The sequence below is a fragment of the Saccopteryx leptura genome, chromosome 2, assembly GCF_036850995.1.
Source record: "Saccopteryx leptura isolate mSacLep1 chromosome 2, mSacLep1_pri_phased_curated, whole genome shotgun sequence".
Taxonomy (NCBI): Eukaryota; Metazoa; Chordata; class Mammalia; order Chiroptera; family Emballonuridae; genus Saccopteryx; species Saccopteryx leptura.
In genome coordinates, this window is record NC_089504.1 from 99803187 (window position 1) to 100091544 (window position 288358).

Here is a 288358-nt window from a genome sequence, read left to right on the forward strand (position 1 = left end):
GAGTTTGCTCAGACTGCCTAATGTACGTCTTTTGCCCTAAGTGAAATGTGCGTTCTTCTAAATTTAGTACTAACGATCACATTTTAACAATTGTGGCCTCCCAGTGCTATTTCTGGTGTTTTTTCCAGGGCTATGTGCAAATACAAGTTCAAGGCCATTTGCTGTAGTTTTAACTCCACGCCTTCGGAGACCTTTGATAAGATTGTATTTTTAGGAAGACGTTTGGCAGAGCCTGGTGATTTGCTGGATTCTGACTTTCGTTTATCTTTTAAAAGGGCACTTTAGGAAAGTGCTGTTCCTGAGAAAGTAGGGGATGGCCAAGCGTCATCTTCTGGTCTCGGCTTTTGTTAATAACAGCAGCGAATGAGGTCACAAGTATTTATTTCACATCTTTTTTTTTCCTCCAGACTAGCTATGATTTATTGGAAACAGATATAGGTTAGTAGATCATTTTTTTTCCCCCTGAATAACCTAGTTTTGTTTGTGTGAGGCTAGAAGAATATCCTATAATGTACCCGGATTATTGGGTTTTTTCCATACATACGTAGTAGTGTATGTGTTAATATAGTATATATGTATATAATGGTGTGTATACGTCACATTTTCCTGAGGTAACATTTAAATAATTAAAGTGGAGCTTCGCAGGGCTTTTTGGGGGGAGGGGATATTATAAAGATTCACCACTGGAACAAATTTTATTACCCCAAATAATTACAGTCGCTTTCCCAGAGGCTAATAATAATGCTCCCGGCCCCTAGCGTCAGACCCCGACCTACTTTGGAGCTGGGGCTGGAGCTGGCCTGCAGGGGTCTGCCCAGTGTCACCTTCTAGCGCGACCCTCCCGCCTACGGGCCTGTGGAGCCTGGGGGTTGTGGGGTCGCGCGTAGGAACCTCGAGTAGGCACCCGGGGCATCCTGGGCGGCGCGCTTGCAGCCGGGCTAGTCGGCGGTCGGCGCTCCTGCCGGCCCCCTCACCACATTCCTTTGTTCTGGCGCGGGGGGTCTTGGCGGTGCCGAGGCCCTGCTGCGCCGCCTTCTGTGCTGGGGGTTGGGGGGGCGGTTCCCGGGGAGGCACCGCTGGGGGGGGGCGGGGCGAGGGAGGTGCGGAGGGACCGCCCCAGGAGGGGGAGTTCGGGTGCGCTGGGGGTTCACTCGGCCGAGGGAGAGGGAGGGGCGCGGGAGAGGGAGGAAGGGGAATAGGAGGGGCCGGGAGGGGAGCAGGGTGAGTAGGAGGGGCAGGAGGGACCCCTGGCCGGACTCAAGGACAGGACAGCTTGAGGGAGGTGCCTGCCTCCTTGCCTTCCGTGCGGTGCGCCTCTGAGCACCATGGACACCTTTTGTTCCTGGAGGCTCCGTTGTATTTCGGAACCGAGCGCTCAGCATTGGTGAAATGTGGGGGAAAAAGGAAAACCTCCAAATGCCAACACTCCACAGAAATTGGGGGTGGGGTTGCTCCTGCCTTGATTGATGGTGGTGGAAAGGAGACGCCCAGCCTGAGTGCCTAATTAAGTCGGTGTATTTTTTTTTTAAACCTTTAGTTTATGTGGTCAAAGGCTAGAGGAGAGAGGCCTGACTCTCCTGGATTAAATAAAACAAAAATCAAAACACCCACGCACACATGGCTGTCCCACAGTCAGTGTACAGGACTTTTCTCCCGGCACAGGCATGTCTGAGAGGGTTCAGGCTGGCGCTTGCAGCGAGATCGGGGTAACATTGCACATGTTCCCTGTGAGCCATCAGAGAAGTTGGCTTGCATGGAACCCTGTCCTACACTGGTCCCTTACAGTTCCTCTCTTTGAATGCTTGAATTTCAGGCCACCATCAATGGTTAGAGTACTTACTCCTTTGGGTAAGTCTTAAGAGAGCAGGCTCTGGGCTGGCGGGAAGCTAGGACACTGTGATCTTGGGTGCTGCCCATATTTCTATGGACGTTGGGGTAAACTGAGGGAATAAAACCTGAGTAGCTCAGTAAATGTTTCTTGTATTATTAACCAAGAACCATATATATATATTTTAAATCCACCTTCATTTTTCTCTGCCTCAATCTCTGCAGTAATAGTAAGGATTGAAGTCGGTATTAACGCCTGTAATTAAAGATCCTTCTGGAAACATTATTTTTTGTTCTAATAGTAATTAACTTTTTTCTCCAAACTCTTTGCTATCACTTTCAATGGTAATTAAGTTTGAAAGGAATTCCTGACCGGATTGCAGAGCCTGAAACTTCCCAAATTATTGGGTTAAAATTTGTGGAACTCTTGGAAGGGGCAGAGAGGTGGGTTGATGGTGGCAGTGACAGTGTTAAAAGTGCTCAATAGCTCGTTTCTTCCAGTTTTCTTGACCCCTTCTGTGACTGTTTTCCTTGGTGTGAATAATCGCTGCATCTAAAATTCTATGGTCTGAAGTCTGGGAGGGAGTGTATAGTGACCATAAAGCTGAAATTGCTGCTGTTTGGTTCCTTTGACTCAGAAGGAAGAAAGTTTCATTTGATTTACCCTATGTTTATCACGCAGGGCAGTTCCTCACTAAGCGTTAGGAGAGGCTAGAAAGGCCTGAAGGCCTGGACTAATTACCATCATCGTCATCGCCATGGTGATGCTCATTCTCCAGAAATGACATTAGGAGCTAATATTAACTAAACCCTTATCCTGCATGTGCCAGGCACTGTGTTGAGTGTTCTAGTAGGGAACCCATTGTATAGATGAGGAAGTGGAGGCACAGAGAAATGGATTGGCAGCCATGAAATGGGATTTGCGGGTGGGGGGAGGGGTCCAGCTGGCAACACCCTTCTGCCTCTCTCTTCCCTTCCCTGAGTGTGAGTACAGCAAGCTCACTGTAATTTTTGAAGCAATTTCCTTTTCTGTGTCAAAGGCTTATCTTTGCAAAGTGCAATTATAACATGACTGTGATGCAACAACCTGCAAGTTCAAACCCTTTGTTAGAGCCCTTTCCCGGGTTGAGCAACGTGCCTGACTCACCAGCTGAGTGGATATTTCTAGTTGACCTTGCCGTGGTCCATAGAGTCAGTTCCCAGACGTGACTGATTGCAGTGTGGAATGGAAAAGGTGCGGTCATGCTGCCCAACCTTTATTTTTACCCAAGCTAAAATCACACATACTTCATTATTTCCATTGTAATCTAGATGGCATCAATGCCGTTAAAAGCTGTTTATTTTTCATTGGTATTGAGGAATGAGAGCACACTTGGGATTCAATTCAAAATATGACAGAAACAATGTAATTGAAGTTTCCTTTAATATTCATCTCTTGTTTTTGTAAGGTAGGACTGTATTTCACAGGGTTAACACATTGTTTAATATCCTGTTATTTTTCTAAATTATACTTGAGTTGATTTTTATCCAGATCGGACTCATAGGAGAATGTCGAAAGATGTTGACCTTTGATCGCAGACATTACATAAGTTTTTCAGTTTCAAAATGAATTTATATTACCACCACTCCCAGTTATCTCTCAAATTTCTTTGCAAATAACTTTCCTGTAGTAAAAAAGAAAATTGTATGGGTTTAATTAGAGAGCATAAGCTTGTTTTATAAGAAAGTTTAGTAAGGATTTACTAGATGCCTTTCGTAGTAATTTATATGGTTTCATTGGAATCAGAATGATATTTATAAGCCTTTTCAGTTATCAAAACATGGTGTCTTTTATTCACTTTCCAGGAATCTTAAACTGCAATTAAGTAGTCTTTCAATAAACGTGGGTATAAAAAACAAAACAGAAAAAACCCTGTCCTGTACTATGTAAATTTACTTTACATAGTAAAGTAAATGATGTTCATTATCATTTGCTCATTGAGAAAGTGAAATTAAAAAGAAGTAACCAAAAAGTTAAGCTGAGGAGAATTGGGTGACTCTTCTTTATAATCACAAACATTCAAGAACTTTCCTTGCCATACCTTATCATCACCCACCCGGTACCCACACCGTTTTTGGTATCGTTACTTGTTGCATGATTCTGGCGTTCCTTACCCACAGCAGAATGTCCTGTTGCCGAGTTACTTTGTGATGGTCGGTGTCCCTTAAGGGTTCAGTTTAGAGTTGCTGGATGGATTAATTACGTTTTTCAAATATTCAAGAAAAGGACTTGCATTTTGAAGTGACTGCAGATTTTGTCAAATGCACTGTAGCTCCATGTCCCCCACCAGCCCCCGCCCCATTCTGCTCGTCACAGTGAGGGTGGTTTTGTCTGGATTTAAAAAACCCCACAGCTGTGTTCGCACCTGTGCTACTCGGGCAGTCTTCAGAGTATCCTCATGTGCTAGGTTACAAACCCTGGCCTCTTTTATAAAGAAAGAAAAAGTTACTATACTGTTTTGTTTTAATTCCTTCAGTTGTATCACTGCTTTAATAAAATGCAGTTTTCATCATTTATGCGGTCTAAGTCTAATTTTCAAGTAGGCTTCTGTGGAGAACGAGGAGCAAGAAACCTGATGTATTTTCATTCATCATAAACTCATCAGGTTTTGACACATTTATTTACAGAGGCACCCAAATAGAAAAAGTAGGTCAGTTTGTTGCTGCGATAGGCTAGATTTTTGGCAAAGTGTGAGAGCGTCTATTTATGTGTGCGTTCATATCTTGATCAAACATGCGTTTCTCTCTGGCTTTAGGGTTAAAGTCTGTGTTACTAGGGACAGAATTATATTTTGAATGGCAGGCACTTCGTTGGCTCTTGGAGAGAATTAACACAATTTTCTTAATTAAAAAAAATCCTTTTATTTTTTTCAGACTGATCAGAAAATCTGTCTTCTTGTAATTTCAGGGTTTCCTGGGTTTTTCCATGCCCCATGCCACCCTTTATTGTACATGTGTATTCTTTTCCTATTTTATCCCTGATTTTAAATACTGGTTTTTATTTTTAGCCTGGAAAAGAAGTAAAGCATTTTACGAAAATAGTCATGTGATGAATTTTACCCACAGGAAGAAAATATAGGTTAATATTAATGTGTACACACACACACACACACACACACACACACTAAAATGGCATTTATTTTCAAAACAAGCGACTGTCTGCCCACTGGAGAGACAGCTTACAGTTTCACATAAAATAATTTTTTGTCTTTAGTGGTATCTATATAATACCTCTATAAACAGTACATTCAAGAGAGTAAAGGAAGAAAATGAGATAGTTCCATAAAAATGTTCCTATGTCATTAGGCACATGCACTAGTATTCCATCTTTCATTGAGAGAATTTTAAAGTCAAAATATATAAAAGAAACAATTTGCTGTAAGACTTCTCCTTTAAAGAGGATGACAGAATTTTCCCACAGTAGATTTTAAATGTCTAAACTATTAGTAAGATTTCAGGTGCTGAAACAAAATGCTTCTTCTCTTGTCATGTAAAGAGTTTGAATTGTCAACCATCTCTTCTCTGACATCTGTGCTTGGAGGTCAGGGAAGGTGCCTTATAATCGTAAGTAATGAGGTCACTCCTCCAGGAGAAATTTGGTCTAGAATGTATATTATAAAGTTTTATTCTTTTAGCGGAATTTCCTAAGCCAAATTTTAATCTTAATTAAAAACAATATATAGGTCACGTGAGTTAAATAGACTTTTAAAGTACAGGCTTATGAAAGAGAACTCCTATCTATAGAAATAGTGCCGGGTACTATAAGAAAAACATTAATTAGCAACAGCAGGTCCACATTGCTAAGTTACTTTGGGGACAGGTAACTTAGCAAGTGGGTATGTGTTACTCAGAATGAGAGTAACTGGGAAAACGGCCACTGGGATGTGATGACGCCTGCTCTTAAGTTTCTCTTTTAATTTGTGTGTGTAAGAAGCAGCCATGTTATCTAATGGCTGGAATGAAGCTGATCCTGCTGAATACGCCAACATCATAGAACTGGCATTTAATGTCAATTACTCACCAAAAGGGAACTGTAAGTGGTGACTGACATAGAGCTATGTTAGTAGTGGTCTGAATACTTGAGGTAGAAGTGAAGGGACTATTAAGTTCATCATCAGGGGAAACACTGGAATTTGAAATAAAGTCATTAGTTGATCAATAAATGCTGATGTGTTCACCTCAATTTCAGTACATGGCCGAGGACGCATAGATTCTAGGTCCATCTTGCCACCAGTTGCTGTGTGATCTTGGGGAAGTCACTCAGTCTTTCTGTGTCTCAGCTCCCCACTATACTCCCATGTTGAAAACAGATATACTTTTTGGTGTTGTGAAAAGAAAAATTATAGGTGACAATGTCTATAGCTGGGATTTTTCTTTTCCTCTGTTTATTTTTAGCATAACTAAGATGGTCAGAGATTTGAAATTTTAGCCGAGATACAAAAATTGAGCATGCTCTCTCAATTCATTAAACACTCTCAAGATAGAAGGCGGCTCGGAAGAAGCCAGGGAAAAGTTCCACGAGGTAGCTTTCCTGTCTTAAAGAAGTTCTGGCAGCATCTAGCACTGCTTTACTTGTCCCCAAAGTAACATAGCAAATGGGTATATATTTGTCGGAAATGAGAGTCAGTTGGAAAAGGAGCTGTGTATGAATGAGACACGTTGCAGGAGTACACCCTAGAACAGGGGTCCCGAAACTACGGCCCGCGGGTAGCATGCGGCCCCCTGAGGCCATTTATCTGGACCCTGCTGCACTTCCAGAAGGGGCACCTCTTTCATTGGTGGTCAGTGAGAGGAGCATAGTTCCCATTGAAATACTGATCAGTTTGTTGATTTAAATTTACTTGTTCTTTATTTTAAATATTGTATTTGTCCCCGTTTTGTTTTTTTACTTTAAAATAAGATATGTGCAGTGTGCACAGGGATTTGTTCATAGTTTTTTTTATAGTCCGGCCCTCCAACGGTCTGAGGGACAGTGAACTGGACCCCTGTGTATAAAGTTTGGGGACCCCTGCCCTAGAACCACCCCTGGAGAGTGTAGGAGGGGATACTTTTGGAGGAATTGGATTTGGGTCAGGCCTGGACTGGAGTCTTACTTATTGTGAGGGTGATGAGGTAATGACAGGTTAGGCCAGGTGTGACCAACAGTTTTTGCCCCCGGGCCAGATTCGAAAGAAAACTTTTTTCATGGGCCAGACAAAATATTAAAATTAAAAAAATGTTAAATACAAAAATGATTCGTTCAAATAAACAAAATTTTATTATGTAATATGTTTATAAATAAATGTGAGTGAAAATATTTTAATATACAATATTATTTTAATAAAAATATATATTAATAAAAATATAATTACTTACCGTACAAATATCCAAACTGTATCGCAATCAATCGAAACAGTATTTAATTAATAGAATGAGCTTGAAGGGGTTACATCGCAAATAAAACAATTATTTTGTTTTACAAACAGCCTGGACACATTTTCAGTTATCAACTGCAGCTATTGTCTATGCTACAATGCCACTTGATTCAGCACACTTAACCACAAAAATAACGATTATTTGACCTTGGGTGCACACTGGCAAGTTCCACCTAAATGAATGTGAGTTTTACATCGCCGCTAAACGTCAAACAGTTCATATTGAGTACAGACAAGTACAAAAGTTGTAAATCTTTATAATGGAATTTTTAAAAAAAAATAGGCCCTGGCTGGTTCGCTCAGTGGTAGAGCGTCGGCCTGGCGTGCAGGAGTCCTGGGTTCAATTCCTGGCCAGGACACACAGGAGAAGTGCCCATCTGCTTCTCCACCCCTCCCCCTCTCCTTCCTCTCTGTCTCTTTCTTCCCCTCCCGCAGCCAAGGCTCCATTGGAGCAAAGTTGGCCCGGGCACTGAGGATAGCTCTATGGCCTCTGCCTCAGGCACTAGAATGGCTCTGGTTGCAACAGAGCGACGCTCCAAGATGGGCAGAGCATCGCCCCCTGGTAGGCATGCTGGGTGGATCCCAGTCGGCGCATGCAGGAGTCTGTGTGACTGCCTCCCCATTTCCAACTTTGGAAAAATACAAAAAAAAAAAAAAAAGAATCGCGAATCCATTCAACCAATTATTGGAAGTTAACCCTAGATTAGTCACAAGCGGAATTCTTTTTCTCCGTATCACTATCTTCTTAAATATCTCGATTTCCAATAATCAAAGATGCTTCCGGTTCTGAGTAGCTGAGATTTTAAAGTAGTGGAGAATATTAAAAATTTAATCGCGGGCCTCATAATCTCATTACGCGGGCCAGATATGGCCCGTGGGCTGTATGTTGGCCATACCTGGGCTAGGCTCTCTCTCAGTGCCTATTGCATAGTTAGCATTCAGTAAATGGGACTTGTTATGATTGTTTTTGTTTTTTATCCCTGTCCCAAGAAAAAAGCAGTGCATCAAGACTCACTGATAAGTGCACCAGGTTGGTTCACTGCTTGCATGCCCCTTGCTTCCAACTACTTTCTCAGTCAGTCTCCCACGGAAGACTCGCAGTCCCTTGACTCTCGGAAGTTTGGTTTTCCCTCTGCCTTATGTGCTCCCTAGGTCCCTGGTCGGCAAACTGCGGCTCCCGAGCCAGGTGTAGCTCTTTGGCCCCTTGAGTGTAGCTCTTCCACAAAATACCACATGTGGGCGCTACCTTGATAAGGAATGTACCTATATAGTTTAAGTTTAAAAAATTTGACTCTCAAAAGAAATTTCAATCTTTGTACTGTTGATACTTAGCCGTTGAGTAATGAGTTTGCTGACCACTGCTCTAGGTGGACTCTGTGCACAGCAGGTGCTCCTTGTGTGTTGAATAAATCAATTCATGAATAAGAGAAGCTCTCTGTTAATAAGTAAAACCTTTTTTTAAAAAAAAAAAAAACTTACAAAATAATATTAAAACGGAAGTATCGGAAGAGTTTTTTGGTTACACAGTTCTCTTGTATAAGGTGAATGAGTGACCGTCAGTTAAATGTTAGAGCAGCTAATAGGTTCAGTTTGTTGCTAGGATGCAAATATACTATTAATTTGGGCCTTAAAGTACAGCAGGTTCTTCAATAATGTTTTATTCCACATCATTACATTCTAACGTTGATGAGATGCCATAGAATATTAGTTCTTGCTTAGATCCTTAGCCTGTGGCACAATTGGTTTTGTTTCCCGTCATTTTACATAAAGTTACAGAACCTACCTAGGACGTTGCGAGGACTTACTGCTGGGCATACCAAATAAACGTGGGAAGATAAGTGTACAGAATCAGCAACTCTCTCTACCTTATCTCACACTGCTGATAAGCTCTTTCCAATACTGCAAGATTATTTGATAAATCATAGCATAGAAAATATCCTAAGGTAGTATGTGGTGGTTTGCCAATAGAGTCAGAGAGGCGATTCATTTGTGTGGATTGGGAAGAATCCCAGATTCTAGTACATGCAGTAGAACGCAAATAGGAAGAAGGTTGAAAAGAAATGAGGTCTTCTGCCCTTGTGGAGATGTGTACTTAGACGCGGAGAAGAAAGAGGTTAAAAGATTTTGAGAGACAGTGGGATTTTTTCAGTTAATGGAAGTCGGATTGGTTTCTCTGTGCCTTGGCCAGGACTTTAGGAGGACTTTTAACTGAAGTAAGGAATACAGATCCTTAACAAGAGGAAAAAAGCCATTCCATGTAGAGGAAAAATGAGTTTTTGTGTCGGAAGACGAAATCTGAGTAGAAATGAAGCAGTGCTGTCTTACTAAAGTGGTAACTGGGACAGTCCCGCTCTGTACCTTCACTGCCTGCCGTGGCCGACTCATGGCCTCCATTTGCCATTCAAGATGGATTATCAAAAAACAAAACACAACTTGGTATTAATCCCAAATTTCGCTAAATTGCAAGTCACCGTTTTCACGTTGGCTCAGTTTGTCAGACAAAAATGTGTCATTCATTCAGTCTTACTCTTTAGGATGCTGAAATTATTACATCATTCCTTCTCTTGCTTCTGAAAAAGATACAAGAAGAAGGTAGCAGCTCTTTCCCAGCTGATAATATTAAACTTCATTTCATTAGTCATAAAACTGCACCAGAAAGGAGGAGTGGCACTAAACAAACACGTGACGTCTTTCCGCTGTGGCAGGATAGCTGCGCCGTGTGCAGATGGTGCTGAGTGAGGGGGTCTTATCACATCCAAGACCTTCTGCAGAATTAGGTGGAGAAGTCTTGTCTGGAAATGCAGATCCAAAAACCATCACAAAAAGATTGTTACTGGAACCTAATATGGATTTGTTATCTCAGAGTATACACGTTTCATCAGTGGAGGGGAGAGCTGACTGGTGGTTCTATTTCTGAGTTGTATTCTGTTTGAAACTTAATTAGTTAAATGGAAAAAAAATTTTTTCCATAATTACATTCTCTCAGTATAAAATAATTTTAAGTTTCTAAGAATTTTAAAAAAAACCAAAAACATCTTTGAATAGTCAATGTTTATTTTAGTCCAGAGCTATTATATAAATGAAATCTATTTTGACAGAATTTTCAGGACCAAAAGGGGGGGGGGGCACTTTGGATGATTCACTGTTAAGTGAATGATAACTCGATTGAAGGAACCAGAAAAAAACACGTCTAACCTTATAGCACAGAAGTGTCCATCAGAAGAGATGGCTTACTGAGAAGAGCCCTTGACATTCAGGTGTGCTGAGTCACCTGGCGGAATGAACCGGACCTAAGGCACCCTGGACAGTCGAGGTTTTGAGGGACAGGTTTGTGTCCATGTGAGAATCAGATTATAACAACCACAGCTCGGTTGTTTGTGTGATTTTCGTTTTAGTTTGGAGGAGATAAAAATTTAGCTCCATTAATATTTTATTCTATATAATTTGTAGAATCTGTTTACTGGATAGTAAAGGAGTTTATTTGGAAGAGTTCCTCTTAAGACGTTAACCTGTTTGCTTCTCAGTGATACAAGTATTATCTCAAACTTTTTAGAAGCACCACGATATACGAGTACTATACTTAGCTCACAAAAATTAGGGGATATTTCAAAATGAATATGAAGGAATAAAAAAAGCATTTGATTTTTTTTTTATTAAACAAGAACATCAGGAAAGCAAACGACAAGTCAAAGAAAGTTCAATTATGCAAATAAGATGCAAAACCAACTTTTATTTCATTGGTGAAAATGCACTATACAAAAGGCTGAAAGTACTGGACTATCTGCACGTTCCCTGATCCCCTAATTTTTGTGAGCAGTGTATTATAAAACTTACCTACCAGAGGCCACCTATCATTTCCTTCCTGTAGAATGCCATCCCCTAAGCCCCGCCCACCCCACCTTTTCTCCCAATAGCCGTCCTCTGTTCTCCCCAGGGCCCAGGGCACTGGTTTTTCTGCTCCCTCTCCTGGACCACCTATTAATTGCTCTGCCCGTAGGTATCACTGGGGATTTGTCCTTGACAACTTTACAGTCTAGGTATTTGGGCATTTACTTCCTTTTTCAGATCACAAACTCTTTGAAGGAAACTGTGTCTTGTTCAGACCTGTAGACCCCTAAATGCTTAACATAGTTCCTGCACATAATTGGTAATAAATATTTACCAAATGGATAACTGTTTTCTTTTCCTGTATCGCAGGTTACCTAGAAGACCCCCTACTGCATTCCGTAGGAGGAGCTAGACAGAGATCCTGGACCAGAGAACAAAAGGAAGAGTATTGATGGATGTTAAACCACAGTTTTTAAAGCATTTGAGAATCTTGGGGAAGTAACCTGCCCTCCTGGCACTGCACAGATAGTGAAGGTTGCTTCTGATGCAGCTGAGAAAAATGCAGACCGTCAAGAAGGAGCAGGCATCCCTTGATCCCGGCAGTGGCATGGACAAGGTGATGGTGCTTAACTCTGCTTTAACCGATGTCTCTGAAGACTTGACGATGGGAGAAGAGCTTCTTCTAAGTGAAGGGGGTGTGGGGAAAAACAAATCTTCAGCCTGCCGCAGGAAACGGGAATTCATTCCCGATGAAAAGAAAGATGCTATGTATTGGGAAAAGAGGCGGAAAAATAACGAAGCCGCCAAGAGATCGCGGGAGAAGCGTCGACTAAATGACCTGGTTCTGGAGAACAAACTCATTGCACTGGGAGAAGAGAACGCCACTTTAAAAGCCGAACTGCTGTCCCTGAAATTGAAGTTTGGTTTAATTAGCTCTACAGCCTATGCCCAGGAGATCCAGAAGCTCAGCAATTCCACAGCTGTGTACTTTCAAGACTACCAGGCCTCCCGGTCCAGCGTGAACGCCTTCGTGGACGAGCACGAGCCTGCCGGGGTGGCCAGCAGCTGCATCTCCGTCATCAAGCACTCTCCGCAGAGCTCTCTGTCCGACGTCTCCGAGGTCTCCTCGCTGGACCATTCGCAGGAGGGCCCCGCGCAGAGTGGCTGCAGGAGTCCTGACAGCAAGTTCCAAGTCATCAAGCAGGAGCCGGTGGAGCTGGAGGGCTACGCAAGAGAGCCAAGAGACGACCGGGGCGCCTACCGCACGTCCGTATATCAGAGCTACGTGGGCAGTTCCTTTCCCGGCTGCTCACACTCTCCACCTCTCCTGCAGGTCAGCCGGTCCTCCAGTAACTCTCCAAGGACATCAGAGACCGACGACGGTGCAGTGGGGAAGTCATCGGATGGGGAAGATGAGCAGCAGGTCCCCAAGGGCCCCATCCACTCTCCTGTCGAACTTCAGCATGGACATGCGACCATGGTCAAAGTTCCAGAAGTGAATTCCTCTGCATTGCCACACAAGCTGCGGATCAAGGCCAAAGCCATGCAGATAAAAGTAGAGGCGTTCGACAATGAGTATGATGCCACACAAAAACTTTCCTCACCTGTTGACATGACATCTAAGAGACATTTTGAACTCGAGAAGCACAGTGCCCCAAACATGGTGCATTCTTCCCTCACTCCTTTCTCAGTGCAAGTGACTAACATCCAAGATTGGTCTATCAGATCAGAACACTGGCATCAGAAAGAACTGAATGGTAAAATTCAGAATAGTTTCAAAACTGGAGTGGTTGAAATGAAAGACAGTGGCTACAAAGTTTCTGACACGGAGAATTTGTTTTTGAAGCAGGGGATAGCAAACTTGTCTTCAGAGGTGGTCTCGCTTAAGAAACTTATAGCCACACACCAAATCTCTGCTTCCGACTCTGGGTAAATTACTACTGAACAAACGCTGGGCATTCAGATGTGTCATTTGCAATAGATGCGTACATTTTGTATTAGGCTGAATTTTCACTGGACCTGTGATGTCATTTCACTGTAATGTTCACAATGTTGTCTGTCGGGTGTCTTTTTGTGCACAAATTATTATGAAAATTAGATTGTGTTATCACTCTGCCTTGTGTATAGTCAGAATAGTTCATGCAAAGGCTGTATATAGTGAACCTTATTTTTGTTGTTCTATTATAAAGTGTGTACGTTGCCAGTTTCAATAAAGGATTGGTGACAGACACAGAATTTCTGCTCCATTGCACTTGATTTTAGGGTAAAACAAAGTAATTTAGGTATGAAGGTATTCTGCATGTTACATATTTAGGGGAGTTTTCTCCCCTGAGGAAGGGAACACCGAAATGTAAATTTAGCAATAATTTGTCTTTCTTCTAATTTGGCCCAGGTTATAAGTTTGAAAACCTTCCAAAGAGCGGGGAAAAGATAACCATGAATTCTCTTGTATTTGAGACTACTTTGCCAATTTACTCCCCATTATCTGTTTTTCTTTAAGGTTAAGTTTCCCTGTAATTTTTTTTAACAGAAAAATCCCAAGGTGTTTGGCATCAGCTTGTCTGTAGTCGTCTCTTCTTAAGGATGACACATGGATATGAATAATTGAGTCACTGACCCACTTTACTAAGTAGAGAGGTTTTTTTTTAACAAGTAAATAAAGACTTAAGGATGAAGTCATTTTAAAAATGTTATTGTAAATATTAACAGTTCTAGACTGTAACCATCTAGGGAATTAACCTAATGAAGGTGTTTTTTTATTTAGTTTCTAAAACTTCAAAGAGTACAGTCATCACATTTCTTATACACAGTCTAAGTATATCTAATGACTTTTTTTTTAATGATTTGTTAATGATGAACATAAATGAGTCCAGAAGGAAGCGTCATTCTGGGTACATTGATGATGAGACCATGATGGTGATTTGTCCGGGATCCTGCACTGACCCCTCAGGTCCTGTCAGTCACAGGCTGTCCTGCTCAGAAGCGTCCAGCCCCTGGGCGGGATGGAGGGGTGGCTCCTTTGGTCAGGCACAGCTTTGTTCAGAGCTGCTCCCCTTAGAATTGTCTCTTTCCACACTGACCCTCCTCTACTCTAGAAATAGCTGAAGGGACTTGAGGCACCGTAGAACCTGTGCAGAGTGACTTAACCCTTACTCTGTCACCTGTATCTCACAGGGACCCTTCAGAAGAGCCCAGCTGAAACATTTCACTTTAGGGCTCTGCAGTCTTTGGACCGCTTGATTTGAGTAAAAGCCTGATTTTTAATACATTAAACATCCTGCATGTTTACATTTTTAAAGAGTGGTCTTTGGAATTAAAGGCAAGGCAGTTAGTAGTTAAACTCGTGCGTGTGTGCGCGCGCCATCCAGTCTGAGCTTTTGGCCGCCACGATCGTCCCTTCTCCTGGCTGTTAGAGCTGTGTGCTGCTGGTCTTGGCCTTGGCCTTTTTTCTCTTGGTATTTTACAGGTGACTAAGTGGGGCCCAGAGTAACCATCTTACTTGCCAATATTACAAAACACAGGAGGCCTCGAATATTGGATGGCAACCAGGATCCAAAAGCACTTACAGCCTAGAATGGGTGGAATGATTCTAACAACAGAAATGATAATAAGGATGCAATGGAGAGTTAGGTTCCCACGTTAAACAATGAAAAAAATTTTAAAGGCTAAGTTCACAGGGAAAAAAAACATAAAGTACATATTGATAATTATACGTATGGAGGGGGGAAAGCTTCAGCTCCTTACAGCTCACCATAAATCAACTCCTATTGGAACGTTGGTTTTGGCAACACAATCGTCTAACCATGAGGACATCTGCCCTGCTTTGCGGGTGCCCCGGGCTGAGGAGCAGCAGTAAGTGTCCAGAGGTACCCAGCAGAGATGGGAGATTTCACAGCTGTGACATGGAAGCACATACTAAGAAACTGTCCAAAAGGGACGAGCCTTCTTCCCTGAGGTCCTGCAAGGGAGGATAAGAACAGGTGGACAACAGCAGAAGGGCAGATCCTGGGTTATTAAGGAAGACCTGCATTGGTCAGAGCGTGCAGAGCCAGCCGCCTACCCGAGTGCCCTTCCGGACTGACTGCTGATACTCGCTAGCGTACTGAATGTATCACACGTGGATGCCCTTGTCCTTAGTCTAAGGCAGGGGTCCCCAAACTACAGCCCGCGGGCCGCATGCGGCCCCTTGAGGCCATTTATCCGGCCCCCGCCGCAATTCCAGAAGGGGCACCTCTTTCATTGGTGGTCAGTGAGAGGAGCACATTGACCATCTCATTAGCCAAAAGCAGGCCCATAGTTCCCATTGAAATACTGGTCAGTTTGTTGATTTAAATTTACTTGTTCTTTATTTTAAATATATTCCCGTTTTGTTTTTTTACTTTAAAATAAGATATGTGCAGTGTGCATAGGAATTTGTTCATAGTTTTTTTTATAGTCCGGCCCTCCAACGGTCTGAGGGACAGTGAACTGGCCCCCTGTGTAAAAAGTTTGGGGACCTCTGGTCTAAGGGAACCTAAGATATCATTGGGATGATGTTCAAAATGTTAACTCCTTAAAAATAAAAGGATGGCGGAAACCAGCACATGAGGAACCAGAGAAAGATGAAGTCACATTATTGCAGTCTTCTTCATGACGGCAGCTGGGGGTGCTGCCGCCTCTCCCTCCCACTCACATTGTTCCAAAGTGATATAAAAATGTGTTTAAACCCAAATAAATCTGCAAGTGTAGTCAGACGTAAGAAACGGAAGCCTCCGAGCACCAGAAGTCTTAAGAAGTCCCAGAAAGATGGCTGTCGGGTGGGCCTCAGTGGGGAAGTCACTGCAGCCGACAACGCAGATGCTTCCATGGGCCAACACCCACTGGACAGGAGAGGGAGGAAGCCACCTGGTCAGCAGTGGGTTCCCTGGGCCTGTCCAGGACTGGTGTGTGTGTGGGGGGAGCGTGTGTACGAATTCGCCCACAGCCCCTGTGGGATGCAGGCACACTGCTCTCATGCCGCCCACCCAGCGGCACATCCCTCCTGTGTCCAGACAGTATCTCAGTGCCATTTTATCACTGTGCTCATTCCATAAAGGAGAACATTGAGATGGAGAGGGAAACATGCCAGCGCTCTCAGGCAGCCAGAACCCAAGCCCCAGGGAAGTAGGGAAAGGCGGGCCAGCACGCAAAAGTGTCCCCCAACCATGGGGTCCTTCCCATGATCTAGCCAAGGGAAATGAGCCCTCACAGGAACCCACAGAGAGAAGGGGGCAGTCTAAGGAAGTCCGAGTTAAAGTGGCATTTCTCTGTAATGTAGTAAAACTGCTATCTGAGCATCTACTTTTCTATTGCATAATAGTTTAATAACTTTTAAAATTCAAAGAAAAATACTCCCAAATGAAAACAGACACCATCTGTGTAGATCTCCCCGTTTGCATGGGTGTTCACACATACGACCTCTCTGGAGTCCGATCCCTTGTAAACAGGCTCCATTAAGCTGGGGCTGTTCTACTCATTTCTGAAAACCAGACATTAGCCCTCAAAATTGAGGATCATTGGTGGCACCTTCTTGGTTTCTAGGGGTTTTGTGTGGTGTGTGTTTGAGGGCAGGGATCAGGGCTTGTTTAAGGTAGTACAATGATTGGAATGACTTGTACAGTAGCCCACAAGCTGCGTGCACCAGAAAAACTTAAATGAGGAAAACTTGCCAAGAATGTAAACTTGTGGGATACTGAAGATCCCAGCGAGAATAGGGAAATAAAAGGAAATTCAGAGTTGTGAACGTCAGTCTGATTAGAAATGTGAACTAGGATGTCTTTATGGAAAGATATGAAATCCAGCAGGTTTAAAGACTAGCAGTATTTTCCACCAAGCCAGCTAAGACTGATTCTAGTGGATATACAACGAAAAGTGACTCAAGAAGTAATGGAGGTAAGAAGGGGCAGTCTGGGCGAAGGAGAACAGGTGACATTGGGAGGTGGCAAAGTGTCCTGCTGTCACTGCTGAGTCAGGGAGTGACGGCTGTTGTGTTGATAGTGTCATGCAGATGAGTAGGGGACTTGGTAAGCTAAATAAGCTAAGGAACCCAGACAGGTGTAACTGCCGTTTTTGATGTCTCCGTTTGTTTCAGTGTTACCCGCCTGAGAAAGAGACGGTTACTCTGGGGAAAATGCTTAAAGTCCAAGGTTCTGGAGGTCAAGAACAGGACCTTTGAACACGCACATGCGTGAAATCCAAGGATAGGAAAGTGTGTGTATGTGTTGGGGGAAGGAGAGGCAGGAAGTCATCCAGCAACAATATACAGCGATTTAACAGAGAGGAGAGGAGGAACAGGAGAAACCTCAGAATGAACCACCCTTGAAGTGAGCGGATACTTCAGTGTAACAGTGAAAAAAGAAAAAAAAAAGTTATTCTAACAGCTGTGCCAGATTTCCCACGACAGAGGGAACTTCCCTTTTGAGAGAATAACTTTGATGTGCTACTGAGCTCACAAGAAAACCCTAAAAACAATAATGTCAGCAGGTCCTGGGCACCAGGAGAGGGAGGGAGGGGTTGCTTTTGCCAAGAAAGTTATAGGCAATGGGATGGTGGTTTGTGCTTCTCAGGGGATTGGGGGCTACTTTTGACAAGAAGAGGGGAGGGAGAAAAGAAGGGAGGTAGGGGGACAGGCTGAATACAACAAAAACATTTCTTCTTCCATTTCCTCCTGCAATTGTCTGTTAGTCCTTGGACTCTCAAATGTTTTGTGTGAGTGGATTTTGGTGTGTTTGCGGGAATTGCTATCTGGGTCAGAACTCTACAGAGTAGGGTAGCCCTTCTGTGAGCCAGCGCCAAGGTAGGTGATGGTGAGGGCTGAGGCTGTGGGACCTTGGACCCTGACCACCATGCAGCTGAGGCTGAGGAACCACCTTACCTGCATCTTAGGGCTAAGTGAGGCCTGCTAATGACCAAGAAATAGGAATTGCCAGTGTGCACCCAGTTTTCTACTCCCTACTGTGGAGGAAACAGCAAAAAAAAAAGCATCTCCTTTTGAATAATTTTGAATTTGCTTGTGAAAAAAAAAGAGAGCAAACACTCATTCACAGCGGTATAGCCAATAGATAGTGCCAAGAGGTGGTATGTGTGGGGAACAGAGGCCTGTGAAAGGAGCCCCGAGGACAGACTGCAGTCACAGTGGGGACCCAGGGGACATCTGTGAGCGTGGACCTGCATGGTAATTAGAACTTGGACAGGGAGAATAGCAGACAGCAGGGACCTCGCCACCATCAGGGAAACAGCAAAGGGCTCTGCACCCCTGAAGAAATGAGTTTATTTAGAGGATTAGTAAGAAAAAAAAATTCAAAAGGAAATGTAGAACCGGTTGCAAAGGGCTGAATTCCAGCCTTAAATTGCTTAGGAATGACTGTAGGAAATGAGTCTCATAAACACGGCTGAAGGAGTGGACAGGCTGGAGCCACAGGTGACTTCAAGTCTGAGGGCAGGAGAGCAAAGGGCAGGGACGTGAGAGGTGTGGGAGGCCCGGGGCAAATCGGAGAGGGATCCTAGCCAGCGGGTGAGAAGGCTGTGTAAGGACACCCAACAGAGGTTGCAGAAGTTCGGCTGGGAGCTGGGCTGAATCCATGTAGTGCTTGGGGTGGGCCCATCCCAGGAGCTCCGGGATAGGCTGCCGGGCCACTGTGGTGGGCAGTGTGAACCCACCTGTCTCTTGAAGAGGGCAGGGGTCACTGATCTCCCTGCTGTTCTGAGCTGTTCTGGACCCCAGCAGGGCCAAGACTGAACGTGGCAGACTGCCTTTAGGCATCCTTGTCACAAGATTGGAAAGGTCCCCGAGTGCACCATGGAGCCACTAGCTTTCACTGGCCCTTGAGGCCAGGACTCACAGCTTCTCCACTCAGTTTGCTATTCCTGCCCCCGTGCTTACTGAGAAAAATAATTGGGGACAGTCAGAAAAGGAGCCAGGGTGGAGAGGGGCGCAGAGGAAGTGGCGTAGGCCTGTAGGAAGAGCCAGGAGAAGAGCAGAAGGTTCTCTGTGAGGTGGCAGGGCCAGACCTACCCAGGAGAAGCGGGGCAGAGCCTCTTGGATGGAGGAAGGGGCAGCTGTTTGGGGCTGGAGGAGAGCGTGCAGGTTCTGTGGGACACAAGGCAGCCTGGAGATGCAGTCTGAGAGTATGACGTCAGGGGTGGGAGTGTCCTTTTTTTCTCAGGATACCTAGAACTAACTCCAAAGCTACAACTGGCCTTTCCCACCGAGTGGTTTATACCTGAATAATGCGAAGATGATCCACCATGCTCTTGGGCCACATGTAGAGATGAATTGTGGACGGAAGGGAGCACGCTCACCCTCCAGCCTGCCTTCGGTGGCACACGCACTGCTTCTGTCCTCACGTAGCTGCAGTGTGGCTCCAGCCATTCTGGACCCAGGACCACCACGGGCAGACAAGATGCGTCTTTTCCCTCCAAAAACATTAAAGCTGTGTGACCATATGATATGACAAATCAAGATCAGACATTTAGCTGAAAAGCCCTTCCTTGCCCACGTACCTCAGCATTTCCTGACAGCCTCACCGATGAGTCAACTGAGCAAGCGTTACTGAGACCAACCCATTCCTGGTCTTCTACAAAGTGTGATAAATGTCATAACAAATTATTTCTTGCCCCTTTGATTTGTACTTGCTTTTGTGTTGTGTGCCAAATGGCACCTGTGATTGTATCTACATCACTGACGTACAAAGTTGTGATAATTATTTAGATAATTCAAGTGACAGAATTCTGAATTTTTTTTTTTTTTTTTTTTTTGGTACTGGCAATGAGTGGGTTTTTCTAAAATCAAAATAATTGTCTCTATTTTCTACTTCACTTCTTCTGAATATACAACTCAGGCCTAATTCTTATAAAACACATAGAAAACTCATTTTTCCAAGTAGGAGGGATCATCTTAGCACCCCCTTAAGAGTCACATTAAGAGTCACACAATAAAGCAGAAAAGAAGAAACAGACACTCCTTAGGTTCATTGAGTTTGAAAGTAAATTAACCTCAGGCCAGAATGTTCTGTTGTGCAGATAAGTGTAACTTAACTGGTGAAAGCAATAAACAGTGGCTACGCAAAGGAAACAGAGCAATTACTAGAACTTACTACTTTTTTTTTTTATCGCTGCCTAAATGCCAAAAATGGAGCATCAGAAATTGAACTATGCCTGAAAAATATGGTAATATGTACTTCTGGTGAAAGCACAATAAAGAATTTTAACAGCGGGTCATTTTTTTCCGGGTGCCTTTATAAGGCCTCAGTGTGCTTTACCCACATGAAATTGCAGGGAGCACTCCTCTGTCAGCAGTTTCCTCTGTGCCCTCCTTCCCCTCTCCCTCCCCCACCCTCCCCCTCCCCCCAACCTCTCCTCCTGCCCACCCCTCTCCCTCCCCCCTCTCCCCTCCCTCTCTCCCAGTCCCTCCCCATTCTCCCAATCTCTTCTCCTCCCCCTCCCCTCCCCCACAAGCAGGCCTGGAGAGTGGGAAGGTGCATAGAGGAGGACACTGTCTCCCTGCACCGCCCCCCCCCCCCATGCAGCTAGATGGGTTGATCTCTGCACTCAGCACGCGTGTAAGCGGGTAAGCTGTTCTCTGGGCTGCTGCACAGCACCACCACTAACATTGTCCGTACTTTGGGGAACCCTTCCTGTGTCCCAGCAGTGGTCCTGTGCATAGCTCTTTGTGGAAATGCGAAGTGACCCTGCGGTACCAGTCAAGGTTCTGTGGAGCAACAGAACCAGAAGGATGTGAGGATATCTCTGTCTCTATGTGTAGATACCTCCATCTACCCACCTAGCCATCAGTCCATCTGTCTAGAGGGAGGGAAGTTGAAATTATTGTGAGGAGTTGCTCTTGCAATCATGAGAGCTGAGAAAGCCAGCCATGGCTGTCTGCAAACTGAGACCGAGAGAGCCCTGTCTAGCTGTGTAGCACCTTGGCCCTGAGGGCCTGAGAACCAAGCAGCCCTGGGGTAAACCCCGGTCTGAGGGCAGGAGAAGGTGAGATGAGCTGCCCCCCACTCAACAGTCAGACACAGATGGAGGGAATCTCCCAGCCTCTATCTTTTTGTTCCATTCCAGCCAGCCCACACTGGGGAGAGCAATTCAAATGTTACCTTCCTGTGAACACACCCAGACCATGTTTAACCTGGGCGCCCAGTGGCCAGCCACATTGTTACATAGAGTGAGCCGTCACATCTGCCCAAGCTCCCAGGACTGTAAGCGAGAGCCGGGATGTGAGGTCAGAAGCTGTGCCCCTCACCCCAGTGCCCACCACCTTACCTCTGATCTAGTCTTGCTTTCAAAGATAGAAACCAGAAAGAAGAGAAAACTCATGATGAATATTTTACCTCATCAGTTTCGGCTGAGTCGCCTCCTGTCTGTGGGCTACTGCAGCAGTCTGTCACCCACTTCCAGCTCGTTGTCACCATGTACAGTGCCATGCCCATTGGTGCAGATTGACCTCCCAAAAGCTCACATCAAATCACATTGCTCCCTTTTTAAAAACCTCAGTAGACCCTCTTGTTAACAAAGAATAAAGGCCCAACTCCCTTGTTTGGAATTTAAGGTCCTCAGCAGTTACCTGATGCTAATTTTTCCAGGCTTAGCTCCTTACTCTGTGAATTCCAAACTGTGGGTGGCAACCACAATGGATTATGCATCAGTTTAATGGAAACTAACCATACATTATATGTATACATATAACTGTGGTTAGTGAAGCTTTATCCGTATATGTGTTTCTGTGCACCATGTAAAACAGATCTGATTAAAGCTCACAGTTAAAGCAACATGAAGTCGTGACCAGGTGCCGCTGATGCCCGCCCTTCTCCCTGGAGCCCTAGGGTCCCGTGAAGAGGCTGCAGGGGGCCACGGGGGCACAGGAAGGGGAGCAGGGCATCAGGCATTCTCTCTGTTTAGTTTATCCCTCTCTTTTTGGTATCGGGCTTCTGCCTGATAATGAAAGGTTCTGCCCCTCCTCACTCTGGGTAGATACCCTTCACCCCCAAAATCCTGGGGTTCTTCCTGCTTTGAATTTGTGTAGCACTTACCCGCCCTGGTAGTAGTCATATGATATCTTGTACCATTTATCTTTCTTCCATGTGAAGCAGGTAGCCGCATTCAAATAGTGTTATTCAAAACAAATTCTGATATAAAAAGATTAGAACTAAGTTTTCAGGGCAGTCAATTTAAAGACTAGATAATAGCTGTTACATACTTGCTGGGGCCGTTGAGCTTTCAGTTTTCACATTGTACACCTAGAGCTAATATAATATCTCAATTGAAAATAAATTTTAGCATAGCCTGATCAAGCGGTGGTGCAGTGGATAGACCATCGGCCTGGTAATCTGAAGACCCAGATTGCAAACTCCGAGGTCACCAACTTCAGTGTCAGAAGCAACCACATGACCCTGTGGTTGCTGGCTTGAGCCTAAATGTCACTGGCTTGAAGCCCAAGGTCACTGGCTTGAGCCCAAGGCTGCTGGCTTGAGCAAGGGGTCATGGACTCAGCTGGAGCCCCTCCACCCCTGGTCAAGGTACATATGAAAAAGCAATCAATAAACTAAAGTGCTGCAACTATTAGTCGATGCTTCTCATCTCTCTCCCTTCCTGTTTGTCCCCCCCCCCCTCTGATAAATAAATAAATAAATAAATAAATAAATTTTAGTTTACAAAGATAAAAATTAGTCCTTTGAAATAGTACTTCTTAAAAACAGTTTGAATAAATTAAGTAACCTGGCCAGGCTCTAAAAATGCAAAACAAAAAATGTCCTAGTATTTTAGACTAAGGATTGCTAACCTTTTTTTTTTAATCTCACAGTGCTAACTGTAAAAAAAGTTAAGTACATCTATCTGTTCATCCACCCATTCATCCATCCATCTAAAGAGACACAGAAAGAAGAGAAAGAGAGAATGTATGTACTAAAGTCAATTAAAACATTATTAGTAAAGCTTAATATATCTTATTTTTGGACAAATAAATGTAGTAAGAAAATCCAATATTCTCCTTCCATCAGAGAGGATAATCTTATAAAAGCCCTGCGCATCATGACCCCACTTAAAGGTTACTTGTGTGAGGGGGTTCAGAGATAGTTCATGTACCTAATAAACTAATTGGAAATTTCTTTTTTAATTTAATCAAATGTATATTTTAGGACCTCAATCCAAACTCATAGAATCTGAGTGTGCATATCTGAATCTTAAAGATATGCACACATTCCTATCTACTTCTTTTCACCAGCCTGAATTTTAGTAGGTAAGAGGGTCTTATTGATATTCTCTAGTTTTGCACTATTTCTGACACATACAGTGCATTTTGGATTTGAAGCTGCATTTGATTCATAAAGTGCCTAAGACTCATCTGTTACAAAAAAGAGCCAAAAAGACATGGTTCTGCCTGAGTTTCTTCCTGTGGTCAGGTAAAGACTGAACAGCCAGTGAGGTTTATTGAAGCTAGGGAGTGACATGAAGTGTGGCGTTGGTCCATCAGAATTTTTTTGACTACAGGTACCAGATACCTCCATGGACAAAGCCAAAGAATACAAGAGCCCTTAAAAGTTTGTGAGTCCTGCCTGACTGGTGGTGGCGTAGTGGATGGAGCATTGATCTGGGTTCCAAACCCCAAGGTTGCCGTTTGAGCACAGGCTCATCCAGCTTGAGCTCAGGATCGCTGGCTTGAGTGTGGGATCATCAACATGATTCCAGGGTTGCTGGCTTAAGCCCAAGGTCACTAGCTTGAGCAAGGGGTCACTGGCTCGGTTAGAGCTCCCCCACCCCGCTGCCCCCACTGTCAAGGCACATAGGAGATGCAATCAATTAAAGTGCCACAACTATAAGTTGATACATCTCATCTGTCTCACTATTTCTTTCTCACTGAAACAAACAAACAAAAAAACGATGTAAGTTCTCTGAGGGCTGGTATTCAAGCAATCACCTGCTAAAGTGTTTGTGGGGAACATTTCTGGATTTGTCCTTTAAAGAACACCATCTGGTCTCGGAACTTAGAGCTTCTTTAACATTACAGCTGGCCCTGAAGTTGTTCTGTTTTGCTATTTTCCATCTTGGGTTCCAGCAGCCTTCCCAATATTTGTAAGATATTTGTAAGATTCACCATCTGCTATTGCTCACTCTGACTTAGGCTTCTAATGTAATAAAAATAGCAATTATTTTTAACAGTACCTTTTTAAACTTCTCATTCCCCTTTAAGAATGTTTACTAATGAATCCTCATGAAGCCTTTAAGGTGAGTAGGTAATTTATTATTGCGTATTTGTTCTTCTGTAAAATGAGAACAGCTTGTCTGTAATGGTAACAGAAGCTTCAAGAACATCTGCTTTGGGGATAACTTCTAATAAGCCTCACATGGAACACTCTGTTCTCTGCATATGAGACTCAACTGTTGCCTGAGTCCCTGAGAAAAGATGGTCCAAATCTATGCATGCTGGCTTGATTTACACTATTTTTAAGTCATTTCATTTTGGGCTGCAGCTATTCTGAACATTCCATCTCGGTAATAAGTCGGAGATATAAAGTCAGGAAGACACACACACATAGTAAATTCAAAGAATGCCTTTATAGTGCATATTTGAGGCACTCTTGCCATTTGAGTAATTCCTGCCATGCATGAGAAGACCAGAGAAAACGGAGTTAAAGTGATCAGTCATGACCCCTGGGACATATATTTGCAGAATTTTTGTTGTGCAATTGACTGCAGTAGCAACTCATTTGCAACCAATTTTGCATGTGGCTTCCTGGTTTAATTCTTTAAAACACAAATGCTATCAAGTCAATCTGCTGATTTCTTATGTTGTAGACTAAATTTTGCTACTCAAAGTAGGGTCTGGGCTCCAGGAGCAAGAATCTGACTTTGCTCCTGCCAAATCCCCTTTTGGAAGGTATTCTCCATATCCATGACTTCAGTTGCAGCCTTCATGCTGGTGAGTCACAATCTCAGCGTGTTGATCAGAGTTCTTTAGAGAAACAAAACCAAAAGTGTATATGTGTACACATGAGAGAGAGAGAGAGAGAGAGAGAGAGAGAGAGAGAGAGGTTTATTATAAGGATTGGCCCACATGATTTTGAAGACTTGGGCAAGTTTTTTTTCTTTCCATATTCTGAGATTACTTTATAAAAAATGAGGAGTAAGATACAAAAATTCACAAGTTGCAGAGAGACGTAGGTTAAATCCTTACCCAAATATCTGGCATAATAAGTGTGTAAAGGATGAGCTATTATGATCACAGATGTGTTTTTACAAAATTAGGCAGAAATCAGTAATGCTGGAGTTACACCTCCACACGGGCGAGAGTGATCAAGCAAGCTGGTTGCTGTCGAACAGGAGAGGCAGCCTACAGAAACCGGAATCGGAACAGCCTGGCGGTCACACACAAACCTGGCTATCCTCTCTTCATCACTTGTTACTTCTGTGTCCTAGGTAATTTATTTCCTCTTTCCAAGTCTCAGTTTTCTTGTGAGGTGTCTAAGAAGCTTCGTGATGTTTTACTGTTAATTTTTTACTGATTTTAGAGAAAGGGAGAGAAAGAGAAACATCAATTTGTTGTTCCACTTATTTATGCACTTATTGGTTAATTCTTGTATATGCCCTGACCAGGGATCAAGCCCACAACCTTGACATAGAGGGATGGCACTCTAACCAATTGAGCTAATGGGCCAGGGCCTGTTCTATATTTTTAAAAAATTTACTGAACTGAACTATGCAAGAATTCTCACCTTCATATATAAATAAAGATGCTTTATCTGCAGGGGTGGGGAAAGCATAGGTAATGTGAATGACCTCTGTCACAAAAATTTTAATTTAAAGCAACAGCTGCCTAGCTCTCTATTGGATTTTAGATAGGAAAGCTACTAAGAAGATACAAAAATGCACCAATATGTTACCACATCCCTTTGACATTCGATCACCTTGCTCTTCAATGTGGTTTTGTTTGTTTTGGGCTCTTTTCCGTTAGGTTATCTTTTAGAGGATGGGGTAACCCACACCGTGCATACTTGACCAGATGTGACTGCTCCATGGCGTGATTATGTTCTGTTTCCTGCCCAGTACCTTCTTGTTCTCCAGGAAGGAAATTAGGAGGTCAAGGGGGGCTCCCAGGTGAAACAGCAGAGGAGCAGCCTGTGCAGAGAGCAGAACACAGCTCCGGACCCCAGCCAGACCGAGGACCACTGCAGCCACCTCAGTGCTGCATCCGGAGAGCCCTCCCACCCTGGACGCCATGTGAGCAGGAGGGAGTGGGCAGCTATTCAAGAGGCTGAGAAGAGTTATTCGGATTACTAGATCAAGCTACATTGGACATGGAGTAGATATTTGGTTAGCTTTCTGCCTGCTAATAAACAGAAGGAAGCTGGAGAGAAACACCTGATTGGTTGTATACAATTTCAAGGAGCTAGTCTTGGAAGGATCTGAGTGGCAGTGGGAATTAACTTTTGCATTGGCTCCACGTCATATCCACATGCTGAGGATGGAGCATCCAGCATACTAGCCGAGGGGCTGAGCATACTGTATCTGGTGGTGAACTTTATGTGTCAACTTGTCTGGTAGGTGGAATGCCCAGGTATTTGGTCAAACATGATTCTGGGTGTGTCTGGGAAGGTGTTTCCAGATGAGGTTAGCACTAAGTCTGTGGACTAAGAAAGCAGACACCCTCCCCAACGTGGCTGGGCCTCCTCCAATCTACCAGAGCCTGAATAAAACAAGAAGGGAGAGGAAGAAACAGTTTGCTTTCTGCCTGACTGCTGAGCTGGGATGTGGTCTCCTGTCCTCAGATTGGGAATTAATGCATTAGTTCCCCCGATTCTCAGACCTTTGGACTTAGACTGGAAATTAGAGTCCCAGCTCTCCTGGGTCTCCTGCTTTCAGAGAGCAGATCGGGAGACTTCCCAGTCTTCAAAATCATGTAGGCCAATACTTATAATAACCACCGCCCTCTCATGTGTACACACACACACACTGTTGGTCTGTTTCTCTAAAGAATGCTGGTAAACACGCTGTCATTTGTGACTCTCCAGCATGCAGGCTGCAGCTGAAGTCACAGATGTGGATAATGCCTTCCAAAACGGGGTTTGGCAGGGGTAAAGAAGATAGCACCTAAGATAGCATCCTGAAGAAGTCCAGTTCTTTTTGTTTTGTTTGTGTTTTTAAGTGAAAGGAGGGAAAATAGAGAGACAAACTTTCTCATGAGCCTCAATCAGGATCCACCCAGCAACCCTCATCTGAGGCCAATTCTCTGCCTATCTGGGGCTGATGCTTGCTCTGATTTTTATTATCTCCTTTCTTCGGCTGGTTTTGGGTTGTCTTTGTTCTTCTTTTTCTAGCTCCTTAAGGTGTGAAGTTAAGTGGTTTACTTTGGCTCTCTCTTGTTTGTTCATATAGGCCTGAAGTGATATGAACTTTCCTCTTATTACTGCTTTTGCTGCATCCCAGAGATTCTGATATGTCGTATTTTCATTTTCATTTGTCTGTATATATCTTTTGATCTCTGCGCTTATTTCTTCTTTGACCCATTCATTTTTTAGAAGTATGTTGTTTAGTTTCCATAATTTTGTGGGTTTTTCCCCCTCTTTTTTACAGTTGAATTCTAGTTTCAAGGCTTTATGATCAGAGAATATGCCTGGTACAATTTTAATTTTTCTAAATTTGCTGATATTGTCTTTGTGGCCCAACATATGGTCAATTCTTGAGAATGTTCCATGTACACTAGAGAAAAATGTATACTCTGTCGCTTTGGGATGAAGTGTCCTGTAGATATCTATCATATCCAGGTGTTGTAGTATTTTGTTTAAGGCCACTATATCTTTATTGATTCTCTGTTTGGATGACCAATCTAGAGCCGTCAGCGGTGTATTGAGGTCTCCAAGTATGATTGTATTTTTGTCAGTTTTTGTTTTAAGATCAATAAGTAGCTGTCTTATATATTTTGGTGCTCCTTGGTTTTGTTCATATATATTAAGGATTGTTATGTCTTCTTGATTCAGTGTCCCCTTAATCATTATGAAATGACCATTTTTGTCTCTGAGTACTTTTTCTGTCTTGTAGTCAGCATTATCAGATATGAGTATTGCTACACCTGCTTTTTTTTGGGTGTTGTTTGCTTGGAGTATTGTTTTCCAGCCTTTCACTTTGAATTTGTTTTTATCCTTGTTGCTTAGATGAGTTTCTTGTAGGCAGCATACAGTTGGATTTTCTTTTTTAATCCATTCTGCTACTCTGTGTCTTTTTATTGGTAAGTTTAATCCATTTACATTTAGTGTAATTATTGACACTTGTGGGTTCCCTATTGCCATTTTATAAATTGCTTTCTGTTAGTTTTGTATCTTGTTTGATTCTTCTCTTTTGTTTTTCTATCATTTGTTTTTGTTTGTTTGTATTCCATACTTCTTTCTTCTGTTGCTACCTTTTTTAAGTCAAGTGTTTTTGTGGTGGTTTTTTCAAGGGTGGTTACCATTAAGTAATGAAAAGGGTACCTACCATATTCATTGTAGTACCCTTTCTTATGAGTATTTCTGCGCTTCATCGTCCTTTGCTACTGTTAATCTTCATCCTTTCTCCCCTTTTTTTTCTTTTGTTGTCACAGTTTAAGTTTGGTTTTATTGTTTTCTTGGTGGAGCTGTTACTTGGGGTTCTGTTTTCTTTTGTTCTTTGAATCTGGTTGGAAAATCCCCTTTAGTATTTCCTGGAGTGGGGGCTTTCTGATGATAAATTCTCTCATCTTTTCTGTATTTGTGAATATTTTTACATCTCCTTCGTACTTGAAGGATAGCTTTGATGGGTATAGTATTCTTGGCTGAAAGTTTCTCTCTTTCAGGGCTTTGAATATTGGGGTCCACTCTCTTCTAGCTTGTAGAGTTTCTGCTGAGAAGTCTGATGATAATCTAATAGGTCTTCCTTTATATGTTGTATTCTTCTTTTCCCTGGCTGCCTTGAGAATTTTTTCTTTGTCATTGGTTTGTGTCATCTTCATTATGATGTGCCTTGGAGTGGGTTTGTTGGGGTTAAGAAAACTCGGTGTTCTGTTTGCTTCTTGAATTTGAGGCTTTAGTTCTTTCCACAGGCTTGGGAAGTTCTCATCTATTATTTGTTTGAGTATATTCTCCATTCCATTTTCTTTCTCTTCTCCCTCTGATATACCTATTATTCTTATGTTATTCTTTCTGATGGAGTCAGACAATTCCTGTAGGGCTTTCTCATTTTTTATTATTTTTGAGTCTCTTTCTTCTTCTCTCTGTTGTGCCTCAAGTTGCTTGTCTTCTATTTCACTAATCCTATCTTCTATCTGGGCTGTTCTATTAGCTAAGCTTGTTATCTCGTTTTTCAGTTCGTGAATTGAGTTTTTCATTTCTGTTTGATTGGTTTTTATAGTTTCAATTTCCTTGGTAATATATTCTTTGTGATCGTTGAGTTGTTTTCTGATTTCCCTAAATTGCCTTTCTGTGTTTTCTTGTATATCTCTGAGTATTTTTAAGATTTCTATTTTAAATTCTCTGTCATTTGGCTCCAAGGCTTCCAGTATGCTAAATCTTTTCTCCATAGATTTTTCCACATCTATTTGTGTTACCTCTCTATCTTTTGTATCCATAATATTCGATTTCCTTTTTCTTATTGGCATCTGAAGGTGGTCTTGTTGATATTCTTAATTAAAATTAATAAAGAATAAAAAGGGAGAAAAAAAAAAGAAAAAGAAAAAAAAGAAAAAGAAAAAAAAAGAAACAAAAAAACACTCCACACACAAAAAAAGTAATGATTTATTATTTCCCCCTTTTTTCTTTCTTCTCCTTCCCTCCTCTCACCTCTTTAGGTAAGTATCGTGATGACCTGTGAATTATATTATGCTAAATGGAACAAAAACTGCCTATAACGGAGGGCCTGATTTGGAGTGAAGAGTTCAAGGGGCAAAAAAGGGAGTAGGGACCTACTAAATGCAAAAAAAAAAAAAAAAAAAAGGAGGATATCTTAGACAAGCATAAAATGATTTGCTTGTAAGTGATGGTCGACTAAGAGATATAATGAGAGGGATAAGAGGGAAACAGAAAAAAGGAGAGAAAAAATAATATTTAAAGAAGAAAAAAATAAAAATAATAAGTAAAAATCTGTTGTATTAAGTGGAGTGAAGACTAAATACAATGGAGTCTTTGGGTTGGGAGGAATGCTAGTGAGTTAAAAAGCAATGTAAAAAGTACCCAAAATGCCACAAAAACAAACAAATAAAGGAAAACCAAGAACAAAAGCAGAAAGGAAAGAAAAAAAAAAAAGAACAAACAACAAAAACAAAAAAAACTTGAGTCCCAAATTAAATAATTTGTTCGTAATTGAGGATTAAATGAGAGGAAAAGTAAAAGGAGAAAAGAAGGAATGAATAGAAAGGAAAAAATAAGAAAAAGAGAGACGCCCCCTGGTGGGTAGAGCGTCGCCCCATGGTGGGCGTGCCGGGTGGATCCCGGTCGGGCGCATGCGGGAGTCTGTCTGACTGTCTCTCCCCGTTTCCAGCTTCAGAAAAATGAAAAAAAAAAAAGAAAAAAAAGAAAAAGAGAGAAACAAAGGAAGAAAAAAATGAAAGGGAAAAAAAAACAAAAAGAAAACAAAAGAGGAGAGAGTGAGAGTTAAGGGTTTTGGAGTGTAACCCTAAGGGAGAGTAAGGATGAAGAAAAGAAATAAAATGTAACACTCATGGGTAGTGTAGTTCAAGAAAAGGGTAGCATAAGATGGGCAGAGAATAAAAGGACCGAGGTGGAGGAAATACAAATAAAGGCAATAAGAAGGAAGAGAGAAACAACAACAACAAAGAATTAGTGGAACAAGTTATAAAGTCTGTGGATTTTTCTTGATTTTGAGAGGTTAACTTCTTCCTTTTTCTTTTCTCTCCCTCTTCCTGGTCGGTGACTCTGTACCCCAGGTTCTGCCCCTGTGTCACGCTTAGGTAGGGATTTGCAGTTGATGGGATTCTATGGCAATGTCATATAATTGGCTTTAGTCTCACTGGTAGTCAAGGCTTGTTGGCGTTTGTAGAGTCCAACAATGAGAGAGAGTTTGCTTTCCTGGAGTCTCTCCCCTAGTCTCCCCTTCCTGAATTAGCAGCCTGGTGATCCAGCTATGAGGCTGCCACTGCTTCTGTCTGGGGAGTAAGAGGCTCAAAGAGCTGGGAAATCCCCACTCTATCCCCATTCAGCGCAAGGCTCTGGGTAAGGCTCTGGCAGTCAGGGTCTCCAGTGTAATCAGGCGGGGGTGGGAGTCAATTGTTGTCAAGGTGACTGTTCAGCGCCTATCATTCAGTTGGACCACTCAACCCAGGCTTTCCACACTTTGTAGCCTGTTTTGGCTGGAAAGAAGATGCACTATTCGCTGCTTGCTATATAGATCTTAATATCTGCCAAGTCCCTCTTTTTAGGTATATCCCTGAATATGGAGGCTCTGTCAATCAGAAGTTGCCCCCGCCCCTTTAGCGAAAGGCACTGAAAAATATTATGCCTCTTGTCTTGGATCGCTGAACTGGGAGAGATCTTATCAATTAGAGCCCCGTGGGTGCGTAGATTTTGTGGGTTAAACTAATTTCAGTGATTGGATCCGCAGCTGTGCTCCAGAGAGTATTTCAGGCTGCCTGCGCGCCCCTCCCCCAACGCTTGATTGTTAGCTCGAATGGCTGGGTGAGGTGCCCCGTCCACGGAGAGAATCTCCTGACTAGTAAAGACAGGTTTGGCGCCCCTCCCGGACTGCGTCACGGGGCGCGCGTGCGCACGGCTTCTCAGAACACGCCAGTGGTGGCCGACACGGCTCGGGGCGCGCGCGCGGCTTCTCAGAGCACGCCGGTGGTGGCCGGCACTCCCTGGGGACGTGGCTCGGGGCGCACGCGCGGCTTCTCAGAGCACGCCGGTGGTGGCCGGCACTCCCCGGGACGCGGCTCGGGGCGCAGGCGCGTGGCTTCTCAGAGCACGCCGGTGGTGGTTGGCACTCCCCGGGACGCGGCTCGGGGCGCGAGCGCGGCTTCTCAGAGCACGCCGGTGGTGGTTGGCACTCCCCGGGACGCGGCTCGGGGCGCGAGCGCGGCTTCTCAGAGCACGCCGGTGGTTGCCGGCACTCCCCGGGATGCGGCTCGGGGCGCGCGCGTGCGCGCCGTGGCTTCTCAGAGCACGCCGGTGGTTGCTGGCACTCCCCGGGACGCGGCGCTGGCAGCTGCACGTGTGGGTTGACTCACCCCAGGCGTATTCCCTCTTCGGCAACAGTCCTTTCGCTTTCAGTGTGTGTGTGGAACTCCGGGATGCTCTGAGGATAAATTTTTCTGTTTCTAGTTGATAAATTTGTTGAGATTTTGGGGAGATCTGTCGGACTCGCTGCTCACGGCGCCATTTCCATGACGTCACTCGGGGGGGGGGCTGATGCTTGCAAACGAGCTATTTTTAGTGCCTGAGGCAGAGGCTCCACAGAGCCATCCTCAGCGCCCAGGGCTGACACGCTCGAATCAATTGAGTCATGGCTGCAGGAGAGAAAGAGAGGGAGAGAGAGAGATAGAGGAGGGAGGAGGAGTGGAGAAAAAGCAGATGATTGCTTCTCCTGTGTGCTCTGACCAGGAATCAAACCTGGATATCCACATACCAGGTCAATGCTCTACCACTGAGCCAACTGGCCAGGGTTGAAGTCCACTCCTTCTTTTTAATTATTATTTTTTTATTTTGCTGAAATGAGAAGTGGGGAGGTGGAGAGACAGATTCCCACATGCGCCCAACCGAGATCCACCTGGCAAGCCCTCCAGGGGGCGATACTCTGCCCATCTGGGGCATTGTTCCATTGCAACCAGAGCCATTCTAGCACCTGAGGCAGAGGCTATGGAGCCATCTTCAGTGCCCGGGCCAACTTTGCTCCAATGGAGCCTTGGCTGCAGGAGGGGAAGAAAGAGATAGAGAAGGTGGAGAGGGGGAGGGGTGGAGAAGCAAATAGGTGCTTCTCCTGTGTGCCCTGGCCAGGAAGTGAACCTGGGACTTCCACACACTGAGCCAACACTCCAACACTGAGCCAGCCAGCCAGAGCTTGCGAAGTCTACTTCTCAAAGTGTTTTTCTTTGAGGCTTAGTGAGGAACTGACATGGTACAAAAAAACGGACAAACACTGCAGAGACAACTTGTTGAAAAGTGGGAAATGCAACCTTCATGGAAGACCTTGGTGTGATCACAGTTACAGCACTGAGTGGGCATCAGACCAGATGTTATAAAGGAAAAAATAATGACTCTTCCTCTCTAAGAAGACCACACACAGCCTATGGTATACTTCAGTACTAGCGGCACATATTGTAACCTCCCAGTATGAATCTAGACACCAGTTTTACTCTCTTTCTCTCTCTCTCTTTCTCTCTCTCTCTCTCTCTCTCTTTCTCTCTCGGTGTACACATGGGTGCACAACAAACTGATAATAACCAGAACTGAGGGAGACACAGAGCCAGTGCAATGGGCTAGGTGTAAACCAGTCCACATTCAGGGGCCAGGCTCTTTACTCTGATAAAATGAAGAGCTGCACCACACAGCGGGCCAAACCAGAACCTAGTAAGAAGCTGCAAGCTCACTGAAAGGGGCTACTGCATCTGACAAAGCTTGGGGTTGGGGGACTTGAGGAGCAACATTGGGAGTCCCTGGCTTACTGACAGACGTTCTGTGTTTTCTGTTACACAGATTTAAGCAGCACCAGAGGACAAAACCAAAAACAACCACTCTGGGTTGCCTGGGAACCCCCCATCTCCTCACTTGCCACTACAAGACCACAATCAAAGGTTGGGGAAATGTAGTGAGTTTGCTCAATTACAAGCTCTAGTTGAAGACATTGTTGACAACATATTTGCTGATTCCTAAGCAATACCAAGTGGTATTACTATTTGGTCTGCAAATTGGCAGACTATGAGTTGGGAAGCTGATGGCAATAAGGTAGAGAAATATAATTAAACATCACAACATTTCCACATAATGGTAGGGAATGGCCCAGTTCACACCTTAAAGAATATATTTGGAGTCAGATAACAGGAAGTAATGGGCAAATACTCTAATTAGACAAGAACACACTATCTCATAGAAAATAACAAATTGGTTCCAGAAAACTTAGGACACTCTAGAAACAAAGTCTTCATGACAAGGGCCCAATAAGGACACATTCCTTTAAGCAATGAAGCTATTTTAACAGCTATCTGATGAAGGAAGATTTTCAGCCAGTCAAGGGAGAAATGAATTGTCAGACAAGATAAATTGAGCCAGAAATGGCAGTTGGGTTCCAGGCAGATATTATACAGAATAGAGGAATACTGTCTCAAAACCATGGTAACAAACTCAAGGTTAGCAGTTACTGTCCCCAAGCTCTGCAGTGCCTGCTGGGCCACTTTGGTAGGACTGTAGCCATCTCTTTCCAGTAATGCCACCTACTCATGTACAGAAAGTCAGAGACAAACTGGACAGCTCAGCTGTCAAGTGCAGGAAGGGGCGGGTGATGTGGTTGGTGAGCCTGGAGGTGGGGGCTTCGGCCTCCCCTCCTCTCCAAGTGGGGGCGGGACAGGAAGTTCCTCTGACTCATCTGGCCCATTCAGATTTAAGTAGCAACCATTTAAAATAGCCCAGAGGACAAAAACAAAAATAAGGCCTTCTCTTGCAAAAGACCCATGACAATGACTAACTAGCTCATCACTCAATAAACAGAATGCAGAGAAAAACAAATTTACAAAGTCAATGCTATTGAATGTAAGCTGAATAAGCTCTAAAACTTGGTTGGTAAATGTAGAGTTTTATAAACTATATTAATAATGAATGGCACGAGTAATATTCCTATTTTACATAAGTTGTTGGACAAATTACATTTGTTTGATAATTCTGGGTTCAAAAATAGATATATATGTCTTTTCTCTAACCTCATTATTTTAAACCCCCTATATTCCCTCTGTTGAATTCATGGGTCAGGTTACTTACCATTCTTTACACAAAATATTTTAAGACACAAAAATATATACATATGTATTTAAATAAAGAATAACTGCTATTGTATACTAGGACTGGTTATTGTAAACTCTGAATAATAGTGCAAATCATTTTAACTTTGTTATTTTACTTCTGTTGTTATGTGTTGTTTAAACAGCATCCTTTTGATTTTTGAAATCAATAATAATTATATTACACTGTAAGCATAATTCTTGAGATCTTAACTGACTAAGACTTGTTACTAATATTAAATTAATGAATGACATTGTTACATGAAATCTTTGGTGATTAAAATGCAGAAAGACAGATTATGAAATGATTGATCATGCTATAATGCATATTTGCTATTTGCAAAGCTCCAATGAAGATGGTAAATTTAGGTGAGATATATTGCCTTTCATACTTCATTAATAAGCTTCATTTATTTTAAAAAGCTGAAGTTAAAACTTCAACTATGTTTATGTATTTGTGTATATTTAAACTAAAATGCATATAAAAATGTGTTAAACTGAAAAAGCTTATGAGTAATAAGTAGGAAAGCAAATATTTTAGATAAAAATTTATTTTAATCTTGGACTATCCAGTCTGCTCTTTAAAAATGAAAGGAAACAATACGTTCTTTGTCTTCTGAGGAGGACTGAACTGCAGTTAACTCTTATCTCTACAAGAGCCATACTTCTGAGGGATTCTCAGTTTGTTGCTTTACACTAATTTCTTGAATCATTTTAAACAAAAGTCTCATTTCTAAAAAGCTAAATTTACTTATTACTATGCTTAATTTAAACTTTTTCTGGCTTTAGTAATTTCTTCTCTATGACATATGTTCATCTCCTAACATGATTAAATGTTTGGCAACTTTCTTTTTTTCTTGCTGAACAAGTAAAAACAAGGTCTTTCTATGAAATCACTCAGATCTAGGACCAAAATCCCCAAAATTACTACTTAATTTTAGAAGTCATGTAGGTCCAGCCACACCAGGTGGTGGCAAAGTGAATAGAGTGTTGGCCTGGGATGCTGAGGACCCAGTTTTGAAACCCAAGGTCGCCAGCTTGAGCGCGGGGTTGCCAGCTTGAGCATGGGATCATAGACACGACCCCATGGTGGTCGGCTTGAGTCCAATGTCGCTGGCTTGAGCAAGGGGTCACTGGCTCAGCTGGAGTCTCTGGGTCAAGGCACATATGAGAAAGCAGTAAATGAACACCTAAAGTGCCGCAACAAGTTGATACTTCTCGTGTCTCTTCCTTCCTGTCTCTCTCTCTCTCTCTCTCTCACTGGCACAGCTAAAAAAGTAAAAAAAAATTAATAAAATACAGTTACTGTATGAAGCAAAAATTATAACAATGTATCATAGTTTTGCATATATATATGTATGTAATATGTGCAACAACTATAGGATAAAAGATGAGTGAGGTTATAAAGAAAGCTATATAGCCCTGGCCGGATAGTTTGATTGGTTAGAGCATCTTCTGAAGATCAGAGGTTGCTGGTTTAATCCCTGGTCAGGGCACATACAGAAGTGGATCAATGTTTCTCTCTCTCTCTCGCTTTCTCTCTCTCTCTCCCTTCCTCTCTCATGAAAATCAATAAATAATAATTAAAAAAAAAGAAACCTATATAGGTGCAAGGTTTTTTTATTATTATTATTTATGTGAAGTAGTACACCATTAATTCTAAATAGACTGTGTGAAAATAAGAATATACATTGTAATCAATAAATCAACTATGGGGTGGGCGAGGTACAGTTAAAAAGCCAATAGGAAATTAAAATGAAATTCTAAAAAAATATTTAATTAGCCAAAATAAGACAAGAAAGGAAGACAAAAGGTGACACAATCAGATGCAGCAAACAGAAGACAAGCAGCAAACTAGGTGCCCTAAATTAAACCATATCCATAATTCCAATAAATGTAAATGGAGCAAACTTTCTATTCAATCTCAGATATTATTACAGTATATTTTGTTAAAGAAGTAAAACTGGTAATACTATAAAAGAGTCAGGGTAGGCAGACCCCAGGGCTTCCAGCTCGGTGTGCTGCTCCTCCTCTGATTTGTCATAGAGACCCTCGCTGATGCCCACGGATCGCTCCGGCACCCAGGTGGCTGCTGCATTGGAACTGTGGCCACCACAGGACAGTGGGGAGTGACCCGGTGGGTGCAAACGCCCAGTCTGGAATACCCTTCCAGCTTCCCCATTACTGTGATATCTGAAGCTGGAGAAAAGGATGAAACTGTCCAGACTACCCCGGGTTTGTATACGGTGAAAAGTACACAAAGCACCCTTTATGAAATATTCTCCCAGCAAAATCTAGAAGATAGTGACACTTTAGGCATTTTTAAGTGATTAGCAAGCACTACAGGCAGAAGAAAATCTTGGTATGCTGATGGATCTTTACTTTAGTGATAGCTGTGCAAGAAACAGTTAATGAAATGGAGATCAAATAAAAACTAGAAGAGAAGAAAGAAAGAAAATAAAATCAAAAGAAGCAGAAGGAGCCGAAAAGCAATTCTCTTGTGGCACTCCAGTTACAATTGAGATTTTCTTAAGTTGGAAAGCTAAGTTTGATGCAGAACCCTTGGAAATTAAGAAGAAATGAATGAAAGAAGAACAAGCAGGAAAATATAAATCAGGTGGGAAACAGCCATTTGAAAGGGATCATAATCCTGACACATCTGATTCCCAGTTCTTAGAGGATGCTGGGAACAGTGTGGAGGTGGACAAGCCTTTGTTCTGGGAACTGGATGATTTGGCGCTAGGGGATGAGGAGGACGGTCCAGATTACGATTCTGCATGACCTCTCTGAGTAATGGACCATCCCGTCTGCATAGTCCTGCTGGCCACAGCATCAGTGGCCACGCTGAGAGGGTGTTCACTTACTTTTATTTTTCAAGAAAAAATTATTTTCAGGAGAATATTCTTCTTATAGCTTTCATCCTTGAACTTAATCAACTGACCTTACAATTTCACAAATCAAATAAAAGTTAACAAGCAAAAACTTAACTATTTGCTCTCTGGAAGAGACACACTTTCGGTTTCTGCCTTTTGTCTCTACAACATTTGAAAGTATAACTCAATTTCTATCACAGGCAGAGAAATAATTCCCTAGAAATTCCTTTTTCTGCAACAAAATCCTGACAAGCGGCAGGACTAGCTTTAGTTAGATATATGAGAGTGTGGTTTGCTTGGGGCATCTGTCCACCCGTCTGAGTGCTCCCCGACTGCCATGCCAACCAAAGCCCACTTGCAGTGTTTGCCTTCTGACTGAGCCCAGCCCATGCTCTGTGTATTGCTAGGTGTGGCTCCCTTCTGTTCCAGCTCCTCCAGGTCCAGGTGTTCTTGAATTACATAATTTGATAAAGCAATTCACTCAAGTGCTATTCACTAACAACATTTACTACTCTATGACATGGCTGTAACAAGGGCTGTAACAACTGATATTTACTGAGTATTTAAAGTAGGACCATACTCAGTGCTAAGCACATCACAGGTGCCATCCACTTAGTCCTCCCCAAGAGCTGTAGGAGGCAGATGTTGTAGTTGTCAACATTTCCCAGTCAAGGAAACTGAGATGTGTGAAAGGGAGTCTTTCCCCTCCACCACACACAGGTACACGTTTACAGTTCAAGTGTTAAAAGCAGGATTTAAACTCAGTGCAAGTGATTCTAACACACAGGCTCTTAAATCTAAGGAATAGTTCTGGCATAATGACAGGCAGGAGAGAAGAGACACAGGGGCAAAGTAGCTTTTTCTGTCCTTTGAAACCATTTAAGTAGCCCTCTATTCCCTATGTGTCCGTCGGCCATGTTGGATGACTTTAATTCAGTCCTTTACATATGTTACCTCGTTTATTCTTTAGGACCAGCAAGGCAGGCTCTTCTTATCCCCACATTACAGATGAGGAAATATAAATGTTTTGAAATTTTTAAAGTGAAAAGTTTTGAAGTAAGGAATACTGATCCTTCCTCTCAATAAACTAATCTCATGAGAGAAAAAGGTAAAAAAGCAAAACGAACAAAGAAACCACACACATAGTATGTCAGGTATGATGTTTTCACCACACATCTTTATTTGGTAGGATCACTTCGTACAACAAGCTTGTATTCAGATACTACTGGTGTAATGAAAATGACACAAAAAGAACAAAATTGTACAAAACCATTTTCTGAGGGTAGAAAATTCTGCTTCTAACACATTGGAGACTCGGCCTCTGAGGAGCCTGATGTCTTCCCTCCCAGCAGCTGGGACATGCCAGCTGGGATTCAGCACACACAATGTTCTCCAGGAAGAAATGAGTGTGGCCAATGGCACAACAGGACCAAAAGAGTGGCACCACAGGGCCTTGGGTAGTCTGTTCTGCTGCTTACAAAGTCGTTTTTGATGTCTGGATTGTCGCTAACCAAAGAGAGGGAAAAACTGTCTTGTCATGTCTCTGAAGTTCTTTGGAGCACTGATGGTCATGGCTTGGTGGATGTCTGTCCTTTGAAAAGTGTTAAGCTGTCAGTACCTCCACTCTCTGTGCCACCTGCCCAACAATGACAGGTCTTGAATGAGAATGTCTAGGTGTCCTGGGGAAAAAAAGGGAACTTGAATAGGAGGTAGGAGATTATGACAAAACACTGTGCGCCCAGACTTGCATAGGACTCTGAAGCTTGCTAGTGTTCTGACTTCTGGCAAATTGATTTACAAACCAGAGTCCTCCTCTGTGAGGGTCAGGGTCCTCCTACGGGCTTGCTCTGAGGATGCAAGGAGGCACGGGCTGTTGGTGCTGTCAGGGAGGACAGCTTTTCCCTCTAGCCTCTTACTTTAGTGACCTGGGGCCTGCAAATTAATCACACAGAAGACATATTAACGAGAGAATAAAAGATGTATTTTTATGCATATTGGAGCTAACAAAAGAAGTACCTAGCTCCCTAAATGGTCAAAGTGAGATAGAGGCTTACAGGTCTAACTTAGTGAAGAAAAGAAGGGAGGAGAAAGGGCTTCTATGAAAAGGCCAAATAGGGTTGTTTAGGAAAGACAAATGGGTTTCAAGGAGAACAAATGGGAGATGAGAAATTTTGTGATAATATTCTTTAAGCAGGTGTGAGTGCTCTTCGCGAAAATGCAGAGCCGATTTGTGATTTGGTTATTTTGGTGTCTCTCATGGGAGCAGACCTCTCCTGAAGAGGGAACTCAAGGCAGCCTCATTTCTTGGAAGCAGCAGCTTTTTGTCAGATAACGGAAGCTCTGAGGAGGCATCTTTCTGCATCTGTTGATTCCGAAATGTCTTCTGCTTAAAATAATCTTCATCCCAACTCTGGGGGTCCCAGTAGGTCCCCACAGCAGCACAGTCACGCAGGGATGTTAGGGCGGGTCTGGAGTTTTGGGGGTGGTCGCTAGAGCTGGGTACAGGGAGCTGAAGGAGAAGAATCTCTGGTATGAACTCAATTGTGTCTCCCCAAATTCACACACTGAAGCCCTAGCTAGCCCCTAATGTAACTCTGTTTAGATACAAGGCCTTTCAAGAGGTCATTAAGATTAATGAGATAATAAACATGGGGCCCTAATCCAATAACACCAGTGTCCTTTGAAGGAGACAGGGACACGACAAAGTGAGAAGGTGGCTGCCTGCCAGCCAAAGAGAGGCCCTGGGAGAGACCAAACCTGCCCACACCTTGATCTTGGCCTTCTAGCCCAGTCTGTGGTATTTGTTATGGCAGCCTGGGCTGACTAATACACCCTCTTTAGGCTCTATTACTGATTTAGAGTAGTGGTTTTCAAAGTTTTCTTACATTTGGGTACCAGTAAAAATAGAATAATTATTTCAGGGACTGCTAAGGCAGAAATAACAAACATTATTAGTATTTGTTCATTATCTTTTATTTATAATGTTATAAAATGAAAATTTCCTAAAATAACCAGATGAACAGTAATATATCTCTATATCTTCTAGCTATTTATCTATCTATCTATCATCTATCTATCTATCTATCTATCTATCTAATACAACTGAAATTTCTAGATAACAATATTTAATTCAAGTAAAGTTAGTACAAAATCTGCTATCACTTCTTTGCAAGAACACTCGATAACTGAGGCTGCAGTTTTGTTTTCGAGAGATGAAGTGTTGCAATGACATTCATTCACTTTCTCTGTTTGGTTTTTTATTTGTGATAGGGCTAAAAAAGTCTTCTCGCCAAGTAGGTAGTAGATAATGTGAATAAAAATTTAATAGCTTTGTAACTAAGAAATGATTATTCTTCTTCCAATGATATCCAAAATTGTGACAATGATTGCATTTTATGTTTGCACCAGAGTGACATCAGAAGATAAGCCTATCAGTTTTCTTTTTCACAGTGCTGAGGGGAGCAAGAGTTGATGTCTTCCATGAATGGGTCACTGATCCAGAGATTACCTTTATGGGGAGCCTCATTTTCAGGGTAATAATGGTCCAAGTTTTGAACTAATGCTCTTACATGTTGACTCATATTAAATACGAATTTCCAGTTGGTTTCTGCAGCATTCAAAAAGTTCTGGAATAGTGGAAACATTTTAAAATCTTCTTCCTGTATGTGACTTTCCCAAAGAACAAGTTTCTTTTTGGAAGCACCTGTCTTATTTCTTAACATAAAAATGTTTGTGTTAAACCCTTGAAGAGAAATAGTTTGTTGAAGAGATTAAATATACCCAACATACGTGCAAGCTTAACCATCCATTATTCAACCAACAAAAGTTCTACTAATGCAGTTTTGTTCTTGCAGAAACTGTTTCTTGTCTCAGCTTGAAAAAGCGTAAAAAAAAACCTCTTCTCTTGAGAGCTTGTGAATCCATGCTTTCACAGAGTGTCATGAACGGTCTGGAGTTCAAACCTTGACTACGAATGCCATTAATGATCTTTACTCTGTCACTTATCACTGTATTCAATTCAGGGGAAAGTTTCTTTGCAACTAAATGTTGCTGGTGAATCATGCAGTGCATGGACAACGTTCCTGGATGTGCAATGTCCTTTATTTTCGCAACTGCCCAAGTGATGTCCAATCATGCTCACAGCCCCATCTGTACACACTCTAAATCACTTTCCCCAGTCTAAGCCTTCTGCTGGAAAGTACTTAGTAATAGCAGTAAATAGCTCTAAACTAGTGGTCAGACCAGATAGATGAAGACAACAAAGTAGTTCTTCCCTAAAGTCTTGATCATCACTATACCCCATGAAGCAAAGTAGAATAGCATGGATACTCAAGTCAGTTGATTCATTGATTCATCAAGTTGAATGGCAAAACACTTCGATTTCTATTTCCCCTCTACAGCTTGCTCTTCAATATTGTTGACCATATCAACAATTCTTCTCTGAATGATATTGTCCAAAATGGTACAGCCTCAAGTTTTCCTGCAGCTTGAGGATCCAAAATTTCCCAAGTGACATCTAAGACATCTAAGATGCAAGGCTTTACTAATTCTTCACCAATAGTGAAGTGTGTGTGTGTGTGTGTGTGTGTGTGTGTGTATATTCAGTGGCAGCTAAATAAGACTCTTGAAGCAGTGATTTGTCACTCATCATCATTTTCTTCATTTGAATTTTCTGACCTTTCATTTGGTTGTGCAATCTTTCAAAAACAAATTCAGTAGTTTCTCAATAAGATTGCTATACTGTGAATACAAATGATGAATAAAGTTTTGAAGGTTTCATTGCATCATTTGACAGAATTTCCGAACATACTAAACACACGGGTCATGGTGACAATTCACTACCAGGTGCGACAGTGTAGCCAAGTTTTAAATATTCCTTATCGTACTGCCTAACAACATTTTCTTTTTTGGTTTCTGTTGGATCTTCTAAATTATCAAACATTTCTTTTTCACTGTCCTTGGTTTACTTTCTTTGTCATCACCACTTTTGACTATTGTTTTTGCTTTAAAAAAAATTAAAATGTTTTGTTGTCTTTTTCTTTCCATTTTGTAGAGTTTAAAATGTATAGCACAATGGCACTAATGCACACAATAATTTGTTTGCGAACAGTACAGATGTGTTCCAAACAGGCAAGTACAGGCATGGCCCTTTGCACAAGCATGAAAAAAATGTACTACTGAGAGTGGGAAGGAACTGGAAACGGAAACTTGCAACTGTGCAGGGCAGAGCATTATGGTGCAAGCTGATATTTGGTTTCTATTTTTAAAGTTTTAAAATATTTATTTATTTATATTTATTTAAGTGAGAGCAGGGGAGATAGATTCCCACATGTGCCCAATCAAGCCATGGCTGAGGGAGGGGAAGGCAGAGAGAGCGAGAGCGAGAGAAGGGAGAGGGGAAGGGGAGGGCACCACATACAGATGCATTAAACGCTACATAAATTTGAATGCTATTTGTGCAAGTGTAAAAAAATAAATGAACTACAGAGAGAAGGGGTGGGAATTAGAACCTACACATAACCCAGCCGGCTGGAAATAGAAACACACCACAAAGTTTCATCTTACTGCACATAACAGAGCAACACAGTACAACCTGGTGCTTGATTTCCAAACTCCACGTGTATGATGCATAGAATACTACATAAGTTTGTCAGAATGCTTTTTATCTGTTGCGCATGACTTGTAAATGCTCTGCAGAGTGCAAAACATTGTTTGAATGAGCCTACAACTTCCGAAGCTAAGACAACCTCTGCAGTATTTTCATGGATGATACAGGTTGATAAGTGGCAATCACCTGGAGCATAAGTGAATACAACTAAGATCATTGAGTCTAGGATCTTCATACAACATCAGGGTGGTTAATTCTTTTGTAGCCTGGCAAAAAATTTCTGGTAGACTGGCACCAGTCTGCAGACCAGTCTGCGGACCGGCGGTTGAGAACACTGATCTAGAGGACTAAATAAAATTCCCACCCACGCGAAAAGTGTTTAAGGGGCAAGATGCAAGAATCCCAAGACCATAAACAGAAAGGGCTAAAACCATAGCTATTCAGTTAACATTGGACAGAGTGGATGGAGCAGGGACTCTTTGCACCTGTGTGAGAAGAAGGTGGGAGATACTATCACTTTGAGGACAAAGGAAACAGCAATGGGGTCACCCTCCAAATTTTATAATTTTATGGCAAATTCTCATCCTAGACCTGCTTACAGTTGAGACGAGACTTATGGACGAGTGGGGAAGCTTCCTCTCAGTCTGTCTGGGGAAAATGTGATACAGAAAGAGAATGTCAAAGAATCTGAGGGGTAGGGAAGGGGAAATGGGTGCCCCAGAAGAGGAGGCTGGTGAGAGGCTTCCAGAAGCATCAACAAGAGCAGCTAACCAAGGCAGGCGTCCACTCAGTCCACGAAGCCTCGTTGCTTGCAGTGCAGCACAGACTCACTGGCTTGGGATGGGGTCCAGGTGGACTGTGGCTGAAATTTTTTACTTACTTTTAATAATAAAAAAAATTAGAGCTATTTTAGACTAACAGACAAATTAAGAAGATAGTACAGTGAGTTTCCATACACCCCACTCCCAGATTCCCCTATTATTAACCTTCTGTATTAGTGTGCTACATTTGTTACAATGAACAAATAGTGTCATGCTATTATTAACTAAAAATTCATATTTGGTTTGGATTCCCTTAATTGTTACCTAATGTCTATTTTCTGTTGCAGGACATCAAGCAGAACCCACATTACATTTAGATTACATTTAGTCATCTGTCTCCTTAGGCTCCTCTTGGCTGTGACTGTTTCTCAGACTTTTTTTTTTTTTCTGGTGAGAGAGAAAGAGAGAGCGAGAGAGAAAGACAAGACAGACAAGAAGGGAGAGATGAGAAACATCAACTCATGGTTGCGGCACCTTAGTTGTTCATTGATTGCTTTCTCATATGTGTGTTGATGGTGTGGGGGTGGCTACAGCAGAGCAATTGACCCCTTGCTCGAGCCAGCAACCTTGGGCTTCAAGTTGGCGATCTTTGGGCTCAGACCCGTGACCATGGGGCCATGTCTGTGATGTCACTCTCAAGTCGCAACCCCGTCCTCAAGCTGGCAACCTCAGGGTTTTGAACCTGGGTCCTCAGCATCCCAGACCAATGCTCCATCCACAGCCTGGTCAGGCTCTCAGACTTGTTTTTGATGACCTGCACGGTTTTAAGAAGTAGAGGTCAGACATTCTTTAGAGAGTCTCTCAGTTGGGATTTGTCTGGTCATTGTATCACGATTAAACTGTGGTTGTGGGTTTTTAGGGGGAAGACCACAGAGGGACAGTGTCATTCCACTGCATCATCTCAAGGGTGCACACTATCAGCATGGTTCCTTGCTGTGGAAGTTGACCTGGATCATCCGGCTGAGGGGTGCCTGGCAGGTCTCCATACTATGAAACCAGTCTCTCTGTCCTCCCTTTCCTCACTATTCTCTTTGGAAGGAACTCACTGCATGCAGCCACAGAGAGGTACACTCTCCCTCCTTTAGGGTGGGGTGTCTGCTTGGGACTTGTCTCTTTCCTCCCATTTATTAATGAAATTATTTATGTCAGTGTGGATTTTTGGATTTTTTATCTTTTGCCTTGTTATAATTCCATACTACTCTTCTATTTATCTATCATCTATCTATCTATCTATCTATCTATCATCTATCTATTGTTAAACTATTCCATCTTTAGCCGTTGGGAGCTTTCCTTTGGTTTCTGGGACTCATTGTCATGCTCCCATAATGCAGGGTTATTTTGGGCAGTTCCTTACCTTCTGGTATTACAACAGCCTTCAGGCTTATCTTGTATATTTCTTATATGGCCCCCGTCCTAGAATCAGCTATTTTTCCAAAGAGCACTTTACTGAAGGATGGCATTAGAAAGCAGTATATGGGTGAAGTACTCGTTGTTGCTTTATTACTGTTTCTATACTATCTCAGCTGAGAGAGCAAGGCAATATGTGTGTGCATACTAAGCTATGTATATAAACTTACCTAAATATTTTCATATAGAACGTCTGTATCTACACTGAGCTAAACGTGTGTTTATACTGATGTTACCAACTCTATTCCCTTGCCACATGGGTCATTTCTAGCACCTCCCCCTGGCTTATCCATATTCTTCTACGCCAACAGTGAAAAACTGGATCCCACTATCTCCCACTCATTTATTTAATTTTTTATTGACTTAAAAAATTCTGCATGTTGGTATCTATTAGTGGCATTATTCCTTTTGATGCTCCAGTTGTCTCGGGTTTGGCCAGTGGATTCCCCTTCCAGCTGTGTCCTCTCACCCTCCACTAGTCTCTGAGCACCTCACTGTTTTCTGGCATGAAGACACTGTAGACTCACCTTCTATTTTCTCTATTGTAGATATGGAATCAACTACATTTAAAGATTTAAGGAGGCCTGATTCACACTCTTTATTGAGATAGAATTTACATACCATACAATTCACTCATTTAAAACACACAAGTCAATGGTTTTTAGTATATTCTCGGAGATCTATCATTTATCATATTTTTAGACATATGTTATAATAATTGGAATCAATTTTATTCATTTTTTTTTAGAGAGGAGAGGGGGGGAGAGAGAGAGAGAGAGAGAGAGAGAGAGGAGAGACAGAGAGAGAGAAGGGGGGAGGAGCTGGAAGCATCAACTTCCATATGTGCCTTGACCAGGCAAGCCCAGGGTTTCAAACCGGCGACCTCAGCATTTCCAGGTCGACGCTTTATCCACTGCGCCACCACAGGTCAGGCTGGAATCAATTTTAGAACGTCTTCGTGACCACCAAAAGAAGTTACATATCCTTTAAGTACCATCCCTAAATGTCCCTGTTTCTCCCATCCCTAGACCATGAAGGCATGTGTTTTCAGAGTCTGGTGTGTGTGTGTGACTACATATCCAATTGACAACTGTGGGGATGGCCAGGGGAAGAAGTCATATCTGGGAAACCATGACCCGACAGAGGATCTAATGCAGAAGGCAGAGTTTCCAAACGAGAGGGTTTGAGAGGATGATCAAATCCTCCACATCTGGGAGTAGGGCTGGGGATAGGTAGAGTGAAGCCTGGATGACCATTCTTCTCTGGGGACAACATCCTCAAGTGAGGTTTCCTGGAACCCTCCATGCCCTGGAGATGGTGTTTGCCATTTAATCCCTCCCTCTTGGAGATGAGTACTCAGGTGAGGTGGGAAAGGAAGACCCTCTTCTGTAGAGGAAATCCACTATGGAGCCTTAGGAAATACTTGAAGAACCCGATTTATACAAGCATTAAAAAGAGACCTAAAGAAATTCAGGGGGCTATTGTTTTAATTTTTATTTTGGGACTCAGGCATGAGTTAAACTTTGTGTGACTAAAACTGTATCTATTCATGGTACCTTAAACTAAGTTAGAAATATTTTAAATGCTCATTTAATACTTGAGTTTTACAGAAAATTTCACAACTATCTCACCTTGAACACAATTATATATATATATTTTTCCTACTGTCTGATCATTATCTCTGAGCACGTGTAGTTTTGAAATAGTTTTTCACAGTTTCACAGAAGACTTTGGTATACATATAGGCGTGTCACCCTATATGTATACCTTCACAGATTTAACATGGTTGTGATTATATACATGGTTTCACGAACTTATCTCTCACAGTGTCCTTCAATTCTGAAGATATAATTAGCAATGACTCCCAGAGAGCTCACATGGAAAGACAGCCTTTAGTTTGTAGTACAGCTATTTCTTGTGAAATCTGCCATACTTTGTGGTTGTGCACTTTTATCTTAGGATTCATGAAATTTCATTTAAAAGTAAAGAAATCAAACGAGTGTGTGGCAGATTGTATCCCTAAATATCTTTAATTCCCTCTATGTTTAGTAGTAAAATTGTAGGTGGGGATATGATTGCCCAGCAGAAGGTCACATTTTTAGGCCCGCTTTGCTGCTGGGTATGGCATGTGGGAAGTAGTCAAAGGGACATGTGCCATATCTAGGTCTTTCACTTGATAGAACCGAGTACTCCTCTCATTTCTTCTGTGTTGCTGGTGGCAGGGAGCAGCCACTTTAGACCCATGACATGGAAGCCCCAGGTTAGAGGGGGAAGCCCCATGCTGAAGATGGCAGAACCATCTTACTGTGCCTGGACCGTTAACATTCACTCTTGTTCAAACCATCACATTTGTGGGTGTCTCTGACACATGGCCTGGCCATTACACTAATACACTACTTTCTTATAGATTGTTTCAGGCAAGACAGTTTTAAAATATGCCCTTATTTTTCATAAAGTCCAGAGTTCTGCTTTATTCTTCACATTGTGTTTGCTAAACTATTTTGTTTTTCTGCTGTGGTTGGCAACATGTTGGTGTTTCATTTTGCAGGTAACACCTATGCCCTCCTGTGTGTTCTGTGCACAGAACTGCGCTCTAAGAGGCGTGGCTTCTGCCATTCAGGCTAGCTGTGTTCCAGGAGCTCAGTGTTGGCCATCCTGTAATGTCCACCTTTAATATTACGTAGAAATAAGCATTAGGGAAACATCAAGGGTGTGTCAGATAGCAAAGAGATGGCAGTAATAGCAACAGCATTGAGTGCCCCAAACACCAGCCCTACTTCCCCCTGCCAAACGAATACACAGTGTTCCTGACTCACACTCTTTGTTCCTGGCTCACATCTTTTACTGAAGAGTAGAAAGAAATGAAAGGGAATTAAATTTTATTGGATACCTTAATGTTTATCTAGAGGCTGTGCAAACTAGTGGTGAAGAACATGGGGGACTGGAGTCAGATATATCAGATATATTAGCTGCCGAGTTTGGTGAGTACCAATCTCAGTGTCCTCATTTGCAAAACGGGGATAATAACATCACCTTCAAAGTTAAATTTGCAACTTGAAAAAATAACATTAAATAAAATAACATATCTATATGTTTAAATAAAATAACATATCTATATGTTTGGACTAGACTAAGAAGTGAGTCAATAAATGGCATATAACATTATCTATTCTGCTGTTGCTCCCTGGTGTCTAGTGCCTTACACACTTATCAACCGTACAACATGGGCATAATCTCTCCCATTTTACAGATGGATAAATTGGGTAAAGAAGCTGTGAGGTGAAACAGGTCTCATTCTAGTTACTTTGCAAATGAAGAAATGAAAGCACAGGGTATTTAAATAATGTATGGATGTCTCAACTGGAAGCAGATATGGAGGTGGAATCCAACGCCATGTCTTTCTGCCCTGATGTTTGGCACTTCTCTATTTGTTGTCACTCCTGACAGGTTACAATGGTCACGGTAATGTTTGTTATTTGCATTTAGCTTTAACAATTGATTTTCTTCACACACTGGATATTTTTAAGACTACTTTCAATAGGGACCTGAGTCACAGCTGTTAGAGAAGGGCCTGGTGTCCCAGTGCTGCATTTTCCCATCAGGCTCTATGTTCATCAAAAACATAGACTGTCCCTCTTACTCTGATGTCTAATATAACCTAAACAGCCAGTGCTTATCATCCTGCAGTTATCCTAATCGTAAGTATTCTCTGAGTTTATATTATTTCAAGTAGCACTGTCAGGGACTCTGGAACTCTTTTATTTGAATTTACAATCTATTGGTGAGCCAACATGAAGATGTAAAAAAAATTAGCAACTAATGTGGACAGAATTAAGTAGCTGTAATGATTGTAAGAGTTGAGCTATATAGTTGTTTCCTATCAGTTAAAGTGAACACGATTATCAGAAAAGGTAAAAGGCACAAGAGGAAGCAATGCTTTCCTTTGTCCCAAAATACAAAAGAAACTCCACTAGTGGCATTATATAGAAAATGGAATAAAAGTGCCCCCAACAACACTCTCACAGCAGATGCTGTGCACGTGTAGAGCAACTACACACTGAGTTGGTCTTCTGCACTTCTGTTTGAGGAAAGAGCCAAGTGCTCTAGATCCCACCTTAACTTATGGTTTGGCCGATCCCCTTGGTTAATACAAAGGTGCTTTACTGGGACTCTTGTTTCAGGGAAGACCATCTCACCGGTTTGAGTCTTAGCCTGGAGGACCCTGTTGTTATGGGTGGTTCGCTCCCTTCCTAAACTGCATATAGCAAACATCAGTGCATGTTCATAGGCACGTTTAACAGGTAGCCATGGCTCCCACGTGCGTGAGGAGTCAACCACGGTCCCATGCAGATCTGCTACACTGTCAGCCAAACCTGCAACAAACATTTCAGTTCACCTGCAGACGACACAGAACCTCACAGCACAGCCCAGGTTTGTGAGGTTTGTGCAGGAAGGAGACTTGGGTGTTGTTATATTATTATTACTTAAATTTTATTTATTCATTTTTAGAGATAGAAGAGAGAGAGAGAGAGAGAGAGAGAGAGAGAGAGAGAGAGAGACAGACTGAAAGGGGGAGGAGCAGGAAGCATCAACTCACATATGTGCCTTGACCAGGCAGGCACCAGGCAGGCAAGCCCGGGGTTTGAACCGGTGACCTCAGCATTCCAGGTCGATGCTTTATCCACTGCACCACCACAGGTCAGGCGGGTGTTGTTATAACACGTTCCCCTAAACTAGTCCATAGCCCCGGAGGACTACTTTCTGCTTGTCTGGGGGACAAGCCATTGCTACCGGTGTCACACAACGGAGCCCAGGCCGAGGGAAACCCGGTGACTGAGCAGTTACGGGTTTGGGCGGGGCGAGACGGCTCAGGGGCGGGGCGGGGCCTGGGCGTGCCGGCAGCGAGCGCGCGGCGGGGGCGGGGCCGCAGCCGCAGGCCCACGCCGTAAACAGACAACATGGCGGCGGCGGCGGCACCCGGGGCTTTGGGGGCCTGGCAGGCCAGCCGCGCCCGATGGGTGGCCGCTTGCTGCGCGCCGCTGGGCCCGGGATGGAGGCTCCCAGGCTCCTTGACAGGCCCGCGGGTCGGCGCGGCGATCAGGGCCCGGGGCTGGACGGCCGCGGCTGGGGGGCCGATCGTTCGGCGTGGCTACAGCTCTGAGACGAAGGCGGAGGACGAGCTGCGGGTGCGCTACCTGGAGGAGGAGAACCGAGGTGAGCGGCGCGGCCCGCGGTGCTGGGACGGGGTCGCGGGGTCCGGCACAGAGCTGACGTCATCGCCGGGGGCGGAGGTCAAGGTCCCGCTCCCCTCGGTTCCGCACCCCGACCCCCGCGCTGGTTGCACTTGCTGGGCGCCCTTGGGCGGGGATGCGCGGGGAGCCGCTCACCTGTACGGTGGCCCCTGGGCGCCGAGTCGCCCGTGCAGCGGACGCCCACAGCCCTGGGCTAGCTAGGGTCCGGAGACCTGGGGGTGATGCTTGCTTCCAGGGTTCATTCTTGCTCTGTGGTTGCTTCCTGTGGACTCAGGCTTTAGGGGGGAGCGTTTTAGACGCTCCGGTGAGAATGCACTTTTAAATTTAAAGCTGTCTAACTGGAACAAGGTTTCTCGTGGTTCGGTTTATCTAGGGAGTTAGTTTGGGGGCACTATTCCACTAAAGATCAGCAGTTTTGAGCTTTTTCATTTTTTATTTTTTTTGGTCTTCTGGTTACCGTGCACCGCTCTGGGGTGATATTGGTCTTGCCCTTGAGCTACCTACGTTGGGAGAAGACAGATGCACTAGCGATGCAACGCAGGGGGAGGAAGGGCTGTGCAAGATGGTACCTGTCATTCTGAGGGTGTGCAGTTGGAGCTGTCTTCCTTTCCCTTACCAGGTAGGGACGACCAAAAGGGGTCACCAAAGGTGTAATGGCAGTTTGCTTAGAGGACTGATCATTTAGTTTTGACTTACAGTTAATTGAGCATCTGCAGTCTTTTAAGCAGAAGTGCAAAAACATTTAAGTCACTATTGTTGTCTTTAGACACCTCCTAGTATAATGAGGGAGATATTGATGATTATCAGGCTGTGCTAACGTTAAAGGTTTGGTGAGAGCACAGGGCTCCCACAACCCCAAGAAGCATTTGGGAGAAAATGGAAGACTTGGGAGGAGGGATTCTGAGGGTCAGGTTAAGGTTTTGCCAGATGAAACAGGTTCCAAGGCATTCCTTACTAGGCAATGGAGTTTGACATTGATGAGAGTTCTTAGGCAGACTTCTCTGTGCCTCAACTTTCTTGTGTATAAAATTGGGAAAATAATACCAACGTGGTGTGGCTGGTGTGAACACTAGATGGTAATGTAAATTTTGCCCACCAAGTATCTGGCTAACATTGGGTGCTCTGGAGTATGATGAGTTATTCCATTTGTTATGGGTTTGTTTGTCATTTCAGAGAGAGAAGACATGGCCAGGAATGTGAACATGTGTGGTGTTTTTGGGGAAAATAATGGAATTGTGGCTGTAATGTGGCATGCTGGGCAGAATACTGAGAAGTTCAGCTGGAGAGTACACAGGCATTGGCGTGATTAGAGCTTTGAATACCACTGTCTTTTGGGTTAGCTTCGACTTACTGGAATTTCAGTTACATTAGGTGTAGCTGTAGGACGTTAGATACAAAAGGATTGGAAGTACAGGTAGTAATGTGCTCCATGTTCTTGTTTTATTTGCTTTTATGAGTTAATGAAAATTGAAAGTAACTTTCCATAAAATGTCTGGAAATTCCTTAAGTTAGGCTCCAAATGGATCAAAGGGAAGAAACCGGAGTATACAAGACAACTTAAATTCAGATGTCTTTAGTTCCGTCACATAACCTGGGAAAATCAGGTAGTTGGACTTCATGGTTTTTAAAGAACATTGACCCAGCAAGAAGGACAACTCAGGCTTAGCTGAGTGAACTTGGCTTCACTATTGAGCCAGCGATAACTAATGCAAAGAAAAGCATGAGGTCAAGGATACTGCAGGTGAAGGAGTCTCCCGATGCCTCTGCTTCTCTGAGAGGCTAGTCTAAATGTAATGCTCTCAGGTGGCCTGCGAGGAATATTAGGACTTTCCGTATCAGTGGAGCCCCAAACTGCTCCCTGTGGGGGTGGGTGAGTGCAGAGTACGTCAGCCCTTATCTGTTATCTGGGTTCTATATTTGTAATTTGTTGTGGAGGCACAACGTATATAACTAGGTTTTTTGAGTGATTATTGCTTGAATTGTTGTTGTCCAGCCTACTTAGTCCTGGTCAGCAGTTCCGGTCATGGTTTTCAAAGGTCTCTTCTGGTGTTGGGCACCAGCCTCCCTTTATTAGTCAACTGGTTATTTTCCTTTCCAGTTTATTCTTCACACTGGTACCTTTTTTTAAGGTCAAGAATCACTTTGTGCTCAGTTAAAAACCTCTAGTGGCTTCCTATTGCCTGCAGGCCCTCACAGCTGGCAGGCCTTGGCAGTCCGTCCTCTCCCTGCAGGGGCACCAAAGCTTTGTGCTTTTCTTTGTGTGCAGGTAGAGTGACCTCTCCCAGACTGACAAGCTTCTGTTGATCATTGGGACCCATTTCAAAGATGATCTTTGTGAACCATATTGGAACAGCTGGTGGCAGAAATAGAGCAAAGAAGTAAATGCACAATACAAGTCATCCTTGCTATCTGCAGCTTCCTCCTTGTTCACATCCAGACTTTCATGTCTTCCTGAGTGTCTGTGAAACCTTTGTGCTTTTCTCCGTGTTCTCTCCCAATACCAGTCTTGTCCAAGCCAGTATTGTTTGTCAGGTGGACCATTACAGAGGACTGGTAGCTGGTCTTCCTACACCTACTTGCTTTTCTTTTTTAAAAGGTTAATGCCTTTCATCTATATTTTGTGAAAAATATAATTTAATGTAAATGATATCATTCACATGCCATAAAATTCAGAATGAAGTCATTTTTTAGTATATTTACAGAGTTGTACAACCATCAACACAATCCAATTTTAGAACATTGTTATCAATGCAGAAAGCAACCCTGTTCTCTTTAGCAGTGACTCTTCTTCTTGTTGTCACAGTCTTGCTGCCCCTCAAGACAAGACCCATTTCTCTACTGTCTGTCTTAAGAGATGGGTCTACTCTGGACATTTCATATAAAGAAATCATATAATATGTGGTCTTTTGGGCTTGTTTCATTTAGCATTTTGTTTCAAGATTTATCCATACTGTAGTGTGTATATACCTTATTTCTTTTAGTGGCTGAATAATACTTCACTGTATGGTTATACCGCATTTTATCTTTATCATGGATGTGCATTTGGGTCATTGCTGCTTTTTGTATATTGTGAACAATGCTGCTTAGGATATTCATGTATACATTTTTGTGAGTGTCTGTTTTCATTAGGAGTGGGATTGCTGGGTCATATGGTAATTCTATGGCACTGTGGCTGCACAGTTTACGTTCCCACCCGTGAGGGGCGAGGGCTCTGGTTTCTTCACGTTCTGACCTGTGCTTGTTATTTTTGTGTTTTTGACTATAGTCATCCTGATGCTTATGAAGTGATACTGTGGCTTTGGTTTGGATCAGCCTCTAATGGTTAATGGTTTTGAGTATCTTTTCATGTGCTTATTGGCCCAGTGTCTGTTTTTTTAGAGAAATGTCTTCTTAAATCCTTTGACTATTTAAAATTTTTTTTTGTCTTTTTATTGTTGAATTGTGAGAGTTCTTTATATATATATTCCGGATGCAAGTTTCTTATCAGGTATTTGATTTGCAAAAATTTTCTCCTGTTTTGTGGGTTGTCTTTTCACTTTCTTGACAGTTTATTTTGAAGAATCTAGGTTTTTAATTTTGATTTAGTTCAATATGTATTTGTTTCTTTTGTTGCTGTGCTTTTGGGTTATATCTAAGAAACTTTCTTAACTCAAGGTTGCAAAGATTTATACCTGTTTTCTTCTAAGTGTTTTATTGGTTTTAGCTTCTATGTTTTGGCTCTTATGTTTGTTTCTGCAATTCATTTTGAGTTAGTTTTTGTATTTGGTATGAGGTAAGATGTTAACTTCATTCTTTTGCTAGTGGATATCCATTGTCCCAGCACTTAAAAAAAATTTTTTTTTTATTAAGTGCTCAGCAGCTGAGCTATTTTAGTGCCTGAGATGAGTCCATGTAGCCATCTTCAGTGCCTGGGCCAACTTTGCTTGAACCATTTGAGCCATGGCTGTGGGAGGGGAAGAGAGAGAGAGAGAGAGAGAGAGAGAGAGAGAGAGAGAGAAAGAGAGAGAGAGAAAGAGAGAGAGAGAAGGGTGGAGAAGCAGATAGGCAATTCCCCTGTGTGCCCTGACCAGGAATTGAACCTGGGACTACCACACACTGGGCCGACACTCTACTGCTGAGCCAGCCAGCCAGGGCCCCAGCACTTTTTGTTGAAAAGACTATGTTTTCACAAATGAATTGGTTTGGCATCCTTGTTGAGAATTAATTGACCTTAAGTAAAAATTTATTTCTGGACTTTTGGTTCTATCTCATTTATCTACATGTCTTTCTGTAGCTTTATAGTAAAATTTAATTTGGATAGTGTGAGTCCTCCGACTTTTGTTCTTTTCTGTTTTGTCTATTCTGGACTTTTTCATTACCCAATGAATTATAGGATCAGCTTGTGAATTTCTGCAAGAAAGGCAACTGGGATTTCAGTAAGGATTGCATTTAACAGGTACATCAATTTGGGAAATATTGCCATTTAATTAATGCTGTTTTCTAATGCATGAGCATGAAATTTTTTTTTTTGTTCAACAATGTTTTGTAGTTTTCAAAGCTTGTTCTTTGTGTATTAAATTTACTCCTATTTTATTCTTTGTGGATGCTATTGTAAGTGGAATTGTTTTTCTTAGTTTCATTTTCAGGTTGTTCATTTCTAATATAATTCAGTTATTTTGTATGTTGTATTGTGCAACTTTGCTGAACTTGCTTATTTGTGCTCATAGTTTTTTTAGTGAATTTCTTAATATTTACTACATACAGATCATGTCATCTGCAAATAGAGGTAATTTTACTTCTTTTCCAACCTGGCTATCTTTTATTTCTTTTTACTGTCTAATCTCCCTGGTTGGAGCCTCCATTATAGTGTTGAATAAAAGTATCCAGAGCAGAAATTCTTGTCTTGTTCCCAGTCTTGGAGAAAGCATTCAGGCATTAAGAAAGCATTAAGTAAGATGTTACCTCTAGGGTTTTTGGAGATGCCCCTCATCAGATGAAGCGGCTTTTATCTATTCAGACTCTTCAGTGTTTTACCACTTTGAATTTTGTCAAATGCTTTTTTGGCATCTATTTATATGATTGTATGATTTTCCTTGTTTAGTCTGTTGATATGATAGATTACATAAAATGGTTTTCAAATATTGAGCCAGTCTTGCAAACTTGGAATAAATCCCACTTGGTTATGGTATATAATTCTTTTATACATTCCTAGATTTAATGTGCTAATATTTTGTTGGAAGATTATTGCATCAATGTTCGTGACAGATAGAGGTCTTAAGTTTTTTGTTCTTGCGATGTCTTTGTCTGGTTTTGGTATGAGAGTAATGCTAGCTTCATAGAATGAACTAGAAGTGCTCCTTCTGCTTTTGTTTTCTGGAAGAGATCATAGAGAAATAATATTACTTTATTTTTGAGCATTTTGGTAGAATTCACCTGTAAAATCATCTATATCAGATGCTTTCTGTTTTGGAAGCTTAATATTTGTTGATTCAGTTTTTTAAATTAATATAGGCCTATGCAGTTTATCCATTTCTTGTGTGAGTTCTTGTAGGTTGTGTCTTTCAAAGGCTTCTCCCATTTCATCTAAGTTATCAAATTTGTGGGCATAAAGTTGTTTATAATATTCCTTTTGTTATGCATATGATAGAAATGGAATTCAGTAATGATGACCCTTTTCCATTTTTGATGTTAGTAATTTGTATTGTTTTTTTTTTTATGGTTAGCTTGGCTAGAAGCTTATCAATTTACTGACCTTTTTAAAGAACCAACTTTTGATTTTCTTTTTTCCAACGTATTTCCTATTTTCAATATTATTGGTTTCGGCTATGTTTAATTTTAAAAATTATTTTAGATTTAATTTGATTTTGTTTTTGTTTCCTAAGGTGAAAGCTTATCAATTATAAGTGCTTCTTAATATGTGTATTCAATGCTGTAACATTTCCTCTAAGTACTGCTTTTGCTGGATCCCACAAATTTTGATAAGCTGTAATTTTATTCTCATTTATTTAAGACATTTTAAATTTCTGTTGAGATTTCTTTTTTTAGCCTATGTATTATTTAGGAGTCACTTTACTTAATTTCCAAGTATTTTGAGATTTTTCCAGCTCTCTTTCTGTTACTGAGTTTATTTCCATTCTGATCTACAAGCATACTTCAATATGATTTTCATTGTCTTAAATTTGTTCAGGTGTGTTTCTGGGGTCTGTGTTGGTGTTAGGGAATGTGTAGTCTGTTGGTGGCTGCTACAGTCTATTCAATTAGAGAGAGTTTTCAGTTGCAGTTGGTTAATGTTGTTCAGTTCAAATACACTGCTTACTGACTTTCTGCCTGCTGGATCTGTCAATCACTGATGGAGTCGTGTTGGCATCGGTGTATTACATGTGATTTGTTAGTGATAATAGTTAAATTATTAAAATTTATAAAATTTTTCAAGTAAAATAATATATATGGCCAAATTAAAAAGAAAAGCAGCACTGTGGAAGGTGCTACCCCTTCGCTTTCAGGCAATTCCTTCAAAAGTAAAGACTTGAAACAACTCTTGAGTCCTTGCTGTGAATGATAATTTTATTTTTGTCTTTCTTTTTTGTGTTACCTATATAATTATTTTTGTAGACAGTGTCTGGACTCCTTTTGATGTGAAATGAGAAAATGAAATGTTTACTATTTTATTTCATTCATCTTCTACCTTCCAGTTTGTCATTTGTTTAACTTCAGGTTATATCATCAAAGTTTATGATAGTTTTGTTTTCTTATAATAATTCAGTGCTTATAGATTGACTGTCAGTAGGTTTGTGATGCACTAGTGGTAGTTGTGTTGACACTACCCTCAGTGCGTCCCCAGAAGCAGGCTTCTTCCAGCTCCACTCCCGAGCCCAGGGCCTGTGCACTGGCAGCTCTCAGCTGGGCTCTGCAGTGGCCTCTTGGTTGGTGTCCCCAGTATTCTTGGTTTTTATTTTTTTTTAAATTGAAATGAAATTCATGTAACAGAAAATTTACCATTTTAACTTTTTTTTTTTTTTTTTTTTTTAAGTGAGAGGAGGAGAGTTAGACAGACTTTTGCATATGCCCCGATTGGAATCCACCCAGCAATCCCTGTCTGGGACTGATGCTGAAATCAGCTGAGCCATCCTCTGTGCCTAGGGCTGATGCTCAAACAAATAGAGTCACAGGCTATGAGAGGGGAAGCAGGAGAGAGAGAGAAAGGGGAGAAGTAGGAGGAGAGAAGCCCAAACTGTAGTATACAGCTCTTTTTTTTATTTTTTGTATTTTTCTGAAGTTGGAAACGGGGAGGCAGTCAGACAGACTCCCGCATGCGCCCAACTGGGATCCACCCAGCATGCCCACCAAGGGATGATGCTCTGCCCATCTGGGGCATCGCTGTTGCAACCAGAGCCATTCTAGCGCCTGAGGCAGAGGCCACAGAGCCATCCTCAGTGCCCAGACCAACTTTGCTCCAGTGGAACCTTGGCTGCGAGAGGGGAAGAGAGAGACAGAGAGGAAGGAGAGGGGGAGGAGTGGAGAAGCAGATGGGTGCCTCTCCTGTGTGCCCTGGCTGGGCAATCGAACCCAGGACTCCTGCACGCCAGGCTGATGCTCTACCACTGAGCCAACTGGCCAGGGCCTACAGCTCTTTTTTTAAAAATATTTTTTTTTATTTTTTCGAAGTTAGAAATGGGGAGGCAGTTAGACTCCCACATGCTCCCAACTGGGATCCACCCGGCAAGCCCACCAGGTGGCGATGCTCTACCCATCTGGGGTGTTGCTCTGCTGCAATCGGAGCCATTCTAGTGCCTGAGGCGGAGGCCATGGAGCCATCCTTAGCGCCCAGGTCACTTTGCTCCAGTGGAGCCTTGGCTGTGGGAGGGGAAAAGAGAGATAGAAAGGAGAGAGGGAAGGGTGGAGAAGCAGATGGGCACTTCTCCTGTGTGCCCTGGTCAGGAATTGAACCCGGGACTTCCACATGCCGGGCTAATGCTCTTCTGCTGAGCCAACCGGCCAGGGCTATCGTACATAGGTCTTTATTTCTATATGGTAAGGTGACCAACTTTTTTACAATGAAAAGGAAGACAAAAATAAGTTGAAGAAAACAATATCGTAAATAAAACATTTTATTCATTGCAACAATAATATACTATAATATGATAAATGCATAATAAAACATTTATAATACATAATTACATATAATATTGTAATTATGCTTATATGCCTATTAATTTTAATAATAATTGTAAGAAAACTTTTCCATTGAACGAATATTTTTTGTCAGTGTATCATTTTGTAACAATATATTGGAAATATCTGAACAAGAAATATCTTTCATATTGAATTTTACAGCAAGTGCTGCAGCTAGAGTATCAACATTCAGTCTCAGTTTCTCACTGGTCCTAAAATCATTAGCAATTGAAAAAACTCTTTCAACTGCTGCATTAGTTCCAGGGCAGCACAATGTAAATTGAACAAGAATGAATGAATTTTCACATGGAATATGTTTATTTTTGAAATGGCTAAATATTTCTACCCATCCTTTATCAATTTCTATGTGTTCATTTTCCCATTGTATTAATTTTTCAGAATTTAAATATAGATTCAGTCTTCTAATTTCTTCAAAGAGACAGTTGTCTATTTTGATGTCTGGCATTTCTTTAGATAAAAACTCAAGACAAGATTCAATATCTGTCCAAGATACTTGTGATGAAATGAAAAAACACCATTGAAAACTTATTTCCCGTGATGTTTGTTTCAGACCATTCTTCGATATATTGAAAACATGTCTGGTAAAAATTCTGCACTTCTTTGATAAACTTTTCTGTTATGCCCGAGTTTGATTCCTCTAAGTCTGACAATTTTCTTCTTATAATTAAAGGAAGAAGTTTTTCTTCAAAACGAGATTTATATTGAAGGATAAAGTCATTCAAAATAAGACTACTGCAGCTGAAATGTGTTCACCTTCAATCTTGTGAATCATTTTGTGAAAAATAGGTACTTGATTATGTACAAACTACATTAATATTTCAGATATTTTATTATTGAAAAACGATTCCAGGATTTTAGGACATTTGTCTAAACTTAAGAAATATGAATGGAGAGGCTCAAATAATTATAGAACACACTCTATAGCAGGTGTTAGAGCAGGGGTAGTCAACCTTTTTATACCTACCACCCACTTTTGTATCTGTTAGTAGTAAAATTTTCTAACTGCCCACCGGTTCTACAGTAATGGTGATTTATAAAGTAAGGAAGTAACTTTACTTTATAAAATTTCTAGTTAAATCTATCTTTTTATTTATACTTTGGTTGCTCTGCTACCACCCACTTTGAAAGCTGGAATGCCCACTAGTGGGTGGTAGGGACCAGGTTGACTACCACTGTGTTAGAGCAAGCTATCTAACTTTTGAATATCCTTAAAGTTTTTTGTATTCAACATTTGCTTCTTCACAAAACTGTTTCAAAGTAGCAACACGAACGGTAAAACGACTAAAATGCAAATAAATTATAGTTATTATTATTTCTACATCAATTGACACGGCACATGATGCTGTGTTGATTGCATTTGACAAAATATGTGCATTACAACCTATTCCTAGTATTTTCTTTTAGAGTAACTCTTGTAATTTTACATACACATTATTCACCCCTTTGCATCTTTGCCCACCAAAATTTGTATTTGTATTATCAGCCGTTGGTGCAGCAACTTTGGATTTCAAATTGTTTTCATTTATTACTCTGTATAGATGGTTTGACAAAATTTCAGAAGTTTCGTCCTCAGTGGATTCTAAATTTAAAATTTTTACTTGAATGCCCTTGGTAACATTAAAATATCTTACTATTATTGGATACAATTTAATTCCATTATGATTTGATGCGTCAGATAAAATGCCGAAGTTTCCAAGTCTTCTGTAAGTATTTTGTCACAGTAATTTTTAAATACTGATTTCAAAATAGCCTCGCATTTTGTCCTGGCACATGAAAATTTTGCATTGTGAAACTTTTTCAGTAATTTAGTTGTACAATCCATACTACAAAAACTTTGTGAATTATGGCAGTGTTCCCCACCTATTTTGGGCCACAGACCAGTTTAATATCAGAAAATATTTTCACGGACCGGCCTTTAGGGTGGGACGGATAAATGTATCACGTGACCGAGACAAGCGTCAAGAGTGAGTCTTAGATGGCTGTAACAGAGGGAATCTGGTCATTTTTAAAAAATAAAACATCATTCAGACTTCAATATAAATAAAACGGAAATAATGTAAGTTATTTATTTCTCTGCGGACCGGTACCAAATGGCCCACGGACCAGTATCGGTCCATGGCCTGGGGGTTGAGGACCACTGAATTATGGTATGAAATGCAAATAAATGTTCCCTCCATTGCAGCCAACTCTTTTTCATCTGCAGAATAATTTGAAAATTTAAAAAGCTAGTTACTTTACAACTGGAGGCTGATGCATCTAATGATTGCTTATGTTTGTTGGCGGTCAAGTGTTTTGTTATCGCTGCTCTGCCCCCAACTGCAATGCAAACCTCTCCGCTGCAAATATTGCAGAAAACAATGGTATCTTTCTTTGATATGAGGAATGGAAATTCCTTTTTCAATCTATCGTTGAAATGGCATTTTCTCTTCTTTGATTTTTTCATCCCTTAAATGAAATTTAAAATTAAAAATAAAATATAAAGCTACACAAATGATGCAAGCACATTAGGAACTGAAAACGTTACATCATGGTAGGTGAATTTTCCGGAAGCTAAATTAACAAAACTAAATATCAAACAAAACCACTCATTTGGGTGTATTTATCAATTTCTAATTAAAAGACGTCTGTTTTATGCAACTATTTAATCAAAGTGCATTATTAATAGATATGGTTGAGGTTAGATTTCCACTTTAAAACTCAAATTTCGGGAAAATACTTGTAAATAAAATTATACGTATTTGGAAATTATTAAATAGATAATGAATTAATAAAACATGAATTGTGCTTACCTGTCGTATGATTGAATATTCACTGAGAAAGAAATAATCGTGAGTTTCCAACGTCGTACGTGCCCTGTCATGTTTTAGTAAGAAGTACACAAAGCCATTTGCATGCTCGGTATATTGTGCGCTCTCTAAAGGTCTCCCTTGTGGAGTGCATGCCTCTCATAATCACGTCTCACCGCACAGTACTGATCCTTGACAAATCGTCATGTCAAACACAAATACGTCACATCACACACAATGGATCGACTCTGCATTGATCGAAAACGGACATTTAAAAGATTAGTCTTTCAATATCAAAAAGGAGGACATGTAGGAGGACACTTTTCGAGGACAGAAACTTACGAAAAGGACGGAACTTACAAAAGAAGGACTGTCCTCCCTAAAGGAGGATGATTGGTCACCTTATATATGCAGATACATTTCCTGGGATGTTACATGTCATCAGGAGTCCAGGGAGGCAGATTTTCGCAGTGTGTATTCTTTTAATTTTGTACAAGCCAAATATGTATATTTTTAAAAAAGTCCCAGCTGAGTCTCTGTGTTCATTTTTCAGTTGTGTGAGCTTTGTAGAGCAGCACTGATGTTGTACTATGAAGTTGTTACAGATTCACCAAAGACTTTTGTGATGTTTTGTCAAAAGTCAGGAAAAGACTAAAACAGGGATTTAAGGTTAACATATGAATGTGTAATCTTTTCTGAGTTTGGATACACTTGTTTTGGCTAGATTATGTGAGGAGGATGCATAGTAATTGAGTTCTTGAGAAGCTATTAATTGTGAAATAAAGTGAGAATTATAAAACAAAGAACCATAAGCTCTACTGGATAAAGCTAAGGTTGTATTCCATTTTGGGATTATAGTAGCCCCTTGATACATTTGATGAAACAATTTTTAGGCCTTGGATGATACATTTAAAATTATGGAGCTAATTTCCAGCTCTTTGAGGTGGATGTACCCAAAACATCAGGCCTCAAATGTGGGACCAAAACTGTTGGGAAAAACGATGGTAAAAGCATTTTGATGGCATAGTGCCAACAGTATTGTACCTAGCATGGATTATGGTAACATTTATTGTCCCTGCGTGTTAGAAAGGACAAAAATAATTGAATGCTTATGTTGTAAGCTTTATATGTACAGGGTGAGGCAAAAGTTGGTTTACAGTTTGTATGGAAAGTATTACAGTGATTAATAAATAAGAATACAATAATCTGTGTTTCACATAATTACAGCTCTAAGCCTTCTTTTGCCCCACCCTGTATATATTTTTATCATTTGATCCCTGCGTTAACTCCACAGAGTGCGTAACTACTACTGTATTTATTTTCAGGGGATGTCTTATTTTTCCATGAACAAGAATTCACATTTATTGTTGAACAAAAAAATCAACATTTACTAATATACTGTAGTCATGTCATCACAGACATCAGCATAACCAGCCAAACTCTGAATTCCATCAAGAATTTCTTGTGACTCTATTTCCATGTACAACAATCTACCCTGTTTCCCCGAAAATAAGACAGTGTTTAATATTAATTTTTGCTCCTAAAGACACGCTAGGTCTTATTTTCAGGGGAGGCCTTATATTTCTAAGCTTGAAAAAAAATTGCATTAGGTCTTATTTTCAGGGGATGTCTTATTTTCGGGGAAAGAGGGTAGTATCTTCACTCAACAGTGTAAGAAACTGAGGATCAGAAAGGTTAAATAACTAGCCAAAGGTCATCTAGCTAGTAAGTGGCAGTGGAATTTCAACAGTCCGACCTCAGAGCCCTCAGTGTAGAAGCAGGCAGTGCACAGTGGCTGTGCCTGAAACTCTGAAAGGCCAAACTCAGAACATCAGAGTAAGAAAATGTTTATTGATCAAGAAGGCACTAACTGAGAAAATGTGGATTCTAACCCTCAAATTCATCTTAGGAAAGTACCTTGACACACGAGCACTTTAAATCACGAACAATTTGAGAGGCAAGCAGTCACTCGTGGGATTTTTTTGCTTTAAGTCACAAGCGGACATTTGAATCACAAGCTTCCGCCACCCTCCACTAGATATAGCCTGTCGAATGTTCTGAAAGGGAGGGAGAAACAAACTTCCGTGGAAAGGTTTTTGTTGAAATGGCTTCTAAGTGAAAGCGAGGAAAGTGTGGCAAAGAAGTCAAAACTCAGTGAAGAAAATGATGATTAAGCAAAGTAAAAAATAGCAATTAAGTTTAGGGATAAAGTTACATATACTTAGTGTGTAAGTTAAATTTTGCAATTAAATGTAGCGTTAAGTATGTAGAGCAGGGGTAGTCAACCTTTTTATACCTGCCGCCCACTTTTGTATCTCTGTTAGTAGTAAAATTTTCTAACTGCTCACCGGTTCCACAGTAATGGTGATTTATAAAGCAGAGAAGTAACTTTACTTTATAAAATTTATAAAGCAGAGTTACAGCAAGTTAAAGCATATAATAATAATTACTTACCAAGTACTTTATGTCAGATTTTTGCTAAGTTTGGCAGAATAAATCTTTATAAAACAACTTAGTATAGTTAAATCTATCTTTTTATTTATACTGTGGTTGCTCCACTACTGCCCACCATGAAAGCTGGAACTCCCACTAGTGGGCGGTAGGGACCAGGTTGACTACCACTGCTGTAGAGAGTAAGTTATGTTAAGCGATAGCAATAGTGCACGAAATGAAAACCTCCTCTACCATTCGTGTGGTTTTTGGGGGCCTGAAGGGATTAATTGCATTCCTGTTAATTTAAATGGGGAAATTTGGTTTGACACACGTGCAAATTGAGTCACGAGCTCGGCCATGAAATGAATTAAACTCGTGTGTCAAGGTACCACTGTACAGAGTTCAGACTTATGTCGGGAGAAGGGGAAGAGGGAAGGGGCTGTTCTGTAAAGTCTCAAGCCACAGGCAGAACTCTAATGATCAGCATGTTTCTATGCCAGACTAGCAGGTGCTGTTAGCCTGAAGGCCACGGGAACAGTGCTGGCAGAACAGTTCACCGTTCCATCTTAGAGTTCAGGTTCTCTTTAATTCAGCACCAAACTTTTGAACCATATCCCCCGCCCACCTTCATCTTTGTGTTTTCATATGCTTATGTGTCTTTGAATGTCATTTCCTTTCATCCAATTTCTGAAGACAAACCCCTCGTAGACACTCCTAACAGTTCCTTCCAATGTAGTTGATCCTCAGTCTAGTCATTCACTACCACATTTTAAATTTTATCTGTTGAATAAGCTTTTGGATCCCTTCCCTTCCTTCTATTTCTAACCCTGCAAACCTCAGCCAAACCTGCTGTCTCTTGCCTGGATTGCAGCTTGTGCCTGGAAGCTTCTAGCACCACATACCTCTGGTGTGAACTCCAAGTATCGAAACTGTATTCCCCCTGGTTGCACGTCTGTGCTTACACTACTTGACACTCCTTCAGTGGTTACTGCTTATTATTTAGCAGGATCTGCAAGGATAATATCTGGCCTGTGGTGACCTTTCCCCTCATTGGCCTCTTCTCCTCCTGAGTGACAGGACCTGTAACGGGGGGGTGACTGTTGTATGCTGTCTGCTGTGTTGCCCTTGCCTGGAATCCAGCCCCTGCCCCCTTCCCAAGTCCTGCTCATCCTTCTGACCTCAGCTCAGATGGCATGTCTTGGCTAGGCTTTCCCATTGCCCCCAGCCAATATCAATTCTGGCTACAGTGACTGTAATAACCATTTAGAAAGTAAAGCATTTTGAATTGTACATTTTTATGGTTGTTCATGTCTTTTCCTATACTCTGTAAGTTTGTGCAGTTGAGCACCACAGTGTGCAGTCAGTCCACCTGAATGGATGAACACATCTAGTGTGTCTGTATGATTTTCTCCGTGAGGAAACTGAAGCTGGAACACGGTAGCATAGTCTGACAGTCCAGTGTGGAGTTAGACTCTCACTAGCGGCAGGTAGTTACTGAACTGCTCCAACTCCCAGTGTCTCTATCTGTTCAGTAAGGATGCAGTTTCTGTCTACCCCTGGGTTGTGGGGCTTCCGGGAGCTAAGAGAGTGCGCTGGGAGAGTGTCTGGCACAGCTCAGCTGCTCACTTAGCAGTAGCTGTTGTTGTTTGTCCTAGGGCCTGGCCGTGGTCACTAGCTGTTCAGTGCCTACATACCACTTTTCCCTCAGGATTTTCTCATATTGAGGTCATTTGGAATTCTTGCAAGTTTATTCTACTGTGAGCCAAAGTCATCTTTGTACTTTTTTTGAAAAACGGGTTTGCATAGTTTTTTTTTTGCATAGAGAAGGCATGTGTACAATTTGTTGTCTTTAGTTTAACCCACTTACAAATAAGGATTCTACCCACCCCCACTTTCAACCAAGTGTAAGGCCTTTCTGTTCTATAAAGAAAATTTGTGCTGACTCAGGTAAGCACAATCAAACAAGAAGGTTGATTATGGGTGTAGACATCTTTTAATATCAAATTATGATCTTTGAACTCATATTTTGGAAATAAGAAAAATTGAAGATATTTAAGCAAGGGTCACGTGAATTCTATGCAAAAATCGTTTTTGGAAAATGGATCTGACTGCGGCAGTTGGAATGGGGGAATGGATTTAGATGACAGTCTGGTAAAATTAGGGGAGTGAGGAGGAGGAGTCTGGCTTTGTTTGTGGGAGAGAGAATGAATTTTGTTTCTGTGAGTTGAGGTTGAATTGCCTGTTGGAATTGTACATGGAAGTGCTGTCTTTTAAGTGTGTGCAACAGAGGGAGAGACACTAGGGGTGGGGATATTGAAAACTAGCTAATGCAGGGTTTGGGAACCTATGGCTCATGAGCCAGATGTGGCTCTTTTGATGGCTGCATCTTGCTCGCAGACAAATCTTTAATAAAAAAAAATAACGTTAGAAATACAAAACATTCTCATGTATTACAGTCCATTCATTTCCTACCATTCATGTTCATGGTTGTGGGTGGCTGGAGCCAATCACAGCTGTCCTCAGGGACAACACCAAATTTTTATTGGATAATGCATAACATACATTGGGTTGTTGTATGGCTCTCATAGAATTACATTTTAAAATATGTGGTGTTCATGGCTTTCTCAGCCAAAAAGGTTCCCGACCCCTGAGCTAATGTGACAAAAAGAGGAACTGAGACCTGGCATGTAAGCCACTAGCACAGAAGCTGATCCTGCAGTGCCTGTCTGGGACAGGATTTGTTACCTGTTACTTCTGTATGTAGGTGAGGGTGATGAAACCACATTTAAACAGCACGCTATAATTGAGGATTTTCACTGGTAAGCGTAGCCTTCCTTCTAGTTAGTCTGACTTGGTGAGGTGGAGTCTACCTAAATATGCTGGTCATCACGGAGGTGCTTCAGAAGAGTTAAACTGAAAGGCCATGATGTTAAAAGTTCTCTAACAGTTTGAAGAAAAGCAGTGAATATTAACCACAAGATTGACTTTATACATGTTACACATACCATATTCTTTAAAAACATACTTGAAAAGGAAGGTACACATGAAAGAAAAGCTCTTGGAGTGAAACTCTGAGGTGGTAGATTTCCTAAGTCCCAGATCAGCCAGCTGTGTGTGTGGGAGTCTGTCCCCTGAAAACTCACTGACCCAAGTAATTGTGCTTTTTTTTTTTCTTAACTAGGAATTGTGGTGCTTGGAATAAACAGAGCTTATGCCAAAAATTCATTCAGTAAAAACCTTGTAAAAATGGTGAGTGTAAAGATTAAACTATTTGCTTCTAATATTAAGCTACAGTGTTGACATCAATCTGAAAATTTTTTCCCTTTTTTCTCTTACCCTCCCTGTTTTTGTTTAGCTCTCAAAAGCTGTGGATGCTTTAAAGTCTGACAAGAAAGTGCGGACTGTAATACTCAGGAGTGAAGTCCCAGGGATATTCTGTGCTGGTATGTAAATACATTTTGTTATAAAATTAAGCTGTAGTTTGATATTTCCTCAGTAACAGCCTATTTCCCATCATAAAGTGTTCTGTGGTTTGAAGAACATTACCAGCAATTCCTCTTTGTCTTTTCTTTTTTAACTAGGCTGCAAGAGAAGATGCTGTGTCACTATTAGAAACTTTTATAACATGTGGCTTGTTTTGTAAATTGAAGAAAAAAATTGAGCTGTTAAAATATTTGTTTGTAGTATATGGATAATGTTTATGAAAGATCAGCTGGGAAGGAAAAACTGGGCTTCCTGCCCACTACAGTGTGCTCTGTATTTGTTAGTGATTCAAAAAAATACCTTAATTGACAAGCAGTAGCTGCCCAAGAACAAAGTGTTGAGTGTCGGCGCTGGCTTTGAAGGTTGCTGTGTGAAGTGGTGCCTACTTCTGTTCACAGAATGTATTTTAAACTTGGTATCTTTAGCAGTGAAAGATAAAAAAAAAATTTTTTTGTTTATACTGCCTACCAAAAGATAAAGATAATGTTGTTTTGTATTTTCCACATTTTTAAGTATTTTTAAGCCATGACATTGAATGAGATCTGTTTTAACTAGTAAGAAACCTAGATGATTAAGATAAAAAGTGCCGATAACATGCAACATCATTGTAATTTACTAAGAAGCAATGAAAGTAGAACTTGACTGAAGCATAAATGTTTTTGTTTTTTTGATAATCCCTTTGAGGTAATCAGACATTTGAGAGAACAACATAGAGTATTTTATTAATTAAAGGAGTATTTATTGAGCATTCAGAGTATCCCCAGAACGCTGCTGAGCACATGGGGGAGCATTTCTGCACGGAACTTCTTAGGCGTTTTAGTTGTGAAACTGCCGTTCTTCAGTTTCATTCTTAAGGGTCAGTAGCTTTTCAGTCTTCAAACTCTGTGGCTTTTACCTTAAAATATTGCAGGATTTTACAGTGTGTAGGAACATTCTGTGTGATTGAGTTGTTTTTTGGCTTTTGAAGTAATGTAGCATACCTGTAAGGGTTAGTTTTAATTCAGTTTGTTAGTCAAAGACAGTGAAGTTATCCTCCTCGGCTGCCTGGGTGAAGAGGTTTGTAGTGTAGTTCTGCTTGAACATGTCAATCACGGGTGACACTGTCAGCCTTGTAGGTTGTTTGAGGCTTCAGTGCGACAGTATGCCTAAAGGGAAGTCAGTAGTAAGTGATGGCTGTCCATAGTTTTAACGAGGGCTTTATATGTATTTTAATTTTATTGCTGAAAAACTTACACCAAGACAATAGACTTCTTGTATGTGTGACTTTAGGACCAGTGACTATTTCTGCAGGGGACTGAGTCAAACGCCGTGATGGGTGGCTGTGAGGTCATTGCACTCAGGTGTTCCGAGGGCTGCTGAAGACCTTATGGGGTGGGGGGACATTGAGCAGTTAGGGGGCCTTTAGGGGGCCCAGTTATGTGAGTCTCTGAGAAGTGGGAGTGATACTGGGAGGGCAGAACGGCACCTGAGAAGTAGTGTGAATGACGGAGTACCACTGCTGTCTTTCTCTTGGTCGCAGCTCTTGTGATTAATACACTGTAGCTGTATGTTTGCATCTCTGTACTATTTATATTCTTTGAAAAAGTCTTTAATGCTTTAGTACAGTTTATACAGATATCTTTTATAGGCTGCCTTTTTGGGGACATATTAAGTAATATACCAAATAATTTTTATCAGATTAGCTCTGAATACTTTTTCCCAAGAGTTAATCAGATCTCCTTTCTGTGCTGTGTGTGCTTTTAAACTTTTGCATGATCAAGATAATCTATATTTTACTGTTACTGTATTTTGTAAAAAAAAATTAGTGTTTGAATTCTAGAAAAATTTGGGGCAAATCACTATGAACTCAGTGTGTATAATAGGACCATTCTTTTGAATCTCTGTGAAAGTTTTCTTTGCTTACATATGTTTCAAATGGACAGTTTATTAATGTGTAAAGATTAAGTGTAAGTCCAGATAAATTTAACCTTATAACTTATATTAGCTTAAAATATTCATTTTAATCAAGCCTCATTCATTAGTTATTGTCGAAGTATACAGTCTTTCACGAGAGTTTTAGTATCTATTCTGAAGTAGTGATATTAAAAACCCAAACCCTCTAGAACAGTCAACTTGTTTATTAATGATTCTCCTGGTCCCCCGGCTCCCTAAAGGTGCTCATTTCCCTCTTCCCTCTCTCCCCCACGGGTTTCTCTTTCTGTGCATCAGTGTTCCTGTGGCATCTGGCTCATTTCTAAAAACTTAGAGCTTGTGAAGCAGTCTTCTTGCCTCAATTTCTTGGGGATAGGACTTCTCTTTTTCTTCTTTGGAAATCATCTTTTGGCCCTGGCCAGTTGGCTCAATGGTAGAGCGTCGGCCTGGCGTGCAGGAGTCCCGGGTTCGATTCCTGGCCAGGGCACACAGGAGAAGTGCCCATTAGCTTCTCCACCCCTCCCCCTCTCCTTCCTCTCTGTCTCTCTCTTCCCCTCCCGCAGCCAAGGCTCCATTGGAGCAAAGTTTGCCGGGGCACTGAGGATGGCTTTGTGGCCTCTGCCTCAGGCGCTAGAATGGCTCTGATTGTGGCAGAGCGACGCCTCAGATGGGCAGAGCATCGCCCCTTGGTGGGCATGCCAGGTGGAACCCGGTCGGGCACATGCGGGAGTCTGTCTGACTGCCTCCCCGTTTCCAACCTCAGAAAAATACACAAAAAAAAAAAAAAAGAAAAAGGAAAAGGAAATCATCTTTTGTGTTCTCTGAACACAGCACATCATAAGGACTCAGCATGTATTTGCTGAGATTAATCAACTTTTTCTCTGCTGTGATTCCCCGATGCTCTTTTTAGGGACTGTTTGCTGGGGCAGTTAGCAGCATCTCTGAATTAGCTCAGATCACTCTGGCTCCTGACTTTGGTTCATTTTTTCTACATCATTTTTCTAGTATGCTAGAAAACCAGTTAATTAAGCACTATAGATGTAATTCCTATATGCACTGTAGGTTGGACACAGGATTTCTGACTTCCCATTTAAATCTATTATTTACAATAAATAACTATATTTCACTTACATTTTTAAAATCAAATTTTTGTTTTTTTAAAAAATAATAGTAGGTCAAAATGTGTGAAATGTATGTATACAAAATATATGGAAAAAGTAGACAAAGGAGAAGTCCTGCTCGTCCCCCTCCCTCTATTCCATTCTTCTCCTAATAAAAATAACAATCTTTATTATATTCTTTATTATTATTCCAGTATTTCATTCTACAGGTGCATACAAACAGACATGAACATACAGATGTACTCAGTGGGATGTTAAGGAACTATGTAATGTGATGATATGAAGACTACATTATAGTGTGGAAAGTTCATGTTGTGAGATGGAGCTGTGTATGGAATGTTACGCCCATCATGGCTCCAGCTGTGCAAACTATGTCTACAAATAAGACTGTGGATTAGGAGTGGACACCTTTTCTCCATCTTCAAACTTTCTGTAGTAATAATTGTTACTTACAATTAGATTAAGTGAATATACATACAATGTAAATTTGAAAAAATATCACCTAGTGTATTAGTATATTTTTTCAGTTTTAGTAACTAAAATTGTGACACTGAGTTTCTGAATTGCTACAAACATTGAGAGGAAACCATTTTTAGAATAAGACAATCATATAGAACAATTCACCTGCTTTCTTTTGATAGAATCCCTGTGAAGGTAAGAACTTGATTAAAGTAGTAACTTAGCCAGAACTACTCCTGACCCCTAGGGCAGGTTTTCTTTAAGATTCTAGTGATTTCTGTTTTTCTTTTTTATGTATGTTTTTTCTTAAGTTCTAAAAATTTCATGCACTTACACATCATAATGATCCTATGTTGATTGAGTAGATACACAATATCAATACCACTTTGGCGATAGTAATGTGTTTAAATGAATTTTCTGTTATTAATCACAACTATATCTAGATACAAAAAAAAAAGATCATAATTATCATGGCTGTAGACAGTGTTTTCTATAAGTGTATGTTTTCAGATACCATGCCATACCCTGAGCATGATTCCAGGTCAGGAATTGCTGTTATGTTCTCTCTTTTGCCTCTACTTCTTGTAAAATACTGAGTCGTGTATCATTTCAGTAATCAAAGCTCATGTGAAGCACTGACTACATAGTTTATATCAGAGATTGGCTTGAATGTGTGCTCTGTCCCACATATTCTACAAATTACTTATTTATTCATTTCAAAATTTTATCTTCTCACACAAAAGAGAGCTGAAATAAAACTATTTCCAAATGTTTTCATAATCACATTTTAAATATATTATCTATAATGAAATTATGAAAAAGCTCTTGTGGTTAGGCTGCCGCCTTGGTTGTAAACTTGTAACCCTTGCCATCTGTTTATTTTTGTTACTTTGGTGTTCTAAAATGAAGTGGAAAGTACATATGGATTGTTTTTACCATAAATTGTTTAAAGTGAAATTTTATGAGAAATTACGGAGACTGAGGATTTTTTCCTTTGAAATTACTAAAATAGCTTATAAACAATTCTTGGTAATTGATTCTTGTACATAGAACTCTAAATTCAGTGTTTCATTGAATTACACTAGTGTGACATTTTTTTTTAAAGTATGGTAGTTTTGCTTCTGCTTTTGAATTCTAGTAAATTTTGTTCTGACCAAACTTCTCACTAAATTTGTCAGTGTGTTTTATTGACTGTTGTGTGTATTGCTTAACTAGATTTGTATATCATGATGTGGTTAGGTATATGGGAGCCTCTGACTTACAAAGTGGTCTATTCAGAATTGTTTCAGAATCTCAGGTTGTTATATTTATATATTTGAATGTTAATCCCTTGGAGCAGCGATTTCCAATCTTTTTCATCTCATGGCACACATAAACTAATTAATAAAATTCTGTGGCACACCAAAATATATATATATATATATATATATATATATATTTATATATATTTTGCTGAACTGACCAAAAAACAGATGTAATTCTGATTCATTCACATTGGATGTCTATAGTTGTGTTGGCTGTTGTCATTTTTTATTTGACAATTTAAGGGGAGAGAGGTCACTGCCCTGACAGAATAGTCAGGTATTACATCTTTTAAAACTTCTTGCGGCACACCAGTTGAAAATAGCTACCTTAGAGCGTTTCATAAGAAAAGTGAAAGGCTAGCTACCCACAAATTCATACTAGTTTAGATAGGATTCCTTTGTTACATTTTATATTTTTGAATTAAAATTTTTTTTTATTGAGGTATGCATTACTTGCAATACAGTGTACCAGTTGGAAGCATATAATTGATGAGTTCTGACAGATATTTAAATCGTGATCACAGTTGTGATAACAGAACATGTTTAACACTTAAACGCTTTCTTGTGCCTGTTTGTAGTCCATCCCTTCCCCTACTCTTACTCTTTAAACCACTGACCTCCTTGTTACCATAGTTTTGCATCTTAGTGCAAAAATAATGTCTTATAAATGGAATCCTACTATAGTTGGTCTTTTGTACCTGGCTTTTTCATTTAGCATAATGCTTGGGGTTCACCATGCTGTATGTTTCAGTAGTTTTGTTTTATTGCTGAGTGTATGGTTTTTATTTTAAATGCTGAGTATTCATTTTATATGCTGAGTGGTCCATTGTATGGATATACCACAGTTTGTTATCTGTCTAGAAGTTGATGGTCATTTGGGTTTTTCTGATATCTAATCTTTTATAAATACTGCCCCTATAAACATTCACATACAAGTCTTTCTATGAACACGTTTTTGATTTTTTCAGATAAATACGTACTTAGGAGTCAAATGACTGGGTTGTAAAATAACCCAGTATGTTCTGTTTTATAAGACACTGACAAGTGATGGCGCTTATTTTGTATTTCCTCCAGCAATGGATGCGAGATATGGGTGCTCCACGTTCTTGTCAACACTTGATACTGTCAGTCTTTTTAATTTTAGACATTCTAATGGGTATGTAGTTATAAGTCATTGTGGTTTTAGTATGCCTTTCTCTAATGACTGATGGTTTTGAGCATCGTTTCTGCTGGATTTTTTTGTCACCTGTTATATGGTTAGTGTTTATTCACATCTTTTGCTCATGTTTTTGTTAGGATATTACTAGAGTTTTATAGGGTTTTTTTTTCAGAGACAGAGAGAGAGTCAGAGACAGGGACAGATAGAGACAGACAGACAGGAAGGGAGAGAGATGAGAAGCATCAATTTTTTGTTGCAGCACTTTAGTTGTTCATTGATTGCTTTCTCATATGTGCCTTGACTGTGGGGCTACAGCAGACCGAGTAACCCCTTGCTCAAGCTAGTGACCTGGGGCCCAAGTGGGTGAGCTTTGCTCAAACCAGATGAACCCATGCTCAAGCTGGCGACCTCGGGGTTTTGAACCTGGGTCCTCCATGTCCCAGTCCGATGTTCTACCTACTGCGCCACCGCCTGGTCAGGCGAGTTTTATAGTTCTTTATCTGATATATGTTTTGCAGGTATTTTCTCTCACTCTGTTGCTTTTTTTACAGTTTGATTTGAAGAACAAGAGTTTTTCAATTGAAATCCGATTAATCAGTTTGTTTTCTTTTATGGTTTGTGAACTAAGCAATATTATTCTACTTCAGAATCACAAAGACTTTCTCAAACTTTTTTTTAAGTGAGAGGAGGCCAGATATGACATATCTATTTATTCTGTTCCAATCTACCGGAAAGTTCTGTCTGTTTTTGGAATAAAACAAAATACAAATTTTTCTTACCGTCAATAAACTTTATTAAATAATATAATTGCCATTATTATTAATGATTTCTTGCCAGCATGAGGGCAATTTGTATATCCCATTTTTGAAAAATGTTTTATCTTTTGATGCGAAAAATTGAACCAGTGCTTGTTTGATATCTGCTTCATTTTTGAATTTTTTGCCCTTCAAAAAATTTTGTAAGGACAAAAACAAGTGATAGTCGGAGGGTGCTAAGTCCGGGGAATATGGTGGATGCGACAGAATTTTCCAGCCTAGTTCTGCAATTTTTTGACGAGTCCCCAAAGCAGCATGTGGCCTGGCATTATCATGATGCAGTATGATGTTCTTCCTATTGAACATGGCCGGCCTCTTTTCTTGGACTGCTGTCTTTAAATTATCCAGTTGCTGACAATACTTCTCCGAATTGAGCTTTTCGTTCGGTTTTAAAAGCTCATAATGTATTGGTCCTCGAATGTCTCACCATATACACAACATTCTCTTATTCAGAGTCAAATTTGGTTTAGAGGTGGAAGGGCTAGGTTTTCCGGGTTCACAATATGCCCTTTTCCTTACGATGTTTTCGTAGGTAATCCACTTTTCATCCCCAGTTATTATCCGGTTCAAGAAGGGCTCGATTTTGTTCCGAGCAAGCAGAGATGTGCATATGACGACTCGATCATCCAAATTCTTCTGACTTAATTCATGTGGCACCCAGATTGAATATTTCCACACTAACCCTATCTTCCGAATATGGTCCGAAATGGTTTGCTGAGCTGAATTAAGCCTTTCTGCCATCTCCGATGTTGTCAGAAAAGGATCTTGTTCCAACATGGTCTTAACAACATCGTCATCGATCAAAGATGGTCGCCCAGAACGTGGCTTATCAGAAAGGTCGAAATCACCTGTTTCAAATTTTTCGAACCATCTTCTGCATGTCCTATCAGAAACTGTACCTTCACCAAACACTTTCAATAAGTTTCTACATGCTTCTGTAGCATTTCTTCCTTGTTGAAATTCGTAAAAATTACAGTGGCATAAATGAACTTTATCAGTAGCCATGGGTACACTATTGCTTCACACATAAGACTAACGTGAATCAACTTTGTTTTAGTTAATTTACTACGTCAGTATGTATACATTAAGCGATAAAAAAAGAGAGGCACACATGCGCCAAATAAACATGTGCTTATGTGTCGAAACTTGTGATAGAAACAGACAGAACTTTCTGGTAGACCTGATAGCATTTACAGTGACAATACATGACCACCATGTGGTCAGCTATGCCTTTCCCCAAGTAAGATGAAGTGAGAAGTCGGGCATCCTTTTCCATTCAACTCTTCTTTTTTTTTTTAAGTGACAAGATGGGAGATAGTTAGACTCCTGCATGCATTCTGACTGGGATGTACCTGGCAATCCCTGTCTGGGGCTGATGTTTGAATCAACCAAGCTATCCTCAGTACCTGGGGCCAATTCTTGAACCAGTCAAGCCACTGGCTGTGGTAGGAGAAGAGAGAGAGAAGGGGGAGAAAAAGGGGGAGAGAAACAGATGATCACTTCTCTTGTGTGCCCTGACTGGGAATCAAACCCGGGATGTCCGTACACTGGGCAAATGCTCTATCCATTGAGCCAACCACCCAGGTCCACTATGTTTTCTTCTGGAACATTTTCGGTTTTTACGTTTTACATTTAGACCTAAATCCACATTTTTGCAATGTAGACAAAAATGAAGCAGAATGCATCCTAGGACTCTGGCCTGTTTCCTAGCACAGAGCTAAAACCCTAGGAATTTCCTGATTGATAAGAGTACCTTTAGTATGATGATGAGGTGACTCAAGACAGAGGCCCCTTGAGAGCTTTGGGATGGGGGCTCTTTGCCAGAAAAATCAACCATTGGACTAGAGGGTTAGAGTGTTCAGCCCCTCTGTCCCAAGCTGTTCGTTTGAACATGCCAGAGATCCTTTGGAAATAGCCCTGAGTACTCACGGCCTTTCTAAGGAGGTAGTAATGACTGGCTGTTGCTCATTCATTTCTGCTCCCATTTCCACTTTAAAAACTACTGAAATAATATTGTATGCTCTGCAAATATTCTCTTTAAGAAATAAATAGGAAGTGTATATTACTGCTAACCTGCTGACTCATTCCTCTCCTCCCACTCCTGCCCATTGGAATACACTTCCTACAAAACAGCCAAGTGATCTTAGAAAATAACCGCCCCTTTCCTCTGCTTCAAATAATCCCCAGGAATAATGTGTGTGGTGAACTGAAAGATGGCCCCCTAAAGATGTCCCTATCATATTCCTCGTAACCTATCACTATGTGACCATAAGTCTCTTAAAATCTTTGTCTGTATTCTTATTAATTTAAACATTTCACAGTGCTTTAGAAATAAATAAAGACCATTTTAGTTTGAGGACCTTGATGGGCACGGGTGTAGAATGGGCGGCAGGCTGTGGTGTGCTTTCTCCTGGTTGGCTGGATTCCTTTCTCTCCTCTGCTGTCCACCTGGCCCCTCACCGGCAGCCAGAGAAGCCTGACGCAGTTCCATTGATCTCCACAAGAAGATGCTTTTAGAGGCTTTGTCTCTAAACATTCAGAGATGGTTGCCTTTTTCTTGTGTGATTGATGACTGATCCTGCAGACAGTCTGAAACTCACGGTTGTACAGTGTTTTGTTCAGTAGCATCATTCAGGTGAATGCTAGGTTTGAAGGCTACTGAGAACTCCGATAATCTTGAGGTTAAAGGTTCCTGAAAACTCTGATTAGAATTTCCATTCGAATAACTTAGGACTTTTTAGGGCAAGCTAAGGTTTGAGAGCTGGAGGTAGTATTTTCATATTCTCTAAAATAAAAGTAAAGGCAACATGATTAATACATTAAGTACCAGTATAATTAACTCATTTAAAACATTTATAATAATACATATACTTATCTCTTCCTAACTGTAAACTTTTGATGATTTTCTTGTCTTGAATTATGTGAAATGTCTGTGAATCAGTTTTGTTTTATGACTGACAGGACAGTCCCTTGTGGGTGTGTTTCTCAAAGCATGTTTGTTCCAGCAGATGGTCACTGTCCTGGAGGACCTGCCTGGCCCTTTGAGGCTTGCTTTTACAGCTTCTGTTCTCTTTCCTGAATGCTCGGGATGTTCTGTGCTCTGTGCACTGTTTTGATTCCTACTGGTAATAACATACACCTGGAGTTGTTCATGCCACTGCTACCTGCGGTACGCTTTCTCTGATGATTGTCATGAATTGGCAATTTCAGTTTAGAGTTTAAGGGAGTGCCACACAGATTATGGGAGCTCTTTCTCAAAAGCTCTTTCCTCTCCAGTGTCCTGCCCTGCAGGTTCCAGCCTCCTGGACTCCTCTCTGTGTCATCAGGACTGCCCTGCTAGCTTTATGTAGGTCCCGCTGCCTTGCACCCCTGCCTGTAAAAGGCCTTCAGAAAGAAGGCTGAGAGACAGCAGATTCCTACACCTCACTACTGGTTGATCATTTGAAAGACAGTTCTTATAGTTTGAGAGTCCAGTACCACTTGCTCCGTCATAGTCCGAGGGGGACGTTTCCAGTTTCCTCCTGTGTAGAAAGGTATTTAGGAGTCAAGATCTATGTGCTACCTCTGCTCATTGTTCCTTGGGTTTCTAGGCCCTTTTACGAGACAGAGCTGAGAAATAGGTATAAATAAATGAATATGTTGCATTATATATGTACACACATCTTTACATCAGTGTCTGTATTCATATTTTGAATAACACTAGTTCACACAGGTAACTCCACTTCCAGTTCACCAGCATAGAATTCATTCTCATCTTCTTCCCTTTTATATTTGTATTACCTGCAATATATTTAATAATTTGCCCAGTCCCATAATATGCAAAAAATAGTTTCAAAACTGTGATCTATGCCATTGTGATAAACACACTTTCTCACTAGAGTTTAATATACTTTATTTACTTAGAGTATATATGTGTTTAGACTTAGGGTATAGAGGAAAAATACCATGTTGAAAAATTATTTATATTATTTCCACTTTAATGTAGTTATATTTTATTCGTATAAAATAAAGTTAGGTTTCCTTGCTCTTGTTTATTTTACTTTGTGTTTGTGAAATATCAACATGGTTTCAAAGGCAAAACTGCGCATGGACATGTCACTACCCACTTCCTGCCTCCAGTCCCTTCCATCTGAGTCCCACCCTCGAGGGTGTTCATGAGTCTCACCGGTTTCTAGTGTATCCATCATGTTTCTTTTTGCAGAATGTAAGGTGTGCTTGCTTACCTGTTTCATTTCTTCCTTGTACAAGTCTCATTCTCCATGTACTCCTTTGCACTTTACTTTTGCCATTTAACGGTATATCCCAGAAATTATCCCACGTTTATAGAAATATGATACTAGCTGGAAGTGTGTGAGAAGTTATTGGGACTTTCTGAAGATAGAGATTTGTCACAGTTCGCATGCTGGTGGAATGATCATGGCCTGTCGGGGAGGAGAGAAGCCTGCAAGTAAGCCCTGAGCGCCTGGGGTGCTAGACATGATGGTGGCTTTGGGCTTTGGTTGGTGAAAGGATACTTCACTTTGAAGAAAAATGAAGTTTTGTTTATTAGAGCCTTGAATTTTGAGAAAATCCTATGCAGAGCTGTCTTTTTCATTAAATAGAGAGTTACTGTAGAAAACTTTGAGAAAAATTACTGTATACTTTTTTATTTATTTTTTATTTTTTATTATTTTTTTTCTTTTTTCTTTTTTCTTTTTTCTGAAGCTGGAAACAGGGAGAGACAGTCAGACAGACTCCCGCATGCACCCTACCGGGATCCACCCGGCACGCCCACCATGGGGCGATGCTCTGCCCACCAGGGGGCGATGCTCTGCCCATCCTGGGCGTCGCCATGTTGCGACCAGAGCCACTCTAGCGCCTGAGGCAGAGGCCAAAGAGCCATCCCCAGCGCCCGGGCCATCTTTGCTCCAGTGGAGCCTTGGCTGCGGGAGGGGAAGAGAGAGACAGAGAGGAAAGCGCGGCGGAGGGGTGGAGAAGCAAATGGGCGCTTCTCCTGTGTGCCCTGGCCGGGAATCGAACCCGGGTCCTCCACACGCTAGGCCGACGCTCTACCGCTGAGCCAACCGGCCAGGGCTGTATACTTTTTAAAAATTTAATTATTTCTTAGAGTAGTTGTAGGTCCATAGCAAATCTGAGGGGAAGGTACAGGGATTTCCCCTCTCCCCCTGCCCTCACACAGGCACAGCCTTCCCCATATCAACACCCCCACCAGAGCAGCACACGTGTGACACCTGATGGACCCGTGCTGACACAGGATAATCGCTCAGAGTCCATTGTTTGCATCGTGGTTCACTCTTGGTGTTGTGCCTTCTATGAGTTTGGACAAAGGTATAATGCTGTTTATTAAGGTCTTTGACCCAGTATTTGAGTTGTTTTCTTACTGTTGAATTTTAAGAGTTCTTTATATATTTTAGATCATAGTCCTTTACCTGATGTGTCTTTTGCAAATATTTTCTACCAATCTGTGGTTCGTTTTCTTGAATTTGTCTTTTGGAGAGCAGAAGTGTTTTCATTTTAATGGAGTCCAGCATATCCATTATTTTTTTCTTGGGTATCCTTTGATGTTGTGTCCATACATTAAATCTATAAATCAAATTGGGAAGAACTGACATCTTGACACTACTGAGTCTTTCTATCCATGAACATGGAATATATCTCTGTTTACTTACTGCTTTGATTGGTTGTATGGTTTTTCTCATGGAGATCCTGTGCATATTTTCTTAGACGTATATCGTTTAAGGATTTCATTTTCTGGGGTGCTGATATAAATGATATTGTGTTTTCAGTTTCAAATTCCACTTGCTCATTGCTGGTGTATAAACAAGTGATTGATTTTTGTATATTAACCCTGTATTCTGCAACATTGGTTTAATCACTTACTGATTGCAGGAATGTTTTTGTCAATTCTTTTGGATTTTCTACATAGTAGATGATCATGTCATTTGTGAACAGTGAGTTTTATATCTATCTTCCTTCCCAGTCTGTATTACCTTTTCTTGTTTTATTGCATCAATACAGCATACCTCATTTTATTATACTTTGAAGATTATGTGTTTTTATCAACATTGAGGCAAGATCAGCAAAATGACTGATTTGCTAAAGGTTCAGATGACGGTTAGAATTTTTTGGTCATAAAGTATTTTTTAATTAAGGGACATATGTCATTGCATGCTTAATGGACCACGTACAATATAAACATAACTTTTACATGCAGTGGGGAACCAGAAAATTTATGTGACTGGCTTTATTGTGATGTTTGCTTATTGCCATTGTCTGGAACTAAACCTGCCATATCTCGAGGTCTGCCTGTAAGGACTTATGTATGACACTGAAAAAGAGTGGTGAGGGGGTATATCCTTGCCTTGACCTGGTCATAGTGGGAAAACTTCAAGTGTCTCACCATTAATGGTAATGTTAGCTGTAGGCGTTTTATAGATATTCTTTATGAAGTTCCCCTCCTAATTTATTGAGAGTGTGATAAATGAATATTAAATTTGTCAAATGCTTCTTCTGCATCTCTTGATATGATCATGTGATATATTGATATATATATTTTAGTCCTGCTAAAGTGATGGATTATTTTAATTGATTTTTGAATGCTGAACTGCCTTGCCTACCAGCATAGATCTCACTTAGTGGTGGTGGGTGATTTTTTTTTTTATACATTGTTGGATTTGATTTGCTAATATTTTGTTGAGACCTTTGCATCTATGTTCATGAGAAAGATTGGCCTGTAGTTTTCTTGTAATGTCTTGCCTGGTTTTGGTATTAGGGCAATGCTGGCCTCATAGAGTGAGTTTGGAAGTATTCCCTCTGCTTCTGTCCTGTGAAAGAGATTGTAGTGAATTGGAATAATTTCTTCCTAAAATGTTTGGTAGAATTTACCCATCTAGGCTGGTGCTTTTTGTTTTTGCAGGTTATTGACCCAATAATATTGTGAATAGACATAGGCCTATTGAGATTATTTCTTCTTATGTGAGTTTGGACAGTTTGCATCTCTCAAGGAATTGATTCATTTCCTATAGATTGTCACTTATGGGTATAGAGTTGTTCATAGGGTTCTTTTATTATCCTTTTAATGTCTATTGGATTTGTTCTTATTTCCTTCTTTCATTTCTGATACTGGTCATTTGTGTCCTCTCTTTTTTTTTAGTTAATATGGCTAGAAGCTTATCTTGAAGAACCAGCTTTTTATTGTTAATTTTCTTTCTTTTTTTTTTTTTTTTGTTCCATGAGAGGAGGGGAGGCAGAGACAGACTCCTGCATGCACCCTGACCGGGATCCACCTGGCAAGCCCCCAATGGGGTGATGCTCTGCCCATTTGGGGCGTTGCTCTGTTGCTCAACAACTGAGCTATTCTTAGTGCCTGAGACAGAAGTTACAGAGCCATCCTCAGTGCCTGGAGCCAGCTCACTCCCATGGAGCCATAGCTGTGGGAGGGGAACAGAGAGAGAGAAAAAGAAAGAGAGAGAGAGACAGACAGACAAGAGGGGGTGGGGTAGAGAAACAGATGGTCACTTCTTCTGAGTGCCCTGACTGGGAATTGAGCCTAGGATATCCACACGCTGAGCCAGCGCTCTACTGCTGAGACAACTAGCCAGGGCCGTGTATTAGAGGTATATTTGAAATCTGGAATCAGTTTTTGTAAAATATATTCCAGGTTCATGCATGTTAGTTGAACAGTTTTATTCAAATGATACAGCCCTTTTCACATGTGTGATATGTGTGTGTGTGTGTGTGTGTGTGTGTGTGTGGTAATTGTATGTAAGTAAATATATATACACATATATATGTATGCATTTGTAGGTATATGTACACATATATGCACAAACCAAGAAAAAAATTAAAAATACAAGTTTGCTATGTAAACATTTGGAGCCCTGGCTGGTTGGCCCAGTGTTAGAGCATTCGCCCAGTGTGTGGATGTCCCAGGTTTGATTCCCAGCCAGGGTACACAGGAGAAGCACCCATCTGCTTCTTCACCCTTCCCCCTCTCCCTTCTCTCTATCTTTTTCTTCCCCTCCCACAGCCAAGGTTCCATTGGAGTAAGTTGGCCTGGGTACTGAGGATGCCTCCATGACCTCACCTCAGGCACTAGAATGGCTCTGATTATAGCAGAGGATTGCCCCAGATGGGCAGAGCATCTCCCCCTAGTGGGCTTGCCGGGTTGATCCCAGTTGGACACATGCAGGAGTCTGTCTCTCTGCCTTCCTGCTTCTCACTTCAGAAAAATACAAAAAAAGAAAAAAGAAAAAAAAAGAAAAAAAACATATTTGGACTAAAATTTCTAATCAATTTGCTTTTCACTATTTTTTCACTTTTTTGTAAATTATTTATAAGATGACCTAAATATTAAATAAAATACAAAGGTTCTTCTGGCCCTAGCTGGTAGAGAGTGTTGATTACTCCTCTGGGTTTATGAGGGTTAATGTCATGTACCTGTGTGGATTATTGCCCTTGGCAATTGATGACTCTGGATATCTCTCAAGCACACATGGAATGTTTATGAAAATTAACCATCTGCTTGACCGTAAAACCTGCACAGATTTCAAAGCCTATGTTCTGTGACTACCAGCCATAAAGATAGAAGTCATTTACAAAAGAGTAATTAGAGAAAGTCCCCTACATTGGAGAGTTTAAAATAACTTCTAGGTAACTTACAGCTCAACAAAGGAATATTAATGGAAATCAGAACATACTCAGAATTAAATTCTAACAAACTACCTTTAAAATTGTATAATAGAGTTAAGATTGTACTTTAGGAAAGAATAAAGACTCAAAATGAATAAACTAAGAATTCAACTTACGGAACCATAAATTCAACTACAGAATAAACACCGATGAGGGTGAAGAAAGGGAAGGAGGTGAGCAGCCGCTTCTGACGTGGAAAGCACGGGGGAGCCACGAGGGAGTGAAGCCCGGTGCTGGGAAGTCACAGACTTCTGGCAAGATGAGCCGAGGGGGCGGGGACAGATAAACAATGTTCAGACTGAGAAAAGAGACCGTAGGTATAAATTCCACAGAGAGTAAACTGGTAAGGGAATATTAAGAATAACTGATGCCAAAATTTTGAAATTCTAGGTGGAATAGATAAGTTATTGCAAATACAACTTAACCAGATTGCCTTAAGAAATAGAAAACTCAGCTGATCCTAGAGCAGGGAAACACCTGGCCTGATGGCCGCAGAGGACCATTTTCCTGCCAGCAATGGTCACCTGGTGGGCTGCCGCATTCTGGGTTGGGGGGGCGCGCAGCGTTTTTTAAAACATGCAGTGCCTGATTATTCAGTCAGAGGCACTTCCCTTTTGATTGTCAGGTAAAGAAATGGCAGCAGCCAACAGTAGCTGCCCAGTGTGAATGAATCAAAATCATACCTATTTATTTTGTCAGGTTGTCTAAAAATATATTTTTGGCATGCTGCAGAATTTTGTGATTAGTTTATATGTGCCATGAGATGAAAAGGATTGAAAATCACTGGTCTGCACAAATACTCACGGAATAAAAAAGTCCCACCTTATATACATTCTTCAAGAAAATAAAAAAGAAATGCCCTTTGCCAGCTGCTCCTGTGAGGCTGGGGTAACCTGGTGCAGGAAGGGAGCAGACTGGCCTGCTGTTTGCAGGAGGACACGTCTGCAGCACACTGGGCCGGTCTGCTCCAGCAGGCGCTGCTTAGAGGTCATGGTACTGACTGAGCTGCCTGGAAATCCTTGGTTATCTTGACCTGATGTTTGGGTGCAATGATGAGAATAAAAGCCTGTTTGGAGTGGGAGCAAGAAAGAGCAGGCTGCTTGGTTTGACAGCATGCATACGTGAATTGGACCAATTCAGAAACGATGACCTCGATCGTTGCACTGTGACACTCTACAAATTTGTGAGGCATTTCATCCTTGACTGCTGAGGACAGTGCAGCTTACAGCTACCATCTCTCATCCGATAGCTGGGCAGAACTTGCTGAGTGTGATGTGCCAGGCCCTGGTGATCATGTGGGCCAGTGTACTGTTGGCAGGGTACGGAGGTGGAGGTGTGCTGGAAAACAATTTGTCAGTAACTTAAAGATCATCATTTGCATTCCGTGTGACCAGCAACTGCACTCATGCTCAGAGGGAAATGACTCAAAGCCACGAGCCTCCAGATTTAGGCTGTTTCTAGGCATTCAGGAGGGAAGATATTTTAAAGGGATTTAGCTGCTACACAAGTTACACATGTACTCTTTGTAAAATGTTTCAAGCTGCTCTGAGATTCCGCTGACTCTATACCTCCTTCCCTTTTCATAGCTGCCCTTGTTACAACAGTCAGTCCAGATCTTACTTTACTTCCTTTCTCCAGGGAAGGGAACAGGGCTTCTGACTTGCCAAAAAAGGGATGTTTTAAAATACTAATGTTGAGAATTTCAACGGGGGTCCTATTATAATTCTGATAGTTTCCAATTCTTTTGCTTTTGGCATAATTTAAAGACAGTTTTATAGAGTTGTTATGGAATTGTTTAATGCCTCTTGGTTACTATGTGATTTTAAAGAGTTGGCTCTAAAGGAGTTGAAAAAGTTGGGTGACTTTGCTGAAGTAAAATTCCTTTGTTTATATGAACAAGTTTTCTCAGCATGAGTAAAATTGATAATAAACCTTGTCTCAATCTAGCAATAAATTATTTTTATGCACAGATATTTGAAATAATGGAATGCAGGGGATGGTCCTATCTACGTCATTCAGATACATTTTCAGTGAAAGTTTTTATATCTCATAGTTATCAGATTTGCAATATATTTATACTTCAATCATTTGTATGCTAATCATACTTGTAAATGAAAAAGTTCAGAGGAAAACTTAAACTTAGGGTGTTGTAGTTACAGGCAATTTAATAAAATTAATTTAATTTACATACATATTTTGTTGTGAAGAAATGTGACAGAGTAATCAGTAAAAGATTTTTAAGCATAAACAACAATTATAGTACAGAAAAATATTATAGGAAAGTAGAGTAGAAATACCAGGTCATAAAGAAAATAATTGATTCTTATTGTAAAGCAAGGATTTGTTTATATCTTTTAAACATGGGTGATTTTGAGAATGAAATTGATGTAGTATATAGATTCTACTGGGTACATTTGTAATGATATAAACATATCATATATATCAATATATAGTTGTATTTTATTTTATTTATTTTTTGAAAAAGACAGAGTCAGAGAGAGGGACAGATAGGGACAGACAGGAAGGGAGAGAGAGGAGAAACATCAATTCTTCGTTGCAGCTCCTTAGTTGTTCAGTGATTGCTTTCTCATATGTGCCTTGACCCAGTGTGAGGGGGCTACAGCAGAGCAAGTGACCCCTTGCTCAAGTCAGTGATCTTGGGCTCAAGCCAGTGACCATGGGATCATGTCTATGACCTACACTCAAGCTAGTGACCCCTCACTCAAGCTGGTGAGCCTCTGCTTAAGCCAGATGAACCCATACTCAGGCCAGGCAACCTCAGGGTTTCGAACCTGGGTCCTCTGCATTCCAGTTCAACACTCTATCCATTACGCCACCGCTTGGTCAGGCAATATAGTTGTATTTTAAAATGCCAATGTTTACAGTGCACTGCAGTCTTTGCAATTATTTAAACAGAAATGATGAAAATTTTTATATGTTACTATAAAAATATTCTAGGGAGCACATTGTTTTTTAAAATTCTATTTAGCAGTAATGGGAATAAGAAAGGTTAAAGACATTGTCTTACAGCATTAGATCTCAAGGGGAATGGTAGCACTCTTTGGGGAGCATATCAGAATATTGGGGGACATTTTTGGTTGTCAATGATTTAAGGGTTTTACTGTCATTTGGTTTATTGGGGGCCGAGGAATCTAGACATACTGCAAAGTACAACAAAAAATATTATTGTTTCCTATAACTTTGATAAAGCCTTGATGAACTAGTCCTCTGCAAATATATTGAAAAATAAGTAGAAATTTAATGCATAGTAATCCTAAGTGTGTTTAAAATAAGGAGTTTATAAAAAAATATAAGCCCAGGAATTTATGAGAGGGCCATTTCAGTGGGCAGTATTTAAATGAAATAAGTAAATTCACTTATTATCATGATTTGCAAATTGTTTTGGCGAATCTGCTAACACTGACAGTTCTATTTTTTCCCTTCTGATTCTTGTAATTTTTAGACATTTGTTATTACACTGAGTAGTACTGTCTTTAGAAGTGATAAGAACACCTTGTCTCATTCTTTTTTTTTCTTTTTCTTTTTTTTTATAATAATTTTATTTTTTTAATGGGGTGACATCAATAAATCAGGATACATATATTCAAAGATAACAAGTCCAGGTTATCTTGTCGTTCAATTATGTTGCATACCCACCACCCAAAGTCAGATTGTCCTCTGTCACTTTCTATCTTGTTTTCTTTGTGCCCCTCCCCACCCCCTTTCCCTCTCCCATTCCCCCCCCCCCTAACCACCACACTCTTATCAATGTCTCTTAGTTTCACTATTATGTCCCACCTACGTATGGAATAATCCAGTTCCTGGTTTTTTCTGATTTACTTATTTCGCTTCGTATCATGTTATCAAGATCCCACCATTTTGCTGTAAATGTTCCGATGTCATCATTTCTTATGGCTGAGTAGTATTCCATAGTGTATATGTGCCACATCTTCTTTATCCAGTCATCTATTGATGGGCTTTTTGGTTGTTTCCATGTCCTGGCCACTGTGAACAATGCTGCAATAAACATGGGGCTGCATGTGTCTTTACGTATCAATGTTTCTGAGTTTTTGGGATATATATCCAGTAGAGGGATTGCTGGGTCATAAGGTAGTTCTATTTTCAGTTTTTTGAGGAACCACCATACTTTCTTCCATAATGGTTGTACTACTTTACATTCCCACCAACAGTGTATGAGGGTTCCTTTTTCTCCACAGCCTCTCCAACATTTGTTATTACCTGTCTTATTGATAATAGCTAATCTAACAGGTGTGAGGTGGAATCTCATTGCAGTTTTGATTTGCATTTCTCTAATGACTAACGAAGATGAGCATCTTTTCATATATCTGTTGGCCATTTGTATTTCTTCCTGGGAGAAGTGTCTGTTCATGTCCTCTTCCCATTTTTTTATTGGATTGTTTGTTTGTTTGTTTGTTGTTGAGTTTTATGAGTTCTTTGTATATTTTGGATATTAGGCCCTTATCTGAGCTGTTGTTTGAAAATATCATTTCCCATTTAGTTAGCTGTCTGTTTATTTTGTTATCAGTTTCTCTTGCTGAGCAAAAACTTCTTAGTCTGACATAGTCCCATTCATTAATTTTTGCCTTCACTTCTCTTGCCTGTGGAGTCAAATTCATAAAATGCTCTTTAAAACCCAGGTCCATGAGTTGAGTACCTATGTCTTCTTCTATGTACTTAATTGTTTCAGGTCTTATGTTTAGATCTTTGATCCATTTTGAGTTAATTTTTGTACAGGGGGAGAGACTGTAGTCCAGTTTCATTCTTTTGCATGTGGCTTTCCAGTTTTCCCGGCACCATTTATTGAAGAGGCTTTCTTTTCTCCATTGTGTGTTGTTGGCCTCTTTATCAAAAATTATTTGACTATATATATGTGGTTTTATTTCTGGACTTTCTATTCTGTTCCATTGGTCTGATTCTCTATTTTTCTGCCAATACCATGCTGTTTTGATTGTCGTGGCCCTATAATATAGTTTGAAGTCAGGTATTGTAATGCCCCCAGCTTCATTCTTTTTCTTTAGGATTGCTTTGGCTATTCGGGGTTTTTTATAGTTCCATATAAACCTGATGATTTTTTGCTCTATTTCTTTAAAAAACGTCATTGGAAGTTTGATGGGAATTGCATTAAATTTGTATATTGCTTTGGGTAATATAGCCATCTTGATTATATTTATTCTTCCTAGCCAAGAACAAGGTATATTCTTCCATCTCATTATATCTTTTTCGATTTCCCTTAACAATGGTTTATAGTTTTCATTATATAAGTCCTTTACATTCTTTGTTATGTTTATTCCTAAGTATTTTATTTTTTTTGTTGCAATCGTGAAGGGGATTATTCTTTTGAGTTCCTTCTCAGTTGTTTCATTGTTGGCATATAGAAAGGCTATTGACTTCTGTATGTTAATTTTGTATCCTGCGACCTTACTGTATTGGCTTATTGTTTCTAGTAGTCTTTTTGTGGATTCTTTGGGGTTTTCGATGTATAGGATCATATCATCTGCAAAAAGTGATACTTTTACTTCTTCTTTTCCGATATGGATGCCTTTTATTTCTTTGTCTTGTCTGATTGCTCTGGCTAGAACTTCTAGTACCACATTAAATAAGAGTGGGGAGAGTGGACAACCCTGTCTTGTTCCTGATTTAAGGGGGAAAGCCTTCAGTTTAGTGCCATTTAATATGATGTTAGCTGATGGTTTATCATATATGGCCTTTATCATGTTGAGATATTTTCCTTCTATACCCATTTTGTTGAGAGTCTTAAACATAAAATTGTGTTGTATTTTATCGAAAGCCTTTTCTGCGTCTATTGATAAGATCATGTGGTTTTTGTTCTTTATTTTGTTGATATGGTGTCTTACGTTAACCGTTTTACGTATGTTGAACCATCCTTGAGATTCTGGGATGAATCCCACTTGATCATGATGTATTATTTTTTTAATATGTTGTTGTATTCGATTTGCTAGTATTTTGTTTAGTATTTTAGCATCTGTATTCATTAGAGATATTGGTCTGTAGTTTTCTTTTTTTGTGCCATCCTTGCCTGGTTTTGGTATGAGGGTTATGTTGGCCTCATAAAATGTGTTTGGAAGTATTGCTTCTTCTTCAATTTTTTGGAAGACTTTGAGTAGAATAGGAACCAAGTCTTCTTTGAATGTTTGATAAAATTCGCTTGTATAGCCGTCAGGGCCTGGACTTTTATTTTTGGGAAGGTTTTTAATGGTTTTTTCTATTTTTTCTTTACTGATAGGTCTGTTTAGGCTTTCTGCTTCTTCTTGACTCAGTCTAGGAAGGTTGTATTCTAGGAATTTATCCATTTCTTCTAGGTTGTTGAATTTAGTGGCATAAAGTTTTTCATAGTATTCTACAATAATTCTTTGTATATCTACGGTGTCCGTGGTGATTTCTCCTCTTTCATTTTGGATTTTGTTTATATGAGTTCTTTGTCTTTTTTCCTTGGTAAGTCTTGCCAAGGGTTTGTCAATTTTGTTGATCTTTTCAAAGAACCAGCTCCTTGTTCTATTAATTTTTTCTATAGTTTTTCTGTTCTCTAATTCATTTATTTCTGCTCTGATTTTTATTATCTCCTTTCTTCGGCTGGTTTTGGGTTTTCTTTGTTCTTCTTTTTCTAGTTTCTTAAGGTGGGAAGTTAAGTGGTTCACTTGGGCTCTCTCTTGTTTGTTCATATATGCCTAAAGTGATATGAACTTCCCTCTTATTACTGCTTTTGCTGCATCCCATAGATTCTGATATGTCATATTGTCATTTTCATTAGTCTGTATATATCTTTTGATCTCTGCACTTATTTCTTCTTTGACCCATTCATTTTTTAAAAGTATGTTGTTTACTTTCCACATTTTGGTAGGATTTTTTTCCTCTTTTTTGCAGTTGAATTCTAGTTTCAAGGCCTTATGATCAGAAAATATGCTTGGTACAACTTCAATTTTTCTGAATTTGCTGATGTTGTTTTTGTGGCCCAACATATGGTCAATTCTTGAGAATGATCCATGTACACTGGAGAAAAATGTATACTCAGTCACTTTGGGATGAAATGTCCTGTAGATGTCTATCATATCCAGGTGCTCTAGTGTTTTGTTTAAGGCCACTATGTCTTTGTTGATTCTCTGTTTGGATGACCGATCTAGAGCCGTCAGCGGTGTATTGAGGTCTCCAAGTATGATTGTGTTTTTGTCAGTTTTTGTTTTAAAATCAATAAGTAGCTGTCTTATATATTTTGGTGCTCCTTGGTTTGGTGCATATATATTAAGAATTGTTGTCTTCTTGATTCAGTGTCCCCTTAGCCATTATGAAATGGCCATTTTTGTCTCTGAGTACTTTTCCTCTCTTGTAGTCAGCATTATCCGATATGAGTATTGCTACACTTGCTTTTTTTTGGATGTTATTTGCTTGGAGTATTGTTTTCCAGCCTTTCACTTTGAATTTGTTTTTATCCTTGTTACTTAGATGAGTTTCCTGTAGGCAGCATACAGTTGGATTTTCTTTTTTAATCCATTCTGCTACTCTGTGCCTTTTTATTGGTGAGTTTAATCCGTTTACATTTAGTGTAATTATTGATACTTGTGAGTTCCCTATTGCCATTTTATATCTTGCTTTCTGTTAGTTTTGTGTCTTGTTTGATCCTTCTCTTTTGTTTTTCTATCTTTTGTTTTTATTTGGTTGTATTCCATACATCTTTCCTCTGTTGCTATCTTTTTTATCTCATGTGCTTCTGTGGTGGTTTTTTCAATGGTGATTACCTTTGAGTAATGAAAAGGGTCCCTACCCTGTTTATTGTAGCGAACTATTTTGTGAGTACTTTTGCACTCCATCGTCCTTTGCTACTGTTAATCTCCATCTTCTCCCCCTCTTTCTTTTTGTTGTTGTCACAGTTTAAATTTGGTTTTATTGTGTTCTTCTTGGAGCTTTTACTTGTGGCTCTGTTTTTTTTTTGTTCTTTGTATCTGATTGGAGAACCCCCTTTAGTAATTCCTGGAGTGGGGGTTTTCTGATGATAAATTCCCTCATCTTTTCTGTATCTGTGAATGTTTTTATTTCTCCTTCATATTTGAAGGATAGCTTTGATGGGTATAGTATTCGTGGCTGAAAGTTCCTCTCTTTCAGGACTTTAAATATTGGGGTCCACTCTCTTCTAGCTTGTAGAGTTTCTGCTGAGAAATCTGATGATAATCTAATGGGCCTTCCTTTATATGTTGTATTCTTCTTTTCCCTGGCTGCCTTGAGAATTTTTTCTTTGCTGTTGGTTTGTGTCAATTTCATTATGATATGCCTTGGAGTAGGTTTGTTGGGGTTAAGAAAACTCGTAGTTCTGTTTGCTTCTTGAACTTGAGGCTTTAGTTCTTTCCACAGGCTTGGGAAGTTCTCATCTATTATTTGTTTGAGTATGTTCTCCATTCCATTTTCTCTCTCTTCTCCCTCTGTTATACCTATTATTCTTATGTTATTCTTTTTGATGGAGTCAGATAATTCTTGTAGGGCTATCTCATTTTTTTTAATTTTTGAGTCTCTTTCTTCTTCTCTCTGCAGTGCCTCAAGTTGCTTGTCTTCTATTTCACTAATCCTCTCTTCTATCTGACCTGTTCTATTAGCTAAGCTTGTTACTTTGTTTTTCAGCTCGTGAATTGAGTTTTTCATCTCTGTTTGATTTGTTTTTATAGTTTCCATTTCCTTGGACATATATTCTTTGTGTTCGTTGAGTTGTTTTCTGAGCTCCCTAAATTGTCTTTCTGTGTTTTCTTGTATATCTCGGAGGATTTTTAGGATTTCTATCTTGAATTCTCTGTCACTTAGCTCCAAGGTTTCCAATATATTAAATTTTTTCTCCATAGATTTTTCCTCATCTAGCTGTGTTACCTCTCTTTCTTTTGTATCCATGATATTCGATTTTCTCTTCCTTAATGGCATCTGAGGGTGGTTTTGTTGATAGTATTAATGAGATTTAATAAAGAATAAAAAGTTAAAAAAAAATAATAAAAAAAATAAAAAATCGAAAGTAGTTGTTTTTTTTTAAAAAAAATTAATAATGAAATAAAGAAAAATAAAATAAAATAAAAATTTTTTAAAAAAGGAAATTATTCCCCCCCTCCTTTTTTTCCTCTCCTCTCCTCTCCTCTCCCCTCTTTCTTGAGAAAATCTTGTGGTGAACTGTGAATTATAACAAACAATGCCTGTTATGGAGGGCCTGAATTGTGGAAAAGTAATAAAGGGGCAAAAAAAAAAAAAAAAAGAAAAGAAAAGAAAAAAAAAGAAAAACGAGAAAAAGAAAAAAAAAAAAAAGAAAAAAAATGAGCGTATGGACCCACAAAAAGCAAATAAGGAAAAAATTTGGGTCAAGAATAAAATGATTTGCTTTTAGGTGTTGGTTGTCTAAGAGTTATGATGAGAGGAATAAGAGGAAAACGGAAAAATGGGGAGAGAAATTAAAAAATTACTATTGTATTTAGTGGAACAAGAACTAGATAAAATGGAGAGCCAGGGATGGGAGCACTGCTAGTGAGTTAAAAAGGTGAAGTAAAATCCCCCCAAAATGCCACAAACATTGTAAAGTAGTACAACCATTATGGATAATTTGTTTGTTATTGAGGTTTGAATGAGAGGAGATGTAAAGGAGAAAGGAAGAAACTAATATAGAGGGAGAAAAGAAAGAGAGAGAGAGAAAAAAAGAGGGAACCACTAATAGAAGAAAAAAGAAAGAGAGAGAGAGAGAGAGTTAAGGGTTTTGGAGTGCAACCCTCATAGAGAGAAAGGAAGAGAAGAGAAAAGATAATGGGAGATGTAACACTTATGGGTAGTGTAGTTCAAGGAGAGGAGAGAGTAAGACTGGCAGAGAGTTAATCGGCCAAATTGGAGGAGGAAAAAAAGTATCAAGAATGAAGATAAGAGAAACAAACGAACAAATATAATAAAATGGGATAGGTTATAAAGTCTGCAGATTATTCTTGATTTTGAGAGGTTATCTTCTTGCTTTTTCTTTTCTCTCCCTCTTCCTGGTCGGTGACTCTGTACCCCGGGTTCTGCCCCTTTGGCACGCTCAGGTAGAGGTTTGCAGTTGATAAGTCTCTATGGCAATGTCATGTATTGTGCTTTAGTCTCGTTGGCAGTCGAGGCTATTAGCATTTATAGGCTCCGACAGTGAGAGAGTCCGTGTTCCTGGAGCCTTTCTCCTAGTCTTTCCTTCCTCAATTAGTAGCCTGATAATCCAGCTATGGGGTTGCTGCTGCCTCTGCCTGGATAGTAAGAGGCTCAAAGAGCTGGCAACTCCCCACTCTATTTCCACTCAGCACAGGGCTCTGGGTAAGGCTCAGTCAGTCAGAGCTGCTAGCATAATCAGGCGGGCTTTCCACCCACTCAAAGACCTCTGGCTCTGTCTGCCACTCTGTCCGGTAACACAGGTGGGCGCCCACTTCCGGGGCGCTTGGAGGAAACTCTCACTCACTGGCTGCGCGCGCAGACCAGGATATCCGGCCAGCAGTCTCACGCTCTGAGTGAAACCCCCAACCGCAGGGAAAAGTTGCAGTGTTGGAATTGAGTCTCGCTCCGTCCCCGTGTGCGGCTTTTGCAAGGCGCTGGGGTGGCCCGAGATTCCGCTTTGGCCCACACAAAGGCCCCTGACTCTGCCCCTCTGTGCGATAACACGGGCGCGCACTGCCGAGGCACTCGGAGGAATCTCTCATTCACTATCTGCGCGCGCAAACCAGGATATGAGGCCGGCTGCGTTTCCCTCTGAGTGAAACCCCCAGCAGCTCGGAAAATTTCCACCGTTGGAATTAGTTCTCACTCCCTCCCGTGCGTGGCTTTCCCAGGGCGCTGGGGCTGCCCAGAAACTCTGCCCTTGGCCCACAGAAAGGCCTCTGACCCTGCCTCTCCGTGGGGCAACACGGGCACCCACTCCCGGGGCCTAGGAAGAAATCTCTCGCCCACTAACTGCGCACCAACCAGGAGACCGGGTAAAATGGCCGCCCCGCTTTTCTTTCTTTGTTTGGGTTTGGCGCGAGTGTTAGCTTGTATTGCCCGGGTTGCCACAGGATCAGTTTTTCCTCGGCTTGGATCTCCGTGCCACAGCCTGGTTCGGCCGTTTGTGCCGTGGCCTGAATCTATTCACCCCCTTTGCCCGCCTCAGTTTCTATATTCACAGTTACCAGAGAAAGCCGCCCTGTTTAGGTTAGTGAGGAAGGCGGAGCATTTCTATTCCCTATTTCCTTCGGGGTTTGGTTATATATTTAGCCAATTTTTCACTCGACCATACCTTTGGGTGTATTGCGAAGCATCTGGAGGCTCCAAGTATAGGTTTTTCTGTTTCTGGTTGAAGATCTTGTTGAGTTTTGGGGGAGATTTATCGGAATCGCTTCCTACCCCGCCATTACTCTGACGTCATCCCACCTTGTCTCATTCTTGATCTCTGGGAGAAAGCTTTCTGTAATTGGCTACTTAAAAATTTTTTTTATTGAGTGAGAAAGAGAGGAGGGAACGAGATGAGAAACATGAACTCATAATTGCTTCACTTTAGTTGTTTATTGATTGCTTCTCATATGTGCCTTGACCTGGGGGCTCAGGCCAAGCCAGCGACCCCTTGCTAAAGCCAGTGACCTTGGGATCATGTTGATCTTGTACTCAAGCCATTGACCCTGCACTGAAGCTGACAAGCCTGAGCTCAAGCTAGTGACCTCAGGGTTTTGAACTGGGGACTTCAGTGATTCAGGTGGGTGCTCTGTCCACTGCACCACCACTGGTCAATCTGTAATTGACTATTAAAGGTGATGTTAGCTATAGGTATTTTATAGTTCTTTTTTTTTTTTTTTTTTTGACAGAGACAGAGAGAGTCAGAGAGAGGGACAGATAGGGACACACAGAAAGGAAGAGAGATGAGAAGCATCAATTCTTCATTGCAGCTCCTTAGTTCATGATTGCTTTCTCATATGTGCTATGACTGGGGGACTACAGCAGATCAAGTGACCCCTTGTTCAAGCCAGCCTCCTTAGGCTCAAGCCAGTGATCTTGGGCTTTAAGCCAGCAACCTTGGGCTCAAGCCAGTGACCCTGGGGTCATGTCTATGATCCCACGCTCAAGCCAGAGTCCCCACGCTCAAGCTGGTGAGCCCTTGCTCAAGCCAGATGAGCCTGTGCTCAATCTGGCAACCTCGGGGTTTTGAACCTGGGTCCTTCGTGTCCTAATCTGATGCTCTATCCACTGCACCACTGTCTGGTCAGGCTATATAGTTATTTTTTATTGGATTAAAAAATATTTTTCTTTCTCTAGTTTACTATGAATTTTTGATTAAGAATGAAGGTTCATTTAGATATGACATGAAAAGCACAAGTGATAAAAGAAAAAATATGATAAATTGGACCTCATTAAAATCAAAACTTCATTTGCCCTGGCTGGTTGGCTCAACGTTAGAGCATCAGCCTGGCATGTAGATGTCCCAGGTTTGATTCCCAGTCAGTGCACACAGGAGAAGCTTCTTTACCCATCCCCCTCTCACTTCTCTCTCTCTCTCTCTCTCTCTCTTTCTCTCTCTCTCAATGGCTCTGTGGCCCCACCTCAGGCATTAAGAAGAGCTCAGTTGCTGAGCAATGGGGCAATGCCCTAGCTGGGCAGAACATCGCCCCCTAGTGGACTTGCCAGGTGGATCCCAGTTGGGGTGCATGTGGGAGTCTGTCTCTGCCTCCCCTCTTCTCACTGAATAAAACAAAATAAAACAAAAGTTCGTAAAACCATCAAGAAAATGAAAGGTAAGCTACAGGTAGGGGGAAAATATTTATGTCATATTCCTGAGAATTTTAAGATACAACTCTTACAGCCCACTAAGAATAAAACAGATTACCCAGTAAAAAAAAATAAGCTAAAGGAGATTTGAAGGAGATTTGAATAGACATTTCAGAAAAGAAACTCTATGAATGACTAATAAACACCTGAAAAGATGCTTAACCTCAGTAGTCAGTAGGGAAATGTATATTTAAAATCATAATATATAGCATTTCCCACCCACTTCAATGGCTATAATCAGAAAGGCAGGCTAGTGTTGGTGACTATATAGGATGAAGAGACCCTTAGGTAGTGCTGATGGGATGTAAAGTGGTGCAGCTATGGTGGAAAACAGTGGCATATTTTTGTTTTTAAGGAAAATAGAAATTTATGATATGACCCAGCAATTCCACTCCTTTGTGTCTACCTAAGACATATGACAACGTTTACACAAAGACTTGTATGTGAGTGATTGTAGTAGTATTGAAACCAAAGATAGCAGCTTTCTTATTGCCTGTCACCAGCCAGCCAAATAAGTAGAGAAAAGGATTGACTTTTTATGGGCACTTTATTCAGATGGCCAGCCATCTGAGGAGACAGGGTATTATGTACCCTAAAAAGCCATCTCAGCATCCTATCCTGAGCCAGCCTTTCTATCAGTGGAAGAAAAAGGTAGGTAAGGGTTTTAGAATTTTGAAGGAGAGTTAATTGGATCATCATAGTCAAAGTTAATTGGATTACAGTCAGACAGTGTTCCCTCCTTGGAGCACAAAAGCTTTGCTTGCAGTCCCCTGGGGCACAACAGTGGATTGATCACAGATCTCATTGGGGCACGAACGTGGATTAATTGCAGATCTCCTTGAGTCATGTAGGCCAGTTCAGGTACCCCAGTTCCTGGAACAAAGCTTTTGCTTGCATTAACCATTAAGCCTATTGATTAGAACTAAAGCCACTGTTACTCAAGTTGAAATTTTAACTGTTGGGTTCCCCTATCAGTATTTTTCATAGTAGCTAAAAAAGGGAAACAATCCAAATATCCATCAGCTGATCAATAGATAAACAAAATGTTTCATGTCTTTACAATGGAATGATACTTAGTAATAAAATGAAAAAGAGTACTGTACTGATTCATTCTTACAACATGGATGAACAGAAAAACACTGCAATGTGGAAGAAAGACACAGAGACCGTATGTGGTCATGTGCCACTTCATGGTGGGAACATATTCTGAGAAATGTGCAATTAGGCGATTTTGTTGTGTGAACATCATAGAGTACACTGACACCTGGATGAGACAGCCTCTTTCAGTAATTGTATATTTATAGAACTGACTGTGCTGTAGGTTTGTTCATACCAGCATCACCACGCATGACAAAGAGGTATGGACATTTTTCAGCTCTGTTATATCTTATTGGACCATCATATGACTCAATGTTGAGCATATATCCTTATGTGGTACATGACTATATTGTATGAGTTTATTTATATGAAAGTCCAAAAAAAGAAAAGTTATAGGAAAATAAATTAGTAGGTACCGTGGGCTAGAGGTTGGGACAGGGAGTGACTGCAGGTGGGTGTGTGGGATCGTTCTGTGCTGACGGAAGCATTCTAAAGTTGGATGGTGGTGATGGTTGTAGAATTCTGTAAATTTACTAAAAGTAATTGAATTGTATACTTAAAATGACTATTTTATTTTATATAAAGTATACCTCAAGATGTTAAAGGATGTGTTGAGTTTTTTTAATATTACACCAGTCTTGAACTTGGCCTGAATATAACTTAGTCTTTGATATATTGTATTTTATTTATATTACTAGTAGGTATGATTTAGTAATATTTTGTTTAGAATTTTTTTGAGACTGTTTATGAGAAAGCTTGTTCTGTCATGTTTTTCCTTATAATGTTTTTAGTAAGTTTTTGTTTTCATATTCTCCATGTAAGACTGTTACTTTTTTTTCCCTTCATTCTATGCTTGGAAAAATGTATTGTTGGAGCCCTATAGATATTCTTTGTTGGAAAGTTTTTAATTACATATTCAATTTTTTAAATATGTATTTGTGTTTTTAGATTTTCTTTGTCACTTTTTTTTTTTTTAACAGGGACAGAGAGCGAGTCAGAGAGAAGGATAGATAGAGACAGACAGACAGGAACGGAGAGAGATGAGAAGCATCAATCATCAGTTTTTTGTTGAGACACTTTAGTTGTTCATTGGTTGCTTTCTCATATGTGCCTTGACCGTGGGGCTTCAGCAGACCGAGTAACCCCTTGCTTGAGCCAGCGACCTTGGGTCCAAGCTGCTGAGTTTTTTGTCAAACCAGATGAGCCCACGCTCAAGCTGGCTACCTCGAGGGTCTGGAATCTGAGTCCTCTGCATCCCAGTCTGACGCTCTATCCACTGCGCCACCGCCTGGTCAGGCTCTTGGTCACTTTTAATAATTTGTTTTGTTCTGGGAATTTGTCCATATCACAAACTTTTCCAAATTTATTGGGCCAAGGTTGTTAATACTCTTATTGTTTTAGTGTCTGTCAAGTCCTCAGTACTTATTATCCCTCCTCTTCATTCTCAGCGCTGGGATCTGTGCCTGCTCTGATGTTACGCGGCTAGTCCTGCTAAATGGTCCATAGTTTGTTTGTTTTCAGAGAACCAGCTTTTTTTATTTTTCTCTCTTGCATATTTATTTTCTATTTTAAAGTTTTGTGTCCATTTTTACTATTTTTTTCTTGTACTTTTGGATTATTCTTTTGCTGTGTCTTGATAAGGACACTGGCTACCTTGCTTTATTGGTGGTTACTGTGCTGATCCACTGTGATTGTGGACACGTCCCTCTTTTTGGTTCTGTCGTGTATTGCCTTCTATATTGTGGTGCCGTCTTATTTTATGTATTCCAGGTTAGAATTTTTGAAACTTTTTTTAGTGGATCATCATGTTTATTATTATAAAATGATCCTCTAGCTTTAGTTTCTTGCGTTGGGTCCCTTTTGTCCGGTATTAAGATGAGTTTACAAGTTTTCTTTTGGTCAGTGTTGCATATTTTTTACCCTTTTACTTGAGCCATTCTGAGCCCTTATATTTCAAGGTATGCTTCTAGTAATCAGGAAGCAGTATACAATAAAATTTTAAACTCTACTCTTACAATCTTCTGCTTGAAGAATACCTTGTAGTGTTTCTTTAGTATGGGCCTACTGGTGACAGATTGTGTGTGTGTGTGTGAGTGAGAGAGAGAGATAGATAGAGAGAGAGAGAGAAATTCTTTCACCATCATTTTTGAAGGACTATCTTAGTCTCAGATTCTAATTTGGCAGTTACTTTCTGTTGAGAAGTCAGCTTGAGGTCTTAATTGTTTTTTGGCAGCTTCTAAGATTTTCTTCTTGATTTTGTTTTTTAGAAGTTGGTCCTGGTGTAATTTTCTTTGTGTTTACCATGGTTTATATTTCACCTTCAGGGGTCTCAACGGAAGCCTTGGGGTGCTGCTCCTCTTGCAAGCCATGGGCACCAATTTTGTCTCCCATTTCTAGAACATTTATTAGAAACTTACTTTTGCTTTGAAGCCCTCATACGGGTTGGCTGGCTTAGTAGTACTCCATTGCCCTCAAATAGTGTCTTACTCATTTTATCCAGTGTTTCCTGGAAGAATTGATAATAAACTGTTCCATCAGAGCTGGCAATACAAGTCCATGCAAGTGTTTTATTAAAGATGAGTAGTGTTACAGATTTATTGTTGCTGATGGAAATGATTTTTAAAAGAGGGTTACTATTGAGGATGCCAGCAGGAAGAGGATAAGGGCTGATGTGATGTCCCTGGGGAGACAAAAAGGGGTGAAATCTAGTGCAGGAGGGGACAGTTGGCCTCTGTCATGAATTAGTCCATCTGTGGTAATAGGAGGTAAGGCTGAGAATGTGGGTTCAAATCCTGGTATGTGGGTTAATTTAGTGGTCGGTGCTGGTGGAATTTCTCTTTTGAATGCTGTTGTGTTCTTTGTAAGTTGGCATCAGGATTGGGTAAGAGGTTTTGAGGTTCGAGGGAGAGAAGGTAAAAACGGTGTGTGGATGTGTACAGTTGAGTGGATGGGATAGGGAAAGACAGCAGAATTGTCCGGTGGCCTGAGGGGTCACCTGAGAGGAGTAGTCGTGGACTTAGATCAGTGGTAGTCAACCTGGTCCCTACTGCCCACTAGTGGGTGTTCCAGCTTTCATGGTGGGCGGTAGCGGAGCAACCAAAGTATAAATAAAAAGATAGATTTAACTATACTAAGTTGTTTTATCAAGATTTATTCTGCTGAACTTAGGGAAAATCCAACATAAAGTACTTGGTAAGTAATTATTATTATCTGCTTTAACTTGCTGTAACTCTGCTTTATAAATTTTATAAAGTAAAGTTACTTCCCTACTTTATAAATCACCATTACTATGGAACTGGTGGGTGGTTAGAAAATTTTACTAACAGAGATACAAAAGTGAGCGGTAGGTATAAAAAGGTTGATTACCCCTGACTTAGAGGATCGAAACCATAAAAAGAAAATAATTTTTAACTTTATAAGAAGTGAATTCAAAAACTAAAAGAACTGAGAAATACTCGGCCTCAAATAAAACTTTGGATACTCTCAAATAAAAAATTTATGATCACAGAAGGAATAGGGACAACACAATATTTTTAGATTCTGAATGTTCAAGATTGCAGGAAATGTTTCCAAGGTAAAAAACAAAAAGGTTTTTTTAAGTCTTTTGAAAGTTGTCTCAAAGTCACAATACAAATGTTTAACATTCTGTAGAGAAAGTAATTGTTTCTAGAAAAAACCTTGAATCCCGAAGAAGTTCCACAGTGATGTGTGTGGAGGCTGCTGCAGCCAGTTATCAGAGTGCGTCTTCCCAACCTCTCTGTTGGGATGGGAGGTGGGGGCAGGGCAGCGAATGACTTCACCAGTCAAGACCCAAACCCGGATTGCCTCTAGCTCCTGGCATGGCTTCCAGCAGCCTAGTCTCTAGCCTGAGTGTGGTTTTCAGGGCATGCTGCAGGGTCACAGTCAGAGTGCTGGGAAAGCCCCCTCGCCCCCTCTGCAGCACTAGTTGGGGTGTAGAGGGCACCGTAATGGTGAGGACTAATGGAGCCCGCGGTGTAGTTATGCGGCTCCTTCAGGACCAGCTCATCCAGAGACCGTCTGCCTCCCCTTCCTTGCTCTGGTTCCTCTTGCATGGATGCCTATTGCATGTAGCACTACATTTAGCTACTTTTATTAACCAACCTGTATTAGACAACATACACTGAGCAACGTTTTATATTCTTGATTTAAAATTATATTCTCAATGTTAAATGGCAATGAGTTGAACCATTATTTATTTTAACAGATGCATCCTACTGGTTTAGAAAATTTTTTTGGCCCTAATAACATTTTTCTTTCATGCTGAATTTTAAGTCTTCATGGAAAAATTAATTATGAAGACATATATCAGATATCCAAAAACATTTGCCGTATCCGTACCCACCACGTACACTACTACAAAGATTGTAGCCCTTCCTCTGTGCGTGTTGCCAGTCACATCTTTTCCTCCCCAGATGTCACCGCCAGCTGAACTTGGTATCTCTTATTTCCATGCATGTGTTAGATCCCTAAGTAGCATTGTTGCGTAACATGGTTATCCTGTGTATCTTTTTGTAATTATATATAATTACAAGTGTGTGTAATTATATATCTTTCAACATTTTTATATTTATCCACATTTATACTCTTAATTCCTTCATTCCCTTGTATACCATTTCCCAGTTTTATTATTAAGCCTTTTGATCAATATTTAGGTAATTTCCAAGTTTTTGTTATTTTATCTATGTTGCATTGAATATTAATATTCACACTTCCTTGGGCGTATGTTTGAGAGATATTCTAGGGTGTATATATGTGTGTGTACATGTATATGTCAACTGCAGCTCTCCCTCCCACAGGAAGTGTGTGGGCTCAGAATGTCCCAGCCTCAGCTGGTTGGTACTTGATGCTATGTCTAATCATGATTAATTTATAATGGGCTAATAAGAGAGTAAGTAACCAAGTGTATGCCTTCTGTGTTCTAATTTTAAGTCTTCTATTTGCCTATTTATTTAAATGGGGACCCACCCTTCTCGCATAGCTTGATATTACAAAAAGAATGTCTTTGTTAAGCCAGTGTACATGGTCCCTTAAAGAATTCTTTATTTTCCTCTGTTTCAAAGTTATGATTCTGTGATCAGCTCATAGTTATGAAATTGTCAGTTTGTTCATACGTTAAAGCCAGTGATTCTGAAAAGAGATCTGTGGTCACCATGAAATGACTTTCTTTCACAGTAGGAAGGTATGATCGGTCCTTCTCCCTAGGACAAAAGCAATGGTGGATAAAACTGCCAGCATTTTTGCAAGAACCAAGGAGGTGGCATCAGTCTGTAGTTATGTTAACATGAAGATTTATTTGTATTATTTAATGCAAAAATATTTAAAAAATTTGTAGTTTTAGTTTCTAGTAGAGTAACTATCGGTTCACATAATCTAAACAGTCTCTTCTATGAGAGCCTGTGGTAGGTGCATGAACAGCCAGATTTGTTGTTCATCCTGATGCTGGCCTTTGAGAAAGAAAGTGTAGGTAATATAACTTCTTCCATAGATAAATCAGTTTCTTTAAATTTTACATATGAATTAAAAAATTCAATTTATTGAATTAAAATTTTAATTTTTAACTGGGTTATATTTGTAAATAAAATACTTTGCAGGTGCTGACCTTAAGGAAAGAGTCAAAATGAATCCCAGTGAAGTTGGTCCTTTTGTCTCCAAATTGAGAGCAGTGATTAGCGAAATTGGTAAGTCCAGTTGAATTCTTCCTTTAGCATGTGGAAGGTGACCTTGACTGTCAGATGTAAAGAGTTGCATACTGTCTTTATATATAAAATTGGCCCCAATACTTATAATTAGATAATCGTGACCTGTAGCTAGTTGTTGTAAAATAATAGCATGTACTCTATTTGATTTGAAAATTTGTGAAGAATGTTTTATCATTAAAGAGACTTCCTATGTAAGATGAAATGGCATATGAAGATAATTGTTGTAACACAAAGAGTAATTCAGCATAAGCCTTTGACTTAAAGTATCAATACTCTAAAGTAATTTCTTATACAAATGTATTTGTAGATTTGGTGTTTTTTATTTCTTACATAAATAGAATTGTGCTATTTTCTTAGAATTACAGACTTTTTATGTAATATTTATATCTCACTACATATCAATCTACTTTATTATTAATACTTTTTAGTAATAATCCATATTATCATCCATATATTACAATTACTTTTAAAAGTTATTTATTAATGAACATTTTTTGTTATTTATAAACAAACAATGAATTTCTTTGTACCAAATCTTTCAGAACATTAGTATGTGTCTTTATAGAATAGATTCCTAAACATGGGATTATAGTTCTAACTATCATGTGTTCATTATACAGTTTAATAAATCCTACCAGATTATATTTTAAAAAATTGCAATAATTTGTATTTCCATCAATTATATGACAGTACCTGTTTCCTCATATTCCTGCCAGCATTTCATGTTGCTATCTAAAAAGTTTTTCAGAGTTAAAAAAAAAGACATCTTAATTTTGTAATTTGCATTTCCCCAAGAAGTTTTGTCATGTTTTATCTTTTTAGTTTAGACTTGTCTTTCTCATTCAATAATAAATAGGCTTTTCTCATCCTTCATCTCTTTTTCATGGCATTATTTAAGGAGTACTTATATATTTATTTGGCCTTGGTCCTGTACTGGTTTCTTCCCCACAAACTTATTCCTAGCTATTTTATAGCATTGACACCTTTGAGTTGGATCTCCCCCTATTCATTTCTGCAGAAGTCTGGTATTATAGGTCTATAAGAAAGTTATTAAATTTTATGTGCTTATTTTTTCTCATGCCAACTTTCTGATTACCTGTACCAGTTATGGTTATTTCTCAATTTTGTGTTTTCATAGTTGTTAAATTTATTATTTGTAAGTGATCCATTTTTTTCTCTTCTTTTCCCAATATTGTAACCTTATATACAGTATGTCCGTAAAGTCATGGTGCACTTTTGACCGGTCACAGGAAAGCAACAAAAGACAATAGAAATGTGAAAACTGCACCAAATAAAAGGAAAACCCTCCCAGTTTCTGTAGGATGATGTGGCAGCATGTGCATATGCGCAGATGATGACATAACACCGTGTGTACAGTGGAGCAGCCCACAGCCATGCCAGTCGAGATGTGGACAGTACAGAGGAAAGTTCAGTGTGTTCTGTGGCTTGCAAAATTTGAATCCGTGACCAAAGTGCAACGTGAATATCGGCACGTTTATAACGAAGCGCCACCACATAGGAATAACATTACTCGGTGGGATAAGCAGTTGAAGGAAACCAGCAGTTTGGTGGAGAAACCCCGTTCTGGTAGGCCATCAGTCAGTGACGAGTCTGTAGAGGCTATACAGGATAGCTACCTAAGGAGCCCTAAAAAATCTACGTGAGCCCACATCAAACTGCACTGAATAGGTATGAAACTGGGAGAGTTTTCCTTTTATTTGGTGCAGATTTCACATTTCTATCGTCTTTTGTTGCTTTCTTGTGACCAGTCAAAAGTGCACCATGACTTTACAGACACACTGTATATTTTTATATATTTTCTTTTCTTTTTTTTTTTTTTTACAGGGACAGAGAGAGAGAGAGAGAGAGAGGGATAGACAGGGACAGACAGGAGCGGAGAGAGATGAGAAGCATCAATCATCAGTTTTTTGTTGTGACACCTTAGTTGTTCATTGATTGCTTTCTCATATATGCCTTGACCGCAGGCCTTCAGCAGACCAAGTAACCCCTTGCTCGAGCCAGCGACCTTGGGCTCAAGCTGGTGAGCCTTGCTCAAACCAGATGAGCCTGCGCTCAAGCTGGTGACCTCGGGGTCTCAAACCTGGGTCCTCGACATCCCAGTCCGATGCTCTATCCACTGCGCCACTGCCTGGTCAGGCTATATTTTCACATTGCCTAAGGTCTTGGTACAATATTCAGTTGTTGAAGTGAGCATGTTTATCCTTATTTGACTTTGATGAAAACTTTTAATATTTTACCAGTAATTTATCAAGTTTAGGGAATTTTCATTTTTCAGCTAAACTGGCCTTATATTACTAGAATAAGCCACATCTGGTCCTTGTGCTTAGTGATTGTAGTAGTTTTTACCATGGTTTTTACTGTATTATATTGGATTCATTTATAATCATGAATGAGATTGACTGTCTCGTTTTGTTTTTGTGTTACGCTTTCCTGGCTCAGTGTCAAGGTTATGGAGGCAGCCTCCTAGAATGCAGTGCAAAGCCTGCCATCCTTTCTGTGCTCTCCTGGGAGTTGTCTGTTAGCATTAGACCATGTAGCTTCTTTTGGAGTCTTGTGTGGTTTTGTTATTGTTGTTTACTTGTATTTTTTTTAGAGTTAAGTTTTAAAATATATGTGTTTTCTTTTCTAGAATCGTTGTTGTCATCTTTCTGTATTTTTTTATCCTGTGTTAGTGTTAGCAGAGGCTTTTTTCTGCCTCTCTCTCCAGTGTCAGCCTAGTGGTCAGAGCCTCGTGAGGGGGATCATGGATTGTTTCCCTGTTGGTCAGAGCGCTTGATCATGGAAGGGAAAGTTGTGGCTGTCTGTAACTTTATATGTGTGCTTGGAGGAGTGGCTGAGACTGGTCCAGTTGTACACACCACCTTGATGTTTCTTCTGAATCTCTTCTAGCGTATTCATCTGAAATTGGAATTTTTCTGGGAATTTGTAAATGAAGAGCTGTTTCTGATTTTGCAGTGGCATTCTCTTTTCAGTGATCGTAGGTACAGCTTTTTTGTTGTGGATCCTGATTCACCTACCTTTTTTTATTCCATGAATATATATATATTTTAAGTGACAGGAGGGGAGAGTGTGAGGCAGACTCTCTCATGTGCCCCAACTGAGATCCACCCACAGTCCCCATCTGGGGCTGATGCTCAAATCAATCAACTATTTTTAGTGCCTGAGGCTGATGTACCCAGACCAACCAAGCTATCCTCAGCACCTGGGGTGGACGCTGGAACTAATCGAGCCAGTGGCTGTGGTTGGGGAAGAGAAAGAGTAGGGGGAGAGGGAGGAGGAGGCAGATGGTTACTTTTCATGTGTGCCCTGATCAGGAATCAAACCCAGAACATCAATATGGCAGGGCTAGTGCTCTATCCACTGAACCAACCAGCCAGGGGCCCCAATATTTTTTAATGATACTTTTCATTGCAACATTACAATGAACATAAAATTGTTAAATTACTTTTTACTGTGGCTTAATGGCTTCATTTTGAGGGGCAGGTCAAAACTAAGTTTCTCAATCATCTAATCTATTCTAATCTACTCATTTAATATATGAAACCAGGAACAGACAGTATTTTTTAAAGGGACAGATAGTGATATATTTGGCTTTGCAAAGCCATTATGGTCTCTCTCAACAGTTACTCAACCTTTCTTTTATTTTTTAAGGACTTTATTTTTCAGTTAATATCAAAATGAAGAGGAAGATACAAAGATTCTTCATATACCCCCTACGTGCACATATGCTTAGCCTCCCTCATTGTCATTCCCCCTCCAGAGTGGTACATTGATTACCATTTATGAATCTACACTGATACATCATAACCACCCAGAGCCCATAGTTCACTTTAGGGGTCACTCTTGGTGTTGGACATTCTGTGGGTTTGAGCAATGCAAAATGACATGTATCCATAATCATAATGTCACACAGTGTTTTCACGCCCTGAAAATCCTCTGTGTGAGACCTCGTCATCCCCTTTCCTCTCTGACAACTACTTTTTGGCGTCTCCATAATTTTGCATTTCTAGAATGTCATACAGTTCAAATCATACAGTTTATAGCCATTTTGAACTGGCTTCCTTCACAAGATAACATTCATTAAAGTTTCCTCCATGTTTTTTCATGGCTTGATATTTTATTTTTATTGCTGAATAATATTATTTGGATGTACCACAGTTTATCCATTCACCTAATGAAGGACATTGTGGTTGCTTTCAAGTATTGGCAAGTATGAATATAACTGCCATATAATTATGAATAAAACTGTGTAGGCTTTTGTATGGGCCTAAATTTTCAAGTCCTTTGTGTGGATACCAGGGAGCACAATTGCTGGATCCCATGGTGAGACTTTGTTTAGCTTTGTAAAGAGCTGCCGGTCCTCCAAGGCAGAGATACCATTCTGTGGTGATGAATGAGACTGTTGCTCCACATCCTCACCAGCATGTGTTCCAGAGTCTGGCCATTCTAACAGGGATGTAATGGTGTCTCGTTTTAATTTTTAGTTCCCTGGTGACATATGGGATGGAGCATCTCATCATCTACTTGTTTGCCCTCTCTGTATCTTCCTTGGTGAGATGTCTGTTAAGGTCTTTGGCCTAGTGTTTGAGTTGCTTGTTTTTCTTATTGTTGAATTTTAAGAGTTCTTTGTTTATTTTAGATCACAGTCTTTTATCTGATGTGTCTTTTGCAAATATTTTCTCCCAGTCTGTGGTTTGTCTTCGCATTCTCTTGATGTTGTTTGCAGAGCAGAAGTTTTTTGTTTTGAAGTCTAGCATGTCCATTATTTCTTTCATGGGTCATGCCTTTGGTGTTGTGCTGGCGTTCCCCCTTATCTGCAGTCTCTCTTCTTATGGTTTCAGGTACCTGTGTCAGCCAGGCTCTAAAAGTATGAAATGGAAAATTACAGAAATAAGCAAGTCATAAACTATACATTGCATCATTTTGAGTCGTGGGATGAAATCTTGCACTGTCCCGCTCTGTCCCAGCTGGGACCGGAATCATCCAGTGTGCTCACGCTGCATGGGCTGTCTGTCCCTTAGTCCCTTAGAGGCTGTCGTGGTTATGTCATGCTGTTGCAGTGCTTGTGTTCAGGGAACCCCATTAGTAGCCTAATGCCAAGTCACTTTCTCTCATCACATGGGCACTGTAGCATCTCACATCATCACAAGAAGGGTGAGTGCAGTGAAAAGGTATTTGGAGAGACTCCATATTTACAGAACTTTTATTATAGTATATTGTTATAATTACTATATTTTTGTTGTTACTCTCTTACTGTGTGTAATTGATAAATTAAGTTTTATGACAGGTAGTATGTATGTATAGGGAAAAATCATAGTTCAGTACTTATTTGCAGTTTGAGACATCCACTGAAAATGCAGTTTGAGGCAAGTCTACCTGTCAATACCCCAGAATGGAAACATAAAAAGAAAACAATAAAAGTAAAGTCTTTTTCCTATGTATCTATGGCTAATTTTGCTTGCACTTTGGAGTGCATTTCTCCACTGTAATTTGAAACAAGTGGAACTGCTGAGGTTCCCTTTGACAAATACACCAAGATAGCCTGTCATATATGTACTGGGAGGCTGTCTAGGGTATTAGTTCTGACTTAGTTCTTAGTTTGGTGATTTTAAGGGAATTTGTTATTACTATGCTTCATTACATATATGTGCTGCGTATATTCTTTATACTTGCCAAATTAGTTGTGTTTTTAAAAAATCCGTATATCTTGAGTTCAGCAAACACTTCTTATGTTATCACTTGAACACTTTTCTGTATTTTTTATGTACATTCTTTTTTTTTAATTTTATTTTCAAGAGCAGCCCAATTCTAGATTTTTAGAAAATATCTCCCAATTTTAAGGTTTTTTTCCCTAGGAAGAGAAAAGACCCTTTGATGTCCGACAGATTGGTTTGTGGACCAGATCCTCACATGGTTCCCCTCACTTAGCTTGTTCTCACTGGAGAACAGCTTCTTGGAGCTACTTTCCCGTGGGAGGAGTGTCTGTGGATGTTAGTGAGGGCTGGTGGGGCGCTCCTGCATTGTACCCGTGGGCTGTGTCATGTACACTGTGCTGGCGCCTGTTCATACCAACTCAAGACGATGGTACATTTTCAGGGACTTTGTGAGCTGGTTTTCAAAACCATAGACATCTTGAAATTGGCCATTTTAGCATTATCAGTAATGGTACAAATCGGGATTTTTCCTGCCTGTTTGATACCACTTTTGATCTTGGCCTGTTAAGGTTTTCATTTTCTACAACTGGGGGATCTTTCTTTGGGGCCTGAGGAGTGGGTGGACTTTGCTGTGCTGTGCTGTGCTGTGCTCCTCTACGGAAGAGAGTCTGGACGGGCCTGCAGCCACGGGACTCATTTGAAAGCTGTTGCACTCTATTAAAATGAGATCTTTGACAAGATATTTTTTTTTAATAACAAGATTTTAAGAAGGTCTCTATTTTTTTCAGAGTCACTAAATTCCTTACTTTACTATTCCTAACTTCTTAGAAAGCCTCTTAAAGAGTAACTCCAAAATCCTAGAACCAAATTTAATTCTTTGGTCCTTTTTAAAGAAAAAAAAAAAAGTCATACGGTTCTTTTTGAGATGTTTCATTCTAAAGAAATGGTGAATTCTCAGCTTTCTGAAAGGTTAGTTCTTGTTACAGTCTCCTCCCCCCTTTGAGGAGGGAGTGTCCAGGTTGAACGCAGAAATGTTACTTGTTAGGCAAGTGACTGCTGATGCACAGATATGAATTAATCCTGATCTAGTAACGGCTGCTGTTCCTGAACTCCCTATGCTTCTCCAGCTGCACGAGGCACACCTTTCTTCTGCTCTTTAATGTGTGCAAGTGGGCCCATCACTACTGGGATCACCATTGTCCACACTCCCCCACATTCCCTTCCCTATGGGTGACCACTTCACTTTTGTCTATGTCCATGAGTCTCAGTTTTATATCACACTTATGTGTGAAATCATACAGTTCTTAGTTTTTTCTGATTTACTTATTTCACTCAGTGTAATATACTCAAGGTCCATCCGTGTTGTAAATGTCACTATGTCATCATTTCTTATGGCTAAGTAGTATTCCATTGTACATATGTACCACATCTTCTCTATTTGTTTTGATATCCGTGCATTGGCTCAGTGTAACATTTTCTTTAAAGAGATTTGCCACAAGATTTTTATTTTGTTGGAGAAAAGTTACATTTTATATGTATTACCAAGATATGTTGAGTTTTTATGAATTGTTTCAATGTTTATTGAAAATCTCTCCATTTGGAGGTCTCAGATGTGGACGCCAATCTAATTGCCACTGTCCAGTACTTTTCTTACTTCCTTGCGGGAACACAGTGGGCTTTCCCACCTGTATCTGATGTCTAGTATAGTAACTGGCACACGAGGCCCCTGCCTGAAAGGGTGCATCGACTAGCATCCTATTGGGGCAGCCAGGTGAGCCAGGTTGTACTGCTCTCCTCTCACCTTCAGATGCATCCTCCCTGGAAGCCCTTTCTGTCTGCCTCCGCCTAAAATCGCAAAAATCATTCCTGTACTGGCCTGAGTTTGATCCTGTCTTCTCACCCAGTTCTTGCTGCTTCCAGGATGTGACAGAGAACGACAGAAGGAACATGGGTAGAGCAGTTTGATTATTTATTGTGACTAGTAAATTAGGGTAATTATTAGATATTTGCTAGCTTGGAGTGGGAGGTGTGGCTCAGGAGTTCCAAGTTTGAAATGTGAAGGTAGAGGCATCCAAGTGGTGATGGCAGGCAGGCGACCAGAAATGAGTTGGAGTTTAGGCAAATAGTCCAGGCTCGTGATGGAAATTTGGGAGCCATCGGATTCTGGATGGCATGTGGAGCCTGGAAACTGCATAGGGGAAAAAAGTCTGATGACCCTGAGGCCTTAGAATCTTCAAGGCTGGAGTGAGAAATAAGCAGAAAGGTGATTGAGCCGCATCAGCCAGGATCGGGAGAGAGAAACAGTATTCTGCAAGCCGAGTGAAGAAAGTCGTTCATGAAGAAGGAAGGTGTGATCAGACAGGTAGCAGGCCGAGTAGGATGAATGCTGAAGGACTGACTACTGGGCTTTGCTCCATGGTCGCACCTGGTGACTTGAACAAGTGCCCTTTGGCGAGGCTGTCGGCGCCGCTTCCTTGGCTGGCAGAGATGAGAAAGCGCCACTCCTTGGGCAACTTGGGAAGCCCCCTCGTCTGTTGGGTTTTTGGTTTAGGTTCATTTAGAAAAAACTGATTATTTGAAATTTACCCTGTTTATGTATAAATACTTCCCATAATTTGATTTCCCCCTCAAAACTAGGTATATAATAGACCTTTTTATGAAGCATTCACATCTGATTTATCATGGGCTAATAGTAGTCTTTGATGTAAGATTCAGATTTTTGAATCTGGGTAAGGTATGAATAACTTTTACCAAAGTTTAAAGTGTGGTATTTGTCACTTCATCCATTTAGTCATTATATTCTCTTTAATTATAAAAAATGTTAATCTAAGTATGTGCTTGTAAAGTAAACTTGTAGTAGTATCCCATTTTAGGATTTAGAGAATCCTGAGTAGGGGATACAGAAGGGCTTGCCTAAGTTCCAGGCACACCCCTTTCAGGGTTTCCCATTGATTTAGAGGCCTCTTGTTTATTCACAAAAAAAATCCAGAGGTAATCGATGCTTTAGAGTTTAATAGGTTATCACCATTATAAAAATCAAAGCTTTTCCAGATGTTTCATTTTCTTTTACTTTATCTGAAATAAAGCTTATTCTGAAAATACTTAAGTACTATCACAATGACGATAATACAGTCAGAGAGGTTATGCACTTGTAATGTATTTTCTTGGCTATTACCTAAATGATTACTGTATTTGACTTTTATTTTAGATGTTATGTTCACTTTTTTTTGTTTGTTTGTTTGCTTGTTTCTTTGAAGGTCAAGGAGATTTTCTAAGTAAGGAATTTAGTTACATTGGATTCAATTCAGGTTATATTTTACCACAATCCCGAAATTAATGTAACGACTAGAAATTGGAAAAAATGACTTATTGAATGTGAAAGATGGGTGGATGGAATAGTCCAGTTAACTCTTTGTTATTTTTCCAAGTAATAACTGTCAGATTTTAATTTTAGTTTTTTTATCCTTCTGCCAAGCATGATGGGAATTGGCCAAGTGCTTGGGAGCCATTGTTCCCTCTGAGTGAGCGCCGGCCTGTGAGTCATGTTGAGAATAGTTGCACCGCGTCGTTTGCAACCTGGGTCTCCTTTCCTATTTGGAATTTTATTGCCTTTGTTGAGTTGCATTGTGTTAACCACATGTCTTTGGATGGTTTTGTGAAAATTACTCTGTTTTGGTAAGTGTAAGGTATTTTTCCCCGCTGAGAAGGTAGGAAGAGGCCAGAGCCACGAAGTGTGGAATAACAAAAGGCTTTATTGAGTACAGAGCGCGCATCCCACATGCCTGGCGAGGTTTCCTGGCCCCGAGGAAAGATGGAGGCCAGGGAAGTCGCAAGGATTAAACCGCGTGGGAGATATTGAAAGGGTTCCTCTAGGGAAGTTGAGCTAATATGACGTGGTGAAATCTCACTGGCTGGCAGATGGTCGCTTTTTTCCAAAGGGTTCCTGTGAAGCTTCTTTTGGTGCGCTTGGTTGTGGGTGGTCCTAGCCAAAGTTCGCAGGTTTTGGTTCCCCACGTGACCATCCCCCATCTCCACCGACCTTACATTCTGACCTTTTGTGTTAAATAGAAAAGGGGCGCCGTTGATTCGTCTGGCTACTTCCTGCTGATTAGGGGCATTGTGGGGAACGGGAGATCGGAGGGTGGTCACGAGGAACATCTGTGTGGCCGTGAGTTGAGAAACTTCGTGGATGCGGTCCTGTAAGGATTTTAAAAAAGGCCCTGGCCGGTTGGCTCAGTGGTAGAGCGTCGGCCTGGCGTGCGGAAGTCCCAGGTTCGATTCCTGGCCAGGGCACACAGGAGAGGCGCCCATCTGCTTCTCCACCCCTCCCCCTCTCTTTCCTCTCTGTCTCTCTCTTCCCCTCCCACAGCTGAGACTCCATTGGAGCAAAAGATGGCCCGGGCGCTGGGGATGGCTCCTTGGCCTCTGCCCCAGGCACTAGAGTGGCTCTGGACGTGACAGAGCGATGCCCTGGATGGGCAGAGCATCGCCCCCTGGTGGGCGTGCCGGGTGGATCCCGGTCGGGCGCATGCGGGAGTCTGTCTGACTGCCTCCCCGTTTCCAGCTTCAGAAAAAAAAAAAAGAGGAGTAATAGGGGGATATGTAGGGTCCAGTCTTTTGGTGAGTTGGAGATGGATGGAGTTCAGTGGTTCCGACTGCCAGTGGTCCTATAAGGAGGCAAGCTTGAGGCAAAACTGCATGTCAGGAGTGGCGTAAAAAGGGGAAAGGAAAGGGTCCCATCCATTCCCATAACCGAGACCTGTGAGGGAACTGGAGGTCCAGAGTGTGATGACAAAACAGAGAAGGTAGCCCCCGTGTCCACAAGAAATGAGATGGACTTACCCAGTTGTTGCAGCATACCCTGGGTTCTCCGAGTCCAGGCCATGTCCTAGGAGTTTGAGCGATGCACCCACCTGGCTGGGTTGACCTTCCCATTCGGGTGGCTTGTCCTTCATGTAGAGGCGCCGAGGAAAAGCCTGGTGCCCAAAGGGGCAATCACTTCGCCAGTGACTGGGCTGCTTGCAGTCAGGGCAGGGCTCAGTGGGCAGCTGCCGGCAGGAGCCCTGCCAGGACCAATGATCCTGCTTGCCACACTTAAAGCAAGCTGCTGGTGGCTCTGCTGGTCTCAGGGTTGCCACAAAAGTCGAGGTTTGGAGCATTACCTTCTGCTGCATGCGGGCCTGGCAAACAGCCTTGGCCTGTTTCTACTAGTTGGGACCGTTAAAAACTTTAAATGCCGTGTTCACAGGTCCTGGATAGGGGTTTTGGGGGAGGGTTGAGAATAAGAGGAGGAGGGCTTGTGCAGAGCCCGGCACCCAGATCCCACAGGAAACGCTGGAGCCAAAGGCAGCACAGGGCCAGAACTTCTTGCAAGAAAATTGGGGTTGGACGTCCTGAAAACTAGTGTAAGAGCCAATGCCAGGTTGAGAATGGCCTGATGGAGGAGGGGTTTAAGAATACAGTGCAGAAGGGAAGGGCCCCTGGCCAGCAGGGGAGGAGAAAGAGAGATGGTTGTGGTGAATAAGAAACCGGATTTTGCAAAGGGAGGGGAGGGGGCTCTCAGAGGGAAGAGACCTGAGCCCAAAAGAGGTCCACAGAAGGACCAGAGAAGTCCCGAGAGAGGGGCGCCCCCGGGGGTCAGACAGGAGGGAGAGAGAGTTGGGAGTCCACGGAGAAGGAAAGATCAGGAGTGGAGGTTTGAGGTGAGGTTTCTTTGGCCAGAAAAAGGCCTGTGCGGTGGAACAGGTGGCACAGAGATTAAGGATGGGTGCGTGAATAATTAGAAGCCGTGTATGTAAGAGATCTCCAATCAGTTCCCAGCTTTTTTGGCGATAGTTAAATTGGTGAGGGTGTTAAAACTGAAAGTCCCTTCAGTAGGCTAATTCAGTGGGTTCTGTGGCCTGGCCACAGCAGAGAAGAAGAACGGTTTCTTCTTCTTCTTTTTTTTTTTTTTTTTTATTTAAATTATTTATTTATTTATTTATTTATTTTTTACAGCGACAGAGAGTGAGTCAGAGAGAGGGATAGATAGGGACAGACAGACAGGAACGGAGAGAGATGAGAAGCATCAATCATTAGTTTTGCATTGCGCGTTGCAACACCCTAGTTGTTCATAGATTGCTTTCTCATATGTGCCTTGATCTTGGGCCTTCAGCAGACTGAGTAAACCCCTGCTGGAGCCAGCGACCTTGGGTTCAAGCTGGTGAGTGTTTTCCTCAAACCAGATGAGCCTGCACTCAAGCTGGCGACCTCGGGGTCTCGAACCCGGGCCCTCTGCATCCCAGTCCGACGCTCCATCCACTGCGCCACCGCCTGGTCAGGCTCTTCTTCTTTATGGAGGGAGATTCCTGTGACCCCACAGCCGCTCTCAGTCCTCGGAGTGGTCAGATTTGAGTATTAGCATTCTAAAACTCAAGGTCTGGCCACGGACAGAAAAGGTAAAGTGGATATGCTCCGGACATCTCCGATAGCACATGCACTCAGAACGGAAAGACTTCTCTGATGTAGCTACGGTTTCCGGACAGGGAGTCTCGGAGGAAAGAACTCAAGGGTGGCTGGAGGCAGGGGACATACTGCACTCTGTGCCAAAGTAGGTGGAAGGTCGGAGATCCTGGTTCTTTCTCGGAGGAGATGAGGAAGAGGAGCGGTCCTTGTGGACTTCAACTCCTCCTGGGTTTTTGGCACCAAAACGTAAGGTATTTTTCCTGCCGAGAAGGAAGGAAGAGGCCAGAGCCACAAAGTGTGGAATAATAAAAGGCTTTATTGAATACAGAGCGCACATCCCACCTGCCCGGTGAGGTTCCCTGGCCCCGAGGAAAGATGGAAGCCAGGGAAGTCGCAAGGATTAAACTGTGTGGGAGATATTTAAAGGGTCCCTCTAGGGAAGTCGAGCTAATATGATGTAGTGAAATCTCACTGGCTGGCAGACGGTCGCTTTTTTCCAAAGGGTTCCTGTGAAGCTTCTTTTGGTGCGCTTGGTTGTGGGCGGTCCTAGCCAAAGTTCGCAGGTCTGGGTTCCCCACGTGACCATCCCCCATTATCCACCCACCTTAGAGTAAGTATAAAAGGAGTAATAAGCTCTGTCACTGCAAAATATTACTCTGGAATATTCTAGAATTTAAAAAGCCCAAGAAAGAAAATCACTTGAATTTTTTTTTAATATGTGTTATCTTATAATTCCACCCAGAATGAGTATGTGTTTAACATAGAAATTTAAAACTCTTTAGCAGCTTTCTCTCTACATAAATGATTATTGATTATATGCTAATTTGATATGTATGTTTTAGACCTCTTGGCTTTTACATGAATATATATTTTTATATATTCATTATAGATTAGGTACAAACATATATCTGAAAAGAACCACATAAACAGGTTTTCTATTTAAAAATTTTTTTTGGAAATTTATGATTTTCTAGAAATCCATTTTCATGAAAATCCATTTCATCTGGATTTTCAGATGCCTTGGTATAAAGTCACTCATAACAGTCTCTTAGCAGTTTAATGTCTGAAAGTGAGCAGTGATGTCCCTGTTCCATTCCCGGTGCTCGCTGTTGGTGTCTTCTCTCTCTTTCCTTTGAGCAGGTCCTCTATGGCTTAACTATTTTCTTACATTACACAAAATAATCTTTTTTGGGGGCTTTGTTAATTACTCTCTATTATTTCTGATTTATTAGTTCCTATCCTGATTTTATTCTTTTTTTTTTCCCTTCAGGTTTTATTTTCTGCTTTAAAATAAATAAAAACAATTATTTCGATGGAGTTTGGTTTTATTCTACCAATTCGACATATATTAGACTTATCTCTATCTTTTCCAGTGGTTTCCCTCTGTTTCTCCAATACCTCTCTCTTTTTAGCCACCTACCAGCTTGTTAATTTTTTCATACTGCACCTCTTTTTTTTTTTTAAGCAAACATTGAGTTTTTAAAAATATTTTTGGTTCCTTTAAAAATCAGTTGTCACTTTTTATAGTTTACGATTTCCTGCTCAGCCTTAAGTCTTTGAGAGTCAGGTTTTGATGATAATGGTTCTTAATTTTATGTGTGTGTGTGTATGTATATATGTTAAATATATATACATATACATACATATGTATAACATACATATGTGTGTGTGTGTGTGTGTGTGTGTGTGTATTTTTTTTTCTTTTTTTCCTTGGTTATTTCTGGGACTAATTTGGAGTCTAGTTTTCTCCAATGTGGATTTATTTTCCTTTTCTTTTCCAAGTGAGAGGAGATGAGAGAGAGAGACAGACTCGTGCATGTGCCCCGACCAGTATCCACCTGGCAGCCTCTAGGGCTGTTGCTCTGCCCATCTGGGACCATGCTTGCAACTGAGCTAATTTTAATGCCTGAGGTGGAGGCTGCACAGAGCCGTCCTCAGCACCGGGTCTGATGCACTCAAACCAGTCAAGCCATGGCTGCAGGAGTGGAAGAGAGAGAGAGAGAGAGAGAGAAAAGGGAGACGGAGGGGAGAAGAGCAGATAAGCGCTTCTTCTGTGTGCCTTGACTAGAAATCGAACCTGGGACATTTACACACCGGTCAGTGTTTTACCACTGAGCCAACTGGCCAGGGCCTAGTGTAGATTGTTTACCACTGCATTTAAAAAATGATTTTTCTAGTGTTATTACTATAGACATACCATAATGTAGATAATTATTTGTATATTAATGGGCATTCAGGTAGTTTTTAGTTTTTTACTATTATAAACAATGATGCAGAACATATCATTGTACATATTATTAGGGTATCCTAGGGAAACTTAGTAACTAGAAATCCTCCCTCTTTTCAACATACGGAACAAATTGAAAATAAAAGGCACACAAAAAAGCAAAATATTACCTTTATTACTGATGTTAGGTGAGTTGATGTTGCTCTAGAAGTGTTGATGGGGAGATGAACCCCTCTGGTCCTCCATCGTGAGGTCTGCTTACCCACCACAGCTGCCCTGGGTTTGTGCTGGCCGCGCCCTCTGCAGTTGGCCCACAGCCAGCCTGGTGTAACTCACAGGGGCACTTTTCACCTAAGCATGGAGGAGAGCCTGTGTTCTTAGAGGGCAGGCCTGTTTCCAAAAGTGGAAAGAAGGAGGTATAGCATCGCCTAGGATAAGCCTATTTATTCATTTTTAAATTAGCCATTTAGATAAATAATTTGTTGGGATAGAAAAAGTTTTGGGGCCAGTATAATAGGACAGTGGGACCCACCTCTGCAGTGCTGTGTGTATTTGGCATTTCAGGGAAGAAGAGCACCTCTGTACAACTGTGTACCCTGGACACTGTTGCTGGGACACAGTGTTAGGAAGCCCCTCTGGCAGCAGGGGTTAGAGCCTGCGCTTCCGCTGAACTGGTCTCAGTGCTAAGCCAGCTCCCTGCTAAGCTGCCAGAATGTGGAAGAAAATGTGCCTCCACATCATCTGTGTGTGTCTGTTCTAATTAGCTAGTGTTTTGTTACTTTCTAGTTCACTTAATGCATATTGGTCAGAGAAGGGCTGTGATATTTGTGTTGTTTTGAATTGATTGTTCGTTGTGCTTTTGTTTGTTGATGCTGGTTATTTAGTGCATAGATAGTTTCTAGATCTTCATTACAGATTTCTCCTTTATTGAATGTTGTAAAGTGCCTTATTTTGGCCTAGATGGTGCTTTGACCCATATATTGCCCTTATATGTTCAGATTATGAGATGCTTTCTTTGTATTTGAGTCTGGAGTCCGAGGCACCATATCCATCCTTGAAAAATTTTAAATTGTATTTTCTCTTCTGTTTTAGATGTTTCTCTAATGTTCCTTGTCATTGGGTTTTGCTTTGTGATCTAATCAGAGTCTTTTTCTTACTGGACAAGTGCAGCTTCCTTCATTGTGTGGCTGTGTCTGGTGTTAGGCTGGTGTGGTTTGCTGTGCCTTCTGATTTGGTGATTTTACATTTTAAAAATATATATACTATGTTTTTCTGTTTTTATTTTCCTATTTGTGTGTTTATTCTGATAATGGGAAAGAGCTGTATTTTTATCTTCCCTGGTTATTGTTAATATTATAACTTCTGTAGTGTACTTGGGCCGCTGTTCTTTAGGAAACTTTGATGACTTCTTACTCTGAGCAGTGATAGAATTGTATATTTCTCATTTTAGATTCTTCCTTTCCACATTTCTCTTATCCTGTAATTTTTTTCTTAGTGTTTTCTTTATAATCTTAAATTGATTCATGTGTATTACTTGATTTGTTGATTGTAAATTATATCACTCAGTCGACCTCTGTGTGCTTACTTCTGTTGTATCTATCATTTTCATATTCATCAAGTCATATAATATGAAAATAAGTCATAAAAACAGGTTTATTGAAGTATAATTGCCCTACAATAAATGGCTCACAGTGAGGTATACAGTGTGGTAACTTGGACTTGTGAAAACATCATCACTCCAGGTGATGGATGTATCCATCACTCCCAGAAGTTTCCTCATGGCCCTTGGTGATTCCTTCCTTCTGCCCCTCCCTGCCCCCACCTGTCCCCACACAGCTATTGAGTTACTTTCTTTCACTAGAGACTAGTTTCCATTTTAAGAATGTTTTATAAATGGGACAGTGTGGATTGATTTTGCATGTCCCCTTTCTGTCAGCACATTCGTTGTGGAGGTCGTCGATGTTCAGCAGTGTTAGTATTGGTTCCTTCTTGTTGCTAAGTTGTGTCCAATTGTCTGGATGTGTTGCATGGGGACGGTTGGGTTATGTCCAGGGTTGGGGCAGCTGCACATAAAGCCGCCACAAACATTTGAGTGTAAATATTTGTTACCATTACACTTAGGAGCCTTACCTCATAGAGCTCTGGTTCTTACTCCCCCTCCTCTCCTTGCAGCAGGGGTCAGTGTGTTACCTGCGGGAAGGTGAGATGGTCAGGCTCCATGTGGTTCCTGGTGTCCAGACCTTCCCCTGGGGATCTTGTTAATGTGCTGATCCTGTTCAGGAGCCTGGGGTAGGCCTGGGATTCCACATGTCACAGCCTCCCGGCGACCCTAGTGTTGCAGGTTCATATCCTGAATAGTGAGATGTGGAACCCAACAGTTCATGAGGCAAGGCAGGAATGGTCTCCATCTTTCCTACCAGGTAAAATGTGTTTTTATCAGAAACAGAAGTAAGCACATTTGCCATGTCAAATGGCGTGGGGAGCGCCGGGAGCTGTGTGAGCTCTGGAGCAGCCGGTGGCTGCGAGTCAGCCACACTGACAGCACTGCTCCAGACAGGGCTGCCAGGGGACGTGAGTGGGACGTCTCTGCACTGTCTCCTCTGCGTTTCCCTCAAGGGGGTTTTTTGATTTGGAATTTTGATAGGAAATGGTTGTTCTGGTGTTGGCCTTTCCTACTTTTTAAAAATTAATTTTTATTTATTGATTTTAGAGAAATAGGAAGAGGGGAGAGATACACACAGAGAGAAACATTGATGTGTAGTTCCACTTACTTTTGCATTCATTGGTGGATTCTCATATGTGCCCTAACTGGGGATTGAACCTGTAACCTTGGGTGCATCAGGATGATGCCTTAACCAGCTGAGCTGGCTCTTCCTCCTTTAGTAACCTATATAGGCATGTACTGGGGGCAGTCTGGGTTTACAGTTCCCAGGGAAAACTCAAGTCAGATGTCTATTATAGCAGTGTTTTTCAGGCAGAAATTTTGTGCTGGTCCACAAAAGAATCAACCACCCTGATGTTGTATGAAGATAACAGATTCAATGATCTTAGTTGAATTTGCTTATGCTCCAGGTGATTTTTGCTTCAGTGGTCCCTGAAATAATTCTCCTATTCTCACCAGTCCCCAAGTGTAAAAAGTTTGAAAACCACTGTATTATAGTGAACTGACTGGTGCCTTGCAGCAGTCCCTGGGTCTCCCGTGGTTGGACTTAATTAGCTGTGGTGTCACTCTGAGACTCCAGGAATTAGCGGAGCACAGGCAGTGTGCCCGTCAGACTGCCCGAGGAGCCTCACCTTTCCCCCTCCTCAGGTTACACAGTCATGGGTCCTTAGGGAAGACTGGAAGGATGAGGTACAATGCTGAGCCTTACCTCAGTGGCTCTGGGTCCAGGCGATGAGAACTGGCTTTGGGCAGCATTGGTTATGAGCAAGACCTGAAGCCAGACCACCTGTGCTTGAATTGTGGTCACAGCAGGCAAGAAACAGCCTCTTCACTGCCCAGTGTCTTCATCTGTGAAGTGAGGGCCACACTAGCTCTGAGGTCATAAGGCTGGCCGGAGGTTTGAATAGTGTTTCTAAGGTGTGTAGGACAGTGGCACACAAAGTAAAACCTTCCTAGTATTTTCTCGTTAGCCACATAGAGAGGCAGGTGGCTAAGTATTAAGCTTAGAAAACCAGGCAGCTTTTCCCACCCGTAGTGCTCACTATTCTGACTCCTGGGCTCCAGCCTCTGTCTGGTGAAGCGAGTATGTTTGTCAGTGTGCAGGCTGGCTCCGTTCTCAGTGGCCCTGGATGGACCACAGAGGAGCCAAGCCACTTTGGGCAGGAGTGGCTTATCCTACTTTTAAACCTTGATAGTGGGAGTGGGCATAGTACATTAAGCTGAAGGTCAAGTTTTAGCTGAAATTAAAGATAATTAGAATTTTATTATATTTTCAGTTAAACTTGGATTTTGTTTCTATTGTTCTTGAACAATTTCAATAAAGTTAGACTACCAGTATACTGTGCAGGAATTTCTTTTGAAATATTTGATTTCTCTGTTTTGTAAAAGAACACTATTTTTTTAAAAAAAAAACAAATTTAAAAGCAATGACACTAGCTTTTTTTTGTAATAATCAGACTATATTTTGTAGAGACATTAAAAAACCTACATTATGTGATTATGTGTTGTATCTCAGAGTTGAAGATAGACCCCCAGTTCCCTTTCCGCCAGGTCCGTGGTTTTCTGGCCTCAGTTACCCTTACAGCGGGCCTCCTGTGGACCACGGAAGTCGACCAGAGCCTCCCCTTGGACCTTTTTTATTTTCCTCTTAAGATAGCAAAACTTTCATTGTTTGCTTTAATTATATTTTTAGGAGCATTTCAAAGGATTATTAGCTTCTTTGTCATACCTGGCTTGTTTCCTGGTACTACACTCAAAATAGCATCTGACCCTATCGGTTGTGTAACGTGGAGTCAGTTTCTTCCCACTGCCTTTGGGAACAGCCTCTGGCAGGTCCTGTTTTAATCGGTTGGCTCATATAACTGCCATTTTGGTATTTCTCAGTTTTTGGAACTGATTATCTGCCTTTCTAAAATTGAGGTTTCTCTAAGATTATTAAGTGCTCTCAAGTAGAAAGACTAGATATAAATAAAACCCAGCATATTAGGTAACTATGAATGTAGCATGTACTTTGAGATGACTCATATTTTTCTGAGAAAAAATTTATTAAGGAAAACATTTTTCAACTTTTCAACTGTAATTGAAAAAATAAATTAACAAAGAAGAAAAACAATCATTCAGAGCAGAATTAGGATTTTGTGTAATTCCAGGATTTAAAATATTGCAAAATGGTTGAAATTAATTACTCATTGAATATTAAACTGTTCTATTAAATGATTCTTTAGTAGGAAAAATTTATATCATGCTTTATATAATGGCAGCTTATGTTAATTAATATTTGAAAGTACCATGTAGTTTATGTATTTAATGAGTTGAGCATGTTAATTTTCTATTTTCCTTGTATTTTTTTTTTCTTTTTCAAGTGAGAGGAGGGGAGATAGACAGATGCCCGCATGTGTCTGAACCAGGATCCACCCAGCATCCCCCATCTGGGGTTGATGCTCTGCCCATTTGGGGCCATGCTCGCAACTGAGCTATTTTTAGCACCTGAGGTGGAAGCTCCATGGAGCTATCCTCAGTGCCTAGGGCCAATGCACTCGAACCAATCAAACCATGGTTGCAGGAGGGGAGAGAGAGAGAGAGAGAGAGGGGTAGGGGGAGGGAGAGGGAGAAAGAGAGAAAGAGAAAGAAAGAAAGAAAGAAAGAAAGAAAGAAAGAAAGAAAGAAAGAAAGAAAAAAAGAAAAGAAAAGAAAGAAGAGAAAGAAGAGAAAGAAGAGAAGGAAGAGAAAGAAGGGGAGGGGGTGTGGAGAAGCAGATGGTCACTTCTTCTGGGTGCCCTGGCCAGGAATTGAACCTAGGACACCCACACGCTGGGCTGACACTCTACCACTGAGCCAATCGGCCAGGGCCTTACTTCTTAATTGAAATATAATCGACATATAACATTATGTAGGTATAAGGTGTACAACATGTTGATTTGATATATTTAAATATTGCAGTATGATCACCCCCATAGCATTTGGCAACACCTCTGCCACGCCACACAGCTCTGTTCTGTGGTGAGCACAATGAAGAGATGGTGCCCTTTATATCACATTCTGTGAAGCAGAATCCTTCCCATTAATTTTATTTATGACAATGGAAAGGTAAAGGTTTTTTTTTTAATGCTTTTATTAATCTTGATAGCAAATTTCAGTGTTTTTTGTTCCTAGGTCATGAGCAAAGGTTTGAGCTTGAGAAAAAATATCCTTTGATCAGTCACCTTGGGATTTTGGTGCATTGGTGACATCTTGTTCTGTAAACTAACAGCTTTTGTTTTCCATGCCTTGCTAGGCTGGCCTAGCTTCACGTTCCCATAGTCAAAAATAAAATTAATAGGAAGAATTCTGCTTCATAGAATAATTAACCAGTTTTTATACAAGTTATAAACATGAAATCTGTGTGTTGTCTGTTATAAAAGCCTCACTAACGTGACATTCTGTTTCTGCACTGAAGGTAAGTCTAGTTTGTGTTCTGGGCTGGCTAACCCTTTCCCAGTTGGGCTTCTGTGTCGGTTTCCTGCACTTTTCCAGAGCCTCTTCTGTCTCTGATGTAAGTGTGGTGTTAGAGAGGGCCCGACCATCTTGCAGCTGTGTTCCTCGTCCTGGCTAGTAAACGAGGGATCTAGTGTGTTGGAGCCCCGGCAGCCAAGGGAAGCCACAAAGGATTGTGAATTAAGTCATTTAAACTTGAAATTTATCTGAGTTAACATCGTATAAAATACTATAGGCTCTAAGATCATGAAGTCAGACTTGATTCTTATAATTCAACAGAAAGTTGTGAAAGTATTTCAGTAATATGGGAAGATTTAAAGGCATATTTATATGATGAAACACTAGACTGTCATTCCATGTGTCTGAAAAACAACATTGAAGGAAATAGTTATTTTCTTAGAGACAGACGGATACAAAGTTCTGTTTGTAGTAGCCCATTTGAAAATATATTTGCAAAAGAAAAAAATCTAAAGTAAATTCCACAGTAAGGTACCTTACTAAAGGAGCAGGAAATCTTTCTTCTATTCCAGCCAATCTCCCGGTGCCGACCATTGCTGCCCTGGACGGACTGGCTCTAGGTGGTGGTCTGGAGCTGGCATTGGCCTGTGATATAAGAGTGGCAGGTAAGACGTCATCCTAGTGCAAGTAATGTTTGTAAAATGATGTTTTTCTCTTATTTTACTGTATTCTTCTCCTGTTGTTGAGTGGAACGTGTAGAAAAGAAGCCAGCTGATGGGCTTAAGGAAGCACTCAGCCTTCCCCGGCAGGAAGCCGTCTTGGGAGCCTCTTGCTGCAGCCTCAGCAGCAGGACTGGGGAACGGGCATGGGGTCAGACAGCTCTGACTTTGACTCTCAGGTCCTGCCCTTTTTAGACCGGTTTCCTCCTCTCAGCTGGGGGAAATGACAGTTGCTGTTCTGAAGATTAAATGAGTTCATCTGTGGCATGCGTCTAGTCCAAGCATTTAATTATTGTTAGCTGTGGTTATAATAACTTGATCTCTTTGATGCTCCCTTCCTGGATAGTCTTCTGAGGATTGGGAGAGGTGATTATGAAAAGAATGATGAAAGCAGTGAGTGCTGGTAGTGTGCTGAGTGTTGACTTGGTGCCTAGCACTGTTCTCAGCACTTGACGTGCATTATTAGCTCACTTCATCTTTCTAGCAGCCCCATGGGTTAAGTCCTTTGTGGTGCTCAGGAAGTCAGGGCGGAGAGCGGTGCAGGAACAGGACCCTGGGCAGTGACTGAGCAGGGACTTGAACCGGGTAGTCTGGTGCCACAGCCCTCATTCCTGATGAAGCAGGCAGACAGTATTTGTCACTCTTCTTCCCCAAGTGCCACTATCCCTTCTGATGGAGCTGCCTGTGAGAGGAGAGTCAGTATAACTGTATTTTTAATGATTTTATGGTGACTTCTTTGGGGTTTGTAGTTCCTGGACCACGTATACTTTCCTCCCTCTCTTCCTTTATTTTGGGTCTCTGTTTTCTTGTCTGAAATCATTGGGTTTTAAATTGAAAAGCTGAGGTACATGTAATCTATTTCAGAAAGAGGGCAGATTCCGGGAACTAGGCTTTGTTTGGGAAGCAGTCCAAGTACTTATGGATATTGAAATGAAGAAATAATTAAGATGTTTAAGTAGCCCTAAAACACACATGAAAAGAGGAGCCCTGTCCAGCTGTTGGCACAGTAAAACCATTTGTCAAAAGTACCTAGAGATTTGGCCTCAAAAAGTTGCTGTATGTGATCTGACATATTAAGCTGTTTGATCTGGAGAACTGTTCAGGCGGCTAAAAGATTCTTACTTGTCAGACAGCCTCGCTCCTCATCCTGAGTAATGAGTGGGACTGAACCCTTCACACAGGACCTGGCAGCATCAGGTCCAGTTATGTAGTTACCACCTTGGTCTTTCTGCATCAAAAATTATTTCTCTGCCAACCAATTTTTAATAGAAAATGCATGAATCTTTCAGTATACAGGATGGGGCAAAAGTAGGTTTACAGTATTTAAATTAAATACAGTATTGTATTGAATTAATGCAATAATTAATAAATAATAATACAAGAATAAATTCTGTTTTGCATACTCACAGCTGTAAACCGTTTGCCCAATCCTGTATATAATTTTAAGTGTTACTTATTTTCATAACTCAGTGCCTTCTGAAGTGATTTTTGAAAAGATTTGTGACAACAGTTTAGTTAGTAAATAGAATACAGTTGTTCCCCTTTGTCCCAGGGATATAGATTCCAAGACACCCCCTCCCCCCAGTGAGTGCCTGGAACCTTGGATAGTCCTGAACCCTATATACACTGTGTTTTTCCCTCTACGTACACACCTTTCCCTTAAAGGAAGCACTTTATGGCTTCCTTCTGGCATTGGCATGTTGTCAACATCACTGCTCTTTTGCTTCAGGCCGTTATTAAGTAAAAGAAGGCTGCCATCAACACAAGCATTGCAGAGCTGCTCTGAGAACCGACATGGTCACTATGTGACTAATGGGTCGTGTCTACAGCGTGGAGGCGCTGGACAAAGGGGCGATTCACGTCCCGGGTGGGACAGAAGTGGGCAGAGGCTTAATCATACCACCCCAGAAGGACATGCAGTTTAAATCTTACGGATTGTTTACTTCTGGAATTTCCCATTTCATATTTTTGGACAGCATTTGTCATTGGGTAGCTGAAACTGGGCAGCAGCTGGGTAAGGGGATGACTCTTGTCTCTAGCTTGCTTTCCTGACTTTTTAAAGTCATCATAAAAATGAATTTGATTATATGGATAATACTTAATGTTCTTCCTTACTTTTCAGCTTCCTCTGCGAAAATGGGCCTGATTGAAACAAAGTTGGCAATTATTCCTGGTGCAGGTATGAATTGATCACGCCCACCTTGATGTGTTCTTTAAATGGGATCAAGTAGAGAGGCGTTAGTGAAAGGCGGCGTTTTGGGTGGAGAGATTGCACTGTTAGCTTCTGCAGTGGAGCCCGTGTGCAGAGTGTGCCCTCTGCGTAAGCAGGTGCAGAGACGGTGGGGTAGCTGGCTGTTCTCTCGTGTCCTCACCTGTGCTTTTCTGTACGATTGCTTCACTTCTAAATTATTGTATGGTCGCATTATTCTTGAAGGATGATACCACTATTTTGAAACTTTTATGTGGGTGTATAAATGTGTATGTACAGAGAACTCCGTGTGCGCACTGGACGGCTGGTGTCTGTGTGGCCAGACGAGGGCTGGGGCCACAGCGGCGTATACGCTGCTACTGCAGAAATGACAGCAGCTGCTTTCAGAAGACTCAGTTAAGAAAGTACTTTTTCTACATTGACAACTAAATCCTGCAGCACCTGATAAATCTGAAATTTTTGTTCTTTTGTCTGATGCAGAGCATTTGGTAATATTCACATTATATGTAGCTATTTATTCAAAAAATAGACTTCATTTGATGATGTGCACATTGGTAACTTACTAGTATTTGAATGAAATAACAGTAACTGTTTAAAATTAAAGGCAGTATTAAATACTTCAGGCATGTTTGTACCTGAATAGGTTAAAATGGTATGTTTAACCATATTATTGTAAGAGTATCCAGGTTAGGGTGTATAGGCAGAAATTAAAACCTAATTCAGTGAAACTGAAGACTACAACATGTAAGACTCACTAAGTTTCCTACTTTGGTGACCCATGAAAGTGCTATTCTTAGAGGTAAAAACATTTGATATCTACCTGTTCCATCTGCCAACCTGTTTTGTAGTCACTAATGAAAACTCAAAGAAAAAGATTTATAAGAAAATATATCCAATCAAAGAGTTATCAGGTAACTAATATGTGAAATGAAAACAAGGTTTAGAAAAATGATACGATGTTTTATAAATTCTTTTAAACAGTAAGCAATTGCTAGTAATTAGGATGAAGTAATCCTAGAGAGATAGTGACTATAGTTGAATGGTGGCCCCCCCAAAAGAAATAGAAGCGTGAATCCTGTGCTGTGACCTTATTTGGAAAAGGGATCTTTGCAGATATAATTAAGTTAAGGATCTTAAGATGAGGTCATGCTGGATTATTTGAAGAAGCTTAAATCTAGGGACAAGTGTCTTACAGAAGAGGAGAAAACTTAGATAGAAGAACAGAAATGTAGAGAAGAAGCCCATGTGAGGACAACGGCAGAGATGGGGGAGCTGTGTGTACAAGAAAAGGGCGCCCGCGTTGCTGGCAGTCACCAGAAGCTAGGGGGTCTTCCTCAGAGGCTCTGGAGGAAGCAGTCCTGCCAACATCGTGAGCTTGGACTCCGGCCTCCAGAACTGTGAGGATGAACTTCTGTTGTTCTAAGCCACCAAGTTTGTGTTGGTTTGTTACAGCAGCCCTGGGAAACTGATACAGTTGTGTTTAATGCTTGTCATTTAAATTTTTTTTTATTTTAAAACATTTTTATTTATTGATTTTAGAGAGGGATGGAGAGTGAGCGAGAGAGAAACATTGATTTGTTATCCACCTGTTTATATGCACTCATTGGTTGATTCTTAAATGTGTCCCGAACGAGGATGGAATCTGCAACCTTGGCAAGTCAGGACGATGCTCTAACCAACTGAGCTACCTGGCTAGGGCCCCTTAAGTCATTTTTTTAAACACAGAGACTTAGTATGTAGCAGAAATGGGGAGTGGGAAAAAAGTGAACTTGGTAATTTGGATATTTGTCAGGTTCTGCATGTGAAATGTTTTGTGTTAATACCACCAGGAGGTAGAGCAGTTGTGTGAGAGCACAGCTGGGTTGATTAGATGAAGAAAGTGCGATAGATGATCCTACAGACATGAGGATGGCAGATAAGCTCCTCCCGTCTCTGAGGGGCGGCTGTGTGAGGGCTGGAGTCAGTGTTCTTTGGGGTCCTTCCTCCTCAGGAATGGATCCATTAATCAGAGCACACTTTTTATAAATATGATTGAAATTGCATTATGTATTTTCATGAATACTGTTATTTAAAAAAAACTTTTAATAAATAAAATTGTCATAAATTTTAGAATGCTTTAACATTAATTTAAATGAAGCTGTCACTTCCTATTTGGATTTACTGTGTATTTTATAAACACAAGGGTTAACCTGATGCTTCTGGCTGTCATATGGTTATCATTTCTGTTTCTTTTGAAACAACTGATCAAAACCAAGCATTGAATTTTCTTTTTTCTTTTTCTTGTTTTTAGAAATTGAGCCTGAATAACAATAGTTATTTTTGAGGTGTATTTTACAAATTTTCTTCAAACAAATTAAATTAGAAAATTATTTTAAAGAGATAGTAATATTCCTAGTGAACATAAGGTTTTTTTTGTTTATTTTTACAGAGAGAGAGTTAGAGTGAGGGAAAGATAAGGACAGACAGGAATGGAGAGAGATGAGAAGCATCAATCATTAGTTTTTCATTGCAGCACCTTAGTTCGATTGCTTTCTCATATGTACCTTGACTACGGGCCTTCAGCAGACCAAGTAACCCCTTGCTCGAGCCAGCAACCTTGGGTCCAAGCTGGTGAGCTTTGCTCAAACCAGATGAGCCCCCACTCAAGCTGGTGACCTTGGGGTATCGAACCTGGGTCCTCAGCATCCCAGTCCGACGCTCTTTCCACTGCGCCACCACCTGGTCAGGCTGAACATAAGTTTTAATGGACCATTACTATTAATATGCAGATTTTAGATTAGTATTCTAAATTTACTTTTAACTAAGAAGTAGATTGTCTTGCTATCAGATGACTATTAAAAGTATATAGTTGCCTGACTGGCGGTGGCACAGTGGATCAGCCTGGGACACCAAGGACCCAGGTTCGAAACCTCGAGGTCGCCAGCTTGAGTACGTCGTTGCTGGCTTGAGTGTGGGATTGTAGACATGACCCATGGTTGCTCACTTAAGCCCAGAGGTCACTGGCTTGAGCAAGGGGTCACTTGCTGTGCTGTAGCCAAACCGCCCCCCCCCCCCCCCGCCATCAAGGCACATATGAAAAAGCAATCAATGAACAAATAAGGTGTTGCAACGAAAAACTGATGATTGATACTTCTCATCTGTCTCCGTTCCTGTCTGTCCTTTTCTGTCCCTCTCTCTGTCCCTCTCTATGTCTCTCTTGCCAAAAAAAAAAAAAAGATATATAGTTAATGAAAAGGAAGGTATAAAGGAAAGTGGAAACATTGAAACCAAATGAACTTCTTTAAATATTGTTATATCAAATGTAATTTAAAAATGGATACTTAAACCAGTACTTTTGTTTTATATGTAGCTATCTGATTGCTGAAAAACATTGTAAAATATAAAATACAATTTTAATGGGACCTTCATACAGTATCCTAAATTATATCGTGGATTTTGTACATTGTAGCCCCTCCTCTGCTCTCCAGTATTTTCACCTTTAAGAAAGCAGCTCAGCTTCCCCTCTTCTCCCAGCTTGGAGAATACTTCAGTAGTTACAATAAAACTCTCTTTTAGGAGTAGCTTCTCAAACGGTACCAAACTGTAGCATGTCTGTAAGAACCAAATAAAACAAGTTCAGAGGCTTTGGATTTTTTTTTTTAATTTACCAGCTTAGAGATTTCTTTGTTTGCACATAAAATGGTATCAAGTTCCTTCCTTCTTAGCCTTTGTTTCTTGCTTCTCCTAGTGGAGGATTTGGGGTTTGTGTCAAGGAACCTCAGGACTAAGGTAACTGTTAAGGCTTCTTGCTTAGGTGTATACTACTGTGGACAAGATGTCTAGTATTTCCAATACTCTTATTCTCTCCAGCTTTTTATTTTGGAAATATTTAAACGTTAGGAAGTTTGAGAAGCAGTAAATGAACTCTTTATACCCCTCATCAATATCTTCCCTCCCCAGACCCCTTTCCTGCCAGGCTCCACTCCCTCTCTCCATTTTCCCTCCTCAGAAGCACACCCGTCCTTTCTTGCTGCACCATTTCAGAATAGCAAGGTCAGCCTTTAGGTAGTCCAGCCTGCCTTTCCTAAGAATAAGAAAGGACTCTTACATAACCACAGCACTGTTATCACATAGTGACATTAATATCCAGGTTTCCCCAATTTGTAGCTGTTTTGGTCTACTTCTCCAGCTCAGGAGCTAGTTAAATGTCACACACCATGTTTGCTTAGAACACTTAAAAAAAAAATCTATAGACAAGTCATTCATCTCTCTCTCTCTTTTTTTAATATATATTTTTCTGAAGTTAGAAGCAGGGAGGCAGTCAGACAGACTCCTGCATGCACCCAAACGGGATCCACTGGCATGCCCACCAGGGGGCGATGCTCTGTCCATCTGGGGCGTTGCTCCACCCATATGGGGGGTTCCTCCGTTGTGGCTGGAGCCATTCTATCATCTGAGGTGGAGGCCATGGAGCCGTCCTCAGCGCCCGGGCCAACTTTGCTCCAATGGAGCTTTGGATGCGGGAGGGGAAGAGAAAGAGAGAGGAAGGAGAAGGGGGAGGGCAAAGAAGCAGATGGGCGCTTCTCCTGTGTGCCCTAACCAGGAATCGAACCTGGGACTTCAACATGCCTGGCTGACGCTCTACTGCTGAGCCAACCAGCCAGGGCGCCCATCTCTTTGTTTTTATAACTTTTTTTTTCTTTAGTTCAGTCAACTTGTCTTACTGAGGTTTGCACATTGTGGATCTCACTGTTATTTCTTCATGTGTGGGTTAAAAGTTTTTGCCAAGAATTTTAAATGTACCATGCTCTATTTTATTTTGATTTTATTCAATGGCATTTAATGTTAGGTTGGGCCACTACAGGTGGCGAGGACCTTAATTGCTCTGTTACAGTTGAGAGTAATCGTGGCTGTACTTTCATCATTCTCTTCCTGGAAACTTTTCATGAAGAGCCTCTTTAATAATTATTATTGGCATTGACTTTTCCCCAAGTAGAAAGGAGAAGAGGAAGAAGAGAGCACTTGGGTTGCAAGGACGAGACAAGAGTCCTCAGTGCTTTCTGTCCCTAGGGGGAGGGCTTGGCATCACTGTCCGTGTCACCGAGGGCTGGTAAGCGGGAGGCAGTGTCCTGGACTGGTGTCCAGGCACTCTATTTTAAGACCTGTCCATGAAGTAATGATGGATTTTTAAATCCTGTGTGTGTTGTCCTGAGCACAGTTGTCATTTTGGAAAGTTCTGTTTACAGCTTTTATTGAACTTGCGTTAGACTTTACATCAGAATTGGAGCTTAGTCTTCTGACTCTCCTCAGCAGTGACTCACCATTGTCGTGTGAGGGTGAATCTGATTCTCACAAATAGCAAAGGACCTGTCTGTGCCAAGTGTGATTAATAAGGCCATACTATTTCAGGAAGAAGAAAAGTATTACAACAAAAATAAGACTGCTTCTTTTAAGAGGCTTATAAAATGTGCAACATTTACTATTGATGGACAGTGGAGTTTGGGGGATAGCCCCCTTCCTCGTTCCTCTTCTAGCAGCTGGCGCTCACGCTGCTCTCAGCAGTCTGGACGTTTGCTCACACACCTCATGCAGCGCACAGTCTCGTTCTTTGTAACTTACGATGTAACTCAGTGACCACTGCACTACTTTATGTCCAGTTTGGGAGCTTTGGACATTCGCTGTTGGCTTCCTACTGTTGACAGCCATGTCAGTTGTCACGGAGGGAACATACACAGAGTGGGGCAGAAGTGGGTGTGCAGTTGTGAGTAGGTGAGACACAGCACGTACTCTTGTTTATGTGTGTAGGTTATTGTTTTTCAGATGAACACGGTAAACCTTTGTTTGCCCCACCCCGTATTTATCTGCTGTGACTCAGCAGTGCTCCTGTGGATTGTCCATCTGAAATCTGGTAGGAGAGATTAGATGTGTATTAGAATCGTAATGCCCTGTCATTGTAAAGTTGTTGGAATCGAACAGTAATAAGGAAGTTTACCCCTGGGAATCGTAAACAGTGTGAATCTGCCGCTTTTAGCCTCAGTTTACAAGGCCTGCAAGGGTGGGCCCCCAGCACTGTTCCGACTTTCTCTCCTGCTGTTGCTCCCTTTGCTCACACACAGCATGCCAGGCACACTTCTTCACTTGTCTCAGCAATGTCTGTTGAGCCCTGCACAGGTGTAGGCACTGGGCACACTGCCACACACAAACGAGGAAGGCCACCGCTGCCAGGAAGCCGACAGTCCCCGTAGTGAGCCAACAGTGAGAGCGGGTTACGGTGGAAGTCCGGGGGCTGCAGAAGAAGCAGTGGGTGCGGGTCTGACGAGGGGTGGGTCTCACTCTAAAGGAGGGGTCAGAGGAAGCCTCACTGAGAAGTGATGTTGGCATTAGGACTGATAGGAATTGAAGGACTTGGTCATGCAGATGGAGGAGGAGTGCTTGAGACAGCGAAGCACCCAGGTGAAGGGGGGGGGGGGTTGCCTGGCACATTCCCCTTAGCCACGCCTCCATGCAGACAGGTGGAGGGTGACAGGAGACACCACCCGTTGTGCAGACAGGAGGGGAGTGATAGAGACAGTGTCAGAGAAGCTGTTGTGGGGTCCACGCCCCTGAGATTACAGCTTTACCCGACTGAGGAGGACCCACACCAGGTTGCCAGCAAAGATGCAGCGTGACCTTAGGCTTTTAAGGATTTATCGGTTGCTGTGCTGAGAGCAGCTGTCAGTAGATCCAGGTTAGTGGCGTAAAGTTGGACATCCATACACAAAAGATGGAAAAAGAATCTCAACTTAAATCTCATCGTTGGTACAAAAGGTAACTCAAGATACTATACTCTTAAATGTCAAATGTAGGACTATATAAATCTCTGAAGCTTCGTTTGTGAAGCCAGAGACGGTCTCTCTCTTTCTCAGAGTTTGAGACCACATTCAGTATTACCAAATGTGTGAATTACTGCTTCTGGAGGAGACAGAATGAAGTTAACCTCAAAGAGTAGTTACACGAAGTAAATTGAGAATTACTATTAATAGGATTATTATAGTTAGTTTGACTATATATTTCCTTCATTGAAATTTGCTTCATGGCTTTATACGTCCACATTTTAAATTGTAGAATTGGATTAATCGGCGATTTTGAGTCTGAGTACTTTGATTTCCTTCTTATGACCTCAGATTGATAATAGGTTTTTTTTGTTCTAATTTTTGTTTTATATTTTCTTGTTTTTTAATTACCGAGAACTTGGCATTTTAAGAAACAGATTGTTCATTTTTCAATGTAGGGTGTTACATTTTTGTTGTTCAGCTGTAATCAAGGTAGCTCATCTGCATTTGAGTATGCCGTGGTGCGTATCGGTGCGTATCGCATGTATCAAGTTAAATAATTTTAACCACTTGAAGTAGTGTAGAAAGCAGTGTCTGAGAGCAGTTAAATGAACTATGTAAAAAGTTCATAAAGGAAGATAATTAATTCTGCCTACGTAAATTATGAGGATTGGCAGGCCCTTTCTGTTAAGTTTTAAAAATAAAACTGAAATTTGCTGGCCCTGACCTCTCTCATTCTCTCTCTCCCCCTCCTTTTCCCCTCTCCCCTTTCCCCCCCTCCCTCCCCTCCTCCCCTTTCCCCTTTCTCTTTCCTTTTCCTATCTCTCCCTCAAATCAATGGAAAATTTTCTTAAAATTTAAGAAAAAGTACTGAATTTGCTTTTCGCAAACCACCAACTTTGTGACTGGGTTTTGAATCTCTAATGCCTGTAATGTGCAAAACAGAGTGTGAACCATTCAGACGCACCCTCAGCCATGTCCCTGAATAGTTTATTTTATGACCTACCTGCCCAGGTTCATGATCACGAGATGCTCATTTAGAGCAGTATAATTAAGTTGCACATTTTCACATTTGCACACTACACGTGCTTGTCCACTTGGCAGTGGCCTTTGTGATGGAATGGCTGGTGATCAGCCGTGTCGCACCTGTGGGCAGAGACGTGGTTCAGGGAGGAGCTCTGTGTGGGTCTCTCTGGACTTGAATTCCGCCTCCCTCACTGAACTGTATCTCATTTGGCAAGTTATTTCTGCATTTCATTTCTTTGTTTCTTCTTTTGTAAAGTGAAGATAATACTGTCTATGCCACAGGGCCCTTGGGATAATTGGTGAAGATAGTAGTCTTTTAATATTATCTGGCCCATTGGCAGGACTGACAATTATTTGTGTTGTTATTGTCTGTTTGCTGTAATTTTTCTTCTTTTTAATGGATCTTTAACAGCTCTACTAAGTTATAATTGATGTACAATAGACTGCATGCATTTTATAGATACAGTTTGATAAATTTTGAATACATATTCTGTGACACCATAACCATAGTCAAGATGACAATCATGTTTGTCACCCCTAAGTTTTTTCATGTAATAATTCAATCCCTTTCTGTCACTAGATGTTTTTATTTTCTAGAATTTTACATAAATGTTAATATATATTTTATATTTTCGTTCTTGCCTGGCTTCTTTCACTCAGCAGAATTATTTTAACATTTATCCATTTTGTGGTGAGTTTCAGTAGTTAATCCTTTTTTTTTTGTAACAGAGGGATAGATAGGGACAGACAGGAAGGGAGAGAGATGAGAAGCATCAATACCTTGTTGCGGCACCTTAATTGTTCATTGGTTGCTTTCTCACATGTGCCTTGACTGGGGGGCTACAGCACACCGAGTGACCCCTTGCTCAAGCCAGTAACCTTGGGTTCAAGCTGGTGAGCTTTTCTCAAACCAGATGAACCCGCGCTCAAGTTGGCAACCTCAGGGTCTTGAACCTGGGTCCTTCTGCATTCCAGTCCAGCACTCTATCCACTACACTACCAACTGGTTAGACAGTAGTTAATTCTTTTTTGTTCTTGTGTGGTATTGCATTGTATAGATATACCACTGTCTGACGATGTCTTTACCTGCTAGACTGTTCGCTTATTTGGGGTATTATGAGTTAAGCTGCTGTGAACATCTGTATGCAAGCTTGCATGGGTGTATGCTTTCAGTTCTCTTGGGTGAATTCCTAGGACAGGATGGCTTCATATGATAAGTGTATGTTTACATTTGTAGTAACCTCACAAGCTGGTCTCCATTGTGGCTGTCCAGACATCTGAGAGTTCCCTCCAGCAGTAGTGAGAACTCATTTCTCTTGCACCCTCGCCAGTGCTCTTGGTAGCTGTTAGTTCTCCTTGTGGGCCTGCGGTGCCTCGTGGTTATTTGTGCTTCCCTAATTTCTAGTAATGCTGAGCATTTTTTCACTAATGGAGTTGTCATCTCTATTTCTTCTTTACCCAATTTTAATTGGGTTGTTTTATTACTGTGTTTTAAGTTCTTTTTTTTTTATTTAAGATTTTATTTATTGATTTTAGTGAGGGGAGAGAGAGAAAGGCAGTGGGGGAAGAGCAGAAAGCATCAACTCATAGTTGTTACTTCTTGTCTGTGCCTTCACCGGGCAAGCCAAGGGTTTCACACTAGTGACCTTAGTGTTCCAGGTTGATGCTTTATCCACTGTGCCACCACGTCAGGCAAGTTTTAAATTCTTATTGTTGCATTTTGTTGTTACTGTGTATTTTATTTATTGAACTAAGAAAAAAAGTATTAAATTTATTTGGGTGACATTTGTTAATAAAATTATGCAGGTTTCATGTGTACAGTTCTTTGCCACTGTATATATTGCATTGTGTGTTCACCACCCCAAATCAGGCCTCCCTCCGTCACCACCTGTCCCCTTCCACCTTGCCTCCACTTCCCCTCCTGCAATCCTCGCACTGTTGCTGTTGCCTGTGTCTGTATGTAAGTGGGAAACATTATACTGAGTATATAAAATAAGTAAATCAGAAAAAGTTAAGAACTGTATGATTTCACACATAGGTGGGATATAAAACTGAGACTCATGGACATAGATAAAAGTGAAATTGGTTACCAGGAGAAGGGATGTGGGGGGAGGATGGGGGAGAGGAGTAAAAAGGGACAAATATAAGGTGACAGAAGAGAATTTGACTTTGGGTGATGGGTATACAACATAATGAACAGTTGAAATGCTATAGAGATGTTCACCTGAAACTTATGTACTCTTATTATTTAATGCCACCATATTAAGTTTCATTTTCGAAGTAAAATTTAAAAATAAATAAATAAAAAGTTTTTTGGGTTTTTTTTTTTTTTGCTTAATTCAAGTCCTATTTCAGATACATCATGCTTTGCATTATTTTCTTTCCATCTGTGATTTGACTTTTCATTCTCTTAGCAATCTTTCAAAAAGCAGATTTTAATTTCAGTGAAGGTCAGTTTATCAGTTTGTTTTTTCATGGTTTATGATTTTGATGTTCTGAGAAATTTTTGCCTAAACCAAAGTCACAGATGTTTTTCTCCTATATTTTGTTCTGGAACTTCTAAAGTATTTGGTTTACGTTTAAATCTGTGATTCAGTTTGAGTCAGTTTCTGTACGTGGTGTGAAGTATGAATTGATGTTGTTTTTGTGTATCTGGTTGTTCTAGCACCATTTGTTGAGAATAATGTCTGTTTTCTCTAATTTGCCTTAGCAACTTTGTCAAAAATGAGATGTCCACATGTGTGCAGGTTTTTATCTGAACTCTTTCCTGTTCCATTAATCTGTTTATTTTGATACCAATACGTGATTAGTAGCATTAGAATAAATCTTGAAGTCAGGTAGTATTAGCCAAAGTTGTTTGTTTAATCTATAATAGATCCTCGCTATTTTCATATAAACCAGTGTGTAACTTTCTACAAAAAAATCCCTTTTGGGATTTTGAATTAATTTACATTCAATCTGTAGATCAATTTGTGGAGATTTGATATCTTGGCATTGGTGCTTCATATTCATGAACATATTATATTTCTGTATTTTGTTAAGGTTTTAATTTTTCTCAGCCGTTTTAAAATATTTTGGAGTTTTTTTTGGCAGAATATTCTATAAATTTGAGTTAAATTAAGTTGGTTGAGAATGTTGTCAATTTCTTCTATATATTTACTTGTTTTCTTGCTACTTGTTTCATCAATTACTGAGAAACTACCGTTGTGAATTTTTCTATTTCTCTTTTTAGTTCTGTTGCTGTTTGCTTCTTGTATTTCCAGGCTGTGTTATTAAGTGCATAAATAAATGTCTTATGATGGTTTGAAATCTATATCATTTTAAAATAATCTTTTTTTATCCCTGGTGCTATCTTTTTCCTCTGAAATCTATGCCTGGTTTTTATGTAGCTACTCCAGTTTTATTTTAACTAGTGTTAGCCTGATACATTCTTTCCTGTTCTTCTATTCTTAACCTGTTTATGTCTTTAAAGTATGTATCTAGTAGGCTAGTAGGCAGCACATTGTTTCTGTTTTGCTTGTGTACCCTATCTCACAATTGCTTCCTTAAATTGCAGTAGTCAAACTATTTACGTTTAATGTGGTTTTTGATAGTTAAATGTACATTTTTCATTTTTTTTTGTTTTCTATTTGTTTGATTTTGTACCCCTTTCTCCTTTGTTGTCTATTGTTTGGATTAATTGAGTCTATTTTATTTTAGAATTAAGCATATTTTATTATTTGATTCTATTTTATATCTTTTATTGATTTATTCACTATTACTCTTTTCTGTTATTAGTTGCTTTAGGGCATATACTGTACATCTTTGGTTATACAGTCTACCATTATGGATTAAAACATGTCACATAAGAATGTTATAGTACTTTTATTTTTTTTCTCTGACTTCTGTTGTTATGCACTTTTTGCTACACATACTATAAAAACTCACAGCATGGCCCTGGCCGGTTGGCTCAGTGGTAGAGCATCGGCCTGGTGTGCGGAAGTCCCGGGTTCGATTCCGGGCCAGGGCATACAGGAGAGGCGCCCATCTGCTTCTCTACCCCTCCCCCTCTCCTTCCTCTCTGTCTCTCTCTTCCCCTTCTGCAGCCGAGGCTCCATTGGAGCAAAGGATGGCCCGGGCGCTGAGGATGGCTCTGTGGCCTTTGCCCCAGGCGCTAGAGTGGCTCTAGTTGCCCTAGTGACAGAGCGATGCCCCGGATGGGCGGAGCGTTGCCCCCCTGGTGGGCATGCCGGGTGGATCCCGGTCGGGCACATGAGGGAGTCTGTCTGACTGTCTCCCCATTTCTAGCTTCAGAAAAATACAAAAAAAACCCCCCCACAAAACCTCACAGCATGAATAGTTACTTTTATTAAAATAGTTATTTTTTAAAAGGATTTAAGTAATTAGAAAATATATTTACAATGTAGCTATTTCTAGTTCTTTTACTTCTTTTCATAGATCCTTATTTTTATCTGTATGGCTTCCTTCTGCAACAGGACTTCCTTCAACATTTCTGTAATGCAGGTCTGCTGCTGACAAACTCCTTCAGCTTTTGAATATCTGGAAATGTCTTTCTTTTACAGTATTTGATAGTGTTTTTGCTGGGTATAGCATTCTGAGTTGGCATTTCTTTATCTGTCAGTCTGTTAAAGGTGTTATTCCTCTGTCTTATCTGCTTTCTTTTCTGACAAGAAATCTGCCATCCTTATCTTTGTTCTTTGAGTAGAATTTTTTCTAGAGTGCTTTAAGACTTCCTCTTTACAGTTGGTTTTGAGCACTTTGAATTACGGTGTACCTTAGTGTAGTTGTTCTCATGGTCCTTTTCCTTGGTGTTTACGGAACCTGTTGAAGCCCTCCTCCTTTCAGGTCGTTTCCTCACACACCTAGCAGGCAGCACTCTGCTCAGTGCTCAGGTGGGACTCTTAGACTTCTGGAGCCTTGTTGCTGTCCTGTGCACTCTAGTTACCTGGTTCTCTCTGGGCTGCTACCGCAAGGGAGCACTGGACTTGGCTGGGTTCTGCCTCTCTGTGCTGTGTCCTGGAGACTTTCTGGGCCAGAGCTTCTTTATTCGTAGACTTTCCCCTTTCTGTCACCACTATGTTTTGGTGATTCACGTCCAGTGTCATGAAAATGTTGTTGGGAGTGTTTCAAGCAGGAGGCAGATGCAGTCTTTGCTATCTTTACTGAGATTTCTTAATTGAATATATATACATCTGTCCTTCAGTTGCATTAGCGTTTTATTTATTTTTTATTGAGAAACAATTGACTTACTATATGTTTCAGGTATAGGACATAATGAATTAACCCATCACCATACATAGTTACAATTATTTTTCTTCAGATGGAAACTTATGATTTATTCTCTTAGCAGCTTTTAAAGATACAACACAGTATTATTAACTGTAGTTACCATGCTATGCATGATATCCCCAGGACTTTTTATTAAGGATTCCACTTATAAGTGAAGTTAGACAGTGTTTGCCTTTTTGTGTCTGACTTATTCCACTTAGCATAATGCCCTTGAGGTCCCATCCATGTTGTAGCAAATGGCGGGATTATCTTTTTTATTGCTTAATAATATTCCACTGGGTATGTTTGCATGTGTGTATACATAAACACATATATATAATAAAATACACCACATTTTAAAATTATTAATTCTTCACTGGACACTCAGGTTGTCTCCATGTCTTGGCTATTATAAACAACTCTGCACTAAACGGAACTGTTTGGGGGTATGTGGATCTTTTCAAGTTAATGTTTTCATTTTTTTCAGATAAATACCCAGAAGACAAAATTGCTAAGTCATATATTAGTTTTACTTTTAAGATTTTGAGAAATGTCAGTACTTTTCCCATAGCAGCTGCACTAATTTACATTTCCACTAATAGTGCAGAAGGGTTCCCTTTTCTCCACATCCTCGCCAATATTGTAACTTCTTGTCTTTTTGACAATAGCCATTCTAACAAGTGTGAGGAAATAATGTCATGGTGGTTTTCCTTTGTATTTCCCTGATGATATGGATGAGTACCTTTTCATGTACCTGTTGCCGTTTTTATGTCTTTGGGAAAATGTCTTTTAGGATCCTTTTCCAGTTTTAATTGGGTTATTTTGTTTCTTTTTGCTGTTGAGTTGTATGAGTTCTTTTTGTGTTTTGGATGTTAATACCTTATCAGATACATGATTTGTAAATATTTCCTCTTATTCTATAGGTTGCACTTTCTTTTTGTTGATGGCTTCCTTTGCTGTTGTTGGGCAAACCAATGTGTTTGAAGTGTGAAACAAGTGTTTTTTAGGTTTGCTTGCATGTATTTGGGCAGGGCCATGTGTATAGAAGATGAGGCTGCGGGTGCGTGCCCTCAGGGCAGCAGATAGCAAATTGCAGATTGGATTGCCTGCCTCCATGGGGAGGGGCGATTGTTTGTTATTGTTTGCCAGAGAAGGGGCATTTATTTCTGCCTAGACTGTTTTGCTGGAGAGTACTGAGGGGCTTGGAAGCCCTGCTGAAGCTGGTGGGGGCCTGTGAATCCAGAGTGAGTCTGGAGGGGGTCAGGGTTTAGGAGCCCTGAAGGAAAGGGGAACAGTCTTCCCTGCCTGTTTGCTCTTCCACTCTTACGAGACTTTAATAAATGGAATGGCCCACCACCATTTTCTGGCTCCACATTCCTTTATCATCTGTCTGAATCCAATGAGAACCTGCGTCTGCCTGGCCACAGAGGCGGCCACTGGCCTTACAACTATGCAGAAGCTTTTGTTTGATGTAGTCCCATTTGTTTATTTTTGGTCTTGTTGCCTTTGATTTGGGTGTCAATCCTTCCTTCCTCCCTCTCTTCCTCTCTCTCCCTCATTTCTTCCCTCCTTCCCTCCCTTCCCTTTCTCTCCCTCTGTCCTTTTTTATCCCTCCCTCCCTTTCTGTAATGTCCTTGTATGGTTTTATTATTAAGGTAATGCTGGCCTTGTAAAACAAATTTGGAAATATTCCACCCCCCTTTTTTTTTGGTAGAGTTAGAAGGATTGGTAAAGCCATCTAGTCCTAACATTTTTTTTTTGTATTTTTCTGAAGTTGGAAACGGGAGGCAGTCAGACAGACTCCCGCATGCCCCCGACTGGGATCCATCCGGCACACCCACCAGGGGGCGATGCTCTGCCCATCTGGGGCTCGCTCTGTTGCAACCAGAGCCATTCTAGCGCCTGAGGCAGAGGCCACAGAGCCATCCTCAGTGCCTGGGCCAACTTTGCTCCAATGGAGCCCTGGCTGTGTGAGGGGAAGAGAGAGACAGAGAGGAAGGAGGAGGGGTGGAGAAGCAGGTGGGCGCCTCTCCTGTGTGCCCTGGCCGGGAATCGAACCCGGGACTCCTGCACGCCAGGCTGACGCTCTACCACTGAGCCAACCGGCCAGGGCTAGTCCTAACATTTTTTAAAAAATTGATTTTAGAGAGAAAGAGGTGAAGGGGAGGGAGGAGAGAGAGACATCAGTTTATTCTACTTATTTATGCATTTAGTGCTTGGTTCTCCTATGTGCCTTGACTGGGGATCAAACCTACAACATTGGGTATATCAGGACGATGCTCTAACCAGCTGAGATACTTAGCCAGGGTGGTCCTAACTATTGTGTGTTGGTAGGTTTTTAAAATTCTGATTCAGTTTTCTTACTGTTAGTGTCTGTTCAGATTTTCTATTTCTTTATGATCCAGTCTTAGTAGGTGTAGATCATAAGTTGTACAATTTGTTCGTATGAAATTGTTCATAGTAATTTCTTAATGATTGTTTGTATTTCTGTGGTAGCTGTTGTGACATTTTCTTTCATTTTTTTATTGTACTTATTTGAGTCATTTTTCTTTTTTTCTTAGTCATATTAAAGGTTTATGTATTTTTATTGTTTTAAAAATTAGCCTTAGTTTTATTGATCATTTCCATTGTCTTTTTAGTCTCCAATTTTGTTCCTTCCTTCCATTAACCATGAGTTTTGTTCTTTTTATATTTCTTTGAGATGTAAAATTAGGTTGTTTAATTCAGATATTTCTTATTTCTTGATGTACACATTTATCTCTGTACTTGACTGTTACAACTTACCTTACTGCCTCCACAAATTTTTGTATATCATTTATTTTCATTTGTCTCAAGATAGTTTTATGATTTTCCTATGATTTCCTCTTTGATCCACTAGTTGTTAAGGAGCATGTTTTTTAAACTCCATATACTTGAATTTTCTAATTTTATTCTTTTAATAGGTTTCTCATTTCATACCATGTATTTAGAAAAGAGGCTTGCTATGATTTCAGTCATAGGTGAATTGACTTCCTTTGTGGCCAAATGTACTGAAGAATGTTGCATGTGTGCTGAGAAGAAAGTGTACTTTGTTGCTTTTGCATAGAATGTTCTGCTTATGTCTGTTAGGTCCATCTGGTCTAACTTGTTTAAAGCCACTGTTTGCTTATTGATTTCCTGTAGAGATGATTTATCCATTGAACAAAGTTGGATATTAAAGTCCCACAGTAATATTGTATCATTGTCTATTTCATCCTCTAGGTCTGTTAGTGTCTTATATGTTTAGATGCTCCTAAGTTGGGTGCATAAATATTTACAAATGTCTTTTTTTTTTTTTGGATTGACTGCTCTCTATAACCTTCATTGTCTCTTAATACAGTCTTGTCTTAAAGTCAGTTTTATCTGATACAAGTATAGCTAGCCCATCTTCCTTTTGGTTTCCATTTACATGTAAAACTTTTGTGTTTCTTCATCTGAGGCGAGCCTTTTGTTGGCAGCAAATAGATGGGTCTTGATTTAAAAATAAAATCTACTCATTTATTCTATATCTTTGATGGGAGATTTAGTCCATGTATATTTAGAGTAATTATTGATAGGTCTGTACTTATTCCATTTTGTTAGTTATTTTCTGGCTTTTTTTTAATGCCTTTTTTCTTCTCTTGCTCTCTTTGATTTGATGATTTTTTTAATATTGGTATGCTTAGATTTTTTCCCCCTCTTTTATCTTTAGTGTGTCTACTATAGATTTTTGCATTTTGATTACCATGAGGCTCATATACATACAATAATTTATAATAGTCTGTTTTAAGTTTATAACAACTTAAGTTTGAATGCATTCTAGAGCTCTTCCTTTTTAATCCTCTAATGTTTTATGCTTTTGATGTCACATTTTACATATTTTTATCTTGTGTATCTATTACAAATTATTATAGTTACATACATTTATTATATTTATTCATTCATTCATTCATTCAGTGAGAAGAGGGGAGATAGAGATAGACTCCCACATGTGCTCTGACCAGGATCCCCTGGCCAGCCCACTAGGGGGTGATGCTCTGCCCATGTGGAGTCGCTGCTCTGTTGCTCAGCAACAGAGCTCTTCTTAGTGCCTGAGGCAAAGGCCATGGAGCCATAATCGGTGCCCAGGGCCAATTTGCTCTAATTGAGCCATGGCTGCAGGAGGGGAAGAGAGAGAGAGAGAGAGAGAGGGAGGGAGAGAGAAGCATGATGGTGAGGGGTGGAGAAGCAGATGGGTGCTTCTTCTGTGTTCCCTGACTAGGAATTGAACCTGGGACATCCACACACTGGGCCAACGCTCTACCACTGAGCCAGCTGGCCAAGGCCACAGTTATTTCTAATGCTTTTTGTTTTTTAACTTTTATATTAACTATATAAGTGAATAACCCACCACCTTTAAAGTATTAGTTATTCTGAATTTTACTATGTGTTTACTTTTACCAGCAAGACTAATACTTTTATTTTTTCCACTGTTACTAATTTGTACTTTTTTGTTCTAACTTAAAGTAGTTCCTTTAACATTTTTTGTAGGGCCAGTCTAATGGTGATGAATTCCTTAGGCTCTTGCTTGTCTGGAGAACTCTTGATCTCTCTTTCAGTTCTGAAGAACAGCTATGCCAGGTAGGGTATTCTTGGTAGGAAGTTTTCCTACAGCACTTTGAATATATCATGCCATTCCCTCTGGCTTGCAAAATTTCTGCTGGAAAATCTGCTACTGGTCTCATGGGAGTTCCTGTATATGTGTCAAGTTGTTTTTTTGCTGCTTTTGAGTTTTTCTCCTTGTCTTTAATTTTTTACACTTTAAATACAGTGTTCCTTGGTATGGGTTCTTTTGGATTTATCTTACTTGGAACTTATTGGGCTTCCTGGATCTTGATGTCATTTTAATCTCCCAGACTAGCGATATTTTTAGTCCCAGACTAGCGATTATTTCTTCAAATAATCTCTGTCCCTTTCTCCCTTATCCTTATAGGATTCTTGTAATGCCAGTGTTGGTCTGGTTGATGTTGTTCCATATGTCTCTTAATTTTTCTTCACTCTTTCATTTTTTTTTATTGCTCTGATTGGATGAGTTCCACTTGCTCTTTGAGTTTACTGTTTCTTTCTTGAACCCCTCTATTTATTTTTCAGTCCAGTTACTGTATTCTTCAACTATGATGTCTATTTGGTACCTTCTTATGTTTTCTATCTCTTTGTTGAAATTGTCACTTTGTTCATGTGTTCTTCTCTGGATCTCAGTGAACATTTTTATGGCTGTTATTTTGAACTCTTTGTTAGGTAAATTATTTAGCTTCATTAAAGTCTTTTTCTGAGGTTTTATCTTGTCTCTTGTTTGGAATATATTAGCTATGTTTCTTCATTTTTGTGACTCTCTATGTGAATTTTTATGCATTAGGTAAAACAGCCACCTCTCCCAGTGTTAGAGGTGGACTTTCCCTCCACTCTGCCCTAGCTCTTTTATTTGTCTACCCAACCTTTGTTTTGTCCGAGAAGTCTGCTTACTCTTAGAGGCTCCCAGTGGTTGTGCCATGCCAAGCTCTGTCAGTGGCCTGAAGGGAAGGGTCCGAGCATGTGGATTCAGGCTGATTAAAAGCCGGACCTGTGGGCATCAGCTTTTAGAGAGTGAAATATACCTCTTTCAGGGAAAGAGTGGGAGATGGGCATTTCTGTTTGCTCCCTCTGTTCTGAGCCCTGGAGTGACAGGTGGGAAAGAGCTCTTGTCTTTATTTGCTACTGTCTTGTTGAACCTATTAACAGAAACCCCCTGGATGGCAGAGTCAGTGTGTGAGGGGCAGGTGTGTCCTCAGTGGGCAGCCACAAAAGTTGGGGCACCAGGCATGTGCACAATGTCATTTCTCAGAGACACCACTGACCTGGAGTGGGGCAGAGTGAGAGGATGAGGATGTGCATGCGGTCCTCCCTGTCTCTGGAGAGGATCGTGGTCAGGGCCTTAATGTGTGTTTAATTTGAAGCTGCCCCTGAGGATACAGCTGTGAAAGTAAATTAACAGGTCTTTTTCACAGGTCCTGGGCCTTTTCCTCAGCGGCCTATGGATGGGGTCCTGTGGTAGCCCGGTGAGTCTGTGCGAACCCTTTAAGAACTGTTTCTCACAGCGCCAGACCCTTGTGGGTTTTACGCACATGAACCCTGTTGACTTCAAAACTAGACATTTTGGGTTTTCGTTTCTCAGGTGAAGGAAAAAGTTGGGGGACCTGTGGTGGGGTGTCACCTATGGGAGAGAATTGGAGTGGTGAGTTCTCTTCCAGCTGCGAGTCTCTGCGCCATAACCTCTGGGTGGGGTTAACGGTGAGATTGTGTCTCAGCTTCCCTTGCTGGTCTTGATGTGGGTGTTTTTCTCCTCCTGATGCATTGGAGTTGCTCAGCTAGTTGTAGGCTTCATCAGAGGAAGTCGCACTGTGTTTAGCTTTCGATTTGTGGTATTCCTAGGAAGAGGTGAGTTTAGGATTCTTCTATGTTGTCACCTGAACTGGAACTCAGTGACATTATTTCTGTCGAATCATTGATAGCTTAACCAGAATGGTTCTCAGTGTACATCCAGACTGACTGTTGCTGTTTTTCCATTCACTGAAATCTCACCAGACTGCTTCCAGGACCTGTTACCTACAAATGTACTGAGTGTTTCCTTTGAGACAGTCACCAGTTTTCAGTTTTTGTTCCTCAGAGGTGAGCACCACGTCATGGCTGTGGTGGACTGCATAGTGCATTGTTAGCATCCGGCTGTCTTGTCCTTTTACGGAAAACTGGCATTTATTCAATAAGCTTTTCCTGCGTTTAGGATAACCTAGAATGCATGCTGATAGTCACATGGCTCCCCTTTCCCTTTTGTTTATTTTTCATTTTATGGTAGCACTTAGTGGGTGTGTTTTTGCATGCCTGTGGCCACTGCTCAGGGCAGCCTCCTTGACAGCCCTACTGTGTGATCTGATTGCGTGTAGCCAGTTGCCAGTAGCCAGGTTTGCTCTTTTTCCTACAATTTCTTCTCCTTGTTGTCTACCTTCTGCTGTCTTGTCCCTGGAATGTCACCGTGAGAAAGTCGCCTGCTCCTCTCCTGTGCCTCCTCCAGTGGGAGACTGAGCTATCCACCCCAGAGCCCTGTCCCCTGGGATGATTTCTATAAACACTGACAAGAAAGTATGAGGTTAGCTTAGTATTGAACTCTCAGAGCATTCGAACAGAACAGTAATACTGCTGGGTTTTTAAAAAGGAAAACATATCAACACTAACAATTTGTGATTAGAAGTACAATATAATAATGGGAGACAGTTTTGAGGAATTTTGAGAGGAATTAATCTTTTAGTAATTTACACATTTCTTAAAAGTAGTTGTTTATGTAGTCTTACATCACTTGATTTTGATTCAAACAATATGGAAATATTAGTCCCAGTAATTATTATTAATGGTTTGATGCCTGTCATTTTAGATTTTAAAATGCATCTACTGATATAATAATATAGATAACCTAGACTTTTTCCTAAAAATATGATCATATTATATATTCTTTTCTGTGATTTGCTGTTTTTGACTTGATGCTGTATTTTAGATGTGTCTCCTTTATAGCTATAGTAGAAAAACTTGTGGTTTTTCATGTAAAGCATTCTCCTGGCCCTCCCTTTGAGATGTTCATCCATAATTTACGAAGGAAACTTCTTTATATATTGGTAGTGTTGAAATTTTTGACACTTGAATTTAGGTAGATTTTCTGTTACTGGAAGACTAGCTTTCTTGGAATGAAGTGCTCTGGTGATGCTGTGTTATTCTTTCATGCTTAATGATAATTCTGGATTATGTATGCTTATATCGGAATGGTATTTTTGTGTCTTTTTATAGATGAGATAAATTCAAAGTTTTGTTTCATGTTATCTTGTGACATTTTGGTAGCAGTTAAATATTAGCATCTAAGAAAGTATTTGGAAGTGTTATTTATCTGGTTTCTGGAATACTTGAAATACTGGAACTAACACTTTCTTGAAATTATATTAATTTTACTGTGTGCCCTGATATATTTTGACACTTTAAACTTCCACCTTGATAATTAACATTTCTTGGGAAATATATTTCCTAAATATATTAGCATAGAATTGCATATAATTTTTTCTTATAATTATTTTAATATCTTGTCATATTTGAGTGTTCGTCTTTAATCTTGTTCTTGTTTTCTTCCCTTTCTCCTGGTTTGCTTTTACACAGTACTAGCTTAGATGTTCTTTTTTACTGCTTTCCTCTTTTCTAATTTATGACTTCCTGCTTGTATGATCATTAATTTTAGCATTGTTTCTCATTTCTTCATTACTCTTTCTTTTTTTTTTTTTTCTGTATTTTTCTGAAGCCGGAAATGGGGAGAGACAGTCAGACAGACTCCCACACGCGCCCGACCGGGATCCACCTAGCACACGCCCACCAGGGGGCGACGCTCTGCCACCAGGGGGCGATGCTCTGCCCCTCCGGGGCGTCGCTCTGTTGCGACCAGAGCCACTCTAGCGCCTGGGGCAGAGGCCGAGGAGCCATCCCCAGCGCCTGGGCCATCTTTGCTCCAGTGGAGCCTCGGTTGCGGGAGGAGAAGAGAGAGACGGAGAGGAAGGAGAGGGCGAGGGGTGGAGAAGCAGATGGGCGCTTCTCCTGTGTGCCCTGGCCGGGAATCGAACCCGGGACTTCTGCACGCCTGGCCGACGCTCTACCACTGAGCCAACCGGCCAGGGCCCCATTACTCTTTCTTAACATAACAATTCAAATATTTATTTAGTTTCTCTTCATTCTTAGGGATGAAGGAATTTTACTGTATTCTTTAAGCCAGTTTTAGCTTCTTACCATTCATTTTCATATAGCACTTTTACTGTTTTCTAGATTTGCATTTTTATTCTTAATTTTAATCTAAGAACTGCTTAGTATTTAATTTAAGTTTTCAAGTTATTTTTGATGTTATCTGTTACTATTTTCTAGGTTCATTATAATATATTCAGATATTTTCTGTAAAAAAATTTTTTTCTGTAGCACTACTTTTAGGAAGCGATTAAGTGTATTTTGTGTACTTACTGCATTGGCCAGTTTTCGTAGATACATTCCATGGCCTTTGAAATGAGTGTTCTTTTTGTTTGTGAAGTTTAGAGTTTTATATATTTTATTATGGTTTGTTTTAGTTTTTTGCATTTGATCTTTCAAATTAGAGGTTATGTCAAAGTATCTATTATTATTTGTCAAGTTTTTGTCTGGCTGTCAGATTTTCTTGTATCTTTTTCAGTTCCATGTTTGTTGGTGCTTAGCGAGGTCGTACCGATCTTCGTTGTGGCTAACACCACATCATGGCATGCCTGTTTCCCAGTAAATGGTTTACCTGAGTTCTGTTCTACCTGTTCATGGTTCTGCGAGCTCCTCCTCTGAGCATCACTTGCCTGCTGTACCCCTTTCCAGTCTCTTATTTTCTACACCTTTGAGCTGCTTTGTTTTAAGAGTGTGTTATAGACATTTTATAGTTTGTAGATGTTATACAATGAGTTCTTCTAAGAGGTAATTTTATCCTGTTTTTTCACATTCTTCATTTCAGGAAGAAAGCCTCATAGTAATTATGTCTCACAGGCTCCGTGTCTTCCAGACTGGTTTCTTGCCTTGTCTCGTCTAAAAGGAGTGTGCCTTGATTCCTGCTAGTGTGTACTGTGCCAGTTTGTGTTTCAATGGTGCTGTGTATAGGGTCAGTATTTTTATGTATGTGTAATATGAAGATACTTTTAAAAAAGAAGTCTTGTGGTTTATTAAAGCATTTTTCTTGGGATGTGACATTGGCAGAATCGGCCAATTATTTTTATGGTGTTTAAAAAATAATCTTGGTTTTCTGGTGTGGTATAATGGCCTATGTTAGGCAGTTATTAGGTGTTGTTGAAAATAATTTCTTAATTCTCTCGAGCCTTAATTTTTTCGGAATTTTGAAAACAGTGACATTTTGCAAACCAGTACTAATTTACGGGGTTACATAAAGGAAACTTATGTTTGATGTTGGCTCTGGCTGTTATTCTTGCCCTTGCATGGAAAAATTATTTCAATTCTTTTTGAAAGCATGAAGCCATGCTTTAAGGAAGCTATTTTGGTACGAGTCTCAAAGGACAGATTGCTATTTCTCTCCCACCCTAATGAAAACTAGGTCACTGGCTCTGGCACAGCTCCACAACATGAGATTGATTTGATGTTCAAGTGCGTTGTCTAGAAATAGTGATGCAATGTCAGCAAGGCACTTTTCACTTCCTGAACATCTTTTTCAGTGCCCTGGAATTCATTATTTTATATATTTTTAGACAGGATTTAAAAAAATGTTGATTTCAGTGATAGAGGAAAGGGGGAGAGGGAGAAAGAGAGAGAGAGGGAGGGAGGGAGGGAGGGAGGGAGAGAGAGAGAGAGAGAGAAAGGAACATCAATCTGTTCTTATATGTGCCCTGGCCGGGCCTTGAACCAGCAACCTCTGTGCTTCGGGACAGCACTCTCACCAACTAAGCTATCTTGCCAGGCTAATTTTTTGACTTGTTAATAATTCCACTTTTGTCATGAGCATTTCAGAGATAGCGGAAGCGTCTGCAATGAGCATCGTCACTCTGCTAGATAAATTATGAGGTTTCTGTTCAGCTTGGGTGTTTGGCCTATTGAAATAGTTGGCATCCTAATGAAAACTAAGGAGCTGTTTATTAAACAGATGCCATGGTAGGATTCACTGGCTCAAATAGTTGAGGGTACTCATCTAATACATGTATTTTAAAATCTCATTTTACTATGGCCAAACTTAACATGGTCAGGGGCGTTCCCTGTTCCCTTCACCAGCCAGAAGCAAGTAGTTGAAAAACCCAGAAGAACCATAGGACTCCTTTGAAATTAGGCATCTATAGGTTCTGAAGTAACCTGGTTTTTAAAATGAGCCACTTTGAAGTCAGCCACATATCAGGTCAGTGTGTCAGAGAGAGAATAGGAACTGTTGTAAAACTGCCACCCTCCCCAGGAAGACCTGGGGCGGGCTGCGTCCTCACTAGTGGTCCCAGGGTGGGGGTTTTCCTCTCGTCTGTTCCTTCCATCTCCTAATCCACAGAGGCCACAATCATCATGAGGGCGTCTCCAGGCACTGTGGGATGAGGGAGTAACGGCCACGCACCTTACAAGGGCGCTGGTGGATGGTAACCCTGTGTGTGTGCAGCATCCTCCTCCTCAGTGTCGTTACCCAACACGTGTGGGTAGAGATGCCCTTTTTTCTCTGTTGCTGCTCCTACCCCTTCTTTGCCCAGTTGTTACTTTGTTCTGTGTGGTCAGAGCCCCTGTTTCTGTTTAATTCCTCAGACAGGCACGTCTTGGGAACCTTTGACTTGCCCGCAGGTGTGTTGTGATAAGGCAGGCCACGTGGCCTGGCCTGATGGAGTGGGAGGCCCTTCAAACTGTGCACTTGAAAGGAACACTTGGGGGGGCAGTTTTGTGGATTTTGACTTTTCTGTGCTTCAGTTTCATATATCTGTGTGCTTACTAGATGTTTTTTTTTCTCTGCACTATCTAGAATCCATTTTCATGTTACTAATTACATAAAGACTTGTTTAATATGGATTAAGTATTTTAGTTTTCAGGAACATGAATTGAGTTGCCAGTCGAATATTGACTTCATTCTCCCTTAGTTTTCATGCATTTGACTTTGCTACTATGAAATTTTTGTTAACTTCTTATTCATAAGTTTTACAACTGTTGAGGAATTGGTAGAAAATAAATATTATAAAATATGAAGGAATTTGAGTTTTTATTGTATTAGGGCTATGTCACTTGGTATTAAAGTAAGAACTGTATAACATCTTGTCTTTTTTCTTTTTGTAATTTGTTAACAGATAAAATGAAGCATATTTAAGAGTGGATCTGAATGAAAACCAGTGAGGCAAGCAGCACCAGGCTGGAATTGGTTGGGAGTGCTTCCCCACCCCAGGGCTTTATAGAGGAGGTGAGGGCAAGTTAGGGCATTACTGTGGCAGTAGCCCCACGCCTAGACGACTGTGATTAGCTGTTGTTGGTGTCTTCTTTTCGTCACCTTGTAGCATTTACAAGTTTAGATTGGGTTTTCTTCCATAGGCTGCCTGCGCATTAGAGCCTCCTCAGCCTGATTTAACAGAAGACGTTTCTGCAGGTGCAATGTCCTCCATGTGTCCCCAGCACCACAGAGCAGGAGGAGCGGGTCTTTTTGTTAACTGGTGTGTCAACAGCATCCGGCCCAGTGTTTGTAAAATGCGAGGTGCTTGTTAGTAAATGTTCTTTCAGGGAAATCAGTTGCTTTTCTTTAAATAGGTTATTTTCCAGGACTTCTAAGGAGTGACACTCAGAAATTATGTATACATGTTCTTTGGATTGGTTTCTGCTGGGTAATACTGTCTTGCACATTCGTATTCTGTTTCTGTTGCTGCCTTATAGTTTGTTTTTAACTGGGCATATTTTAGTGCCCTTTGGGGACACATTCTTCAGATTCCACAGAGCGTGTCCAAACTGTCTCCCGCTCTCAGCCAGGCGCACTTTGAGAGGGCCACCTGGATGCGTCTCTGGGGCCCAGGGCGGCTGAAGAGGAGAGGGACAGTCGTCTTGCATAACTCATGCATACCTGGCTAGCCTTTCCACACCTCTGAGAAGAGAGAACAGAAAGTTAAAATTCAGGAGTTATTTGTATTTTGTGAACACACAAAAGTAAAGTTGCAGCAAGAATCAGAGTGTTAGTCAAAGAGCTCAGATCCTTTTTAAGTGCAAACAAAGAATTTTCGTGAGTCAGTGATTGCTCTCTAACTGGGGCAGTCCCTGCTATTTGGATCACTGTATTTTTTGCTGACCTACCTCATGGATGTATACACATTCATGTTATTTCTGATGCTTTTAAAAACAGTTGAGTTATGCCTGAGCTGCGGTGACACAGTGGATAGAGCATCAACCTGGAATGCTGAGGTCATTGATTCAAAACCCTGGGCTTATTTGGTCAAGGCACATAGGAGGAGTAGCTGCAAGTTGATGCTTCCTGCTCCTCCCTCCTGCCTTTCTCTCTCTCTCTCTCTTTTCTCTCTCTAAAAGTCAATAAGTAAAATCTTTAAAAAACAATTGAGTTATAAAAATGTGAAGAGTTTAAAATACTTCAGTTTGGTACTTTTATTTTGGGCAACTGTAAATAAATATATCATTTCTAATGCTAGTTGATGTGGCAGAAATAGAAATTGCTGTTCAAGTATGTGAAGTTTAGAGTCCACTTTATACTAGTTAAGTGTAGTGGAGTCCTTTGTAATATTAGGAGATACACGCATTCCTGTGAAAACCTTCTGGTATTTATACCAAGTGATGTGTGTTTTATATCACTACTGTGACTCACCTTTATTTATTTTTCCTGTTTTTGGTATTCCCAGAATCTGAACCCATCCTTCTGTGGGTCCCTGCTATGTAGGTTTCGGAGGGGCTGCTAGCTGAGGTTTCTGCCCAGTATTTTGAGTTTGCAGCTTGACCTTCAGAAGTGGGATGGAAGAGGTTTCCTTCTTGCAGAATTGGGGGCTTTGTCTGAGTCCTGGGCTGCAGGGTCCTTCCCACCTTCGATGTGGTTGGGGCTGCCACCTGCCTGGTTCATGGTGACCCCTGGTTTCCTGCGTTAAAACAAAAACTTTTTATGATTGACATCTTTCCTGAAAGAGAGGGTTTATTGGGCCATGTGTTACCTGCAAAAGGACCAGGTCCTGGGGCATGCGGTCTGTCCTCAGTAGCAGGGCTGATGGAGAAGACAAGCATGTCTGCATTCCTGGGGTTGATGGGGCTCTTTTGCACATTATGTTCTGGGGAAGAGAGATGTCAGCTCTTCTGACAGAACTCACTTTGGCTACAGATATAGGAAAAGGTGAAGTGCGGGCAGTTCTAGGGTAGATGCACAGTTCGTAAGGAAGAACGATTTCTCGCTCCTGATTGGCTGTGGGCAGCAGTTCAGAGAGTCCCTGCAGGAGCAGAGCTGGCAGCTCTGGTGGTGGGCTAGTTCTTTTCTCAGCAGGGCCTAGAAGCTGATGTGAAGCTCCAGCACTTTCAGGAATGCGAGGAGTCTCCTGTCGGTCGGCCCCTAGCTATCAATGACATATTACTCCTCCCTCTTTCTCTTTCTCTCTGGCCTGGTGTAACTTAGGACATCTCAGAGTTTTTCTCGTCATCAGCATTCCTGGAAATCCTTGGAGTTGCCCTTCAGTAAATTCCTTTTTTGTGTAAACCAGTCAGAGTTGATTCCCGTTGCCAGTAACTAAGATGTCTGACTGACATAGCTAACCATTGTCCTGTATGTCCCCTTTCATTCACGGCGGCGGGGTGCAGTTGATGTGGTGTGCAGTGCTGTTACACTCAGTTTTGTGCTCCCTTCCCTTAGAGTGTGTTGGATGCCTAGTATGCCAGCCCTGATTTTCCAGTAAAGCATTACTTTTGGTTCGTAAGTCTGCGAGCTGTCGCCATCTGTTTATTGGGTATTTTACAGAGTACTTCTGTACCTGACACTTGTAGTGGCAGAGAGAGACCCAGTCCCACCCTCATGGAGCCTCCGTCTGGGGAGGAGGGCTGATAAATAAATAAAATACTGTAAAGCCAGGAGCCACGGCCAGGACCACTATCACAGCCGCCCGGTCCATGCAGGTTCGCATTGGATTCGGACAGTCGGTAAAGAAACCATGGAGCCAAAAACTGGTGGGCCATAGCCTTTAATCCTACCTTGCACCCGGCAGGCAAGTAAAAATACACTCTGGGCTCCCAAACCCAGTCACACTCAGTGCTCACAAAGCCACTGACTTATCCGAGTTTCCTAGAATCAAAGGTTTCTAGCTCACCAGACTTATTCTCCTCAGTTCCCCATCTCCTTCCTTATCCCAAATACAAACTCTACACAAACTGGCATCTCACTCAGCACTCTACCATCTTGGCTGCTTCTCCTGGCCTCCTCCACGTGGCCTTTTTCTGCTCTCCTCTGCTCTCTCTTCTAATGATAATCTCAGGAACCAAGAGCCTAAGCTCTCATTCTACCCTCATTTTATAGTGTAGCTTCACAACCTTTAATCCAATATACAAAATAGAGAAGTCTCTAATACAGAGTCACTTCTCTGAGGCATGATTGGATTGTACCGCCCTACATCAAAAAGGGTAGGAAAGGCTTAATCCCAAAACCAAACCCCAGGCTACAAGGATTCTGCCTGCCTTTAGCCCACCCCAACACACATTAATATCACCTGAGTGACGGCCTCCTTGTGTTATCTTTAACAAAGTGAGCATAATATATTTTATCTGCCCAACAAATACATATTTATGTTATATGGTAATGTGATATGGTAAAGTGACAGAATTGAGTGGGGTTGGGGTGGGGAGAAAAGGAGTCCTGCACTGGAGGCCATTAAAATGGGAGGATGGGGTGATCTTGAAGGACACAGTGAGATGTCCTTTGGTGTCACACAGAGGTGAGGGGAGGGAGTGCTGGCATCTCAGCACCATTTCTGGGGGACAGTCCGAAGGCCCAGGAAGGGGCAGTGTTCACCCAGAGCACCAGTCCTCTGGTCCCCTCTGATTCTGGAGATGGTGGGTTGGTCCAGAGCAGTGACAGCAGAGATGCAGAGGGAACATTTTAAAGAGAAGTCTAGATTTACATCAGCTAGCATAGGTGCAGTGAGATTAAATGCATGTACAGTTGTTCTAGAATGTAGGTTAGAAAGTACATTAGGATATGAGAGTTCACATTTTAAATACGTGTGTAAAAATTTAAGCTCCTGGTCTGTTAACTCTGGACCATCTGCTTGTTATCCTGATGTCTGTCTTAGTTGTCACACCACACACAAGGAGTGTGCGTGTAGAGCGTTAGGTTTTAGGATAACGCGGCACCCGGGGAGCTGTTGCGGGTTTTCTTTATGAACGTACAACAGCATTTCTGACTGATGTCCATACTTAGTACAAAGTACTTCGAAAAGTATAGGAATCACAGAAAATGAGAAGTGTAGTGGAGATTTTGTATTTTATTGTGGAAGGACCAACTTTTTATTGTGTATGAAAGCTATAAATAGGTCATTTGTTGAACCAATTGTAGGAAAAATTCTAAGCATCAGGTGTTTCCTTACCTATACTTTTCACTAAATGTGTCATGATTATTTTTGTAAATGTGAGAATTAAAGAAAAGCTAAGCAGAAGCAGTCCTACTATCTCATTGATTACACTCCAGAGAGCAACAGCAATGGTGGACCATGAGGCCGGGGGGCCACTTGCTGAAATTGCCCCGTGTGACATGACACTGGTGGCTGTCAGGCTTTGACGGAAACTCAATGCAAGTCACACCAGCTGCCTGTGCAGCTGCGCTAGGCGGCCTGCTCGTCTGTGTTTAATTCGTTGTGAAGTATTTTATGCCTGGGTTTGGATGAATGCTGCTACAAGTTAACATTTATATTTGTACCCTCTCAAGCAAACAAACAAGCAGAGCCCTTCAGGGAAGTCCCGCTCGCCTCTGCGTGAGCGGCACGCCCAGATCCTACAATGCTGAGTATTGGAGGAGGGACTCACTGTTATTTTAAAGAAGTGTTTTGAAACATTTTAAAGATAAAAATATTTCTACACTTTTGGACTATTAATCTTGAACTTTTTCTGGATATGTGAATTTTAATTCATACATGAGTAGGTTTTAACAGCGTAGTTTGATCATATTAGGACATTTATTTTCTTCACCAGTTTTAGTTGGAAGATAGCAACCTCAGATTGAATTTTCTGTAAACAGTTAATTTTCATAAAATTTAGGGTCTTTTAAAAATGTGTTGAAAGAAACCTGTATATCAGTGATTAATATACCAGTTTGCGCATTTATTTGGATCATGTACGAGTGTTTTCTTGGGTGAACAACTACAGTGTTTGATTGGACAGCTACCATGTTAAGGCACCAGGCAGGCCACAGCCGAGTCTGTCAGCTATGGATTCTTTATTCGTATTGATCAACAGCCTGCATTAAACAAAACTTCTAGGTCCAGCCTGAACAGAAGGCGTTTCCTGCCCCTAGTGCTCTGTAGGGAGCATCTGGTATGCATTCTCTGCGGGCACAGCTGGTAGTGTGGCTGAAATTCACAGGCCACCCACCATGAGAGACAGTGGCGTGCCGCTGGCTAGGCTGTAGGTGACCTGCTCTCTGGCTGCCTGGTGTCACTCTCATTCCTGAGCACAGCCCAGTGTCCATGAGGGGAACATGGGCTATCTGATCCCACTGAGAGGGAGCCAGAGACTCGCCTCCCTGGACAGGAACCTTGCGCCTCCTCCCAAGATGGGTGCTCCTTTGCAGGTCTGTCCAGGGCCCTGTGGAGCCCCACAACCTGGCCCTGCATGTGCCACTGCTGGTTGGTCGCGCCCAGGGCCTGCCCGATGACCTATGGGACTTCCCTGGGTTCTCGGAGACCTTCCAGGAATCCCCCTTTCCCTCATGCTAGTCAGAGCCAATTTGAGTTGCTTATCACCTTCACAAGAACTGGAATAGGCTCAAGAAGCATATCTTTTCCAGATCTGGAGTGACTCCAGACTGCACTTCTGGAGAGGGCCTGTGCTGGCCTCGTGGACCCCGTGAGGTGGTCACGCTGCCTCTCCACCTTGGAGACGGCAGGCCACTGCGGGTCTGGTGGCGTCTGCCGTTTGCTGAACTGTATATAAGATTTTAGGACTGCTTCCCAGTGCCAGTATTTACAGCCAGAGACTGGAAGGTGTGTGTCATAAAGGGACTGCTGAAATAAAATGTTTCTTCAATGTAATTTTTGTATCACATGGTTTTTCTAAATTAGCAAAATAGTACTTTATTTTTTTCCTTGTAATTTAAATTGACAATTTTAGGGTTAGAAGTATAAGATGATTAAACTTGAAGCATTCCATTTTAAAATTCACATAAAAGAGTAAAATATATTATCATTGAAGGCATTTGTTTCCTACTAAAATTAAAAATATTACTGAATTAGGTATTGAAAACAAATATGTTTTTTCAGTCATTATGAATTAGTGATGGAAAATTTGAGCAGTTACATTTAGATCTGTTGCTACATTATTTTCGCATTAGGTCACTCTCTGACTCGTTACTATATCTTTTTGCATTCTACCTTCTGGACAGTGAAGTGTTTCTGTAGCTAATGAATCTCTTCACAGGGGGTACAGAATAGTTTCTCAGACACTTTGAAAGGGATAATTATCTGAATCTCACTACCTGAATGGGACGTTTTACATTCTTGCTGCTGTTCTGCTCTTTGTGCTTAGATGTATTATGCTCAATGTCTTTGAATATACATAGCTACATATTACACAAGTGTGTATGGATTTACCCCAAAGACCTAGAATTAGCAATGCACAGGCTAGAAAGGACCCTGGCTTTCAAAAGAGGGCTGTCAAATAGTTAAAACTATTTTAGGGTATGTTAGCATAAAAAATAGAAGCTTGGGATCTAAAAAATATGCATATAAAGTGTCATTTTTCTCAGTCTGAGTGTACACGAGTGTGTTCTTTGCCCATTCATACGGTTCGCAAAGGCTTTGGATTTTGTGTCCTTCCCGGCATAGGAGTGAGTTATGTTGAAACGAGTTCACTCTGACCTACATGCTCTTCTCATAGGAATGTCACACAGTGTGAGGACGCCTGTGGGATAGTGCTCAAGCCTAAATTAATCCAACATTGAGAAGATGTGTTTTCTGCTTTCACATAGAAAAGAAAAGAAAACTCCGTGTGGGTGAACTTTCAGCGGTTATGCTGAGAGGCCCGTGACCTAGTGGGTTTTAGTCCGGTCTGTATCTGACCTCTCAGTCCCCCGGAGCTGATGCTTGAGGACCAGAGCAACACGCAGGTGGAGCGGGAGTCAGTGGGGCAGACCTGGGCGTCCAGGGTCAGGGCAGCTGTGCGCTCTCTGGAGGGGGCAGGACCAGCCAGACCATCTTCCAGAACCGGAATGGAAAAGTTGTGCTGAGGTATAGGGAAGGAACGCATTCAGAGCGTAGGGAATAGAGAGTAGGGAAGGGGAGACGATTCTCCTGGACATCCCTTTACCTGCCTGTCTGGGGTACGCAGCACATCAGGAATCCCCCTTTCCCTCACGCTAGTCAGAGCCAATTTGAGTTGTTTATCACCTTCACAAGAACTGTAATAGGCTCAAGAAGCATATCTTTTCCAGATCTGGAGTGACTCCAGACTGCACTGTTGGAGATGCATGTACACACAGGTACACACCAGACAAGAGGGGAGTGGACATCCCCAGTGAGACCCAGACCCCCTGAACCACTGACAGCCGGTTGGGACCTGGAAGTCCAATGATGCACTGATCCCTTCAGTTGCGGCTGCTACCCGGGGTGGGGTGTGCACTCATGGCAGTCGTTCACATCTGCTTTCCACTGTGGAGGATGGTGCAGGGCAAGCATGGGAGGCCCAGAGGAACTGGAAAATGCAGGCCATTCAGGACGCACACCTGGAAACCTTGGATTATTCTCTTTGGCGACTGTAGCCATTAAAGAACAACCAGACACCATGAGAAAGGAGCAGATGAGCGATCAGACAGACCGTGTCCTATGTTGTGAAACTTTGTGTTTAGGAGTCTGGGTGTGTGTCAGTTAATGGTGTAGTGGGTATTAATTGTGGTGGGTTGCTTAGGTCTCTGAGCTGTTTTGTTTTTGCAAAGTGAGAATGATGATGCTATCTATACTACAAAGCTATTGTAAGGTTTATTATATTGAAAAACAGTTTTGTAAACTTTAAAGTACCCCATAAATGCTAGTTATTCCATGGAGTTCTACATTTGTACATTGGGGTCCCTTTCGAGTGCATGTGTGGCCAAATCTGGGCCTTAGCGACACCTCCCTTCCCGCTGTCTGTACTGGGATTGTGGCGCTGGACTCTGACGTCGCTTCTCACCGGCTCTGTGCTTCCCAGACTTCTCCCAGAGCTCACGTAAAGGGCTGCGTGCACTCGGGGCTCAGGCAGTCTGCACACGCGTGGACCTAGCTTCTGTAAAATCTCACTCTGTTTTGTAATTTTCTGTCAAGTCTAGCCTGTACAATATTTATAATAAACTACACATACCCTTTAAGTTACCCATGGATACCATGTTAAAAGGGGGAAGGGGATGCTGCCTGTTCTTTTACTAGGTGGGCTGTAGGGTTGACCCTGCCTGTGATGTCACGTGCCTCTAGACACTGGAGTGCACACCCAACTTATTTGTTGAAGAAGAGGATTTGCTCTGTGAGGCCTTTGTTCCCTTTTGAACAGCAATTCCATGAAATTCCATGTAGCAGATATCACAAGGAACTTGCCCTGATTGCAAAATCAAATTATATGACATGCTTATTTTTACAGAGTGGTTTCCAGATATTGTGTAATTCTCAGCCATATAGGCCCGTCATAGAGGATGTTGCTTAACAGAGTTTGTTATTGTAGAGGCCTTAAACTAGCAAATATTATTTGCTTAAGATGTTCTTTTAAGGCAGTAATCAGTAATATTTCATTATGTAATTCTTTCTACTTTTGTGTGTGATTATAAACTTTCCACTATACACTTAGGCACCTTTAAGGTTTTTGGTCAAGATGAACTAAGTAAATATGGAGCACTGTCATTCATTTTAAGGCCTCATCAAAGCCACAGACTCTTAATGTGGAAAATAAAAGGAATAATCATCCACCAATAGATAGCAAAGCAAGGGGAAAGGAGTCATCAGCACACGAGGTATCGCTCACTTGGGAACGCAGGAAGCGAGGCAGGTAGAGAAGCCCTGGTCTGGATGGATGGCAGGGAGCCTCCGGAGAGGGGAGGGCAGGCTCCTAGGGCCGCCGCGGGGGCTCGGAGCCAGCAGCTGTTTCAGAGGTTCTAAATTTAGGTAGAGGTTTCCAAAAACGGGGTACAGTTGAAGGGCCGTTTATAACGGAGTGCAGATGAGGCCCCGTCGCCCTGTCACAGTGCCCAGTGCCCATGTATGCACACACAGGCACACACGCAAAGCAAAGGCACAGGGGTTACCCTGCGTGTGCTTACATAAGGTAACACTCTGCAGGGCCAGGCACATTTTCCAAATTTGGTGAAAACTAAGACATCTATTATACACAATTAACTTCTGTCCTGTGCATCTGAGAGCTATGCACTCTCACTGGGAGATTTAAAACTGCTTATTCATATAGTTTCCTGTCAGTTTTATTTCCCCACAGAGCTCTCCTGGAGAAAGACTACTGACCACTAAAGAAAATTAAATATAGCTGATTAGCCAGCAGTGAAGACAGATCACAAGACAAGAAGAACACATAATAAAGATGAGAAAAATAGAAAACAAATATCAAGATGGTCAGTTTACACCTGACCATATTGATAATTAAGTTAAATGTAAAACCGTTCTATGTAATGTGATTACAAAGTAGAAATTGTCAGACTTAAAAAGGTAAGACTCATGATAGGCTGTTTATAACAAACACTTTAACGCTAACAATACAGGTAGTTTAGACGGATGGAAGGGGAGGCGCCATGCTTACAATACATAAGGAAGCTGGAATAGCTGTGCTTGCTCATATCAGAAAAGTAGTAGGCTTCAGGACAAGGGATTTTACTAGGGACAAACAGGGACATTTTATAATCACAGGAGTAATTTCACCAATAAGACGTAACAATCCCAAATGTGCATGCAGCTATAATAACAGAACTTCAGAGTACCTGAGGCAAACTAGTTCTCAGAACTAAAAGGAGAAATAAAGAGATCTTTTTTTACTGGTAATTATATAATTGCTAGAGCAAATGGGAAGAAAATCAGTGAGGATATAGAAAATTTCAACTATACTATGAAACAACTTCATGTAATTATTTTAGAAGATTCATTTAACTTTAACAATTGAATTCACATTCTTTTGAAGTTGTACATGGGCTCTGTCAAAACAGACAGAAACATGGACAAAATAAATCTGAAAAAGTTTGAAAGATTAAAATAATAAAGACTATGTTGCCCATTGCCAACAGAGTTAAATTAGAATCAGTAACTTCTAAGTACAACCATGGGTCAAAGAAGAAATCACAAAAGGAACTGAAAAATATTTTGAACCAAATGAAAATGAAAACATGTTAAATTTTGTGGAATGTAGCTAAAGCAATGCTTAAAGAGAAATTATAGTTTTAAAAGCTTACATTAGAAAAAATTATATAGAATCAGTGAGTCAAACCTCTACTTTCAAGAACATAAATTAGTGAAAAAGACTGCACACCAATAGTGAAAAATCAGTAAAACCAAAAGCTGTTTCTTTGAAAACCACTACTAGCTAAAACTAATAATCAAGAAAGAAACCAAAATAAAAAGGACCCAAATTACCAATATCTGGATTAAAAAGATAGGTCATCACTACCAATCCTACATACATTAAAGGATAATAGAATATTATTAACATCTACATGCCAGGAATTTCACCAACTTGAAAGACATGTAATTATCAAAACATACTAAAAAATATATAAAATCTGAATACTCCTATACTTTTTTTAAGAAATTGAATTTGTAATTAAAAATGTTTTTTCCACAAAGAAAACTCCGGGCCCAGATGGCTTCACTTGTGAAATGTATCAGCCATTTGAGGAAGAGGTATTACCTGTATTAACATATATTCTTTAAGAAAACCGAGGAGGAGAGGGTAGGTCCTGACTCATTTTGTGGGGCCCTTGTTACTGTTCTGTCGAACCAAAGGTATTACAAGGAAAGAATCTACTGAGCAGCGTCCTTCATGAAAATAGATGTAAGAATTCTTAACAAATTTTAGCACATTGCACCCAATAACGTACAGGTGGGGCAAAAGTAGGTTCACTATTGTTCATATGGAAAATAGTACAATAATTAATAAATTATACAGAATAATCTGTATTTCTCATGCTCACAACGGTGAACCTGCTTTTGCCCTGCGCTGTATAAAAATGTAAGTCGGATGTGGGTGGTAAAATGACCTGTTATACAGCCCCCGAAGGATTTCCCGTTCGGGAACATTGCCATGAATGCTGGGAAGAGGGAGTGAAGTGTTCTCTGAGTCAGGAGTCTATGGCTGCCTTTCTTCTGTCTTTTGTTTTCCTGTGACTGAGGCTGGGAGCCGAGATGAGAGCAGGGAACTGTGACTCTGACTCTTGGACAGCTCTGGTAGGAAGCACATGTCGTAGCTCGGAGACCTGCCCTCGGCCCTGCCCCGCCGCTCGCTTGCTGTGTTACCCGCCCTGATAAAACTGCAGAGCCATATATTGAACTAAGTGGCGAGGGCTGGTCTGGGTACCAGGGACTCAGTTCACAGACAGACAGTAATCAATAAACATTTATAAATTTAAAAAAATGTTAGAAAAGATAATATAGCAAAGCAGGATTTATCTGATTTATAAACTAATAGAATTAATCACATTAAAGAATAAAACTGTGTGATCATCTCAATATTTGCAGAAAAAAGCATTTGACAAAATTCAACATTGATTCATGATTTAAAAAACAGGGTATCTCTTCAGTCTGACCAAACGATTTTCTAACGACCTGCAGCTAACGTGTTCAGTGATGAAGACCTGGACCCTTTCTCCTGCTGACGGAAACCAGGCGAGGATGTCCACTCTGCCCCTTCTCTTCAGCACCACACTGTGGGTTCCGGCCCAGGCACTGAGGCCAGAAAGTAAAAAACACACAGACTGGGAAGAAGATTAGCACTCTCTCTGCACAGGTGCAAAGAGATTGTTCAGAGACAATCTCAAGTTTACCAAAAACACTATTAGAACTAGTCAGTGAATTTAGCATCACCTCTGCATAGTAGGTCAACACGTAAAAATCAGTTGCACTTCTGTATAATAGCAATGAATAATTGCAAAGTGAAATAAAAAAATCACTTCCCTTTACAGTATCACCTGAAAACAAAATAGAAATAAATTTAACAAAATGTGTGCAAGATCTGTCTACTCAAAACTATTAAACATGGTGGAGAGAAATGTGAGGACTTAAGAGAGCTATGGCGTGATAATGTATCAGAAGATGCAATATTATGAAGATGTCGGTTCTCCTCAAATTGATCTATAGATTCAGTGCGCTCTCAGTTAAAAGCCCAGCAGCATTTTTTTTGTGTGTAAAATGACAAAGTGATTCTAACATTCATATGGAGATGCAAAGAACAAAGTTTGCTGAATTACACTGCCTGATTTTAAGATTTACTATACAGATAAAAAAAAATCAGGCCAGCATGATCAATACTGGTGTGAGGACAAACATACAGACTAGAAATCCCAGAAGCAGATTCCCTCATGGACACGGTCAGGGAATGGACTTGGGGATGGGCAGCCATGGAAGCACACTTGTCCTCTTGTTACTGGGAGCATCAGAGTTCCAGAATGATATCGCTCCTGGTTTTATTAACAAATGTATTTTAGGACTGATTTGATGAAGTGTTATTTTTATGCTGTTAAATCAGCCATGAGCCTAATCGCTGCAATCTGAATAGATATATGTTTGTTTTATAGCCTCAACCTCACTGCTGACTGATTTAATAGACTAATCCAAAAGCAATTGCAAATACTTCCATTTATTATCAGTGATCAATTTGTTGTTTCTAAAATCATTTTAACTGAAGTAAAATGTTTATATGACGTTATTTAAATTTAATTATACTAATTCCTGTAACATAGAAGATACTGAGACTTGCCCTTCCTTTTTGAAATAGAGCCGCAGAATGTATAGTGCCTCAACTCATGAACAATTAGCTTGTTGTTGAGAATTAAAGAAAAGACATTCTCTAAGTTAATTCGCATTATACTTTTGATTTTAAAGAATAAAGGTCATTTCTAAACGATAGCACTGGACAGTTTAAAATAAAAAACGACAACTTAATTTTATAATTCTGTGAAGTTATAGGAGGGGCGTTATAAATAGCTTTTGTACAAAAAACATGTGCGCCTACAGGCATAGGCACATTTAATCACTGAAAATTACTTGTCAGGACAGTCATGGAAATGTCCTCTGTAACAGTTTTTCTCAGATGTATTTTAGACTTGTGCATGTGTTGCTATATTTATCTTTATCTAATCAGCTCTTGCTGTGAGGTTTAGTTATTTTATTACAAGCAGCTGTGCAAAGCTTTTTCTTTTAAAAACTCTATTCTTTTGTAGTTCTGCCATAACTTATATGTCACACATTTGGGCAGCAAATTAAAAGCAAGTAAACTGTAGAACTGGATGAAATATGTGATGTCAGTATATTTCATGATACCTTTGTGGAAAAACTACCCTTTCAGGACACTTTGAAAAGTAGGTATTAATATTTTTTTCCATAATCACAATAGAGTCAGCAATGTGGATTAACACTCGTAGGTGTTTTTTGAACATGAAATAACTAATGCTGGGTTTAATTGTGACTCTGTTTAGTATTCTGAGGGTTAAAAGCAAGCCAGTATTTCATTAGTTTGCTCTGATGCTGAGAAATGTATACATTTTAGTATATATACATTTAGAGAATTTGTAAGACTGTCAGGAATCTAAAATTCTAAAGCTGTAGTCCAAATGGGAACTTTGGAATATAGAAACTACTTTATAAGTCTAAACTTAAATCTCGCTGTGACATTTGTGTGACAGTTTGAAATGCTGTAAACATCAGATTCAGTTAACCTTTGAGTTTATGCGGTGGGCCAGGTCCTGGGACAGACATTGTGCCTTTGTTTTGAATTTCAACCTCAAACCTAAGAGGTAGATCACTTCTCGATTACAGGTGTAGAAACCGAGTCTTTGAGCCTCTTCCAGGGTCACAGAGCTGACAAAGGGTATTTGATTGTAGTAGGTGTGCTGACTGCCCCACTCGACTCGACCACTCGGGGTTGTTGCTAGGTGAGAGAAGGGCTCTGATGTTGGGAGGGTGGTCTTCGCACTGTAGACGTCCCACACGGACAGCACATACAGGGTTGCCAACATAGACCGTTCTTTCCTTTTCGTATTAACTGAAGAGATGGACACGTGGACAGTTTGCTAGTTTACAGTAGCCATTTCTTATGCTAGAATTCACTTTTGACCCTGCTGCCACTGCTCATTCAGACTCCTCTTACCTGCCACCTGCGCTAATCTAGCATTTCGTATTTAGTGTCCGGGATTACGTCCTCTAGTTGGCACATGTATGTCTCATACGATGAGTGCCAACTTAATTTTACTCTGAAATTTCCGGTAGCTCACATTGCTTGCCCAGAAAGCATAAGCTCACCCTGGCATTGAAGGCTTGACCTCTGCTTCCCAGCTTTGTGCTTCCCATGCCATCCCATCTCCGCACCCCAGCTCAGCCACGGAGACCCTCCTGGTGTTGGAGGACTCCAGCTGAGCTTCAGGTGAAGGGCCTCTCCCGACTCTCCCTGTCTGCACACCGCCTCTTGGCCCTCCCCCAGGAAGACATCCCTCACTCTCTGCCGCAGCACTTGGCTGAAGACTTCCGGTAGCACCTAGTGGTTTTAGCATCGGATCACAACATTTAGGGAGTTGAGGTAAACAGATTTGTGTATACCATTCAGTTTGTCTTGTCTGGTTCCTGATAATAGGTCCATGTGCTCAGGAAAATTTACATTTATTGTGTCAACGTTCTCTGCACTAATTTGTTTGTACATGAATCTTTAAGTTTCCCAAAAAGGGCGTTAATTTTATTTCCACCTTAATTAGTGTGAAATGTACTTGTTTCCTCTCTTTAGTTAGCTTACTTACTTGACTTTCTATAAATTTCTTATATATTTATAGCTTTTTTGAATTGTCTATAACTAATAGCATAAAATACCATTTATATTTAGGATAATTACTTGTCTTACTCTTATTTTAAGGAATATAAAGGTTATTCACTATGTAGTGGTATATTTAGATAGCCTTGGTGGACTGGTCTGAGAAGACATTCTCAGTGTTGATTCATGGAGTGGGGTCAAGACACTGCTTCAGTGAGCGGTTTGTGAAGCTGCTGCCCGCAGTCCTCCTGGGCTCTCCGGACACCAGGGTTCGGGGTCACAGAAGAGCACACAGTCCTGACCACTGGCTCCGCGTACTTGGGACAGGAAGCTGGCTCAGCTGAAGTGGAGAGGGGGTGCCTATTCTGGGCGAGGAGGCTGCTGTGACAAGGTGGCCAGCCTTTCGTGGGTGCCGCCTCCATCCTGCTAGTAATCTAAGCTTTCTCTGCCCTTGAGTCTTTGACTAGACCCCATAGTTTTCTGCTTTTACAGAGGTTCTGTGGAATGTATGTATAAACTTAATACAATGCAAAGGAGGATGATATTTACAGGCTTCATTCTGAGGATGTAAGTCATGACTTACTGGTAAACTTGAATATCTGCAATCAGGCTGTCTGATGGATGGCGGGCTGTCTCCCCTCTTCATGCTGCACTCTGTGGTGAGCCCGGCCTGTGCGTTCTGCTAACGGTGAGGACGGGGATTGCCACGGCTTTCCTAGAGGACTCACCAACATACAGTCTAAAGTCGGAATGTTTATTCAGTCAGCTCAGCCTTGCTTTTCACCTGAATTGCTGAAGGACTGTTGTAGGATCTTTGTCAATGTAATCTCTTCAAGCAATGAAAGGACCTTGTTTAAGGAATTGTATGATGAATTATTTTACAGAGAAATAGGCTATTTTAAAAATTGTAAGTCATTCATTGGATTTAAAGTAAAGATAAAGTAAAAATACTAGTTATTACAGCTGGTATAGAAACAAAAAGTTTGCCCATTCTCATTAGATGTTCATTTATAGCATATGTGATTATGCTCCAGGAGAAAACTAAAAGATTGTTTTAATCCTTCCATAATTAAAAGGTCAATTTTAATGGTTTTATTTCTTTGCCCTTGGTGTTTCCTGATACCTTTGTTTCAATTTAGTCAAAATGTATACTGTATCCCTATCCAGCTGTGATGCCAAGTGTTCTTTTGCATTTTATTTTCAGCATGTGGCTACCTGGTCACTCCTGGTCATTCACAGACACCCTACCCTTTCCTGCTCCTGCAGCTGTGGGAGTTGGGACTCCACGAGGACAGCCACAGTCTTTGTGGTGCAGAGAGACAGTGACAGGGAGGCCCGTGCGTGTGCACACCAGCTCTGCTAACGATTAATGCTCGGCCGAGGGTGGGGGTTGTGGCGCCACCCTCAGAGCTGGTGTGAGACACACATGAGTTTATAAAGTACGTAGGATAGGGCCCAGCACGTGATGAGCACTAGGTAAATGTCCCTTGCTTGCTGCTTTGTGCTTTTTCCCGAGGCACCATTATTCATGTAGCTGTTTATTAATGATATGTAAAAGTAAAAACAAAACAAAACACCAGTTTCTGCTTGCCCCCAACACCACCAGAAAGAAAGCGAGAGAGGAGAAAAGAAAACTGATGGTAGAGTGATGTCCTCAACAGCGTCTGCCGCTCAACTAGACATTGAGAACCAGGTCAGGTCAGAGAGGCGTTTGAAGGACCTGGAAGTGCAAGATGTTTCTGTACCATCATAACATGTTATAATCCCGTAATCACAGCCTTGGAGACCATGTGGTTATTACTTGCTTGCCCACGTAAGGCTCTACCAGAAGACATGCCGAATGGAGCATGTGCGGGCTGTAGGGTTACTGGGATGCAGTCCACGGGGCAAGGAGCAGGAGCAAAGGGGACGGTCTTTCCTGGCCTGCCCTCCACATTTGGCTCCCTTTTCCTTTTTCTCTTACAGGCTCATGGGAGCTTATAGCCATGGAAACTGCTGCTCCTGGCTTTTGTAGTGAATACAGGCTCAGCCAGTGCCTGGCTTGTTTCCCCTTCTCCAGTGACTTCTTTCAGAAACCCAGCTCCTTTGTAAGTAGTACAGACCCAACACGAGCAAATCCGCGAGTGTTTGCGCCCCAGACACACACACCTCGTCAGCCTTCGCCTGTGGGAGGACCTGTGAGAGGATGAGAGTTCTGTGCTGGAGAGGGGCTCAGAAGGAAGAGCCCGTGGGCACGGCCGTGAGCTCGTGCACCCTGGACAGTGGGCCTTGCAGAACTGCTGCTGTATGTAAGGGCCTGGCCGGGAGCCGAGGGGGTTGATTATGCAGAACAGTTACCACGGCAAGGTCGTCCTCTTCCTCCCCCAGTGGATCATGAAGCTGGGATTCTCCAGGGTGAAGAGGTGTTCCTACGGGACCCCACACCCGAGGTCCCTGGGCTCCTGGGACAGTGCCTTTCTCTGAGGCTGCTCACGGCTTCCCTGTGTTCTAGGGGTGTCATTAGTTTGTTCACGAGTGATTTCTCCTTATCGGGTACCTACTTGCCTTCACTACACGCCGAAGGGTGTGTTGATACATGCTATTAGGAGTTCTCTAGAACCGGAGTCTGTATTGCTTTCCGAGCTGAAGGATATAATTTTTGGGTAGCAGCTCAGCACATCTCCGCATCCATGGCCTGATGAGCTTGTCCACTTGTCCCAGGTGACCTTTGCCTGCAAGGGGAGCATCAGTGATTCATTAGAGAAATATCGACCTATTTCATGAAATTAAAATTATGGGTACTGTTTTCCGGAGGGAAGAAAATACAGTGCACTTAAAAAAAAAATTTTTTTTAGGTTTTTATTAGTGATTTAGAATCAAACACTATGGAAAACGTGACTTAAACCGGCCAGGCAGGCATCCTTCAGCTCCCTGGCGTAGGGGACTCACCTGTGTCTGCGTGGAAAAGTGAGGGCTTCTCCTGTTCCTGATCCTGGCCCGGACCTGGCGGACAATGAGAACTTTACAAATGTAGTAAGTGTTTGCTGAGTGCTAGAGTGGCCTTTATGGCCCTTTGCAGCATGGTTTGATGTGACTGGCGTGAGAAGGATCTGCACTCCATGACAAGCGGGGCGGGCAGGCCCTGAGGGGAGGGTGATGTCTCAGGCTGCCTGGTGCCTGCAGGGGCGCCGCTGGGCACTGCCAGCCCACTCAGGCCGAGGCCCGGCCCAGCATAGCGTCTCTGCCCTTCCACGCTGGGCCTGGACACAACTTTATTGCTAACCCATTTTTTCTTTCTTTTTTTTAAAAGAAGAGGTTAGTGGAGACTACAACTTCTAAGGAACCCCGAATTTAAAAAATTTTAAATAATCCTATTTTAAAGTAGGAAAAGCACTTTGAACATTTTGAATATGCTTTTATCTGTCACATTCATAATCATTAACAAAGGTATGAAAGATATTTGACCATAAAGTATCAATGCATCTCTTTTATTGCTATTTTTATGTTACTGCTAAGAAAAAAACCCAAGGAAGAAACACTTGTAGTGTGATCAGCTGACAGTCACAGGGGTGAGGTGACAGGAAGGGGATGACAGGACGCTGTGTGTCCTTAGTTTTGTCGCAGGGCCTTTGTGGCCGTCCTGATGCTGGGCTGGTGGTCAGAGGACTGCACTCTTCATTCTGTTATTCTCTTGTCACTTACGTGGCGCTAGCTGCTACAGACCTGATGCTTTGTTACATTAGTGACCAAGAGCAAAAAATGCTGTTATTCTAGGCTGCTAACTACAGCACATGTGCATGTGATTACAACTGCATTTTGACATGTGACAGTGAGGACCAAAGTTAGTGCTCTGTAAGGGGGAGGTGGTCGGAGCACAAGGCCTGCCTGCAGCCCAGGAAAGTCCTGTGTCCCAGCTCACAGCCCCGACAGTGTCCTGGGCTGAGTGTCCACCACCTCTGCAGTCTCTCCCATCCCCGCGGCTTCCTCTGTGCTGCAGCTTTTAGGCCAGGGGGTCCTTTGTCACAAATCCTACCTTGTGAAGAATTTATGCGTTAGTTTTTCTTATATTAATACTTTTATTAATACATTTAGACATTTTTAGGAAGAAGATATGTGCTTTATTTTGAGTCATTCTCAGTAGGCCCTTTAAAGACAAAAGTAATAAATAATACAAAATTTTTAAATTATTTATTGATTAGAGAGAGAGGGAGGAAGGAAGAGAGAGACAGAAATATCTGTATGTGCCTTGACTGGGGATTGAACCCATAACTTCTGTGTACTGGGACAACGCTCTAACTGACTGAGCTATCCAGCAAGGGCTAGATAACACAACTTTAAACATTTAAAAATAAAGTTTGGTGTACAGGCAGATCATTGGGGTAAAGCATAGTCTTTTCAGCGAGTGGTTTCCATATGCAAAGGTGACTTTGATCTGTAGGTCTCACCCTATAAAGAATGAACTAAAATGGATCATAGAACTAAACATGAAACCTAAGAATATAAAACTTGTTCCACAAAATTTAGGAAAACAGTCTTTGTGCCACTGAGTTAGAAAGCTAAGATTTTTTTTTAGATAAGACACCAAAAGCACAAGTTATATGAGAAGAAAATGGAAATATTGGACATGGTCAAAATTAAGAAACCTGTTGTCAAAGGCACTGCTAAGAGAATGATAGAAAGAAAAGTCCCAGACAGGGAGAAAATATGTACAGATGAGGTGTTCGGTAAAGGACAATATCTAAAGTCTGTAAAGACTCTGAAAATTCAATAGTAAGAAGACAAAGCACCTTAATTAAAAATTAGTCAAGAGGTTTGAGAAGCACTTCAGCAAAGAAGACAGATGAGCGAGGGGCAGATAAGCACGGAGAAGGTGTTCGGCACGGTGGAGGGAGTGCAGATGACACCACAGCGGGACACCACCAACCAGTCAGTCCTAGAAGGGGCACTGGAGATACTGTGGCTGGCTGCTCAAGTGTCGCAAGCACCTGGGACTGGGACATTGCACACAGGAATGTAAAATGGCACACCTAGTTTAGAAAGCAGTTCAGCATTTTTAAAACAGTTAAGTGTGCACCCATATGTTAAGTGTGTGGCCAGATGTGATAACAGTTATATATATATGTCACACGCTTATTTTACAGCTGCATAAATGTCTTCTCGTTTCTTTTTTCTGTTTTGTAGATGTGCTGTAATCTGTTTAGTTTGTTCCCTGTGGATAGACACTTGGTTATGTTCATTCTTTTGTAGTTACAAATAGCGGCTCAATAAAAAACCTTGTTCACATATCATTTCACATTTTACTGGGCAGGCCCTCAGTAGCACCCTGGCAGTGAGACAGCTGGAACTGAGGGCAGCTATCTGAGTCGGTGCTAGCCTTTCCTGTGCAGGGCTGTGAGGGCCTGTGCCCCAGCAGCCTCACTCACAGGGTCAGCCACCATTCGGGTGTTTGCTGGGCTGTTCTGTGTGGAAGGGCTTTCTGAGATTGCATACTTACACTTCTCTTTATAAGCCAAGGTGATGGTTTTTATATGTTTAAGGGCCTGCAGGGGAGGAAAAGCACTTTAACTCCACCCTCGTAAGTTTTCGGGCTGGGGCCCTGGCAATTTAACCGAAAAAAAAAAAAAAAGACTAACAATAGAGAAAGTGTATTAACACAGCAGCACTCTTGTGCATGGGGGAAACTCAGTGATGAGTCAGTCAGGGAGGGGTTAGAATTTGGGGGTTTGTGTACCATCTTAGACTGAACAAAGGAAAGGGGACTTGGTTTTTCGGTGGTGGGTAGGGTACGGAAAGCTGACATGTAGAAATGTATGCTAAATGGATTATTTAGTAAGGTGTATTTATAGTGCAGGTGTAGGTCTGCCTTCTCCACCGGTAGGAGTTAAGAGTTGCCCTCTTCCTGGTACTGGAGAGGGAAGACGCCTTTACAGGTGGACGTTTCCTTTATAAATGGGCATTTCCTTTCCAAAAGGAAAGCTTTATGCTCTGGTTTTAGAGTTTTTTGCCTTCAACTCATAGTGATCCTTATGACAAAGTGGACTGTTTTTGAGTAGTGTGTGCTGGTGCTGTTCAGGGCATTTGAACTTTTAACTATCTGTTCATAGCTTTTGTCTTCTTCCCTTATTGTCAAATTGAGTTATCAATCTCAATTTGTAGTAGTTTTGTTAGATATTAACAAGTACAAATTGTCAGTTGCACGGTAGTCGTGGGGATGGAAAGGACAGCACAGGGAATTTAATCAATAGTGATGTAATAACTGTGTGGTGTGGGTGGGCATTTGAGGTGTTGAGGGATCACTTTGTAAGTTATGGCAGTGTCTAATCACTGTGCTGTACACCTGAAACTAATACAATATTGATCAACTGTAACTGAAAAATTGTTTTAATTTTAAAAATTATTTTTTCTTTATTTTTTTTTCCTCAATTTGCAAATATTTTTGTTATGTTGACCATTTTGTATTCTAATTTGCTTAGGATTTTTCTCTTCTGTTTTTCTCGATAAAGTTTTTTCATGCATTCATCTCTTTTACTTATTTACAGATTTTGAGACCTAGACCCAGGTTATTAAGAATTCATTCCATTTTTTTAGTCCTTGGAAGTGTTTTTTTTGGGGGGGGGATCTCAGTCTACTTGGCACTTAATCTGATCTATGAGAATTGGATGCAGTTTTATCTTTTTCTCATGTTTTTGCCTTTATTCTTGAGGAATATGTTAACTGGAGATGGACATTTAAGTTAGCATTTGTTTTTTGTTTTGTTTTTTTCAGTCCTGTGAGGATATCCCGCTCTCTTCTGGCTTCTGTACTGAAGCAGTTGGCTCTAGTTTAGTGTTTCCCCCACCCCCCGAAGTGAATATGTACTTTTTTCTTCCCTAATTGCTATTCTTTTTTCTCTTTATCTCTGGCTTCCTGGAGTTTCGTTGTTTTCATGAAAGTGTGACTTCTATTTTCTTGACCTTCTAATGCACTAGCATGCTTGCTCTAGGAATGGGTGGGGTGTTCTGCAGTGTTTTGGAATCTCCAGCCACATCTCTTGAAATGTCTTTGCCTCTAGCTTCTTTCCTGTCTTCTCAGACTGATCCCTGTCATCTCTGTGGGCTGCATTTTAGATAATTCTTCGGATCTTTTTCCCAGTTTACTTTGCTTTGTTTTGCTGTCTTCAGCCTGCTGCTCCATAAATCTATCAAGTTTTTCATTTTAGTTACTGCGTTTTCTCTTTTTAGAAATTTTGTTTGGTTCATTTTAAAATATGCTGTCACTTTTTCTAGTCCCCAGTGAATATGTTCAACTTCATCATTTGTTTACATATGGCAGACATACTTGCTTTGAGCTGTATTATCTGATCATTCCATTTCTGAGGTCTGTGTGGGTCCTTTTATTCCTTTCATTGTTTCTGTTGGTCCTTGTTTTTGTCTGTTTTCTCTTTGTGGCTGCTTGCTAGCCGTTCCCGTGAGTGGGTTCCTGATGGGCTGACCGTGCCCTCCCCCAGAGAGGTTGGCGTCTGCTCTGCCACTTGCTGGAGGGCACATTGACTTTTTTGGGCTCCACCAGTGCCCGGATTCTGTAACCCTGTGGTCCCAGAGTGCACAGGGGCAGTTCTGTGACCATTGTGTTTGAGGGAGCTGTCTCGTTCTTTTTCTCCTTCCTCTTGCTCCGTCCAGCACCAAGGCAAGCTTTGCACAGTCGTGTGGTTATGAGGGTGATGGCTGGTTTCCCCCTCTGGACCAGAGCCCTCTGAAGCCCACCTGTGTTGTGGATGGCCCCTGCCTTAGTGGTGTGGGCCTGACTTCTGTCCTCCATCTCGTGGCCTCGAGCTGGGAGCAGGAGCCTGAGGTGTGATGTCTGTGAGCTGCTCTGCTGGCAGCTGTGACTCTGGGTGTCCACCCCCCAGTGGCCTAGGAGTCCCTTGCTGCTTGATCCTTTACAGCTCCAGCGCTTTTAAGTGGACAGGTTTTACTTTATATTCTGAAACCTAGTCTCTATCTTGAAACTGAAGTCAACCTGTTAGACTTTTTAATGTTTTTTATTAAATTTATAGATACATTTTAAAAGGATGGAGATATTTACTATATTATAGACTGTCTCATAAGTCAGTTTTAGGAGCTTTATCTTTTAACTAGCTTATTTAACATATTTTCCTGTCATTTAACATATCTGTGTGTTTTTAACTTTGAAGCCTCATGGCTTTGGAGACTGATAACTTTATTGCTTTTTAGACAAAGACTATAGACTAGTATGAATTACTTTGTTAAGGTGTTCTCTGTGACCTAGCACATAGTTGTCATACATGTTGCAGTGTATATTGGAAATTAATAGGTCAGATTTGTAGTTTTCCAATGATCTGTATCAGAGTGGGGACACCTGATACAAAGGCCCAGATGGTAGATTGACCAGGCCTGGGCCCTGCGGCCCTTGCCGTCACAAAGCTGCGGCAGGCAGAGTGGCTCTGTCTGGTCTCTCAGCTCCCGATTGGTGGACCCCGACCTCCAGGCTTGCCCTGGGTTTGCCGTCTGTGTTCTCAGGACATGTTTCAGGAAGAATTAAGTACAGAGGTGCCTCTTTTTATTTCTGGTGATTGTTCTCCCTGAGGGAGTTTTGTCTGTGTTCCAGCCGTCTGTTGCCACAATAACGCTGTGTAACAATCCACTCTGAAAGGAAGTGGCTCAGAACAATGACTGTTTATTTAGCTCAGGTGCCTGTGCACGAGAGACTCAGGCCAGGCCCCTCTGGCAGGTCTGGTCTTGCTGCGCCCCTCGAGGTCTGGCAGCTGGCCATGGGCTGTTCCAGATGGACGCCCTGGATGAGGAGGTGACTCAGCCTGCACCCGGCCCTACGTCCTCCCGCAGGCTGGTCCTGGCATGTCCTGCATGTAGGCAGAGACCTGCAGGTGTGGCGTAGCCTCTGCTCTGTGCCACTGACCAGCTTCATCACACGCCTGTCCCTGCCTGAGGGAGCGGGGTGTGGCCCCTGAGCATGGAGTCTGCCGGAGGGAAACAGTCTCTGGTTTACCTGCATACCCCTTATCAGAAATTCATTTTATACCATTCTTGATTTTAATCGAAAATTGATGCTTGTATTTCTTTGTTTTGAAGTAAAACTTTTCAGAATTATTTGAGAAATGTAAGGTTAAAAAAAACACCAGTTATTTTATAGCCAATATTTTACTTCCCCCAAAACAGCAGCTTTTTAAATTTTTTTTGTTTAGAGAGAGAGAGAGGGAGAGACAGGAAGGAGAGAGATGAGAAGCATCAACTCACAGATACATCACTTTAGTTGTTGATTGCTTCTCATATGTGCCTTGATGGGGGGTGGCGGGAGGCTCCAGCAGAGCCAGTGACCTTGGGGTCAGGTTGATGATCACATGCTCAAGCTGGAACCCCACGCTCAAGCCAGACAAGCCCACGCTCAAGACAGTGCCCTTAGGTTTCAAACCTGGGACCTCAGCGTCCCAGGTTGATGCTCTATGCCAGGGGTCCCCAAACTTTTTACACAGGGGGCCAGTTCACTGTCCCTCAGACCGTTGGAGGGCCGGACTATAAAAAAAACTATGAACAAATTCCTGTGCACACTGCATATATCTTATTTTAAAGTAAAAAAACAAAACAGGAACAAATACAATATTTAAAATAAAGAACAAGTAAATTTAAATCAACAAACTGACCAATATTTCAATGGGAACTATGCTCCTCTCACTGACCACCAATGAAAGAGGTGTCCTTCCAGAAGTGTGGCGGGGGCCGGATAAATGGCCTCAGGGGGCCGCATGTGGCCCACGGGCCGTAGTTTGGGGACACCTGCTCTATGCGCTGCTCCACCATCGGTCAGGCAAACAGAAGCCTTTTTCAACCTGAAGTATCTCTTGTGTTTTATTATGACAATTTATTAAAATCAAAATAATAAAACACAGAAGTTTAGTTTTTATGACATCAGCTCTCTTAAATGGATGTGGCCACCAGAGAGACAAGCGGAAATCGTTCTCGAAATGCAATCTCTGCTGTCGTATCTACAATGTGTGCCAGGCTTCCTGTTCCTGCAGGCCTGGGTCGTGAGCGTGTCCTCCATCTGTGGAATCGAAGTCCCATCAGAAGGAGACCCCGTGAGCAGGAGGGTCACTAATTCAGAAGAAGGTCAGTCTGATGGCTCCCAGTCTCCCATCATGGAGGTGATAGAGGGACCTGTTTTACCCTAGAGCTGGGGCACTTCCTGCTTCTGAGACATGCTGATGGGATCGGTGGGGGTGGGGAGCTTGGAATTGGGTACTGCAGGTGTGACAGCTAAACAGAAGGACCACAGCGAGGGAGGAGATGGGAGGGGTCCTGCCTGGTGTGTGTGTGACGGGGAGAGGGCTGAGAGCTGCTCATGCAATGAGAGGGTAAGGGAGCGGGGCCGGGTGGGTCCACGGAGCACAGGCAGCAGGAGGGTGAGCTGCTCACTGGGCCTCCCTTGACCAGGGCTGTTTTCTGCCACTGGGGACTCAACTTCAAGTCGTGTCACTCCATGAATTTCAGGATGTCCTGTAGTGGTGGTGTACTGTCAGATGTAGACTCAGAGAAGGAGAAAGGGGGTTTATGGCATGGTTGGGAGTGGCCAGTGGTACAATGAGAAGAGAGTGGCAAGCTTAGGGAGATTTACAACTAGGGGTCCTGGCAAGAATGTGGCTGCAGTTTTCCAGCGGTGGGGAGCGTAGGCTGCACAGAAGGGAAGGACAAGTATGAGGGGACAAGGGAATGGGAGGGACTCAAGTCCCTGATGTTCGTGGGCTCTGCTCCCATCCCAGTCCCTCACCTCCAGCTTCTGAGCACACCCATTGCCTGCTTGAGACAGAATGGGTGGGTGAAATCCACACTTGTGCCTGCTAGAGTGTTTGGGGTCAGCTGTCTCCCTCCATCACACAGAGCGCAGATGGCAGGAGGAGCAGCTGCCCAGGTGTGTGTCCTCGCGCTGTGCCCTACTTGCCCTGGCTCCAGGCCTGTTTTTCTCTCCGTGTGAAAGAGAAGGATAAGCTTGTAAGGATTAAATGAAGTAATACTTGTAAGTCTCTTGGCACCAGAGTTGGCTCCACTCCGCTGGTGTCAGCTCTGAGTGCTTTCGTAGACCTTTCCCGGCTCTCTTCCTGCCCGGTTATCTTGGTCCTGGTGAGCCTATGTCTTTTATTTTTCCCCACTTCTGTCTTACTTTTTACTAAATCCTTGCTAACTATTGCAATGACTGATGGTTAGATTATCATGATAATTTCTTCTTATCAGATAAAAACCAGAGTGGCCGTCTTTCATTTTGTGGCACAGTCTGATGAGAAGAGGGTCCCTGTTTCTCAGTGTTTCTGCTTTTAAATTAATCACGGGGCTGTCTTCACATGCCTTCCTCGTCTGCCGCCTTTGCCCCATGGGAATTCGGGGGTGCTAGCCCCATGTTTGTGACATGTCCTGAATGTTCCCCAGCCTCTGCTTTTCAGTGAATAAGACGTAAAAGCAGGCCACTTCCTCCTTCTACTTGTTCTCTTTGTCCCCACCTCTCATCCCCTCCACTGTTGAGTTTTCAGCTCATTTTTTTTTTTAATTTTATTTTTAATTTTTTTTTATTATTTATTTATTTATTTATTTTTTTCATTTTTCTGAAGCTGGAAACGGAGAGAGACAGTCAGACAGACTCCCGCATGCGCCCGACCGGGATCCACCTGGCACGCCCACCAGGGGCGACGCTCTGCCCACCAGGGGGTGATGCTCTGCCCATCCTGAGCGTCGCCATATTGCGACCAGAACCACTCTAGTGCCTGAGGCAGAGGCCAAGGAGCCATCCCCAGTGCCCGGGCCATCTTTGCTCCAATGGAGCCTTGGCTGTGGGAGGGGAAGAGAGAGACAGAGAAGAAAGCGCGGCGGAGGGGTGGAGAAGCAAATGGGAGCTTCTCCAGTGTGCCCTGGCCGGGAATCGAACCCGGGTCCTCCGCACGCTAGGCCGACGCTCTACCACTGAGCCAACCGGCCAGGGCTCAGCTCATTTTTATTGCTTATAAAGACAATGTCTAAAGACTAGCTGTGGGCTAGCCCAGTATCTACCCTAGGAAAATCTGCAATATACATTTAAATTTGTAGTCAATGTATATTACGTTTTCAGTGTTTAAAGAGCCTTCCACTGAAAATACTGGCAGTGTGGCTTAATTTTAAAATTTGCATGTCCAGCTCAGTTTTTCAGAGGAACACCTGTGTCAGTCCATGTTGACACGGCTATGTTGTATGTAGTGATTGTAACAGACCAGTTGTTCTTGCTAGGCTGGCAGTCACGAATACCTGCTGTGTCCACGGAGCAGGGACAGGTCAGGGACTGCCTCTTGGCCTCCCGTGTGTGGGTGCTCAGCAGCACGCAGGGAGAGGGGATGAGGGCAGTGGCTGATCCCGCTCGTCCTGGTCATGTGCCCGTGTTCAGCAGTGTGTGAGGAGCTGCTGTGGGTGAGAAGGAAAAGAGTTTCAGCACTCAGGACAAGTTAATTTCACATCTATTTCATGTCCAGCTGTGCTTTAACTTAGTTTAAAACATGAAATAACAAATATATAGAAATATGTCTATTAAACCTGTAAGTGAAATGTCCATTTATTTGTGGGCAAGATAGGTAACTGGGAGCAAAATGGATAAGTAGGAATTCTACAGGTGGCTAGTGTTTGAGGTTTTCCTCCAGTATTTTATTATGATAGTTCTGTTATTTTAATTGATATTCCATTAATACTATACAGTGAACACTTTAAAAGTACATATTGGGTGATTTTTATAAATTAACCAAACATGAAAAAAACAATAGATGTGGAGAATACATGCATGCTTTCATAACACGTGATTTAGGAGGTTTTAGTTGTTTTATAGTATGTGTTTGTTTAGTTTGCTTTGTTTGAGTGTGAGGTTATTTTTGACAGTTTTTTTTTTTTCTTGCGACATGACCTAGAATTATGAAACATTGTATTGGATATATTTTATAAAAATAATTTATTTTCAGTTAGAGTTTTATCATCTCACTTGAATATGGTCAGGAGAATGTCTCATCCCACTTTCTTGACATGTAACAGTTGTTGACTAGTTCCCTGAATAACATCTTCTGCAGTCGTCCCCCTTATCCGCAGTTCCATTTCTTGCAGTTTCAGTTACCGACAGTCAACTGTGATCTGAAAATATTAAATGGAAACTTCCTGAAATAAACAATTCATAAGTTTTAAATTGTGCACCATACTAAATAGCATGATGAGATCTCACACCCTCTGCTCTGTACATCTCAGGATGGGAATTATCCCTTTCTCTAGTGTGTCCATGCCACATAGACTACCTGCCTGTTAGTCACCCTTATTTTACTTATTACTGCCACATTCACATAACCTTATTACAGGATATTGTTCTGATCGCTCAATTTTGTTATTGTTGTTAATCTTTTACTATGCCTAATTTATAAATTAAGCTTTATCATTGGTATGCATGTATAGAAAAAATAGTATATATAGGGTTCAGTACTATCCATGGTTTCAGTTGTCCACTGAGGGTCTTGGAGCATACCCCCATGGATAAAGGGTGGCTGCTATACTTCCATTTCACAAAATGACTATTCTATCACCGCCAGTTTGTACTTTGTAATCTCTCCACCTTTTTCACTGAAATCTTAAACACTTAGATTATACTTTGTATCTGTGAGTTTTTTTCTGTTGTGTTTGTTTATTTTGACTTTTAGATTCTGACTTACTTCATTTAGACTAGTACCCTTTAGGTCAGTGTTTTTCAACTACTGGTCCACCAGAAATTTTGTGCTTGATCATGAAAGAGTGAAATATTAGTTACTATGTGAGTCAAAGACTTTACTGCTTATGTTTTCTTCTAGGAGTATTAGTGGTTTTGGTCTTTAATCCATTTTGATTTTATTCTGTGGACAGTGTAATAAAGTGGTCTAGTTTATTATTTTTTTTGCATGTGTCTTGCCCAGTTTTCCCAACATCATTTATTGAAGAGACTATTTTATCATATTATGTATTTTTGCCTCCTTTATCAGAGATCAATTGAAAATATAGATGTGGGTTTATTTCTGGGCTCTCTGTTCTATTCCATTGATCTGTGTCTGTTTTTGTGATATTACCTTGCTGTTTTGATTAGTGTAGACTTGTAGTGTAGTTTGATGTCAGGTAGTATGATACCTCCAACTTTGTTTTTTCTCAAATGCTTTGGCTGTTTGGGGATCTTTTGTGGTTCTCAGCATGGGCAGTTATTAAAGGAGAAAACGGTAGTCAGAAGAAGGGGTCAAAATACTTAAGTTTAATAAGACCTGAAAGTCTGCTTCAGTAGGAAACTGCAGCATCCCAGTTAGCTTAATTTGTTAGAAGTCTAAAAACATTCATAGACCTAATTGCACATTTCAGGAATCCACTGTGTCCTCAGAAGTTCACTGTGCCTCAGCCCTCCCCACTCAGGTTTGGGAGGAGTCTCCCCAAGGCACTGCTGTTCAGGTGCTGGAGGGGGAAGGTGTTTCTTTGCTTGCAGTTTAAGGTATGTGCAGAAGAAGTCAGAATGGCTCTCACAGAAGCCTGTCCATCTAGCCTAGAAGAAGGATCTGATTGGTTAGCAGAAGAAATTAATGCAAGCCTGCAAAGTTTTAAAGCAACTGATAGGTTAGCTAAAGGAAAGCTAGTCCTTCCCAGCCCAAACATATAAACACAGTCTTAACAGAGACCTGGCCCTTTTTAACTCATTTTTCCCTTTTCTCTGCCTGCCTGTTAAGAGAAACACTAGCCATTTTAGAAGCCATGCTGCGTGGGCTCATAGCCAGATGGTCTCCCAAGTACAGGCTTGAGCACCGCCTGGACTGGACTGAGCTTTGATACGGGCTAAACCATGGCGTGGAATGTCTGGACTTGAATCTTTATACTGGGCTTAATGAAGACTAGACTGGACGTTTTCCTTGGCAAGACGGAGCGAGATAAGACATTGGGAACCTGTAAACAACCTTCTGTTTTAACTCTGAATAAATCTTCCTGCAACAGCCTAAAGCTTCTCCAAGTGCAGGGTTTAGAAAATGCTTTCTAAGTGACACCGTATGTGGACCCCACCACACTGATTTCAGAACTGATATCAGGTTCATATAAATTTTAGAATTATTCTAGTTCTGTGAAAGATGCCATTGATATTTTGATAGGAATTGCATTCAATCTGTAGATTGTTTTGTGTAGTATGGACGTTTTAACATTGTTGATTCTTCTTATCTATGAGCACAGTATATGCTTCCATTTATTTGTATCATTTAATTTTTTAAAATGTTTTATAGTTTTCTGAGTACAAGTCTTTTACCTACTTAGTTAAACTTATTTATTATGTTTTATTCTTTTTAATGCAATGGTTAATGGCATTGTTTTTTTATTTTTCTTTCTGATAGTTTGTTATTGATGTATAAAAATTCAGCCAGTTTCTCAGTATTAATTTTGTATTCTGTTTGTTTGCTTATTTTAGTTCTAATTTTTTTTGGTGGATTCTTTAGGGTTCTCTCTATATAGTATCATGTCATCTGCAAATAATGACAGTTTTACTTCTTCCTTTCCAGTTTGGATGCATTTTATTTATTTATTTTTTCTTGTCTGATTGCTGTGGCTAGGACTTCCAATACTGTGTGGAATTAAAGTGAGAAAGTGGGCAACCTTGTCTTGTTTCTGATCTTAAAAACAAAACAAGACAAAAAACTTAGTTTTTCCCTTTTGAGTGTGATTTAGTTGTGGGTTTGTCATATATGGCTCTTTTTTTTTTTTTAAGTGAGAGGAGGGGAGATAGAAAAACAGACTTCCACATGTTCCCTGACCTGAATCCACCTGGAAGCCCCTGTCTGTGGTTGATGCTCAAATCAACTGAGGTATCCTCAGCGCCTGAGGCCAATGCTTGAACCAATCAAGCCACTGGCTGTGAGAGGGGAGAAAGAGAGAAGGGAGAGAGGAGGGGAAGAGAAGCAGTTGGTTGCTTCTCATGTGTGCCCTGATTGGGGATCGAACCTGGGACGTCTCTATGCTGGATCAATGCTCTATTCACTGAACCAACTGGCCAGGGCCTATGTGGCTTTTATTATATTGAGTTATGTGTCCTTTATTCTCACTTTGCTGAGAGTTTTTATCAAAATGAGTGCTAGATTTTTGTCAAATGCTTTTTCTGCACCTATTGATATGAGCATATGATTTGTATTCATTTTGTTATGTGATGTATCATGTTAATGATGTCTTATTCTTCTTTAATAAGCTTTTTAAAAAACATTTCTTGTAATACTACTTTGTTGCTGATGAACTCCTTGAGCTTTCTTTTCTGGGAAACTGTCTCTCTATTGATTCTAAATGATGGTCTGGCTGGGTATAATAGCCTCAGTTGTAGGTCTTTGCTTTTCATCACTTTGAAAATTTCATGCTGGAGTATTTCAGAACTTGCTCCCCAGCATATGTTGTATTTTTGGTCAAATTAACTCATAATTTTTTTTTTTTAAGAGAAAATTTTCTGTCCTGCAATCTTTCTGTTGAGAAATCAGCTGACAGTCTTATGGGAGCTTTCTTGTTGGTAACTGCTTTTCTCTTGCTGCTTTTAACATTGTCTGTCTTTAACCTTTGGCATTTTAGTTATGTGTATTGGTGTGGGCCTCTTTGGGTTCATCTTGTTTGGGACTCTCTGTGCTTTCTGGACTGGCATGTCTGTTTCCTTCTCCAAGCTGGGAGAGTTTTTCTTCAGCTAGGTTTTCAGTCCCTTGCTTTTCCTCTTCTCCCTCTGGTATCCCTCTGATGCGAATGTTATTACCCTGATGTTGTCCCAAAGAGCCTTTAAACTATCCTCAGCATTTTCTTTTCTTTATGACATTCTGATTGGGTGTATTTTTCTATCTTATCTTTCCAGTCACCTGTTAGATCTTCTGCTTCTTCTAATCTGTTGTTCTTTCCATGTAATGTAGCCTATTTCAGATACTGTATTCTTCAGTTCTGATTGGTTGAATTCTAGGGTTTTTATCTTTGTGTAAATTCTTACACCATTCATCTAGTCTTCTCATAAGTTAACTGAGCCTGCTTATAACCAGTATTTTGAACTTTGTATCTAGTAGATTGCATTTAGCTCTTTTTCTAGAGTTTTGTTCTATTCTTGCATTTGGGACATGTTTCTTTGTCTCCGTATTTTCCCTGCCCCTTGTCGTTTGTTTCTGTGTTAGGTAGATCTGCTGTGTCTCCCAGTCTTGGCACAGTGGCCCTATGTAGTAGGTGTCCTGTGGGCCCAGTGGCACAGTGTCCCTAATCACCTGAGCCTGGTGCTCCAGGGTATCCCCTGTGTGGATTGTATGCTGTCCTGTAGTAGTTGAGCCTTGGTTGTTGTTGCGATGTCAGTGGGTGGGAGTGACCCTCAGGCTGACTGGCTATGAGGAATGGTCTAGACTACAGCAAACAGACCTTTAGTAGGCTCTGATCCCACAGAATGGGATTCACTTTAGCAGGCAGGCTCTGGTACCTGCCTAGTCCTCTCTTTTTTTTTTTTTTTTTTTTTTTTTGTATTTTTCTGAAGTGAGAAGCAGTGAGGCAGACAGACTCCTGCATGCGCCCTACCAGGATCCACCCGGCATGCCCACTAGAGGGTGACGCTCTGCCCATTTGGGCTGTTGCTCCATTGTAACTGGAGCCATTCTAGCACCTGAGGTAGAGGCCATGGAGCCATCCTCAGCACCCGGGCCAACTTTACTCCAATGGAACCTTGACTGTGAGAGGGGAAGAGAAAGAGAGAATGGAGAGGAGGGAAGGGTGGAGAAACAGATGAGCACTTCTCCTGTGTGCCCTGGCTGGGAATCAAACCTGGGACTTCCCCATGCTGGGCTGACACTCTACCACTGAGCCAACCAGCCAGGGCTGTCTAGTATCCTTTTTAGGTGTTTTATTTGTGGAGCTGGTTGGGGAGTTCTCTGGTGGGGTCTGAATCTGGCCACCTGGTGTGTTGGTTCTGAGGCCTCTTGGGAGGGGTTCCAGTGCTGGCCAAGGCTAGTCACTGCCTATGCCCTGCCTGGGGCCACATGTTAGGAGCTCTACTACTATACTGCAGGTGTTTGCCCCTATGCTTGCCTTGCAGGCACCTGGGAGAAGCTAAGCTGCAAACTGGGGCTGGCTTCCACTAGTGCCAGGCTTAGAGCTGCTTAGCAAGAGGTATGGCACATGCTGAAGCCAGATGCTGTTTGGTTGGGGTTTGTGGACCTTTATAAGATTTTATGTAAGTCTGTAGTGTGGGTCAAGGTAAGCTTCTTGTGCAGAACAGCCACTGAAGGAGTTTTGGGCAGGGCATGTGAGTTGGACAGGGCAGGGTCTCAGGAAATCACTAGTTTGGGGTGAACCGTGTTTTCTAGGTTAGTGGAAATTCAGATTTGGTGCCTACCTGTACCCGCCAGTTGTGTATGTGTGGGGGGCAGAGGGCTCAACAAAGGAACATTGACATCTATCTGCCAGCACTTCAGTTCCACAGGGGGCTCTCCTCCAGCCTCGCCTTTAAGCCAGACACTTCAGTTCCTCTCCATATGTCCCTGGTGTTTTACAAGCTGCTGTCTCTAGTGGAGTTTAGGGTGAGTGTCTGTGAGCAAGTGAGTATGTGTGCAAACCCTTGCAGAGTGTGCCTGGGTTTATAGCGATCCTCCGTCTCACGTGGAATGAGCCTGCTCATTTTCACAGCCAGGTGTTCCGGGGACTCCTCTTTCCGGACTGGTCCTCAGAGCTGGGGATCCCAGTGTGAGCCTGGGACCTCTAGTTCCTCAGGGAGGACCTACACAGCTGATGTATCCCTCCAGATTCTTATTAACTACCACATGTAGGCGTGGATCCAGCCCATTTCCGATCTCTGCCTCTTACCAGTTGGAGGTGACTCCTCCTTTGTGTCCTTAGTTATAGGACTTGTGTTAAGCTGGTCTTCAGGTGGTTCTCAATATTGGTTCTGTAATTTAGTTGTAATCTTGATGTGGTTCTAGGAAGAGTTTCCCTACTCTGCCTACCTGACTGGAAGACGTGTGGACCTTGGGTTGTAATTCACTGTCTCCAGCAGCCCTTTCCCAGTGGGCGTTGACCACTGTGTGCTTTGTTTTGAATCTTTGCCATTTTTTACGACCTCTGATACCAGACCCTGTAGGTAATTATTTATTTTTCCTTGTGTTCCAGTTATCCAATTATATTCTTATGCTAACAAACTCCCACCAAGACGTTGCCTGTCAGAGGGTAACTATTTGAGTAGCTGCGCACCGTGTCTCCTCTAGGGGTGGTGGCTTGCCCCCGGGAGCCCCAGGTGTGCTGCAGAACCAGGGCACGCTGGGTTACTGGGGCGCAGGAGCTGGCTGTTCTAACCTTTCTAACTCTTCAATCTTCTCATTCTTAAAATAAGGATAATAAAAGTAACGATCTCATAGGATTCCTCCAAAAATTATAAGATGTGTTGAATTACACGGTACATAATAAGTTCTCAATAAATCATGGTTATGTATTTATTTAACATTGTGTTGCTGTGCCAGGATCTTCACATTTTTATCATGTGACTTACTTTTCATAAGGAAAATAGAAAGTACCTGTATTTAAAGCTTTATTTCTATTTTATAGTGTAGTCATTTATAGTGTTGTCAAATATTTATACATACTATGCTCTTTTTTTTTTTATCTGAAGCTGGAAACGGGGAGGCAGTCAGACAGACTCCTGCATGCGCCTGACCGGGATCCACCCAGCACGCCCACCAGGGGGCGATGCTCTGCCCCTCCGGGGCATCGCTCTGTCGCGACCAGAGCCACTCTAGCACCTGAGGCAGAGGCCAAGGAGCCATCCCCAGCGCCCGGGCCATCTTTTGCACCAATGGAGCCTCGGCTGCGGGAGGGGAAGAGAGAGACAGAGAGGAAGGAGAAGGGGATGGGTGGAGAAGCAGATGGGCGCTTCTCCTGTGTGCCCTGGCCGGGAATTGAACCCGGGACTTCCGCACGCCATACATACTATGCTCTTAACAATAAATTTTTACTATGATTTTACTTAACTCATGTTTTGTGTTATGTGGAGAGAAAACATCTTAATACTGAGTATTTTCATCTTATCTGCCCTTTATTACCATATTTCCCCATGTATAAGACACACCTTAATTTTGGGGCCTGATATTTGAAGAAAAAAATGTATTGCATGAAGTTATTGAACTCAAGTTTTATTCATCATAAAATTCATACAACAACTCATCTGTGAAAAAAAAAAAAAACAGGAAATGCAGGGAAAAAACTCTATAACCACTGTTATGAGGTGCACCCAGCGTTTAGACTCCAAATTTTTCGAAAAAGGGTGCATTTTATACATGGGGAATTATGGTATACCCCTCTTTTAACGAAAACATCAAGGTCCAGTCTTTATGAAAAACAGCCTGTCTACTCTGTTGATACACAGTGAATTTTAGAAGGACACAGTTAAGTGAGCTCATGCAGAATACTGTTGGTGTGCTGGGGTCGCTATCTCTAATTTGATAGTAGTTGGCAAAGTATTTTTTATGGGACAAGCTTTCCAGAAGGAACATCTTAAACATTATACTCTTTCCACTTTTCCCTCTCTATTATTTTTAAAAGATGAATAGTTAACGTGTCTGTTCATCTCCTTCATTTTGAAAGAATGAAAGATGATTTTGAAGTTTTGGAAATTGTTCTCTGAGTGTGATCTGGGAAAAAAACATTTTAGTGAGGACAGAAAAAAAGGTGACCTTTACCGTGTATGCTGATTCTCAGCTTTCGTCCTGTGGGAGGCAGCGTATGACCCCTCCCCTCCTGAAGGCTGGTCATATCGACCCACTTCTAATGGAAGGTGGCAGGAGTGAAGAAGGAGGAAGCACTTCTGGGTAGGTTATCACAGGACTGGCTTTCCTCTAGTGCATTCTCTTTCTTGAACTGCTCGCCTTAAGGGGGAGCCACCTGCCATGCCAAGAGGCCGCTCTGGGGAGTGGCTCATGGGGGGAGGGACCCAGAGGGTCTGCCAGCTACCGAGTGATTGAACTACAGAGGACAGTGGCCTCATAAGGGAACCAGGGCCAGAAGGTTCAGCCAAGTTATTCCTAGATTCCCGAGCCACCAAAACTATGAAAGAATAAATGTTTGTTGTTTTAAGCCATGGAATTCTGAGGTGACTTGCAATGAGCATTAAATAACTAAACCAGTTCTTATTTAATTGTTAGAGATGGTGAAACAGTTTCTTCCTAAAGCACAGACTACATGGTCTGTGCATTACTATATTCATCATCCATTTGGAGTAGGGAATATTACCACATAATTGTTTTCAGCTAAGAGTTTTGGGGGGGCAAGAGAGAGAGAGTGAGGGACAGATAGGGACAAACAGACAGGAAAGGAGAGAGATGAAAAGCATCAATTCTTCGTTGTGGCATATTAGTTGTTCATTGACTGCTTTCTTATATGTACCTTGACAGGGGGTGGGGGGACTCCAGCTGAGCCAATGACCCCTTGCTCAATCCAGTGACCCGGGTTTTCGAACCTGGGTCTTCAGTGTCCCAGATCAACACTCTATCCACTGTGCCACTGCCTCGTCAGGCACTTTTTAAAAAAAGTATAACGTGATAGAACTCATAAAGGGGTAGAATTTCTTGATATCGATAAATATCAAGCTGTTAAATCAGCTAATTCCTTTAAGTATTTCCACGATTTAACCAGTGATGTGAACACAAAACATTATAAATATCACTGTATTAAAATTAATCAAGAATCTTCTGTAAGGCTGTTAGGAATATACATACATGTATACATGTTCATATTCATTTGATACTATAACTACACACATATAAGTAATCTCAAAAGGAAGCAATAGTAATCTGCAAATGTATACCACAGATAGGTATCAGAATACAGAGGAATCCACTGAGCCACTTCTGTTGGTTAAGCTTCCTCTGGGCGATGACTGCATTGACCTCAGCCAGCCTGGGACAGGCGTATGCTGAAGGCCGTGGGGAAGGTTTCCATTTCGGTCCCATCTGCAGGTGTCCTTTCCCTGCACGTGGTGCCACTGTGTAGGAAGAGTGGCGAGTCACGTGGTTTCTGGATGTCCCCCTTCTCATTGTGGTGTGACAGAGGGTGCTGAGACTGGAGCGTAGTCTGTCGTGGGTGTGTGCAGCCTCCTTCCGCCTGACGGGTGAGCTGTGGGGAAGTGGAGCAGACATGCGCCCGGTGGCATCACTGATGAAGACGCTGTGTGTGTTGAAGGAATCTATAAATCTTAAGAAGATTTCTTTGGTTTTGCAACAGAAACAAATATGACCAAAACAGAGCTCATGGAAGGCTGTAGGAGCAGGAAACTAGACCCAGACCATCCAGTGCCGTGGCTGCTGACGACATGTACTGTTTAAATTTAAATTGATTAAAATGAACTACAATTAAACATAAGCTACACTAGTCATGGAGCTACACAAGTAGCCACTCGTGGCTAGTGACTCCCATGTTGGATGGCCTGGACAGAAACCATTTCTACCATCACAGAGAGTTTTATCTGCCTGCATAGCTTGTGTGGAAGTCTTTGCTTGAATTGGTGAACCCAGCCACTTCCTTCATTCTTCCATTGCCCCATTCAAGATATGATAGCAGGAGAGAACAGTCTGGCTAATGTAATTTGCTTGGCAGTGCCAGGGTGGGAGAGGTACTGGCAGGAGAACCCTCCAGGGGCCCCTCAGCACGACCAGGGCGGAGTGGCAGAGGAATGTGTAGAGTGGTGCATTCTGGGTAGCTGCAAATGGACAGCTGTTTACCACAGCACTCTTTAAAGTAATTTTAAGCATCATCCCGGTATGCCAGGGTTGCAGGTTTGATCCCCACTTAGGATACATGCAGGAATTAACCTCTGAATGCTTAAATAACTGGAACAACAAAGTAATGTTTCTCTCTTCTTTCCTCTCTGAAATCAAATAAATTTAAAGTAGTTGTAAAAAGTAAGATTTTATGTTTCATTCAGTATATGACAATATATTTTTCAGAAGTTAAAAAAAAGATATAAATGCTTCAGCAAATATTGTGAAAAGTGCATGTAAACATTTGAAAATAAATATAATTTTGTTTTTTAATGAATAATTTGATATATCTGTTCTCTATCAGTGAATGGGGTAATAGTGTAATAGTAAAAAAAGCTTTCATATATATATATATATATATATATATTTTTTTTTTTTTTAAATGAGAGGGACAGATAGGGACAGACAGGAAGGCAAAGAGATGAGAAGCATCAGTTCTTTGTTGCAACACCTTGTTGTTCATTGATTGCTTTCTTACATGTGCCTTGACTGAGAAGCTCTAGCTGAGCCAGTGACCCCGTACTCAAACCAGTGACCTTGGGTTCAAGCCAGCAACTTTGGGCTTTAAACCAGCTACCTTTGGGCTTAAGCCAGCAACCATGGGGTGATATCTAGGATCCACACTCAAGTCAGCAACCCTCTGCTCAAGGTGCTGAGCCTACCCTCAAGCCAGATGAGCCTGTGGTCAAGTCAGCGACCTCACGGTTTTATACCTTGGTCTTCTGCGTACCAAGCCAGTGCTCTATCCACTGTGCCACCACCTGGTCAGGCATCTATAATAAATATTTATGAAAGCTGTAGCACAAAGGTTTTAATTTCTTGCCTGTCAGCTTAATTTGTTCTAGAAAAATATTTTTTACTGCCAGTCTTTTTAACCTTGCCCTAATTCTTAAAAGTTTTTAAGCTTTTGCTAAATACTTCTTTATCATAAGCTAGATAGAGGTCAAACTGATGTATTTCATATAGGTTCTGCTGGGGTCCAACCAATTAGATTTCTCTCCTCACTTGGTCCTGTCTTGTTTCTCTCTCTTTTTCTCTCTCTCTGAGATGTGGGTGTGTGTTTCCTCATTGCTGTACAACATGCTACAAAGCCTCAGGGAATAGAAAGTATTACAACACTTTAAATACTGGTCACAGATTGAAGAACAAATATTTTTATGCTTTTGCATGATTGTGACACATCTATTAAGAGACCAGTAAACATGCCATGTTTGTTCACATAGCACACTCCCCTTTGACCCTGATGTTTCATTGTAAAAGGAAATGCGTTTTGTAAGCAGCTAGCCCTGATCTGTGCAGAAAGCGCTTGCCTGAAGTGCTCTGATAGACTTCCACAGTAATCTGTTGCAGTGGGTATTGTGATCCAAAGCTAACGTTGTTCCATGGTGTTTCCTCCACAATTCAAGGAAAAAATGAAGTGGGGCCTTCTGTGTGTGAGAGGGGGTTAGAAGTGATTCAGAGGTGACATTGACTTGTAGAGGTCATAGATCAGTTCTGGTATCAGTAGATGCCCTTAACGCAGTATCTGCATAACTTTCAACTCAAAGTTTTGTTGTAGGCGCTCCGCCCATATCAGTGCAGCTTCCTTCTTCGTGAAGTCATAACAAAGGGAAAAGTAAAGGCTAAAAAAGAAAGAAACCCCCTCAAAATAAAAACAAAAAACAGTTGGCATCTTCTCCCTTGTAAATATTTCAAAAACATAATTTATAATCTAAAACCATAATTTGTGCTCATTTGCATATTACATTTAAATTATAATTGATTGTGAAATGTCAGTAGCATCTATATCTAGTTTATTTCCACCTCTGGGGACTTTGGTCTGGGAGGAGAAGGTGACAGGGCCAGATTGCTGTCAGCCCCTTGCCGCGCCACAGGAGCCTGTGTGCCCAGGGGCAGCAGGGGACACAGCCCGACAGTGCAAAACTTCATTTCTTGCTTTCTTGGCAAAAAATGAGGTTGTTGTGTTTAAGCCACTGTTGATATAGAAGTGGCTACTTCAAATTTGTTGTGAGTGGTATAGTCCCAGGACGCCATTATCTAGGAGAACTATCTTGATGCCTTCTCAAAATAATAGATGAAATGATGGAGAAAAATTGGAACAGGAATATGGCATTTCAAATATATTTTCATTCTGTTCAAATACTACATAAACATGAAAGCGTTTTGTCACATAATTAAACTAGCTTTAGCCGTTTGAATTTTCCCTCAGTAATAAGAGTCCCAGTTTTACTCCCTGTGCTATGTCAAAACACTCGGTGGGCAGGAGGCCTTCCCACCCCCGTAACTGCACATGAGCAGGTTCTAAGCAGTGAGGTGGAGCAGGACTTGTTGCTGGGACTTAACTAATGGTTCTGAGAACAGCACCTTCTTGCTAGTCCCTTTGTCTTCCTTCCTTGATCCTGGTCTGCAAACATGATGGCAGGACTTCAGCAGCCTTTTCAGACCATGAGGCAACCTGGAGAACAGAGGTGCAGGCTGAGGATAGCCAAGGAGAAACAGAAGGAACCCGATTCTAATGGAGAGGGGTGGCCACTGTGGTCCTTATGCAGCCCTGAGAAAACTGGTCCCAGAGTTTTGTGGGTGACTTACAGAGAGAAGAAAGTAAGTGGTTCAATTGAAGCAAAAAATTGTAGCTCTTGTTAAAGAGGCTGGATTGAATCAAGTGGCCAGGGAGAAAGATGCAGATCTGGTGATGTCACACAGTCAAGGCCCACTGCCCCGGGGCTGTCTCCTTGCTGGCTTGTTAGTGCTCACTCTTGACGCTCATCTCCTGTTGGGAAGAACATGCAGAACACATGTACAAACTCCTGGTTGTTGTAAGTGAACCCGACCCTGACATGAGCAGAAGTGTTAGATTTTAAACTGCGGGCCCACTGAAAGGAACAAGGGCTCTGGGGAAGTGGCTGACTCGGTCTGGGCAGGAGACACGCACGGTGAGCTCGGAACATGTGATTCCAGATTACGAGAGGTTAGCAGAGACTAAAGGTCATACTGAAAGAACTCCAAAGCCAATCTAAGGAAGTTCTCATCAGCCAAAGATGGGGGTGGTTTGAGCATTAAGAAAAACAATAACTGCAGTGGATTCTAATGTATCAGCTCTGTTAGAATCTGTAAGTTTATGATGGTTTTTAGCGATTAAAAGACAAGCTGGTCATGTTTGCATTATGCCAGGGAACTATCTTGTTATTTTGAAAATTATTAAATAAAGGCAAAGAATCAGACCTGACCTGTGGTGGCGCAGTAGATGAAGCGTCAACCTGGGATGCTGAGGTCGCCGGTTTGAAACCCTGGGCTTGCCTGGTCAAGGCACATATGGGAGTTGATGCTTCCTGCTCTTCCTCTCTCTCTTTCTCTCTCTCTCTCTCTCTCTCTCTCTCTCTAAAAATGAATAAAATCTAAAATAAAAAAAAATAAAGGCAAAGAATCAACTGTTTACGAATTAAGCTATAAACTTAGGGTATAAGCAAAAGAAACAAGGCAGAAAGCCCACTTGCAGTGTTTTTATCCTGTTATCTTGCCTGTGGCTTTAGACAAGAGTTCAGAGCTACCTACTTCCAGAAGTTCAGTGTCAGGAAGAGGATCAGAGTTGGATGTGAACGACCTTGGGCATTTGCAGTTCCCCTCACTCTTGGCAGCCCACACGCTGTCACCGACGTCCACCCTTTATCTGGACTCTTGCTCCTCTGGCCCCTCACCATCAAGCTTTTCATTTGACCAGTGAAGTTTTAAAATCCTTTGTTTTCATTTCATTATATGTTTAATGCCACATAGAAGGAAATGTAACTCATACTCGGTAGAGTTGTTTTCTCCACGTGAACACGCCCCTTACTGAACTCACTAAGTGTTGAGTTAGGTAATCAGCATTCAGAATGCTAAATATGATGAGAAATCATGTTAGACTGATACGTAGTATTTTAAGAAATTGGTAGAGCCTTTAGATTGGCTAAGAAAATGCTATTTGTCTCAGTTAGAATGATGGGTCCCCAGTGTCCTTACATTTTCCGCTCAGTGGGATTTTAAGCATGGAAAGCCTGTCCCAGGAGCTGTGACAAGCACGTTCTGTGCATTCCCCAGTCCTCCCACAGGACCGAATTTCAGCTCGCTCTGTGATCACCTACAGAGGTCTGCCTCCTTTCTGCCTGAGCCTGGCACGCCCATGGTCACACCCTGAACTTGCAGCATCACCACTAACATCTCCATTCTGAGTCTGGATTTCCTGCCCCTCACCCTGCAGCATCCTAACCTCCAGGTCTCCTTGGACTGATCAGGACCACGGACACTTTCACTTTCAGCTGCACCATCCTGTCCCCACACGGTGTAGCTTCTGTGATCCTTTGTGATAATGACGTCCTTCACAGTGACCTTACCTTCACACCAATTTCACAGGGGAACTGTGAGGATTAAATAAGTGAATTAATATGTAGGAAGTGTCTGCTTGATAAATGTCAACTGTTACAGTTACTTGTCTTACCTGCCCATTCTGTGCCCACCCCCAGACAGCTAGAAGTTACTGGAAAGGAAAATGGATAACCATGCTGACTCACCTCGTGACCACAAATCTCAACGTGTAATTAATTCTTCCCAGAAGCCCTACCATCCTTCCCCAGTGTGCTTGCCGTTACTCTTCAGCATGTGTGTCCAAATCTCTTCCCTCGATCCATCTGTACTTCCAGACAACAGGAAATCCTATTTCGGACAGCTTAGACACTGAGACAATACCTTGTAATATCATATGAAGTAAAGCAAGTCAGGACTGGTACATTCAGCAGCTAAGTGACATCTTCCTGTCATGGTGTCTTTAGTTTGAGGGTTCAGCTTTTGCTGGCTTTGGTCAGGGTCATAAGGTAGCTGCCATTGCTCCAGGTGTCAGATGACAGCGTCGTGGAGGAAACCTTTCCTAGTATTTCCGTGTGGCAACCTTTCCTAGAAGACCCCTGTACATGAGCTTCATTGGAAGAAGGCTGGTGAGTGGCAGTGGTATAGGTGTCTCAGGGTGGGCTGCTGCTGAGTGTCACCTTCCTCCTGCATATGCCCACTTCACCGCACCTCCATGGGCACTGCTTCTTCACCTGCACAGCCTCCTGGGGTGGCCTCATCCCGGCCCCTGGCTTTGAGTGCCGTCTATATGAAATTGACTGTTAATAAGCAGGTTGCATATCCAGTCACATGCCTGACTCCCCACTTCCATATGTAAAATACACACTGAACGTGGCCAGAGTGCACCCCCGTCACCTCCAGGCTCCCCAGCGCCAGGAAACAGCGCCGCCTTCATTCATGAGCTTAAGCCGGGAATCGAGGCATTGAGCTGTCCCTTTCTCACACCCATTTCACTAGCAATTTTGGGCAACACTTCCCCAGATCTCAGCCCCTACCCCTTCCTTCGCTGCCCTACTTCAGTTCAGTCCGCCATCGTACTGCACCTGGACAGGACGGGTACCTCCTACTAGGCACCCTGCTCTTATCCTGCCCCTGTCATCTCTTCCGAGCTTCCAAGGCCTCTTCCAAAGCACAGGTCGAACTCTGTCACTCTCCACTCAGAACGCTCCGTGTTGTATGGTAGAGTGAGAGAGATGTAACCCTGTACCGCACCTCTGTCATCTGAATGCACCCTGAGTGCCCCGCCTCACTCCATCACTCCCCGCACGGCCTTCTCTTCGGAGCTCCAGGGGCCTCTTTCCTCTTCCCCAACCGTGCTGCGCGCGGCTTCCCTTTCGGGTCTTCATGTGACTGATCTCACCACCCTGTGTTTTGCGTGACCTCCAGGTGGCTGCCTTGTTAGCATCAGGCGTGGGCTTCATGTTCATCCAGCTGGTCCCCCCACCCTCAGTCTAAACCAGCCATCTAGTGACTATCTCAGAACTGCCGTATTTTTCGCTCCATAAGACACACCTAGGGTTTTAAGGAGAAAAATAAGAAAAAAAATATTCTGAACCAAATGGTGTGTTAAAATATTTAATAAAATATATTTTTTGTTCCATAAGACACTCGGGCCTTTTCCCCTCCACTTTTTTGGGGGAAAAATGCGTCTTATGGAGCAAAAAATACGATAATTTCCTGCCTTACATTCTCTCCACAATGCTCATGACAACTCGCTCCTTTGCTGAGTGCGTGTTTATTGCCTCCTCTCTGCCCTCTATGCTGTTGAGGTAATAACCTTCAGGGATAGCGGTGGGGTATCAGGTTCATCATGTTTGTTCAGCACCTGGGACAGTGCCTAGCACATTTCAGGTCACTCGGCCAATAAATCAGTGATTGAACAAATGGATTTTATTTGCAAAAGGTACAACATAAACTCCCACTGAGCTTCATCTGTTTTCGAAAGAGGAAGAAAAAAAAAAAACACTACGTGTCTGTGCCATTCATGACACTGGAAAGCATGCAACAGAAATTGACTCTGGGCTCCCTGAGTAGACAGGAAACTTACTGCGAGGTTCCCAGATCCAGTAGCTGGCTAGCAAACCAGCTTCAAGCACAGAATGGAAGCAGGCAGTGCACACCATGGTCTGGGTCAGAATACCAGTCATCAGGTCTGCACATCACTGCCCCTGTGTGGCCTGGATGCTCAGAAAGGCTTGTACTCCAAGGGTACAGGTTTGGGACTCCCAGCCTCCAGGACGCTGGACCTGACCTGGACACCTGCTCAGCTGTGCCAGGGCAGAGAAGGAGATCTGGCCCCTCAGCCTCCATTATTGGGGATCTCGACTGTTCCGGGATGAATAGAAGGGGGGGGTTTCAAAAAAAGAAGGACCAGGATTTTAGTAGTGGCAGTGGGGGTTGAGCAGCTAGTGACAAGCGTGGAAAGCTTCAGGGACCTGCTTTGCACTTTCTGAGCCAGTAGGTGCCCTGACGCAACAGCAGGAATATCTGCTTGCCCCCTTCCTCTTCTGGGCTTACAGTGACTGTGGCTTGTTCTCCAACCGCGATCTCCCATAGAGATGGCATTCTCATACCACTGCTTGCAGATGATATTCTCATACCCTCTGGCACTCAGTGGCTTCCGCTTACCCTCAGACTAAACCCAGTCCTTCTGGGCCCAGAGTTCCCACGGGGGCTGGCCCACTCCACTCAGGCTGCTGTTGCCACTCACACCCCCTGCGCTGCGCCTCAGGCCCCCTGTGTTCCTCTGTCTCAGCTCCAGGTCACACTCTCCTCTCCTTCTGCCCCTCAGTGTTGTCCGCTTGCTCTCCTGGGCTTCCAAGCAGGCAGGAGGCAGGTCTTTGGCTGCGGTAGCCATGTGCCTAAACAGAAGTAATGTAAGTTCTGTCGCATGGCAAACAATTGCCTGCCATCCTGCGTTTTACAGCAGTGTGTCCTCAGATCCCACTGTCTCTTTGTGTGACTTTGGAGCTCATGAGTAGTGCATGCATGCCTTTGGGCTGCCTCACACCCACTGCATTGGTCTCTGTTCACAGAGCCCAGGCAGAAAGGCTCACCCCTGCATGGGAAGGGGCAGGGTGGTGGCCAAGGTCTTCTTTTTCTTCCTAACACAGTAAACGGCTTTGGATCGCAGCTTCTCCTTACGACTCTGATGCACCTTCATGCAGGTTCATGAAATGCCATAGGGCCCCCTTTTCTGGTAGGTGATAAAGTGACTCAGGAGTCATTGTTTTCTGTGGAAGCAAAGTGTGCTGTCAGTGTACTGTGCCTGAGAATGACAGAGGGACTGGTTCTTTAGCGGGAGCCGCTGAGCTGCTGTGGGCATTCTCAGCTTGTGCACATCTCCTTGGTTTGGTAGCTGGTGGAGGACCTGTGGGGGTCCTGGGTGCATGTTGCTTGCAGATACCGTGATCTCGGAGACCTTCAACTAGCCCGGGGAAACCGAGGCTTCCTGAAGCCTGCGTGCTTCCTGGGGACAGAAGCAGGAAGGGTGCGGATGCATTTACTTAGTGGTGGGCGGGCTCTCGGTCTTCAGAAGGCTGTAGCAGTTTTGTCCCTACCCCAGCGTCATATTACACACACAACGCAGAACGGTTTGGAAATACTGTAGTGAGCAAGGCTGGCCCCTCCAGGGACACTTAACTGTTTGGGGACATTGGTTAGATATATATATACCTTCTTATATATACTACACATACCTTTTTTTATCCAGTAAGTTCAAAACATATATTCATTTCATAATCTGCTCTTATTATATAGCAGGTAAGAATTAGGTAGGTTTGACCCTGTTTCTGCAACCTACCTTAGTGACTTGGGACAAGTGGTGTCTGAACCTCAGAGCAGAGCAGGCCCGGCCAGGAGTCAGGGCTCTGTGCTGGAGGCCGCTGGGATGGACAGTGGTGAGAGTTTGCTTGGAGGCACACAGAGCCCTGGGGTTGCAGGTAGCAGGGCTGCTGTCAGAGTGGAACAGCTTTATTTAATTCCAAAGGCTTATCTACAGATGGTACTTGGCTGATCCCGAAGTCAAATGCCCGTGAGAACGACGCCCAACTCCGAGCTCATATTAGAATTTAATATTCAGAATTAATGCAAGCTGAATTGAAATACATTCTCCCTAGTACACTTGTTCACATTTGGACTTAAAACCTGACCCCTCAGCCCTGGCCGGTTGGCTCAGTGGTAGAGTGTCGGCCTGGCGTGCAGGACTCCCGGGTTCGATTCCCGGCCAGGGCACACAGGAGAAGCGCCCATCTGCTTCTCCACCCCTCCCCTCTCCTTCCTCTCTGTCTCTTTCTTCCCCTCCCACAGCCAAGGCTCCATCGGAGCAAAGTTGGCTTGGGCGCTGGGGATGGCTCTATGGCCTCTGCCTCAGGTGCTAGAATGGCTCCAGCCGTAATGGAGCAACACCCTAGATGGGCAGAGCATCTCCCCTTGGTGGGCATGCCGGGTGGATTCCGCTCGGGTGCATGCGGGAGTCTGTCTGACTGCCTCCCTGTTTCCAACTTCAGAAAAATACAAAAAAAAAACAAAACAAACAAAAAGAAAACAAAACCTGACCCCTCTCCTTCCATAACGGGTCCCAGGGCCGCTTCCTGTCTCTCTGGCTGCGGGGTGTGGAGCTGTGCTGAGCCCCGAGTCCTGGCCGCTGAGCTGTAGCGTTTTGTTTATTAATTTCATAGTAGAAAATAGCTGTTTATCAACACAGTAGTACTTCCAAACTAGAGTCGCATGCTGGCGTAGAGCGTTTCTAGTGTGGGTCACGACTCATGAGGCGTCAGCAGACACCTGAGGTTGTGCAGCGGTCCCAGTGGCCCGTTGTCACACTGTGCCGCAGTCCATTGCCTCCGTGTCCCCAGCTCCTTGCTCGCACGGCCAGTATTAATTGAGAAAGGCAGATTGGACGGGCCATATCATTTTCATAAAATTTAAAATCACAAATTTTATATTCCTGGAGGTGGTAGGGAGAGGGTGGTTGTCTTCAAGGGCACAAATGTAAAACCAGTTCAGACGATCAGTCTCAGATTTCTGCAGACTGATTGCGGCGTAGGAAAGTGAGCCAGATGACTTCTTACCAAACAGGTTTTCTAAAGAAAACTACTTAAAGTAACAAAGAGTGAATTAAGTCGTGTATTTAAGATAGCTCCTTTCAAAAAATGGGGTTGGGAAAACTGCATTTCCACCTGGGAAGGAATGAAAGTGGACCCTTACCTTACGCCACGGACAAAAGTTACCTTGAAGTGGATCAAAGGCTTCCCGTGAGAGCGGAAACCACAGAATGCTGAGGAGAAAACGGGGAAAATGGAGTGACATTGTATCTGGCAGTGGTTTCTCGGATGTGACATCAGAAGCACAGGGAACAACAGAAAAAAACAAATTGGACTTAATCAAAATTAAAAACTTATGTGCAACTGACAACTATTAACATAGCGAAAAGGCAGCCCATGAGGTGGGAGAACCTATTTGCTGATCATGTAGCTGACAATGGATTAATATTCAGAATATAGAAAACTTCTACAAGTCAACAACAACAAATCCCAGTGGAAAAAAATATTGGCAAAGGAGTAAGTAGGCTTTTCTCCAAAGAAGATGCAAGTGGCTTGTAAGCACATGACCTCATGAGTTGTTAGGGAAATGCAAATCAGCCACCACAGTGAGATACAACTTCATACCCATTGGGATGGCGATTATTAAAAAACCAAATAAATAACAAGTGTTAGTTAGAGTATAGAGAAGTTGGAACACTGTGGTCCTCTTGATAGGAAGGTAATTGGTGGGTGAAGTTACTTTTTTTCCATAGTAACTAAAAATTAAGCATAAAGTTACTGTATGACCCAGCAGTCCCATGTCCCACCTGTGGCTGTCTACCCAAAAGAGATGGAGCCAGGACTTTGAAGAATTGTGCACATATGTCACAGGGCTGTTCCTAGTAGCCAAGAGGTGCAAACAGCCCAGCCGCACATCAAGAAATGAACATACAAAATGTAGTTAGTATATCCATCCATCCAGTGGGGTTTCCTCTGGGTTCTGTGGTGCTTTGTGCCCTGACATCACATCCTCCAGCATTTAGTTCATTGAGAAGCATTGAATTGTCTAGTGCCTGGTGTTAGTTTCATAACTGTTCCTTTGTTATATTTGTACAAAATCCTCATTCCCAGAGAATGAGAGCATCAATGAAACGGTATGGTGAATGAGCTTAGGTTTTCTGGGCTTGCAGAACACTGAGCTTCAGCTGAGTAAAAGTGCCGCATTAACAGTGACCATGGAGGGTCACATTTGTTATTCTGACCAGTCTACGTTAAACTTTTTACAGAACACGAAGAAGAATGATTTCCTGATGTTGTGCTTGTCAGGAACCGCACATCCTTAAGTTCTTTAGTCTGATGGAAATTCTACCCGGCCCCATGAGTAAATATAGCTATGTGGGTTGTATTATTTATATCTCTGTTCTAATCAGCTGCCCTTGGAAACAGCATAAATAACTTGTGTTTTCCATGTCCCATACGTTCTCAGAGCTATCTTTACCACACTTGCAGTGACAGTGTTTACAGTTAGGGTTAAATTTGCCAGGGCTCCCATTTTCAGACACGTTTTCTGCTATGTCGAGTACAACACTTACAAACTTACCATTTCTAACTGCTTGGGCAGTGCAAACACTTAATAACTAACTATGTTTTACAGAAGCTGTATTCACAGTGGTTATATTAAGAATCATCCGTGTTGGAAATGTCAGTCCTTTTCCAATTCATCTAGGGTTTTGTTTTTAATCACCCATATTTTCTAAGTACGGGTTGTGGTTGTTAATACGGTTGTGTAAGCTGTGTCCTTCAAAGCAGCCATGCTCTGTTAGACATGTGGGAATAGACCTAATGACTGAAGGGAAATATGCTTTCTTGAAACTTGCGGTCTTTATTTTTCATTTTTCCACTTTTGATTGAGATGCAAGCAAGAAAAAGTTTGCTTTGCTTCTCAAGTTGTGTAAAGGAAAGCCAGCATCTCCGTCCAGCGTGTTGTCCAGGGTGTTGTACAGGGTGTTGGGCAGTGCTGGAACTGTGCAGAGGAGTTGTGTTGTAAACAGGCAGCCGTGGTTGACGCTTAGATAGAAATCAGTTTCTGTATGAAATCACCCACCCAGTTGTTAGCTGCCATTGGTAAGTAATACAGAAAGAAGTGTAAGCTCCATGGGCCAAACAAAACCAGTGAGCTTATTTGTGTTTTCTCCTCTGAAACTTGGCCATCAGCCATTCCTCTGCCTCTGGGTTACCAGTGGGCTGGACAGCCTGGCAGCCATTTAAGGATGATTTAGACTAATCTTAATATGTATATACACAATTGTGTGAGTTAGAGAGAGAGAGACAGAGAGAGATGGAGACAGAAGGACAGAGACAGACAGGAGGGGAGAGAGATGAGATACATCAACTCTTTTCTTCTTTGTGGCACCTTAGTTGTTCATTGATTGCTTTCTCATTCTGTGCTTTGACTGGGGGAGGGGAATCCAGCCAAGCCGGTGACCCTTTCTTAAGCCAGTGACTTTGGGCTCAAGCTGGTGACCCTGCGCTTGAGCCAGTGGCCTCAGGGTTTCAAACCTAGGTCCTCAGCATCCCAGATCGACTCTCTGTCCACTGTGCCACTGCCTGGTCAGGCAGACTAATCTTAATATTGCGGCTCTTCTCATGCTGAGACTTCCAGTAGGAATATTACCTGCTTTTGTGCAGCTTTCTGTTGAAGGAGATCCCAGCCTCAGTGTCAAGGCACAGTTAGTACTTGCACTGAGTAGTAACAACCAGCACGAAACCTATTTTCATGAGTAATTATCTGTGTTTATTTTTATTAAGTTTTAGAATTAGATACCTAAGCAGTGGTGCAGTGGATAGAGCATCAGACTGGGACGCAGAGGACCCAGGTTCGAAACTCCGAGGTTACCAGCTTGGGTGTAGGATCATCTGGCTTGAGCAAGGTTTACCAGCTTGATCCCAAGGTTGCTGGCTTGAGCAAGGGGTCACTCGGTCTGCTGTAGCCCCCTGGTCAAGGCACATATGAAAAAGTGATCAATGAACAACTAAGGTGCCACAACAAAGAATTGATGCTTCTCATCTCTCTCCTTTCCTGTCTGTCTGTCTGTCTCTCTCTCTCTCTCTCTCTCTCACACACACACACACACAAAATTAGTTTACATGTCATTGACCATAAATGGTTCTTTAAAAGCACATGAGTTGAATTTCTCAGAATTTGAAAAGTTTAACCTAAGCTAAAAGAGAGATGCCAAGGTTGACGGACTGGGCTGTCATTTACTCCTGCGGTGAGTGGGCAGAGCGCAGTGTTGTCAGCCCCGGCTGTGCGTCCTCACTTCCCCGCATGGTGATGAGCTGGTGACGAGTGCCAATAAGATGCAGGGCTGCTGAGTCACAGAACAGGGTACAAGATTCCCAAGTTCTTCTTGATGTTAGTTTTATAAACTATTTAAGAGATTACATTCTGTTCTGAAGTAGTTTTCCAGTTACTAATTTTGACATAAAAGTATGGCTCTGGTTTATTTTTATACATGAAGAAATAAAATAATTGAAATGTTACAAGTGTAGGGCACCAGGTGATCGCCTGCATTTCCCTTCTCCAAACCCTGCAGGGGGTACGCAGCGACTGCCACGCGCCATTGGGGTGTCCCTGGCCAAGGAGCTCATCTTCTCCGCACGCGTGCTCGACGGCCACGAGGCCAAAGCCGTGGGCTTGGTCAGCCACGTTCTGGAGCAGAACCAGGGGGGAGATGCTGCCTACAGAAAGGCTTTGGACCTAGCAAGAGAGTTTTTACCTCAGGTACTTCCAGTCCCATTTTCTGTTCTCTCCTTAGGTAGCTGTATAGCACGTTCACAAAAATAGCAGTCACCTCAGGGGTGCACGCTGTCCTTGGCCTGCTGTCCAGGTAGAGAAGCTCACGGCTGCTGCACAGCTACAGAGAGTGTACCAGGTGAGCGTGCAGGCCTTCCCAGGTACAGTGAGGGCTAACCTGGGGCCTGCACTGCGGCCACGTTTTGATTGTGCATCACAAGCATGTTTGTCACATGGGCCACAGAGCACTGTGCCGGAGCCGTACATGTGGAGAGAGTAATGGATGGGCCACCACGCGGGGCCGCCCTAGCCGCAGCGCAGGGCAGCACAGGTGAGGAGAAGGGGGCGCTCCCACCATGCCGCTTCACCTGGCATGGCGGCTTGGACAGCGCCAGGTGTGTGTCTTCCTGGGTCTGTGTTCAGGGGGGCACAGGCAGTAAGTCTGGTGAGGACAGTGTACTTCCTCAGACTCGCACGTTCAGATCTGGAGCTCGCTCTGTGCTTTCTTACTTATAAGAACTCAGGGTCCTGTTTTAAGGGTGACTTTGTTCTCACACTCTTTTTGGTCTGTTTTTCAAATATTCCTTTCTTCTGAAATCATGGACTAAAGGACGTTTGGTATGTAAACAATTAGCGATTTGTCTCTATCCCTAATGGAGTTCTGGGTTTTATAACCCCCCTGACCATTTCTGGAATCAAAATTACTTCCTCTTGAACTCGGTCATTGAATGTAAACAGGACTCATAACCTGTTAGGGGGAGTCTCAGGAAATCCCTTTCCAGAATCTCTCCTTATTTGTTGGGAGCTTTGCATCCAGTTTCAGGTATTCCTGGAGTTCTTTGCTGTCAGACAAAGGCCAGGCCTTCTGGGACACAGCTGTCCCCTGAGAGCTATCAGAGGGGCTCACAGTGAGTTGGCTTCTGAGACCACAGTGCCTGGGGCTGATACCACCTCAGTCCTCAACTAGCTGTGGTCGCTGAGCTCTCTCCGGGCAGGGCCCTTACAGCGATCATTCCTCACGTTGGGTAGCACAGAGCCTTGTCCTCTGACCCGATGCACAGAAAGCAAATAGAAAAGATTCTTACTGCTTTAAAAAAACTAGGTTCTGTCACTTCAGTATTTACATTTCCCCAAAATATTAGGGAAGTATGTCTACCTAAAGCGAGATTAAATGTACAAGTGTCAAGAGAAGTAATAGTTTAAATGTTGGTTAACTGACTCTCCTTGGCTTAAACCTGTATGGCCAACCCGTGCCTCATTTGAAATAAAGGGGTGTGTTTAAGCCGGGGTATGGCCTGCGTCCAGGTCTGGTGCAGCCTCTCCTGGCTCATTAAATGAGCCTTCTATCTGAGAGCATTTTCATTTTCCTGTTTTTCCAGTTTTCTAAAGCTTGCTGGCCAAAGTGTGGTTTGTGGGCTAGCAGCCTGGGCACCCCCCGAGTGTGTGTTAGACGAGCAGTCCTCGGGCCATCCCAGAGCAAGTCTTCATCGACACTGTGACGGGGCTCAGGGGGTTCATGTAATACAGAAGATTGACCAGTTCCCAGATGGGTCAGCTGGTGATCAAAGGGAGTGTAGAAGGTTCTCAGTGCACTGTGCTTAAAAAAAAATGTATTGATGATCTTTATAGCAGTAACAGTAGTTACGCATATCACTCGTGCAAATCTCATTGGAAGAGTTCTGAGATACACCTAACCCTCGGACAAGGGTGGCTTCCAAAAAACATTTTTCAGCATGTCACTTAGGAGGACATTTTCACTGGGTTAGTGCTGTGGTCAGCAGCCTCTTCCGAACAGACCTGTCAGGCCACCGTGCATTCACTTCACAGTTCATGGGATCCTGGGTTGTGCCTGTTATTTACAGCCTGCCTTTTATTTTAATTCAAAAGACATTTGAAAATGTGCTATTGAATGTAATTCATCACACAGGAACAAAGTCTATAATTTAAACTATGAATGAGTAAACCCCCATCTGGACGGTTGTGGTTTTCTCCGCCCAGGGGACATGCAGCTCTTTCCCTGCATCCCTCCCGCATAGGAAGGACTAACATGTCTGTGCAGTGTGGGAACGCTGCCTGCAGGACACACTGTCACTGCCCCAGGAAGAGAGACACAGCTGGGGCCTGAGACCCTGGAGGCAAAGCCCGGGAGGTGCTGGCTAATGATGACCATGACGTCTGAACCCCCACCCCAGCTCCCATCACACTGCGGGAGCAGGGTGACTCACCAAACTGTTTATCTCCTTTACTTTTCCATTCTTGTCTCTTAGGGACATTTGCTGAAGAATGCTAAGCCCCTGCTGGGTACACACCCCTGCCACCCTCCGGGCATGCAGTCCGCGAGCCACAGCCCTGCACAGTCGGCAGAAGGCCGATGGGGTACAGGTGCCACGAGTCCTGGGAGACCCTGCTGGGCTCCCAGAGAAACTCCCCAACCACTGCCTCTGACAGCACAGGGCCAGCAATGGGGGTTCTGATTTTTGCTGAGATGTATGTACTCCATCCTTAGCACAAATAATAATAATTAAAATCTGTCACTTTAATTTGAATTTTAGGGACCTGTTGCAATGCGAGTGGCGAAATTAGCAATTAACCAAGGGATGGAGGTAAGTTCTTCAACGGTTGAGTTTGTTGTGGAAATATTGAATAGGTAGTGGAGATTCAGTTTGAATGAACTCTGTTCAGACTTCTGCATTACTTTTTAATGCTCTGAAATGTAACTGTTTCAGTGCTACTGTTGCTGAAAACTACTGAGTTTACCTATGTCATTGATTTCATTCTTCAAATAGTTGTTAATCCAGTGTCATAATCACAGAATTCGGGTGATTTCACTGATGGTCTGCAGTCTAATGACATGTTTATTATTCTGCCACTGAATTGGAAGTTCATTGGCCAGTTGTTCATAGAAAACCCAAGGAAGAGGGCCTCCTGTGTGTTCTCAGGCCAGCAGTACATTACTGAGAGCACATTCTGGGGACATCCTGGCCCCTCCGCCTTTAACTCCACTATGCACCCTCTGGGGAGACACACAAACCCATGCGGGTCCGTGGGTATCCTGGACTTACCGGGAGGTGCAGCCCAGGCCAAGGGGCCAGGGGCTGCCAGAGGGGCTGGTGGGCAGCATTCACATTGGACTTTTAATTACAGCAGTTATATTTTGGTTAGATTATGGGAATTTTGAAGAAAGATACTTATTCCTTGCAGACCCAAAGCCCACTGTAGTATCCTGGGCTATACAGCAGTAAAAAGAGATTTGATTTTTAAGTAATAAATGTAGTTTTAAACATTTACAAAGTATTAGGTTGGTATTTTTAAATTCTTACATAATAATAGCAATATTTAGTAGCAAATACCTTATATGACCCTTACTCTGTTCCAGTTCTCTCTCACACATACACACGTGAACACACATGCGCACACACATGCACACACACACACACACGCCGCATGTTACTGCATTTCACTTTGTTGCGCTTCTCAGATAATTGCATTTTCTTTAACATCCAGGCAGGACCCTCCACCAGCACAGAGGTTACGGCTCACTGGAGGCTCAGGTGATGGTTAGCATTTTTTAGCAACAAAGTATTTTAATTAAGGAGCTTACATTGTTGTTTTAGACATAATGCAGTTGCACACTAATAGACTCCAGTGCCGTGTAAGAGTAGCTTCTCTCTGCACGAGGAGACCAGAGACTCGGTGTGGCTTCCGTGTGGCGTTTTCCTTGCACGGTGTCTGGAGCTGCACCGCAGCGTCTCCGGCCACTTGTGCACCGTGGGAGCCTCGTGAAGCCCGCATGTAGGCTAGCACATTTAATCCTCACGATGACCCCACTTGGTAGGTAGTACTGTTAGCCCCCTGTGCCCTTGTCTGTCTTGGCACAGGGAGGTTAGATGCCTTACCCAAGGTGACACACATGGTAGAGTCAGAATGGGAACCCAGTCAGCCTGGTTCTGGAGCCTCTTGTACTGGTCTTGTGATTTGCAGCATTATGTCGAAGGATTCTGTTCTTTTGGGACAGGGTTAGGAAATTTGCATTTATATTGAGTATACCATATTTTAAAAAGTAATCCCTGCTGAAATGAATTATGTTTTTATCCTCAGGTTGATTTAGTAACAGGGTTAGCCATAGAAGAGGCGTGTTATGCTCAGGTACGTAATACCGTCGCATCCAATTGCAGGTGCCCTTTACAAAATATGTTTACCTTCTGTCTATGTCAGATGAGTTACAGTACTGAGCAGGGTTGTACTCAGACCCACTCCAGAATCATACAAGTGTTGGAATTAGCTGTTTTTATTCTTTGTCTGTTACCAGCTTTTATAATTGATTCTGTTCACAAACTAATGACTCTTGTTCACGTAATTTAGAAAACTCTTAGAATAATTAAGGTAGTACCATTTGTGCCATAGCTGTTTCTATGGCTCATGTTATATTCTGTGGATGTGACTTAAACCTTCACTCCAGCGTAGGGAGGTTGGCAGAGGGCAGACCTGAGCACATGTCTACTGGGGGTATAGGTGTTGCAGACTCATTGGCTTCTCCTGACATTCTCAGCCCTCCCTCCTGCCCACTGAAAGTTAACTAATTAAACTATACAGTTTTCTTTTTTGTGCACAAATTAGGCTTTCTGTCGAAGAGCAAATCTTTTCTCTTCCCTTTGTCTCCCTCCCTCCCTCCCTCCCTCCCTCCCTCCTCGTTTTATCTCTCCTTCCTCCTGTTTATCTGAAACATGTAGCTTAGTTTTAGGGCATCTAAAGTAGCACAAGGACTTTGTTCTATCTTCCCTGAGGATGGAACTGGTAACAGCTCCACTTGCCCGTGTCCTGGGGTAGAGCCAGGGCTGGAGTGTTGTTCGCCTGGTCTTTGTGTGTGAACATGTGTTATGCATGATGGAGGTTACAGACCTCTTACAACTAACCTCGGAGTTTGAAGAAAAATTTTAAAATTATACTTGGCCATAAGTCATACCTCCTCAAATGTAAAGGAACAGAAATCAGGCCAACTGTTCTATCAGACCACAGTGGAAATAAACTAGAAATCAATAACAGAAAAATAAGGAGAAAATCCTACCTGTTAATGGTGGGTTTTAATCTTTTTTTTTTTTTTTTTTAGTGAGAGGAGGGGAGGCGGAGATAGATTCCTGCATGTGCCCTGACTGGGATCTACCTGGAAAGCCCACTAGCGGACAATGCTCTGCCCATCTGGCTCCATTGCAACTGGGGCCATTTTCTTTTTAGTGCCTGAGGTGGTGACCATGGAGCCAACCTCAGCGCCTGGGGCCAACTCACTCTAATTGAGCCATGGCTGCAGGAGGGGAGGAGAAGAGAGAGAGTGTGTATGTGAGAGAGAAGGGGGATGGGGAGGGGTGGAGAAGCAGATGGGCGCTTCTCCTGTGTGCCCTGATGGGGAATCAAACTTGGGACATCCACACACCAGGCTGATGCACTACCGCTGAGCCAACTGGCCAGGGCAAGTTTTAATCTTTTTAATGAAGGTTAAACAACACATTTCTAAACAGAAGTTTCAAAAAGAATTAAAAAGCATTACTGAACTGCCTGAGTAAGGGGTCACTCGCTCTGCTGTAGCTTCCTGGTCAAGGCACATATGAGAAAACAATCAATTAACAACTTAAGGTGCCACAATGAAGAGTTGATGCTTTTCATCTCTCTCCCTTTTCTGTCTGTTCCTCTCTCTGACTCTGTCTCTGTCAAAAATTTAAAAATATTGCTGAACTAAATTAAAATGGAAATGAAACTTACCTAAATTTGTGGGAATGCATTGAAAGCAATTGCTTAGATTTTATAGCATTGAATGTATATATTAGAAAAGTAGAGAGGTCTAAAATAATGTTTCCAGTTTCTTCTTAAGAGCAAGTTAAATTCAAAGTAAGCAGAAAAGAAATAATATAGAGCAGAAATCAATGAAATTGAAAATAGAAAAACAGTAGAGAGTGTGAACACAACCGAACTTGGTTCTTTGTAAAGATCTATAACACTGACAAACATCTAGCCAGGCAACTGAGGATAAAAGAGAGAAGGTAGATAATATCAATATCAGAAATTCAAGAAAGTCCATCACTACAGATCCCATAGGCAGTGAAAGGACAATAAATGAAGACTGTGAATGGCTCTGTCCCCCACATTTGATAACTTAGATAAAATGGACCAATTCCTTGAAAGACACAAAATACCAAAATTCACATAAGGAGAAACAGATCATTTGAACAGTATGTTTGTGAAAGAAATTAAATCAGTAATTAATAACCTTCCAAAATAAGCTCCAGACCCAGATGGTTTCACTGGTGAATTCTATCAAACATTTAAGGAAGAAATTATACCAGTTCTGAACATCTTCTTCAGGAAATAGAAGCAGAAGGAACACTTTCTAAAACTTTTTCTGTAAGGCTTAATATTGTCCTGATACCCATACCAAAAACTTGCAATAAAGGAAAACTACATATTTTTATTTCTGAGGAATGTAGATATAAACGTCTTCCTCAGCCTGACCTGTGGTGGCACAGTGAATCAAGCGTCAACCAGGAACACTGAGGTCGCTGGTTCAAAACCCTGGGCTTGCCTGGTCAAGGCACAAATGGGAGTTGATGCTTCCTACTTCTCCCTCCTTCTCTCTCTCTCTCTCTCGCTCTTCTATAAAATGAATAAACAAATAAAAACAAATGTGTAAGAGGAGATTATTAAAAAAAAAAAGTCTTCCACAAAGTATTAGTAAATCACGTCCAACAACGTGTGACAGACTTATATGCCATGACCAAACAGGTTTTTTTCCCCAAATATGCAAGGTTTTTCCACACTCGAAAATCAGCTAATGTCACCACCCATGTCAATAGGTTAAGCAGGAAAAATCATACAACTATATTTACAGATGCAGGAAAAGCATTTGGCAAAATCCAGCACCTATTTGATGACAAACTCTAACCAAATGGTGACTCGTGGGGAACTTCCTCAACTTAACAAGAACGTCTACAGAAAACCTAGAGCTAATGTCAGACGTGATTAGGGACAGGACAGGGATGTCCCCTGTCACCCTCCTTTTCTGCATCTACTAGAAGTTCTAGCTCATACAAAAAGACATAAAGAAATAAAATGTGTATAGATTGGTAAGGAAGAAATAAATCTGCCTCTTCATAGATGACATGATTGTCTATGTAGAAAATCCCAATGACTCAACCAGAAAAACACACTAACTCATAAGCAGTTATAGCAAGAGTGCATGACACATGGTTCAGATAAGCAAGTCAGTTGCTTTCCTACATACCAGCAGTGAAGAATTGGAATTTTAAATTAAAAGTACAATATCATTTACATTATCACAAAAACAATAAATAGGTATAAATCTAACAAAATTTGTGCAGGATCTGTAGTAGAAAAACTACAGAACTCTGGTCAAAGAAATCAAGAGCTAAGTAAATGGAGAGATGTCCCATGTTTATGGATAGTAATATTTAATGTAGATTTAATGCAGTCTCAATAAAAGTCCCAGCAAGTTACTTTTTTATATTGGCAAACCATTACTAAAATTTATATGGAAAGTCCAAAGACCCAGGTTAGCCTAAACAAGAGTGAAGAAGAACAAAGTTTGAGCACAGACTCTACCCAACCTCAAGACTAGCTGTAAATCTACAGTAATCAAGATGCTGTGGTATTGGCAAAAGAACAGACAAATAGATCAATGGAACAGAATAGGGAGCCCAGAAGTAGACTCACAGATATAGTCAGCTGTTCTTTGACAGACGAGCAAGGTGGTTCTGCACAGAGAAGATAGTCTTGAATTCAGTAGAACTAAGGCTTCTGGACATGCAATTACAAAAATTGAATCTAGACACTGACCTTACCCCTTCACAAAAATGAACTCAAATGAGTCAGAGAGCTAAATGTAAAATGAAAAACCAGAAAACTTCTTGAAGATAACAGGATATCTAGTGACCTTGGACTTGGCAATGACTTTTTAGATATACCACTAGAAGTATAATCCATCAAAGAAAAATATGATGTTTGACTTTATTAAAAGAAGTATCTGTTCTGCAAAAGACACTGCAAAGAGAATAAAAGGGCAAGCCACAGACCAGGGGGAAATCTCCAAAACACGTGACTGATGAAGGACTTGTACCTAAAACATGCAGAGATCTTAAAACTCAACAGCAAGAAAATAACCCGCGAAAAAATGGGTAAGAGCTCTGAGCAGAGACCTCAGCAGAGTGGACGTACAGATGTCCAGTGAGCCCAGGGAAAGTTGTTCCACGTCACATGTCAGTAATAAATGCACATAAAAGTGAGCCCCAACGTGGCCATTTCCTGCAAAGCGAAACATCATCTTACCACATGCGCCAGCAATCACGCTATGGCGTATTTACCCAAATGCATTGAGGACTGATGTCCACACGAGAGCATGACCAGTGTTTGAGCAGCTTTATTCATAATTGCCCACGTGGAAGCACCTAAGATGTCCTGTCAGTGAGCAGATGAACCGTGGCACATCCAGACAATAGAGAGTATTCCTGATCTAAGGAAGGGAGGTCTTGCTCACAAAGACATGAAGGAACTTTAAGTACATATTGCTGAGTGAAGGATTTCAATAAAAAGAGGCTGCATAATGTATGATTTCAACTATATAATGTTCTGGAAGAGGCAACCTGGTGGGGGGACAGGCATGAATAGGTGGAGCATACGGGATATTTAAAGCAAGGGCGCAGTTTTGTATGACCGTGTTGTGCTGGATACATGATGTACATTTGTTAGAGTCCGTGAACTACCAGTGTACAGCACACAGTGAACTCTAACGTAAACTCTGGGCTTTAGTTAATACTAATATGTAGATATTGGTTCATCAGTTGTAACGAATGTACGTCATGCACAGTTGTTACTATTGGGGGAATGGCCAGGGTCTTGAGGAAGTTTGTGGGAACTCTGAACTGTCCCTCAATTTTTTTGTGAACCTAAGGTTGTCTAAAAAAATAAAGCCTATTAAGTATTTAAAACCTATTTGAAATGGAGGGGAAAGCATGTTTGGAGTTAGAATAATAAATTTGGTCATGTAATTGGAATTGCTGTAATGACTAGTAGATTTCAGAATTTTAAATTGTGTTCTAAGTAGTCTTCTCAGCTAAAGCTTGTTGAACTTGTATTTTATGGTACCCGTAACACAATGCTTTGTTTTTCTTAGATCATTCCAACAAAAGACAGACTTGAAGGGCTTCTGGCTTTTAAGGAGAAGAGGTCCCCTCGCTATAAGGGAGAATAGAAGAAACAGCTGTCTTTAAAATGCCGGTGTGACAAAGGTACTTCTGGGAGTGTCTTTCTGATGTACTGATGCCTGCCTCGGCACCTGGAGCCCCAGCGACCGGAGCCCAGCGACCGGGTGGACAGCGAGGGAGCCGTACGGGGACTTCAGCCTCTGGAGCCGGCCACATGAGCGCCTGTCCCCCTGCGCATTCAGTCATACCCACGCAGATTTATGAAGCCCCTGTGAGTGCCGGCAAAACAGATTCAGAAGTAGGTAGACACGTAAAAATATTCCCCGCAGGTGAAGCTTTCTGTTCTTAACTTTTTTTAATGTCAATAATTTATATATTGCACACTCTAGGAAATAATGTTGACTCTACGTCTACTGTGCTGCACTAGGAAAATAAAATTACTCCTATACCAAAAATGTGAGGTTCTACCCAACACACCTACACAGACATCTCATACTGAAAAAGGAATCGATAGCTGCTCTGATTGGAATTTACCAAATCTAAATAAAATTAGCGAAAAGAAAGCCTGGGAGTGTTTCTCTTACCCCATTCTTTTTGAGTTAAATAGAACGTCGCATGTTGGATTTTAGAGGAAGCCACCTTTCCACGCTGGTTTTATCAGGTGAGTTCTTTCCATCGTCAGTCTTAGGATATAGTTAGGTCAGTGGAGAATTCAGCCGGTCAACGATGGGGGCCAAAGGCCTTGGGGGGCAAACTGCGGCCTGGGGTGTGGTGCTGCTCAGACCTCCCCGCACGTGGCCCGCTCGTGGCCCGGCCCCCTGACTTAACTCAGAAGGAACACGCAGCCAGGGCTGGCCCCTGGAAGCGGCTTGGGGTTGTGGATTAAAGGTGAGGTGGAGCTGTGCTGGCACCTCCCCCGTTATCTGCTCCTGATTTCAGTAAGGAAAGGAGGGGACGTCTACAGCCCTTTCTCCCTCTTCTAACAACAGCCTGCCTTTGCACTGGTGGCCAGGCACAGCGGGCGCACCTGGAGGGCCAAGCGGGTCAGAATTGGCCCCACCTTGCCTGGGGCAGGGGGTGTGAGTCACTGAAACTTAGTTTTTAATTTGGGAAACTGAACTCTCAGAACCTTGAAGGAGGCAAACATGGACTTGCCATCCGCTGATGACCCCATGCCAGCGGGTCATCCTCCCGTGCACTGAGGCGAGGGCTGTGCGACCTCCCTCCCTGCAGACACTGGCAGGTGGGTGACTCACGTCATGTGGAAGGGTTACTGAAGGTCCCATTCAGCTCTTCAGTGACTGTCTGGTGGTGAGTCTACATTCGTTTACTGATAAGCTTGCATTTCATGCGGGATAATTTGCAAATAAAGTGCTGTTTCCTGTCACTGTCCTTTAAAGGTGTCAGGACCATTTTGCTCCACCTGTGACATGTTCTGATGCCACTTCCATTTTAACAGAGCAGGAAATCAGTATGATAGTGAGGAAAGAATATTAAACATGTGCTGAATGACTCCTCTAGCCTAACTTGGAGTCAGTCTGAGGCTGATCGAGAGCCATTTAATTTCCTAGCAAGTTCCGGTTAGGTCTGCGGAGTGTGTCAGAAAGCGGACACATCCCATGGTGGCTTCCAGGGTCAGACACAGATTCCAGTGAGAGAACAGTGTGTGTGGACGTGTGCCTTCTGCTGGGATTTCTCTCCAGCACCGTGGTCCAGGCCAGTGACTGGGTGCCGGCGGCCATCCTGCCCCTTGGGGAAGGGGTGGGGGCCGGGGCAGCTGTGTGGGAGTTGGCAAGCAGCTCCTCCTTTTTCCTTCTGCACATAGTGCTTGGCATCCTGACACTGAAACCACACGGCTGCGTCAGGCTGACACCAGCTGGACATGCAGTACATATATCCGTATGTTGAGATTAAGTTCAGTGAAAATGCAGAGGGAGGAAGATGAACCCAGCCCAGCCACAGTTCAGGGGACACACTGCACGTCATCTCAGAGCGGGAGACCGGCTAGCACTGTGGGAATTTAGTTCTGGTTAACTTAGCACATTTCTGAGAGGATGAGGTCTCTAACTCACAGAAGTTCTGAGATAACAGGTGTATATATTTATGCAAAGATAAAACTCATGTTTCCTGTGACTTTTTGTTATTTAAAGGATCGTGTTTGTGTCATTTTCATTAAGAAACGACTTGGCTTTCCTTTCAGTCTGATCCCTCTCTTTTTCTTCCCTGGCTGTCGGGAAACTGGCCTGTGGCATGGCAGCGCTTAGGGGACAGCTTTGCAGGTGGACCCTCACAGTGGCCGTCCTCTCATGGACGCCACACTTACAGAATGAAGACGCTGCTTTCTCACACGGCCTTGGTGCTGGCTGGCCGCTGGTGCTTCCCCGCCGGACCTTACCTCCCCCTCCTGGGATAGGTTCTACGTTGCTAAGATGTGGGTCCATGATTGCTGGCAGGCCAACATTTTTAATATTTAACCTGCCATCCTTATTTGTCTGCCCACCTAGTTAAGTAATAACTAATGTGTGTCAGCGTTTATCAGAACAGCAGTAGAAGTTGTTTTCTTATGCTAAGTAGTCACTGGATGAAACAGGAAAGACTGACTGGGCTGGGGGACCAAACCCTGTGCTCGGAATATTTGCAGTCCTCAGTGCCCCAAACCCACTGTCTCCACTGCCTTGCGCTGGGTGTGCGTAGCCCTGTCCTTTAGGAACCGCCTCAAATCTGGCTGTGCCCTGGAGGCACAGTGCCTTGCCCTCGGGCTGCCCGGCACTGCAGGGTTTACTTTCCAGGCTGCCTCTCCTGGCATGGTGCGAGCCGGGTGCCTGGTTGGGAAAACAGGACGCAAGGATGGACCAAGACATGCACTTCTGTGTGGCCGGGGCATGCCTCGTGATCCACGTCCCCGCACAGCCAGCTTAAAGGAGGCGAGGTGGGAGCTGGCCCATTTCCAGTGAGTGTATAGTTAGTTCCCTGGGGGAAGCAAAGCAAGCTTAGCCACCTGCACGTCTGTCGCTTTGTCCAGTGCAGAAAACAGCATTGGGCTGTGTATTATATGATTCAAGGAAACATTGACAGGATCACTGAAGATACCAATGTGAGATGACAGAATTCTGATGACAACTGCCATTGATGAAGGCCAGACGCCTACAGGTGGTCCTGTGGCTTCTGCATGCTGGGCACTGTATTGACTGGCCACGGCACTGAGCGGCATTGACTGGTCATTGCATTGACTGGGCACTGCATCTGGGAAGGAAGGGAGCCCCAAACTGGAGTTGGAGCGCAGCCTCGTGAAACCTAGGAGGTGGAGTCAGGAGGTGAACCGCAGGCTGTTGACCTGTTACCACCCTCCACTCTGGAAACAGCCCAGCAGCACAGCCTGCTGACACGTGAGTTGTCAGCCTTTGCCCTGGTGGGTTCAGCAGCTTTCCAGTTTGTGACTTGGAAAGATACTGAAAGTGTGCCTATCGAACGATCTGGTGCCTGGCAGGCAGTATGACGGTTACAGCGGCACCCACTCAGCGCCTCCTCTGCCTGAGTGCTTCACCTGAATGTCCTCTCCCAGCACTCAGAAACCTTAGGAGATGAGATGACTTTGTCAGTTGACAGTTTAAGAAAATGAGGCGAGGCATTCTATGTCCAGAGCTACACGCTGCAGTAGACAGAGCAATCTCAGCAGCTGGGAGCTGCAGCCCCTAAACCCAGCTCCCTGGGCGTGAGCTGAGGACCCGTGGTTCAGTAGGCGTCCCACGAGAAGGAAGCACGTGCAGGGCAGGAGCTCCCATGCTTCCCTGGGCGAAGCCCACAGCCCCTCGTCTGCTCCACGTAGGTCAGACTCAGTGCTGCAGCCAGTGCTTGGTGTCACAGTTACAGGTGGTTATGAGTTCCCCTGAAAGCACAGGTGCTCTTTGGCCTGGTTTCCCCTCTTTGGAAGACAGCGGTGAGACCTCAGGCAAAGCATCTCAGCCTGGTTCCTGTGTCTTCATCTGTGAAGGTCCCGGAGTTGTTTACGATTATGGTAGAGACAGAGCCGGTGTGTCCAGGCCAGGGCTCCATAATCAGTGAAGGCGTCCTCTCTGGATGTTTTACTTGTTTCGTGTTTCAGAAGAGACATGTTAGGACAGGGAGGTGGGTCTCGCACTGTGTCCAGTTCAGGGGCCCGTTCAGTAGCTCGGAAAGAGGAGTCGGGAGAAACTGGTCTCCAGTGGAACTGCAGTGCGGCGCTGGGGCCTCTGAGGCTGTGGCCGCCTAGGAGAGCACGTGGGCTCCGCCCCTCACACTGCCATGCTGGACTGGATGGAGGGGAACTTGTCACTGCAAACACTGCTCGCTGTGAGTTGGGTCATAAGAGGCACAGAAAACATGTCCACCTAAGGTGGCTCTGGTTCATGACTACCTGGGCCCTTGACATAATCCATAGTAAACAGAAGTCCTTTAGATATTTAAGAAAAAGGGATGATCATGCCTGGGGACCATATGTAGAGTATCCATTCTGAAGGCAGGGAGGGCAAATGCCCCGAGAAGAGCAGCCCGTTTCCTTACACCCTGCAGACGTTCACGTGCCTGCCTGGTGGCCTGCCCAGTCACAGAGGAGGTGCCAGAGGACTCTGCCCCGCGGGGGGCCAGTCATGGCCAGGTCTGGCACGGGCCGTGCCCCACATCCCACTGCCAAGGGTCATTTCCAACACATTCCAGAGACTGCCACGTGAGACACTCTCCAAATGCAGTCTCGGAGCCTGTCTCACAGGGCGGGACCTGAACCCTGCCCAGAGGACGGGTAAAACCACCATGGCATCGTCAGCTTGGGGACTACACTGAGTGGTGGTGTCCACAGGACGAGGTTTCAGAGGAACTTGTAAACGGGGCAAGTGCACTTGAACTTTCTGGAAATAGTCTGAATCACTCACTTTTAGCCTCTGAACTGTGTTGAATGAATCCTTTGTGTAGTCTACAGAAAGTGGTTTGGCAAGTGACAGAGGTTCAAACTCCTCACAGCCTCTCCTGTAGAGACTAACATTTATTCTGAGTTGTCCATTAACACTTCTCTGGAGCACTTTTCATGATGCCTAGAACTTGCTCACTAAGATATGAATGCTTTAAAAATAAAATAAATGTGTGACATGTCGTAAAAGGCAGGAAGTGACAGCCCTGACTTGGCAGAAAGAGACCCTAATTCTTGGAGGGCCTGATTGGTGTAATTCTTCATACCTTTCAGCGGTATTCTGCATTTTAATTGGAGTATGTAACCATTTACATTTAAGGTTATAATGGATAAGGTAGGATTTCCGTCTGCTATTTGCTGTTTGTTTTCCACATGCCATACCTTTCCTCTCTTCCTTCCCTGCTGCTTTCTTTGTACTTAGTATACTGCTCACAAAAATTAGGGGATATTTCAAAATGACTGAAGCAATAAAAAAAAGCATTTGATTTTTTATTAAACTAGATTATCAGAAAAGCAAATGACTAGTCAAAGAAAGTTGTTTGACTATGCAAAAGAGAACAAAGCCAACTTTTTTTTCTTTTCTTTTTTTATTACAGGGACAGAGAGAGAGTCAGAGAGAGGGATAGATAGGGACAGACAGACAGGAACGAAGAGAGATGAGAAGCATCAATTATCAGTTTTTCTATTGTGACACCTTAGTTGTTCATTGATTGCTTTCTCACATGTGCCTTGACTGCGGGCCTTCAGCAGGCTGAGTAACCCCTTGCTCGAGCCAGCGACTGGGGTCCAAGCTGGTGAGCTTTTTGCTCAAACCAGATGAGCTCGCGCTCAAGCTGGCGACCTCGGGGTCTCAAACCTGGGTCCTCCGCATCCCAGTCCGATGCTCTATCCACTGCGCCACTGCCTGGTCAGGCCAACTTTTATTTCATTAGTGAAAATGCACTATACAAAAGGCTGAAAGTACTGGAGTATCTGCACATTCCCTGATGCCCTAATTTTTGTGAGCAGTAGATACTTTATTCTGTTCCGTATTAATTCCTTTTTCATTTCATTTGCTATGTACTTTTTCATTTGTTTTCTTAATGGTTTTATTGGGAATTACGATTACCACCTTAATTTACAAAATCTGTCTTGGACTAATAATAAATTCTAACATTATGTCTATGTATCTTTGTAAATTTACTCTTTCTCTGTGCTATTGTCACATAAATTAAATCTTTATTCATTATAGCCCATAGAACAGCTTTATAATGATTGCTTTATGCAGTTGTATTTTAAATTCTGATTGGAGGGGAAAAAGAAGTTATAAATGGAAATACATTTATACTGTGTTTTGTGTATGTCATGACTTTTGCCAGTACACATTATTATATATATTTTTGATGTAGATTTGAGTTACTCTCTATGGTCATTTCAACCGGAAGGACTCCATTTAGATTATTTCTTTTAGGGAAGTTCTCTGTTTTTGTTTATTTTGGAATATCTTAATATTTTTCTTCATTTTTAAAGGATAATTTTGTTAGATATAGGGTTCTTTTTCTTTCAGTACTTTAAATATGTCACCCCACTGCCTTCTGGCCTGTGTGGTTTCTGATGGAGAACTGGCTGTTATTCTTACAGAGAACCCCTTGTGGCATCACTGTCTTCTTGCTGTCTTCCAGATTCTTGCTTCGGCTTTGACAGTTTGGCTATACTGTGTTTTTGAGTTCGTTGATCCTGCTTAGATTTCATTGAGCTTTTTGGCTGTGTAGATTAATGTCTTTTGTCAAATTTGGGGAGTTTAGGCCATTATTTCTTTAAATATTATTTCTAGCCCTTTCTCTCCTCTTCCCCTGGAACTTCCATTATGTGTGTGTTAGTACACGAGTGTTCTTTGATCTCTCTTCTCTTTACTCCTCCGAGTTGATAATTTCTCTTGATAACATGTTCAGGTTTACTGATTTCCTCTGCCATCTCAAATCTGCTCTTGAGACCAGTTAGTGAATTTTTTTTTCAGTTCTATTTTTGACTTTAGAATTGTTCTCTGGTCCTGTTTTTACAATTTTTCCTTATTAATATTCTTTGTTTGGTGATACATTGTTTGCATGCTTTTTATTAGTTTTATCTTTTTGACGTATTTAAAATATTGATTTTAAATCTTTTCTAGTAAGTTCAGTGTCTTGGCCTTTTCAGGGACAGTTTCTGTTAGCTGCTGCTTTTCCCCGTATGGGTCATACTTTCTTGTTCCTTTGCATATCTTATATTTTGTTGAATAATGCACATGTTAAATCAGGGATCGGGAACCTTTTTGGCTGAGAGAGCCATGAACACCGCATATTTTAAAATGTAATTCCGTGAGAGCCATACAACGACCTGTGTACCTTACACATTATCCAATAAAAATTTGGTGTTGTCCCGGAGGACAGCTGTGATTGGCTCCAGCCACCCGCAACCATGAACATGAGCGGTAGGAAATGAATGGATTGTAATACATAAGAATCTTTTATATTTTTAACGTTATTATTTTTTTTCTTAAAGATTTGTCTGCGAGCCAGATGCAGCCATCAAAAGAGCCACATCTGGCTCGTGAGCCATAGGTTCCCGCCCCCTGTGTTAAATAATATGGCAACTCTGGAAATCAGATCCTTGTCCCCCCTCTCCTATATTTGTGATTGCTGTTTGTTATTGTTGCTCTTTATTTATTGACTTGCCTGAACTAATCTCATATTCTTTGTTGTGTGTGGTCACTGATGTGTCTACTTGCTTAGTTTAGTGATCAGCTAATGAATGGACTGAGATTTTCTTAAGTTCCTTGAAGCAATAATTCTCTAGCTTTCAGGGGGGTTTCTTTGTACATGTTGGGGTGTGCTTTAAGTGCTTTGTCAGGCAAAGACAACCTTGCCTCAGCCTTCACCTCCTTTTTGTGCAGAGCCTCAGGTCAGCCAGCCATGAGAGGCAGCACCTTCTCAGCATGCACACAGCCCCACATGCTCACAGTGCCTTCTGGACTCCTAGGGATAGCCCCTGTGGACAGCTCATTCCCCAGTTCTTCCTTGTAAGTTTTTTGGTTGCATTCTTTTTTGTGCCAGCTGTTATCACTGCCTCAGGCCACTCAGAGGCTGAACAATTGTCACCAGTTGTTTTCTGCAAGTACACTGTGGAAAAAAGCTGTTCACAGGGAGAAGACTCTAAGTCAGGTCAGGTAAAGGTAAGACCTATGGTTTCCCCAACTAATTGCTTCTCTAGGGGCCTGCAAGACTGGTTAGATAATGACAGGTTTCTGGGATAGAGCTTTGGGGAACACACAGATGCGGTGGTAGTCAGGTCATGACTACTATAACTTTAAGACTGTTGGTTTTGAAACTCTACAAGGAGTCTGGGAAAGGAGGCCAGATACACAGCGATTTAGAATGTCACAGAGCTTGATATCCTAATTGAGATTCAGCCGTGTTTCTTGAATAAATGCTCCTCAGATTGCTGCAAGTTTTTGGTTGATTTCCAGCATTCTGTAAAAATTGATTTTGACAATTATTGCCAACATTCTCATTTATATGGAGGGACAGATTTTTAGAGATTCTTACTGCATCATTTCCAGTGAGATCACCTACCCAGCTGAGTCTAATGCAATGGATGTTATTGTATTAGGAGTAGCTTTCTTCTGATACATCAAAACTGACTAGTATAGTATAATGATATGTTTAGAGCCCAAATTATTTGCTTTACCTTACTTCTTAAGTGTAAAAGTTACTTGCAGTCAAAGAATAGGAAGGCCCTGGCCAGTTGGCTCAGTGGTAGAGTGTCAGCCTGGCAGGTGGAAGCCCCGGGTTCAATTCCTGGTCAGGGAACACAGGAGAAGTAACCACCTGCTTCTCCAGCCTTCCCCCTTCTCTCTCTCTCTCTCTCTCTCTCTCTCTCTCTCTCCTCCTTGGCAGTCACGGCTCATTTGAGCAAGTTGACCCCGGGCCCTGAGGATGGCACCATGGCCTCAGCTCAGGCACTAAAATAGCTCAGTTACCGAGCAATGGAGTAACAGCCCCAGATGGGCAGAGCATCGCTCCATAGGGGGCTTACCAGGTGGATCCTGGTCAGGGCACATGTGGGAGTCTGTCTCTCTGCCTCCCTGCCTCTCACTTAATAAACAAAAAGGAAGAGTAATGTTTTCTGCTGTGGTTGTATTTTAAATGTGTGCTCTGAGAATAGGCCCAGAAAACAAATTTACTACCCCATCTGAGGCTGCCCCTGAGTAATCGTGAGGTGTGTGGAGGATTTGTGTGATTTAACCCCCAGTGGCTAAGCTAAGCTGTAAATCAAAGCATATTAATTCATAAATGTAAAGTTCAAGTAGTACAAATCGGTTAATTGTTGAAATTCTAGCATTGATAAGTATTTCACATTTTTGAAAAAGTATAAACTTTTCTTCCATGCGGTTGTATCCATGTTGAATCCACTGTTGAACATTAAGACTGTGATGACAAAACAGTTTGTTAATTTGAATTTATCAGATCTTGGACAGGCTTTCAAGTGTAAGAGTTTGCTAGTGATGGAATCCAAGGATCCTTTTCTTAAAAAAAAATAAGTGAAATGCAGACAATTGAGATGAAATTTGAGATGTTTTTTCTAATATAGTCTGTGGAATTTAGATATATTCTAGATGGTTATTGGAACATATAACGGGCCCTTGGTTGAGTTTCAGAAGGATTTTTTTGTTTAAGGTGTCACTGAAAATGACAGGTAGATGTTCCCCAGGAGCCATCACACCACCGTGGGCAAATGTTAGGTCTCGGAGCTCCTCAAAAACAGTGGCCATTGTTACCTTGGTTAATTATTGGCCCATTCCACTAGAATCTGTGTTGATGTTACAAAAACAGCTTATGTGACACAGGCTCTTTATCTATGTAATAATTACAGCATATTTGCCTTGAGTATTTCGCAAGTGTTCTCTTTGGATAATACTGGCAAGATTAAGTAATAGTTTCTCGCTAACATTGCTCAAGAATGTCAAACATGATGAATTGAGATTTGATGTATCATGCGTATATTTTTGACTCCCAACATCTTTGACCTTTTGCTTTTCTTCTGTATAAAGTGATCTTACTATGAAACTGTGCCTATTGTTTCTAACGCAAATGCCAGGAACCACTTGAGCAAACTATTTGATTTCAGTTTTAAGGGGCAGTTTTTATAATGATCAAGAGTAGCACATCCGAGCCAGTTGCAACACTGTGCCAGGGCCAGGGACTTCAAAGAGTGTTTTGGGTTTTTTTATGACTCTGAGGGAACTGAAATTTCAAGTTTTTCATACCATCCAACTTACTTATTGGCAATTAGTGACTGCTGGCAGAAAGCGAAGCGTGCATCATGTGGCTCCAGTTCTGCCTCAGAAAAGGTCAGTGTGAGGCACAGACCCTGGCCCGCGTCACCCAGCCGTGGGCTCTGCTCTGCTGACACGTGCCACAGCATGCGTTACGCAATGTTATGTGCACTGATTAATGGCTGTTTGTACAAGTAGGTTTTCAGGCAAGGATCCTGAAAATGATTAACTTGGTGACATAACTCTCATCACACAAATAGGGAAAATTCAAACAAAGCTCAAATATAAGCTCAAAAATGCACTTCAGAAATAACTAAATGAGCTTTGGCTTCTTAATGTATACATGATTAATAACTTTTAAAGCCATTGTGTGTCAGAGAAAAAACTAGGATTTTTTTTAGGAGTGGGAGTTTCATCAGATTGGTTCATGTGTGAACACTCTTCTAAATGTGACCTTTGTGTATTCTAATTTGCTGTGAAAATGTCAGATCAATTATACAGTGTTCCATCTTGTGAAATGGATATTGAGTAGACAGTTGCTTTTATTAAACATTTTTTGGGCCATAAAGATGACTCTTGGACCCCCACGAATGTTGGAAAGTCACCGTGATGGTTGTTACTGACTTTGCACAACCAAAAAGTTAAAGTAAGATTCTGCGTTTTGTTGAAGATTGTCAAATCTTTTCAGTTGAGCTCAGTCTGAACCTCTTGGTGTATTAGGACCCTTTGTTGTGAGTGTCAGGAAGTCAAGGACGATATCTGAGGCCAAGGGGGGCATCCTGACTCTCAGCACAAGCTCTGGATGATGGGGCAGCATCCTCAGGGACCCCTGGAGCCAGGGTCTCATTTCTCATCACGTGCTCTCTGGCATGGGCTTCCTCCCCTGAGCCTGAGCCTGAGCCTGGGCCTGTAGAGCGGCTTTGCTGGTGGCAATTCCCAGCAGCTCCAACTCAAAACCTCCCAGGAGAAGGCTCTGCTGAGCCTGCCTACATCACCCATCCTCCCCGCTATGATTGGTGGAGGCGCACGTCCCTCTTCCACAGGAGGAAGGCTGCTGCTCTGGCCTGAACAATCACAACAGCCCCCGAGGGCCAACCTTGGCCTAGCCAGCCCTCTTTTCCCCAAGATGCTCCACTTGCCTTAAAGCATGTCCTCCTTAGATGTACAGATGGCCCAAGACATAGGAAAAGATGCTCAACGTCACTAATCATCAGGGAGATGAAAATGAAAGCCACAGTAAAGTATCATCTCACACCTGTCAGAATGGCTGTCAGTAAATCAAGTGTTGGCAAAGACGTAGAGAAGAAGGAACCCTCCTGCACTGCTGGTGGGAACGTGGGCAGTTGCAGTCACCGTGGAAAACAGTATGGAGGCTCCTCAAAAAAATACAAAATAGAACGAACTACCTTTTGACCCAGCAATTACATTTTGGTTATTTATCCAAAGAAACACTAAATTGAGAAAGTGTATACACCCCTTTGCTCATTGCTACATGATTTACAAAAGCCAAGACATGAAAACAGCCTTGATGTCTATCAATAGATGAATAGATATAATATTTTATTGCTTAATTATACATATCAGCAACAAAAAAGAATGCATGTCTTTCCATTTATGACAACATGGATGGACCCAGAGAATATTATACTAAATGAAATTAGAGAAAGACAAATGTGATTTCACTTATATGTGGAATCTAAAAAAACGAAAGAAGAAGCAAAGAAATAGAGACAGACACAGTTCTAGACTAGAGAACAAGCTGATGGTGGCCAAAGTGGAGGGGAATGGAGGTGGGAATGAAGAAAAAACAGGGACAAAGAAAGAAAAAAAACCCAGTATTTCCTCTGTGTATGTCCATAAAAGTGGATGTCCTGCTAAGAGCCACTCCAGCATTCTGCCCAGCAGTGCCACCACCTAGCCCCAGACGTCTGGTCCACACCACTGCTCTCCAGGCTGAGCACGGCCCTGCAGGACCAGGTAGCCCGTGGTGTCCCTGTTCGGCCACCTCAGCACACTGGGCCTAGCAAGGAGGAGACGTGGTTACAAGTGGGATGGAGCACGCTGAGCTTTCTGGTCCACATGATATTTTGTGTCATGGGAAGGGGTGTGACAGGGCCCCAGGTCTTAGACATTACAATTGCTGATCCCCTTTCCTGACAGTGGATTAGTCCTTAGACAAGGACACCCGGGCTCGCCCAGGAGGATCATTGGAGAGAGCTTCGTGAGGGTCTCCCTCGCCCCTGATTCACTTTGATTGGTGCTGTTGGAGAAGGCCCTGGGGGTGGTCGTGGGCTGCGTGGAGACCCTTCAACAGCACTGGCTATTTATGGATTTAATGTGGGAGGCAGGCCACCATCTAACAGGACTGGTTTTGAATCTGGACTGTGTGGAATCCAGGGCTTCGCCTCTCAGTAGTCGGTGAGTCAGCGCGCTCTGGGCCTCAGCCCAATGACGTCTGCCTTAGAGCAACAAAAAACAGAGCCGGGAGGGGTGACAGCATTACTAATGCACTCCAGCACGGGGCCTTGCGGGCCTGAGTGTGCGGACCGGTAATCCCACGGGGGAGGGCGCCGTCGGCTGAGGCACCTGGACTCGGTGGCCAGCAACACAAACCCAATTTGAACTGCACTAGATAGGAAAAGGGACATTGCTGACCAGCTAGCTTCAGGGATGGCCGGACCAGTAGTCTTCATCTCCTCCAGCATCTCCCTCACCACTGCCAACCAGCGTCTCCACGCAGGCTTGTGTCTTCCCGGCCTTCCTGCCAATGAGCAGCAGGATGGTCTCACCTTCACCTGCAGATATTGCGGAAGGACTCGGGTCCTGTGCCCGCGGCGACTGCTCTAACTGGCGGCCCTGGATAGGACTCTGTGCTTGAGTGCGGGAGACCCAACAGGTGCCCTAGAAGGCAGCAGGTGGTCTGCGAATTGTTGGGGGGCAGGTCCACGTGCCTGTGTCTTCGGGTTATTAACACGTTTTGTTGTCTACCTCTTGGCTTATGTGAGGGCCAGAACACCCAGGAAGCTGCGGGTCTATGACAAGGTTCTTCCTGCCCATGTTGCCACCAACTGAGTAAACACGCTGGACACGGACTCGCCCCGTCTTCCCTGTGTTGTAAGAGCTGACGTGCTTAATTTAGTGCTGCTTCGCCGTAAGTCGCCACTTCTCCATGTGTGTTATTTATCACTGATTTGTGTTCTCAAGGGATGCTAAGTGTCCTGTCCCTCTCACTGGGACCACTCAGCAGAGTGTGATGCTCACGGTCAGGGACAGGGAGCCCCTTTGGTCTACTGCACGTGCGGCCGTTCTAAACTTTCTGCTGCACCAGCGGACTTTTCCTAATTAACACAACTTCTAAAGGAGGGAACACTTGGTTTTCTTTCTCCTGAACAGTTTACATAACACTGCGCCTGTGTTTGATGAGACACTTTGAAGTGATGTAAGACCGTAGCCGACGGGCAGCCCCATGTTCTCGTGAGAAGAGTGAGTCAGGGAAGGTGGGAGGGGCCGGCCCTCTCTAAAGCCCTGATTCTGTCTGTCCATGGAGCAGACCTCACGGAGGCCTGGTCTCTCGGCACTAGGTTGCTTTGCGTGACAGCAGTTGCAGGAAGGGTGTGTTGATTGACAGAGACATGGCTGGTGCCCTGTGAATCCAGGCTACAGCTGCACTCTGATGGGACTTACTCTCCCTTTCAAGCCAAAGAGCTGGCCACATTCTAGCCTGGGCTTTATTACTCAGGAGAAGTGTTTGTGAACTGAGTCGCTTTGGAAAGGTCCTGTGCCTGCTCACTTCCCACACTCCAGCATCCCTGAATGCCCATGGGTGGGTAAACAGAGCCCGTGCAGAGGCACAGGAAAGGGACCACAGGCTGCCTGCTGCTGCCTACATGTGGTGGCTCCTGAAAGGGCGGGGCAAGGTGCAGAGTGGCTTCCTGAAGCGGCACAGATCAGAGGTGGCTTGTGCTCAAGTTTCAGCTGATCTGCACTGCAGGTTACAGAACCCTGGATCACAACCTCACTGAGGATAGTTTTTAGTACTGACTTCCCCAAGAAGGGCTCTCTGTGCATCTGCAGCATGTGTGTGATTATATGTTGGCAATCGTTCTGGGAAACGTTCAGAGAGGCCAGAAGTAGTGAAGAGCAAGGGGGCTTCATTGCTGTGCCCTGTGCAGGTCACACAGTCTCCATGTAGACAGACCCCACCCCAGGGCTGGGAACACGGGCAGGTCTGAGACACGGGGATGGCCACCGCATGGTGGCCACAGGTTCCCCGAGCCCCGCCAGGCACTTCCCTGCTGTGGAGGGGCTTCCTGGGGTGGTTTGTGATTTCAATTGTAACACCTTCCACTGCCTACATCTACAGTCTTCCCTGCAGAGAGAGTACTTTTGACCTGCACGAGGAAAATGGCATTTGGATCTAGGTTATCTGAGAGGGTGGAGAGAGCTAAGTTTAGTGAAGGCTATAAATAGCTTGAGCCCGGCCTGCGGGTGGGTCAGGGCACCCGGCACCAGACGCCTGCTGCCACCCTGGCCCTCCCAGGGGCCACATTCAAATTCCAGGTCTGGGAGGTGCTCAGCAGCCTGGTACTCATGTGTCAGATTCCTGCTGTCAGGAGGTGGCTCACGCACCAACTCCATTTCCATAGAAAAGCGTGAGTCACCACTGAGGGGCCTCACGGCTGTGGAGCGACAGAGCGCTATTTATTGCCTGGAAACCCAGGGGGACCGGGCTTTTATCATGTTCTTCTTTGGCCCTTTCCCCTGGGTGACTTTTATCTAACAACCATGATAAGGTTGGGTGACATTTTTATAAGAAACCTATTTAAAAACAAGGGGTTGTTTGAAGTTTCTTTAAAAGCTAAGAGCCTTTTACAAATAAAATTTTAAAATAATATATATATTTATTAAGTGAGAGGTGGGGAGGCAGAGACAGACTCCAGCAAGCCTCCTGCTGGGTGGTGCTCTGCCCCTCTGGGGCCACTGCTCTGCTGCTCAGCAACTGAGTTATTTTAGTGCCTGAGGTGAGACCATGGAGCCATCCTCAGCACCTGGGGCCACCTCGCTCACACCGAGCCATGGCTGTGGGAGAGGGAGAGAGAGAGAGAGAAAGAGAAGGGGGAGGGGTGGAGAAGCAAATGGTCACTTCTCCTGTGTGCCATGACCTGGAATGGAACCTAGGACTTTCACATGCTGGGCTGACACTCTACCACTGAGCCAACCGGCCAGGGCCAAAAATAAAATATATTAATAGTTGTTTGGTGGACATTTAAAACACAACTATTGCCAGGGCAATAGCTATAGACACACACAATGCCGTTGTGGTGGCGACCCCCGCGGGAGGCCGGACATGCCTCCCCAGGCCTAGGGAATGGGCTCACCACAGAGCAGATGGTGGTGTGCAAGCTGGATGCTATTCTGGTGCACTTACTTAGGAAAAGGACCTAAAAATAGACTTGAATGAGCATAACCTGCAAAAAGAAAGCCGTCAGCTTCTTTTTCCCCCTGCTGGGTTGAAAGCAAAGCTGTCAGCAATTGTGCGAGTTGAGGAATCTGTGGGCTTTCTTATTTTAGAGGAAGCTTTTTCAGGAGAACTGTAATCGCGTCCCTGTAAACCTCTCCATGTCACCATATTACCACCTGCCATCCAGAGACTCCCGGACAAGACTGCCCTTGCTGACTGCGGCCACTTAGCCGCCCGGTCAGCCTGGCTGAGGACTGCCCAGCTCTGAGCCAGGAGCCACTGCACCTGGGCTTGGGTCTGGTCACAGGGTCTTGGGGCAACTTGGATGCAGTGTGGCCAGACAAGGGCCTTGGAGACGGGGTGGGGTTGTGGCCCAGTGTGGGTGGCATCTGCCCCCTGCTGTGCCCAGGGTGGTGGTGGTGGTCGCCTGGTGCCGTCCTGTGTGGCAGAGCAGAGGGTCTCCTTGTCCCCGTGGGGTGGCGCCCCAGCCGCAGCCTGCCCCCATGCCGCCCGCGCGTCTGCTTGTCCCCGTGGGGTGGCACCCCAGCCGCAGCCCGCCCCCGTGCTGCCCGCCTGTCTGCTTGTCCCCGTGGGGTGCCGCCCGCGTGTCTGCTTGTCCCCGTGGCGTGGCGCCCCAGCCGCAGCCTGCCCCCGTGCCGCCCGCGTGTCTGCTTGTCCCCGTGGGGTGCCGCCCGCGTGTCTGCTTGTCCCCGTGGCGTGGCGCCCCAGCCGCAGCCTGCCCCCGTGCCGCCCGCGTGTCTGCTTGTCCAGCCGCTGTCCCCGCGCCGTGGATCCTTTGCACTGCTCACCCACACCCAGTGGGAGTGGGAGTCTGCGGCTTAGTAGCTTCCTCAGCCTTCTCTGGACTTCAGCCTGGACACATGCTTTCTCAGAACAATGGAAATGGTGCCCGGTTCCACCTCACACACACTACATACACCACACACACAAACACACACACCACACATGCACAACACATACAAATAACCCCATCTCCACACATGCTCTCTTACACACAGCACACACACACATGATGCACAACACACACCATATAAATCACATATACCACATACAACACAACACAGAACACATTACACACTTCGTATACCACACATGTATCATACCATAGCACACACACACCACAACATACAAAAGCCACACACCACACACACACACATATCACATTGTATATACAGCACATATCACACCTCACACATATAAACACATGCCCCACACCCTACACACATATACACATGCACACAGTGCTGGGAGAAGAGTGACGTCTCCTGGGACAGGGATGGTGACATCGCTGAGGACAGAAGGAAGACAAAAGCGATGCCCGAGGCCGGAAGGCACAGAAGAGCAAGGCTGGACAAATCATGGTCAGGGACTCACTGTGGCCAGGGCTGGGACAGCCCCTGGTTTAGGAAGCCTTCAACGTGGCTCAGACCATGGTGCCCCAGCAGACTGCGAGGCCTAGAGAGAGATGTTGGGGACTTCGAGAAACTGATCGGCCATCTGCAGGTGATTCAGCCAGTGACCTAACTTAGTCTCACCTGTGTGTGTGCTGAAGCAGGAGGCCAGTTCACCATGAGGACTTTTCCCAACGGTGAGCTAGGCTGGAAGCTCGCACACCTGCCCACCCCCACCTGTGCACACACTGTAAAAGGGAACAGTCAATGGACTGTGCCAGCCAGAGGCTCCCGGTTCCTGAGGGGACCCAGGAGTGCTCTGTGCATTCCTAGTTTCTTGTGGGGACACTAAGGAAGACCATGGCTGACTTCTGCATGCGTTTTTGACCCCTCATGACAATACTTACAGACCTTTCCTCTGACCAAGAGCATGTCAAAAAATCAGAGGTTTTAAAATACTTTGAACCTGACTAGGAGGTAGGACAGTGGATAGAATGTCAACCTAGGACACTGAAGACCCAGGTTCGAAACTGCAAGGTCACCGCTTGAGTGTGGGATCATAGACATGACCTCATAGTTGCTGGATCGAGCCCAAAGGTCACTGGCTTGAAGCCCAAGGTCGCTGGCTTGAGCAAGGGGTCGCTGGCTCAGCTGGAACCCCCCTACCCCCTTAAGGCACATATGAGAAGCAATCAATGAACAACTAAGGTGCCACAACTATGAGTTGATGCTTCTTATCTCTCTCCTTTCCTGTCTGTCTCTATCTCTGTTTCTCTCTCTCACTAAAAAAAAAATAATAATAAAATTGAAAGGATGCCATCCACAAATCTAGGTCCCATATATATTATCTTTAAAGAAAATGAAGTTTTAGAAATAACACAGCGCTTCAAAAACAATAGAACAGAGCAATGAAGCTTTGATGGTCTTTGAGCCCCAGGAAGAGCAGCTGTCTTGGTGGGCGTGCCCTTGGTCCTGTCATCCCGAGACCTCACCCTACTGTGCGTCCTGGCCACGTGATTCCTAGGAGAAAGTGGTAGCAAAGACCAGAGACCTGGGACCAGGACCTCTCTGAAGAAACCATCTTGTCAAGCCCCCTAAAATGTCATGAATACAGACAGGGTCATGGCCCTGTGTTGGGGATGGTTCAGAGCCATGGGAGGAGCTGCTAGCCATAGTGTTGGATATCAAAGGCCATGTAAATTGGCAGGGCAGTTTAAGATCTAGTAAACCATCCTGAGGAGCTCATCAAGGATACTGTGTGCACACAGAATATTCACCTGTGAAACAGGCAGCCTCAGCCACAGGCAGGTGGGGTAACACACGGTAGCACACGCATTCCGTGCAGCCCTGGAAATCGTGTTGGAGAGGGGTGTGGTCACTGTCACGGGGAAATGCTCACTGTGTGCTCAGCTGGAAGAGCAAGGTGCAACTCAAGAGCACAATATAATCCTATTTTTATGTAATATACATACATATAATACATGTACCTTTTCTAATTTGTCTACAACTGTGTGAGTTTTCCTTTGGGGCTGTAACAAACCTCCACAAACTTGGTGGCTTTCAGCAGCTCACCTTTGTCATCTAACAGGTCTGTAGTTCAGAGGGTTGACCTGAGCTTCCTAGGTGTGAGTGCAGCTGGTTCCTCCCGAAGGCTCCGGGGTGGAGGAGGAGCTTCCTAGGTGTGAGTGCAGCTGGTTCCTCCCGAAGGCTCCGGGGTGGCGGAGGGGGACCCCTTCCTTGCCCTCCAGGAGCTGAGTCCCCAGCTCATGTCTTCACCTCCGTCTGCAAGTAGCAGTGGTGGGTGGGGCTCTTCTCCCGTCCCTCCTGTCTGCCCTGTCCTCGTGCACAGCTAGAACCTGTGACTGTCCCACACACTCGAGCTACCCGGATAATTCCCCTATTTTATGTTAGCTGGTTAGCAACTTTAATTTCATTTTAACTTTCTTAATTTCATCTGTGACCCTAATTCCCCTTTGCCTTGCGACCTAGCGTAGTTACAAATTCCAGAGGTTGGCACACCAGCAGACATCTTTGGGGAGAGGGCCAGTATTCTGCTGACCGGGACAAAGTGCTGGTACTTCATTGTAATGAGATAAGAAGAGACTGGAGAACCAGGAACTCCAGTGACTTTGTACTGGTCTTAATGAAAGCATTCGTTCCTGTGACCCCAATTCCAACGTTCAGCGTTAATTCTGAACTCATATGACTTTAGTCACATTGCTGTTCATTTTATGTTACGGCTTTTTAAAAAATTTTTATGTTCTTGATTAATCAGACAGTTTTAATTTTATTTTTGTTTTCCTGAGAGGTTCTATAGTTCTTCAATACTGGCACATTTGAAAGCATGTGTCTGTTGCCTTTAGGACTAGAGTCATGACTTCACTGGGCACACCCTTTCCCTCTCATATTATCTGGCAGACTTGATTCTGTTCGTGGTATTAACTACTGCTGGTAAGATGTCTGAGATCCACTCCTCCCAGTCCCACCAAGAGTTCTGTAGGGAACCTTCATTACAAGATGAATACAGTTTTGTCCTTAGAAATCACTTTCACCTACACCCAACCGGAATTCTACCCAGGTTTAGAAAATCAGAGTGTGAGCCCATTCGAGTTGACACCAGACCTCCCGTCCTGAGAGCTACGCAGCCCTCACGTGGGTTTCTGAGCTGCACCTTCTTCTGCCTCCGCTCCCTTCCCCGCCCCAGGAGAGAAGGGCGGAGGAGTCAGGAGGGTTCTCGCCCAGCACGACTCTTCTGTGGGTGAAGGGTCCCTGAGAGAGAGAACAGAGAGCTTATTTACAGAAAGAATAGCTGAGAACTTCCCAAACCTGGGGAAAGAACTGGAAATACAAATTTGTTAAACTAATAGAACACCTGATTAACTCAAAAAAATACCCCTTCTCCAAGACATATTAAAATTCTATGATAAAAAAAATTTAAAGGCAGCCAGGGAAAAAAAGACAGTAAGCTACAAAGTTGCCCCCATTAGGCAGCTTGCAGATTTCTCAGCAGAAATTCTACAGGCCAGAAGAGAGTGAAAGGACATATTCAAAACAGTGAAAGATAAAACTACCAGCCAGGAATATTCTATCAGCAAGGTACTCTTCAGATATGAAGGGCTTTCCCTGACAAGTAAAACCCGAGGGAGCTCACCAACGCTGACCCTCCTTATAAGAAAAGTTGAAAAGAGCTCTTCTACATGAAACAAACAGAAAAAAGCAAAATTGCAAAGATATTTCAGTATAGGGTACAATCAGTAAAATTTAGCATAAAAATTAAAAGGATAAAACATTAAAAATACACCTACTTTTGTTTGGTAAATAGCTCACAAAATAAAAAAGGGATAATTTTTAACAACAAATATATAAAAGGGCAGGAAGAAGAGAATTAAACCCATATAGGAAAATAAAGGCAAGACACTATTAACAAAAAAAAAAAAAAAAAGGACTTTTTTTTTAATCTATAAGGCGTTTTATACAAACCACATGGTAACCGCAGAAAGAAAAAATCTAGAGCAGAGACGCAAAACATTAAAAAAGAGGAAACTGAGAAAAATCATAGAAAACCACCAAATTAAAATGGCAGACCAAAACGCAAGAGAAGAGAAACAACAGAAATATGGAGCAGACAGAAAACAAAAGATAAGATGTCAGGGCATCAGTAATTGCCCTGAAGGTGAATGAATGAACTCGCCAATCAAGAGACACAAAACAGTTGGATGGATTAAAAAGGATAACTACATGCTGTCTGCAGGAGATCCCTTTCAGCTCTAGGGACAAACACAGGGTCAAAGTAAAGGGGTGGAAGATGATACCCCAGAGAAACAGTAGCCAAAAGAAAGTGGGCTTGCGCAGCAGGCTCCGAGCCCCTGCCTGGTCTCAGAGACCCCACTGCGCACATTTACGGGAGCAGTTCATCCCTACTGTAAGTCTCTCTGTGAATCCCCCTTTGGCTTTATGTTGTGATGTTTTTAAAATGACATATCTAAAATAAAACATTTGGGATTTTCTCTTTCTACTCCAGCGTTCGGCAATTAAAGTTTATTTTCTATAATTGAATTTTGAAGCCAAGGTGGCCAGTCCCTCTGAAGGTCACCTCCGAGCTGCAGTGTTGCCGACCTGCTGCTCTCTCAGCCACGCCCCTGGGTACGTTGCCCTCTTGCAAACCTCCTGAAGGCTGTATGTGACTGTCCCCAGGGCGCTTGGGGTCAGTGGACCCTGTCATACAGAGGAGACCAAGGGGTGTTTCAGTTACAAACCATCCCCAAATTTGGTGCTGACACCACAAGTTTTTATTTCTTGCAGTTCTGTGGATCAGAATTTGGACAGGGCACCAACTGGGGTTGCCCTGGTGGCTGCACCCATCCAGACGTGACTGACTGGAGTGTCCAGCCTGGCCTCCATTTCCAGGACCCCTGCTGGGGCCTCTGACCAGCCCGTGTGCAGCGAGGACCTCCTGACAGCATGGAGGTCAGACTGTACGCGAGGACAGTCGACACTCAAAGTCTCCTAAGGGCACCCCTTCTCCGTGGTCAGTGGTGAGTGTCCAGGCTCAGGGAGGAGAAGGAGACTTGAGGCTTAGGGGCAGGAGCACAGGTTCCGTGAGCTTCTGTCAGGACAGAGTACACCCCACAGCGTGTTCAGTCTGCCTTTCCTCCACGGCGGCTGTGTGCATCACACACACCCGTGTTGGTCTTCAGCTATTACTTGTAGTGACCCCGTCCTTCTGCCCTGTCCTGGGGAGCTTGCCTGTGGCTGCTAAGCAACCCCATGCCAGGGCATGCAGTGCATGACCAAGGACACGGCAGGATGTCTGCGGCACCCCCATCACGTGTCCAGCAGCCCACGCCCTGAAGAAGGCCAGGTCCTGCTTCTCAGTTCTGCACATTGTTCAGGGCCCGATTCCCTCCACGCCGTTCAGTCTTTATGGACTGCCGCCTCAGCAGGACACCTGCCTGCTCCCGCCTCCTGCCCTCTCCACAGGTGTGAGTGGGCGATCCTGCTCAGGGTTTCGCCTGGAGGCTGAGGCAGGGCTGCAGAGCTGCGGGAGCACCGCCCACACCGTGTCCCTGGTCCGCTGGGCTATAGGGGTGCCGCCGGGATAATTAATGGTCCCAGAGCAGCTGGCAGGCAGTTGATATCATAGGTCCATGGTCTGTGGACATTTTGATTGTTACATATTCGTAGGTCACACAGCCACCAGGCTCCCCACTGGGATGAGGCCTCTGTTCTCTTTGGTCTCTCTCCCACCCCCTCACCCCCACTTTCTGGGCAGGGAAGCTCATCCTGTTTGCTGCCTGGACACGTGCCATCCACCACCTCTTCCTCGCACTGCCCTGAAGAGGGGCGGCCTCCTGAAGGCCTCGGGCTGCTGCTGGGAGCACCGAAGCTGCTCTCCCTAGATCCAGGGGTGAGGGGAGGGAGCGTGACGCTGGCCACCCTCAAAGCACACTCCAGGACCCAGGCAGGGGGGCCGGCGTGGGGAGGTCAGCTTCCAGGGACGGGGCTGCTCGGGGAGCTCCTCCTGTGGAAGCTCCTGGTCGTGACTGCAACACACCACCCTTCCTGGGGAGGGCGGCTGGGGAGGGGCGTCTTCCTACACGCTCCGGGCCTGAGCCCACCCAGGCCGTTTAAATCAGCGTCCCTGGGGATGGGGCTGGTGTTCTCGTCATGTGCGCTCATCAACAGTCATCGATGTAGCGAATGAATACGCGTTTGCATTTCAATCAGAGTATTAGAACAATGTGCATGCTAGCTGCAGACCATAAGGTGGCAGCCAGAACAGGAAGGGGTGTGGAGCGTGGCGTGAGCCTCCCCGAGCCCATGAGTCCCGCTTTCTACCAACCAAGAAGCCAGGCTGCCTAGGAGAGAGCAGTCACATTCATTCAGCAAGGGGTGGCTTCTCTAATTAATTAAGTAAATACAAACTCTGAGACTGTAAGGTGGACAGGCAGACACTCGGAGTTTAACCGCAGACGCTGGCAGCCGGCTTGGCATGAGAGAGCTGCTGTCCGTACGCGGGAGTGCGCCTGTTTGTGGCTGTGAATATTTGTAGTATCTCTGATGAGTTATGCAGAATATATATATTGGCATTCTCATTTTGGTAACAGCACCAAAAATAGAAATAAAAGAAATCTTGAAAGTTAGAGAGAGAAAAGAGATGATGAGAAGAAAAGGCAGTGTTTGGCGGTGGTGGGGGTGAAGAGGGGGTGACGGACATCAAATGGTACCTTAGAACTTTATATTCCAGGTGGAAAGTTGAAGTCACGAAACCAAACAGACCTCTCTTTCTTTCCTTGATTAATTATAGGTTGTAAAGTCAGGGCGTGGGCTGGGGTGTATTCCTTTTATTTTTCAAAACCGCATTTGACAGCTGCAGATCCAGGGTTTTATCAGTGCCTCCAGGTGCGCCGTCACCCCGTGAGTGCACACCCAATTGCCCAACTCCTGTTGTTACCTGGTGTTTCCCCATCGAGCCACTGACGTCACCGCGGGCTGCGGAGGAGAGATCCCACGGCACCTTCCTGCCCCAAGGAAGAGGTGACACCTCTTGTGATTTTTAAAGTGATAACTTTAAATATAAAAAATACTTTAAAAAAAAGTAGAGAAACACCCTAGTCCCACCATTTAAGAGGTTCAAAAGCACACCCGGCCTTTCACAGTGTTGGATGGGCAGCCAGACAGGATCACTTCTGTCTGGATTTCGGAGCCAGTCACCGGGGGTCAGATAAGCCACCTATTGGCCACCGCCGTGGGACCTCAGGTGGGGCACTCGGCCAGTTCCTGCTTCAGGTTCCTGGTCTGGGAAGTGGACACAACAACAGGAGCTCCCTTGTGGGGTGGTTGTGAGAGTTAAGTGCATTGATGTACGTGAAGCGCGTAGAACAGTGCCCGCGTGGGGGCAAGCTCAGTGCTTGGACCTATGATCACTATTGTGATGACCCCTGACTGCAATCACGCATGCATGCGTGCACACACAGACACACACACATGCATGTGTATGATAAACTCACATGGGCGTATTGTCTCCCACACAGCCGGACACCCGTGCTCACAGGCACGGGCTCACACACCCAGGCCCCTGTGAACGTCCGCAGGACTGTCCTCTCCTACAGCCGCAGGCCCGCACGTGCTCCTCTCACCTCCCAGTAACCACGGTGTTTTCCCGGTCGGCGTGTTCCTCTCCTGATCGCGGTGCCTCTTCTGGTGGACGGTCAGTTGTTCTGAGGTTTTGCTGCCACACTGACCACTGCAGGGCCTGCCCTTGGTTGGGGACATACAGTGTTAATTTTCTCAGACATGGTCAAATTCCTCACCACGGTTCTTGCCCACGTGCATACCTGGCACAGTGGGGCCCGTGCTGCCCTCTGCCCGCCTGGTCATGGAGAACTCACTGTCCGTACTTTCACTGGCACTTCTGTAGTTAGTATCCGTGTGACAGCTTCACTTGTCGTGTGTGACGTGCAAGCGGCATGGGAGCAACGTCAGTACGTCCTCTGGCCTCAGCAGTTGGTTTTATAGCCGATCCCCATTTATACTACGTTCCAGCTACAGCTGACTCAAACCCCGGGTTTGCCAAATTAGCACTGAGAGAGAGAGTTCTTAGGTCAGAGCCTCAATACAGTTTCCAATGGTTGTTGTTTGAAGTGCTCGCCCTACAAACCAGATAATAAAGCTTGAAGTCAATAATTCAGAAACTGGTTACTGAGTATATACCTGTTTGAGGACCATTATGTTTTTAGGCTTTTGGGTTACATCAATAAAACATTACAAAAACACAAAACCCCTGCAGTGTAGAATTTATCCTAAGTTAAGTTGGAACGGAGGTCAGGGCCACACAGCAGAAGGTGACCGTGCCGGGACGGGGCCACTGACTAGCTTCACATCTTCCCCCTCCCATGGGCTGTGACGAAGGACAGGTGGGCTGGTGGGAGGCCAATGGGCTCTGCTCCCCATGTTCCCAGGGCTACAGGACGGGATGCCTCAAGGAGAGAGAGAGAGACAGACTTGAGCTCATCTCTGCCCCAAAGAGAACACGAAGCCCGAGGGGCTTCCCGGCCCCCGGGTGCAGCACATACCACCGGCCCCTCCGGCAGCCCCGAGGTAGGAGTCACGTGAGTGTTGGTGCCGTGCTCCTACGCTCTAGTTTGAGGCTGTGCGCACATGGCAGGCATGTTTCAACTTGCTGAGTCTGGCAAGGGCAGACGACGAGCAAGTGGGGCCATCGTGGGGGCCTAGAGGCCCTTGGAGACCCGCCCCGGGCCTGCACTGGCTGGCACGCACACTTCCTGGGCCTGCCTCTGACACCAGCTAGCGAGTTAACCGGGACCGCGCCTGTGCCCTCATCAACTGGCTGAAATAGACCAGGAGAGGATTTTGGTGGCTTGTTCCAGTACTTAATCCTAACCCAAGCAGCTGTGGACAAACAGTGGTCGCTGTCACCAGGCCAACAGATCATGGTGGGTCCTGTCAACACCTGGTGGTGTGTGAACTGTGTGGCTGAGGAAAGGAAGAAGCATGGATCTGAGTCACAGGTGTCCCAAACACCCAGTGTGGCCAGAGCGAGGGACACGGGGTCAGCTATTGTGCAAGGTCGTGGGACAAGTCGACCTTGAGGGCTGTGGGGCCAGTTCCCACCTAACTTTGCAGAGTGGGGAGCATGGCTCGCTGCTGTGGGGAGTCCCACCCAGAGAGACTAGAGCAGTGACAGTCGTCTTCGGGTGGCAGTGTGAATGGAGAAGGTGGAATGGGACCGACACTGGGAGGATGCATGTCACCCTGGGCCCACTGCAAACTGCTTCACATTGACTCCTCAGTGCGCAGTGGGGTCCCAGCCCATGCCCTCTGTCCTCTGCTTGGGCCCTCCCTCCTCTCCCCTCATTTTGTGACCCCTTATAGTGATTGATTGCTCCTTCTGAGCTCCTTGAGGACCACATGTAAATGAACTCATGTCTCTGCTGACCTGTGTAGCTCCCTCAAATCCCAAAGTGCTGCTGCCAAAGCCTGGATTTAAAAAAAATAAATTTAGCAAAGAGAGAGGAAAGGAGAGAGAGAGACAGACAGACAGACAGACAGACAGGAACATAGATCTGTTCCTACATGTGCCCTGAACAGGGATTGAACCAGCAGCCTCTGTGCTTTGGGTTGATGCTCTAACCAGCTGAGCTATCTGGCCAGGGAATCGCTGCTAAAGTCTTGTTCTAGTCTCCCGGGTGTGTGAGAAGCTTGGGAGGATGGATATAGGGCAGGGTCACCCAGCTTCAGAGGACGCACAGCTCAGCTGTTTTCGGATGGCCCCAGAGAGCTCTGACACCCCAGAGGATCCCTCCGTTAAGGGCTCATTTTGTCTGCATAACTTTACGTAAATAGTAGTGATTTCAGGGCAGCTGTGGTACAGCTCTAGACTGCTCTCAGACACAGTAAGCATTGGGCTATGCTCAACAACTCCCCCTTGGTCACAAATGAAGCCTGCTATGGGCTGACCTGCCATCTAGCCTCTACCCTGGGAGAGGCAGTACGTCCCCTGCCTCTTCTGAAATGGCCCCATGGCATGGCCGTGCACCATTCTGACATCTGTGACAAATCCAAGAGGCCAACCACGGTAAGAAAGGCATAATGGGACAATCGCAAGTGTCAGGTGGGGTGTACTGCAGGTGTGGAGCCCCAGGGACACAGGCCGTTGCTGGTGGCCTCCTGCACTCCTCTGCCCGCTTGTGCCTGAACGGTCTGTCTCTCCTTTCCTTTAAAACCTGGGAGTGTTTGCTCCAGGCTGACAGGATTGGGGAGCACTGGGCAGAGTCTTCTGGTCAGCACCCCGTGGCTGCCCAGACCTCTGCTGGAAGGTGCATTGGTTCTCTGAGTCGGGACCCCTCCTCAGCACCCTGTCATGTTCAGCTGGACCCTCTCATGGCCAAAGTTCTGCGTCCTCTTCGCCAAATCTGTCCAGACAGTGATGTCCCTGCCAGACCACGGAATAGCACGCCGCCCATCTCCTGGCACATGCCTTCTGCAGCCAGCTGTGACTCACAACAAGATGACTGTCAGGAAGTCAGGTGTCACGTTGACGCTGACTGGGCTTTTCATTGTCCTTGAAAATGTGAGGGTAGGTGTGTCTCAGTGCAGTGTGAACAGGGCGCAGTCTGTTAACTCTGCAAAGTAAACAGCTGGGAGGTGGGAAATCAAACCAGTCCCCAGTGGGTATGTGACCGTGGGGCCGGAGATGGGCGCATGCTCACTGGGGAGCTGGCACCCGAGAAAAGAGCCACCTCACTGCCAGCTTGCGTCTGTATGAGACCACGTTTAAGGGACACCTGCGCTGATGCAGAAGAACCAAGGAGTTTTAAGTACCTGTGGAAGAGGTGAGCCAGGCCAGCCTCTGGCCCCCAGCCTGCAGGAGGCCATCTGGGGGCCAGCGCAGTTGTGTGAGGAGCGTGAGCAGCTCCTGACTCTGCCTGGGTCTTGCGGGGTCCCCCACACCATGGTCCTTATGATCCACACACAGGTCACGCTGCCCCGGCACAGCCTGGATCGGGCGTCCCCCCACACAGGGACTGAGATGCCAGCCCCTCTTTTCCTTTCAGAAAGCACAGGGGGAGGTGAAGCATGGACACGGTGGACAGAGGGACACTTCTGCATTAATGAAAATCCACTGTAAACATCGCCTGTGAAGGTGGACACTGTGTCACCAGGAACCACCTCCGTCAGCAGCTAATTACCTTCAGCTCCCCAGAACTCATGGCCATAAAACCATAATTTTGAGCTGTTTGTTGTTCTAGAACAGGGGTTGGGAACCTATGGCTTGCGAGCCAGATGTGGCTCTTTTGATGGCTGCATCTGGCTTGCAGACAAATCTTTAATAAAAAAAAATAATAACGTTAAAAATATAAAACATTCTCATGTATTACAATCCATTCATTTCCTACCGCTCATGTTCATGGTTGCGGGTGGCTGGAGCCAATCACAGCTGTCCTCCGGGACAACACCAAATTTTTATTGGATAATGCATAACATACACGGGTCTTTGGATGGCTCTCACGGATTTACATTTTAAACTATGTGGTGTTCATGGCTCTCTCAGCCAGAAAGGTTCCCGACCCCTGTTCTAGAACCAGGTATCCCGTGCATTCTGTGGTGAAGAACTAGTGGGTTTTGTTTTTCACCTGGTCTTTCTCAGACTAAGACTTTTGTGAAAAACAATAAACACGAATTACTAAGCAATGGGCACTGGACCGCAGTCATGTCAAACTACTCTAAAAGCCCTAAGCTTGTCCTCTTTGCTTTCAGTGTCCTGTGGGGAGCAGGGCGAGCTGTTTGTAGAAAGGCCTGGGGCTGCCCGCCTCACCCCAGTCTCTGTGCATGTTTCCACCTCGGGTGTGAACAAAGCTCTCTACTGTCCTCCTAAACCCCAGGTGCTGTCAGACTGCCTGACACACCCCCAGTCAGCCCTGGAAACCAGAATTTTCAGCTGGCTTTTCTACAGCTGCTGTGTCTCTCCAGGGTTCCTGTGAAGTGACCCGGTGCAGGGCTTGAGGCTGTGCACACGGTCAAGGTCACTTGTTGCACTGAGCTCTAGTCTCCGGGTGACTTGTGAGCGCTTCCTAACCGGTCAAAGCTGTTCTTACGTCACTGCCGCATGTCTCTAAGCAGGAAGGTCACTCAGGTACAGGGTGGAAACCACAAGAAGAGCATTTGCCAAAACAGAAACTGCAGTGCTTTCTTCAAAGAACTCACATTGACACATTTACAAAATTTTGCATACCATGCCAATAAAAAGGAGCACAGGTCCATTTTCCTCTTGGAGTTCCCTGTATTATTTCTTCACATATCCCTCCCTGACATGCATAGTTTTCCAGGGTCTTAATGACCATTTTTGGATTTCTGTAAAACCAATCATTTGTTTCTGTGATTTCCCACCCAACTCCCAAAGCTAACCTTTTCTTTCTTTTTATTTATTTATTTGTTTGTTTGTATTAAGTGAAAAGCAGGGAAGCAGAAAGACAGGTTCCAGCATGCACCCCGACTGGGATCCACTTGGCAAGCCCTCTATGGGGCAATGCTCTGCCTATATGGGGCCATTGCTAAGTTGCTTGGCAACTGGGCTATTTCTAGCACCTGAGGAAAAGGTTCTACAATGCCATCCTCAATGCCTGGGGCCAACTGGCTCGAACCAATCGAGCCATGACTGTGGGAGGAGAAGAGAGAGAGAACAGGAAGGGGAGGAGTGGAGAAGAAGATGGTTAGTTCTCCTGTGTGTCCTGACCAAGGATCAAACCCAGGACATACACAAGCCAGGCCAATGTTCTACCACTGAACTAACCAGACAAGACCAACATTTTTCAGGATAGCCCTAAAAAATCAGGGCTGGCTTTAGCTCAGAGGTTCTAAAAAATCATTTGCATTTGTCTCCCCTTATCTGGGGTTACTTCCAAGACCCCCAGCGGGTGCCTGAAACTGTTGATAGCACCTACCACTATATATACTATATTTTTTCTTCCACACACACATCTTTTCACTTAAAGAAACCATTTTCAGGCTTCTGTTTGGCAAATCCCAAATTGTCCTTTTATCACTCTTGCACTTTGGGGTGACAGTTAAGTAAAATATGGGTGATGTGAGCACTGTGCTGCGACACCATGACACTTGATCTGAGAACCGACATGGCTACTGAATGACTAATGGGTGGTCTGTCTACAATGTGGAGACACTGGACAGAGGAAGGATTCTCACCCCGGGTGGGATGGAGCAGCACAGCACAACGTTTCATCACTCTGCTCAGAGTGGAGTGCAATTTATAACTTACGAATTGTTTACTTCTGAATTTTCCATTTAATACTTCTGTACCAAGGTTGACCACAGGTAACCAAAACCACAGAAAGTGAAACTTTAGGGGGGTGGGGGATACCATATGATTGAACATGGCAAGCTCTTAAAGACATCATGGAAAGACGTTTAATATGATGACTTTGGGAACCGAAGTTCTCATTGGCTTCATTAATTTAAGTTCATCATTTCTGTTACAGTGCCACTGACTTAGACTTTGGGATGCTCATGAGCATGTTAACTTGTTAACTTTGGTGCTTTAAAGTCCTTTTTAAAAATAATGTGTTACTATGTTCTTGTGTGGATGTCATGCCTGGCTCAGAAAACACGTTGGGATGGGTTCCCTCTTCCTCTGTTTTCTTGAAAGAGTCTGGGTTCGATTGCTGTTACTATTTCTTTGTGTCTTTTACAAAGTTCACTTAAGAAATCAGGGGCCTGAGGTTTCCTGGGTGGGAAGGTCTATCATGACAAACTCAATGTCTTTAATAGATACAAGGAGATTCCTGTTATCTCCTTCACCTTGTGTCGAGTGTGGTCAGTTGTGTCTTTCAAAGAGTCCATTTCATGAAGATGCCAAATTCATTGGCATAAGGTTGTTCACAAAATTGGCTCATTACCCTTTTATTAATAGTATCTCTAAAATCTGATGTGATAACCAGGCTTTCCTTCTTGATATTAATCACCTATGTTCTGTTACCATTTCTTCTTGACTAGTCCAGTTATGGGTGTATTGATCTTGTTGTTTTAAAAACACTAGGATTTACCTCTCTAATGTCTCTGTATTTTGTTTCTATTTGGTTGATTTCTGCTCTTTATTATTTCTTCTCTTCTTTCTTACCTTGAGTTTTCCCTGATCTGTTAATTTATTTTTTATTTTTAGACTCTTGAGGTGGAGCCTTAGGTCATTGATCTTAGACACTTCTTCTCTAACTCAAGCATTTAAAACTGTAAATGTCCCTCTAACCAGAGCGTTAGCTGTGCCTCACACATTTAGATTGTGTATTTTCATTATCATTCAGTTAAATATAATTTCTAAATTACTTGTGATTTCTTTTTTGAAATGAGCATTATTTAGAAGTGTATCATTTAATTTCTAAATACTAGAAGTTTTCCTGCATATATCCTTATTATTGGTTTCTAATTTAATTCTCTTTGCAGTCTAGAGAAACTATTTCATATAGTTCTAGATCTTTTGAATATTTTGAGACATTCATTGTGTGTAATTCAATGATGATTCTCAGCTCCTAGGTATGTTTACTGATATTTTTTTCTAATAGATCAGTAAATTGCTGAGAGAAGAATGATCCTATCTCTTACTATGATGGTGCAATTGTTTTTTCCTGTAGCACATTAAGAAAAGAAAGGAACTGCTTTCATCTTGATAAAGGGCATCTGTGAGAAACCTAGACTTAACCCAATTCTGTACATACTGTTGAAATATTGATACGTTCTAAGATCAAGAACAAGATAAGGAAGTACTCTCTCTCTCTTATGATTTGCAGTCAACATGCCCAGAGGACCTTAGCTATGGGAGTAAAATCAGAAAAAAGATGCAAAATGCATCAACTGATGGGGAATAAAAACAAAGTTGTCCCTATTTGAGCATGGTTTGATTGTTCACACAGAAAATCTTTAGCAGTACGCAAAACTGCTAGCACAAGTTGCAGGATAAAGAGTTAGAATGCACAAGTCAATCATGTACGTACACACCAGCAGCAAACAATTGAAAAATGACATAAAAAATTCCATTGATAACATCAAATAAAATTCTTTAAAATACATTGAACAAAAAGGTGCATATTGGGCAAACAAGTGTGTTAGGTTGGCTCACTTGTTTTTTGCCTGATTGGTGCATGAGCATGGGGCAGACCACTTGTGTATGGTCTATGTAAGGCTGCAGGTGCTCGCCTTCAGGGTGGCAGATTGTAAATTGTGGCTTACCTGCTGCCATTGGGAGGGGCCTTCTTTTTGCTATAGTTTGTCGGAGAAGGGGTCCCCCCATTCCTGCCCCTTTTGCTCTTTAGCCCAGAGAGAGAAGTGGTTTTTTCCTTGCCTGCTTGCTTGTCCACAGTTGCAAGATTCTAATAAACAGAATCACCCACTGTCTCCTGGCTCCAGAATTTCTTTACCTTCCTCCTGAATCCAATGGGAACTTGCATGGTCACAACCACCAGCCTTACAGTGCACAAGCTCTGTCACAGAAAACCACAGAACATCGCTGAGACAGACTTTTAAAAAGACCTGACTACTTATCAGATGTATTGTCAAATATGTTCTCTCATTGTGTGGTTTGTCTTTTTATTCTGTTCTTATTGTCTTTAGCTGTACAAAAGCTTTTTAGTTTGATATAATCCCATTTGTTTATCCTGTCTTTTATTTCACTTACCTGTGGAGATAAATCAGCCAATATATTGCTGTGAGAGATGTCGGTGAGCTTACTGCCTATGTTTTCTTCTAAGATGCTTATGGTTTCAACACTTACATTTAAGTCTTTTATCCATTTTGAGTTTATTTTTGTGAATGGTGTAAGTTGGTGGTCTAGCTTCATTTTTTTGCAGGTAGCTGTCCAATTTTCTCAACACAGTTTGTTAAAGAGACTGTCTTCTCTCCATTGTATGCTCTTACCTCCTTTGTCAAATATCAATTGTCCATAAAGGTGTGGGTTTATTTCTGAGTTCTCTGTTCTGTTCCATTGATCTATCTGCCTGTTCTTATGCCAGTACCAAGCTGTTTTGAGTGCAATGGCCTTGTAGTATAATTTGATATCAGGAAGTGTGATACCTCCCACTTTATTCTTCCTTTTCAAGATTGCTGAAGCTATTTGTGTTCTTTTTTGGTTCATTATAAATTTTTGGAATATGAGTTTTATTTCTTTGAAGTATGCCATTGGTATTTTAATTGGTATTGCATTGAATTTATAAATCGCTTTGGGTAATAGAGACATCTTAAACATTTTATATGTCTGATAAGGGGTTAATAACCAAAATTTATAAAGAACTTGTAAAACTCAACACCAGGAAGATAAACAATCCAATCAAAAAATGGGCAAAAGAAATGAATAGACACTTCTCCAAAGAGGACATACAGATGGCCAATAGACAGATGAAAAAATGTTCAACATCACTAATTATTAGAGAAATGCAAATTAAAACCACAATGAGATATCACCTCACACCAGTCAGAATGGCACTCATCAACAAAACAACATATGATAGGTGCTGGCGAGGATGTGGAGAAAGGGAACCCTCCTGCACTCTGGTGGGAATGCAGACTGGTGCAGCCACTATGGAAAACAGTATGGAGATTCCTCAAGAAATTAAAAATCAAACTGCCTTTTGACCCAGCTATCCAACTTTTAGTAATATATCCCAAGAACATCATATCACTGATTCAAAAAAAGAAATACACCCCCATGTTTATGGCAGTATTGTTCCCAATAATGAAGATCTGGAAACAGCCCAATTGTTCATCAGTGGACAAATGGATTAAAAAGCTGTAGTACATATACACAATGGAATACTATGGGGCCATGAAAAAGAAGGAAATATTACGTATTGCGACAACATGGATGGACCTGAAAAATATTATGTTAAGTGAAAAAAGCCAGGCAGAGAAAGAAAAATATCATATGACTTCACTCATTTGAGGAATCCAATGAACAATGTGAACTGAGGAACAGAACTGAGACAGAGGAGGGATCAAAGGGACCAGAGGAAAAGAGGACAGAGGGAAAGGGGATGATAGGATGGGATAAACCTGAAGGGAAGGGGGGAGAGTGCTGTTGGGAGGGGGGCAAGAGAGATGTTGAGAGGAATATGGTGAGGGGGGATGCATTTGGGGCGACACTAGAATCTATGTAAACACAATAAATTAAATTAAAAGAATAAAATAAAAAAATAAAAAAGACCTGACTCCATGGAGGGGCAGACCATATCTCTAGATTGGAAGACTCCACAGTACCAAGACACAGTTCTCAAATCAATCTATATGTAGATTTTGCTTTGGAGGTGTAAACTACTCAATAATTATTTTTTGATGTTGCTGCTAACTTAGTGTTTTTAGGAAACAGAAAATGTTACTAGATTTTCTTTTTCCTTAACATGACCCAAGATTTTTCAGCGGTAATGCAAATTGACCTTGGGCTTTTAGTTTGGTTTGCTAAAGTGGGAGGCCCTACTTTTTTGGGGGGGCTCCTCTTTGTTGAGTGGGAAACTGGTGTCAGGCTCCCTTCCGATCATGTGATTTTCGGTTTGTTTTTACAGGGCCTAGTAATGGGCAGTATCTGCCTGAGGCACTGTGTCTAGTGTGTGTAGTGCAGAATTTTAGGACAACCCTAAGAACCAAGTGCCTGGTGTTACTTTCCATGGCTAATGGGACTTTGTGGCCATAATTAAGGTTACTCTTCAGCCTGACCTGAAGATGGGGAGACTGCGTGCATCGGCCTACACTAATCCCAAATTCTTTAAGAGCAGAAGAGTTCCTCTAGCTGGTCACAGAAGGGGACATTAGAGACATTTGACACAGGGAGGCTCCCTGTTCCTGGCTTTGAGATGGAGGGATAAGGGACAAGGACCCAAAAGTGGCTTCTGGTTGCTGAGGGTCATTCTGCTGACAGCTGGGAAGAAGGTAGGGATTTCAATGCCCTGCAGCGGCAAGGAGCAAATGCGCCCGAAAGGGATCCTGCCCCTCCCGATAGAAGCCTGACTTTGCCCTTTACAGGGTGCTTGCAGGGAAGCTCACCAGCTGCCTGGACTTCTGACCTATGGAGCTCAGAGATAATGAACGGGTGTTGTCGGAAGCTGCTAAGTTTATGGCGATTTGCTAGGGACACTAACATGGAGCTGTGATAATACATTTACAGTAATCAGCCACTAAGTTTGTTCTCAGTTTTAGTGCTGTTTCGTGGAACCAAGAATGTGTTTCTTCTTTTTAGTTGTGGACAAGGCCTCTGTTTTCTAAGTTGTTGCAAGTGTTCAGATGAATGATGACCCGCCTTCCTGGGAAACTTCTCCTAAATATTTGCTGTCCAAAGTGTGGCTCCTGGTCCCACAGCAGCATGAATACCACCTGGGAACTTGTCAGGGACTCAGAGCCCTGGGCTGCATCTCAGGGCCCCGAGGCAGGATCTACGTGTCCGTTCAATCTCTAGGTGAGTTGGGGCTCAGTAAGGTTTGAGAAGTGGTGCTTTGAATTGCCTGGATTTGTCACAGTGTGGGTCAAATAAGTTTGCAAATATGATGTATATGTTTGCTCGCTTATAGTTTGTATTGGGTTTGGGGGACAGGCTGTAAGCAGGCAGGATCCTTATAGCCTAAGGCTTAGTTTTAAGACTAAGCCTTTCCCACCCTTTTAATACTAAGATCTTCTCAACACGAAGCTTTTACCCACAGCCTTGACTGTTGCATGATGTGGGGTGGTGCACTCTTATGAGGAATCCCATTTATGCCTCAGATAAGTGGCTTTGTATAAGAGACTTCATTTATATATTGGCTTAAAGGTTTTGATTTCTACACTATAAAATGGAGACAGACCAGGGATTTTCTCTCTGGGTTCCTGAAATTAGCATTGCATAGGAAAGGCAGCCAAGATGGCGGAGTGCTGAAGGAGAAGCCAGTCTGTGCAGAGTTTGTGCAGGGAAAAGGAAGGAGATGGGGAACAGAGGTAAATAAGTCTGGTGAGCTAGAAACTTTTGATTCTAGGAAACTCAGATGAGTCAGTGGCTTTGAGAGCCCTGAATGGAAAGGGAAGTGTTTTCCCACTGTGTGTATTTCTCACCCACTGGACGCAAGCTAGGATTAAAGGTAATGAATGGCCCACCAGTTCTTGGCTTTGTTGTTTCATTACCATCTGTCCGAATCAAATGCGAATCTGCACAGGCCCGGCGGCTGTGATGGTGACCGTGGCTACTGGCCATACACACAGTATGGCTGTTAGGGAATCTAAACCCAAAAGTGTCTCCTGTATTGGCAGGTCTGGAACCAGGACCTGCCTCTGTGTGGCACTGCTCCTCTGCAGGGTCTAAATCTTCAGTCTTTTCCAAGAGACCTGTCACTCGAGCTAACTTTCATCTTGGCTCCTGAACCTTCTCTAGAATCGATGCTTCACACACAACACCTGACCAGCACCTGTACCTTGAAGCACCATGACTTGTCCACTGGAGTGGGCCCACGTGCTCCAGCTACCCTCATTGCTCCTTCTCAAGGGAATCCAATGCTCCCCCAGTCCCAATGACATGTATCCCAATGATGTGCATCTAAGGATCACCTCAGAAGAGAGTGGCTCATGGAACTTGTCACCAGCTGCTGCTGCAAACACCCACTGTCTCTGCAAGTCAGAGATAGCAGACCAGCTGTGACTGCTCCCGGGGCATTGAGCGTGTTCTTCTGCAGTCCTAGAGACACTGGGCAATGGCATGGGTGCGCCTTCGTCTGGGTGCTGCAGTCGGCACACCGGGTGTAAGCTCGTCTCTGCTAATATCCTCACAATCTTTCCTCTTTCTCTTCCTGTAGACCAGTGGTTCCCAACCCCTGGGCTGTGGACCGATACGGGTTCGTGGGCCATTTGGTACTGGTCTGCAGAGAAAGAATAAATAACTTAAATTATTTCCGTTTTATTTATATTTAAGTCTGAACGATGTTTTATTTTTAAAAAATGACCAGATTCCCTCTGTTACATCCATCTAAGACTCACTCTTGATGCTTGTCTTGGTCACGTGATACATTTATCCATCCCACCCTAAAGGCCAGTCCGTGAAAATATTTTCTGACATTAAACTGGTCCGTGGCCCAAAAAAGGTTGGGACCACTGCTCTAGACCACACATCCCCAGGGAAACAGAACCCCCTCTCATCTCTAGCCCTTCACTTGTGAAACACCTCCCATCTCACCACCAGGCTTCCTCCAGGAAGCCTTCCTGGGATTGTCCCTGTTGGTCTCCCAGTGAGGTGCTCCCGATATTTGCTCCCACAGTACTTGGGTCATCTATTGCAGCACAAAACCAGTCTAAACTCAGTCGCTTAAAATCACCATCTTATTTTGTTCCCAATGTCTCAGGTCAGGATTTGAAAAGGGCCTGGTGCTTTCACTTGGGGTCTTCTGTGTGGATGCAGTGGATGTTATCTGGGGTGGCAGTCATCTGCAGGCTTGACTGTGTGGCTATCCAAGATGGCACCCTCAAGCTGCTGGCCGGTGATGCTGGAAGCTCAGGTGGGGCTTGACTGGAGCACCTACAGCTGGCTTCCCCATAGCTGGGCACCCTCACAACATGGAGCCTGGGTTCGAAGTGAGGTTTCTTGAGAGCCAGTGTTCTAAGAGACACAGGCAGGAACCACAAAGCCTTTTATTGGCTAGTCTAGAACTCCCATAAGTCATATATATTGCATACATCGTCACACAAACCAGCACAGATTCAAAGGGAGGGGACTTGGGCCACATATCTCAGTGGTAGGGCAGCAGCTGACATGTGGCCAGGTCCCCCCTCATTCAGGGAGCGTGTCCTTCCCACCACGGCCTCTCTCTGCAGAGCTTCTCCTCAGGCAGGTGATGCCATCTCTCCGCAGGCCCATCTCCAAACAGAGTCGGGCACCCGACCACATGCATTTGTTGACTGACACAACGAGTCATACAATTCAGCTGAAGGTGGGGAGAGGAGACACTGGCAATCTGAAGGAGCAGCTATGTGTGATGTGTGTTTATTGTGTGGGCAACAAGGCTTGAAGTCAACGCAATCATTCACTGGTTAGCCCTAGAGTAGGGGGTCAGCTTGTGATTTAAAGAACTCGGGAGCCCCCATCAACAAAACCTTTCAGAGTGGCAGCCTGTCACAAAATCACTTCAGCCAGATTGCCAGGGTCCAGGGAGCCAGTGGGGCACCACACAGACATGAGGAGCAACTTGGTTGGCTTCTGGTCTACCCAGGGAGCACGTTCTCCAAGCTTTTCATGCTCTAGCTCAAGCCCCCGAGGATACCTCTCACCCAAAGGCTCCCAGGCCCTTGGTGTGAAGGGTGTCTTTGAACCAAGCGTCACACTGAGCTTGCATGAAAGAAAATCGCTGTCTTGCCAACACGCAGACAAAATACATTTCTTCAGTCTTCAGCGTAAACTCCCAAGTTAGAAGAATTTTATTTACAGCAAAATGTTGATGTCTTCACCAACATCCCTCTTTCCTGAGTCTATAGCTGAGCTCTGGGGACAAGGCTGCGGTTTCTGAGGGCGGCCCTGCCTGCCCTTCTGCATGCTGGCAGACCCGGCCTCCGCCTCCGCCGGTCAGTGTGTAGCGTGGGGGCGCGTGGGGGCGCGTGGGGGCTCAGCCTCGTCTCCTTCCACACACAAGCACTGCCGGGCATGAGGGCGTGGCAGCCTGGCCGTGGTCCAACGGGTCTGTGCGGGGCGGGGGGCGCGGGCTCAGGAGCAGGACTTGTGGGGAGCATGGAGCTCACTGCCCAGCACAGCCTGTCTGTGGGGTTTGTCCCCCCTCTTTACGGGCTGAGATTGTTTAGGGCAGGGGTCTCAAACTCAACTCAGCATGTGGGCCGCAGAGCAAGTTCACAGCCGTTTGGCGGGCCGCACTAGGTCTACAAAAGGCAACTGTTACGCAACACTTTTCTCACTGCAGTTGAAAACAAAAAAAAAATCAGTACAACAAGCACAATCGTACATGCAGTTTACTCAGTGTCACAAAACGACCAGAAACTGTAGTTCGCATCACAACTGCTGTTAACTAAGCTAATATCTAGCTAGGATGCTAGAGAAATGAAAAATACAAGTAGGCCCCTAGGCTTACTTAATTTTATCCAAAATATTTTGAACTTCGTGGATTAGTCTGCGGGCTGCACAAAATTGTTCGGCGGGTCGCGAGTTTGAGACCCCTGGTTTAGGGGGTCATCTAAGATATTGTCACACTGCTGGGTCTCTGTGATCAAAGGAAAGACTTGGAGGCGGTTCAGGTGGAAGGGGAAATCCTGCCTTTGCATTTCATGGCTTCCAGGAGCAGAAGCCCAAGGTCATGAGCTGCTGTGGGGTGAGCCGGGGCTTCAGCAAGTGGCCAGGGAGGCCCTGCCGTCACTCTGGCAGAGAGAGAGAGACCCGGAGCCAGGCAGAAGAGCGAGACAGGTGAGTGAGGAGAGGTGGGGAGAGCAAGTCACAGGTGTGTTTTCCTTACACACTTGGCAGGTGGGAGGGGAGAAACAGGAGTGTGCCTAGTGCACTAGCGAGTTTGAGCAGCCCAGGGCTACCCTCCAGGAATCGTGACGAAAAATGTATTTTTTTTTTGTTGGTTTGTTTTGTGTTTTGGGTGGTGGGGGATAGATAAGTAGAACAGAAGAAATAGGATTCAGATGAGGAGAATACCCCCTATTCTCCTCCTCCACCAACAGGAGGTGGTGAGGCCTCATGCTCAGGACAGGCCCCAGGCCCCGGGCTGCGGGACTCCAGTCTGGGTGCCTCGGACCACCTGTGTCCTCTCGCAGAGCTTCTGCATCCATGTCTATGAAACGGGACTGTCAAGCCCGCCTTTCAGGGTTCCCCCTGAGTGTTAAGTATGCAGTTACGTATAGAGCCTGCAGCACAGTGCCCAGCATAGAGCAAGTGCTCCACACAGAGCAGGTGGTATTTTCTATCCTGTGTCTTCTGTAAGAATAGCTGTGACTCTCCCTATCTTTCTACCTGGCGGTAGATGATCACTATCGCAGTCACGTGGAGCTTTCTCTCGTGTTTCACCTTTCCATGAGCCCCGCCAGGTGAGGTGGCATCCCGTGGTCCTCTCTGCCCTCAGCCGATGTTCCCCGAACACCACGCTGATGTCCTTCCGAACACCAAGCTGTGTCTGAGACATGGAGCTGTCTCAGATCTGAGTCCTCTGGGCCCAGGGTACCCCATGACTGCTAAAGGAGAGTTAATTGCAGGGAGCAAAAGAAGAAGGAGGCCCCCTCTTTGGCAAGAGGAATGAACCAGCAAAGATGGTGTGAGTCATATTAATGTCTTATTCCTGGATGGCTCCTCTGGCAGACTGGTAAATAAACTCACTTTTGAGAAAGTCAACCCCATAGAATTCTTTACCATTCAGATAAATATCTGCAAAGCACAAGTTATCCTGAGTGAGGTGTGGACAGATTAGTGAGGCAGACAACCTAGAGCCTTTCTAATGCACAGACTGTCCTTGGGTCTCTCAGAGTCATGGGGTGACTATCCAAGCAGGGATCTTGAGATCTGTCAAGGTGGAAGTTTTTACTCCAAGGATATCAGCTTCTTCCCCTTTCCTTTCCTTTCCTTTCCTTTCCTTTCCTTTCCTTTCCTTTCCTTTCCTTTCCTTTCCTTTCCTTTCCTTTCCTTTCCTTTCCTTTCCTTTCCTTTCCTTTCCTTTCCTTTCCTTTCCTTTCCTTTCCTTTCCTTTCCTTTCCTTCCCTTCCCTTCCCTTCCCTTCCCTTTCCTTTCCTTTCCTACAGAGGCACTATGGGGCATAGCAGTGGTGGGATTCAGCTGGTTCACACTAGTTTGACAGAATTGATACCTAATTTTTTTCTTTTTTATTAAGTGAGAAGTTGGAAGACAGAGAGACAGACTCCTGCATGCATTCTGACTGGGATCCATCCAGCAAGCCCTCGATCTGAGGATGCTCTGCCCATCTGGAGTCTTGTTTCATTGCTCAGCAACCGAGCCATTTCAGTGCCTGAGGCAGAGACTGTGGAGCCATCCTCAGTGCCTGGGGGCCAACTTGCTCACCATTTGAACCATGGCTGTGGGAGGGGAAGAGAGAGAAAGAGAGAGAGAAGGAAGAAGGAGAGGGGTGAAGAAGCAGATCTTCACATCTCCTGTGTGCCCTGACTGGTAATCAAACCTGAGACTTGCACATGTTGGGCCAACACTCTACCATTGAGACAATTGGCCAGGTCCCCTAATTTTTTGTTGAGTTCAGGAAACTGGTTGTTAAAATGGCACTTGCAACCAGAGTTCTCTCCAAGGTTGGCGCCTGGGCAGCCGCTCAATGTGGAAATCACAAATTTACATTCCTTACTCTTTTTGACTGTTCATCTGTGCAACAGCACATTCTAAGCACCCGTAGTCATATTCATTTGGTCCATAGGTGCAGAAAATTGCAAGTAAGGACAACAATCAAGAAGCAATAGGGAAATATCCTAAATAATAGTTTTATTGTTTTTTGTCAGGTATTATTTAATATTTTTAATTTATATTTTAAAACTCTTTCTTATAACATAATCTGGTTTTGTATACCTTTTTTGTTGTTCTTATATAAGTACTAAATGCATGAAATGATAAACTATCTTTCAATATATTGGTTTTTAATACTTAAAACGATTATTAGGGCAGAGACCTAGATGTCAAATTATTTGAATCCTACCACTGAGGCACAGGCTGAGTTTGAGTGGAGAATCCGGTGAGGTGAGAATGGGCAGAGCCTGGTCTAGCCCTAGGGGAAGGGGTGTGTGTAGAATGGGGGGCTCCACTGGCTTAGCTGCTGGTAGACAGCAGAATGTGGGACCTCACCAGCCTCCCTAATCATGTGTCCCAATTGCTTATAATAAATCATCTAGATCTATCTGTCTCTTTATCTGTCATCTACCTATCATCTTCTGTGGGTCTGTCTCTTTGGAGAACCCGGACTGACGCCCAAAGGGAGTGTGTTCTGCTATTCTCTGTTCACACCCACCTTCTTCTTTACACAGCTCAGGGACAACAGGGCCTCCGTTCACTGGGCTCTCTGTAAAACCAGCAGATGAGAGCATTTGAAGACTATTACTTTGACAATGACCCACAATGATGACATTGATGAACTTGGCACTATGTGCTCTCTAAGACATGACTTTAAGCCAGGGATCCCCAAACTACGGCCTGCGGGCCACATGCGGCCCCCTGAGGCCATTTATACGGCCTCCGATGCACTTCCGGAAGGGGCACCTCTTTCATTGGTGGTCAGTGAGAGGAGCACATATCACTTGTTATGGCTAACAGTGACAAATATGGAACCGAATATTGACTATCTCATTAGCCAAAAGCATGCCCATAGTTCCCATTGAAATACTGGTCAGCTTGTTGATTTAAATTTACTTGTTCTTTATTTTAAATATTGTATTTGTTCCTGTTTTTTTTTTTTTTTTAACTTTAAAATAAGATATGTGCAGTGTACATAGGGATTTGTTCATGGTTTTTTTTTATAGTCCGGCCCTCCAACAGTCTGAGGGACAGTGAACTGGCCCCCTGTGTAAAAAGTTTGGGGACCCCTGCTTTAAACATTTAAACCATGTCAGGATAGGTACACCATCCACCAAATATTGTACAGAAGCTGCATGGCCATTTTATCTGCCCAGGGAGAGGGAAGTGCTCCCTAAGCCTTCGCTCTGAAGTGTGGTCCCTGGACTGACAGTGTGAGCATCACTTGGGGACCTGTCAGAAATGCAGGGTCTCAGGCCTCCCAGGGAACTCTGAGCATTTGCCTAGCTACTGGCCACGTGTGGCTTTTGGGCACTTGAAATGCGGCTGGTGCCACATAATAAAGTGGACAAATATTTTGGGTATATCAGGTTGCATAAAATATCACATGAGTATAAATTTCACCTGTTGCTTTGAACTTTACAAACACCGTCACCACCAGGAAACGCTGAGTCACACACACGGCCCGCGTTCTGTTTCCGCTGGACAGCAGTGCTCGTACCTGCTCGCTCAGAGTGCTCATTCTGATAAGATCCCTTTGGCCGGTCGCCATGACCTTGTGAGAAGCGCTGTTCTTGGCCAAGGGTTGACAAACTAGAGCCCGTGGGCCAAAGCCAGCTGGCGCTGGTTTCTGAGAATTGAGTTTTATTGGGACATGGCCCATCCCACGTGCTGCTGATTGTCTGGGGCTGGTTCCGTGCTCCGGCAGTGGGTTGGATTGCTGTGGCAGATAGCTTTAGACCCACAGCACCTGCACAGCGACCATCTGACCCTTTACACCTGAGTTCCTGAGCCCGGCCCGGGCCCCTTGGTTCTGTCAATATTCTCTGGTTTGGTCTCAGATCCAAGTGAGCATGACCCTATCCTTATCAGGAAAGTCCCCTGAATGCCCATGGTGCAAAGTACCACTGGAGGCCGGCCCCTTTCCTGGAAGTCACAGTGGAGGCCAAAGAGCCTTTGGCCACATGATGAAAAAGATTAAAAGACCATGTAAGATCAAAAGTCCCGATTGTGCTGGAAAGGCCCTTCGAAGTCACCTGGCTGTTCTCTTTTCTGCTGATGGGCATGGGCTGTGGGCACCTGGTGCTAGGAAAGGGAGTGGCAGGGACCGTTGCGGTGTGTTTGCCCCAGGCTGTCTTCCTAGGTCCTGGGTATGGGTGGGTGTCCTGATGGCCACAGAGTGAGAAAAGGCCTCGCATACTGACACTTGGTTTTGGTGTTGTGTTTAATTTCCTGTGCAGTTTCAACTATCATTAAAGGAAGACATGCAATTTTTTTATGTTAACCATTGGGGGGACACAGAGTTTCAAAATAAAAGAAAAAGATGAGAGTGAGTAACTTCAGTCCATTTTCCTGTCACTCAAAGTGTGGTCTGCAGACCAGAGGCAGCAGCGACTCGGTGCCCCGGAACCCCTGGGTCGGGACCTGCATTTAACAGGCTCCCAGGCGAGGCACAGGCATGGAGCACATGAATCTCTTTACTCTCCAGCTGTTTACTCTACGGCTGTTCTTAAGCTTCAGTGCCTCTTGAATCCACCCAGGGAAGTTTTAAAATTCTGACACCCAGTGCCCACGCTAGAGCCTCTGCCTTACAGTCTGGGGTGAGGCCAGGGCATGGAGAATACTGAGGGTCCCTGGGTGGCATGCGTGTTCAGTGGAGGATGAGGAAGACAGTTGTTGTTTTTTTGCTCTGAATTTCACAACCCAGAACCCGTGTGGTACATGGTATAGTGGAGTCACCAGGAGTGTGTGTTCGACTCACTTCTTAAAAGCCCACGATTGGTGGCCCTGGCTGGTTGTCTCAGTGGTAGAGCGTCGGCCTCGCATGCAGGAGTCCCGGGTTCGATTCCCGGCCAGGGCACACAGGAGAAGCACCCATCTGCTTCTCCACCCCTCCCCCTCTCCTTCCTCTCTGTCTCTCTCTTCTCCTCCTGCAGCCAAGGCTCCATTGGAGCAAAGTTGGCCCGGGCGCTGAGGATGGCTCTATAGCCTCTGCCTCAGGTGCTAGAATGGCTCTGGTTGCAACAGAGCAACGCCCCGGATGGGCAGAGCATCACCCCCTGGTGGGCATGCTGGGTGGATCCCAGTTGGGCGCATACAGGAGTCTGTCTGACTGCCTCCCCATTTCCAACTTCAGAAAAATACAAAAAAAAAAAAAAAAAAGTCCACGGCTGGTTTCCCTGCTCAGGATACTGGGAGAGCCATTCCTCCTTGCGTTCTCCTCACTTCTGGAGAAGCTTCTGGAAGGTGTCACCAGGGTTCTGGCTGACTTACCCACCAGGCAGAGGGGAAGTCACAAGACTCCTTTCTGCCAGGCCAGTTGTGATAGCCTCAGAAACTTCCTCCCTCTGCTGTGGACGGTGTGGGCTCCTGCACGGATGACCTCCTCTGTCCCACTTGGTCCTCGGGTGGCCGTGACGGGCAAGCCCAGAGGCTGTGGGCCTCAGTGAGCATCAGGGCTGTGCAGTTGGAAACCAGCAACCCCACATCATCAGCGTTGCTCAGGGCCTGTCCGGTGAGGCCCCAGGTCAAGGCCGACTCTGGACCTGTTTTCTCCCGGCCCTTATTCAGACAACACTTTGTCACTCTTCCCTGGCCTTGGGGGGGGGGGGGGTCCGAGACCCTACGCTGTAGGATCTCACACTTCCTCCTCCTCGGCTTCTTCTGAGCACCCCTCCAGCCGTGTTCCTGGGCCACCACAGCCTCAGGTGGCCCTTCTTCCTGGCTGTGGCTCCGACAGTGGGGAGGGCAGGGGGGGCCAGGGATTGGAGCCGGGTCTGCCTAGTGCCCGGACCTCAGCTGGCAGGCACACAGCTCTGTGGGGTTTCTGCCAAAGAGACATTGTTTGACAGCCTCCATGGGGGCAGAACGGGGCTCCAGAACTCCAAGTGCCTCCTAGCAGGAACGCCGGAATCAATGCCCAGGTGGACGCCAAAGCCTGAGGCTCAAGGGGGTGGTAAGCTCCTGCCCCTTGGCTACCCAAGCACTGCCTGGGATATTAGAACAAATCCGAGCCCTCAGATGCGTGTTGTGGTGTTACTATTCCAGACGGTAATCATTCTTTCTCATCAGTACTTTGCTATTTAATTATTGCATGAATTGAATTTTTTGAGCATGTATATTAAATAAAATAATAGACTTTTTGAAAACAGTAAGACCCTGTGTTAACTGCTCTGGTCAGATGTGTGCCCCTGGACATTTCTCTTTCGCTCCTGCTTCAGTTTTCCTTGCTGGGCCATCCTAAGGATGAAAAATAATGCCTGGAGATCAGTTCAGGCCCAGATGAGGCCTAGACAAATGCCGTATGACAGGGAAGTGGCGGCCAGTGTGGCTCTCTGTGCATGCAAGTTAGGGGACAGAGCGCCCCCACCGCAGAGGAGACCTCACCTGGGATGAAGAAGTCCCACAGCGTGCCTCCCGAGCCCCTCGCTGTCCTCGCTCCCTCTCCTGTCTGCTCCTGCCTACATGGGGCGGATGGAGGGAGGGAGAGGGCCCTGTGAGCACAGGGACCGTGGTCACGGCTTGAGGGGCAGCAGTGGACAGGGGTGTGGGCAACCGGGGCGAGAGAGACAGAGGCAACAGAGCGGAGGGAGCTGGACCCCCTCTGTGTGGTTGGAGAAGCGCAGATAGGACCTGAGTCATTCTGAAGTTCCTCTCGGTTGCCTTGGCAGCAACACCCCTGGGCCACAGGAAAGGACTGATTCCCTAGGCAATGGTATGGCTCCTGTCCCGCAGAATAAATGCTGAAATTTGTATGCTCAGTGTCGGATGGAGATTTCTAGGATAGGGAACACCTTGCAGAGCAGGTGAACACAGGCAGGTAATGCCTCAGTGGGTGGGTGTGTGGTGAAAGGTGGGGGGGGGGGGGTGACACTTCTTTCTCTGTAAAGGAAGTAGCTCGTTCCTTAGAGAAAGCTTCGTGAAAACCAGAAACCATGGGGCCTGCAGAGTCACAGTGATGTGTTGGGTTTCATTCGAAGAAAGGACATTGTGACAAGCCCTGTAGCCTCCCTTCAGCCCAGGAAGGGGTGCTGACACGCCACTTCCCAGCAGAAGGGTGACTAAGCCATGTTTGGGGGCCGTGCTCCCGGAGTCTCCGTCCTCCTTGTCCCCGCGGCCGTCGGTGGGAGCCCGGCTCAGCTCCCAAAGGCCTGCAGTTCCCCTCTCCACAGGTGTCCTTTCCTCTCCAGGCCACCCCCCGCCTGCTCCCACATCTCTGAAGCTGCTGTCTGACACATCTCTCCAGCTTTGCTGCCGAGGGGGCCTGTGGCGAGACGGGGTTCACCTGGGCAATCCGGGACAGTGTCTCTTCTCAAGTCTGTAGCCCTGTTGTCTCTGCTTTCCTTTTTCCACTCAATGCCACAGATGGCCAGGTTCTGGCATTGGGGCCCAGGCACCTTGGGCCTGGGGAAGGGACCTGCTCGGCTGGGGCTGCCTGCTGACACTGGCCATATACGGGTTTTCTGTACCACCCATCGCACCCGGCCGCTTGTCTTTTGTCAGTAGCAGCTCTACGGCCAGGGGTCGGGGGGCGCTGAGCCCTCCCTCAAGATGCAGCTGAGACATGACAAGGAGCTGTGTCCTGACTTTCACTTTCCCTGAGAACGAGTCTAGCTGGTGGATTTAGAATGAACAAACCATGGAAACCATGGCTGGGCTCACCGTGTGCCTTTCCCTTTAAATCTCAGTATTATCTTGGCAGGAGAAGCTTGTCTCTTTAAGAGGGTGTTCTAGAATGCAGGGCATCGGAAAGCGCACACAGTGGATGTGCTGTTGGAGGGGGGAGAAGTGTCCAATGGGGCTGTGCGGGCACTCGTTGCATTTGTAATCATAAGATTCATTTACAAGGCAAAAACCCACAAGCTCAAATGTGGTCAAACTGTTGCAGAGGGTAGGGGTGACGTCTGAGGTGAAGGAAACAGAAGTGTGTGGTTTAGTAGCTGGTTTCACGATGAGTTAGGCAGTTTCTCCAGAAAGGCTCTGCCTCGGTTCCGGTTGCTCTCGCGGCCTCGGGCTGAGCTCTGCGTGGTCCGCAGCTGATCTCGCTGGTGGGCGTCCTGCTGTTCCGAGGCCAAAGTCGTGGCTCAGGTACCCTGGGGTGGGGGGATAGGCTCCAGTTACCTATTTCTGTGTAACACATCACGCCAAATCAGTGACTTCAAGCCACCGTTGTCACCCCAGGTCTGCCCGGGGCCCGAGCCTGGCAGGAGGGTCTGTGGCTGCCTTGGAAGGTGCCCTGCTGGCCCACGTCCTCGGCTCCACTGTGTAACATGGCTCTCCACTGTGTAACGTGGCTCTCCACTGTGTAACGTGGAAGCTGCCACAGGCAACACACAGGCGCGTGCACGCACACACACCAGCGAGCATGGCCCTGTCACTGTCAACACTTACAAAAACAGGCCTGGGGGCCAGAAGGCTGAGCCCTTTCTTACAAAGTTGCCCAGAACTCCTGGGAACACAAAAACAGATACTTCCAGACATCCTGAGGCTCCAGCCGGGAACAGCACGGCTGCTTAAGTAAGTGTGTGGGCTCAGCCCCAACATGACGTGAAGGGTACAGCTGAGGGTGGGGTGGGCTGGGCCCCTGGGTACCTCTGGGGACACATGCCCACAGGATGTGTCTGATTTTAAGGAAATAGTAGGGTAAGCAATCCCCATATTTAGACCAAGAGACAGACTCTACCTTTAGAGACACACATTCTATGGGCCTGCGGTGTACGTGACTTAACGAGTTTCTAGAGTGAAATATCGAGGGGTCCATTATTTCCTGTGAACTGTCACACCGGTGACATTAGTGAAGGAACCTCAGTTCACAGTGTTTTGTGAGGAGAACACTTATTTTTGCTGGTGTCCTGTCACTGATGACTTTGGTGCTTGAGTGTGGGAAACAGAAACACTGTGAGACAGTCACTCTCTGAGGCGGAGGCCACCAGGGACACTCCCACATTACGTCTTGTTGGGGTCCAGAAGACTCTCTCACCTGCTGTTCTGCCTTCTCCTGGTTCACTTCTGGTATTCAGGTGCCTGGGCTATTGTATTGATGAAAGTGTCTCCATGGGATAGCTTTATTTACTTATTTATTAATTATTTATATTTTTAAAATTCAGTGATTTCAGTGAGAGAGGAAGGGAGAGAGAGAGAGGAACATGAGGTTGCTCATGTATATGTCCTGACCGGGGATTGAACCATCAAACTCTGAGCTTCGGGACAATGCTCCAACCAACCTAGCTATCCAGCCAGGGCATCCATGGGGTAGCTTTTATAGGACTGAGTGTCTCTGGACACATGGAGAACTCCAGTCCCAGGGGTTGGGGAAGGCCCCCAACTCTGGCCTACTGTGTTTCACAAGTCTGGCCTGTTCTGCTTCCAGCTATTGTTCCACCGTAGTGCCATCAGCGTGCTTGTTTCTGTAGCTGGATCACGTTGCCGCCCTTGGACTGCACCCCTGGCTGCTCCTCACTGCCCACAGACTGAGGCTGCGTCTAAGGCTGGTGCTGCAAACCCCCTCCAGGTGCATGCTGCTCCTGACCAGGACTCTTCAGTGTTGCCAAGGAAGCCCTGAACTCTGCTACCGTCTCTTGTTAACTCCAAGCCTGAGACGTCCCCCCATTTGAAGATGATTCTTTAAATCGCAAACCAAATATCCCTTCCTCTAGGAAGTCTTCCTTAGTTCCTGTTAGGTCAATTTCTCCTTACTGAAAGAACCCAAACATGCAAGAAAGAAAGGAAGGGAAGGAGAGAGGTGGGAAGGAGGGAGGGAGGGCGGCAGATGGAAGGAAGGAAGGAAGGGAGGAAGGAAGAAAGGAAGGAGGGAAGGAAGGAAGGGGGGAGGGAGGGAGGGAGGAAGGAAGGAAGGAAGGAAGGAAGGAAGGAAGGAAGGAAGGAAGGAAGGAAGGAAGGAAGGAAGGAAGGAAGGAAAAACAGCTTGTAGGTATCTTGCTGGAACATACCCCGAGTGCCCCATGAGCGTATTCGCATGTAAAACTGTCAGAACACACTTACTTTCACAGAATGCAAGAAAGTATAACTGAAGGGGCCCTGGCCGGTTGGCTCAGTGGTGGAGTGTCGGCCTGACGTGTGGAGGTCCCGGGTTCGATTCCCGGCCAGGGCACATGGGAGAGGCGCCCATTTGCTTCTCCACCCCTCCCCCTCTCCTTCCTCTCTGTCTCTCTCTTCCCCTCCTGCAGCCGAGGCTCCATTGGAGCAGAGATGGCCCGGGTGCTGGGGATGGCTCCTTGGCCTCTGCCCCAGGCGTTAGAGTGGCTCTGGTCACAGCGGAGCGACGCCCAGGAGGGGCAGAGCATCGTCCCCTGGTGGGCAGAGCGTCGCCTCTGGTGGGCGTGCCGGGTGGATCCCGGTCGGGCGCATGCGGGAGTCTGTCTGACTGTTTCTCCCAGTTTCTAGCTTCAGAAAAATACAAAAAAAAAAAAAAAAAAAAAAAGAAAGTATAACTGAAGAGTGGTCATTTCTGACAGTTAATGAGTCATATCTTGCCTGGTGAGCAATATGGTTCCTGGCAGAAGAGTTTTGGAAGTGGTTTCCAAGTTGCTTGCTGTCATTTCTGTATTGGGTAAGGGTATCTGTGCGTGTGATACATTGAAGATCAAGCCAGCATCTAAGTTACACACTGCTCTTCCATTTCCCCAAAACTTTCTCATGAATCAATTTTGAGCTAAAACCAAACCAACCAACCAAATAAACAAACAAACAAATAAGAAAGGCAGATAGACATTGTTGTCCTACAAAGGGGCAGTTCCTCCTTTGTTGCAGTTACAGGATGTTTGGTTTCCAGAAGGCCCCTTTGCCAGGGTTAGCGAGTCCATCATTGTGTTTGGTGTTTTGTATAAGGAGGTTTGGGCAAACCACTGCTCCTCCTGCTCAGAGCCTGGCCCAGGGGGCACAGGAGTCGGTCTCTTTCATCTGGGAGGGCCCTGCTCTCTAGGCTTTGGAGTGAGAACAGGCTCTTAGGGGTGTTTGGCAGGGGGTCCCATGAACAGCACAGATGCACTTGAGGCATACTGGTCAACAAGTCATAGCACAACCCGGTGACTTCAGCTGGGACAGTACGAATGGTTCCCTAGACCTCGGGAAACAGCCTGGACACCCATCCTTTCCCTTGTTGGGATCCTTCCTCTGTGGGCACGCTCTTGTATCAACTCTTACTCTCTGAATCCTGAATCTGCCCTCCCTGCTCCCACCTGACCCCGCCAGAGGGCTCCTCTACTCCTGCTCATCACCCTGCACAGAGGAAAATGCTTGCATTTCCCTGAGGGTGGGGGACAGGCTTCCTTGATGATTGGGAGACTCTTATAGTGGTGTACTTCAAAATGTGAATTGGGATCCACTTAGGGGCCATGAAATTAATTTGTGGGTTGTGAATGACATTTAAGATAAATGAAGTAGAATAGATGAAAAAAATAGACTACAGAATGCTAAGGTTTTTGCCTTAAAATTCTCTACTTTTTCATCATTGTACTTATTATACTGTATCACCTTACACATTTCAGAAGGTGGTGGTCTTAATGCTTTGTGCACCTGAGATGCTCTTATCTCTCCCTTTATCTCATGTCTCATTCTCTCCTGAGTGTCCTTCTCCTAGTATCTAAAGGAGAAGGTCTTGATTCCTTATCCACTTCTTCAGTGCTGGACCCGCAGGGCTTTGTCTTGAGCTGTTGTCCCCTTTCTAGTTGACCTGAGTACCCTCGGGAGTTTTAGCCCCTGGTGTCCAACAACCTCAGGTGCTCCCCTCAGGTGCCCCACAGGGCTGTCCTGCTCCTACTTTTTTGTTCTCCAGCTCGGCAAGGAGCTCTGTTGTCCATCAAATTGTCCACACTCACACCTAGGCTTCTCTATCCCCATGAAACCCTCACCATATTTGGTCATTTCTGTCTCTTTGGTGTTCCTCAACACCACCCTCTCCTGTCCCTCCGAGCCCTGCCCCAGCTTGGACCAACATCACATCTCAGGTGGAACACGTCAGAGCTGCCATACTGACCTTCTTCCCTCCTGTCTTATCCCCCTTTACACCTCAGGAGGCTCTTTCTCAATGCAGATCCGGTCGGGGTCACCAGTGGGTGCTAGAACCACCCGTGAAAGTTAACATGGGTCGGAGGGTCACTCAGTGCCAAAGAGCCACACCCGTGATTGTTATAACTTGCAAAGGTGTGCTCCTGTACAATGGGGGGTCTTGGCCCCATACTGTCCATGTGATCAAGTTAGGGTCATGGAGATAGAGCACCAGTATAGCGTGCCCCTTGATGTGAAACACAGGCCACAATGTTATTGATGAAGTGGTCTTGACAGAAATGTTTAGTTTGAATCTCATGAGTGTACCAGATTAAGAAATATAAGGAATAGAGAAACAAATCAAATGGCACCACAAGGAAGCCGTTGGACAAATCCAGAACGTGGGACAGAATATGAGCCTTTTTTATACTTAAAATGATCATTAGGGCAGAGAACTGGTTGTTAAATTATTTGAATCCCACCACTGCCTTTATACTTCTGCCCACACTTGTGTTCTGGTATTTGTCACTTGTGTCTTAAATGGTGGTCCATGTGTCTTCCTCCCTGGTTTGAGTGAGACTTATTCTAGAAGTGTCCTGAAGTTTCCTTCAATGCAAAGTTTCCTTCAACAGAACTCTGTTCACCAGACTTCTTTGTTAGTAACTGTAGTGTTTACTGACCTCCTTATTAATATGAACATTTTCCTTTACAGAAATGTAAGCATCGACAAGCAGATATGAATCTTACTAGTTGGGTCAGTCAGTGTGCTGGTTAAGCTCTGGTGATGGTCTTACTTATTTCAGATTGGAGACTTTGTTTTGACAGAGACAGAGTGTCAGAGAGATGGACGGATAGAGACAGGAAGCGAGAGAGATGAGAAGCATCAATTCTTTGTTGTGGCACCTTAGTTGTTCATTGACTGCTTTCTCATATGTGCCTGACTGGGGGGCTACAGCAGAGTGAGTGACCCCTTACTCAAACCAGAGACCTTGGGCTCAAGCCAGCAACCTTGGGCTTCAAGCCAGTGACTTTTGGGCTTCAAGCCAGCGACCATGTGGTCATGTCTATGATCCCATGCTCAAGCCAGCAACCCTGCATTCAAACTGGTGAGCCCATGCTCAAGCTGGCAACCTTGGGGTTTCAAACCTGGGTCCTCCGCATCCCAATCTGATGCTCATTCTAGTCAGGCTGGAGACTTTTTTTATTGCTCATGCTGCACATCCAGCATGGACCAACAGGGACTTTGTTCATTATGGTAGCTGCTCAGTCACATATGCTGGTGGGACAGCTACTGCTGCAGATATCACTGTCACCAAAGTGAGGGAAAGTGCTTGGGGAGGCCCCACTCTGGCAACAATATGCTCTGGTCTCAAATGAAACATTTCACTTTGCAGAGATAATCACGTGAGCCATCCATTTTGAGTGATCAGGAGGTGCCATTGACCATCTGCTCTGAGGCGAGTTGGGAATACTTGGTGAATAGCACTAATACCTACTTTCATGGTTTGATTTTAGGCAATAGCATAGTACCTGACATTACTAACTAAATTAATCTATAAGCAACTCAGAAGCAGAAATTGAAACAATTTATTTGTGTGGCCCAAAAATCTCTTAAGCACTTAAACACGGCATCAGTCTGACCAGTGGTGGCACAGTGGAAAGAGCATTATCCTGGGATGCTGACATTCTGGGTTCAAAACCCCAAGTTTGCTGGTTTCAATGAGGGCTCATTCGGCTTGAATGTAGGCTCACCAGCTTGAGTACAGGGTCACCACTTGAATGTGGGATCATAGACATGACCCCATGGTCACTGGCTTGAGCCCTAAGGTTGCTGGCTTGAGCCCAAGGTCGCTGGCTTGAGCAAGGGGTCACTGGCTCAGCTGGAACCCCCCAGTCAAGGTACATATGAGAAAGCAATCAATGAACAACTAAAGTGCCCCAACTATGAGTTGATGCTTCTCATCTCCTTCCTGTCTGTCTGTCTGTCTCTCTCTCACACACACACACATACACACACACAAGAAATACTGCATCAGTTCTTGGATAACAGTGTGACAACAGGCATGCTACCCCTTGGCTGCATCGAGGGTTTCGGAGACGTGTTGCGTGTGGCCTACGGTGCGGTCCACAGTGTGGATGAGCCCACATCTGTATCCACATTGTAAGAGGCAGTGTGGAGTGGTGGAAAGAGCGCCGACTTTGCATACACATGTGCTTCTTCCACCAGAGCTCTTGACGACTGCTTACCTGCTTGAACTTGAGTTTTCTCCTGTACAAGGGATGTTTTCAAGACTAGGATGCCACTACGGCCTGGTCACTGATCGGCTGGAGGCTGCCCTGAGCTGTCGCTGCTACTGCTTGGCATCCTGGGAGCCCATCGCTGGTGGCTGCTTGCCGGTACCTCCCTGGGGCTGCTGTGCGCAGCCTCCTGCAGAGTGGCAGCTGCGCTGTCCTGTCGATTGTGTGAGGCTGACATAACAAAACACCACAGACGGGGGTTGCTTGAACAACAGATCCATCTCCCGCAGTTCTGGAGGGCAGACGGCGGGAACCGGGGAGTCAGCAGGGCTGTGCTCCCTCTCAAAGCCCTGGGAAGGCTTCTTCCTGCCTCTTCCAGCTTGTGGCGGCGGCTGGCCCTCCTTGGCGATTCCTGGCATCACTCCAATCTCTGGCTCTGTCATCACGTGGCATTTCCTTGTGTGTCTCTGTGTCCAAATTTCCCTCTTTGTATGAGGACTACAGTCACATTGAGTTTAGGGTCCCCCTAATCCAGTATGACCTCAATTTACTTATTATCCAAAAACACTCTATTTCCAAATAAGGTCTCATTCACAGGTTCTGGGTAAACATTAATTTTGGAGAACACTAAGACTCAGTACAGAGATATTTCCAGGAGCAGAACAAAAGGACTTTTTTCTTTCCTTCTCTTCCAACTTCCCTCCTGTAGCCCACCTAGAAGCCAGCTGGCAGGGGGACTGCCCATTTTCATTTCCTTAGCTACAGAGGAGAGCACAGAAGGCTGGAAAGGGACCAAGGTCAACAGAGAAATAACTGGCCCATGTGACACTAGTAATGGACACCATGGTCATTCGGTGAGCTCAGGAGTGTACATGTTATAAACAAAGCTTGTTCCCAACCCGACAGCATTTTCTCAGCACCCTTCCAGGCAGCTGCAATATGCACCTGGTTAGAGGCTCAGTGTTATCCTCACTAAGGGCATGGACTTGCTCCAGAAGCACTTGGCGTGTATTTCCTCATCTGCCCTTTAAGCATGTCAGCCTGCACACCCCCTTCAACATCTTTTCAGAGGCCTTGGTCCCGTTCACTCCACGCGGATCTTCTGCGTCTGAGGCAGGGCTCACATCGCGGTTCGCTGGCTCCCCAGTCCCCTGAGTGGCTCCGCTGTGGAGTAATGTGTCTTACTGCTTCCTCAGCACTGGCGTGTCTTACAGCTCCCTTGTGGTCTGGGGTAGGTGAAGATCTGAGGATTGCGGAGGAGTGAGGCAGAGGGAAAAATTACACACAGCAGGAACCAAAGTTGAAGTAGACCCAGAGAGCCTGGTTGGTAATCTTAAACAAACAAACAAACAAAAAAGTAAATAAGTAAATATGTGGGGGAAAAAGACTGCTCATTGAAAAAAAGAGCTGGGACCTGCTGACAATTAATTGAGGACCACAGAGATGACCTGCTGGCAAGGTGTTGGCAGGGTCACAGGTGGTGCACTAAAAAGTGTAAATACTCTGAACTTCAAGGCTGGGGCTATGAGCCAGTCCTGGTTAAACAGGCAATAAACCATCTACTTACCCAGCATCCACTTCCACTGAGGAGTGAAATTAATTAGCCCAATGAGAGCGGCATCCGAAAGGTCTTTTGAGACACACAGTCCGTGTCACTAGAATCCATGTTCTGAAGTCTGTGCATTTTGTCTTTCAGTCTGAGGAGATGCCCGTCTGGTCCTCCTCCCTCAGTGTTTCCAACAAGGGTGATGTTCGACTCCCCTCCCCACATCGTGGCCACAGACTCAAGCACAGAAACACCACTCTGAGCTCCAGACTCCTAGTCCACACCGGGACACTGTTGTAAGAGAAACAAAGCAAAGGCAACGAAAGAGAAGAAAATCCCTTCAAGAATAAATAGCTGAACGGGGCCACCTGCATGCTGAGCACATCTTCCAGAAGCAGGACGAGATGGGGGCGGGGAGGGGAGGGGACCTCCATCCCAGGGAGTGCTGCCTAAGAGGCCAGGACATGGGAAACGTCCCGGAGAACGTGCACCTCAAAATTGAATATGTCACAAATAACATACAATTTACTGTTTTAACCATTTTAAACATACAATTCAATGGCACTAAGTACATTCACATCTTACTGCAACCATCGCCACCCTCCATCTCCAGAACTCTGATCTTACAAAACTGAAACTCTGCTCTCATTAAACAACAGCTGTCCACTCTGCCCTCTTCTAGGCCCCACTACCCATCTTTCTGCTTTCTGCCGCTAGAAATTCGACCCTTCTAGGTAGTTCATAGCAGTGGGATCATACAGTACTTGTCTTTTTTGTCTCTCACTAATTTTACTTAAGGTTTATCCCTGTTATAGCAGGTGTCAGAATTTCCTTCTTCTTTATTTAATTATTATTCTTAAGTGAGAAGATGGGAGGCGGAGACAAACTCCCACATGCGCCCTGATTGGTATCCACCCAGCAAGCCCCCTACTGAGGAATGCTCTGCTCTTCTGGGGCGTTGCTTTATTGCTAGGCAACCGAGCCATTTTTAGCACCTGGGGTGAGGCCATGGAGCCATCCTCAGCACCTGGGACCAGCTTGCTCAAGCCCTTTGAGCTATGGCTGCCAGAAGGGAAGAGAGAGAGAGAGGAAGAGAGAGAGAGTGAAGGGGAAAGGGTGGAGAAGCAGATGGGCGCTTCTCCTGGGTGCCCTGACTGGGAATCAAACCCGGGACTTCCACACACCCGGCCAACACTCTACTGCTGAACTGACCATCCAGGGCCTCCTTCCTTTTTAAAGGCTGGATAATCCTCCATTTTAAGGATACACCACATGTTGTTGATTTATTCCTTCAATAATGACCATTTAGGTTGTTTCTACCTTTTATTCATTGCAAGCAATGCTGTTACCATTTTAGCCATTTTTTAAGTGTATAGTTCAGTGACATTCACATTCACATTGTTATGCAACCACTACCACCGTCTGTAGAACTTTTCATCATCCTAAACTGAAACTGTGTCCCCATTACCCAACTCCCCATTTCCTTCTTCTTTGCTTTGACTACTAACCTCTATTCTATTCTCTCTGTATGAACTTGAATACTCTAGGCGTTATTGGACTGGGCCAGAGCGGGTCTGCCTCAGGCTGGCAGGTTGTGTGTGGGTTCTTGACTTCATGCAGGAAAGATTTCACATGCGTCCAGGTGATTTTGAGAGGATGTGTATTAAAGTTGGGCACAGTGCAACAAAGGAAGCTCTTAGGATAGAAGCAGCAACAAGAGACAGACTAGTTGGGGCTCTGCTTTAATCTCTAGAAACATTATAGGAAAGAAGTGAGCCATGCTGAGAACTTGCTGATAAGTTAAAGTCACAGTGACAGAACTGAGCCAAGGCAGGGCTGTGTCAGCTCACTGGAAAGTCAGAAGAAAGGGGAACTTGGAGACAGGTCCAGGGGTTTGGGCTGGGATGAGCTGCTGCCACCCACTACTTTCTTGGTTGCAGGTTTTGTGGGGACCCTTAGAGTTTAGAAGAAAAACAGCTGAGATAACAAGCCTAAGGGAAAAGCCCGAGCATACGAGAGAGAGAGAGAGAGAGAGAGAGAGAGAGAGAGCGAGCGCTCACTGGCTCCTTTGTCTTGAGGCTTTAGTCAGGGAACCCTAGGGGAGTTCTTGAGGAAGGTCTTAACAGACTATTCATTAGCTTTCCAGGTGTGTCCTTCAATATGCTGATTTATCACCTTGTGCATATAGGAGGGTCAGGGTTACTTTCTGGTTAATTTTATTTTTAAAGTATGTCATCAAAGAGGGGCCAGGACCCAGGACAGTCTGCCCCAGGACAGTCTGAAATGTATAAATTGTTTGCTCCTAAGTATCCTTGGTTAGGGAAGAGAAAACCTTGTGATTCACTAGCTGGCTGTAAATTGCTCAGATTGATTGGCCTTGTTTAATTATTCTGTCTCAGTTTTCCTTATTCCACTTGTCAAGAAATTTCCCTAGCTTCTGACTACCCTGTCTCATTGGGGCCTCATATATGAGGAATCATACAGTATTTGTATGACAGGCTTGTGTCCATCAGCACAATGTCCTTAAGGTTCACCCATGTTGTAGCCTGTGTCAGAATTTCCTTCCCTTTTAAGGTTGAATACTACTTCATTATATACTTATATTATAATTTCTTCATCCATTCATCCATCTATATGAAATTGGCTTTAATAGTATATTTTATTTAACCCCTTGTACCCCACATTGAAACATCTACTCCATGTAAATGCCATTAATGAGATGTTTCCTGTTCTCTGTTTGGTATTATGTATCAGGAGTCTAGGGGATATATTGCACCTCGAGCAAATCCTTATTTAGGAACACATAGCTACATGTGGCTAGTAGCTACTGCCCAGCACCATAATTCTAGATTCTCTCCCCTGAGCACTACCTCTCAGAAGTCAAGTTAGCATTCACGAAGGAGTGTACACTCTCTGTGTGGCTTTTATAATGTGGCTGAGGTGGATAGGATGAATCCATACCCACTTCTGCTCCATTCTCCCCTGAGGACAGGAACTGGGAGGCTAACACCTGCATTGCCAAGGTGCTCACACACCTGAGTTCCAGAGGTTTGTACAGCAGGGGGGGCAGAAGTGAAGTGGGCTGTTGTTCTGGCTGGCCTGCTCTGTGGCAATGTTGGCGAAAGTTCCTTGCCCACTGCTGGTTTCCTGGGGTCATGGTCAGCATGCTGTTCATCTTGCCGCTGCCGATAGTGGCGAGACCAGTGTGTCGGAGGGCTGGCGTCTGAATTGGGCTTCCAGATGGGGCAGGTACTCTGGTTCTTACTGTAGGGGGAGCAGCAGAACTCTCGTAGGCTAAGACAGGCAGCTTGCTTTTACTATCCCACTAACCCTGCCAACCTGTTAGCACCCTGTCATACGTCCATGCCTACTTGAAGGGGCTCGACCATATTCTGTCTTTGCAACAAAGATACCCTGACAGACTTGGAACTGGTTACGGGTTGAATTTTTGCCTTCCTCACCTCTAGCCAAATCCATATGTTGAAACCTTAACCCCTCCCCAGTATGATGCTATTGAAAAGTGAATAGGAAGATTATATGGGGTCATGAGGGTGGAGTCCCTATGATGGTATTTATCCCCTGATAAGACTCACAAGAGAGAACTTGCTGCCCCGCTCTGCCTGATCTCAGACTGCCAGCCTCAGGAACTGTGAGAAATCAGTGTCTGCTGTGTTGTAAGCCCCCAGTCTGTGGCATCTTGCTACAACAGCCCAGCCAACTAAGACAGACTCTTCTATTGGCCTGAAGGTCTATATCTGCATACCAGGCGTAGTTTCATTAAAATTCTGAGAGGATAGTGGCATCTCAGACATCCCTGCCTACGTCGTGTGATGATCTGAGTTGAGCTTTCAATCAGAATATGCTTGCTTTGCAGAGGAAAAAGAAACAGATGATAAATGTTGATTCAAATTTCTGTCTGACTTTCTATGGGCAGCTTCTTCAATTAGAGAAAGTACTGCATATTAGATTATAATTTAATTTGATAATAATTTCAGGAAAGATAAGAGCTCAGGGGAGAGTTTATAACTCATGCAAACTTAAAAAATTGAAGAAATATATGGGAAGAAAGTTGATTATGGCGTTAGAAGGACATTAATATTATGAAAGATGTTTCCTCTGTAGATTATAAAATGATTTAGAAAACTAATTCAGAAATATTTTAGGAATGCATTTTTTCCTTCAGAAGAAATAATAATCTATGCCACCCATCCCCCCGCTGTCAGTCAATAACTGAATTTTGTTAGTATTTTATTTAAATGTGATGTACATGTGTCAGACTTAAGTGTTTCAAGATTGTGTTCTGGGTCTCTTGAGAGATCAGCACACCCTAAACAGTCTAACTAATGTAATATCGGTGCTAATGCAAACCCTGTAAAGAGAGCTGGAACATCCCTTTGGACACCGCGAATGAGCGTCAGCACAGCTGTACTTACAAAGAGTTTTAGTGATTTTTATAAACTGAGAATCTTTGTGAGGCTTAGGTTGGTCTGTGGGACTGAGCTGCTCTATGTCATGCACTGTCTCCCAAATATATGTAAACACACACACTCATGTATTCACACAGGTCATGCACATAAGCATATATTCTCACAAGCATACATGTACACACAATTCTTGTGTACACAGGAGAACACATACACAGGCATGTATACACAGAAGACATGAACACACACTCACACTAATGTGTAGTATGATGAGTGCATGCCTGTATTTTGCCTAACTGTAGCCAGCTGCACTTTAAGACAATGTTAGGCACCCAAGACTCAAAAAATGCACCACCTATAAACCATTTATGATGGATTCCCTAAAGAAACAACATATACCAGCTGACTCTTAAACCAATCAAGCCACTGGCTGCGAGAGGGGAAGAGACAGAGAAGGGGAGAGGGGGAAAAAGAAAGAAGTAGATGGTCGCTTCTCACATATACCGTCACCAGGGATTGAACCTGGGATGTCTGCATGCAGGGCTGAAGCTCTATCCACTTAGCCAACTGGCCAGGACCTGAAAACTGTCTTTAAAATAAAAACTACATCTGTAAGTTAAGGACTTAAAACTGAATGTCCATGAGAGTACCATGTCATGAAGGGCATGGACAAAACAACTATCAGAGGAAAATTTGTAGCTTTCAATTTTCTTGTTAGGGAATAGGAGAGACAGAAAAAAAATTCAAAGATAGTGGAAGTGTGAAAATAATAAAACTAAAGCTAAATATTAATGAAAGAAAAAGCAAACCAAAAATAACAAGAATGAAAGAGTGTTTTGAAAATTTTTAAAAAGTTTAAATAAATCTCTGACTACTCTGAACAAGTGAAAACATACAATCAAACAAACCATCGAAAAATAGCTAAAACAAGACACATAAACACATTAGCAATGAAAAAGTATCCATAACTGCAGAAAAAGATTATAATTGAATGCAACTCTATGCCAACATTTTTGGACTCTGTATGAAAGTAATGATGATCAGTGAATGTTAAATTATAGTAGAATCTCTCTTACCCAACACTGTCCAGACCTGTTGTCAGTGGGTTAAGTGAAAAAGTATGTTAAAGGGGAAGAGGGAATCATAAAACATCATTACAGAGCTCAAACATTTTACTTTAATTAAAAATGTAAAAACAGATGCTCACTTGCCAGTCTTTTAATTTAGGGTCAAGGTCTTCTCTTTGAAAGTGGATCTGCTGCTGAGTGGATGTCTACCTCATCTTTCTTACATAAATGATGCCTATAATTTACTGTCAGTAATTTCCAGTTTTGATTTTTAAAATAAAAGGGGAGAGTGTGAAGACAGGTAATGTACTGTGATTGTGGAACCCTCTCACCTCAGAGCTCCTCAGAGAGAGAGGGGCCCCACATCATCTCCCGGGGTTCCTGTTCACGCGCAGAGTGGGACTCGCAGGTCCAAAGCAGGCCTGAGATTTCTAGCAGGTTTCCAGGTGATGCTGGTGCTACTAGGTCGTGGACCATACTTGGAGTAGGCAGAACATAGCTGTTTGTCATTCCTGCCCCCTCCCCCCATTTTCAGTTGTAGTAGCACATTTAAATCCACGTCATCTTTTTAAAAACTCAACTCTATCTAGTCCTCCTAAAACTTCAATTTAGTCTTCATAAAAATGAAAAAACATTTTTTGATGCTTATTCCATTGGGGTATATGATACCTAAGTTAAATAAAATCGTTATAATAGGTATCTTCGTTGGGCACTGATTTGGGAACAAACACGGCTCATGTTAGGTACATATCCACTTGTCACCGGGGAAGCAAGAGACAGTATAGGGGACAGTGGTCACCAGAGGACTGAGCTTGCTGTGAGCAATGTCCTGAGAGAGCACCTCCTGCCATGGTCCCAGTGGGGGAGTCCCCCAAATCCACATGTTGGAATCCTGACATCCAATAAATGCTTTTAAAAGAAGGGGTCTTTGGGAGGTGATGAGATCGTGGGTGGGATTTCATGACCAGGAGTCCTTACAGAAGAGACCCTACAGAGTTCTCTCAGTCACTCCTGCAGGTGAGGATGTGAGAGTCTGAAATCTGGACGAGACCTCTCACCTGCCAGTACTGCACCCTAATCTCACACTTCCAGCCTCCAGAACCATGAGCAGCTCATATCTGTTGTGTGTAAGTCTCCCTGTTAATGGCCTTCGGTTATAGCAGCCCAAACAGATCAAGATACCCTTCCCTCACAAAGACAAAACAAAACAAACAGTCAGAGGGTGCTTGTGGGTTTTACCGAACTTGTTAGAATAAGTAATCCCCATCTTACATATATAAGGTTTACCAGAAAGTTGTCTGTTTTTGGAATAAAACAAAATACAAATTTTTCTTACCGTCAATAAACTTTATTAAATAATATATTTCCACACCAATCCTATCTTCCGAATATGGTCCAAAATGGTTTGCTGAGCTGAATTAAGCCTTTCTGCGATCTCCGAGGTTGTCAGAAAAGGATCTTGCTCCAACATGGTCTTAACAACATTGTCATTGATCAAAGATGGTCGCCCAGAATGTGGCTTATCAGGAAGGTCAAAATCATCTGTTTTGAATTTTTCGAACCATCTTCTGCATGTCCTATCAGAAACTGTACCTTCACCAAACACTTTCAATAAATTTCTACATGCTTCTGTAGCAGTTCTTCCTTGTTGAAATTCGTATCAAAATACAGTGGCGTAAATGAACTTTATCAGTAGCCATGGGTACACTATTGCTTCACACATAAGACTAAAGTGAATCAACTTTGTTTTAGTTAATTTGCTACATCAGTATGTATGCATTAAGTGATAAAAATAGGCACACATGCGCCAAATAAACATGTGCTTCTGTGTCGAAATTTGTTGTGATAGAAACGGACAGAACTTTCTGGTAGACTTTTATATTTTTTCCAGTAAACGGAGAATGATATGTACCCCAAATCATTGTATAAAGTTTGTGTAATCTTTATCCCAAACTAGATAGTGACAGTATAAGAAAAATATCATAGACTCCTATCACTTATAAACTTAATTGTGATATCCTAAATAAAATAGCTCACTAATTCTAATTCTGTATCATAAATAAGAATTTTTTATACCTGGAATGTAAGGATGGTTTAATATCAGAAAATCTTTGATACGATACATCCCCTTAGTGGGCAAAGGGAAAAAAAATCATATATTCTCTTAATGGACATGAAAACTTTTAAAAAATATTCAACACTTATTCCTAATTAAGTAACAATCCCTGTTAATTTAACAAAAAACATTTCTTTAATCTAATAGAGGCTATCTATCAGAAATCTACAGCTGAATCACAAAAAAGAACATAAAATTTCTTGAATAAATGGAGAGCCTTATTTTTCTGAAAGAACATCTTATTATTATAAAGGTTTTAATTCTCCCTAAATAATATAAATTTATTTTAATCACCATCAAAAACAAAATAAAAAATTTAAATTTGAAATGGCAAGCTGAATCTCAAGTTCATACGCGAAAAAACGTGCAGAAGAACAGCTGTTTTGAGCCATCTGAAGACGACAACTAATAGACAAGAAGGAAGTATTTAGCAGACAGAAAATATTACCCAGAATATATGAAGAGCGTCCATAGATGGTAAGAGCAATGCAAACAGTGAAACAGAGAAATGGGCGAAGTAAACAGGTGACTCAGACAATGAAATATGTATAGATAACAAAGATATTTAAAAATGTCCCCTTTGGGGAAACTGAAAATTCAGATGAATTTGGTTTTTTTTTCCAGCTGTTGGATTGGAAACATTCGAAATGTTCATCAAAGACAGAAGTTGTTAACTAGATTATAAGCTATCTTCTTAAAGAAAATGATACAAATACACATAGGGAACTCTAACACACAGGCTAAATGAGGAAAGCAGGAATTATATTATTACACATAAAGGCAACACATACACACATGCCAAGGCTCAGTCTAACCATACTCAACTGTTAACTAGGTCCTATGGGGCAGAGGGCTGGGCCAGGCACAATGCCTTTTGCAATTTGCTTAGGACACAAGTGTATCTTGGGTGTGAGAATTTATTAATATATTTTTCTTCTTCTTTCCAAGTGAGAGGAGGGGAGATAGAGAGACAGACTCCCACATGCACCCTGACCGAGATCCACCCAGCAACCCCCATCTAGGGCCAATGCACTGCCCATTTGGGGTCATGCTTGCAACCAAGCTATTTTTAGCACTTGAAGTGGAGGCTCCACAGAGCCATCCTCAGTGCCTGGGGCCCATGCATTCAAACCCATCTAGCCATGGCTGTGGAGGGGAAGAGAGAGAGAGAGAGAGAGAGAAGGGAGGGATGGGGAAGCAGATGGTTGCTTTTCCTGTGTGCCCTGATCGGGAATTGAACCTGAGACACCCACACACAGGGCCGACACTCTACTGATGAGCCCACTGGCCAGGGCCTATTAATACATTTTTTAAATGCCTTTACCAAAATTCTGTGCCTTCTAGAAAATGAAAATCATTCCGCTTTTGTTGCTCCTTTAGAAAGCTGTTCTATATCGAATGTGGATGTTTCTTTCTGAAATGTATCCCAGAACTATTCAGCTATCAGATTTACCACTCTGGCTCTAAGGAAGACCACAATGCTATATTGAGTTCCCAATGCTAGGTAGGTGGCCCAACTGTATACGTGATATTCTTAGTTTTACAACAAACTATGCTGGAGGCTGATTTCCCTAGCGCACTTTCCAACAGCAGAAGCATGAACTCAGTCATCCACCCAACTGACACCCCAGAATGTCAGCCTCTGTCCCATGGGGAGAGGTCCGGGTCCAGCACCTTCTCCCACTGTGGTGAGATGAGTTCTAGGAAATCATCATGCCTCCCGGGCCTGGTGCTCTCATTTCAAGTGAGGGCAATAACGAGTCACCTCTTCTTAGGGATTTTCGGGAGTCAATACAATAGATTTGAAACCAAAATAGAGAGACTTAATCCAGTAACGATACTCATTTCAACAACTTGTTTTGATTCTCTTGACCGTCTCCACTTCCAGTTTTGGAATGGAATGAGATTATCTTTGAATGTGCATTTATGAATTTCCTGGCTGCTTTAAGCCTTTAGTTATTTCGCACTTCCTAAAGAAGAAGAAAAAAAAAAGACTTGTTACTGGTAATATAAAAAAATCAGCGGTCTGCACAGACACAAGTCAGTGACTCTCTGTGTGTAATGAGTTCCAGGCTCCGACTTCAAACGCTCTAGCAGCCTTATCTTTAAGCAAGTCAGATCCCATTCACTTTCTGACGCAGAGGCTTATTGGCATGGAAAGTGTGAGAAGACAAACCATGCTCCTCTCTGCCTGAGGGAGCTGTGGCCGAGATCACTGGTGTCTATATCCGGCTGGAGCTGGGAGCAAAGCGGAATGTTAGAAACAGGGGAGGCCGGGCTGCACCCTGTGCAGCTGGAAGGCACTGGGACTTCAGTTCACGCCTCTCTTCGGTTTTTGACCTAGAACGTTGTCAACATATTCAGCCTTTATTGTTAGTTTTTAAGCCAGGAAAACATGAAATGGAGTTTTCCCTGTTGCTCTATTCAATTTTCATTTGATGATTTCCTTGCCCCCCCCCCCTCAAAAAACAAACAAATAAACAAAAAAAACCCCAAGTCAAACTAAGTAATTTCTGGCAGGGTCCCTAGACTTTGAAATGTCCTTTGCACAAACTAAGAGGTTTAAAAAATGCAGAACTATAAGACAGAGCCTCATTTCAGGAGTGGGGGTGGTAGAGAAATATGCAAAACATCTTTCAATGTGTGGGAAGTCCTGAGATGTAGAGACACAGTAAGTTCAGCCTCTTCTCCTACTGACGTTGGCTAAGCTCAGCTGCAGTCATGGGCTAGGCTGGGGCAGGGCCCGGGGAGGTGGGCTGAGGCTAATGCTGGATGCTGTAACATCTCAGGGTGAAGTTGTGCTGTCATGGCTAGCTGCCTGGGGTCACTTGGTCCCCCTACCTCATTCCCTCCTGCTCCCCTTCTCTCATCCTCCAAGGGCAAAGAGAGAGTTCTGCCCTTGAACCTATGTTCTATATTCTAATTTGCTCTTTCTCCCCTGAGGAATCCACTTTCCATGGCTAAGCTGCATTTTGTAGTTTATGGCAACACTGAATCCATTTTATTCCCACTCGAAGGGCTGCCTGTTCTATTTAAGGTCATTCCCGGGGACTTAGCCTCATTTAAAGGCTGACTTCTCTCAGCCGTACAGAGTTAAAGGGAACCTCAAAGCATCTCGCATTCAGCCACCTCGTGGGTCAACCGGACTCCCTCAGCCCTGCGGAGCTGGGTTCTGGGTCCAAGGCCTGACGGCTGATCCTGATGAGTGATGTGTCTGCATGCGTGACGCCTCCCGCCAGTCAGCATGGGCGTTCCCTACTCGGAGCTTTACAACTGGCACGTCTCAACATTCCTGAAACCCCAGCGAGGATCTCGAAATAGAATAAGAAATGAGAATTTAAATTAGTAGCAGCAGCCCTTGCAAAGGCTGCCGGCTTTGGGTAAAGAGGGTCTTGATCTCCCTCCCCACAAGGTCTTTGCTTTCCCCCGGAGGTTTTGCGGTGTGGGTGCCCCTGTCTCGTGCCACTCAGACTGGCCCGTTTTACAGGGATGCTGCTAGCCAGCTGCCGAGGTGCTCGTGAGCATCCCCAGGTCCCTTGAGAAGCAAGAAGAACACTTGTGTCCCTCAGAGATCTTTCCACAATGGGCAAGTGAAGCTCCCTTTATTCCATCCACAAAATGGGAGGACATGGATGCAGAGAATGATGGTGGTTGAAGATTTGCTCTCTTGCCTTGCACCTGGGGTGCTTTACTGTGATCTGAGCCCTGGAGACAGATTCCAGATGGCTGCACCCCAGAAGAACGTCACCTTTTCTGCCAGGCAACGACGATGAGACTCCGTTTCCACATGTGGTCAATGCTGCAGCGGCAAGTGGCGGGGGAGGGGAGCAGGCAACGAAAGGCTGTCTAGGAGAAGGGCGGGCACCCGCCATGCTCTGGAAGGTGGCACCTCTCCAGCCCAGCCCCACATGGGTCCTGGCAATGGCTCCTGGTCTCAGCCCCTACCCCCCACCGTCCCGACCCATGGGGACGCTGAGCCATCTCTTACTGCAGGGTGCCAGGGGCACAGCGCCAGGCCCACGGCTCCGTCGTGCTCTGACTAAGCTTCCTGAGTAGATTACACATCCCTCCCTTCATCTCAAAACCTCACCACAAACAACAGCGACTTTCCTTCCCTGCGTTGGGAAGGGCTGGCCCCTCTCAGGGAGGAAGGCTGAGCTCAGTGGGTTTTGCCCCCCTCCCTCACTGCCTCCTGTGTTCTGAGAAGAAATCCTAACCGAGGTGAAGCACAGAGTGGGGAGTCGGGAAGCGGAATAAAGTTTCTGGGAACAGCAGATCTTAATTCCCTCCCGTGGTTTCCGCGATCCCCACGTGTCTCCTGCTGGTGAAGAAGGTGACCCCGGGCCCCGCTCTGTCCTCCGACCTCTTTGTTCCCTCCACACAGAATCCGTCAGCCGCTTTCTGCAGATGTCTTTAAGGATCCCAAAGGCCCCAGAGGTTTGATGCTGGGCTGCCGGGGCTGAGCAGAGATGCCCTGGGTCTCTCGCCAGGGCAGGCGTCCAGCCGTGGGGCGAATACTTAGCTTGGGAAAGTTCCTATCGCAGCAGGGTGCCTAGGAATTGACCCACCAAGCTCCTCAGAACCCGCACCCCAGAGCCTGCCTGCTGGGTGAGCTCGGGAAATGCACGCTTCCTGCTGATGAGGGACTACAGCCAGCCATGTACTCCCGGCCAGTGTTCTCTGAGCCTGTCTGCCTCCTGGTGAGCCGACCCCCAAGGCTTCACCGGCTCCATCTTACTGTGGGGCCAGTGTTGCTCTTGTCGCTCACATGCAGATACCGCACATGTGTAAGACGCACCCACCAGCAGTCCCCTGCCCTCCACATCGGGGACCGTTCCCGCAGGTAATTGTTTTGAGAGGAGATCTCTTTAGCACCACTCTAGGATAAACCCCAGCCTGAGCCCGTCCACCTTCTCGACTTTCAACATCTGCACCACCTTGGAAGTGACTCTTCAGTTTTCTGGAGTCGAGGATGTTGGGGTGTCGACACTCTCTCGCTCTCTCCGGGCGGAGCCCTGATAGGACACCTTGGGAAGCAGTGGCAGGCAGGAGAAAACACAGGCACTTACTAGGCAAATAATGTCAATGAGTTCTGGTTACATAGGAACCGTAGTGTTAAGATAACTCTTCATAAGCCTGAAGATTTTGCTCTTTTCTTCACACTAAATATATTTCTGGTGGGTTAGAGCTAATGAAAATTCTGGTTGCAGGGACATCATTGTCCTCAAACCTCTGTGTGGCCCGTTAGGAACACGTGTGTAGTGTTGACGTTGAAAGCGGACTCGAATCTGACTTCGTTAATTATGTGAGCCCTGATATCCTCAATGCAACACAGGGGAAAATGGTCAAATTCAGGAAATGAATTCAACAAAAAGTGGGTCATTAACAAATGTTACTTGTTAATGATAAAGCCTTCCCTGAGGGTGCCTACCTTCCTTGCTCAAGGTTGGGGCTTTGGTGTTACTCTCTGCAGGAAAAGTTGGCCTTGTGCATTCTGCAAACCCACCTCTGCTACCTAGGGGCTCTGCTGCTGTCCACACAGGGACTAATCCCCCCAGGAGCAGGTTGCTTGTCACTTCTAGAGGGAGGAAAGAGGCTGTGGGCTCTGCGTGTCTGCAAGGACGTGGGTGTGAAGGTGTGTCAGGAGCCTTCCTTTGCTCACTCTGTCTTCCAAGCAGGCCACAGATGGTTCCATGGCTAATGTATTTTTTTTAAAGAAAGGTTTTATTTATTGATTTTACAGGGGGTAGAGAGCAAGAAGGATCAACTTGTAGTTGCTTCACTTTAGTTGTTTATTGATTGCCTCTTGTATGTGCCTTGACTGAGCAAGTCCAGGGTTTTGAAACAGCAAGCTCTGCATCCCAGGTCAATACTCTTTCCACTGCACCACCACAGGTCAGCCTCCATGGTTAACGTATTTTTTTATCAGGGACTCATAGGGAGTCTCTTCTGACATGTGTTCAGTGATTATTTGCAAACAACAACAACAACATAAAAAAACCCAACATGGACAGAGGATGATTTTTCTTCTTTGTTTCCCTTGAAAGGAGGCATGCCCAGTGGTCAGGGCATGTGCTCAGAGTTGGGTGATGCCCCAGCTAGGTGCCAGCTCTGCCATGGACCTTGAGCAAATCACGTGGTCCACTTGTGTCTTCCCACTCCCACTTGTCTCGTTGTCCTGACCCCCACCTCCTAGAAGTGGTGGGGGCTGGGTGAGACACTGTGCGTCACTCAGCATGGGCGTGCCAGGTTCTGGGTACACATCGCCGGCAGCCTCTAGTCCCTACTTATGGCTCCCAAGGTTCAGGTTCCACCTGAACTGACTGTTGGGTGCAAAAAATAGATCGCTGAGCATCACACAGTGGTGTCCATACTTCCACATGTATTTACTGGCCAGCGTATTTAAGTAGAATATCTATTTATGCTCCGGTTTTTATCTGAGTGTCTGTGTACATGTCACGCAGCCCTCTCTGCTCCTCTGTGGACGTTTTTCTGTAGTTAAATCTTTTCTTCTTCCCACATTCCTCGGCAGTGAGCACTTTCTGTGTCTGGTGGAGATGGTTTAAATTCCTAGAACTTTAGAGTGAGCCCAGGCCATCCATTGCCTTTCTCCTCTACTGCATTCCTTAGCAAGAGGGGAGAGGCTTAGTGAGTGTCCTTCTGAGCTTCCTGGAAGTGAGTCATTTCTAGGCTGAGAGCTAGCAGGAGACATGTCAGCCTAAGTGTCCATTAAGGGGCTGAGTAGTACTGTATCCCCGAAAGCAAACCCTGTCTGCTGGTGCATCTCCAGGTAAACACCGCCCAGGAAAAGAAATGCAGTTAGAAATTACGTATACACAGCCTACCCTTGAACAACTCAGGGATTGGGGGTGCTGAACTCCGCAAAATAAAAAATTCACATATGACTTTTGACTCCCTTTCCCCCCAAATTTAACTACTAATAGCCTACTGTTGACTGGATACCTTATCTAAAACCTGAGTAGTTGATTAACACACCTTTTGTATGTTATATAACAGTAAAGTAAGCTAGAGAGCCTGACCAGGTGGTGGTGCAGTGGATAGAGCATCAATCTGGGATGCTGAGGACCCAGGTTTAAAACCCCGAGGTTGCTGACTTGTATGCAAGCTCATCAGCTTGAGCGCGGGGTCAGGAGCTTGAGCAAGGGATCATAGACACGACTTCATGGTTGCTGGCTTGAGCCCAAGGTCACTGACTTGAGCAAACTGCTCAGCTGGAGCCCCCTCCCCCCACTCCCAGTCAAGGCACCTATCAGACAGCAATCAATGAACAACTAAAGTGCTGAAACAAGTTGATGCTTCTCATCTCTCTCCCTTTCTGTCTGTCTCTCTTGCTAAAAAAATTAAAACAAATAAAAAAGAAATAAAGTAAGCTAGAGAAAAGGAAATTGTATTAGGAAAATCATAAGAATGAGAAAATACATTAATAGTACTGTATGTATTTACTGGAAAAATCCACATCTATAGGTGGACCCGCACAGTGAAGCCTGTGTTCAAGGGTGCGCTGTGTTTTGGAAAGCAGTCCTGGGCGGGCCTGCACATGTGGTGCTGGACTTGCAGGCTGTAGGGATGAGGACGGTCAGTATTCCTCCTGGTGATCGTGCCGGTTGTGCTTGCTCTACGGAGGGCCCATGGTGACTCTGTGGGTGGGAACTATTTCCTCTCATTTTCTGAGGCTTTGGAGTGGGAAATGCCCCATCTGAGGCCTCATTCCTGCGGCTCGGGGTCCACATCGCCAGGTTTCTGAGTGTGGGAGGCTCTGTCAGATCTGCGTACTTGTCATTGCCCTGTGAGTCGTTGCCACAGAATCTGGGTGCCCTTGAGAGAGAGGCCGGTCAGCGCCAGAGCTCTTAACTTTCTTTTAACCAATTAAACGATATTCTTATTATAAGCCAGAGGCAGGGGTGACATCTAGGCAGCCACATCAGGCCCCAAATAGGAGCAAGTTGATCAGAAGATGAAGCTTGGCAGAACTTGAGCCTGGCTCTGGGGAGCAGGCTGGCGGGACTTCTGGAGGCAGCAGGGTTTGCAGTGACTGGGAGTGGGAGGGGGTGCCGGGCACAGGAACTCGTGTGGCCAACTCGCAGCGAGAGGACAGCTCAGTGTCCCGATAACTAGAGCTGCGCTGCCCAATGTATAAATAATGTGAGCCATGTATATACTTTATAGCAGGGGTAGTCAACCTTTTTATACCTACTGCCCACTTTTGTATCTCTGTCAGTAGTAAAATTTTCTAACCACCCACCGGTTCCACAGTAATGGTGATTTATATATAAAGTAGGGAAATAACTTTACTTTATAAAATTTATAAAGCAGAGTTATAGCAAGTTTAAGCATATAATAATAATTACTTACCAAGTACTTTATGTTGGGTTTTCACTATGTTTGGCAGAATAAATCTTGATAAAACAATTTACTATAGTTAAATCTATCTTTTTATTTATACTTTGGTTGCTCCGCTACCGCACACCAATGAAAGCTAGAACGCCCATTAGTGGGCGGTAGGGACCAGGTTGACTACCACTGCTTTATAGTGTATTAGCAAGCATGTTAAGCAAAAAGAAGTGGCCCCGGCCCATGGCTCAGTGGATGGAGTGTCGGCCCGATGTATGGATGTCCTGGGTTCAATTCCCAGCCAGGTTACACAGGAGAAATGACTATCTGCTTCTCTCTCCCTCCCTCACCCACTCTTCTCCCTCTTCTCCTCTTGCAGCCAGTGGCTCTACTGGATCGAGCATCAGCCCTGGGCACTGAGGATAGCCTTGTTGGAGTACATCAGCCTCAGGTTCTAAAAATCGCTTGGTATTTGAGCATCGGCCCCAGATGGGGGTTGCCGGGTGGATGCCAGTCAAGGTGCATGTGGGGAGTCTACCTCATTATCTCCTCTCCTCTCATCTAAAAAAGAAAATGCAAGCAAAATTAATTTTAATAATACATTTAAGTCAACATATGCAAACCATTATAATTTTATCATGTCCTCTATATAAAAGATCATTCTTGGGATATGTTACATTCACATTCTTCTCTTACTAAGTCTGAGAAGTCGGGGCTGCATTTCCCCCTCAGAGCTCACCCCAGCTCTGTGCACCACTTTTCAAGGCAGAGCTACATGTGGCTGGTGCCTGCAACTGGGTAGTCCGGGGCTGGGCATTAGTGCCCTTTCTCAGAGATGGGTGTCACTGCTAGTTAGCCATGCCCCAGCGAGACAGAAACATAAGCAGACAAGTGCTCAGTGCAGGGATCATGCACAGCTTAGGTTTGCAAAGTGTTTATGGGTGACGTGTGTCCCTTTGTCTGTCCCCAGCCCTCCTGGCTCCCTCGGTGTGGCGACTCGTCAGCTTCCCTGCTGTCCACTTGCCTGGCCAGGGTCCTTTGGATCCTGCTCCATGGAGATACCGCCTCATCCTTCCAATGCTAAGTGAGTTATCTTCAGGGGACACCTTCACTGCCCCTGTCCCTGGGGAGGCTGTATTGTGACTGTCACATCACACCTGTCCTAATGCTCCATTTATAATGTAATGTTGACACTCATTCTCTCAGGTGTTGGGTCTGTTCCCTTTAAATCTGAGCTTCTCTGAGTGACAGCAAACAAACAGAGACAGGAGATGATCTCTGCTGCTGCCCAGGTGAGGACAGAATAGTGATGCGGCTGCCACTTCCCGTTCCCTGCAGTCCGGCTGCCATGCTCTAGGTGCCGGGCCACAGTGCTAGGCCATACACGGTGCTCCAGGTGGTAGCTCCGGGGAAGACCAGCTGACAGCCTGTTTCAGCCACAGATGGGTGACTGCACGAAGGAGCCTCCCATATAAGCCCAGTCACAGCCACCAAGTAGGTGCAGCCTCATGTGACCCGCCCACCTGAGTCCTGTCCACCTCCAGCACTGTGAGTGAGAAAAATAAAAGAATCTTGGTGCTGTAAGTGGACCATCTCGGTTTTCAGCTGCTGCATGTTGGAGTAGGAGATACCCCTTCCTGCTGCCCTCAAGGCCCTCAGTACATATATATATTTAATAATTATTTTCTTCTTTTCCAAGTGAGAGGAGGGGAGATAGGTTCCTGCACGCACTCTGACCAGGATCCACCCGGGAACTCCCATCTGGGGCCGATACTGTGCCCATATGGGGCCATGCTCATAACCGAGCTCCTTTTAGCACCTGAGGCAAAGGCTCCACACAGCCAGCCTCAGTGCCCAGGTTGATGTGTTCAAACCAATTGAGCCTGTAGGAGGAGAAGAAAGAGATAGAGAGAGAGAGAAGGGGGAAGAGGAGGGGTGGAGAAGCAGATGGTCGCTTCTCCTGTGTGCCCTAACCAGGAATTAAACCTGAGACTTCCACATTTTGGGCTGATGCTCTACCACTGAGCCAACTGGCCAGGGCCATAGTTGTATGAATAAATGGATCAATATATGTTGAAGTAAAAGCCTGTGTTCTCCAATTGCTTCTTCCTGTTAATCTTATAAGATGAGGAAACTGAGGCCTGAGAGGCTGAGATGACTGACCCGACATGGCTACTGGGCTGCTTTGGGTCTGCTTTCAGGACTCCACTGCCAAATGTCCACAGTGAATGTTTCCACTGCTCTGGAGGCAGTGGAGTAGATACCTACCTTGTGGTCTGAGGGTCAGGCTGGTGGCCACCATTCTCACACATCTGCTGTGGCAAGAGGCAGAGCTGTGCCTAGTTATGTTGTGATAAACATTCCCAATGCAATGTCTCCACGGTGCTTTTAAAACTCAGGTTCACGGGAAATCCAAGAGAGCTTTGGAAACGCAGTCTGCCAGCTCTCACTCCCAGGATATCACATGGAGGCTAGGTGCTGTTCAGAAGTCTTACTTCTCTTTTTCAGGGAGAGGGGAGGGGAGGGGAAAGAGTCAGGGACAGACAGAGAGGAAGGCAGAGAGATGAGAAGCATCAACCCATTGTTGCGGCACCTTCGTTGTTCATTGATTGCTTCTCATAGGTTCCTTGACCAGGGGGGCTCCAGCTGGACCAGTGACCCCTTAATCAAGCCAGTGACCTAGGGCTTAAGCCAGCAACCTTGGGCTTCAAGCCAGTGACCTTTGGGCTTAAGCCACTGACCGTGGGTTCATGTCTATGATCCCACACTCAAGGTGGTGACCCCGTAGCCAAGCTGGGGTGAGCCCATGCTCAAGCCAGTGACCTTGGAGTTTCAAACTAGGGTTCTCAGCGTCCCAGGTAGACACTTTATCCACTGCACCACTGCCTGGTCAGGTGAGTCTTACTTCTTTAACAAGCTCTTTGGATCTGTCTTAAAAAAAAATAAGAATGTTGTTTATCAAATATTAAATTCTTTTGGGAGTTCTTTCTTGCCTGGATAGTGAGACCTGGCCAGACTTCAGATTCCCATGCTAGTAGGCAGATCAGCTCCCAAGTCTGTAAAGGGGTGTCAGTAGCACATCTGTGGCCCCAACTCTCAGGCTGACACAGGAGAGCAGAAACCAGAGCCCTGGGCAGGGCCATAGGTCATGGACAGGCAGTTCCCTTCTCCTGCTGATGGGACCGTGATTTATCTCCCCTAGATGTGCAACAATCAAGCCGTGAGGGTTACCTGGCCATAGGGTTTCTCTCTGACATTTTATTATAGAAAATTTCAAACATGAAGAATAGTTTAAATTATTGTATAGGGGCCACCAATATTCTGAGCACCCATTATGCAATTAACATTTTCTTATGTTCCCTTTCTCACATGTCAATCTGCTCATCCATCTATTCATCTGCCCACATCCATCCATCTTGATGTAGACAGCAGTGTACTCCACCCCTAACTACTTCCTGGTTAGATTTATGATTCCCTGAGAACAAGCAAAATGTGTCCAGGTAGTAAAAGTTTGTGAAATCATAAGATGACACAACGGCAGGCTCACAGGCTATCCCTGCTCTTTCTCACCTGGTGGAGAATAACTTATTTATTTGTCTCTCTGATCTAATATTTGACACAAGTTTCTTTTTATTGTATATTCTTTTACCACAAATACTTCCAATTATTATTTTTTTTATTAAGTGAGAGGCAGGGAGACAAACAGACAAACTCCCAGAGGTGCCCCAACCGGGATCTACCCGGCAAGTCACCTACAGGGCGATGCTCTGTCCATTTGGGACCACTGCTCTGTTGCTTGGAAACAGAGCTATGCACCTGAGGCAAGGTCATGGAGCCATCCTCAGTGCCTGGGGCCAACTTGCTCAAACCTTTTGAGCCATGGGTGTGGAGAAGGGAGAGAGAGAAAGAGAGAGAGAGAGAGAGAGAGGGAGAGAGAGAGAGAGAAGGGGAGGGGGAGAGGCGGAGAAGCAGGTGGGCACTTCTGTGTGCCCTGACGGAAAATTGAACCAGGGACTTTCATATGCAGGGCTGACGTTCTACTGCTGAGCCAACCAGCCAGGGCCAATATTTCCAATTCATATATAGTAAGTATAAAAGAGAAAAACATAAAAAAAAACACCCTCATATAATGTAAAAATAAACTTGTTTCTGAGAGGGGTTTGCCTCATTCTCTGTGTTGCTCTTGCTCCTGGTTGTCTAAGTGGAGCTTTGCTGAGCTGCAGTGCTTCTTGTCTAGAGATTGTGCTTGACCAAGTCCTACTGTGGCTTCAGAACTGTCACATTTGCAAAGATTTGTACCAGCTGCTCAATCCTTCTGGGGTGCTGGAGCTCTTTGCTAAATGATGTTTCAGAAAATGCAGGAAGGATGTAGGTCACTTGAGAATTTGAAGGAGACGTGTGGCTTGACAACCCGATGCTCAGATCCCATCCATTTGTGCTCAGGACACTCCTGTGGGATTGCAGCAGGCATCATTTCGCTGACTATCCAAGCTCATTACCAGAAAGGTTTTGAGAGGACTGCCTCAAGGCAGGTGACATGTGGCTTCACCAGGAATGGGAAACAAGGAAATCTTAACAAAGTGAAACAAAACACTAGACACAAGGTGAGTGTTGATTGTTGCACTTTCTACGGGAGGTATATCATGGTCCCATCAGCAGAAGAGGGGAACTGCCTGTCCATGACCTATGGCCCCGCCCAGGGTTCTGGTTTCTGCTCTCCTGTGTCAGCCTGAGAGTTGGGGCCACAGATGTGCTACTGACACCCCTTTACAGACTTGGGAGCTGATCTGCCTACTAGCATGGGAATCTGAAGTCCGGCCAGGTCTCACTATCCAGGCAAGAAAGAACTCCTAAAAGAATTTAATATTTGATAAACAACATTCTTATTTTTTTTAAGCACATGTGAGAGAGAGAGAGGGGCAGACAGACAGGGACAGACAGACAGGAAGGGAGAGAGATGAGAAGAATCAACCCATAGTTGTGGCACCTTAGTTGTTCATTGAGTGCTTTCTTTTACTTCCCTTGACCAGAGAGCTCCAGTTGAACTAATGACCCCTTGCTCAAGCCAGCAACCTTGGGCTCAAGCCAGCAACCTTGGGCTCAAGCCAGCAACCTTGGGGTCATGTCTGTGATTCCACACTCAAGCTGGCAATCCTGCACTCAAGCTGGTGAGCCCGAACTCAAGCCTGTGACCTCGGGGTTTTGTACCTGAGTCCTCAGCATCCCAGGCCAACACTGTGCTACCACTTGGTCAGGCTAAACAACATTATTAAAAAAGCATCTCTGACACTCTGCATTTGAGTTCTCAAAAGCTATAGACACATATATATTGAAGAAGGGCTGAGTTTGCCACCCCCATCCAATTTTTCTCTTTGGGATATTGATGATTATAAGCTGGTTATTTTTAAGAAACACTCAGGAAGAAATGTTGACTTTTTCCCCAACTGCCTGAAAGAATTTAAGATAGATTACCTGCTCCAGGGAGGGTGCTATTATCATAAGCAGAGCTAGAAACTAAGTGTGATAGACAGGGAGGGAGCTCATAAGTCTCTTTTTTTATTTTTTATAAATAAATTTTTATTTTAATGGGGTGACATCAATAAATCAGGGTACATATATTCAAAGAAAACATTTCCAGGTTATTTTGTCATTTAGTTCTGTTGCATACCCATCACCCAAAGAGAGATTGTCCTCTGTCACCCTTTATCCAGTTTTCTTTGTACCCCTCCCCCTTCCCTTCCCCCTCTCTCCCCTTCCCTCTCCTCACCCCCGCCCCGTAACCACCACACTCCTGTCCATGTCTCTTAGTCTCGCTTTTATGTCCCACCAATGTATGGACTCCTGCAGTTCTTGTTTTTTTCTGATTCGCTTATTTCACTCCGCATAATGTTATCAAGGTTCCACCATTCTGCTGTAAGTGATTCGATGTCATCGTTTCTTCTAGCTGAATAGTATACCATGGTGTATATGTGCCCCATCTTCTTTATCCAGTCTTCTATTTTTTTTTACAGTGATTAAAAGCCTTTAGGCAAACTCTTGGCCAATACAGCAAGAATCCATAAGTCTCTTTGATCGAAATCCTCCCCATGTCCCGTTGTTAGAGATGCCCAGCAAATGTTTATTTACCAACATGAGCTTTTCCATCTCAGTGTGAATGGTCTTCTTCCCCTGTGGAGTCCCACGTCAATACTCCTTTCTGCTTAACTCATGATGGCAT

The 288358-nt window shown here is 43.4% G+C and overlaps 2 protein-coding genes, 1 non-coding gene and 1 pseudogene across 6 annotated transcripts in view; all 4 read left to right on the forward strand.

The window, feature by feature from the left end:
* Window positions 1–13343, forward strand: part of NFIL3 (nuclear factor, interleukin 3 regulated) — a 15455-nt gene extending 2112 nt beyond the window's left edge. For both annotated transcript variants that reach the window (XM_066368411.1, XM_066368410.1), the window contains exon 2: window positions 11478–13343. In XM_066368411.1, coding sequence (XP_066224508.1) covers window positions 11653–13041 — 1389 coding nt within the window. In that variant the 5' untranslated portion in view covers window positions 11478–11652 and the 3' untranslated portion in view covers window positions 13042–13343. The remainder of the gene's footprint in view (window positions 1–11477) is intronic.
* Window positions 13344–17012: 3669 nt separating this feature from the next.
* LOC136391467 (RWD domain-containing protein 1-like) lies at window positions 17013–37854 on the forward strand (annotated as a pseudogene).
* A 12846-nt stretch (window positions 37855–50700) lies between these two features.
* On the forward strand, window positions 50701–211871 carry AUH (AU RNA binding methylglutaconyl-CoA hydratase). 3 transcript variants are annotated; one of them, XM_066368412.1, is made up of 10 exons: window positions 50701–50996; window positions 67607–67674; window positions 67781–67868; window positions 102877–102963; window positions 123997–124089; window positions 126266–126322; window positions 201903–202090; window positions 204655–204705; window positions 206201–206248; window positions 211278–211871. In XM_066368412.1, the coding sequence occupies exons 1-10, from the start codon at window positions 50741–50743 to the stop codon at window positions 211353–211355; spliced, it is 1014 nt and encodes a 337-aa protein (XP_066224509.1). In that variant the 5' UTR covers window positions 50701–50740; the 3' UTR covers window positions 211356–211871. The 3 variants fall into 3 exon arrangements, with proteins under 3 accessions (XP_066224509.1, XP_066224510.1, XP_066224511.1); XM_066368413.1 differs by lacking the exons at window positions 67607–67674; window positions 67781–67868; XM_066368414.1 differs by lacking the exons at window positions 201903–202090; window positions 204655–204705; window positions 206201–206248; window positions 211278–211871 and adding exons at window positions 168103–168224; window positions 168972–169034.
* Window positions 211872–255177: 43306 nt separating this feature from the next.
* TRNAA-CGC (transfer RNA alanine (anticodon CGC)) lies at window positions 255178–255253 on the forward strand. The gene has a single exon. It is a non-coding gene; the product is annotated as a tRNA-Ala (tRNA).
* Window positions 255254–288358: the final 33105 nt, after the last annotated feature.

Coding starts and splice junctions, on each gene's coding strand:
- AUH (XM_066368412.1), top strand. CDS start 50,741: ATGGCGGCGGCGGCGGCACCCGGGGCTTTGGGGGCCTGGCAGGCCAGC. Junction 124,090..126,265: donor CTGTGATATAAGAGTGGCAG/GTAAGACGTCAT, acceptor CTTACTTTTCAG/CTTCCTCTGCGAAAATGGGC. Junction 126,323..201,902: donor GGCAATTATTCCTGGTGCAG/GTATGAATTGAT, acceptor CAAACCCTGCAG/GGGGTACGCAGCGACTGCCA.